This window comes from Neoarthrinium moseri (genome assembly GCF_022829205.1).
Source record: "Neoarthrinium moseri strain CBS 164.80 chromosome Unknown scaffold18_Wmoseri_CBS_16480, whole genome shotgun sequence".
In the NCBI taxonomy this organism is placed as follows: Eukaryota; Fungi; Ascomycota; class Sordariomycetes; order Amphisphaeriales; family Apiosporaceae; genus Neoarthrinium; species Neoarthrinium moseri.
The window spans coordinates 250,041-520,415 of record NW_026055132.1 but is presented as its reverse complement, the minus strand read 5'-3'; the positions used below and the strand labels follow the sequence as shown (position 1 = coordinate 520,415).

The 270,375-nt window shown below is 49.9% G+C and overlaps 89 protein-coding genes across 89 annotated transcripts in view; 46 read left to right on the top strand and 43 right to left on the bottom strand.

Moving 5' to 3' along the window:
- JN550_005780 (uncharacterized protein) overlaps positions 1–1,212 on the bottom strand; it is a gene marked incomplete at both ends in the record, with an annotated part of 1,433 nt that extends 221 nt beyond the window's left edge. The window contains 5 exons of the mRNA XM_049317445.1: positions 1–42; positions 95–442; positions 540–714; positions 783–848; positions 1,144–1,212. The exon at positions 1–42 is cut by the window's left edge and continues 221 nt beyond it. Coding sequence (XP_049172402.1) covers positions 1–42; positions 95–442; positions 540–714; positions 783–848; positions 1,144–1,212 — 700 coding nt within the window. The remainder of the gene's footprint in view (positions 43–94; positions 443–539; positions 715–782; positions 849–1,143) is intronic.
- Positions 1,213–1,880: 668 nt separating this feature from the next.
- On the top strand, positions 1,881–4,077 carry JN550_005779 (uncharacterized protein; the record flags this gene model as incomplete). The annotated part of the gene is made up of 8 exons (XM_049317444.1): positions 1,881–1,923; positions 1,991–2,226; positions 2,322–2,687; positions 2,740–2,997; positions 3,050–3,212; positions 3,263–3,597; positions 3,650–3,927; positions 4,062–4,077. The coding sequence occupies 8 exons, from the start codon at positions 1,881–1,883 to the stop codon at positions 4,075–4,077; spliced, it is 1,695 nt and encodes a 564-aa protein (XP_049172401.1).
- A 4,137-nt stretch (positions 4,078–8,214) lies between these two features.
- Positions 8,215–9,902, top strand: JN550_005778 (uncharacterized protein; the record flags this gene model as incomplete). The annotated part of the gene is made up of 5 exons (XM_049317443.1): positions 8,215–8,397; positions 8,456–8,656; positions 8,714–9,211; positions 9,266–9,310; positions 9,366–9,902. 5 exons carry the CDS (start codon positions 8,215–8,217, stop codon positions 9,900–9,902), a joined length of 1,464 nt encoding a protein of 487 aa, XP_049172400.1.
- A 586-nt stretch (positions 9,903–10,488) lies between these two features.
- On the bottom strand, positions 10,489–11,840 carry JN550_005777 (uncharacterized protein; the record flags this gene model as incomplete). Its single annotated transcript, XM_049317442.1, has 2 exons — positions 10,489–11,603; positions 11,666–11,840. The coding sequence occupies 2 exons, from the start codon at positions 11,838–11,840 to the stop codon at positions 10,489–10,491; spliced, it is 1,290 nt and encodes a 429-aa protein (XP_049172399.1).
- A 907-nt stretch (positions 11,841–12,747) lies between these two features.
- On the bottom strand, positions 12,748–14,352 carry JN550_005776 (uncharacterized protein; the record flags this gene model as incomplete). The annotated part of the gene is made up of 1 exon (XM_049317441.1): positions 12,748–14,352. One exon carries the CDS (start codon positions 14,350–14,352, stop codon positions 12,748–12,750), a length of 1,605 nt encoding a protein of 534 aa, XP_049172398.1.
- A 1,426-nt stretch (positions 14,353–15,778) lies between these two features.
- Positions 15,779–16,354, bottom strand: JN550_005775 (uncharacterized protein; the record flags this gene model as incomplete). The annotated part of the gene is made up of 1 exon (XM_049317440.1): positions 15,779–16,354. The coding sequence occupies one exon, from the start codon at positions 16,352–16,354 to the stop codon at positions 15,779–15,781; it is 576 nt and encodes a 191-aa protein (XP_049172397.1).
- A 1,676-nt stretch (positions 16,355–18,030) lies between these two features.
- Positions 18,031–19,380, bottom strand: JN550_005774 (uncharacterized protein; the record flags this gene model as incomplete). The annotated part of the gene is made up of 3 exons (XM_049317439.1): positions 18,031–18,840; positions 18,968–19,207; positions 19,366–19,380. 3 exons carry the CDS (start codon positions 19,378–19,380, stop codon positions 18,031–18,033), a joined length of 1,065 nt encoding a protein of 354 aa, XP_049172396.1.
- A 942-nt stretch (positions 19,381–20,322) lies between these two features.
- Positions 20,323–22,266, bottom strand: JN550_005773 (uncharacterized protein; the record flags this gene model as incomplete). Its single annotated transcript, XM_049317438.1, has 1 exon — positions 20,323–22,266. One exon carries the CDS (start codon positions 22,264–22,266, stop codon positions 20,323–20,325), a length of 1,944 nt encoding a protein of 647 aa, XP_049172395.1.
- A 1,065-nt stretch (positions 22,267–23,331) lies between these two features.
- On the bottom strand, positions 23,332–24,847 carry JN550_005772 (uncharacterized protein; the record flags this gene model as incomplete). The annotated part of the gene is made up of 4 exons (XM_049317437.1): positions 23,332–24,022; positions 24,092–24,474; positions 24,533–24,637; positions 24,692–24,847. The coding sequence occupies 4 exons, from the start codon at positions 24,845–24,847 to the stop codon at positions 23,332–23,334; spliced, it is 1,335 nt and encodes a 444-aa protein (XP_049172394.1).
- Positions 24,848–27,645: 2,798 nt separating this feature from the next.
- On the top strand, positions 27,646–28,587 carry JN550_005771 (uncharacterized protein; the record flags this gene model as incomplete). Its single annotated transcript, XM_049317434.1, has 1 exon — positions 27,646–28,587. The coding sequence occupies one exon, from the start codon at positions 27,646–27,648 to the stop codon at positions 28,585–28,587; it is 942 nt and encodes a 313-aa protein (XP_049172393.1).
- Positions 28,588–28,703: 116 nt separating this feature from the next.
- On the bottom strand, positions 28,704–31,435 carry JN550_005770 (uncharacterized protein; the record flags this gene model as incomplete). The annotated part of the gene is made up of 5 exons (XM_049317433.1): positions 28,704–28,943; positions 28,996–30,482; positions 30,538–30,674; positions 30,732–31,086; positions 31,141–31,435. The coding sequence occupies 5 exons, from the start codon at positions 31,433–31,435 to the stop codon at positions 28,704–28,706; spliced, it is 2,514 nt and encodes an 837-aa protein (XP_049172392.1).
- A 999-nt stretch (positions 31,436–32,434) lies between these two features.
- On the top strand, positions 32,435–35,505 carry JN550_005769 (uncharacterized protein; the record flags this gene model as incomplete). Its single annotated transcript, XM_049317432.1, has 3 exons — positions 32,435–32,553; positions 32,619–34,714; positions 34,772–35,505. The coding sequence occupies 3 exons, from the start codon at positions 32,435–32,437 to the stop codon at positions 35,503–35,505; spliced, it is 2,949 nt and encodes a 982-aa protein (XP_049172391.1).
- Positions 35,506–36,156: 651 nt separating this feature from the next.
- JN550_005768 (uncharacterized protein) lies at positions 36,157–37,447 on the top strand (the record flags this gene model as incomplete). Its single annotated transcript, XM_049317431.1, has 2 exons — positions 36,157–36,183; positions 36,254–37,447. The coding sequence occupies 2 exons, from the start codon at positions 36,157–36,159 to the stop codon at positions 37,445–37,447; spliced, it is 1,221 nt and encodes a 406-aa protein (XP_049172390.1).
- A 1,796-nt stretch (positions 37,448–39,243) lies between these two features.
- JN550_005767 (uncharacterized protein) lies at positions 39,244–41,552 on the top strand (the record flags this gene model as incomplete). Its single annotated transcript, XM_049317430.1, has 2 exons — positions 39,244–39,570; positions 39,651–41,552. 2 exons carry the CDS (start codon positions 39,244–39,246, stop codon positions 41,550–41,552), a joined length of 2,229 nt encoding a protein of 742 aa, XP_049172389.1.
- A 2,098-nt stretch (positions 41,553–43,650) lies between these two features.
- JN550_005766 (uncharacterized protein) lies at positions 43,651–44,073 on the top strand (the record flags this gene model as incomplete). Its single annotated transcript, XM_049317429.1, has 1 exon — positions 43,651–44,073. One exon carries the CDS (start codon positions 43,651–43,653, stop codon positions 44,071–44,073), a length of 423 nt encoding a protein of 140 aa, XP_049172388.1.
- A 1,375-nt stretch (positions 44,074–45,448) lies between these two features.
- On the top strand, positions 45,449–47,806 carry JN550_005765 (uncharacterized protein; the record flags this gene model as incomplete). The annotated part of the gene is made up of 1 exon (XM_049317428.1): positions 45,449–47,806. One exon carries the CDS (start codon positions 45,449–45,451, stop codon positions 47,804–47,806), a length of 2,358 nt encoding a protein of 785 aa, XP_049172387.1.
- A 2,462-nt stretch (positions 47,807–50,268) lies between these two features.
- Positions 50,269–50,979, top strand: JN550_005764 (uncharacterized protein; the record flags this gene model as incomplete). Its single annotated transcript, XM_049317427.1, has 1 exon — positions 50,269–50,979. One exon carries the CDS (start codon positions 50,269–50,271, stop codon positions 50,977–50,979), a length of 711 nt encoding a protein of 236 aa, XP_049172386.1.
- A 1,599-nt stretch (positions 50,980–52,578) lies between these two features.
- JN550_005763 (uncharacterized protein) lies at positions 52,579–53,748 on the top strand (the record flags this gene model as incomplete). Its single annotated transcript, XM_049317426.1, has 2 exons — positions 52,579–52,785; positions 52,900–53,748. The coding sequence occupies 2 exons, from the start codon at positions 52,579–52,581 to the stop codon at positions 53,746–53,748; spliced, it is 1,056 nt and encodes a 351-aa protein (XP_049172385.1).
- Positions 53,749–55,234: 1,486 nt separating this feature from the next.
- On the top strand, positions 55,235–55,954 carry JN550_005762 (uncharacterized protein; the record flags this gene model as incomplete). The annotated part of the gene is made up of 1 exon (XM_049317425.1): positions 55,235–55,954. The coding sequence occupies one exon, from the start codon at positions 55,235–55,237 to the stop codon at positions 55,952–55,954; it is 720 nt and encodes a 239-aa protein (XP_049172384.1).
- Positions 55,955–57,458: 1,504 nt separating this feature from the next.
- JN550_005761 (uncharacterized protein) lies at positions 57,459–58,478 on the top strand (the record flags this gene model as incomplete). The annotated part of the gene is made up of 3 exons (XM_049317423.1): positions 57,459–57,560; positions 57,617–57,733; positions 57,828–58,478. The coding sequence occupies 3 exons, from the start codon at positions 57,459–57,461 to the stop codon at positions 58,476–58,478; spliced, it is 870 nt and encodes a 289-aa protein (XP_049172383.1).
- A 686-nt stretch (positions 58,479–59,164) lies between these two features.
- JN550_005760 (uncharacterized protein) lies at positions 59,165–62,521 on the top strand (the record flags this gene model as incomplete). The annotated part of the gene is made up of 7 exons (XM_049317422.1): positions 59,165–59,336; positions 59,389–59,539; positions 59,597–60,845; positions 60,915–60,946; positions 61,287–61,826; positions 61,889–62,056; positions 62,113–62,521. 7 exons carry the CDS (start codon positions 59,165–59,167, stop codon positions 62,519–62,521), a joined length of 2,721 nt encoding a protein of 906 aa, XP_049172382.1.
- Positions 62,522–83,961: 21,440 nt separating this feature from the next.
- JN550_005759 (uncharacterized protein) lies at positions 83,962–84,878 on the bottom strand (the record flags this gene model as incomplete). The annotated part of the gene is made up of 3 exons (XM_049317421.1): positions 83,962–84,505; positions 84,555–84,650; positions 84,742–84,878. The coding sequence occupies 3 exons, from the start codon at positions 84,876–84,878 to the stop codon at positions 83,962–83,964; spliced, it is 777 nt and encodes a 258-aa protein (XP_049172381.1).
- Positions 84,879–86,033: 1,155 nt separating this feature from the next.
- On the top strand, positions 86,034–89,035 carry JN550_005758 (uncharacterized protein; the record flags this gene model as incomplete). Its single annotated transcript, XM_049317420.1, has 5 exons — positions 86,034–86,246; positions 86,320–87,243; positions 87,305–87,669; positions 87,731–87,884; positions 88,091–89,035. The coding sequence occupies 5 exons, from the start codon at positions 86,034–86,036 to the stop codon at positions 89,033–89,035; spliced, it is 2,601 nt and encodes an 866-aa protein (XP_049172380.1).
- Positions 89,036–89,557: 522 nt separating this feature from the next.
- JN550_005757 (uncharacterized protein) lies at positions 89,558–92,564 on the bottom strand (the record flags this gene model as incomplete). Its single annotated transcript, XM_049317419.1, has 3 exons — positions 89,558–89,569; positions 89,635–92,296; positions 92,482–92,564. 3 exons carry the CDS (start codon positions 92,562–92,564, stop codon positions 89,558–89,560), a joined length of 2,757 nt encoding a protein of 918 aa, XP_049172379.1.
- Positions 92,565–95,564: 3,000 nt separating this feature from the next.
- On the top strand, positions 95,565–97,043 carry JN550_005756 (uncharacterized protein; the record flags this gene model as incomplete). The annotated part of the gene is made up of 2 exons (XM_049317418.1): positions 95,565–96,707; positions 96,777–97,043. 2 exons carry the CDS (start codon positions 95,565–95,567, stop codon positions 97,041–97,043), a joined length of 1,410 nt encoding a protein of 469 aa, XP_049172378.1.
- Positions 97,044–98,992: 1,949 nt separating this feature from the next.
- Positions 98,993–102,957, bottom strand: JN550_005755 (uncharacterized protein; the record flags this gene model as incomplete). Its single annotated transcript, XM_049317417.1, has 5 exons — positions 98,993–99,235; positions 99,290–100,410; positions 100,466–102,684; positions 102,814–102,863; positions 102,931–102,957. 5 exons carry the CDS (start codon positions 102,955–102,957, stop codon positions 98,993–98,995), a joined length of 3,660 nt encoding a protein of 1,219 aa, XP_049172377.1.
- Positions 102,958–104,147: 1,190 nt separating this feature from the next.
- On the top strand, positions 104,148–108,825 carry JN550_005754 (uncharacterized protein; the record flags this gene model as incomplete). Its single annotated transcript, XM_049317416.1, has 4 exons — positions 104,148–104,296; positions 104,358–104,708; positions 104,757–105,585; positions 105,637–108,825. 4 exons carry the CDS (start codon positions 104,148–104,150, stop codon positions 108,823–108,825), a joined length of 4,518 nt encoding a protein of 1,505 aa, XP_049172376.1.
- A 700-nt stretch (positions 108,826–109,525) lies between these two features.
- JN550_005753 (uncharacterized protein) lies at positions 109,526–110,819 on the top strand (the record flags this gene model as incomplete). The annotated part of the gene is made up of 2 exons (XM_049317415.1): positions 109,526–109,899; positions 109,958–110,819. The coding sequence occupies 2 exons, from the start codon at positions 109,526–109,528 to the stop codon at positions 110,817–110,819; spliced, it is 1,236 nt and encodes a 411-aa protein (XP_049172375.1).
- A 1,052-nt stretch (positions 110,820–111,871) lies between these two features.
- On the top strand, positions 111,872–115,141 carry JN550_005752 (uncharacterized protein; the record flags this gene model as incomplete). Its single annotated transcript, XM_049317414.1, has 2 exons — positions 111,872–113,752; positions 113,825–115,141. The coding sequence occupies 2 exons, from the start codon at positions 111,872–111,874 to the stop codon at positions 115,139–115,141; spliced, it is 3,198 nt and encodes a 1,065-aa protein (XP_049172374.1).
- Positions 115,142–115,358: 217 nt separating this feature from the next.
- On the bottom strand, positions 115,359–116,420 carry JN550_005751 (uncharacterized protein; the record flags this gene model as incomplete). Its single annotated transcript, XM_049317412.1, has 1 exon — positions 115,359–116,420. One exon carries the CDS (start codon positions 116,418–116,420, stop codon positions 115,359–115,361), a length of 1,062 nt encoding a protein of 353 aa, XP_049172373.1.
- Positions 116,421–117,251: 831 nt separating this feature from the next.
- On the bottom strand, positions 117,252–119,349 carry JN550_005750 (uncharacterized protein; the record flags this gene model as incomplete). Its single annotated transcript, XM_049317411.1, has 2 exons — positions 117,252–118,864; positions 118,932–119,349. 2 exons carry the CDS (start codon positions 119,347–119,349, stop codon positions 117,252–117,254), a joined length of 2,031 nt encoding a protein of 676 aa, XP_049172372.1.
- A 476-nt stretch (positions 119,350–119,825) lies between these two features.
- Positions 119,826–121,053, bottom strand: JN550_005749 (uncharacterized protein; the record flags this gene model as incomplete). Its single annotated transcript, XM_049317410.1, has 2 exons — positions 119,826–120,190; positions 120,255–121,053. The coding sequence occupies 2 exons, from the start codon at positions 121,051–121,053 to the stop codon at positions 119,826–119,828; spliced, it is 1,164 nt and encodes a 387-aa protein (XP_049172371.1).
- Positions 121,054–122,100: 1,047 nt separating this feature from the next.
- JN550_005748 (uncharacterized protein) lies at positions 122,101–123,218 on the bottom strand (the record flags this gene model as incomplete). Its single annotated transcript, XM_049317409.1, has 3 exons — positions 122,101–122,772; positions 122,824–122,991; positions 123,057–123,218. 3 exons carry the CDS (start codon positions 123,216–123,218, stop codon positions 122,101–122,103), a joined length of 1,002 nt encoding a protein of 333 aa, XP_049172370.1.
- Positions 123,219–123,989: 771 nt separating this feature from the next.
- JN550_005747 (uncharacterized protein) lies at positions 123,990–125,190 on the bottom strand (the record flags this gene model as incomplete). The annotated part of the gene is made up of 4 exons (XM_049317408.1): positions 123,990–124,280; positions 124,382–124,698; positions 124,768–124,816; positions 124,870–125,190. The coding sequence occupies 4 exons, from the start codon at positions 125,188–125,190 to the stop codon at positions 123,990–123,992; spliced, it is 978 nt and encodes a 325-aa protein (XP_049172369.1).
- An 809-nt stretch (positions 125,191–125,999) lies between these two features.
- JN550_005746 (uncharacterized protein) lies at positions 126,000–127,341 on the top strand (the record flags this gene model as incomplete). Its single annotated transcript, XM_049317407.1, has 3 exons — positions 126,000–126,102; positions 126,159–127,115; positions 127,166–127,341. The coding sequence occupies 3 exons, from the start codon at positions 126,000–126,002 to the stop codon at positions 127,339–127,341; spliced, it is 1,236 nt and encodes a 411-aa protein (XP_049172368.1).
- A 1,701-nt stretch (positions 127,342–129,042) lies between these two features.
- On the top strand, positions 129,043–130,079 carry JN550_005745 (uncharacterized protein; the record flags this gene model as incomplete). Its single annotated transcript, XM_049317406.1, has 2 exons — positions 129,043–129,633; positions 129,849–130,079. The coding sequence occupies 2 exons, from the start codon at positions 129,043–129,045 to the stop codon at positions 130,077–130,079; spliced, it is 822 nt and encodes a 273-aa protein (XP_049172367.1).
- A 118-nt stretch (positions 130,080–130,197) lies between these two features.
- JN550_005744 (uncharacterized protein) lies at positions 130,198–131,673 on the bottom strand (the record flags this gene model as incomplete). The annotated part of the gene is made up of 1 exon (XM_049317405.1): positions 130,198–131,673. The coding sequence occupies one exon, from the start codon at positions 131,671–131,673 to the stop codon at positions 130,198–130,200; it is 1,476 nt and encodes a 491-aa protein (XP_049172366.1).
- Positions 131,674–132,808: 1,135 nt separating this feature from the next.
- JN550_005743 (uncharacterized protein) lies at positions 132,809–134,924 on the top strand (the record flags this gene model as incomplete). Its single annotated transcript, XM_049317404.1, has 7 exons — positions 132,809–133,088; positions 133,175–133,352; positions 133,413–133,561; positions 133,640–133,751; positions 133,805–133,944; positions 134,001–134,187; positions 134,252–134,924. 7 exons carry the CDS (start codon positions 132,809–132,811, stop codon positions 134,922–134,924), a joined length of 1,719 nt encoding a protein of 572 aa, XP_049172365.1.
- A 726-nt stretch (positions 134,925–135,650) lies between these two features.
- Positions 135,651–137,527, top strand: JN550_005742 (uncharacterized protein; the record flags this gene model as incomplete). Its single annotated transcript, XM_049317403.1, has 2 exons — positions 135,651–136,379; positions 136,439–137,527. 2 exons carry the CDS (start codon positions 135,651–135,653, stop codon positions 137,525–137,527), a joined length of 1,818 nt encoding a protein of 605 aa, XP_049172364.1.
- A 778-nt stretch (positions 137,528–138,305) lies between these two features.
- JN550_005741 (uncharacterized protein) lies at positions 138,306–139,744 on the top strand (the record flags this gene model as incomplete). The annotated part of the gene is made up of 4 exons (XM_049317401.1): positions 138,306–138,369; positions 138,427–138,529; positions 138,583–138,773; positions 138,822–139,744. The coding sequence occupies 4 exons, from the start codon at positions 138,306–138,308 to the stop codon at positions 139,742–139,744; spliced, it is 1,281 nt and encodes a 426-aa protein (XP_049172363.1).
- Positions 139,745–140,311: 567 nt separating this feature from the next.
- On the bottom strand, positions 140,312–141,286 carry JN550_005740 (uncharacterized protein; the record flags this gene model as incomplete). The annotated part of the gene is made up of 1 exon (XM_049317400.1): positions 140,312–141,286. One exon carries the CDS (start codon positions 141,284–141,286, stop codon positions 140,312–140,314), a length of 975 nt encoding a protein of 324 aa, XP_049172362.1.
- A 752-nt stretch (positions 141,287–142,038) lies between these two features.
- Positions 142,039–143,625, bottom strand: JN550_005739 (uncharacterized protein; the record flags this gene model as incomplete). Its single annotated transcript, XM_049317399.1, has 2 exons — positions 142,039–143,460; positions 143,521–143,625. 2 exons carry the CDS (start codon positions 143,623–143,625, stop codon positions 142,039–142,041), a joined length of 1,527 nt encoding a protein of 508 aa, XP_049172361.1.
- A 535-nt stretch (positions 143,626–144,160) lies between these two features.
- JN550_005738 (uncharacterized protein) lies at positions 144,161–145,689 on the top strand (the record flags this gene model as incomplete). The annotated part of the gene is made up of 2 exons (XM_049317398.1): positions 144,161–145,366; positions 145,444–145,689. 2 exons carry the CDS (start codon positions 144,161–144,163, stop codon positions 145,687–145,689), a joined length of 1,452 nt encoding a protein of 483 aa, XP_049172360.1.
- A 587-nt stretch (positions 145,690–146,276) lies between these two features.
- JN550_005737 (uncharacterized protein) lies at positions 146,277–148,056 on the bottom strand (the record flags this gene model as incomplete). The annotated part of the gene is made up of 3 exons (XM_049317397.1): positions 146,277–146,653; positions 146,725–147,877; positions 147,934–148,056. 3 exons carry the CDS (start codon positions 148,054–148,056, stop codon positions 146,277–146,279), a joined length of 1,653 nt encoding a protein of 550 aa, XP_049172359.1.
- A 643-nt stretch (positions 148,057–148,699) lies between these two features.
- Positions 148,700–149,637, bottom strand: JN550_005736 (uncharacterized protein; the record flags this gene model as incomplete). The annotated part of the gene is made up of 4 exons (XM_049317396.1): positions 148,700–148,745; positions 148,860–148,924; positions 149,002–149,109; positions 149,161–149,637. The coding sequence occupies 4 exons, from the start codon at positions 149,635–149,637 to the stop codon at positions 148,700–148,702; spliced, it is 696 nt and encodes a 231-aa protein (XP_049172358.1).
- A 388-nt stretch (positions 149,638–150,025) lies between these two features.
- JN550_005735 (uncharacterized protein) lies at positions 150,026–151,112 on the top strand (the record flags this gene model as incomplete). The annotated part of the gene is made up of 4 exons (XM_049317395.1): positions 150,026–150,121; positions 150,193–150,308; positions 150,380–150,858; positions 150,925–151,112. 4 exons carry the CDS (start codon positions 150,026–150,028, stop codon positions 151,110–151,112), a joined length of 879 nt encoding a protein of 292 aa, XP_049172357.1.
- Positions 151,113–151,756: 644 nt separating this feature from the next.
- On the top strand, positions 151,757–153,591 carry JN550_005734 (uncharacterized protein; the record flags this gene model as incomplete). The annotated part of the gene is made up of 2 exons (XM_049317394.1): positions 151,757–151,788; positions 151,857–153,591. 2 exons carry the CDS (start codon positions 151,757–151,759, stop codon positions 153,589–153,591), a joined length of 1,767 nt encoding a protein of 588 aa, XP_049172356.1.
- Positions 153,592–153,679: 88 nt separating this feature from the next.
- JN550_005733 (uncharacterized protein) lies at positions 153,680–154,702 on the bottom strand (the record flags this gene model as incomplete). Its single annotated transcript, XM_049317393.1, has 1 exon — positions 153,680–154,702. The coding sequence occupies one exon, from the start codon at positions 154,700–154,702 to the stop codon at positions 153,680–153,682; it is 1,023 nt and encodes a 340-aa protein (XP_049172355.1).
- Positions 154,703–155,331: 629 nt separating this feature from the next.
- Positions 155,332–155,787, top strand: JN550_005732 (uncharacterized protein; the record flags this gene model as incomplete). Its single annotated transcript, XM_049317392.1, has 1 exon — positions 155,332–155,787. One exon carries the CDS (start codon positions 155,332–155,334, stop codon positions 155,785–155,787), a length of 456 nt encoding a protein of 151 aa, XP_049172354.1.
- A 528-nt stretch (positions 155,788–156,315) lies between these two features.
- Positions 156,316–158,768, top strand: JN550_005731 (uncharacterized protein; the record flags this gene model as incomplete). The annotated part of the gene is made up of 6 exons (XM_049317390.1): positions 156,316–156,353; positions 156,424–157,528; positions 157,601–157,661; positions 157,714–157,852; positions 157,928–157,988; positions 158,052–158,768. 6 exons carry the CDS (start codon positions 156,316–156,318, stop codon positions 158,766–158,768), a joined length of 2,121 nt encoding a protein of 706 aa, XP_049172353.1.
- A 181-nt stretch (positions 158,769–158,949) lies between these two features.
- On the bottom strand, positions 158,950–160,368 carry JN550_005730 (uncharacterized protein; the record flags this gene model as incomplete). The annotated part of the gene is made up of 1 exon (XM_049317389.1): positions 158,950–160,368. One exon carries the CDS (start codon positions 160,366–160,368, stop codon positions 158,950–158,952), a length of 1,419 nt encoding a protein of 472 aa, XP_049172352.1.
- A 1,513-nt stretch (positions 160,369–161,881) lies between these two features.
- On the top strand, positions 161,882–162,682 carry JN550_005729 (uncharacterized protein; the record flags this gene model as incomplete). Its single annotated transcript, XM_049317388.1, has 1 exon — positions 161,882–162,682. The coding sequence occupies one exon, from the start codon at positions 161,882–161,884 to the stop codon at positions 162,680–162,682; it is 801 nt and encodes a 266-aa protein (XP_049172351.1).
- Positions 162,683–163,164: 482 nt separating this feature from the next.
- Positions 163,165–164,085, bottom strand: JN550_005728 (uncharacterized protein; the record flags this gene model as incomplete). The annotated part of the gene is made up of 1 exon (XM_049317387.1): positions 163,165–164,085. The coding sequence occupies one exon, from the start codon at positions 164,083–164,085 to the stop codon at positions 163,165–163,167; it is 921 nt and encodes a 306-aa protein (XP_049172350.1).
- Positions 164,086–164,617: 532 nt separating this feature from the next.
- JN550_005727 (uncharacterized protein) lies at positions 164,618–165,526 on the top strand (the record flags this gene model as incomplete). Its single annotated transcript, XM_049317386.1, has 1 exon — positions 164,618–165,526. The coding sequence occupies one exon, from the start codon at positions 164,618–164,620 to the stop codon at positions 165,524–165,526; it is 909 nt and encodes a 302-aa protein (XP_049172349.1).
- Positions 165,527–165,936: 410 nt separating this feature from the next.
- Positions 165,937–167,515, bottom strand: JN550_005726 (uncharacterized protein; the record flags this gene model as incomplete). Its single annotated transcript, XM_049317385.1, has 3 exons — positions 165,937–166,563; positions 166,753–166,864; positions 167,496–167,515. The coding sequence occupies 3 exons, from the start codon at positions 167,513–167,515 to the stop codon at positions 165,937–165,939; spliced, it is 759 nt and encodes a 252-aa protein (XP_049172348.1).
- Positions 167,516–168,084: 569 nt separating this feature from the next.
- Positions 168,085–168,636, top strand: JN550_005725 (uncharacterized protein; the record flags this gene model as incomplete). Its single annotated transcript, XM_049317384.1, has 2 exons — positions 168,085–168,151; positions 168,251–168,636. The coding sequence occupies 2 exons, from the start codon at positions 168,085–168,087 to the stop codon at positions 168,634–168,636; spliced, it is 453 nt and encodes a 150-aa protein (XP_049172347.1).
- Positions 168,637–169,684: 1,048 nt separating this feature from the next.
- JN550_005724 (uncharacterized protein) lies at positions 169,685–173,444 on the bottom strand (the record flags this gene model as incomplete). Its single annotated transcript, XM_049317383.1, has 2 exons — positions 169,685–173,307; positions 173,363–173,444. The coding sequence occupies 2 exons, from the start codon at positions 173,442–173,444 to the stop codon at positions 169,685–169,687; spliced, it is 3,705 nt and encodes a 1,234-aa protein (XP_049172346.1).
- Positions 173,445–175,113: 1,669 nt separating this feature from the next.
- JN550_005723 (uncharacterized protein) lies at positions 175,114–176,151 on the top strand (the record flags this gene model as incomplete). The annotated part of the gene is made up of 1 exon (XM_049317382.1): positions 175,114–176,151. The coding sequence occupies one exon, from the start codon at positions 175,114–175,116 to the stop codon at positions 176,149–176,151; it is 1,038 nt and encodes a 345-aa protein (XP_049172345.1).
- A 71-nt stretch (positions 176,152–176,222) lies between these two features.
- JN550_005722 (uncharacterized protein) lies at positions 176,223–177,176 on the bottom strand (the record flags this gene model as incomplete). The annotated part of the gene is made up of 1 exon (XM_049317381.1): positions 176,223–177,176. One exon carries the CDS (start codon positions 177,174–177,176, stop codon positions 176,223–176,225), a length of 954 nt encoding a protein of 317 aa, XP_049172344.1.
- A 560-nt stretch (positions 177,177–177,736) lies between these two features.
- Positions 177,737–178,230, bottom strand: JN550_005721 (uncharacterized protein; the record flags this gene model as incomplete). The annotated part of the gene is made up of 2 exons (XM_049317379.1): positions 177,737–177,887; positions 177,941–178,230. 2 exons carry the CDS (start codon positions 178,228–178,230, stop codon positions 177,737–177,739), a joined length of 441 nt encoding a protein of 146 aa, XP_049172343.1.
- A 2,066-nt stretch (positions 178,231–180,296) lies between these two features.
- JN550_005720 (uncharacterized protein) lies at positions 180,297–180,968 on the top strand (the record flags this gene model as incomplete). The annotated part of the gene is made up of 2 exons (XM_049317378.1): positions 180,297–180,714; positions 180,778–180,968. 2 exons carry the CDS (start codon positions 180,297–180,299, stop codon positions 180,966–180,968), a joined length of 609 nt encoding a protein of 202 aa, XP_049172342.1.
- A 1,400-nt stretch (positions 180,969–182,368) lies between these two features.
- On the top strand, positions 182,369–184,882 carry JN550_005719 (uncharacterized protein; the record flags this gene model as incomplete). Its single annotated transcript, XM_049317377.1, has 4 exons — positions 182,369–183,979; positions 184,027–184,312; positions 184,364–184,410; positions 184,463–184,882. 4 exons carry the CDS (start codon positions 182,369–182,371, stop codon positions 184,880–184,882), a joined length of 2,364 nt encoding a protein of 787 aa, XP_049172341.1.
- Positions 184,883–185,089: 207 nt separating this feature from the next.
- JN550_005718 (uncharacterized protein) lies at positions 185,090–186,347 on the bottom strand (the record flags this gene model as incomplete). The annotated part of the gene is made up of 2 exons (XM_049317376.1): positions 185,090–185,901; positions 186,251–186,347. 2 exons carry the CDS (start codon positions 186,345–186,347, stop codon positions 185,090–185,092), a joined length of 909 nt encoding a protein of 302 aa, XP_049172340.1.
- A 3,563-nt stretch (positions 186,348–189,910) lies between these two features.
- JN550_005717 (uncharacterized protein) lies at positions 189,911–191,624 on the bottom strand (the record flags this gene model as incomplete). The annotated part of the gene is made up of 6 exons (XM_049317375.1): positions 189,911–190,250; positions 190,299–190,471; positions 190,533–190,723; positions 190,774–191,031; positions 191,091–191,426; positions 191,489–191,624. The coding sequence occupies 6 exons, from the start codon at positions 191,622–191,624 to the stop codon at positions 189,911–189,913; spliced, it is 1,434 nt and encodes a 477-aa protein (XP_049172339.1).
- A 1,995-nt stretch (positions 191,625–193,619) lies between these two features.
- JN550_005716 (uncharacterized protein) lies at positions 193,620–195,527 on the top strand (the record flags this gene model as incomplete). The annotated part of the gene is made up of 1 exon (XM_049317374.1): positions 193,620–195,527. The coding sequence occupies one exon, from the start codon at positions 193,620–193,622 to the stop codon at positions 195,525–195,527; it is 1,908 nt and encodes a 635-aa protein (XP_049172338.1).
- Positions 195,528–197,025: 1,498 nt separating this feature from the next.
- JN550_005715 (uncharacterized protein) lies at positions 197,026–199,542 on the bottom strand (the record flags this gene model as incomplete). Its single annotated transcript, XM_049317373.1, has 4 exons — positions 197,026–197,655; positions 197,708–198,646; positions 198,713–199,351; positions 199,429–199,542. The coding sequence occupies 4 exons, from the start codon at positions 199,540–199,542 to the stop codon at positions 197,026–197,028; spliced, it is 2,322 nt and encodes a 773-aa protein (XP_049172337.1).
- Positions 199,543–200,166: 624 nt separating this feature from the next.
- On the top strand, positions 200,167–201,963 carry JN550_005714 (uncharacterized protein; the record flags this gene model as incomplete). The annotated part of the gene is made up of 1 exon (XM_049317372.1): positions 200,167–201,963. The coding sequence occupies one exon, from the start codon at positions 200,167–200,169 to the stop codon at positions 201,961–201,963; it is 1,797 nt and encodes a 598-aa protein (XP_049172336.1).
- Positions 201,964–202,282: 319 nt separating this feature from the next.
- Positions 202,283–204,553, bottom strand: JN550_005713 (uncharacterized protein; the record flags this gene model as incomplete). The annotated part of the gene is made up of 2 exons (XM_049317371.1): positions 202,283–202,710; positions 202,777–204,553. The coding sequence occupies 2 exons, from the start codon at positions 204,551–204,553 to the stop codon at positions 202,283–202,285; spliced, it is 2,205 nt and encodes a 734-aa protein (XP_049172335.1).
- A 1,114-nt stretch (positions 204,554–205,667) lies between these two features.
- On the bottom strand, positions 205,668–208,805 carry JN550_005712 (uncharacterized protein; the record flags this gene model as incomplete). Its single annotated transcript, XM_049317370.1, has 3 exons — positions 205,668–208,071; positions 208,136–208,147; positions 208,765–208,805. The coding sequence occupies 3 exons, from the start codon at positions 208,803–208,805 to the stop codon at positions 205,668–205,670; spliced, it is 2,457 nt and encodes an 818-aa protein (XP_049172334.1).
- A 214-nt stretch (positions 208,806–209,019) lies between these two features.
- JN550_005711 (uncharacterized protein) lies at positions 209,020–209,916 on the top strand (the record flags this gene model as incomplete). Its single annotated transcript, XM_049317368.1, has 1 exon — positions 209,020–209,916. One exon carries the CDS (start codon positions 209,020–209,022, stop codon positions 209,914–209,916), a length of 897 nt encoding a protein of 298 aa, XP_049172333.1.
- A 4,527-nt stretch (positions 209,917–214,443) lies between these two features.
- Positions 214,444–216,662, bottom strand: JN550_005710 (uncharacterized protein; the record flags this gene model as incomplete). The annotated part of the gene is made up of 7 exons (XM_049317367.1): positions 214,444–214,779; positions 214,827–214,919; positions 214,975–215,298; positions 215,389–215,874; positions 215,929–216,061; positions 216,109–216,200; positions 216,255–216,662. The coding sequence occupies 7 exons, from the start codon at positions 216,660–216,662 to the stop codon at positions 214,444–214,446; spliced, it is 1,872 nt and encodes a 623-aa protein (XP_049172332.1).
- Positions 216,663–219,038: 2,376 nt separating this feature from the next.
- JN550_005709 (uncharacterized protein) lies at positions 219,039–220,862 on the top strand (the record flags this gene model as incomplete). Its single annotated transcript, XM_049317366.1, has 4 exons — positions 219,039–219,045; positions 219,108–219,156; positions 219,205–219,738; positions 219,794–220,862. The coding sequence occupies 4 exons, from the start codon at positions 219,039–219,041 to the stop codon at positions 220,860–220,862; spliced, it is 1,659 nt and encodes a 552-aa protein (XP_049172331.1).
- Positions 220,863–221,738: 876 nt separating this feature from the next.
- Positions 221,739–223,245, bottom strand: JN550_005708 (uncharacterized protein; the record flags this gene model as incomplete). The annotated part of the gene is made up of 5 exons (XM_049317365.1): positions 221,739–222,085; positions 222,158–222,615; positions 222,694–222,817; positions 222,890–223,013; positions 223,105–223,245. 5 exons carry the CDS (start codon positions 223,243–223,245, stop codon positions 221,739–221,741), a joined length of 1,194 nt encoding a protein of 397 aa, XP_049172330.1.
- A 1,547-nt stretch (positions 223,246–224,792) lies between these two features.
- Positions 224,793–225,433, top strand: JN550_005707 (uncharacterized protein; the record flags this gene model as incomplete). The annotated part of the gene is made up of 4 exons (XM_049317364.1): positions 224,793–224,886; positions 224,947–225,077; positions 225,135–225,297; positions 225,360–225,433. 4 exons carry the CDS (start codon positions 224,793–224,795, stop codon positions 225,431–225,433), a joined length of 462 nt encoding a protein of 153 aa, XP_049172329.1.
- Positions 225,434–226,950: 1,517 nt separating this feature from the next.
- Positions 226,951–228,332, top strand: JN550_005706 (uncharacterized protein; the record flags this gene model as incomplete). The annotated part of the gene is made up of 5 exons (XM_049317363.1): positions 226,951–227,247; positions 227,301–227,399; positions 227,454–227,867; positions 227,941–228,107; positions 228,176–228,332. The coding sequence occupies 5 exons, from the start codon at positions 226,951–226,953 to the stop codon at positions 228,330–228,332; spliced, it is 1,134 nt and encodes a 377-aa protein (XP_049172328.1).
- A 681-nt stretch (positions 228,333–229,013) lies between these two features.
- On the top strand, positions 229,014–229,758 carry JN550_005705 (uncharacterized protein; the record flags this gene model as incomplete). The annotated part of the gene is made up of 2 exons (XM_049317362.1): positions 229,014–229,061; positions 229,117–229,758. The coding sequence occupies 2 exons, from the start codon at positions 229,014–229,016 to the stop codon at positions 229,756–229,758; spliced, it is 690 nt and encodes a 229-aa protein (XP_049172327.1).
- Positions 229,759–229,805: 47 nt separating this feature from the next.
- JN550_005704 (uncharacterized protein) lies at positions 229,806–230,561 on the bottom strand (the record flags this gene model as incomplete). Its single annotated transcript, XM_049317361.1, has 1 exon — positions 229,806–230,561. One exon carries the CDS (start codon positions 230,559–230,561, stop codon positions 229,806–229,808), a length of 756 nt encoding a protein of 251 aa, XP_049172326.1.
- Positions 230,562–232,856: 2,295 nt separating this feature from the next.
- JN550_005703 (uncharacterized protein) lies at positions 232,857–233,756 on the top strand (the record flags this gene model as incomplete). The annotated part of the gene is made up of 1 exon (XM_049317360.1): positions 232,857–233,756. One exon carries the CDS (start codon positions 232,857–232,859, stop codon positions 233,754–233,756), a length of 900 nt encoding a protein of 299 aa, XP_049172325.1.
- A 1,625-nt stretch (positions 233,757–235,381) lies between these two features.
- On the top strand, positions 235,382–238,045 carry JN550_005702 (uncharacterized protein; the record flags this gene model as incomplete). The annotated part of the gene is made up of 3 exons (XM_049317358.1): positions 235,382–237,064; positions 237,131–237,337; positions 237,383–238,045. The coding sequence occupies 3 exons, from the start codon at positions 235,382–235,384 to the stop codon at positions 238,043–238,045; spliced, it is 2,553 nt and encodes an 850-aa protein (XP_049172324.1).
- A 2,488-nt stretch (positions 238,046–240,533) lies between these two features.
- On the top strand, positions 240,534–242,538 carry JN550_005701 (uncharacterized protein; the record flags this gene model as incomplete). The annotated part of the gene is made up of 3 exons (XM_049317357.1): positions 240,534–240,837; positions 240,997–242,327; positions 242,395–242,538. 3 exons carry the CDS (start codon positions 240,534–240,536, stop codon positions 242,536–242,538), a joined length of 1,779 nt encoding a protein of 592 aa, XP_049172323.1.
- A 613-nt stretch (positions 242,539–243,151) lies between these two features.
- Positions 243,152–243,856, bottom strand: JN550_005700 (uncharacterized protein; the record flags this gene model as incomplete). Its single annotated transcript, XM_049317356.1, has 1 exon — positions 243,152–243,856. The coding sequence occupies one exon, from the start codon at positions 243,854–243,856 to the stop codon at positions 243,152–243,154; it is 705 nt and encodes a 234-aa protein (XP_049172322.1).
- Positions 243,857–244,425: 569 nt separating this feature from the next.
- Positions 244,426–245,526, bottom strand: JN550_005699 (uncharacterized protein; the record flags this gene model as incomplete). The annotated part of the gene is made up of 2 exons (XM_049317355.1): positions 244,426–245,426; positions 245,490–245,526. The coding sequence occupies 2 exons, from the start codon at positions 245,524–245,526 to the stop codon at positions 244,426–244,428; spliced, it is 1,038 nt and encodes a 345-aa protein (XP_049172321.1).
- Positions 245,527–247,678: 2,152 nt separating this feature from the next.
- JN550_005698 (uncharacterized protein) lies at positions 247,679–249,799 on the bottom strand (the record flags this gene model as incomplete). The annotated part of the gene is made up of 9 exons (XM_049317354.1): positions 247,679–247,839; positions 247,900–248,091; positions 248,141–248,260; positions 248,312–248,438; positions 248,489–248,856; positions 248,911–249,017; positions 249,070–249,086; positions 249,139–249,310; positions 249,453–249,799. 9 exons carry the CDS (start codon positions 249,797–249,799, stop codon positions 247,679–247,681), a joined length of 1,611 nt encoding a protein of 536 aa, XP_049172320.1.
- A 2,148-nt stretch (positions 249,800–251,947) lies between these two features.
- On the bottom strand, positions 251,948–253,601 carry JN550_005697 (uncharacterized protein; the record flags this gene model as incomplete). The annotated part of the gene is made up of 2 exons (XM_049317353.1): positions 251,948–253,323; positions 253,388–253,601. 2 exons carry the CDS (start codon positions 253,599–253,601, stop codon positions 251,948–251,950), a joined length of 1,590 nt encoding a protein of 529 aa, XP_049172319.1.
- Positions 253,602–254,067: 466 nt separating this feature from the next.
- JN550_005696 (uncharacterized protein) lies at positions 254,068–256,187 on the top strand (the record flags this gene model as incomplete). The annotated part of the gene is made up of 2 exons (XM_049317352.1): positions 254,068–254,741; positions 254,801–256,187. 2 exons carry the CDS (start codon positions 254,068–254,070, stop codon positions 256,185–256,187), a joined length of 2,061 nt encoding a protein of 686 aa, XP_049172318.1.
- A 676-nt stretch (positions 256,188–256,863) lies between these two features.
- JN550_005695 (uncharacterized protein) lies at positions 256,864–258,663 on the bottom strand (the record flags this gene model as incomplete). The annotated part of the gene is made up of 5 exons (XM_049317351.1): positions 256,864–257,102; positions 257,159–257,972; positions 258,044–258,195; positions 258,252–258,420; positions 258,499–258,663. The coding sequence occupies 5 exons, from the start codon at positions 258,661–258,663 to the stop codon at positions 256,864–256,866; spliced, it is 1,539 nt and encodes a 512-aa protein (XP_049172317.1).
- A 1,097-nt stretch (positions 258,664–259,760) lies between these two features.
- JN550_005694 (uncharacterized protein) lies at positions 259,761–261,056 on the bottom strand (the record flags this gene model as incomplete). The annotated part of the gene is made up of 6 exons (XM_049317350.1): positions 259,761–259,808; positions 259,863–260,380; positions 260,438–260,501; positions 260,564–260,632; positions 260,692–260,791; positions 260,887–261,056. 6 exons carry the CDS (start codon positions 261,054–261,056, stop codon positions 259,761–259,763), a joined length of 969 nt encoding a protein of 322 aa, XP_049172316.1.
- A 1,173-nt stretch (positions 261,057–262,229) lies between these two features.
- Positions 262,230–263,875, bottom strand: JN550_005693 (uncharacterized protein; the record flags this gene model as incomplete). Its single annotated transcript, XM_049317349.1, has 4 exons — positions 262,230–262,769; positions 262,819–263,103; positions 263,162–263,612; positions 263,667–263,875. 4 exons carry the CDS (start codon positions 263,873–263,875, stop codon positions 262,230–262,232), a joined length of 1,485 nt encoding a protein of 494 aa, XP_049172315.1.
- A 2,858-nt stretch (positions 263,876–266,733) lies between these two features.
- On the top strand, positions 266,734–269,699 carry JN550_005692 (uncharacterized protein; the record flags this gene model as incomplete). Its single annotated transcript, XM_049317347.1, has 3 exons — positions 266,734–268,993; positions 269,065–269,176; positions 269,255–269,699. 3 exons carry the CDS (start codon positions 266,734–266,736, stop codon positions 269,697–269,699), a joined length of 2,817 nt encoding a protein of 938 aa, XP_049172314.1.
- Between the last annotated feature and the right edge of the window lie 676 nt (positions 269,700–270,375).

Sequence of the window (270,375 nt, the reverse complement as noted above, 5' to 3'; positions counted from 1 at the left end):
TGTTAAGACTTCCAATGCAGAGTAGTTTTCCCCCTCGTCGGACTAAAATAATTAGCTCCTAATGACATGAAAGGTAGAGGTACGATTCGCTTACCAATGTGTTGTGCATCCTCGAATGTCTGGTGTGTTCCTACAAAGTCTAAGACAGTATCGATCTTCAAGTCATTCTCCATCACAAACTCCTGAGGTGACTTTCCAACTGGGACAATATCGCTACTGGGAATTCCCAACTTGGCAGCTTCATCGAGACGTTCTTGTCTGATGTCGCACACGATAACCCTAGCGCCAATGTTGTGGACAATCTGTAAGGCGTTGAACCCTAGACCACCTAGGCCAAAGAGGAAGCACGTCTCCGAAGCTTTAACTTCCCCGCGCCGATGAATGGCATGGTATGCCGTCGTGACAGCATCTGTGGCTACCGCGGCCTCCGCGGGGGTAACTCCTGGTTCAAATCAGCGGGTGTGTTCAAATTAAATCTCATGGCACCAGCTTGACGTGGTTTCTGTTAACGGGCGAGCATTATGCTCTCATCAACGCACCTTCTGGCACAAGGACAGCTCCTCGACTCTCGATTGCAGCATATGGGGCGTAAAAGCCGTCTTGCCCGATGCCCGAATGGTGGCCAATCTCGCATATTTGGCTGAGGTCTCTGGAGCATTCCGAGCAGTCAGGCATCGCACACCCTGAAACTGCATGCAAGGCAACAATGTCCCCCTGCGATATATTAGCACCTACATATCGAGAGTTCTTTTCAGACAGATGCCCAGACTCTGCTGACGTACTATTTTGAACTTTGTGCCAGTTACTTCAGGGCCAATTTGAACAATCTGCCCACAGCCTTCATGTCCCTTTGCAGGTCAGCTCATTCAGCAACACAAGCCATAGGGATCTTTGCTCACCAGAGTAAACTTCTCTTGGAACCAGGAAGGTTGTTTCTCAATTGTGAGTAGGGAATGGTCGGACCGACAGACTTCTCTTGCTTTAACACGTCTGACTTATCAATTTCGCCTTGTGACCACCCACCTCCTGATGCAAGCATTTTACACAAAATGCCAGTCGGCGACACAATTGGAACGGTCACCTCTTCCCAGACCTGCCATCGCTATGAGGACCGGTACCACCATATACTCCCGGGGCACTTACAGGCTCCGGATTGCCTCTATGCTTCCTCCAAGCAAACATCGATTTGGGTATTTCTGAGTTGGAAGCCATTGTCAAAGTGTGGTGCAAGACAAGTTGCGAACTGACCCAGACTCCTGCAAAAGCTGTTGTCGGTCGATGATCGTATTATTATCCGTGTCGTGAAGCGTCATGGCAAGCGCTCAGCACTTGCCAATACAGAACCCCATGGACGTGGTGCACCCCGCGTTCCGCTATACCTTTCTAAGTACCCGACTCCAGGATTTCGCCGAACTCTGTTGATCATCGGTATTCCATATTCGGACTAACGGCCGGTTGGACCATGTCGGAAGCTTTGACTGTTCCTTCGGCAAGCCAAGCTAAGCCCCGGTACCCCGGAAGTGCGGAATGAAGGCTTGTGCGGAATGGAATCACCCGCGGGTTCACGAGTCATTCGGACCCCACAACGTCATCCCAAGAACTCCACCGTTGGCTTCAGGTTCGCCCCGGGCTTGTCCAGTTCTCGCAAACTCCATAAGACATGGATCACGACTTGGTCCACACGACGACGGTCTGCGCGTTAACCCGGTAATATTCGAATTGCAGCCGCGGTAATTCGCTCAACCATTTTCAATCCCTTTCGCGTCAAACCAATAAAGATGTCGCGTAACAACCTCATTCACTAGCTTCTGGACCTCATTCATGAAGACTCCGTGACAAGTATTGCTTCTTCGGATACAGAGCAGAATCTGTTGGACAATATGGTCTTCTATCCACCAAGCTGGGCCCCGGAGCTCCCCATTGGTCAGTTGCCTTAGCCGATGGATGGTCAAGAGTTGAGTAGTTTGCTGACTTATTTCAAAATCGCAAGACCCTCCGGACTCAATTACGATTGCAGAGTTCATGAGAAACGAGAAGTATGGCAGATGTCCGCTCTCACAAAGTCGCAATCCGTTCACTTGCGGGTTGACGGGGAGAACTTACTCAGCAACCCAATTCTTTCAGCGATCAGAATCCCTAGCAAAATCCCTAAGCAAGAGGATGGGATGGGCACCTAATGAGGGCACGTGCTGGGATAAAGTCGTTGGCATATTTTCATTCAACACCGTAAGTGGAGAAACCTAGAATTCCGGCCCTCTGCTCACTAGGTGCCTGATGATGGTTGTTGCAGCCTCCGTGTCAATTGCTGACAACATTGGAAGATTGATTATATCCCGGCTGCATATGCTGTCCACAGGCTGTCTGGAATTGCAAGCCCCGCGAATGCAGCCTATTCGGAGCCTGAGTTGACTCATCAGCTTAAATCCTCGGGGGCACAGATTCTGTTCACTTGCATCCCTCTCCTTGACATAGCAGTTAAATCTGCTGAGGCAGCTGGGATTCAGAAGGATAGGATTTTCATCTTGCCCATGGTGGGGGACAAGAAACGTGTGCCCTTTCAGAGCATCGAGGAGCTTATATCAGAAGGTGAAAGTCTGCCCGAGCTCGAGGCTCTGAGTTGGACCGAAGGTCAAGGTGCCCGGCAACCGGCTTTCTTATGTTTTTCAAGCGGGACGTCCGGTCTTCCGGTACGTCATCTCCATCCTCGAATAGCGGTGATACTCAACTCACTGTTACTAGAAAGCTGTGATGATATCCCACAGAAATGTCATCGCAAACATCCTGCAGCATACCACATATGAGTCTGTTGCACGAAAACAACTGGGTATCTCAACACAAGTTGAGCTGGGTCTCATGCCTCAAAGCCATATATATGGACTTATTGTTGTTTCCCACACGGCCCCCTGGCGCGGGGACGAGATCATAATCTTGCCGAAGTTTGAGTTTGAGTCCTACCTTGCAGCCATACAACGCTTCAAGATCGAACATCTCATCATTGTAGGTTGTCACCACAAAAAGGCACAGCACATCTCCAACTAACAAGAGAAAGGTACCACCAATAGTCATCCGAATGTTGCAATCAAGAGACGTTTGCAGCAAGTATGACCTGAGCAGCGTGCGATTCGTTTACTCTGGCGCGGCGCCTCTAGGTGAGGAAACCATCGAAGACCTCAAAAAAATATATCCCAAGTGGACCGTTGCTCAAGCGTATGGTAAGTAGAAGCCAGTGCAGATTTTGCGGCATTGGGACTCACTGGTGCAGGTATGACTGAGACGGCTGTGGTCGTAAGCTCAACCAGCGAACACGATGTTGTCAACCGTTCCTCTGGCTCCTTGCTCCCTGGCATTCGGGTTAAGATAGTCGATCTCGAAGGCAACGAGGTTACCGAGTGCGACAAGTCTGGAGAAATTCTCGTCCAGTCCCCTTCATCTGTGCTTGGATATTTGAATAATGAGAAAGCCACCACTGAAACCTTCGTTCATGACAAGGATGGTCGATGGGTTAAAACTGGAGATGAAGGACTTTTCACCAAGTCTCCTTCCGGCCATGAGCATTTGGTAATTGTCGACAGAATCAAGGAACTCATAAAAGTCAAGGTAAGTTTCACTTGTCTCCACGCAATCGACATAATACTCATGAGTTGCAAAGGGCCATCAAGTCGCACCGGCAGAACTGGAAGCACACATCCTCGCACACCCTGCTGTTTCGGACTGCGCCGTGATCCAAACACCAGATGACCGAAGCGGTGAGGTCCCGAAGGCCTTCGTGGTCAAGTCCCCTGAGTTCGCAAAGCAATCAGAAGATGAGGTCGCTCAAATAATCATCAAGCATGTTGCAGACCACAAGTCGCACTATAAGAGAATCACCGGAGGGGTTGAATTCCTGGATGAGATACCTAAGAGCCCTAGCGGCAAGATTCTTCGAAGGTTGCTAAGGGATAAGGAGAAGGAAAGGAGAAGGAAAGAAGGTGCCAGATTATAAGTGCCATGTCTCCGTCATAGAGAGACTTAACTGCCTGTATTGATCACAATTCACTGGCATAGTCTAATTTACCCTACAGAGGCGAAGTCCTTTAGCAGGAGTTTGTGCACTACTTTCAATGAGGAATATGTAGTGACGTCGTCTCATGTGAGTTATCCGCATAACTAACTATAAGTTTAATACCATTCGGTGAACCTCCTTGCCCGCATTGTGATCGCCAAAGTTGAAGATAAAGCGAGACTAGTCCAAGTGATACGTCCCGCGCCGGTCGTTCAAAACGATCCCAATTAGAGATGCCGCAGCTGGGTGGCTGATGATTGATCCAGACTAGCAACAGACGACCGTGCTGTCGGTACATCGGAGTTGGATTGGAGCAATATTGAAGCGACGGCTCGTCGCTACGTGGGAGGTAAGACTGCATCTGGCAGGAATGAAAATGTGGCAGGAATGAAAATGAGGCAAGAGTGTTGCCCCCCAGGTCAACATGGAATATGCTTGAAGGAAAAGAGAATGTAGTCTGAGAGAACGGAGTAGCTCTGTAGATTTTTGTCACGATATAAGGGATATATAGAGGAGCGGAACAACGTTAATCCGGGGGATCACCCCCTATATAGCAGGCTCATCAGCCCATTTCTTTTGTAGCTCCTCAAGGATCAACTCAAGTCAATTCCCATGCTCTCGCGCGCGTTTTTGTGTGACAATTTTTTTCTAGAAGTATCTGAGTATGTACATCAAATAAGCCGCTTTCTATTCTCCACGCCACTTCTGGCGCGTAATTTCCATGCTCAATTCCTCAGACTGTGGATCGAGGAACTTTGAGATGCAACGCTGCCAGGATAGTCGTGTTAAGCTACCGTACCAGACAGAGGTATATTCCCAGTAATGCGGATACCAGCCTACAAGTCCCAATCGATAATAGAGACGATTCGATCGCCACGGACCATGATAGTAAAAGGGTTAAGGTCTGCGTGGGTGAATACAGGCGGGGACCATGGCCCATCTTGTTTTGCTATCATGTCTAGAAGCTCCTGTTTATCGTTACCAACACGATCCGTGATTTCTTCCGGTTGTAGTCCATCACGGAGCCAGAGGTGAAATTCCTGGATCGTCCGAAACGGCCCAAACCGGGGCCGAGACTGTGGTATGCGGGATATGCGGGAATCGCGTAAAAACCCACCTACACAGCTTTCAACCTGTCACACTAAAACGCGCACGAGAGCACGGGAATTGACTTGAGTTGATCCTTGAGGAGCTACAAAAGATATGGGCTGATAAGCCCGCTATATAGGGCGTGATCTCCCGGGTTAACGTTGTTCCGCTCCTTCATATATCTCCTATATCGTGACACAACCCCTATTCCAGATGTATGTGGTAATTCTCTCAATGCCTGGAGTATTTGTCGAAGCTCTAGGAGAATGCGTTCAAGGTCATCGTCTGAGAGATCCTTCAAGGCTTCGGCTAGTGTGATCTCATCCACACGCTCCATGACAATATAAGCTTGGTTTTTACGGACAAAAGAACAGTACACTCGGGGTACAGGAATAGATGTCTTGGTGGCTATTGCAGTGTGGCAGCCTCCGTGAGATGAACAAGATCGCTCGTCTTCACGATGAGAGTACTGGAGATGGGGACGCACGGGCCATCGGATCTGTAGAAGTGCGCGGTGGTCTTGAGGACAGTCAGAGTCAGGGTGCGACGCAAGAATGTGTTGTCAATGGCTAAATGTTCGGTATTCTAGTGTTGTGTGGCTGTACTGTCGACAGGTGCGATGTAGGATGTTGCCATTGTGTATGCATCGTAATGTCAAAATGAAGACAATATCGCTTCACAACAGAACCAACCACAAATTGGCCTTCGCGCCTTGGCTACAAACCATCGCAGCCACAAGGTGGCGTTCCAGTTGGTTTTAAAGCGCGAATTGCTGACAACATGAAAGCTTTAGCAGCTATACTAATCTTGGCAGGCAAATATCGGCCGCCGCCTTGACATTTATTCTTGTCCAGCTGATAGACTTCAATCTTTGGGGAAGGCAAACCAAGTGGATCGCTGTGTCGCAGAGAACCCTTTGACCCAAAAACATTCTCATGTGATCAACATCTCCAGCGCCAGCGCCACGAAGTATTTTTTTTTTAAAAGAACTGAGAACTGTCTGGCCCCTGGGTTTGTACCCACCGCTCAAAGAACTGTCGAACATCATGCATGAAGGCCATCAATACACTACTGCAGCGTGGCTCGGTTCCAAAGTAACTACATATTAGCCCAAGTTAGCATCTTTATGGTGTCCTTTGCAATCTTGCCTGGGCAAGTCAGGAACGTGACTAAAGGCCTGGGCAAACCAAGCTGACTTGAAGAATCGGTGGCTTCTTTCCAACCTTTTGTAATCATTCGTTGTAGCCTAGATTAGCAGAAAGCCCACTGGTAAAAGTCAGCACCGCTTCACTTTGCATGCATACTGGCATGGCTTGCATGGCATTCTATCCTGTGGCATGATCACAGCATTCCTGCCGCTGCTGGTCAAACTTTATTCTGTTCACTTGACAATATCTTGTCAAAGAATGGGCACGATCGGCTCCACGAAGCAAAGATGTTCTGATATGAGGCTGTGAATACATGTGGTATAATAATGGGACTGCCTAGATAAATCTGGTAGAAAGTACCACCCGGTCTGATAAGCATCGTGTGCCAGTTCGAGAGGAAAATGTAGAACATATACCTTTTGGAAGGCGAATGAAGAGCTGGAGAAATGCCGGAAAAAAGCTTTCCCCCAGAGCCATGGCTTGTGGGAGCTACAATTTCAGCTGCTACTATGCAGGGTGGCGCTAAATCATCCACTATCTAGACAGCCAGAAACAAGTAAATGCCACAGCATCGTCGCAGGGAGTTCGGTGGATACGCTGCAGGGGATAACTTAGCAGTGATAAGGCCAAAAATAAAAACAAAATTAGATTTAACAAGGAAACAGAGCCGCCGCAGACGAAGACGAATTGGATCCATTGCAGTTTCAAAGAAGTGTTACTTGAACCCTCTGAGCCCGAGACGCCTGATAAGGGCATCAAGAGGCTCACGAGGGAAGATGGGCGGTGGACCAGCGCAAGGCTCGAACTAGGGCGCCCGACACGCGTCGCTGGCAGAAACACCAAGCGCCTTGGTCCACGTTCTGGGCTCATTGGCGCCGAGTCTTTTAGTATACCTTTGCGGCGCGCCACTACTAGGCGTTGGTAGTTGACTCGTTGGGGTGCTCCGCTTCCCCGCACGAGCCCCAGGATCTCGCGTGAGAATTTGCTATCATGACAGCGACTACCGCCAATGGCATCCCGATAGATCATAAGCCCAGGCACGATCTTGGGAGAGCCAACCAAGCCGCTAACTGACTGCCCAGCCCCGGCTTGGCGTCCGACCTGTGCCTCTTCTATACCTCCGAAAGGGCTGGTAGACCCACGAAACGGGGCGTTTCGCAGTGAAGGTCGCCAAATGAACCCCCCATTCTGAGCCCCATAACTTCCGCGCTGGAACAGTCTCGCCGACTGCTTGGCTCCAACTGAACACAAAACCATGTAACAGAACCCTCTTATCAGAAACGAGTATTTTCTTGGATCGCAAAAGCCACAGCTGCAACTATGGAGAATGTCGGAGGAGCTTGCTCTCCAAAACAAGAGCCGTTGGCACTTCTGGGTTGTCTTGGTGGCGTAAGCTTGATGGCACTAGGTGTCTGGGCATCAGAGTTCGTTAGACCGCCGAGACCGTCCCCCGGGACCGCCCAGGTTGATCACGGCCCTGATTCGACTCTGGGCATTTGACAACGGTCGTGTATGTCACTTTAGCGCAAGCCAGAAACAAAATAACATGAGGGGTTTCTTTTCGCTCCCAGTCAAGTTGCAGACGTCTCAGCTCATCAGCTGGGGTAGCTTACCTTGGCATCCGACTCTTTGTCGCGGGGGACCCGAATACTAAGTTGGCACTTGAGCATTGGCATGATGAGTAGGGCAAGGACTGTCACAAGGCCTAGAAAGATGGGGGATCCGGGGAAGAGGGTCGTGTTACAGTAGTGATCCCAAGGCCTTGGGTCCACTCCACTGTCTTGTACTCTCCTTGGGACTATATAAGCACCACATTCCACGCGGTTCGAAAGACTGATTCTTCTGCACCGCAGATCCCTCGTACTATCTTGTCCTCTATTATAAGTACTTGATACCATCATAGAACCAAAGGGCACTCCCTGAACACCTTCCATTATGTCGGACATGAAAGAGAAGCCAGGAGTTGTCCATGATGACAACCCGGGACTTTTCCAGGTTGACACCAATCGAATGGAGAAACCAATTCCAGTAGTTCAAAAGGTGGATTACAGTGGTGCTCACGAGAAGACGGATCCTCGAGAGATCGCCTTGGTCAAGAAGCTTGACCGGTGGATCATGGTGAGCATTCACTACCACGTCGTGTGTTACCTACACCAGACTAATCGATTCCACTTAGCCCATGCTATGGAGCATGTACTGGCTAAACTACCTCGATCGGAACGCGATTGCGCTTGCTCGCATCAATGATATTGAAGAAGACTTGGGACTCAGCTCGGTACAATATTCGACCTGCGTCAGCATCCTGTTCGTTGGTTATCTCCTTGGAGGAGTACCTGCAAATATGATTCTGACACGCACGAAGCCATCCGCATTCCTTGTAAGTTCTCAGTGCTTATATATGGTTGTAATATACCACCTGCTAATATAGCTGTAGTCTATCGTTATGATGGCCTGGGCAGTTGTTAGTGCCGTAACAGCTCTCGCCCAGAACTTCACAGGGCTCCTTCTGACTAGATTCTTCCTTGGTCTTACAGAAGCGCCTTACTATCCTGGAGCAGTCTACATTCTGAGCGTCTTTTACAACCGCAAAGAGCTGGCAACCCGAATTGCCATCTTGTACACCGGAAACATTCTTGCTACCGCCTTCGCTGGTTTGATCGCTGCGGGTATCTTCCATGGCCTCGATGATGTGGGAGGCATCGCGGGCTGGCGCTGGCTTTTCATCCTTCAAGGCGCAGTTACATTTGTGATTGCTGTCGTCGGTTACTTTGTGCTTCCTGACACGCCGTTGACTACAAAGTGGCTCACCCCGGACGAAAGACAACTAGCACACAACCGTATTGAGATGGACACTACCCAGAACCAGGGAGATTCTGGAGTCTGGGCTGGTTTCAGACAGGCTGTCAGCGACCCGATGGTGTGGATCTTTGCTGTAAGCTACCCCAATACTAAGACAACAGCGAGAATCACAAACTAACTGTCGTAGCTGATGGCTCACTTACATCTTGCTGCCAATGGCTTCAAAAACTTCGTAAGTGCAACTATTGTGGAGACAGCCCCATGCAAAACTAATGTGTCGATCACAGTTCCCTACTGTCGTGCAGACGCTTGGGTTCAACGAAACCGTCACGCTTGTTCTGACTTGCCCGCCATACCTGATCGCAGGTGCCGTCACGATCGCGGTATCCTGGAGCTCGGGTAAGTTCAATGAGCGCACATGGCATATTACCATCTCCAAGATTGTGGCGACCATTGGCTTTGTGGCCGCATGCGGCACCATGAACCTTGCTGGTCGCTATGTAGCCATGGTCATCTTCACCATCGGCACCTACGGTGTCAACTCACTTATCTTGGGTTGGTGTGGTAGTGTTTGCGCGCAGACCAAAGAGAAAAAGGCTGTGGCGATCAGCATCGTAACCAGCATCATGAACGTGTCTTTCGTATGGACACCGTACTTGTGGCCTAAGGAAGACGGCCCCAGATATCTGATTGCTTTAGGGTCAAGTGCTGGTTTCTCCATGGGAACCGCAGCTGTGGCGTGGGTAGCCAGGATCATAGTGCAGAGACGGAACCGAAAGCTGAGGCAGGAAGAGAACGAAGAAGAGAACTTCTATGTATACTAAAGAAACTACATGGCCTAGCACGGGCATCTAGGGCGCCATAACATGGCAGCAGGCTTCTCGTGTTGGACACCACAGTCGCTTCGGTACAGCAAAATCGATCACTGCAGATGAGTAATGAAATACAATCATTTTGTCACAAAATAACCACTGCGCTAGCAGTGCCAAAATGAAGCTCCACTTGACCTAGCGCCTAATTGGGTATATTTTGGTGCGACACATTTACACTCTTTTCAAATTGATTACCTGGAAAGAGAACATTAGGCAACAATGCCTAGCCTCATTGGCGTGTCATACACCCACCGAACCCTGTAAGTTCACTTACTTTGACGGTCCACTCTAGGTTGTTGTGACTGGGGCTACTGCTGTTGAGACAACAGGAATATGTACCAGTAAATTCCGAAATGGCAATATCTATCAATACGTCAAGCTTCATCGGAGAACAATCATTACTGTTAACTAGCTGTTCTCGGTATGCTAATAACTGGTTGTAATTGGTTGATACCCCTTTGAAGGAGGGGAAGGTAGTTCAACACTGGTCTGCACATAGGTGTAGCTCCTTTCTACAAGATTTTCAACCGACCCTCTTTCATCTGTACCCGGCACAAACGTCTTGGTAGACGTTATTTTGCAAACCCGCTGCGTCAGTCGGAACATAACCGAGGTATGTAGCATAAGAATAAGTCCACCTAGGGTCATTCAGCTCCGTCTTCCAAGTCCAGAAAACCCAGCCGTCCATGCCCGGTGTCTCGTAGAGTTGTTGCTGCGCTGTGAAAAATTTCTTGAAGAAGTTTCCGTCATGCCAATCTACTCCAGATGTCATGCTCCACTCGCCTGTGATTGCAAAATCCTGACCGTTGACGACACGTGAATCGGTACACGCACTGTGCATGAGACGATACTGGTCCCCGCTGTTCTGCTGGGCGAAGCCAATGTAGTTGTGGTCGTCAAAAGAGGTGAAAGGATCGTTTGCGATGGCAGCATTGGTGCGCGCGTCGCCAGAGTCCCACTTACTGGACATGAACTGCACGTGGAGCTTCTTATTATCTGCAACATTGAGCGCAGCCTCGGCGTCGCGGACTGCCTTCAGGGCGCCGGGATAGTACTTCTGCACCAAGCCTGGGTCTTGACCGGGAGCCGGGTAGCGATTCCCACCGTCGTGCCTTGAGACTGGCTCATTGAGAACTTCGATCATTCCAACGGCGGTGGAATATGCCGGGTGTGTATGGATGCGGTTTGTCATCCACGCGAGCCATTTCTCAGCGCGGCCGAAGTTGTAGTCGTTGTAGAACCCGGCTGGATTAGGGTTCTGGCCGGTAAAGACGTCTTGCTGTTGTCCACCAGGGGCACCGTGAAGATCGAGAATAACATATAGGCCAAGATCGGCAGCTTTCTGAATGACAGCATCCAGGTAAGGGAGCATACGGCTGCCATCAGCAAAAGGTTCACTCGCGGTATCGACGATGTCATTATAGGACCAATAGCCGATTGGAATGCGGATGGTATTCAACCCGACATCGTGAACAGACTGTACAGTCGAAGGATCGATCCAGGTCTTCCAATGGTTCTCGAACGCTTGGTTGCCAGCCTCGCGATTGTTCCCTTTATAGTGGTCGAGCATGCAGTCAAACTCGGATGCGGAACTGCCACAACCCATTTTGCTCCACTCATCTTCCATCATCCATTTCTCACATATAAGCCACCCTATAAGTTTTGGTGAGCCTTAGCTTGTTTGAAAGGGGTACTGCTTGGTACTGTTGACCTACCCCCAAAGTTAACACCACGAATCTTGGTGACCCCATTGGGTAGATGGGGCTCGAATCGTTTACCAAGCGCCTCGAAACGACGGGTCTGGTTGAATGCTGGTAGGTCGTGATCCTGTGGGAGCCATGCGCGGATGGCTCCAGCAAAGAGGATGGGGGCTAGATAGAAAGACCGCATCTCGATTTGATATTCCGACTTGATGAGCGACAGAGAAACCCAAAGGTCTGTCGTCTATCCATGAACGGCGCCGCTACTTGTAATGGCTATGCATACGGCGCAAATTTTGGCGAAGAAACCCGCCCCCATCGTAAGCCGACATCAGTCCACAGTAGCGCAGAATCGTGTGCATCATCGGCGGTACTGCGAATCCTTCAAATGTCGTCCAGGTTAGTCCGGGCTATTTTTGGCTTTAGCTCCACTTTAATTGCGAGGGTAATCCCCGCCGTCAGGTATACAGAGCATTTAATTGGAAGATTGAATCCAATGTCTTTGCCTCTTTCCCCTCTCGTCTCTCGTTTACGAATAAAGTTGGAGCTAGCCTTACCCAACCGGAAGAGATCGCCAACATGGGGATACATAGTATTCAGTAAACTAGTCCAGGGGCGCCCTAATGCAGCGATTATCTCATCATTGACAATGTTCTCAAAACATTCGACAACATGGGGGTATCTCAGCTCACAAACCTCGGCACTGATCCCGCCGCAACAGGCTACTGACCGGGGTTGTTCAGTTCTCGAGGGACGAAGGATCTTACGGAACCGCCAAAGCACAGTTGCTCCAATAATATCAGTGATGATACCCGTCAACTCCGGCCATTATTGTGCGCGTTGAACGATTCCATCACCCCTCTTGGTCGATAGTCGAAACATTGCTATTTCTACTGTTGGAACTCTTTCCCAAATACTAAAACTGAACTTACCATACAACTAACAGGAAAGAATGACAGGTAAGGAAAGCAAATTCTGCCATGCCCCACAAACCCCCTGGGTTCTTGTGAAAGAATGATGAAGAAAATACAAGCTGTGAATCAACCCAACCCGACGAGCCCTCCGTGCTATTCCCCCGTTCCTCTCTTTGATTTTCATCATGGTAGCTCGACTTGCTGTCCCTCCGCAAGGACAGTAGTGCCGTCAGCTTCGATACTCAACGTTCCAGCGTCCGGCTCTTTAATGCAGGCAGCCTTCATGTTGTGGGTTACCTCTATCGGATCCTGGCCGGTAAGGTCGGCAATGTCCTTCTTTATCGTCTCTAGCACCGATTTCATCCTATCCACATGGGCTTGAGTGAATTCAGTCTCATCCGGCCAAGTAGATTCACCGCCCTCTAGATCAGGGATGTTCATCACAGCCTTAACGGTACCCTCCTTGAACGTCGCTCTATCCCAGTACGCCTTTGTGTCAGGGAGTCCTTTCAACTTCCATGATGATTCAATAGTAACAGTGTGCGTAAGTATCTCGCTGTACACGCCTTTGCTATGCTCGCCGAATATGAGAATTCCGGTGCAAGCCACCAGATTCTCTGTGTATAGTCTGACACCTGTTACCCCTCCCCCTGTTTCATCAGGCACGACAGGGATTCCGTCCCTGCGAGAACTCCTCCAACCGCGTTTTGCGGTTTTGAGCGGCCCGCAAAACTGCTTTATCTGGTCATCGAGCTCGTCGCTAGAGGTCTGGGTTGGTGGGACACCGGAATCCGTACTCGTGGCATCATTAACCGAACTGGTAGCCGACTGAGTTGAAAATGTGAGGATATCGCCAGCCAAGCTTGTGATGGCACTCCAGTCAGTCTCCGACGTTGTTTCCGGGTCAGAGGCTGAATTTGTTACCGATACAGTCTCGGATGTCCTCTGGGAACTAGTAGCCGAACCAGTTATTGACCCAGTCTCGGATCCTGTCTGGGAACTGGTTGCTGAATTAACTATCGATCCAGTCTCCGATACAATCTGAGAACTAGTTGCTGGATCGTTGTCTGATTCAGTCTTGGAAGCCGTTTCCAAGCCAGTTGCTGAATCAGTTGCAGATCCAGCCTTGGAGGTCACTAGTGAACTAGTCGCCGAATCAGTGATCGATTGGAATTTGGAAGCCGTTTGCGAACCAGTGGATGAGCCAGTGACCGGTTCAGTCCTGGAGGCCGTTAGAGATTCAGACTTCAAAGGGTCGGTGGTCGAGATAGTGTGTGGATTTGCCTTTGAATCGGTAGTCGTAGCGATTTGAGAACCAGTCTTTGAAATTGTTCGAGAATCAGTCTCGGAGATGGTTTTTGAGTTGGCCTTCGACTCAGTCTTCGAGTCGGTCCTCGAAGCAGTTCCCGAATCAGTCTTCGAAGTAGTCCCCGAAGCAGTCTTCGAGTCGGTCTTAGAAATGGTCCCCGAATTGAGCTTGGTGCTTGTGGTTATGGTGGGTTTGCTAGTAGTAACCGTGATGGAAGTGACCTTCGAGGTATCTTTAGCCTTGCTCGTCGTTGAAGCCTTTGTGGTAGGGGAATTCTTGGTGCTGGGACGCGAATCTTTGGTAGTAGGCTTTGGCTTTGGTTTATCACCTCTATTACCACCACCCCTACCGCCTCCCTTGCCCCCTTTAGCAGCTGCCGCAATGACGTTCGGAGACTCTGAGTCGACTAAAGCGCCGTGCGACAGTGTAATAAGTGCTGCACTCGCGAGGAGTGTGAGCAAAGCATTGACGACACGCATCGTAAGGATCTGGATGTAAGGCTTGGATGAAATACAATGCACGGAAATTCTCTTGCTTAATATCCAAGGCTACGCAAGACGATGTCTTTGGCTTTCTTTCATTGACTGTTCAATGACTTTTCGATGGGCTTTATATATAGATATCTCCTAGTTGATTAGATTTAACCTAGCATCACCGTATGATACGATGGCTTCATCCTGTAATAGCGGGCACGGGGGAAATAACGCATGAATTGCGGCTTGTAGTATACGGCGTTGGTTCAGGAATCACTTGCTAGCCTTTCTCACATGATCATCGGACAGGAGCCTAGCCACAAACTAAATTCCACCACTACGGACGACGAAAACAAATAGCCAGGATTAACGAGTACCTGAGGATCCAATTCGAATAATACCTCAATTGGTATTTGTGACTGCCGCTCAAAGGAAGGGGTGCAAAGTCCCTGACCTTCGTGTGGCGAAAGATATGTACGCAACATCACGCAAATTTCCCAGGAAGGGACTTCCCTTTGGATAATGGCAAAAAACGCGATAATTTTAGGTGAAAGGAACTAATGCTTGAGGTTCGAAATGAGAAGAATGGTGGCCATCTTGCATCCAAAAACCAGGATTTGAATCCAGCCCTTCAAATGTACATGAGTATTCCTGAAGCCTCACCTTCTAAACAGGGACCTAATTTACACAATGAGATTAGTGGCTTGAGGATTCATCCAGGAACGCAATGGGACGCTAAGAGGAAGTGGATTTCGGTACTCGATTCAGGCCAAGGATTATTATGTGCTCGATGTGACGACATATGCCTGAGGTTGAATTGAACCTCACCAGGAACGCATTGCTTTCATCCTATGGGAGCCAACATCAGGTCGAACATGATCTGATATGACGCAGTGCCTGAATTAGGTAATCATTCACAATCTTAACAGTTTTCAACATAATTCTGCTTGAAACAGTAAAGCAACAGGGAAATACAGTGCCAAACGTCCTTGTAAGAAGTGAGTTGCGGGGTTGCCCGGGGAATTCTATTATTTCGAAACAACAAGATGAAGAATCGAAGTATTTGTCAAAGCTGGCCTTAAGGATGATATATAAAGCCCACATATACATGGACTATTCCACCTAGGATAACCATGATACCGCCAGTTCTGGCCAATACATTGAAAGATCCCACATAAAGGATTCTCTTGTATCAGATGGTATCGAATTCAGTATTTCGATGGGGAAGAGCCAAAATCCCACAGCTGGCTGAACAACGTCGGGTCGAATCTCCACCCATGTAACTTTCTGGATACGCTGCTGCGGGGTTTCTTTGACCGGACTCGTAATAGTCTCGCCAACGATTCTCATCGTCCTGTATATACATCTTCGCTGTCTCGACGTTGAAGACATCTTAGTGCGGTCTACAGGAAATGAGAATACGATGGTGGATTTAATTGAACGAAAGCCCGGCTTGTGCAAGTATAGTCTTCCAAAGCCGAACTGTTCGCTGTGGCTCAACAGTCCACAGTAGAGTTCGCTTGAGGTCGCGGGATATGCAACGTGGATCGCGATTCAGCCGCTTAAAAGTCGTCGTTGTTGCAAGCAGGGGGTTAGATCGGTTGAAGATGTCCGGACCCACCGTGGCGTCGCCATCAACTTGGCGTCCCAAATTGTTGGATGATGTAAAAACCAACATCACCTCTTTTATACCTGAAAATGAAGCCGCCAATTCCCTTTTGATGTCCAAATCCGATCCCTCACGGTCCAGGCTTGTCGATAGATATTCTACATCCGCATGGTCAACCGCCAGGCGAAGCAGGCCAACGTGTTTAGGGTCGTATATAGTTTTGAGCTTGTAAATGAAATCCACATGTACTGGAGTGATGGTATGCTTTGTGTGGACTTCGAGGAAGTCGTACTCAGGGTTGAAGTAGAGAGTTCTGGGGATCGGCTCAGAATCATCAGGCGTGAGGAATTCTTTGCTAAACACACCAGGCACGTGGACCCGATAAAATTCCAATGCCATCCTTCTTGCCTCTACCTTCACTCATAGCAAGTTCGAGTTCACTGAGTATCCATCTTTAGAAACTGTATAGCCTGTTCTGGTCCACGGTATATTCCCTCTGGCTTCGCGGGTGATAGTCTCTCTAATGACTACTCTGACAATCCGCTCACGTTGTAGAGCGCACTGCCAAATTCTTATTCGAATCTCTGTCGGCAAAATTGACAAGAGCGGAAAGTCGGTTATGCTACTGAGCCAGGATGGGGGTGTGAAAATTTGCAGATCTCGTTTAATAGACATTTTGGGATCGCCGCAGTTCTAACGGGAATAGAGACCTTGGGTAGACAGGCTTCATCGATAGCTTCTGAATGTCTCCTCGAGGGTTGTGTGGATGTAGCAGGACTAACGGCATACGCTGCTAACCTAAGAGACTGGCAAAAGAAACGAGGCAAGAAAAGCATATCTGAGAGTGCCGTCAAATCTTCTCGTTGGACCAAATGTCGGCTCACGGCAGGGTCATGTTATGATGTTTTCGTCACTGCCCTTGGCTCGGAGGATGGATGTTACCGGCTGCAGCTAACACGTGTGGCGCGGGGCTTGATGTTGGTACAAAGGTATGGGGCTCAATAACCTGAGACAATCCTCTTGATCCCACTTCATTACAACAGAGACAGGCAGGAAAGTAAATCAATTTTAAAATATATCACGTTCGGTACTTGGAGAAGTCGAGAAGGACGGTGACTTGACAAGTTGACCATTATACGTTGTTGCCTGCAAATTTTGGAGCTGATTTGGCAGGTCATTGTTACGCCAACGAAGGTGACGTGGCTGGGCAAGCCGCTGCGTTGGCGTAACTCAATTGCCACTCATGGATTGACAGGATGGTTGGGTACCTACACCGCCGACGCATACGGTACAATGCACAACCAAGGTGGTTACTGTCATTCTTCGGGTGAAAATACTCATGCTGATTGCGTTGAGCAGCTGTGAAGGTGTCTGCAAGACACGACAAACGAATGCGATAAGTCGTAGACGAAAGTCACGGAACCTCGGTCACACCATCGCCAGCCTTCAAGGCCAACCATGCCACCATCATAAGCAGGTCCCCATCAGATCAGCAATTCGGTCAAGGTACCTTAAATTGTAATGAATCTTTCGAACTGTGTAGCGCTAGAGACAGCCTACCGTGCGAGCACCAAAAAAGAGTGCGACAGTCTCCAACATCATGGTTTTCAGAGATGCACAGAGTACCAAAGAATGGCCATGACAGGGCTAGCAATGCTGCAAGATAAAACATGTTCAGAGACGTGCTATACTACAGGTTTTATTTTACGGCACGACCTTCGACGCTCACGAGTTCTCACTAACACTTCACATGCCATACATAACAATAAAACGTCGACTCTCAAGTGTGATGTGTCATCATGTCGCTGCATGTGCAAGGTTTTGTTTTTCCTGGTTTTTCTTTTTTTTTTTTTGTTCCAATAAAACAAAAGAAGATGCAGTTATGGAATAAAGCTGGCCGAATATAGTTATAAGTCCCATGGACCTGATTTACAACCAGCACCTGGCGGGTTTTTCCCCCTAATTTCATACAGCAAGGCATTTTGATCTATCGCCGTAAAACAGCCGTTATAACTCCATACAGGGCATTGCTGCTCGCAGTCCGATTCTCTATGTATCCTCCACGCATGCTGACCTCATACCAACATAATGTTCCTCGATGTGACGTATATGGTCCTGACGTTAAACTTGGCCTTGATAGCCTCGATCACCGGGTCTTCATCTACATTGATAACTGGCAAGCCGTTGCTAGACGTGCGACTTGCGAAGCGGATAGCGGGTGCGGAGAAGGCCACGAAGCGTCCGTCCGTCGGTGTTTCGCTTTCGGGCACGTTGACTCGTTGCCTCATCTTGCCATTGCGTAGATCGATCTCGGCGATGAAGTCTTCACTTGTCCGCCGGGCAGGAACAATCTCGGCACTCGGAGCGTAATTGGTCATATATCTGCTCTCAGGATCGATCCATACCGCACCATCAGATACGTTGGCATAGAGGTAGGAGCAATTCTCGTCGAGTTCCATTCCATGTGGCGCGTCGTACGGCCTGAGATCCACTGTGCCTATCACATCTGCCCGAGCGATATCAAAGACCGAGATCTCTCGGGAGGTCTCAATGGGTGCGAATGAATGGCCCTGACGATACTTCTGACTGATGTACAGGAGATTCCTGAGCCAGTCATGGCATATCTCTTGCGGCTCGGCAAGTAGGTCGTCGAGTATATAGACTCGATAGTATACTGCCACGTCAGCAAAGCTGCACGGTTGGCTACGTGATCCGCTCATCTCGCTGTGGTCTCTGTTGCTGAGTATCTCTCTGATTCTGCTCTTTGGACGTTTCGCATGGCGCGATGGCGATTTCACCTCTGCCGGAGCCATTGCAGCAGGCCAACACTTATATTCGACCTCAAAGGGCGATGCACCGATATCACCACTGCTGCAGCCTGGTAACTGATGAATCAGGTAATCAGGGTCCTGCGGAGCCAGAATGAGAGATCAACCTCGTCGTAAAAGCATGAGTCTTTACCGTCGTAAATCCAGCCCACTATGTGCAAAGATATTAAAGGCAAGACCATACCGAGCCTTGTGGAGGGAGTCCCGTCTGCCTTGTGGTATTCCACATAGCAGGCTCGGCGGACGTCTTACCTGGCTCGCCATTCGACATAGTTGAGATGATTGCATCGGCGCCATAGGCCGCTAACACGGGGCCTTTTGTGCGGCTGATGACAACGGACCAATCAGCATAGTGAATTGACCACTCGTCGTAACTTGAAACCAATCGCACAGAATCGGTGGGGCTGGACCTGGAATACGCTAGCTAGGAATGACAAGAGTCATTCCAAGTACCAAGTATCTACAGATTACTTGCAGAACTGTCAGCACACGGTATTAGGACAATCAATTCCCTGAAGTCCCTGCCTGGCCTCGGTCGCCCAAAACTAGGCTAATAATACGAGTTCGGCACCCGGTGCTTACCGGTCGAACCTGCATAGCTTTATGGTAGCCGACAGTGCGCAGGGGATGGTTTCATAAAAGAAATAAATAAAAGGAAAGGAGATCGTCGAAATCATGGGCAGGATTTTAGTCATCCATGCAAAGCCAAAGTCAAAACGTTCTCGAAACCCCTTGTAGGGCTGAAGGCAACGGCGTGGGCCAGTAATACACAGCCCCAACCAGCGGCTGGAATCAATTGTGTAAGTCATCAGTCTCCACAAGCCCCGAAAACACGTGCATTGCCGTCCTGAGCCAATAGGCGAAAAGAAACCAGGTACCGCCAAATTGTGACGTCGTTCTTCCAGATTGCAGTGCCACGAGGTCGGTAACAAGGGTCCACGGCGCCATTTCAATGGATATCAGCGTGGTCATGTCAGTGGCCGAAAACGCGACGGATGCCTTGCTGATGCGTTGTTCTATTAAAATCTCTATGTGAAATGAGCTAGAGGTGCCTACAGTTCCCCGGCATTATTGATGTGCCCGTGCTATCGCCATACCGTTTGGTTAATGATACGGAGTCTGGGACCCATCTCTCGTATCGTCATGGAATCGAAAGTTGAAACTGGGAAGGGCTTGCTGGAACAAATCAGTCTCGACTTCCAATAGGAACCAGAGCATAGGACCTCAAGCCCTGCATGCAAGCTTGAGCTTATCGGATGCAACGGCTCTGCGGCATCAGCTATCGAAGTAAGGTTTGGCGCTTACAAATCTTCGGAAATGTAGATGAGTCACGATATTCACCGAAGAAAGCTCCAAGCGAGGCGGCATTATCTATCAGAGCAGTTGAAGCTTGTAATTTGGTGCCTAGGTCCAGAAGTTTTAACGCATGCAGCATCTTGATATGTTTGTAACTTCCGCATTTTCAAATTGGACGAAAGACTATGTATTCAGAAATAGCTGCTAGAGATGCTCAATATGTACTGGAAAAATGAACATGGCTTATGCTGAAGTTGTATTGGAAGCAAGTCCAGCAAGGATAACATCTGCCGCCTTCTCTCCAATCATGTAGGTCGACACAGCAGTAAATGTACCCGGAATGCGCGGGTAGACAGAGGCGTCTACCACACGCAGGCCACTGACACCGCGTACACGGAAGTTCGAGTCGAGGACTGCAAACTCGTCGTCGTCAGTACCGATAGGGCAGGTTGAGGAGGCGTGGTGGCCCCACGTGCCGTCACGGATGTATTGCTTGACAGCCTCCTCAGTGTCGGTAGTGTTGCCGGGCAGGTTCTCAATCGTCGGTACGAGCTGGCGCTCATATGCATCACGTGCCAACTCAATAGCCTCGTAGATGGCCTGGAGATCCTCGTCGGCACCGTCTTGGAAATAGTTGAACAGAATCTCGGGCATGTCGAGCGGGTCAGCACTGCGGAGCGTAACACTACCGGCCCTGTTACGCGGGTGAGCTTTGAGGATGGCCCAAGAGAACCAATCATGCAACTTGGTTGCGTTGTAGCTGTAGTTCGGGAAGTATCCACGGAAGTTGACAGGACCGCCAAAGACGAAAACATCGTAGCTGTCGTCCTCGGTGACGGTGCTCTTGTAGAGCATAGTGGCTGCTAGACCAGCGGATGAGTAGGTACCGCGGTCGCCCAGAATAGAGTTGTTCCAACGGTCAATGCAAGGGTCTGCTTCTCCATCCAAGCTGAATGTGCAGCCGTCGAAAGCAGTCCAGTTGGTGGGAACCTTGGCATTGACGGAGATCTCATAATGATCCTGCAAGTTGGTGCCGACACCCGGAAGCTCAGCAACCACAGGAATACCAAAAGATTCTAGTTCAGCGCGGGGTCCAACACCAGACAGCTTCAGCAGCTGGGGCGAGTTGTAGACACCACCAGCGACAATGACTTCACGGGAGGCAGTAGCAGTGCCTGGGACGCCAGCAGCAGACCCCCCGCTGAGAGGGCTTGCGCTGTACAAGTGGGCACCGTCCAAAAACTCAACGCCAGTAGCAGTTGGTGGAGAGGTGCTGTTATCGAAGACAACCTTGGTGACATGGCAGTTCAATCTGACATCAAGAGGATACTTCTTGGACCCATCATCATTGACAGCGTCACGGACGGAGACCACGAACTCGCGCGAGCCAGTGCGGTGGGCATCATTGGTGCTCAGGGGAATCTGGTAGTAAGAGGGATCCTGGTCACGGGCCAGGGTGTCGGCGTTGGCGTCACCGGCAATGAGTGTCGCGAGGTCAATGATACCGCCGGTCAAGTTACCCAAGGCCCATGCACCACCGGTCAACATGGAGAGAAGTTGTGTGTCACCGAGAGGAATGCTCAACGGTGCAGTCTCCGTGCTCAACCAACCATCATATCCATGACCTTCAATGCCCGGGAGGAGGTACTGGTTCTTCTCCATCTTCTCAAAGTAGGTTCTCATGTTGCTTGGCGACCAGGAGTCATCACCAGTCAACTGGGCCATGTATTCAAAGTCGGACTGGTGGGGATACACGGCAATGAGAGCATTGTGAGCAGTGCAGCCACCAAGGGTTCCAGTGCGCGGGTACAGAGTGCCTTTCATGACAGCACCCTCTGGCGGGTCAAGACCAGTGTATACCGATCCATCAGGCAGATCATAGCTGGTCTTCCAGTCCCGGGCCTGCTGTGCATCGTCTGCATAGTGGCGGACGAAGAAGTTCCAGGCGACCTTCTCGTCCTCGGAGACCTTGGCGTTGTAGGCGGGGATGGTGTAGTTGATGTTGGCTCCCTGGTCATCTCCAGCCTCGATGAGCAGAGTGCTGTGACCTGCCAAGGCAAGGCGAGCAGCAACCGGTCCGCCTCCGGCGCCGGATCCGACAACGACATACTCGTAGCCGGTAAGATCGACGGCTCTAGTGAGAGAAAGGGACGAGGCCAGAAGGCCCAAGTACTGGTTGCGACGCATGGCTAAGGAATGTATGTAGTCGGCTGCCGATGTCGTCGATGTTGAACCGAGACACACAATTACTTGATGCTACCATGGGGGCCGTGTCTTCTTAAGACGCTCAGAGTCGGGCCCCCTGAGCATGGAATACTTCTCATGTCTAGCCACTTGATCATATAACTTCCCTGTCATCGTGCGCTAGCATTCCGCGAAGCCCCTCTCTGAGGTCTCAATATTGCTTGCCATCACGCTGACAAATTACGCACAGTGACACGCAACTGTCCATCAGGGGCAGAGTCAAGCTTTCTCAGATGGATTGAGTCGAGTCGCCCGAGGTTGATGGAGCTCGGCAAGCATTTGCAAGAACGGATGCAAGGCTTCTCCCAGGTGCCGTAGGCGATCCGCGTGAGGCTTCCTTGTTCCCGTCCCCGCTATATAGCGTCCCTGTCAGGGGTTATATCCCAGGTGGGCCTGATATAGAGGGTCATGCAGGCTTGGTGCGGAGATGATAAACGCATACAGAATGGTCAATGCACCCCTCACAATCTACCATGCACCTCCGTCAATGCGCTGCAGCTGTATACTATGCTATCCAGCCAACGTCCGAGAGAGCAACCGACAAACCTGGTAAAATCATTTCGCTCAGTACCGTACCGTCTGCAAGGCCCCCACGTTGCGACTGATCGAAGATGGCGTAGATATGCGCAACTTGCTTAAGTACGCCTGCTATACCATGTTACCACCCACCTGCGTACTGTCACCTGCGCGTAGCCCACCTGCCTGTGATTATCGGCTTGGCATAGAGACCGTACAATGCAGTCCGTGCGCATGTCACCCAGGGCTTCGCCAATGGCGGTGTGCTGGCTGAGTATACCTACATCACATCACACGAATACCTCCTTCAATGGGTAATGTGACTGAATATTGCTTGAGTAGGGTGATAACAGAAGGAAAAAATTGTGAGAGCACAGGGGTGAGGGCTGACGAAGAAACCATCACATCCATCAGTGGATTACAACCTCAATATTACTAGTCTATAGGTAAGGGGGCCCAAGTCCCGCCGACAAGGCCGCTACTAGGCGAATGTCACCTGCTGGAGTCTGAATCTGTCGTAAGAAAACTTCTAGGAAAGGTCTGGCCATTGCCATCAATAGTGTCCCTTGATGGCGCGGAACGGAGAACCTCTATGCTGTCGCTGCTGTCCAGCCTGCCCTTTTCCCGCCATTGTGGCGACTTTGGATCAGTTGGAGGTCTTGGTAGTTCCTTCTGCTCCCGTGCTGCAGCCGTTGGGCTGCCGATATACTCCGAGCTTACTTCGTATGTTTTGCCATGAGAGATGGCATCTGGGAAATCCATCATCCTTGCGCTGCTATTCCTAGTCCCTGTGTGACAGGACACTTCGTATGCCCCTTGGTATCGTGATAGCGCAGGTGTTTTCCTGCCGTTCTCTTCTTGGAGAGTATCAAGTCGCAGCGCATCTACAGCGCCTTGACTGCCGCGTCGTCTGCTGCTCAGTTGACCAGTTCCGGTCTGGCTGTTACCGTATGTTCCCATTTTACCATATGAAGAAGTCCCGAAGGCGGAAGGCCCAGTCGTGAGTCCAAGTTTCCATCCAACAAGCTTGATCAAGGGGCGCAGAGTAGCCAGGCTCCCGGCTGCGACAGCCAGTCCTTGTTCCACGGTCGACCAGATGGCAATATCGACTGTGGCCCATAGAAAGTCGGGGTCGCGAAATCGGGGGAGATAGGCGAAACGAACTACAACGGCACCACTGGCACTGTCAAGAAGTCAGTTTAAAAGCCCGAACAGGGCGGGTAACTTGCATCAAGGTTGAACTGAAACTTACACGCAGCCCATTGCCATGAGAGGGATTAGGGCAATTTTAGTCCTTCTTTTCAGCTGCAAGCCGACAATGATCCATGCTGGGAGCAAAGCAAAAGTAAAATCTGTAATCACACTGCAGCTGCTGTAAAGATACGCCAGTCCGATAATAACTTCGTTGCTGACGCAGCTCCCATGTTGAGCTTTATTCCAAAAGAATGAGACGGGCTGGCACTGGCAGACAGTAACCAGAAAGAATGCCATGCAGGTGACAACAGTAATAACCATTGCGCCGTAGATGATCCAGGTGTGCATCTTCTTTGCAGCCACCCGCAGCAGTAGGCAGCCAATGGAGACTTTGCTGAGAATCATGGTCATGCAGTACATCAAATAGCAGAGCCACCAGAACTTTCACGTTTTAGCGACTATCATGAGTATCATGAGCATGAGTAACCGGGCTGCTTACCATCCTAGCCGTTGCAACATCGGGCTGAGGCAACTCGTATTCATGGCGTCCTGTGCCGTAGGAGACGCCCGTGATTGAGAATGAGCAATACAGAATGAAAAACCCCTAGAATATATTAGCTCATTATCGAAATGTGAAAGGCGAACGGGTTGGTCGTACAGCGGCGAGTAGCATGAGCCAGTCATCAAGACCAAATGACCTAACAATGAAGACCCGAACACCGCATCGCATTGATATGGTTACAAAAGCGAGGACCGCAAATGTGTAGTCGACAGCCGCCAGCTGGGGCCCTCGAGTTACAATACCATCGGCCATGATCAGTACTAGGATCAGGGACGTTGAGTCCCAAATCCTACAAACGTGTTGTCGTTGTCATGCAAAGAAAGATGAACCAAGATCAGCTCTCGTACGGTCGCAGAGGAGGAGTCTGGTATATCTGCAGACAACTATCTTACACAGACACTCGAGAGCCGCCAGTGCCGGCGACGCCCGCTGGCTCTGTTTCATTTTCGAGCCGTATCTGAAGAGATGTGCAGACGTTGTGCAGAAGACACCTGCAAGCGCAGGGACAATATGCACCCCTGACTTGCAAGGGTTATAGCCTAGCTAGCCTCTAGGCCTTGTTAGTGCACGTTGCAACTCCAATGTGCCATCGTGCAGTACTCAAACGGACTTATACCCACAGTGGGTGGGGTAAGCCGTTACCAGAATGACGCTCTTCTGGTTACGCGGCAAATGCTTCACCGTCGATATAGCGAGTGCTGCTATGACGAACCTTGGGGGAAATTGTGCCCCCGCTCATATCCTAACGAAGATCCCTGGAACGAGAACGTGCAACTGCAGTATACCACAATGGTCGGGAGTATCTGCTGATACCGGCAATATTTGTCTGCACCGAGGTTGCGGGGCTGAATGGCAGGTGAAAGCGGCCATGGTCCATGGGTATCTCCTTGCTGACAGGAGCGGAGCCACGTCCCATTGTCACTCGTGCAGCCTGTACGAGTTACATGTGCAGCATGACAATTCAGGGCAGACCTACTGTTACGCGAGCATTGGCGACAAGGCCTCGGTCCACCTTTGACCGACTCTCTGTATGCGACTTGAAAGTCATTTCAGCCTTGATCCAAACCGCTGGGTTCTCGACGGACTTGACTACCTTTGTCATTCACACACCTCCCGAGCAAGCCGAGAAAGTCCACGTCACATGGCACAAAGGAACCGTAGCGCATAATCCAGACCTGAAATATCTCCGGCCTGCATACGCTTCAAACTTTTCGTCGCACAGACAAAACGGCGTGTCTGTTTAAATCTGTTAGTGTGTGGTTTATATTATCCTGCTCCTCCCGCTGTCGAAGATCATCACGACCAAGATGCCGAGACGCCACGTGAGATGAACCGTGGGACTGGACGTGTCTCAAAATCCCTGCTACCCACGTTGACCGGTGGGCCCTGACGGAAGATACAATGGCAGAAGAGCCATGTTTATATGCTGCGTTACTGTGACAGGAGCAGTGGAGACGCCGTTCGTTCCCTGGGGGCCTGGCTGGAAGCGTTCGTTGTCTGACACATCGTGACAATGAGCAATTAGGTTTGTCCAGAGTGAGGGAGCAGGATCTCCGCATATCCACCTTCAGACCTGCCTGGACAGCATGTCTGGGGTTAGACGGGTTAAGTTGGCTAGCCAGGGAGGCCTGGTAGGCCTGTAGGCTAGCTCAGTAGACTCGGCGGCTTAAGTGGGCCTCTGCCCTGACCCAGCTGGGCTACTAGGGCTCGGCGAGCATCCGAACGGCTGACATGATGTGTGTGTGGGGTCCAAGATTCATATGAGGCCGTTGATGAGACGAAGTGGTAAGACTGGTCGTGAACGGCACTTCTTGTCGGAGCCTGTTTCTACACGCGGGGCGCAACTCTTGTTTCATGGTCTGAGTACTCCAAGCAGGAGACTTGAGAAAGAAGGGTAAATGATCGGCATATTGAACATCCCACGTCGTGAAATCTTGGGGCCTTGAGCGCAGCGTGGCAGACGCGCGTGGGCAGTGCGCAGAAACGAGAACCTAACTCAGAGCTTGGACAGCAACCGAGGACTGGCCGACTGGAACGTCCCATCGGGCCATTCTGCCGGAGATGTCAGCAATCAGCATATCCGCAGATCTCCACTTACGGTGGCTAATGCTCAGGTACTTTTCACACAGAAAACATGACTATGGGGGCAATGATTTTCAAAGCGTACGTACTCATTGTACTGTGGCACACGTGCTTGATATGTTTCTCAAGTTTCTTTGTTCGTTGCGGGCTTGACGCTGTTTCAAGAGAACAATACCACCCCGGTCCACTTTTAAACAACACCAAATTTCGCACCATCCGCCCCCTTACGCAGCAGACATACGCTAACACGGCTAACACAGTACAAGCCTTCATTCTCATTAGAACCTGTCAGCCTGTGGCCTTGACTTCGAGAATCGCTTCAAATGGAGATAAACTTGACAAAACTTTGCGATAATCAAATTGCTCAACCTTACATTGTACTACGTTAGCTTGCACAGTAATAAGGTTGACATATCTGCCATTCGCCGGCCGCCGAACGGTCAGTGGTGTGTACAGTGCGTCCAAAGAGATGTGAAGATTGTGTATTGGCGATCTTGACTCCATACGCTATGCGACTACGTACCATAGTAGTAAAAACCCGCCGCGACGGTTACTTCCGTTATCAAAATTCGTTTCGTGAAGCAGTTATTTCTGGTCATCACTGGCAAACTTCTAAAGCAGACTACAACTAGAGGTTCAACAGGCAAACACAATCTAAATGAAGTAGAAATAATGCAGCCTGCCAGCTGGAAACGGCAGTAATGGGCAGAGCAACGACGTAGGGTATTCATGTCAGCAAGAACTTATTGCAGCCTTAGCAACGCTCTAGTATTGATGCCGTCCATGTGCTCATGCAGTGTCAAAGAAATGTAAGAAAGACTTTGGTTCCTTTATAGCATTGCTAAATAGTCGTCGTCCTACTACATTAAGTGCGCTCAAACCCCTTGAGCTCAACATTACAACATACAACTCTTCCTCCCGGCGAACTTATAGACCATAACATCTACAGGAGCACAACTCTATTCATAATGATGTGGCGGCACTTCTTCTTAGTCCCCCTGGCGTGGATCGGTACCATACCACGCCCCGCTCAAGCGACCCCCGGCGACGCCCCTGCAAATTTTCGCTGGTTGGATGCGTCTCAGTGGCTCACTCCTCATTCATACAAGTGTTCAGAGCTCCTAAGCATAGTAGCCAAGGGACTCGTCGACGCTGGCGAAGGGCCTCCGTGGAGCCCAGAGTTGAGGCTTGCCCGCCGCAAGGTCCGTGACGACTTTCGCGCTGCTTTTGCGTCGTACCCAAAGACCAGTCCACTGGGTACAGAGCAGCTGCATCTTCTGATGGAGGAGCTCGACAAGTATTTCTTCTTCGGGGCTCTAACCCAAGGCATGGAACCTCTTGTCGATCTCGAGGTGGTCGGAGGGTTGAGTGCTCCCCAGCGATTAGTTGGCGTAGGGCGTACGGTGCTCGATGTCAGAAATGCTCGCGTCAAAATTTTAATCCCTCGGAAGTTTGAAGAACGTCGTGATCCATACGAGCAAGTAACTTCTCTGTTGAAAGAGATGGCCCACAGCTTTATGTTCTTTTACTGGAAACCCAGTGTTGACCAAAAAGAGAAGGAGGCTTTCTGGGGTTATAACGGCCGAGGATATGGCCCTGCGGTCTGGGACTTGTTCCGACTGATGTCGAGAGAGCTCAAAGACTTCGACACTGCCTTACATTCTCTTGCGGAGTCTTCCTCAAGTGCTAACCAAGAGAAAGACGCGGATGCGCTACGGGTGGCGTTAACCGAATCTAAATCCGATCCGACATTTTTCGTGCCCATGTTACTTTGCATATTCATCTTGGCGGAACAGCTCCAAAGATTTTCCTGGTTCAGGGAGCGAGATTGGTATGGAATTATATATGTAACTTTTGTCGTGGTCATCATTGCACACCAGGTCAGGGGTGCACTGGATTGGTTTCCATAGGACTTATTGATAGCGCTACTTTATTTTCATGTTTATCAAACGATAATTAGTTAAAAGCCGTAAATGCAAAAAGTTCTTCCAGAATGTTTGTTGGGACATGAAGTTTGACTTGTAGACTAGGTGAGAATGTCTCTACTTAGGTTGTCGTGCAGCATAATTTGCCGTGAGCTCGTCCCAATATAGACGCCTTTGGGATACGGACTGGCGATCCAGTTCTGGGTAACGGGGTCCCAACTGCTGATATCCCTCCGTGTCACGGCGAAGACGACCTCTTTGCTCTGCCCAGGGCTTAGTTCGACGTCGTCAAAGCCTCGTAATACGACCTTTGGGTCATCTGGACCTCCGAGTGATACATACTGTGGAACGTCAGCAACCTGAGTCGTGAGACCGAGGAACGATAAGCCTTACAAGCTGGGCAATTTCCGTCCCCAGCAGTGCCCCAGTGTTGGTGATCAATACGCGAATGGAGAATACGATGTCGTACAGCCCCGGGTTCCCACCAGGCGCACCGCCGGCATGTAGAAGGTTTTGAGGGGAGCCATCTTGACTTCCAGGCGGAACAGTCCCGGATCCTGATGAGTTCAGCGCATTCACATCATTAATCCAAGGGTATATGAATCTAGGGACTTTGGTGAAACTTTTCGGCGCTAATGCCGAACTTGCATTCCTGTCAACCACCCCAAAGGTGGGTGCAGGCGCGCTCTTCCCAGTAGCTGGCTGGTACGCAGTCCCGTTCGTTGGGGTGATAGTTAAGTTGGAGTAGGTGAAGTTGGTATAGCTCAGTCCAAACCCAAACTCGAAGCTTGGTTCTATACCCGCGCGGTCGAAGTGGCGGTAGTCGATGAAACTCCCCTCGCTAAACACTTGTTGTGGGGCTATGCCAGTTGCGTTAAGAGTGGCAACTCCCCAATCGCCGGCATGCTTCCCCCATGTGAATGGTGTCTTGCCTTGCGGGTTGACGCGGCCATACAGCACGTCAGTAATTGCGTTCCCAGACTCTTGCCCCGGGAGACCTGCCCACAGCATGGCGGTCACATTGGGATGCGTTTTGATGTGATCAATAAGGACGGGTCCAACGGAATGGATCACGACGATAGTGTTCGGAGTGACCGAAGCGACAGCTTCAACAAGACTGTCGCCGCCATTCCACAAGGTCAGGTTCTTGCGATCTCCTAGGTTGCCATCCAGGTCCTTGTAGCCCTCCCCAGCATCGGCATTCACAAAGACGATTGCCACTGATGCGTTTCCCGCAGCGGCCCGAGCCCCTGGAAGATCCCAATTGGACTTGAAGTTGGAGAATACCGTTCCGTCACCCTTGGCTTGACTCTCCAAGGCAGTCGCTGGCGCTATAAGGTAAGGATATTCTGCTGTCGCCGAGCCCCAGCCCATGGCCAGTGTTCCCGTGTTGCAGATCCTATCTACACAAGCATTTGGCCCACGAGGGTTGTCTTGTGCGTCCTCACCGATGACCGCGATGCTGCTTGGCTTCCTCAGGGGCAGAGAATGGCCCACATTTTTCAGGAGCACGATGGATTTGGCTCCTATCTCCCGTATTAGGGACGAATGCTCGCCTTGGACGTTCACGTGCTGGTTGACTGTGGTGTTACCGGTCTTCGAAGCAAAGTACCGAGGGCCGGATGTTGTATTCACCCAGGACGAGTAGTTGATGTCCACACGCTTCATATCGCGGCCGACTTTGTAGAACGCCGCCATTATCCGGAGGACCATGTCGTCGATTCGCCACTGCGGGATTGTCCCGTTTAAGACCATCTCTGTTAGCGCACCACCCCAATAGGAACCATATGAATTTCGAGGCCCGTCACCAGGCATTGCCATGTCGAGTCCAGATAGGGCACTGATGGCCCCGCTATGTTGAGCACCCCAGTCCGACATAACTTCTGACGTTAGCGAAGTGACGCAGGAGGCCAGAGCCAAGTATGGGATGCTTACCAAAACCCTGGAATGAGAGTTCGTTCTTCAAAAGGTAGTTGAGTGCTTGTGTGTTCTCGCAAGCAAAGGTGTTGTTGATTCTGTTGTACGAGCACATCACCGATCCAACACCTGCCCGCACCGCATCGGCGAAAGGCCTGGGCATAACATTAACGATGCCAGCCGCTGTGTGAGAGCAGCAGACAAAAACTTACCAAAGGTACAGCTCATGCATAGTTCGATCATCAAGGTTGGAACTAATTCCAGATCGAAAGTGCTCCTGTTCGTTAAGAATATAGTGCTTAACACACGCAACTACTCCGGCCTCCTGTGTGCCCTTCACTGTCTCGGCGACAGCCACTCCGCTCAGGTATGGGTCGGGACTGAACCCTTCCCAGTTGCGGCCGCCTGCTGGGTCCCGGCCAAGCGGTCCTACGACGGGCCCGAGCATGACATCTATGCCCTTGCCTCGAAACTCCTCGCCAAGTGCCAAGCCGCGGCGCCGGAGGAGTGAACGGCTCCATGTGGCAGCAGCCGAGATGCCGGCGGGGAAGACAGAATTCAGATCCGCTAGACGTGCACTCGTGAGCGATAGATCGGCGCCCTAGAAGCTCTACGACTCACTGTATCTTACGCCGTTGGGCCCGTCTTGAAGGCACAAGTGCCGGAAGCCAAGACGGGGCACCGAACCCGTGTTTCCGGTGCACAGATCGGCCTGGTTGCCGGTGCCTGTGGTCAGGTTGACCTTCTCTACTAAGGTCAACTGGCTGACAAAGTCCTTCGCTTTGGCGTAAGCTTCATCCCAGCCAGGACCACCACTCGCCCAAGGCGATGGATACGAGGGAGCGGAGATGTATTGTTGGGCATGTACGCATGACGATGCTGCGGCGAGAAGGTGCAGAAGAGCTAGGTGGAACATTGTAAGACAGCAAAAGGTTCACGAGGGATGCCAAAGACGCTACTGGAGCCTGGAAACTAAAGAACGACATGGTCTCGATGTGTATAGCAAGAGGCGTTCTCATATACAGGCGGAACGCGCTACAAACCATTGCTATGGTGCAACAGCCAAATGACACACATGACTGCTGATTTGCCGTTGCGGGAGAAGTGCCAATTTACCCATTGGAAAACACTGACCGTGGCGGACGAAGAAGTGGTCCTGGCGGCAACCAATCTAAAGAACCTGCGATCAAGAAGTCTATCGGCAATGGAAGAACAAGACGGATAGAGCCGTGCCTGCTTGAGCGAAGGACGCAAGTCAGGCACGGCCTTCGTAAGGTACGAATATATTTGGCGGGCAGATGGAAACAGGATGCCATCGTCAGCACAGCTAGAGACACGCCACTACCCTGGCGATCCGTCGAGGGTCAGTGTGTGAAAATCCTCGAGATGAGTCCTGAGCTTGAGTGCATGTACCCTGATGTTCTCTTGGGAATCAGCCAGTGCCGACTGGCGTGTTATGTTGTGGTGAACGATGGCGGGAAGCGGCCAAGGGTAAGGTTGTCGCTTGGTCGGGTTAGCATCCTTGGCCCGGCTGTCCGGCACCTGCGCCTAGCGGGGCGCGCAGCGCTAGATCGGTATGGCTTACTGCCAGTTCAGGCTTACGGGGACCATGCTACTGGGCTAGGGGCTCAGCCTCCCCGAATGACGTCGCGCCCGCCCCGCCAAAAGGCGTCCTAAGCCCCTCGAGAGCGGGATCCCACGGCCTTGTTGGGCTAACATTGACCAGAGCCCGCCTGTCTTCGAGGTCTGTGAGGCTAACCACACGGAGACAGCTGTGTAAAACCGGCCTCGAGAATCCGTTTTGCCCGTGTCAGAATCATCTGCTTGCATAGTTGCGACCCAGCGTCGCCGCTCCCATCAAATCGCATCGCAGCATATCGCGTCGCAAGGCAGGGCAAGCGCCGGACAAGGCACCATGGCGAGCTTTCTCAGAGGCAAGCAGTCGGGCATGTCGAATGACTTGTCCGCCAACATCCTGCCGGAGCTGTTCGCGCCAGATGACAGATTCCGATATGGCATCAACTCCCAGATTAGGTACCTAGTTCTTGCCGACCGCCCCTGGCCCAGGAAGGATCCAGCTAATAAGAACCGTTTACCAGCTGCATCGCTTACGAGCCCGTTCAGTCCCTCATCGCCATCGGTACGAGAGAGTCAAAGTTTGGAACCGGGAGGATCGAGGTCTACGGCCAGAGCCGAGTGCACAAGTTCCTAGTCCCGCCGCGACCCTGTTCGTTCGCCGACCTGCAGTTCTGCGCCAACCGCTTGGTAAGCTTGGACACCAAGAACGAAATTCTGATATGGAATCTGGATACGGGAGCTCGCGTGAATGGATTCCACGCCTCTGGGGTCGTCACTTGCATACTGACCGACCCCATGCTGGATTGGTGCTTCATCGGCACCGCGAATGGCGAGGTTGTCGCTTACGACTTGGACCGCGAGCGCCTCTCACCCTTGAAACTTCCAAACTTCTGGCTGGAGAGGGACCCGAAAGCAAGAGCCGTTGGCCTGGTGTCGATGCAGCTGCACCCCCGAGACATCGGCAAGCTCATGATAGCGTACACGAACGGTGTAGCTTTCTACTCGTTCAAACAGAATCGAGCCACCCAATTCTTCGAGTATCAAGCTCCGCCGGGCGCACCTGGCGGCAGTGGTATTGCCGTCGACTCCCTGAGAAAGCCAAAGGTCACACACGCTGTCTGGCACCCTACGGGCACCTTCATCGCGACTGCACATGATGATGGAAGCCTGGTTATCTGGGACGCCAGGGACGGGCGAGTCGTCATGGCACGCACGCTATATGAAATGAACATCGACAAGCCCGTTCCAAACGCGGCAACTTCGAGCCCGAAGCATCCCTATCTTCGCATTGCCTGGTGCTGCAAGGAAAACCCCGAGGATTCCGGTCTTCTGATTGCCGGTGGTCAGTCTCTGGACAACCCGGCGAATGGTTTGACATTCATCGAACTAGGCGTGACACCTAATTACCAGACCTCTTCGTGGCAGGTACTCGCAGACTATTGTAAAGGGAGAAAAACCGGCGTCCTCGAGACGCCTCCTGGTGCAGAGGTCATGAATTTCTTCTTGATTCCACGATTCTCGCCACATTTCAATGGAGCTCAGGATCCCATCGCTGTCATCACACTTTTGTCCTCGGGCGAACTTCTCACCATGAGCTTCCCCAGCGGGTACCCCATATCCCCGACCAACCAGCTCCATCCATCTCTCTCATTTGTCCATCCATTCGCCGTCAAGTTTGCTGTAGCCACATTGGAACGCGGGAGATGGCTGGGTATGGTTGAGACACGCAACCAAGGGGACGCCCTTCTGAAAGGTGGCAAAGAGGCGCCGTTACCACACCGACGCTTTGCGGGGCGAAGTATCATTCAGGTTGCCCACGCCGATGGTACTATTCGGATATGGGATGTCGGTCACGGTGATGAAATCGAGAATCCTACCCAGCTGCAAGTCGATGTAGCAAGATCACTGAACAGGTATGACGATATCAACGTCACCACCATGAGCATGGCGTCCAACACAGGAGAGTTTGCGGTCGGCACGCAAGGCGGAGAAGTCATAATCTACCGCTGGGAGGGAAATAGGTTCTTCGGACGTAGCCAGGAGCAACATCTCGATCCAAATCCGGGCGGTCTCACTGACATCAGCACTCGAACGGAACCTTCACTCAAGCAAGGACTTCAGCCATCTCATCTCTACGAGATGATGCAAGGCCCCATCAGCGTGGTCAAGGTGGCCGATGTCGGATTCATCGGCGTTGGCTCAGAGAACGGCTTCTTTAGCATCATTGACATGCGGGGGCCGTCTGTCATACTCCAAGTGTCCATGGTCGACTTCGCAAAGCAGGACAAGCGCTCTTCCTTCCTCCGCGGCAATGCCAATTCGTCCGGTGCCAAGGAATGGCCGGTAATTGTGCAGTTCGGCGTCATGACACTCGAAGGTGACAAGTACTCCAGTATATGCTGTTTCGTCGGTACCAGCCAGGGCAAGGTCATAACCTTTACCCTGCTTCCGTCCGGCAACGGCTACACCGCGAAGGTAGCTGGTGTAACACAGATGAATGATAAGGTTATTGCCATCTGCCCTATTGTTGCCGACACAGGCAAGCCAGCATACGCGACGGGCCATGCGGTTGCAGGCCTTCGGGAGGGCAAGCAGGTGAACGGTCTACTTGTTGCTGGTAAGCTACGATCAAAATGCTGTGCTTTCTTCAGACCCCAAAGCTAATACAACACAGTAACTCAATCGGAAGCACGCATCTTTAAGCCGGCCTCAGCAAAGGGCGCATCCAAGTCTTTCGACGATTACCTCTGTGATGCCGCCGCAGTTACTGAGTTTGATTTGCACGGCATGGCTTTGGTGGGCGTATTTGGCGACCGTATCACACGCGCTTTCTCTCTGCCAGGCCTCAAGGAGATTGGCAGTGCACCTTTGAAGATGATGGATGGCAGCAGAGCCACAGACTCGATTGTTGACGAAGACGGAAATTTGTTCTGCTGGACAGGACCCTCCGAAATTGCCGTGCTGAACGTCTGGGGCGCCGGTCAAGAGATTGAGAACACGGCGGATATCCTCATCAACCCAGAGCTCCGCATACCACCGCGTCCAACAATCTCCAATGTGCAGTGGCTGTCTGGAACGCAATACATTACGCCCACCGACCTTGACCTTCTCATCGGCGGTCCCGACAGGCCCCCTAGCAAGCGTATGATTGCAGCGACTGCTGCTGAGAAACGTGCCGCGGCATCGGGGCAGCTGAGCCCCGGATACCCTCGAACACAGGAGGCAGAGGGATGGGGTGACTACCTCACCAGGTCCTTGAACGAGCGCACGCAGAAGCTCAACCTCATGGGCGACAGTATGGACAGCGCGGCAGAAGCCAGCCAGCGATGGGCTGAGGATGCGTCAAAATGGGCAGGTCAGCAGAAGCGAAAAATGATCTTGGGTGGGCTCACGAGCAAATTCTTGTAGAAATAGCTGCTTTCGTGGGCATCTCGGTAGTTGAGGGGCGAGTGGGATTCATGGTCTCAGATGAGGACAACCTCAACTTTAGGCGTTTAGGTAGCGGATGGCGTTGAGATTCCCGTGGTTCATAGCTCCATATTGTTCATCCAGATGTCTCATTGATATTGATCCGCAGAAGAAGGATTATCTAAACCATGTTGCAATCATTTTGCAAGGGCCCATAGAGATCTCTAAATTCTGATGTCTTCGTTCGAGGCAGGTTGTAACTTCCCTTGCTGGTCCGTTGAATGACCTCTCCACCCCTCTTCCATTTTAGGCTGCAAGCAAGAGCCTGAACTGCAAGACGATTCCATGCTTCGAGTCGCTGTCTCTAGTCAAGGTGTAATACAAAGCTGCAAGCTCGTGTCGAAGCCTGCGCTACGTACTCGAAAGATAAACACTACCGAGGAGGATTTAGAGAGACTTGAATCTCTTCATCGACAATGACACCAGACTAAACAATCAATCTCACCATTGATATGACTCCTATCCAGCCACCAGTGCCGGGGCATCACAGTCACTGAATCATTCAACTATCTCTTCTAAACCCCGGAAGTCGAACCATGCACATGTTTTCAAACTTTCATGAACAGAATTCACGGAGAAAGATTAACGACCATGACACCCCAGCACATCAAGTCAGACGTGAGTTAATCTCTGCTTACTGCAATTTTCTACCACGACCGTGTTGGTTCAGTAAACTGAAAACACGCAGTCTCACGGGAGTTCGGATGCGAACTCTGCCCGGCCACGGAATCCGCAGAGTCGCAGCAAGGCACTGCCAAAGAGCTCCTCCACAGGAAAATGCGAGGCTTCCCCAATTGAGATTAGTGACAGCGATGACGAGCCATGTATCTCGGTTTATCCGCCTAGAACATCAATAAGAGAGCAGGTAGCGGCCCCTCGCCCTGACCTACGTCATGCGAAAAGCAGCAGCGGCCTTGTATCAACCTCAGTGACACCAGCAAAGAGGGAAAGACAGTCTACTACAAGTACTCCGATTCACAAGCGTCAAAAGATATTTACTTCCGACAACGAGACCCCCTGCCCGTCGCCCCATGGCAGTGGTCGGGTCCGTACTCAGAATGGATCTTATTCCTCCCCATACAATTCCATCTCCGTTCTCTCACCACAGCCAGAGATCAAATACAGCAATGATGACGAGATACTACATCTCAAGAAATCGTTGTCCCAAGGTTTGCAACGGAATGCAACCCTGATAAGCGAACTTGCCGCTACAAAGAAAGCTCTTCAAGAGAAGAATGACAAGTTGGCGGATGCGGATAGGTTGGTCAAGGAGCTTAAGCAGAACCTCGCGACTACAAAGGCTTTTCATGACACGGAGCAATCAATGTTCCGAAAGACCAGAGAAGAGAACACCAAGTTCCAAGAGGAGCTCAAAGACATGGTCTGCCAGCGCGAGAAAGCTCGCACGTTGAAGGCGGATCTCGAAGAAGCAAAGGGACTAGTGATTGCCAAAGAAAAACAGATCGAGGAATTTGAGACGGCACAGAGCGCAGATCGCGTCAAGTTCGATGATCTGGGGAGAAAACTTCTCGAGAGCCTCGATCTCGCGAAAAAGCATGAAAACCACAACCGAGAGCTCGAAACGCAGCTGGATCACGCGAAGGACGCCCGAGAAAGCCTGAGGGTGGAGAAAAGCGGCTTGCAACAGGAGGTCGAGCAGCTTAAAAGCCGAGTATCCCAGCTGGAAGCCGACAACGCCGCCATGATGCCAGTTCCAGACGGGGGCATTTTGGAGGAGCTGCGGAGTGAGTTGGCCAGGATTGATAGACAGGAGCAGCAGCAGCTGAAGGCGATCCAAGAGACGCAAAGCCGGGAGCTGAAGTTGATCCAAGAGAGGCAACAGATGATGATGGTGATGGGACCTCCGAGAATACAAGGCTAAATACGGTTTAGAGACGATGTATTGACTATAGCTGCTTCAACAAGATGTGATCATTTCACCTAGCGTTTGTGTTGAAACCATGCCAGCGCTCGAGAATGTGTAGAATCAACTGCCAAATGTCAGAAGTGCGACATTTATGATAGTTCGCCATAATAGGAGAATTGATATTTCGCAACCAGCAGCCATGTAGTCAGCCATGTCGGCTCGTGTCAAGGTGCCAATTTTCCACCTAGATCAGCTTCACCTCTAAATCGCTGCTCTACAGATACCACTAGTTGCACACCCCTGTTCCTCAACCCTGGACATTCAATGGATTCCGAAATCAGGGCAAATTCAAATCAATCGACAGACATTCCCAGTGGCTACTGGCAAGACGGAAGCTTTGCCTACAAAGTTCTATCCCCCCGTCCCCAACACACGCACACTTCTATAATAACGACGAGAGCAAGCATCCGAAGCAATACTATGGCACGCCTTCATGGCTTGATATAAGGCACGGCTGGAACATTTACGTTGGGCACTGCATATTGTTGTTACACTAAATGCGTTGATCGAGGATAGCAGCTGCTGCGAACATCCCGGAACAATCGGAACAATCGGGCATTCCAAGTGGCCTGATGTGCAGTGAGCGGGGGTCCGCTTACTTCGGAACGCTGCTCGGAATTGGTTTCAAGCAACTTAAGCCGACCCGACCCCAACGAAGACGGGGTTATTATTTCAAGATGGACTGGAAACATTGAGGAAGAATGAATGCTTCAGTGGCCAAGTGTGTGAGATGTTGATCAGCGACTTCGCTCTGCCAGGACTCGGTCAGGTGCACATGCCGGAAAGAAGGATGGACACGACGAGGCGCACCACGCCAGCGGGCCATGAGTCGCGTCGCGCTTCACCCCTCGGGCCTCCAGGGCCTACCAATGAGAATACGGTCAACTCTAGAACTCGCATTGTATCACGCAAGCCGACCTCATCTGCCTCAAACCGTAGGTTGGATTCGTGCTACCCCACTTCCCGGTCGAACAGTGGACATTGAGGGGCGCCGGACACTTTGACGGTTTGTGACTATGCCGGCGAGGGAGAGATAACCAGAATATGAGTGGTCATGATGGGTCAGATTGCCCCTCTGGCGTGCGTGTGTTTGATATACGAATCACTTGATTCGAACGAGCCATGTGTATCAGTGGGTGTCTGGCTGTGGACGTCTAGACTGCCCTGCCGAATCCAGGGAGTAGACTGTGGGACGGTGGACCCTGAATGAGGGTCCCGTCTCGTCGGGGGATTTGCCGGCAGAGGGCAGTGGGGTTGTAGGGGGGAAGGGGAACCCTAGAGCCCCTCTCGCAGTGCATCAACAACGGACGGCCATCGTACGTCCGATTCTCGCATCTGAGGTGCGGCGTATGTGCGGCATTGGCTTTGACAAACGTCGATCAGCCTTGCCGAGACAGCGCCAGACGAGAGAATCCCGACGGTCTCCGGATGGGCTCTATGAGGTCATTCCGCACCCACATGAGAGAATGGGGAGATTCCACGCGATTTCAAAGCCTGAGCTCTCCGAGCTCCCCCGCCAGAATGCCGGTGGCCAATGGTGAGCCCGTGATTATTTATAAAGCGGCGGGGCCCTTCGAAACGCGGGGTCCTAGGGTGGTATAAAGTGCGGGGGTGGCTCCCTCAAGGTTCCACCGCGGTCTACTCCATCTAGGTCGACTGTTCTCATGAAGTTGACGAAGTTGACCAGGACGACAGCAATCACACTCATTCAGCGACCCCAGACAAGAAGACAATTCAGCACAACCACAATCATGGCAGAGAGCAAGTGTCCCGTTCATCGCCAAATGAACGTCGGCGGCGGTGGCACCAGGAACAAGGACTGGTGGCCCGAGGCCCTGAAGCTCAACATCCTCCGCCAGCACACAGATGTCACGAACCCCCTCAAGGACTTCGACTATGCCGAGGCCTTCAAGAGCCTAGACTACTTTGCCCTCAAGAAGGATCTCGAGGCCCTCATGACAGACTCCCAGGACTGGTGGCCTGCGGATTTCGGTCACTATGGAGGTCTGTTCATTCGAATGGCCTGGCACAGTGCTGGCACTTACAGGACCTTCGATGGCCGCGGCGGTGGTGGCCAGGTAAGCCCCCCTCCCTTGTGGTATTGAGACCAGAAATAGTGGTGGTTTGGATTTGCCGCTGACGTTTTTTTGCCGCTCAGGGTCAACAACGATTTGCACCCCTTAACAGCTGGCCTGACAATGTCAGTCTGGACAAGGCCCGCCGACTCCTGTGGCCGATTAAGCAGAAGTACGGCAACAAGATCTCGTGGTCTGACCTGATGCTCCTGACTGGAAACGTTGCCCTCGAGTCCATGGGTTTCAAGACATTCGGCTTTGCCGGTGGCCGTCCCGACACTTGGGAGGCCGAGGAGTCGGTCTACTGGGGTGGTGAGACCACCTGGCTGGGCAACGACGTTCGATACGCGTCCGGCTCCGAGGGTCTTGCAGGGGAGGGTGTCCTTGTTGGCGACGAGAAGGCCGCCAAGGATATCCACAGCCGCAAGCTGGAGCAGCCCCTGGGAGCTGCTCACATGGGTTTGATCTATGTCAACCCAGAGGGCCCCGACGGCAACCCTGACCCTGTTGCTGCTGCCAAGGACATTCGCACAACCTTCGGTCGCATGGCCATGAACGACGAAGAGACCGTTGCGCTTATTGCCGGTGGCCACTCTTTTGGAAAGACACATGGTGCTGCTCCCTCTGACAACGTCGGAGCCGAGCCAGAAGGAGCCAGCATTGAGGCACAGGGCTTCGGCTGGGACAACAAGCACGGCTCTGGAAAGGGCCCTGACACCATCACCAGTGGTCTGGAGGTCATCTGGACCAAGACTCCCACCAAGTGGAGCAACAACTACTTCGAGTACCTCTTCAAGTACGAGTGGGAGTTGACCAAGAGCCCGGCTGGTGCGAACCAATGGGTTGCCAAGACTGACGACCTTATCATTCCTGATGCCTACGACTCGAACAAGAAGCACAAGCCCACCATGTTGACGACCGATCTTTCGCTGCGCTTCGATCCCGAGTACGAGAAGATTTCGCGCCGTTTCTTGGAGAACCCCGATCAGTTCGCTGATGCCTTTGGTCGTGCCTGGTTCAAGCTGCTGCACCGTGACCTGGGCCCCAAGTCGCGCTACCTTGGACCCGAGATCCCGAAGGAGGACCTGTTGTGGCAGGACCCTGTTCCTCCCGTCGACCACGAGCTGGTCAACGAGAGCGATATCGCTGCTCTCAAGAAGGAGATCCTGGCCTCCGGTGTTGATGTCTCCAAGCTAGTGTCTACTGCTTGGTCATCCGCGTCCACTTTCCGTGGCAGCGACAAGCGTGGAGGTGCCAACGGTGCCCGCATCCGCCTCGCTCCCCAGAAGGACTGGAAGGTCAACAACCCGGCGCAGCTGACTCAGGTTTTGGGTGCCCTCGAAGGAATTCAGAAGAAATTCAGCAAGAAGATCTCGTTGGCTGATCTGATCGTTCTGGCCGGCTCGGCCGCTGTTGAGAAGGCTGCTAAGGATGCAGGCTACAACGTGACGGTTCCCTTCACACCTGGCCGTACAGATGCCACCCAGGAGCAGACAGACATTGAATCTGTGGGCCACCTGGAGCCATATGCTGATGGTTTCCGCAACTATGGCAAGTCGACATCGCGCGTCAAGGTGGAGAACTTCCTCGTCGACCGTGCGCACCTGTTGACGCTTACTGCTCCCGAGCTTACCGCCGCCATTGGCGGTCTGCGTGTGCTCAACACCAACTACGACGGCTCCTCCCACGGTGTCTTCACCAAGCGCCCAGGACAGCTGACCAACGACTTCTTCGTCAACCTACTCGACATGAGCACTGCATGGAAGGCAACCGACGAGTCCAAGGAGACATTCGAGGGCACTGACCGCAAGACTGGCGCCAAGAAGTGGACTGCCACTCGCGCCGATCTCGTCTTCGGCTCTCACGCCGAGCTGCGTGCCATTGCAGAGGTGTACGGCCAGGCCGACGGAGGCGAGAAGTTCGTCAAGGACTTCGTGGCTGTGTGGACTAAGGTGATGAACGCCGACCGATTCGACATCAAATAGGAACTCGGCTCAACTCCAGCTGCTTTGAAACTGGTGCCGCGACTATGAGATTGGAAGCTTAGGCAAACAGGACGAGAATGGAACTTGACCGGCTGGGGTTGAGGCGCAGGTGGATAGGACAGATTGTCTTTATTAGACAGAATCAGATAATGCCCTCGCTAGTTGCCAAGAATGATTACATTTAAATTGTACCATTATGGATGCCTCACCCTGGCAAATCATTGTGACAAACGTAGAAACGTAACATGAGTCCAAGTTGGAGCATTCTATTCATGGGAAATATGTCAACGCCACATGCATGTCCAGCAAGGCTTGCAATTTGATGTCAGCACTAAATGCGACTCCAAACTTCTATTTAGCACAATTCTGGCATATTCCACGGAAAATTCACCCTGGCACCATTGTTTGACTTGAGTGGAGGAGTTTGTGGCATGGAACTAAGGTTGTATCACGCATGACAATTGTTGGATCCCTTACCAAATGAAGAGAATGGTGGCAGTCATGACCAATCGGCGAGTTTGTGGGACAACTTATGTGTATGTAGAGTTGTTGATGGGCCCAATTTAGCATATCAAGAAACACCATTAGGGGCAAAGGTCACCGTCCGTGGTCTCTATACAGTCCTCTCGTGTGACGCAAGAGTCTGGAACGACGGAATCAGTCTCGGTTTCGATGCTGTATCTCACCATTCTGAGAAGGTGGACGTGGAGCAGTACCGACAAAGTCATAAGCGGGCTTCCGCAGACTCTTTCACATCGCTAATGCGCATAACCCGCAATTATTTGGTCTACTTTGGCCAATTCCGTCAGTGGTATGTTGGCCGCGAACTCGAGGAAGGAAGGTTGTAGCTCTGTGGTGAACAGTTTGTCTTTTGCCCTTTTGGAAGGCAGACAAAATCAAACAGTGGCTCGACTAAACCCTGATGTCTCGTCACAGTAACATACACCAGAATATGCCGGTGCTAGGACATGTAGCTCAATGGACACTTGCTGGCGTCCAAATACAAATGCACGAACAAGTTGAGAACTTGCTTGCGTGTGTTTATATGGCGTCCCAAACACGATGCTTGGTTCAAGGAAACTGTCACGGTAGTGCATTAGGTTTACAGAAGGTCCGGTGAGACACCGGACAGTGTCCGCCAAATGACCCTCATCCTGTCCCTATCCCTTGATAGGGGACAAGATTCAGTCTTCCTATGAATTGAACCATACATTGGACTTTTGATTATACCTGACCTCACAATCCCTCCGACAGAAACGTATTAGACCCAGGTGAGGTTCACCAACGCCCTTGTTCAACAACCTAGAACTATTGGCATCTTCTTTTTTCCACATGCGGAGCGCCACCCAGTATATCTTCGAATTCAACGAGCCACGATACTGGTAGTTGAAGCAGTCGAAAATGCATCAGCCCTTTTCAGAAAGAACTTGAATTGCCTCTACTCCAGAGACTCTTCCAATACAGATACTAGAGCATGTCGTTCTACAGTAGTAGGCCGAAATGAGCATCATACGTGGCTGTTCATAACTCTCAGTAGTTCAAGTGCCATCGGTAGACATAGGCGGAAAGCGGACTAGTCTTCCCATGTCATAGTACCATCGGTGTGGCAGCAAAACATTTCTAGTTCTGACGATGGACTTCGGCGCGGTATGTCCCCTCAGCTCGCTCTGATCGACAAGTGTTTGCATGATTGCTGCAGTCACCTGCTCGTGTAAACACACATGGTGGTAAATCACCAAAGCCCAACACGTTCGTAGCAATCCTTGAATGCCCGAGAGCATTGAAACCTCACACCTTGTTATGATACAGCAAATCACATCATGCGGTCTATCAAAAGACTTACTAGTTCGCTCTTAGCACGGGCGACTAAAATAGTCCAGGCATTTGAAACAATAGAAAACAATAGGACTGGGGGATTCGTGGTGGGGGACACTCGATTTCCACATCTATAAATATCCCCAGGTGAATTTCTTCGTCCACAGAATTTTCATTCACCACACACACTCCTCACTTCCTCCTCTTGCAATCGCAATTCGCATTCAAATCCCCTTCACATCAAAACTTCAGGACTTCGAACAGCAGTGATCCCACAGTCATCATGGCAGTCACAGCTCGCGCCATCTACCTTACTTTCATCGCGACGGCATGGCTCTCCACCATCGTCGTCTACAGCTACTTCGCGTCCGTGGTGAATAACGAGCTCGAGCCCCACTTCAAGCATCAGGGCCAGCATGACGATGCTGAAAACAGCTATCTCGTATACATCTTCTTCGTCTTTGGCGCGGTCTGGGCTGGGCTCAACCTACCAGCCTCGGTTTTGGCAGCGGTCCTCGCGTGGTTCAATGCGACGTGGCGTCATGACCATGTGAGTTTCTGTACCAACCTCTACCTCTTTAGCACATCGCTTGCGATCGTGATCTGCTCTGTTCTGGTGGCCAAAGCCACCTGGACTTGGTGGCACGAGCTTGAGGCCCAGGAATTCCTTCATCTCGCCCAGCACTGCAAGGTCATGTCGATTTAGATGATCGTAAACCTGTCACTGGGAGGGCTCGCCTTGTTTCAGCTCGTGTTCCTCTGCTGTTTCTGCGGCATCGCTTGCCTCACGAGGCTCTTGAATGGCAGCGGCGCCTCACAGAAGGACGCCGAGCACGAGCTCGGAACCATTAACAAGCGAGATGGTTCAGAGAGATCCAGCAGTCAATCTGGACAACGAACGCCGAGTACCAACTAAGCGAGGCTGACGACGAAATAACAAGAAGACCACCAAAACCCTTGTGTAGGCACTCCGTAATGAGTTTAATTCTTCGATCCATCCTGGCTGACATACACTCGATAGGCACCACTAAATCGCACTCGATCACGGCTTCGCCATCAACAAGAACGGTTGACGCAAGTTGTCCAAGGGTATACGCTTCATTCGTCGTCGCAAAGAGCTTTCAGTGGCTATCATCTGGCGATGTATTGGGGACTCAGTAGGATCTTGGGCAGATGGATAGTTTCCATATTTTGATACTTGAGACTTCGATGTGAGAGGGCAAAAATCGAGGACATTTTCGTCTGCAGTGATGATGGGCTTTTCCCTTACCGCATAGGTTTAGCTCTCTTAAAATGTGATGGAGAGTCCCAAGTGAAGTAAATATGGGAATCGCGACAGATCAAAACACTGCTGTCTCGCTCGAAGGTCGGACTTCGCATGTCTCTGCGAACAGCTACTACATTAGGTATCACAACCCCCGAGCTTCCCAGTGAATACATCTACATTGATGTTGTTTGAAATGCTGAATGTCAGAATGATGGCTGAATCCTCCCACACGTCTTACCGGTAGAAGTTTTTGAACTTGAAGATGATGATAACCAGCTCTCGCCATCCTAATCTCACGTTTACTGGAAATGAGAAGCCTTCCCCTACGAAATGCTCCATCACACGTTTTGTAGCCTGTCAGGCTGGTTGTCACGTCATCGGCGCGTACATGTCCTTCGCTAACCCCATCAACCTCGCGCAGCGTTGCGATCCCCAAATCATCTACCATTATTCTCGCTCTTTCCTCCCTGATTTGTGTCCAAGAACGAAGGGATGCTCAAAATTGTCTGTACAGAGTCAACCCAGACAACCGCCACACCCTAAACCTAAAAAGGTTGCCCACCATCTGGATGCGCTGCGAGTCAGCACCATCATCGGAAACATCCTCCTGCCGTTGCCCATCTTGCAATATGGACAGGTCGCAGATTCTCACACATTATCTGAAGATGTTCTGAGGATTTTGAATTGCCGCTCAAGTGTTGGAAAACAGGCGTTGCCCCTCCCCGGCGGCGAAGGCACTTCTTGACCAGTGCTTTCATGGGGACATCACCTCCGCCACTCGTTTGATCGGACAGACGAACTTCTGGGCCACAAGATGAAGCCACTGAAGAAGCCGCTCCGCCGTCTTCGCGCGGCGCTGCACTCGCGTGAGAGCAAAGACAAAGACAAGGCCGTCGTAACCAACGCAGGGAAACGCTTCACAAGGCCGGAGAAGCACGCTGCAGCAGTCCAAAAGCTGCTGCGACAGGAAATTTGTTCATTGAATGATTTAATTGAAGTCCGCGACGATTACGCCTTCGTCGCGTTTGACGCGGAGTTTCTGCAGGAGACCGACACAGCCACCGAGATAGGAGTCGCTCTTCTTCCTCGTCTCAAGCCACTGTCAATATCGAAACAGCCCGGCCAAGACCGTTTGACACTTGATCAGTTTGCTGACTGTTTTGATGTGCAGTCGCATTCGATGAAGATCAAGTCGCGATACTTCCAAAGAGTGCAACAGGTTGCAGAGCTACCAAGGGGCTCAGCCAGGGAGCCGTTCTGGTTCGGTATCGAAAAATACGTGGCCCTCGGTATACTGAAGAAACAAATATACCAGACCATCGACCAATATCAGGATTCCGTTCCCGACAAGAAACTTGTTCTCATTGGATATGATATGACAAGAGACATGGAGGTCATCATGGCGGAATTCCCGGGCCTCGCGCGCTACTTTTCCAAGTGGCTAGATGTACGCACACTGTTCAAGTCAACGGCAGAGAATTTGATCCCTCACACGACACCTGGTGTCAAACTTACCCTTCACCTATTTGATTACGATCAAACGGCATCTCAAAGACTCGGACTCCTGAAGCGCGACAATTCTCGGAGCATTTACAGATGGAAGTACGACAATGCTGGCAACGATGCTGTCCGTACTCTGGCATTAATACACGGCTTGCTCCTTCCGGAGAATCTTGACAAACTGCGATTCAGAATGCTGAGGCCGGAGGGCATATATATGGTGCCAGGCGAATCTTGGCCTGACTGGAGCCGTCACTCCCATGTGGCCAGAATTTCAGCCAATCATATCCCCCACGCGGACAGCACCTCCGTGTGGACATTACAACTCTTCGAAATAGCACAGGCCGTTGAGAAACATGGAGCTGTGGCTGTCGGTCGGTTTCAGGATGAAAACACGAAGCCCGGCACTAATGTCAGCTTCTGGGCTGCTTTCAAAGATCTTGGTTCCCTTCAACGTTTCATTCAGGAGAAGGATAGCCTCTGTAATACTATGGGACAAACGATCCAAATAACAGAAATGCCATCTCCTCAATACGGACACCAGCATCTACCTGACTCAGGAGTCAGCACACAGCCTGGGGTGGGATTCCTCCCACGATACATGGACGCGTCCGAGAATGATCAAGCTTGCTTACCATCGCCGCCTATGTCCATACCGCTCATATCCCCAGTACCTCTGGAGCTCCCGAGAGGCCCGACTCACAGTCCAATTAGATTCCAACCTGCGCGTACGGCGAAATGCAGAAGCAATAGGGCCAGGGTGGCGAAAAGGCTAGTAATTGCCGCACAAAATGATATGGATGGCGCGACCACTGTTATTCAAGTCTTGGGTCTTGGCAATAACATCAAGACTGGTCATCTTCATGAGGCTTTCAGAGATTGTGAGGGATACATCAGTGCAATCATTTCTGGACTCACCAAGAATCTTAGACCTCGAGGTTATGTAACCTTCAAAGACATACCGTCAAGCAGGGCGGCCTATCTGCAGATGAGATATCTGACATTGAGTTTTGAACCTAACCCAAACATTGTCGAACTCACTTACGTCAATCCTTCGAAAGTTCCTCCCCAGAGCAAGGCCAAGGTCAAGAGAAAGCCGGCCATTAGCGATGTCAGCGAACTACCAAGCCACCGAGCGAACTCAGACTTGAGCCCCTCGTACGAATGTAATGGCCTATTGCCACCGATTGAAGCAGAAAGCAGAGAGCGAGCGCCTGAACACAGTCCAGACGGCAGCCTCCAGCTTGCAATTCGAACGAAAGTAAATGATCTGCGAAGAACAATCCAGTATCCAGTACCACAGATCACAACTCAACATGCCGAGAACGCTAACCACCCAACTCAATACGACGAAGATGATTCTTTAAACGAGGTTATGGGCGAGATAGGTGCGAAACAGCATAAGGACAAGTTTTCTTTGGCTGGTAAATACCAGCGCTGCTCTTCCTTGCCAGCAGCTGACCACCAACTCCTGATACCAAGATCATGGTCAGCACCCTTACGACAAGACTCGGTCAGAATCGGATTGAGTTTGAGCTTTGGACGCATATCACCTAGCGTTCGATCACGGCTTGCCTCCACTTTATTAGACAAGGGTGCATGCAATGAAGATCTTACAGAGGCACATAATCACGTGCGCCTTGGTAGCAAAGAATTGGATGAAGTTGACTGACTTCTTGTGCAAAAATCCAGGGATCATGAGGAGGTCAGTGCTCGTCGATCTGAGACGTGACTGACGACTTGTTTTCTTGTCTCTCTGCTGGAATGGAACTCATGATTACAACACGCATGAATTAGACAACTCAAAAGACAAAATGAATGCTACGATTACTCGAATCACAGTCCCACTGGGTTACATCGTCGGATACTACTATTGGGTCTCATGAATGTCCCTTAGGATGGGGTGGCAGTTGGCAAGTTGACCTCGGCAAAGATCGAGCTGGTAAGCCGACCTGTTATACAGCTTGTACGACCGTATCCGCCCTGGCGGTCATAGTATGGCATTAAAGTGGCTCAACCGTCTGGGCAGCCTCTCAACAGAGCATACTATGGTAATGCCGAGTTACCGCTGGCTCGGAACTCATTTGTCGGAGGCACAATGATCTATCCACGTGATCTAATCGTCATGACTGTTCTCAACGCACCCTGTCCGGGGGGGCCCTGTTGTGTTGGCAAATAAAGTTTTCCCCTAACTTAGTGTACAGAGACTGAATCATGGATCACGTGGCTGGGGTATCATACAACCATTACGTGGCGAACACTCACAGATCTGTATAGCCTCAAAAGTCTGTAAAACTTTGATATGAGCAGCTTGCTCTTCTTGTCTTTTAATTTCCAAGGGTCGATTTCGAATTATATGCCACTTGAGATAATGATGTATCTTCCTCTTCTGCTGCAGGGTTGCGCAAGAACGAAGCTGCTTCAACTCAAAACATGTTTGATAGGCCTAGTACGATAGAGTTTTCAGATTCCTACATATCTTTCTTTTTGCCGTAGTTCTCCCAGCACGCGACAGTAAATCCAAGCTTCGAATGAGGTTCTTCCACCGCCATAAGATCGCGGAGACATTCCCACTTGCCATGTCAGCCACGCCACCATCTTCCCAAAGTCAGGACTGGTTTTATTCCCGCTGAGTGAGGCAAATCGCGAATATGAAACCTAGCAACGACGGTTTTAGACCCAACCGGAATACTCGTGCCGTAGGACAATTTTCTCATTACGTGTATAATATGGGTATTGACGACAAACATAGTCCATTTAGGTAATGTCGTCATATGCCCAATCTCCATCAGTATGGAGAGGATTGGGACGACCTGCCAAATTTGATCATGTGCATGTCCTTGAATCGATGGGCAAACATTTTTCTAATACGCCACTGCCACTCGCACAGAGGAGCTTACTAGGTGCACCAAAGGCTTGCATGACTCATTGATTGACCGCAATATAGAGTTTAATCGCGATTCAGGTATTGCTTGACATCTGCAGGTAGCCGTTTCTACTGTTTCGATAGGCCTTCTAGTCAGGAACAGTCGGCTTGGCACAAGTCACGCCTGGTGGCAACTCGTCACGAGCGTAGGCAGGTCCTCTCCCCCCTCCGTACTGATTGGACGGAAAAGTTGCAAGATGGCGCTACGAGGCACCTGACTGCAAGATCTAGGCATGGAGACTAGAGACTCTGGTTAAGTACTAATGTAGGCACAGAGTTTAAAAAGCGCGATTTTCGCATCCTCGTTGCCTGCATGGGCGGGTTTAGCCACTGCCCCTTGCATCACCGGAAAAAGATTGCAATTCGGACCGCAAAATCCTGCAGGTTCTCGCAAGGGCAAGCTGCATCGAGACGCGCGTGCAGCCTGTATAGCGGAGTCTGATTCATCTAGCTCCCGTTCCCACGACTCAACCAAACGGTTTAGAGGGTCTTTCTGGGGCCTCAGTATGTAATTGACATGGCTGCTGCTGGCCAGGACACTACGGTCGCTCTTGACTCAACGCTCTAGATTTACATAACTATTTCGCGCAGAAAGCGGTTGTGTAGTGGCACATGCCCTATCAGAAGCTAGCTTGACAGGTCAGATAGGTCGGCTGAGAGTCCGATCTTGACGCTGCGATGCCTACCAGACACTGAATCAAGGTACAGACTTCCCCATGTTCTGGAGTTTCGGCCCACCATAGGTATACAAGTGGGACTCTTGAGAGGACATCTCTGCTGAGCTGACAGCTTGTACGGAGGCCCCGAGTATGCCCCTACTATACCCCCATCCCCACCAGGCCTGAATCATCTGGACTGCGCGATACCGCAAGATGGAGGCCGCAGGCGGTATCTTCATCGTGTTGCATGGCGAGTCGTGAGTGACTGCGGTGCCTGTATGCTCTCATTCCTTCTTGCCTCATCTCGACCTATAAAGTCGATGGCCTTCCTCCCATTCTATCCCCTCGTTTGTTCATCATCAATCAACACCATTCCTTCCATTCACTTCAAGAGGCTGGGTCCTTCTTTTGTTACTATCTTCACTTCACTATACGTGTAGAGAATTCCTTCCTTTCAAACCAAGAGAAACTTTCATTCGATCTCTTGCAGGTTATACTACATTAGCTTTCGCTATTTCTCAAGTTACTATAACCAAACAATCTTTCAAGATGTTGCACTCAACCATCGCCGTCGTCGCTGGCTGCTTCGCCATGGCCAACGGACACATCCTCATGACCTCGCCTAAGCCTTTCGACTACTTCGCCGGCTCCAACAGTGGCGGCGCAATCAACCGTCCCCTTGAGTCTAGCGGCGCTGACTTTCCTTGCCGCCGCACCGATCAGGCTTTCAGTGGTCCTGCCAACACATACCCCCAGGGCTCCAAGCAGAAGCTCAGCTTCCAGGGTTCGGCCGTTCACGGTGGAGGCTCGTGCCAGGTGTCGATCACATACGATACCCAGCCATCCAAGAGCAGCAAATTCAAGGTCATCCACACGATCCAAGGTGGTTGCCCCGCTCGTGACACCAACGGCAACCTTGTGGGTACCGCCGAGACCCCGAACCCCAATGCATACGACTTCACGATCCCCTCAGACCTCCCCGCCGGTAAGGGTACCATCGCATGGAGCTGGATGAACAGAATCGGCAACCGAGAGTTCTACATGAACTGCGGCTCCGTCGAGATCACCGGAGATGGCGGCAACAAGGCTGCATTCGATGCTCTGCCCGATCTTTTCGTTGCCAACATTGCCGGCCAGGGTGATTGCACGACCGACAGCATGAACGACAAGGACCCTTGGATCCCTGATGCTGGTACGTCTGTCGAGGTCAACAAGGGCTCGTGGGGTTACGGCAACTTCACCTGCGATGCCGCCGCCTAAATCGGCCCACTAGTTCCGACCACTACTATCCGGCAGCGATTAGGGAGTGCGGACCCATCACTATCTTTTTTGCACACCAACTGGTGTATTTGGGGTGTTCCTTTGGCAACACGAAGTCACAGAAGAAGTGCGACGATGAGTCGCCAGAGTCATACCCACTGGGAGAGGAGTGCGCAGCTGCTGGCAGCTGCGACCCACATTCGCTGGAAACCCGAGCTCGTGGTTCATACCCGAAGCAGTTAGATATCTTAGACGAAAACTTACATCCATTTTGCCTCTGAAATAACGCAGCACTGTCTTATGAATTGTGACACCGTGATATTTTGGAAACAGGGGGGTTGGCGACTGCAATCGCAGAAACAGATAAGCTAGACATTTTACTAGCTGGAGCTACGCATAAGCCGGTGATTTTCTTGAAGCCCTATATGCGATCCTCTGACCCGTGTGCGGTAGCGAACCGATAAAACCCAGTCCGGGATCACATCGGCCCCCATGTCGTTCTTAACGGCAGAAAACCAATTTGCAACTAATTCGAGCTTGACAAGCATCTTGTTCACCATGATAACGTCATATCAGAAAATCTAAAGATGAAGACGGACACATTCTAGTGATGGGTGTGATTCCCTACAGGAGTTTGCACGGCTCCTAACGTGGGGATAATTATCCGTACGGTGAATCCTCTTGGGTTTGTGCTAGACGCCGGAAAGAGTATCAATCATGAATAACAATGCATCCCTTCAATTTTCTCCAAAATGACCGAAGTTGGATTGCGCCGATATTTGGCCATCGTGGAAAGGGTAGCAGATCATTGCTGGAAGGATTTCCCTGAAGGATGTAGAGTGATATGAGAATCCATCACCGGGCTAGATACTGTAGACATGTAACCAACTGAAAAAGATCAACACAAACCCTTCAATGTGCAAAGATTTCAGCCACGTCACCTACGTAATGACGGATTTCACAACTATTCCTACCGAGAAAGCCCATTGGCAATGGCGGAAGATGCTGTTGGTGTGGCAATCGTCAGGAATATGATATGTTGTACTGCGCCAAGCCTCGCAACCAACATTTGCCACAGCCCGTCCCGCCCGTTCAATGACCTGATCTATCATAAGGTATCCGTATTGTGACTGCGCAGTACGAAACTTCGTGGGGGACGTGGGACGGATTCTAGTGAGTAACCTAAAATAGTACACGCTTCATGACGCACAATTTCCCCTTTGATATAAATCTGAAGCCTTGCTGTGTCTTGGGGTTTAGGGACCCGGCTGAATTCCCTCCACATTCGCTTTAATGAGGATCTGGGTCCTCCCTGAGGAATGAAATGACACGATACTGTGTATTGTAGATTTCGTGTAGCCGTGTTCCGTGGCGTTGAAGAAAATGTCATGAAAATCCAAAAATGGCAAGCCATGTGGAAATTCTAAGGGAGACGATACTATAAAGGCCAAACTGGCTGTGGTATTTAGATGAGACTTGAGGTCCTCATTTAGCATCATCCTGGGTCATTGATTCATCACTATTTACTCAACCATCTGACATCTCGGAAACGCATCCATGAAACTATCATACTCTTTACTGCCTTGTTCTATGGGACTCATGGCAGCTGCCAGGTCCCTGGATACTCGCACATCTCTCGAAATAGGACAACGACAGCCCGACTCCCAAACGATTGCTTCATACAGCATAACTGGTCATTGCTTTGCGTATGTTGATGAAAACAACAAGCCTACAGACGGCAATGATGAGAAGTCTGCAGCACCATGCAAGGAATATTGTTCAACTCGAGGTGATGGCACAAATGGGGTAAGTGAATGTACACCCGGGGTATACTTGTTCTCAAATGGCAATACTTGGAATGTAGTATCTAGCCGCCAATCGCTTTCATTAGACACCCCGCTAATCTGATTTACTTGATAGTGCAGTCTGTTTATACCAAAAGGGCAGAAGATAGATCCTCATTTTATTTACAAAGATGACGATGGAAAGCGCTGGACACCTGCGAAATGCGTTTGCGAATGCCCGTTTTGCAAAGAACTTGCGGAAACAATCGCTGAAGGCTTACAGAAGCTGGACAACATCATCTGCGCCGCAATGGTCTCAGCTTTCACTACCATCGTGGAAACGGGGATTCAGTTCGTTCCTGGCGGTCAAACCTCACTTGCTCTACGCGCTGCCATCTCAGGGGCAAAGTCGTTTACGGAGAATGGGTTGAATGCCGCGTCGTTCTTTGGAGACTGGGTCGGGAAGGCCTGCGGTGTTGACAACTGGAATTTCGATCTTACGTCAGTTTACGACCCTCTGGTCAATGCACCGGATTCTATGGGAACCAGCACTGGGTGTAAGAAAAGGAACAAGGCAGATTGCAAGAAGCTTGATCCTAAACCAGATCCCACAACCAAAGCCAAAGACACTCCCCCCAAAACAACCCAAAATCCCCAAAAGTCGTCTCAACAATCGACCACAAGTACAGAATCCAGCAGCAGTACGAAGCGTAGCCAGACTACAGTAATGACGTCAAGCACAACTAGTAGCAGTTCGACCGCTAGCGAGACAACGGAAGCCAATACTGATACGAAGCCCAGCCAAACAACAGAGGCTTGCAATAATACGGATCCTAGCCAAACAACGGATGGTAGCAATGATGAGGAGCCAACCCAGACAGCCGGAAGTAGCAATGATGTGGAGTCCAGCCAAACGACCCTTATCACGTCAGGCACCATTAGCAGCAGTATGCTTTCTGGGGAGACCGCTCGCGCGACGGAGTAGGTAAATGCGGTACTGGAGCCGTGAATTTCAAGGAGGCTCACGTTGTAGTAGCTAGTTTGCTTTCTTTAGGAGGAACAATTAGTATGCCATGGTGTCAGTCAAAAGTTCGTAGGCTTATTTGCCAGGAGGTACGGTTCTTTCCTGCCCCATTTAAAGAAAGCTCTTCAACCTTGTTTTGATGAACGTGATTACCGTCGGTGAATCTCGGATGCGACGCCAGACTGCTGCAGGAAACAGACTGGTCACTTTCAATGGATCTCCACCTCCGGTTCTGAGAATTATCGCGCGATACATCCTTTAGAGCTTCCGTGATTCGACATTTGTATCTCGTGGTATTGCGATCAGGTGATTCTGCAACCAGGCTCCATATTCCATATATTTTAGACTAGGCCGTAGATATATCAGACTTTCACATATAAGCCTAGATCTTACCTTCGTCTCTGATGCTCCGAACTTCGAAGTTGCATCGCGAACAGGGTAGGTATTTCCAGAAATTGACTAGGTCAGCGAGGATGTTCATACCTGTACCGATTGAATGCAGGAAACTTGGAGTAACTTTGGGCGATGGCGGCGTTGGCTAAGCTTCGGATGACCACTCAAGAACCCTGTCCATAGGGCTTCCTTGACGATACAAGCTTTTTTCCTGCTTACGCCCCCAAAAACGAACCATGCCGACATATCAAAACATCGTTCCGAATTCCAACCCCAGCAACGGCTGGCCTCCAGGTCCCCACATTTGGCTTCCGGCTTGACGCATTATGGAGGAGCAAAAATGTCGCTGCCTGGAGTCGAGCTGGAGCCTACGACTTTGAGTAATCGATAGTAGGCTCTCAAGTACGAACATACCTCTATTGCGCATCGTACCGCTCGGTCTTTTCGTCCATTGCCGATGTTAGTTTGCTGTAGGCCCCATGGTCACCAGGCTACATTCGACAGCCTGCAGACAGATCAGTGAACCCATCGTATCTCGCATTTTGTTGCAACAGTAGAGAATAGGCAATAGCTTACAGCGGCCCAACAAGACAGACGCGACCCACAACGCTTGAGCGGTGTGATACTGCAGTGTGCCAAACACAATCAGATCCATCGAACTCGTTGTCGCCGCAGCAAGGCGTTTTATGCATCTGCCTAGACCGGGCTTTGTCCTGAGGGCGTCAAGTTGCAATGATGTTCCTCCAAATCAGTAAGGGTAGCATGCAAGACTACGCGCAACCCGCAACGTCATTGGGTCTATGTAACAGTAACCATACCGCAAGGATTGAGTTTTGGTTGTAGTATGGGCATCTGGCCGACACGGGTTGTTGTAAGACGCCAGCCATAATGGTTGGCCACTAGATACATGGAGGTGAGACACGTAAACTCATTTATGTCGCCATGGTTCCTTCTTCGTAGCTAGATAATGGTTATTCTGCCTCCACTGAAAGAATCTTTTCTTCAAAGTCTTCGATATCACTTGCGAATTAGCTTCCCCTCTTCACTCACTGACATGGCATGCCCATCTCCGGATAGCCCTCCCACATACGAGCCCAGTAATGAAGATTCTCCACCCGCATACGATGGCGAAGCCATCGGTACGATCTTCCCTGCCCAATTCGCTATCTACCGTAAAACTGGCCTCTTGCGTCCCGTTACGGCCGTTCTAGCCGCTCACAAGTCCACGCCGCTGCATCATATATCGTTGGGAGTTGGGTTATTGGACGCAGGTTTACCGGATGTTGCTCTACACGCCAATGCCAACGAAGGCAGTTCAATCATAGCACGTTCGAAGTTAGATTCTTCAGATGATAGCCACTCCGTGCAGTTGACGGACTTTGGCTCGCCAATTTCTGAAGATATAAAGCTCCGCTCGCGCAGTTCTTCCCGCAAATACGTCTTCACTATAGATTGTGAGGGCCCCGGAATGAAGGCAAATAGTACACAAGGGTTTGAGTGGCGCCCAAGCCGGGGCCAAGAAGTTCGTGGACTAGGATTGAGAGACTATGGATGGAAACTTGTTTGGCTTGAAGATCCCACCAACAACCTAGTCGATCACGGTACGAGCCTGGGTGTTGTGGCTGTTTGGTCTCGGTGCAGCAGTGCCAATAGTAAGAAGATGATGGGTTTCAGGTTTCTGGGCAAGGGCAGTACAGGTGATTTCGGCAAACGTTGGGAGGTGATGGCTGTCGTCACAGCTCTGGCAATCTGGCACACCGAGATTACGGATTGATTATGTTTTGCCTGATCCAACATGTGTTTTTCTTGAGTAGGGTGTTATTTTTCTTTGCGGTCGAAATCTACTTGCACTCCAGCATGGTTCTTACACTCGTATAAACTGGCACCCCCCGTATATGACTTCAGTGAGAAGGAAACGCCTCGTTATGGAAATATCGAAAGCTTGACGTTCAAGTTAGGCTCACCGCCAAGATTTCTGACGGTTTCCGTGATGAGCTGCGATAATGATATGATTCAATGCGGGATGTCATCTGCTTGTGCTTCAGCGTTCTGTATCTCCGCAAGTGCTATTTATCCATATCCCAGAAAATCCTCGCTTATGGTCCACATGTCGGTATGTCACAAACCTCAGCGAGCAATGCCAGGGTATTCTGAAGAGCAATGTGAGCTTTCGGACAAATCAAGTGGACTTGGGTTGTACTCCAAAGTAAACACAATTCCAGGAACGATTTGCAGGCCAATGGCTCGTCCAGGTGAGACGCGGGTGTGTTCAAGGTACGGGCTCAACCGATCGGATACACGATAGGGCGCATATTGTGTGCGTGGGAGCATTTACCAATCCCATGGGTAGGTAGCCTACCGCAAATCCCACCACGAATCGTACCTCTTCAACATGTTCGCATCATTATATCCAAAGCGTTACATTTACGCAGTGGGCAGTTGGCAACACCAACAAGCAGTAGACAGGCGAGACAGGGGTCATGTCGTAGTCAGCACCGTGGCCGGCCCCCGACTAGCCTTAACGCCGGCCAGGCGCCTGAGCCCGGGTTGTTAGGTACCTGAGTGACCCACTAACTTGAGGGTTTTCAATAGACGCTTGACCTAGCGCTGCTCTTGTCAGCATTCTCCACTAACAGGCAATTCGGTCTCAGCGACATCTCCAAACCTTCCGACGACTTATATACGTCCCTTGCGCGCGCGACTTTGCTTTGCGGCAAGTTCACGTGTCATGTTACGATGCGCGGAACACTTCGTAGGTCATGTAATGCCTGCGCAAAGGCCAAGCACAGTTGCGACCTCCGCACGCCCAGATGCACACGTTGCGTCAAGAGGAAGTCCAGCTGCGTCTACGCCAACCAGCCACTGAGTGCTTCTTCACTGGAATTCCTGCCCGCGCAGGATACAAAACGAAGCTCGCCTGAATCTCTGGCCACGGAGTCTTCGGTGGGATTCTTGGAGCCAGCCAATTCGTGTTTCGACCCATTTGATTCGTACCCGCCGACGCGGCTTCCTCGGGTTCATGTGCAGCGCCTTATTCAGCATTGTGATCAAGCCCTTCCAGCCTGACAATTACATAAATGGTTGCTAACTCTTTAGTCTTGGCTCATATATCATTCCAATATTACCCCCTGGACCTTGATACGAGATCAAATCCCTTCGTTGTCTCGTGGTGGCCCCGGGCACTTGCGGACCCAGCCTTGTTCCACGTTTCACTACAGACCGCGTCCCTTGATTTGGAGCTACACGCAGGCAAGGGATTTCCGACTTCAGAGCTCTTAATGGTTGATTCCGTGACTCTGGTAAGGCGGAAAGTTGAGAATTCTTCGTTGGCGGTTGAGACGGAGACTCTTAATTCCGTCGTCACTCTTGCCGCGATTGAGGTAAGGCTGCCCGTTTCGTATCTGTTAGTAGGATACTAATGGGCAAACATGGATAGTATGGCAAGGGAAACATGACAGTGAGTCGATTACACATCGATGGCGTCAAGCGGATGGTTGAGGCCAGAGGCGGCATCGACCTCGTCAAGCTTGAGAGCCCGCTCACGGCTAGAATGGTATCATGGCAAGTTACATACGCATTGCCAATATGAAAGCTTCTACTAACTGGTATATCCCAGGGTCTCGATGATAGTAACGGGTGTTCCACAGTTCCCAACAAAGGATGATTCAGGTTCAGGGGACGGCATCAGCCCCATCCGACAGTGGCAACTGGAATTGGGAGGCTCAGTCTCAGAACGAGAAGTCTTGGGTGATCTGGATATAGATCCTGCCCTTCGCAACATTCTGATTCGCCTCCGTGCCATATTTCACCAAACGCACCAGCCAAGTTTGACGACCACAGAACTGCACGATCTGACGTGTTTCGTTATGCATAGACTGTTGATGCTGCCCGCATTTTCACCACCGGACGCGAGGCGTTCAGCTACTTCGGAATGCCTGCGACATGCCTTGGCATTGTACATGTTGACTATTCATGGGCCAACATACTATTCACACGCGGATCTGGCAAAAAACATTACACTTCAGCTGAAGAGCTACCTTGAAACGCCGAACCTACTAAACGACATGTATGCGCCCTTAAGGATATGGATTCTCACCGTGGCTATCATGGCAAATACAGGGACACCATATCGTCAGTGGTTCATGGCACAAGCTTGTGTGGCCCTGGAGGCGGTTCACGGTTTGCATACTTGGGAAGACATTCACGATTGCCTTAAGGGCGTTTTGTGGGTCCACTCTCACCAAACAGAACTCTTCAAGCGAAAGTGGGAGGACATTCTGAAGATTATGACTGGTTGAAACCCGGTGGCTACGTATCCCACTTCAAAATCGAACACTCGGGAGCGACCCCTGGCCCAGCGGATCAACCGGACACTGGTTTACGCCGACGGCGACTTATACGGTCTGCTGGTACCTTATTCCCGCCCCACCTAGCAGGCTATGTCGGCTTCCCAAACGGCTCAATGGGGTGGCAAGAAGGCCACGCCATGATATTTGGTGATTCAACAGATTGAGGGGCATCCACAGGTATTGAAAGTAGACCCGGGTTGGGTGAATGAAACACGCTCTTTGCAGCTGCAGAACGGCCATTCCTTCGCGATCAGAACTAAAGAGAACTAGACTCCGCAATGAAATGCGAGACGTCCTCATTTAATCCTGGTAACGCCTGACATAGCGCGCCAAGATATGCACACTCGATCGAATCCCTGTCGACCATCGGAGTCTAGTACAAATCAGGTTAGATAGAGAGTATCCATCACAGTCGACATCCAGGATGAGAGCAGGCGGCCCATACCACTGACGTGAGTGGAATGATATTGGAGTCCGTCGTTCGGGAGCTCGGCTGTTAGATTGCTCGAAGAAGCGGTCGAAAGCTACGTGTATTTCTATGAAGGATCTTTATAATAGAGGACTCGCACCTTCCAATCAATCTTCTCGCCGTCGACTTACGACTAGATTCATGTCCCTCAGGGTAGACACAAGCTATGACCAGCATCATTCAGGATATAGGGGGAGCTTGGGGTCAAAACAAGACTATGGCTATGCAGAATGGATATCTTGATCGAGCGCATGGCCTCTTTTCAGGCTATCTCTCCGGTTGGAGTAACCTTCAGATTGCAGGCGCCATCTTGCTGATCATTATCACCTATGACCAATGTAAGTTGCTACATTCACAAAACAAAAAAATGAGATACTGACAATTCCCCAGTACGATATATCCAACAGAAGGGTTCCATAGCTGGTCCCAAGTTCAAAATTCCAATAATGGGGCCGTTCATCCAAGCTCTCTATCCAAAGTTTGATGCATACCTTGAACAGTGGGCAAGTGGTCCCCTCAGCTGTGTATCTGTATTCCACAAGTCAGTAACTGGGATCAGGTCCTGCTAACTTACAGAACGCTGATAAAGTCTCCGCAGATTCGTCGTTCTAGCATCGGATCGTGACATCGCGCACAAAGTCTTCAAGTCGCCTACCTACGCTAAACCTTGCCTCGTCCCAATCGCAACTGAGATCATGAGTCCGAATGCGTGGGTGTTTCTTGCTGGAAAAGCACATGCCGAGTTCCGGAGAGGCTTGACTGGTCTCTTCACGAACAAGGCTCTCAGTACTTACCTTCCGGTCCAGGAAAGGGTCTACGCCGATTATTTCGACAAATTCGTTGCCGCCAGCGAGGCCAACAAAGGGAAACCTATGGGGTTTATGGGGCATTTCAGGGAAATTAACTGCGCACTGTCGTGCAGGACTTTCTTTGGAGGTTATATCTCGCAGGCAGCCATCAAACGGATTGCCGATGACTTCTATCTTGTCACTGCCGCGCTTGAACTTGTCAACGTCCCGCTCTCCATCTACGTTCCGTTCACTAAACCTTGGAGGGGAAAGCGCACGGCAGATGCTGTTCAGGCCGAGTTCACCAAGTGTGCCGCAGCATGCAAGGCAAACATGGCATCCGGTGCTGAGCCGACATGCATTGTTGATCAGTGGGTACTACACATGATGGAGTCTAAACAATATTATGAGAGGATCGCAGCCGGGGAAGTCGGGCTGGAGAAGCCTACAAACCTCATCCGCGAGTTCACCAATGAAGAGATTGGGCAGACGATGTTCACGTTTCTCTTTGCATCTCAGGATGCGTCTAGCAGTGCGACTACGTGGATGTTCCAGATCCTTGCCCAGAGACCTGATGTCTTGGATCGCCTCCGGGAAGAGAACCTTGCCGTACGTTCGGGCGACAAGACGAGACCTTTTGAGCTGTCCATGTATGAGTCTCTCACGTACACCAATGCAGTGATCAAGGAGCTTCTACGACACCGCCCGCCGGTCATCTTTGTGCCCTATCTCGCGACGAAGGACTTCCCAGTTACTCCAGACTACACGGTGCCCAAGGGCGCGATGATTGTTCCGTCCTGCTATCCGGCTCTTCATGATCCTGAGGCTTACCCAAATCCTGATGTGTTCGACCCAGACCGCTGGATCACGGGTGATGCCCAATCGAAAACCAAGAACTGGCTCGTCTTCGGTACCGGTGCACACGACTGTCTCGCACGCAGCTATGTGCCGCTCACCATGGCGGCCATGATTGGCAAGGCCGCATTGGAGATTGACTGGGTACACCATGCTACACCCCGTTCGGAGGAGATTAGAGTTTTTGCCACGTTGTTCCCCATGGTATGTCTTATCTCTTATGTCTAACCGTAATAGAACAAGGAATGGCACCAATGCTAACCTAGACACAAGGACGAATGTCAGTTGGTCTTCTCAAAGCGCAAGTAAGCCCACCGGTGAACAGATCGTCCCATGAGACTTTAGGGATTGGCAAGAGTTGCTGTGGAGAAGCATCTAGTAGCTGTTGGATACTTTGGCTGAGATCGGCGGCGGTGAGGGTTGCGCGTGGCTATAAGATCAATATAGAATATAGAATAATACAAGCACATTTGTAGAGTTCTGATCGAGCGCCGCATCTAGCGATGCTGCATGCTCGAGGTTACGATGCACGCCGAATCAACCTCTGTGCCTATTCCATTCCGGTGTTTTGATCGACAGCACAGCGTGCATTGCCGGTTTAGCGCACCGAAAGCCCTGGCCTTTTTGTGGCATGGGCTTTGATAGAACTGTCGAACGTGCACTCCGCTTCTCCCGAAACCATTCTCCATCCGAACCGCAATGTCAGTCTACAAAATCGAGAGATATGGCTGCTTCCAAAGGTACAATCCTGATGACGGGGGCGAACGGCGGTCTCGGTGTCGCTCTTGTATCACATATTACCGCATCCCCAGAACTATCCGCATATCATTGCATCTACACTGTACGCAACGTTGATGCGGCTGCAGCTCTCAAGTCGGCTCTCGCAAATGCTCCCACGTCTCATTCCCACGAGATCGTTGCGCTTGATATGGCCAAGCTCAGTGGTGTGCGGGACCTCGCCAGCACCATTGCTGCTCGTGTTGCGGCTGGAGAAATACCACCTATTCGTGCAGCCTTGCTCACTGCAGGGTACATAGAGTACAATACACAGAATTGGACTGACGAGGGCCTGGATCTGAGTTTTGTGGTGAATTACCTCGGAAATTGGCTTTTGACTTTGATGCTGCTACAGAGCATGGACCGTGAAGCTGGGAGAATCGTCGTCGTCAACAGCTGGACTTATGAGTAAGCCTACGTTACGCGTATCCCTTTAACACCTCACCACATGCTGACGAGCCGATTGCCAGCCCTAACGACACGCGCAACGGCCCTGTCCCAGAGCAATGGAGGACTGTGTTTAAAGATAGCACGTCGGCAGTCGCCAAGGGGAGTTGGAGCAACAATAGTCAGAACCCCTCCTTTCAATCTGGTCTGCGACGTTATGGAGCTGCCAAGTTGTGTCTGATGATGATGGTGTAGGTGAACATCTGTATGCGGCCAAACAGCCCAGCTAACACTAAGACTTACACAGTGGGGAACTACAGCGGCGCCTCAATAGCGACCCAGTATTAAACAACATCCTCATCCTCAGCGTTGACCCTGGTGTTTTCGCCAGCGATATTTCTCGAAGAAGTCCTTGGCCCATACGCTTCCTCATGTATTGTACCACCATCCCTTTGTTGGCAAGTATTACGACATGGCTTTGGCCCAATGGGACGGTACGCACTCAAACTAAGGGAGCTCAAGATATTATCCACGCTGCCTTTGAGTCCAATGGCGCGTCAGATGAGAGGACGACGAACACGTATCTGGACGGCACCACTCCCAGGGAGATGAGTACCGAGGCAAGAGATGTGAAGAAGCGCGAAGTGCTGTGGAGAGAGAGCATCGAATACGCACAACTCAAGGAAGGAGACACAGTCTTGGTGAACTGGAGGTAACAGAAAGTATACATGTCTATATCATTTCGGTAAAGCGACTGCTCCCTCCTGCATAAGAGCAGCACATCTTGTACTTTTGATAATGCTCTACGCAATATTACCTCATTTATCAATATGTCAGGAAGCGTCCCAAATCAAGCTTTCTGGATTGTTAAAAGCGAAACCAATTATATATCGTAATATATATCCTTTATTTACCTTAATATAATAATTAAATTGTTTAATTCAATTAAAAAGAGTGAAAAGTGAAAGATTTAAATTATAAAATGCTATTTAAAGTGGAGGATTAAATACTTTATTTAAACTTTTTACTTAATTTATAATTTTATAAATAAATAAAGCCTATATAAAGTAATAAAGGAGCGTAAGTTTAAAAGGTTTTAATATTTAAAAACAATTCTCTTTTTATAACGGGATTCTTTTAATAAAAAGGCTCCCTTTATTACGTAATTCCCAATTTTCGTATATAATTTTTAAAACTATTTCGTATTATTACTTTAATAAATATATCCGTTAAGTTGTTTTTCGATACGACTCGTTATATACGTATATTTTTATCCTTTTTTATTTAAACCTTTAAAAAGTGGTATCGTATTTAAATATATTTAACTCGTTAATAAAATTTTAAATTTTTAAATAATTTAAATGTTATATTATTATCGATATTAATAATAATATATTTTAATTAAATTTTTAAAATATATAAATCGTTAATAAAATATTTAATTTAAACCGTTTCTTTTATAATATCGTATATTATTATATATTCGGTATTTATTATAATTATAATAACCGTTTTTTATCGTCGTAATATTTATAAAACAAATCCTTTTATAATAAAAAAGATATTTTTAATAATAAAATACTTTATATCGATTATTACGAATATAGCTTTATAAACCCCGACCCCGGGAAGGAATAACTAGAACCTACTAAGCGGTTAACGCGTAACCGCTAAAATAAAAAGACCACGGGATTAATAAAATAGAAAAGGTTACGTAATATAAATCACGGTTTTAGTAAATAAGCCAGGATAAAAGATCACGACGAGCTACGAATAAACTTAAAAAAAGGATTACTTTTAAATTAAAATAATCCGGGATAAAAAATTATTATAATTATAATAATCTAATTAATATTAATAAAACAAATAAATAAATATATAATAAAAAGGATTTTTTAATTATATAAATAATTATTATTTTAATAATTAATTTAAATATTTATTTTATTTATAAATAAAACCTATTAAATTTTAATAATTATATTTATAACTTCGTTTATAAACCCCTTTATTATATCTTATTTAATTATATAAATTATCGATTATAACCGCTTTCGAGACTAACGTCCTTTATTAATATAAATTTACGTATTTATATCTCTTTATAATTTATTTTAAAAAGTATATTTATTACATTTTAATTATTTTTATTTAAATACGTTACTTTCGAATTATTAAATAATATCTTTATTAAATAAAATAACACCATCCACCCCTAATAAAAACTCCGTAAATAACCTTATAAAAGGACCCGACGTCTTTAAAATAATACGGTAATTATAAAAAACCTTTAATACCGTTAAAAATGATAACGAGTAATTTATTACGTAATTCGTTATTATTAATAATACGTAACGAGGAGGCGGTAACGGAAGTTATAAATTCGTACCCTTTTAATTATATAATAAAAAAAACGGAAATATTTAAAAATTCCTTATTTAAATACAAACTTATTTACGTTTTTATAACGGAATTATTATTACCGAACCCGATAAAATCCTATATATCGTTAAATTCCTTAAAAAAACGTATTTAATTAATTTAAATTAATTATAAAGGATTATTTTAATAATAACGAAAACCGATAAAAAAACGATATATAAAAAATGTTTAACGATTATAACGAATTTAAAAGACGTTTATAAACAACTTTCGGTAACCCGGACGAAATCCGTATTATTAAATAAAGATTTATACAATTTAAATAACGTAGATTAACCGTTAAATACGTATCCGAATTTAAATAAATCGTATTTAAAACCGAATAAAGCGACGACGATATATTTATAACGCTTTTTTACGTAAAATTACGAAAAAACGTAAAAAACGAAATTTTAAAAAAAAACAAACCCGACGAATTCGATAATTACGTCGAAAAAATCGTTAAAATCGATAATTACCTATATAAAAAAAGACTCGAAAAACGAGGATTTAAGAGCGAATTATATACCCCGTATATTAAAGTAAATACCGGGAAACCGTAACAAAACCATTATTAAAATAATAATAACCGACACCCTTTATATAATTAAAAATGGTAAAATAAAACCTTTTATAAATATTATAACGGATTAATAAACCTCGACGCGATTAAATATAATAAAAGTTATAAAAATAAGGATATAATAAATATTATATATTATAATTATAATAAAAAAGGGTATTACGTTAATAAATACCGATAAAAACGTAAATTTTAACCCGTACCGGAAAGTAACCGGTAAATTAACGCTTTTTATCGAAAAGAAAATAATTATAACACTTTTTTAAAAATTAATAAAACTATCGCGATAATATAACGAGAACCACTCGGATTTTATATAACCGATATTAATAACGACGACGAAAAAAACTATTTTATTATATAAACCGAAAAAAAGGTACGATAAAACGTTAATAATAATATAAACCTAATTAAAAAACTCGAATATAAACTTTAAAACGCGAATATCGAAAACATCCTTTAATAATTCGAATAAAAAATTAATTTTTAATAAAAAAAGGTTATAATAATAATTGGATTATACCCGTTATCCGTTAACGAATTACGTAATTTGTTTAATAAATTTTATTACGATATTATACGTAATTTAAAGAACGACCCTACCGAATTCCGATTTAAAAATAATAAATAATTACGATTAAATTATAAATAATATAAAAAACTATTATAAATATTTTATATTAACGGATTATACGATTTATACTTCGTAAAAAAACTGGAATATAAGTTATTTTTTAACCGTAACGGGTAAAAAACCATTATAAAACTATATAAAAAAAACGAAATCTATAAAATAATAATAATTTATTATAACGCCCGAGATTACGCCGTTTTAACCACGCACCCTTATTAATTATTCGAATATTTATTTAAATAAAGGGTTTAAAAAAACTATATAAACGATAAATACCTAAAATACGTAAAATAAAAAGCGATAATTTAAAAAAAATTTATCGAGTATTATAAAAAAGGATATATTAAAATCCTAATTTAACTAAACTAATTAAAAAATATAAATATAACGTAATTATATTAAAAAAACCTTAAAAATATAATAATAAACGAAGGATCCGATTTAAAAAACCTAATTAACCCTTATTTTAAAAAAATAATATAATAATAATAATAAAAAAAACGTAAAAAAAAGTTAAAAATCGAATTCTTAATTAAAAAAATAAACTTATAATACGATTATAACGAATATACTTTTTAAAATAAACCGTAAAGAGATATAAGTATGTGGGTTTATATTAATAAGGGACGTTAATCTCGAAAGCGGTGTGACGAATATACTTTCTAAAATAAACCGTAAAAAGATATAAATACGTAGGTTTATATTAATAAAGGACGTTAATCTCGAGGGCGGTTATAGTTTATAACCTATATAATTAAATAAAATAAAATAAAGGTTTATAAACGAAGTTATAAATATAATCGTTAAAATTTAATAAGCCTTATTTATAAATAAGATAAATATTTAAATTAATTATTAAAGTAATAACTATTTATATAACTAGGAAATCCCTTTTAATATATATCTATTTATTTCCTTATTAATATTAATTAAATTATTATAATTATAATAATCCTTTATTCCGGATTATTTTAATTTAAAAGTGATCCTTTTTCTGGGTTTATTCGTGGCTCGTCGTGATCCTTTATTCTAGTTTATTTACCAAAACCGTGATTTATATTACGTAACTTTCTCTATTTTATTAATCCCGTAATCTTTTTATCCTAGCGGTTACGCGTTAACCGTTTAATAGGTTTTGGTTATTCCTTTCCGGGGTCGGGGTTCGTAAAATTATATTTGTAATATTAAATCCCTCCTTTTTTGTTTTAACCTTTTAAAATTAAAGGTTATATAAATAAATCGTTATCGCCTACTTTTTAATTTAATAGGTTTCCCTCCTTTTTATATTTTCGTAATATATGTTTATTATATTAGGTCGTATTAAAAAATCTCGATCCCGTAAAACGCTTAACCGTTTATTTTTAGTTAAAAGTATCGAAGTTTTTAGGGTAATTACCGAGATACCGTATATTAAGTATTTTAAATAGAACCTTACCTATTATATAAACGAAAAGTCGTCGCGTTATTTAAAATGTATACGTATTAAACGTATTTATAATAAGACGTTCGTAGCGTTATCGCTTTTTCGTTTATTATCGTAATAACGGAAATTAAAGGCGGAAAAGGCCGATACCGAGGAGGCCCTTTTCGCGTTATAGATTTAACTATTTATTATTATCGGTCGCTTTACGTATTTACGTCGAATAAAGAAGGTCGTAAAAGAGAAGAGTTTTAAAGCGTTTTAACGGGGGATACGGGAGTTAAATAAGGAGGATAGCGTAATGCCTTCGGTTTCTATTTAAAAGCGTTTTATAATAGGTAATTTCCGGTTTATAAACGTTTTTAACGATGTGGATTGGGTTTTTTTAGGTTTGGATAATGATTTTATAGATATTAATCCGTTAATACCCGTTATTAATAAAAATCCGCGAGGAGTTTAGGGTAACCCTTTAAATTCTTTTTAAATTTTTAAATGTTTTTCGATAATAAGTAATCCTTTTATTTAATAAAATACTTTTATTAATTATTAATTCTTTATAAATCCAGGATTTTTTCGATTTCGTATTTTTAATCTGGTTCGGTTTCGAACCGTGTTTCGATTTTTATATTAAGTAATGTTGGTTTTAATAATGAGATATAAAATATTAAGTATATCCTTATTTTCCGAAATAATAATAATCGGTAATTAATAAGTGAAACAATTTTATCGATTTTGAATAATCTAATCTTTTTAAAATCGAATTTATCGTTTAATCGTTTTATTTTAATATTTTTATAGAATAAGTAAATAGGGTCTCCTTTTTTAAAAGTTGGTTTTTTAACTCTTTTTTTATTATTCTATTCCTTTATCCGTTATTAAAGGAAAAGTAGTTTTTATTATAAGTTTTTTTATAAATTTTATAGTTTATCGGCGTACGTAATAGCTTTTTCCGTTAATATTTTTAAGAATGGTTTTTTTATTATATTTAAATTAAATTCGTAATTCGCGTAAAACGGTGTCGTTCCGATTAACTCTATTTCGGAGTTATTATAAATAAATTGGACGATTGGTAATAATTCGATTTAATTATTTTGTTCGTAATTAATATAATAACGTAGGTATTGTTTTAGTATTTAGTTTATTTGTTCGGTTTGTCCGTCCGTTTACGGGTGGTATATTATTAAGAGTTTATAATTGGTTTTAAACCGTGTTATAAATGATTTTTAAAATTTCGACGTAAAGAGTTTATTTTTATCGGAAATGATTTCGTTAGGTAATCCGTGCTGGTTAACGATAATTTATAAAAATGTATAAATTAGGTCGTTTATATTACTATTTTTTTTATATAATAGGAAGTAAACGTATTTTGTGAATCGTTTTATAGTTATAAAGATATTATCGTATATAATTTTAATTAAAGGTTTTTTAGATAATAATAATTTAACGATCCAATTTTATATAATAGATTTTTATATTTTATCGGGTGGTGGTATTAATTATATTTTTTTATAAGGTTTATACCGTAAAGTTTTTATTTTATTATATAAATCGTATATTTTAATATAGTTAGCGACGTGCTTTTTGAGATTTTCGTAATCGAATCTAGTTCGGATTCGGTTTTATATTTTATAGGTTTTTTAGTATTTATAAAAAGGTGTTTTATAATATTATTTAATAAATTCGTCGAGGTGTTATAATAATATTTATATCCGGTTATTATAAATTTTTAAGGTATCCCTAAATTTTCTTATTTAACTATTTATTAATATAATTTAATATATAAAAAAAATGTTTTATATTATAAATTTAAGGTTCCCGTATTTATTAATTCGTAATAAGGTGTGTGTTTTTTTTAGTATTTTTTAAAAATAATTTAATCGTCGGTTAAAAGCGTCGGTTTTACCGTTTTCGTTTCCTTTTTTATATATAATTTTGTAATTGAATTTTGATAAGAATTCTAACCATTTAATTTATCGTTTATTAAGTTTTTTGTTTATAAGGAAAGATGTGAGGTTTTTATAATCGGTAAAAACTTTAATTTTATAAATGGTTCCGTTAAAATAATACCTTTATTTTCGGAATGTTTCGATAACTATTATAAATTCCTTATTATAGATTTGGTAATTAAATTCGGGTTTATTAAACTTCTTTAAAAAGAACGTTATTAAATATAATTTATTATTATTATCTCGTTAATTAAGTTATTTTCCGATTACGTAGTCGGACGCGTCGGTCTCGATTTTAAATGGCTTATTTAGGTCTGCCATTTTAAATATTAGTTCGTTAGTGATTCGTTTTTTTAGTATATCGAAGGCTATTTATTCGATTTTTATTTATCGGAATAATAGGTCCTTTTTCGTTAGGTTCGTTAATGGCGTATTAATCTTTCCGAATTGGTGGATGAATATTCGGTAGTAGTTCGCGAATTTTAAAAAGGATCGTATTTCCGAAACGTTCGTTAGGGTTAATTAGGTTTTAATTATTACGATTTTGGAATTTTCTATCCGGATTTCTTTTAAAGATACGACGTATTTTATAAAGGTGACTTTTTATTAATAAAATTCACTTTTTTCGCTGTTAATTAATAAGTTTGTTTTTTATAATTTATTAAATATTATACGGACGTATTATTTATGTTTTTCGAATGTTTTCGAGAAGATAAGTATATCGTCGAAATAAACGATTACGAATTTATCGAGGTATTCGCGTAATACGTGGTTAATTATATTTTAAAAGTTTATTAATGCGTTAATTAATTTAAAAGGTATAATTAGGTATTTATAATATCCGTATTTAGTTTTGAAGGCGGTTTTCCATTTTTCGCTTTTTTTAATACGTATAAATCTGTAAGTGTTTGGTAGGTCGAATATAATAAATTATTAAGTTTTATATAATTTATTTCGTAAATCGCTAATTAATAATAACGGGTATCGGTTTTTAATTGTATTTTCGTTAAATTTACGAAAATCGATATAAAATCTCTATTTTGTTTTTCCGTTTTTACTTTTTTTTAATATAAAAAGGATTAAGTATCTTGTTTTTAATATTAATAAACGGATATAACCTTTTTTTAAGTTCTCGTTAAGGTATTTTTTAAATACTTTTTCGTATTTTAATCGTAATCGATATATTGGTATAAAATGTGTTTTTCTTCCTTTTTTAAAGGGTATCTCGTGGTCGAATTGTGTATGTTATAATAGTTCTGTTTTTAATTCTTTATTAAATAAGTCGGTGTAGTCCTGGTATTCTTTAAGTATTATAATATTAACTTTTATTTTAAATTTTTTAATTATAACGTTAATCTGAAGTATCTTTTTAAATTCGTTTATAACGCTTTTTTACGGTTATATAAAGGCGTAATTCCTTTTTAACGTATCCTATTAAAGTTAGCCGGTTCTTTAATTAACTTTAAGATTACTCGTTTATAACCAGGGTATCCTTAATATTATATTGTATCCCGATATATTTATAATGTTATACGTAAATTTCTTTACGTAATCGTTAATCGTGATTGGTAAATGATTAGTCTTTATATCGACGGTTCCGTTACCGTATGTAACGAATTCTTTATTTATAGTTTTGAATTGGTAGGGGGCGTCCTTTTTTTTTTATAATATTCTATACTTATTAACGACTTTTAACGAAATATAGTTTTTTTAAGTACCGTTATCGAGTAACGCGTACACCGTTCGTCCTATAATTTTAATTAATATTATTATATATTTATACGTTTCGTTGTTTACTTTTATAATAACGTATAGGGATTTTATTCCTAACCGTTATTATCCCGTTATAAACGGTCCGAGTCGTTTTTTGATTTCCTATTTTTACGCGTATTTTTACGTTTTTCGCGGCGTTCACTGGCTTTTTTATATACTACTTCGTTTTACGGTGTTATTATAATATTAATTATATTTAAGGCTTTTCGGGCCTTTGGTCGGTAGTTTCTAACGTCTTGTTTTTATAAAGTGACAGAATTTTCGCTTTTATTTATATTCTTTTAATCCCGGTTAAGAATTGATATAGGGTGTATTTATTCGTTTATTTATTACTTTTATAGTTTATATCCTTCCGTTAATCTAACGTATTAATATTATACGTTATTTAAACGCGGGGCGCCGAATGTTTCGTATACCTTTTTATATAATTCGAGTTAAATAGTTCGGAGTTTTGTAATACTTTAAAATTTCCCTTTTCCGTACCATTCTTCGTAAACGTAATTATAAAATCGCGCGTAATCGGCGTATTATCCCGATTTCTCGCGTTATATATTGTATTATAAGTTTACTTCTTTAATTAAAAGTTCGATTTCTAACTTCTTTTTACGTTCTCTTTATTATTATTATTACGTTGTTTTTTTAAAGTAAAGGCTAATTAGGTTTTTTAAATCGGATTTTTCGTTTATTATTATATTTTTAGGGTCTTTTTAATATAATTACGTTATATTTATATTCTTTAACTGGTTTGGTTAGGTTAAAATCTTAATATATCCTTTTTTATAGTATTCGATAAGCTTTCTTTAAATTATCGCTTTTTATTTTACGTATTTTAAGTATTTATTATTTATATAATCCTTCCAGGCTTTTTATTTAAATAGGTATTTAAACGGTCGGTAAGGGGCCGTAATTAAAACGGCGTAATTTTGGGTGTTACGGTAAGTTACCACTACTTTACGGATCTCGTCTTTTTCGTAAGGTTCCGTAATGGCTTTTTATCCGTTACGGTTAAAAAACAACTCGTATTCCAGTTTCTTTACGAAGTGTAAATCATATAATCCGTTAATATAAGATATTTACGATAATTCTTTATATTATTTATAATTTAATCGTAATTATTCGTTATCTCCGAATCGGAATTCGGTAGGGTCGTTTTTTTAGTTTTTTATAATATCGTAATAAAATTTATTAAGTAGGTTACGTAACTCGTTAACGGATAACGGGTGCGATCCGGTTATTATTATAGCCTTTTTTTATTAAAAGTTGATTTTTTATTCGAATTGTTAAGGGATATTTTCGATATTCGCGTTCCGGAGTTTATATTCGAGTTTTTTAATTAAGTTTATATTATTAATAGCGTTTTATCGTACCTTTTTTTTGGTTTATACGATAAGGTAGTTTTTTTTATTATCGTTATTAATATTAATTATATAAAATCCGAATAGTTCTCGTCGTATTATCGCGATAGTTTTATTAGTTTTTAAAAGAATGTTATAATTATTCTCTTTTTAATAAAGGGCGTTGGTTTATTGGTTACTTTCCGGTATAAATTAGAATTTGCGTTTTTATCGGTATTTATTAGCGTAATACCCCTTTTTATTATAATTATAATATATAATATTTATTATGTTTTTATTTTTACGATTTTTATCGTATTTAATCGCGTCGAGGTCTATTAATCCGTTATAATATTTATAAAAGGTTTTATTTTACCATTTTTAATTACGTAAGGGGTGTCGGTTATTGTTACCCCGATAATGGTTTTATCGCGGTTTTTTAATATTTATTTTAATACGCGGGGTATATGGCTCGTTTTTAGATCCTCGCTTTTCGAGTCTTTTTTTATATAAACGGTTATCGATTTTAACGATTTTTTCGATATAATTATCGAATTCGTCGGGTCTATTTTCTTTTAAGACTTCGTTTTTTACGTTTTCTCGTAATTTTACATAAAAAAGCGTTATAAATGTATCGTCGTCGCTTTATTTGGTTTTAAATACGATTTATTTAAATTCGGATACGTATTTAACGGCCGATTTGCGTTATTTAAATTATATAAACCTTCGTTTAATAATACGGATTTCGTCCGGGTTATTAAAAATTATTCGTAAACGTCTTTTAAATTTACCGTAATCGTTAAACACTTTTTATATATTATCTTTTTATCGGTCCTCGTTATTATTAAAGTAATTTTTTATAATTGGTTTAAATTAATCGAGGGCGTCTTTTTTAAGGAATCCGGCGACGTATAAAATTTTATCGGGTTCGGTAATAATAATCCTGTTATAAAAGCGTAGATAGGTTCGTATTTAAGTAAGGAATCTTTAAATACCTCCGTTTTTTTTATTATATAATTAAAAGGGTACGAATTTATAACCTCCGTTACCGTTTCCTTATTATGTATTATTAATAACGACGAATTACGTAGTAAATTGTTTGTTATTATTTTTAACGGTATCGAGGGCTTTTTATAATTACCGTATTATTTTAAAAACGTCGGGTCCTCCTATAAGGTTATTTATAGAGTTTCCGTTAAAGGTGGATAGTACCATTTTATTTAATAAAAATATTATTTAATTAATTCGAGAATAACGTATTTAAATAAAAGTGATTAAAATGTAACGAATATACTTTTTAAAATAAACCGTAAAGAGATATAGGTATGTAGGTTTATATTAATAAAGGACGTTAATCTCGAAGGCGGTTATAATTTATAACCTATATAATTAAATAAAATAAAATAAGGGTTTATAAACGAAGTTATAAGTATAATTGTTAAGGCTTAATAGGCCTTACTTATAAATAAGATAGATATTTAAATTAATTATTAAAATAATAATTATTTATATAATTAGGAAATCCCTTTTAATATATATTTATTTATTTTTTTATTAATATTAATTAGATTATTATAGTTATAATAATCCTTTATCCTAGATTACTCTGATTTAAGGGTGATCCTTCCCTTAGGCTCACTCGTGGCTCGTCGTAATCCTTTATCCTAGCTTACCTGCCAAAACCGTGATTTATATTACGTAACCTTTTCTATCCTATTGGTCCCGTGGTCTTTTTATTCTAACGGCTGCGCGCCAGCCGCTTAGTAGGTTCTGGTTGTTCCTTTCCGGGGTCGGGATTCGTAAGGTTATATTCGTAACAAGCGGTTATAGTTTATAACTTATATAATTAAATAAAAGTAAATAAAGGTTTATAAGCGAAATTACAAGTATAGTCGTTAAAGTTTAATAGGCCTTATTTATAAATAAAATAGATATTTAAATTAATTATTAAGGTAATAACTATTTATATAATTAAGAAATCCCTTTTATTATATATCTATTCATTTCTTTATTAATATTAATTAGATTATTATAATTATAATAATCTTTTATCCCGGATTATTTTAATTTAAGGGTGATCCTTCCTTTAGGCTTATTTGTGGTTCGTTGTGATCCTTTATTTTGGTTCACCTATTAAGACCGTGATTTATGTTACGTGACCTTTTTTACCCTATTAGTCCCGTAGTCTTTTTGTCTTAGCGGTTACGCGCCAGCCGCCTAGTGGGTTCTGGTTGTTCCTTCCCGGGGTTGGGGTTCGTAAGGTTATATTCGTAACAAAATTATAAAAAACAAATTTGTTAATTAACGGCGAGAAAAGCGAATTTTATTAATAAAAAGTCATTTTTATAAGATACGTTATATCCTTAAAAGAAATCCGAATAGAAAATTTTAAAATCGTAATAATTAAAACCTAACCGACCCTAACGAACGTTTCGGAAATACGATCTTTTTTAAAATTCGCGAATTATTACCGAATATTTATTTATTAATTTAAGAAAATTAATACGTTATTAACGAATTTAATAAAAAAAGACCTACCGTTCCGATAAATAAAAATCGAATAAATAACCTTCGATATATTAAAAAAACGAATTACCGATAAATTAATATTTAAAATAGTAAATTTAAATAAACTATTTAAAATCGAGACCGACGCGTCCGATTACACGATTAAAGGACAACTTAATTAACGAGATAATAATAACAAATTATATTTAATAATATTCTTTTTAAAAAAGCTTAACGGATCTAAATTTAATTACTAAATTTATAATAAAGAATTTATAATAATTATTAAAACATTCTAAAAATAAAGACATTATTTTAATAAAATTATTTATAAAATCAAAGTCTATACCGATTATAAAAACTTTACATCTTTTTTTATAAATAAAAAATTTAATAAACGATAAATTAAATAATTAGAATTTTTATTAAAATTTAATTACGAAATTATATATAAAAAAGGAAACGAAAACGGTAAAACCGACGCTTTTAATTAACGATTAAACTATTTTTAAAAAATATTAAAAGAAATACACATTTTATTACGAATTAATAAATATAAAAACTTTAAACTTATAATATAAAACACTTTCTTTATATATCGAGTTATATTAATAAATAATTAAACGGAAAAACTTAAAGACGCTTTAAAAATTTATAATAACCGGATATAAATATTATTATAATATTTCGATAAATTTATTAAATAATACCACGAAACACCCTTTTATAAATATTAAAAAACCTATAAAATATAAAACCGAATCCGAATTAAATTCGATTACGAAAATTTTAAAAAGTACGTTATTAATTATATTAAAATATACGATTTATATAATAAAATAAAAACTTTACGGTATAAACCGTATAAAAAAATATAATTAATATTACTACCCGATAAAATATAAAAATCTATTATATAAAATTAAATCGTTAAATTATTATTATTTAAAAAACCCTTAATTAAGGTTATATATAATAATATCTTTATAACCACGGAACGATTTATAAAATACGCTTATTTCCTACCGTATAAAGAAAGTAATAATATAAACGACTTAATTTACACATTTTTATAAACCATCGTTAATTAATACGGATTATTTAACGAAATTATTTCCGATAAAACAAACTTTTTACGTCGAAATTTTAAAAATTATTTATAACCCGGTTTAAAACTAATTATAAATTTTTAATAATATATTATTTATAAACGGACGGATAAACCGAACGAATAAATTAAATATTAAAATAATACTTACGTTATTATATTAATTACAAATAAAAGAATTAAATCGAATTATTATTAATTATTTAATTTATTTATAATAACTTTAAAACAGAATTAATCGGAATAATACCGTTTTACGCGAATTACGGATTTAATTTAAATATAACGAAAAAACCATTCTTAAAAGTATTAACGGAAAAAGTTATTATATACGCCGATAAATTATAAGATTTATAAAAAAATTTATAATAAAAATTACTTTTTTTTAACGGATAAAAAAATAGAATAATAAAAAGAGAGTTAAAAAACCAACTTTTAAAAAGGGAGACCCTATTTACTTATTCCGTAAAAATATTAAAATAAAATAATTAAATAATAAATTCGATTTTAAAAAGATTAAACTATTTAAAATCGATAAAATTGTTTTATTTATTAATTACCGATTATTACTATTTCGGAAAATAAAAATATATTTAATATTTTATATTTTATTATTAAAATTAATACTATTTAATATAAAAATCGAAATACGGCTCGAAACCGAATTAAATTAAAAATACGAAATCGAAAAAATCTTAAATTTATAAAGAATTAATAATTAATAGAAATATTTTATTAAATACAAGGATTATTTATTATCGGAAAACATTTAAAAATTTAAAAAGAATTTAAAAAATTATTTTAAACTCTTTACGAATTTCTATCGATAATAAATATTAACGGATTAATATTTACAAAATTATTATTTAAACCTAAAAAAACCTAATTTACGTTGTTAAAAACGTTTATAAACCGGAAATTATTTATTATAAAACGTTTTTAAATAAAAACCGAAAATATTACGTTATCCTTTTTATTTAATTTCCGTATTTTTTATTAAAACGTTTTAAAACTTTTTTTTTTACGACCTTTTTTATTCGACGTAAACGCGTAAAGCGACCGATAATAATAAATAGTTAAATTTATAATACGAAAAGGGCCTTTTCGGTATCGGTTTTTTCCGTTTTTAATTTCCGTTATTACGATAATAAACGAAAAAGCGACGACGTTACGAACGTTTTATCGTAAATACGTTTAATATATATACACTTTAAATAACGCGACGACTTTTCGTTTATATAATAAATAAAGTTTTATTTAAAACATTTAATATACGGTATTTTAATAATTACCTTAAAAATTTCGATATTTTTAATTAAAAATAAACGGTTAAATATTTTACGAAATTACGATTTTTTAATACGACCTAATATAATAAATATATATTATAAAAAAAATATAAAAAGGAAGGAAAACCTATTAAATTAAGAAATAAGCGATAAACGACTTATTTATACGACCCTTAATTTTAAAGGGTTAAAATAAAAAAAAAGGGGTTTAATATTACGAATATAACCTTACAAACCCCGATTCCGGGAAGGAATAATTAAAACCTATTAAACGGTTAACGCGTAACTATTAAAATAAAAAGATTACAAAATTAATAAGGTAAAAAAGGTTACGTAATATAAATCACAATTTTAATAAATAAATTAAAATAAAAGATTACGACGAATTATAAATAAACTTAAAAAAAGGATCACTTTTAAATTAAAATAATCTAAAATAAAAAATTATTATAATTATAATAATTTAATTAATATTAATAAAGAAATAAATAAATATATAATAAAAGGGATTTTTTAATTATATAAATAGTTATTACTTTAATAATTAATTTAAACATTTATTTTATTTATAAATAAAGCTTATTAAACCTTAACGATTATATTTATAACTTCGTTTACGGACCCTTTTATTATATTTTATTTAATTATATAAACTATCGATTATAACCGCCTTTAAAACTAACGTCCCTTATTAATATAAACCTATATACTTATATCTCTTTACGGTTTATCTTAAAAAGTATATTCGTTATATCGATATATTAAATATAATTTAAATTTAAATAATAAATTATTTTAATTTTTTTTATTTTTAAAAATTAAATTCTTTAATCGTTTAATTTTATAATATATATAAAAATATATAATATTACGTTTATATATATTTAATTTAAATTTATTATATATCGTATTAAATAATTAATTAAAAATATTATATTTAACCTCGTTTAATTTAATAATTATATTAATAACCCGATTAGTTTTTAATATTTTTTTTTAAATTTTAACGTAAATATATTAATATTTTTATATAATATTATTTTTAATATAATTAATATAAATATTAAATATATATCGGTTAACCCGAATCGAGTTAATAATTAATTTATATACCTTTTTTAATATATACGTATATTTATATTTATTTATTTAATATTTATACCGAGATAATATATATATTATCCTTCGTTTTTTATATCGAATTCTTTATTTATACGTTATTTAAATTCTTTAACGATATTTTTATTTTTTAATATAATTAATAAATCATCGATTTATATCGTTATAATAAATAAATATTATTTATATATAAAAATATAAAAATCGTAACGTAAGATTCGGAGTTTTATTTTAATTAATATATTTATTAACTTCCCGTATTATTATTTAAGTAATTATTTAAAGTTATAAAAAGCCTTTTAAAATTAAAATACCTTAATTTACGGGATATTTATACCGGTAGGCGGTTTTATATAAATATCAATATTTAATTCTTTATTAAAAAAAACGGTTTTTACGTTTATAAAATAGATTTATATATTTAATACCGTAAATATAATAAATATAATTTTATAAAATACTATTTTTACGATAATTATAAATGTTTCCTCGTAATTTATTCCTTTTTTTTTATTAAAAACCTTTTATTACGAGTTTTATTTTAAATTTATAATAATTTTATTTTAATTTATTATTAAATAATGTTTTAAATTTAAATAAATACCGGTTTATAAAAATGTTTTTATTAAAGGGTATTTTATATTAATTAACGACTTTAAACACTTTATTAATTTTAAAACTTTAATTCTCCGTATTAATAACATTTATTAATTATATACTTTTTTTATTTTTATAATATAAAAATAATTTATTAATTTATAATTTTTTATCGTAATTAATATTAAAAAGTGTAAATATTATTATAATTATAAGTTTTATTATGTTTTAAAATAAACGTATCTTTATAAAGTCCTCGGGTACGAATTTTATTTTATTATTATTAATTTATATAATTTTTATAAGTTTTTTAATTTATAAATTATCTTTATTTTCGAACGTATTATTATTATCGGGGTTATAAATAAGTTTTTTAATTATAAATATATTTTATTAATATCTTTTAAATTTTTAATTCTTTAACGATCCCTTTCTCTTTTTAACGAGTGTAAATTTAAATTCTTTTTAATTTTTACGGAGCGTAACATTCCTTTTTATATTTAATTCGTGAGTTTAAATAGTGTATTATTCCTCGGTTCCATCCTTTTGTTTATATTTATAATTTTAAACCCTTTTATTAAGTTTTTAATATTTAATACATTTATAATACGGTATTCCCCCGTTATAAATTCGGCGTTAAAATCGATATATATCATATTCGTTTCCGTTATTATCGTTAATGTTACTTTTATTAATATTATTTTTATTCAAATAACTTTTTTAATTATCGGGTTTCGGAGGGTTTTTTAAATTAAATATAAAATATCTTCGTTTAATAAGTTTATTTTAATTAATATAAATATAATCGACCCTTTTTCGTATATATAATCCGTAAAAACGTAATTTATTATAAAAATATATATTATATCTTTAATAATAATATAAATCTTTAAATTTAAATTTTATATATAAATTACCGTATTTTTCGTAAAATTAATATAAGGTTTTATTATTATAATTTAATCGTTCACGTTATATATATTAAATATATCGTTCCTTTTTAAAAAGGTAACGATCTTTTTTTTTAATTATAACTTTTAAACGATTAATTTTAACCCGTATATAATTTTAAATAAAAACATTTCGGGTAATTTATATATATTTTTCGAGTTTTTTTTTTTTATAAATAAATCTTTAAATTTATTTTTATATCGGTAACCCTTTTTTTTACATTATATATATATATTATTAAATGTTTTTTAAATATATATAATTAAAATAATATAATATTTTTAATATAAAAAGTTATTAAATAAATAATTAAAATAAATTTCTTTTATTATTAATTTTATTTTACTTTTCGCCTTTTTTTTCGGTTAATTAAATATACGTTTAATTTTCTTTTTTTTAAACGTAAATAAAGTTATAATTTTAAATAAATCATCGTTTAATAAAATAATTATTATTAAATAATTTAAATCTTTATTATACCGGTGGTTATCCGTATCCGGTTTTATAAATTATTTTTTAATATTAATAAATTTTTATAATAAAAAGAACCGGGATTTTATACCGTTTTTTATAATAACTTTAATAAAGTATTTAAATATAACGCGAGGTTATTTTATTTTTTTATCGTTTAATTCGTTATCCCCGTTTATTCCGTTTAAATCCGCGGTGTTTATTTAATAATAATTAATTATATTACTTAAAAAAAACGTTAAACTTTTATTAAAATCTTCCGTAAAAAAATTTAAAATAATATTATTATTATATAATACGCGTTATTTTAAAAGTCGTTATAAATCGGTATTAATTTTAAAAGTTTAATTTTTATTCGGTGTAACGTTATAATAATTATTATCGTTATCGGATATTTCAAAATTAAAATCGTTAATATTTAACGAATCTTTTTCAGAGTTTTTTTCCGTATCGGATTTTAATAATATATTAAATATTAATACTCGATTAAAATATAAAAAAGCGTTATATAAATCGTTTATTTTTATTCCGTCGTTGATTCTCGCGATATTAACTCGAAACACCCAATGTTTCTTTTCCGAGAAGATTTTATATATAAATTTAAATTCGTAATTAACGAAGTAACCGAATTAACCTCGTTCGTTATAAAATTTAAATAAATTATCACGTTTTATTTTTAAAATTAATATAATATATATATAATTTATAAAAATACTCTTTTATTAAAGATTTAATTTTTATTTATAAAATACTTTTTAAAGCGTTAATTTGTTTTTAAACGCTTTTAATAAACTTTTATTTTTATATTAAACCGTATATTTAAATATTTTAAATTATAAGTTTTTTAAAATGGTTAAATTTTATAATAAGTTTATAAACTTTTTAATAAAAAGTTAAATAAACCTTTTTATTATTTCCGATTCGCGTATTATAAAGTTAACTTTATTTTTTATAATTCGTATTTTTTTTTAAAGATTCCGGTTATATTATATTTATAAAAGATAATAAATTCCGTTTTAAAGTAACGTTTTTTTATAAATCGGTTAACTTTATTAATTTAAAACTCTTTATTTATATAATACGCACGTATAATAATTTTATAACTCTTTTTAATTTTTTTATATATAACTTTAAAAATAAACGGTATATATACCTTTTTAATATACGTTTTTATTTATATAAATTATATTTTATCGTTTATTATAAATAAAATATATCGGGAGTTATTAAACTTTAAAATAAAGTATAAACTTTAAAAGTTTATATAAATAAAATCTCTTTTATTTTTTATTTAACGCTTTATTAATTTATATAAAATACGATTAATTACTTTAATTACGGTATAAATTAAATAAATTTAATTTATTATTCTTTTAATTTATTTATTTATAAAATTATAACCGTTATATATCTTTAAAAGTAATTTTATATTTTATTAATTTATATATTTTAACCGTTAATACCATCGTTAAATATCGTTTTTTAAATTAATAACGACCGCCGTTATATTTATAACGTTATTAAGATTTATTATTAAATTTAAAAGATATAAACCGTTGTATTTTTTAATTTAATTAAAATAATAACCGTTTTTTATTAAAATAACGAATTATTAAACGTTTTATATATTATAAAAGCCGGTTCTTTTAATAAATAACGTTAATAATAATAAATTATAATATATATTTAACGTATATATTACTTTAAAAAAGATAAAAACGTTAATTATATCGTTTTATCTTTAAAATCGTAATTTTATAATATTATTATCGATAATATAAAACTTAATATTTTTATTCGCCGTTTAAATAACGTATTTAAAAAGTATAAAATTTATAAATCGTAATTTATTATTAATAAAAGTAATGTTTATTTTATTATTTATTATTTAAATATACGTAAAAACATTTTTTATTTTAATCGCGATTATTATTAATATATAATTTATTTAAAATTATTTAAATAATAAATTAAACATTCTTTTTTTTATAAATAACCTTTTTTTATATATAACTTTTAAACGTCTTTTTTTAAAAAAATTTTATATAAAAGTGTTAATAAATTATATAAAATTATTTATAAAAAAAAGGTTATATTTAACGGATAATTTTAAACCGGGTTATTAAGTTTATTAATTATAATAATATTAAACCCGTTATTATTATATTAAATATATTCGTTATATAATTAATTATCGATTATTATATTTATAAAATTTTAAAATATATTTATTAATAAGTTTTTAATAAAAAAGGTGTTTAATTTTTCCGAATAAAAGTTAATAAAGTTTTAATTATAAACGTTAAAAATATTTAATACTGTAGATTCTTTTATTTTAATCCGTTAACGATAAATTACGAAGGCTTTTACCGTAATTTTTAAATAACGGGTGGTGGGAAAAGGAAGAAATTAAGTAAATAATAAATTTTATATATATTAAAAGTGTTAAATAAGTGTTTAAACGGTTTCCGTATATTTATTTTTAATATAACCGGGATAATCGTTAAAATGATTTTAAAAATATAATTATTAATAATTAAAATGCGTATAATCGTTGAATAAATTATAAAAATAACTTTATTAATTTTAAATTTAATTTAATTACCGTAATTTAATTATTTATAATATAAATATTTTAATATAAAAAAGGTTTTTAAATATATCGATAACGTTTAATTTATTATAATTAATTATTACCGCGTTTCCGTTAATAACTTTATTATTTTATAAATCGCGGGTTTTTCGAAGTTTATTATAAAAGTTATTTACGTTAATAAAAGTTATTATAACCACTTTTCGTCCGGTTTTACGGTTTTTATTTATCGTTTTTTACGTATTAATATCGTTATAATTTCGAATAATAATAAATATAACCGATTCCCTTTTTTTAATCTTTTTAAGTTTTTTTTTAAAATATATAATTTAATATTTATCGGTTATATACCCGACCGGGTTAAAATAATTAAAGTATATATACTTTTTAATAAAATTATTATTTTAATTTTAACGTTTATTACGATTATTATTAACATTTTTAATTCGAATAATTTTTATTTTATAAATAAATAATTAATTTTTAAAGAAATAAAAGTTAAAAGGGTCGTTTATATATTAAATACGGTATTAATTTTATAAAACACGGAAACCGATATAATCGACGTTTAAATTTATTAAAATGTTAATAATTATATTTATATTTATATAATTTACGTTATATTATTTAAAATTAAGTTTAAATTTAATATATTAATTAAAGTATTTTATAACCGACGAACATTTTTATAATTTATAATTAACGATTTGTTTTTTAATTTAAAACCGAATTCGTTTATTAGTAATACCGTAACTTCGTTTAAAATACGTAACTGTTTTAATAAAATCTTTAATATTTTAAATTTTAATAAAAATGGTTTCGGAAACCGATTTATAAAGTAATTTAATAATTAATCTTGTTTTTATTTTATTAAACTCTTATTATTTATACGCGGTTTAATACTTTAAAAGGCTTTTATTAATATCGATGTTTAATTTATTTTCGTGGGTAATTATAACACGTTTTTTAATATAATTAACGGATGTAATAAAGAAGTTAACGTAATAATCCTTTTCGCGAGGTTCTTTTTTAATTATATATTTAACGCCGTTTAAAAGGGTTTAATAATCGAGATTTTTAACGGTGCGATTTAAATGTTAACGTTATTTGAAATAATTATATTAATTATAAAAAGGGTGTTTCTCCACGTCGAAGAAGTTTATATCCGTTATATTAACGGTTAGTTTTATTTATAAAAGGTTTAAATGTGGAGTGTAACGTATAATATTTATAAGTTTATAATCTCACTTAATTTTAATCACTTTTCCGTGTTATTTAAGCGTTTCCGAGGAAATTTTTAGGTAAAGGGATTTATAACCAGTTAAAGAGAGTAAAAAGTGAAAGATTTAAATTATAAAATACTGTCTAAGGTGGAGGATTAAATATTCCATTTAAACTCTCTACCTAGTTTACAATCCTATAAGTAAACAAAGCCTATACAAGGTAATAAGGGAGCGTAGGTCCAGAGGGTTCTGGCATCCAAAGACAACTAATTCAACCTCGCTTGTTCCGTGACCAGCGCACACTACTGATAGTGCCAAGGTAGAAGCCGACGAGTCTCCCACGAAAGTAGTCGTATACCTCGTGTAACGCTCTACTGCAGATAAGTAGAAGAATTGGATAGTTATCAGTTCGAAATTGCTGAGAAAGAGGCAACGGTAAGCTCCGTCTTCGCCTGGCTCGGCGATGGAGACGGCAATGTCGTACGAAATGCTGTATGTCGTGCCTGTGACAATTGGGAGAGTCTGTAAAATGCTGGCGCTGGAACCATTTCGTTCGCCAACGCTAACATACAAGCGCGCAGCGCTGGATGATTCGCTGCCAGGATGTATGAGGCCGGCAACCGTGGTATCGCCCATGGTTTGGTTGCCTGTAGTGATGGTGAACCACGGCGGGAGGGAGCCATCAACTTCTTCGAAGCCGGAGTTTTGTACAATGTTTGCGAGAATGGGGCTACAATAAGATTGTTAGAAGGAGGATTAAAACCTGGATATGATCTTACCTGGTAATTGTGGTTGTGCTTGAGCTTGTTGATGTTGTACTCGAGGTTAATGTTGCGGTTGTCTGGGTGGACAATTGGAAGCTTGTGGATGACACACTGTACAAAGACTTAGTAAGTAATCCCCTGATAGAAAGCCCGTTAAGGCATCATAGATCACTTGGACGCAACGTTTGGGTTATCCCCTTACTTAGTGCTTTCAGTGCTTGAATGGGGAATCGTATTGGTCTTGGCTGGGTACTCAATAGGGTATCTACCACTCTCTGAGCACAGTCTCGCAGAGACTACACCAAGCCAGATAACCGCAGCAATTAGTGACTTTCGCATCTTGTATATCTCCTCTCTCATGTAAGAAAGTGACTGATGAAGAGCACTAGCGTGACAGCTGATACGGGGAAATCCGAAAGTTTTTACAGCGCTTGATAGCATGAAGCGTATTTATATATACAAGCTAAAGCGCCGCATATGAACAGTAGCTGAGACCTTCTAGTGAACTTTGATGGCCAGATCTAGCTAACGATGAACCACGACATAGAGCTGCCTATGGTGTGCGCTCATTTCCAGCCACGGCTGCCACAGTTCACTTCAGCCGCAAAAGCGGCAACACAATCTGGTGAGGCTAGGCATTTCTAGGGCACGGTCTTGAGAGACATATGAGCCTAAGGTCTTATTAATGTGGCCTGCACAATCCCATCGATGTGCAAGGCATCATATCGCTGGAGCTACATATTGACTTGGTCAAGGTGCTAGCAAAACGGCTAGGAAGTACGCCCAACGATTTTGATACGTAGGTAGTTTAGTTAAGGTATCTATTTATAAGGCATCCTCTCTTAGCACTAATTCAGCCTAGTTTCCTTTTTAAATAGGTCAACATCTTCAGCACGTCTTCAGGGTCTCCCAGCAGTTTGCAGGACAATTTCAAGACTCAAATTGCAGCTCAGGGTGATTCTTGGTGTGAATCGCTCGTAAAATTGTACCTAGAGGGTACCTATGCACTTATCAGCAAGCGGATCTAGTCTATAGGGTCAGCAGTCTGGAAGGGCCAACACTAAGCTACCAGGTAAAACTGAATAGGCTCGGGATCATACTTCAATGATAAACAACGTTGATGGTTTGCTCAGGTCATCGTATAGTGCTGCAAGGATGAATGATGGCATTGTGATCCACAAAACCCCCCTTTCGTAGCCACAACAACTGGCTGCGGCTGATATGGTCTGGCTCTCCGGCGGTGGGACAAAAGGGGCATCGGCAACTCTAGGGGTTTCTACATGGGCACTTAAAATTAAAGTGGGACAAGAGCGTGAACGCGTTCGGCTCTGAACAGTCTCGTTTAGTGACCAGTGACCGAAAGTAATAACTTGTGCAAACAAAAGCGAAGTCATAACAAAAGCGACTCCCAAAATTACTAATGGAGGTTTTGCTATTGTGTTCAACGTGCATCTGTTTCCACTTCCCCTGGTGTGCACATCAAATGCAGGGACAATGGATACCGGGTTGAACACCGATCCCGCTTTTCTCATTGACTCCGAATCAGACCATGGCCTGGATTCAGATTCCTCAACAGACTCCGAACACGGTCAAGGGACCATCGAGTACTGGAAGCAGCAATTTTCAAGGCAACTTGACGGCATAAAAACGGTGGGCAACTTTGCGGCCTCGAAGCAGTATTCCGCCTTCGCCAATCCTGGACTTGAAGTAGCTGGGTCCTTGATACCGCTGCCTCTTTATATCTCGCGATGCCGAGACGCTGAAGGGTGTCTGTCGGCAGGCACCGTTCGGGCGCGGGGACGAGACTCTGGTCGATGAGAACGTCCGCAAGACCTGGGAGCTCAGCAACGACCAGTTTAAGCTCGCGAATCCGGCATGGCCTGGGTTCTTCGAGACCGTGTGCCAAGGCGCGTCGGCAAGCCTGGGGATTCCAGGGGTACGGTTCGAGCCCTATAAGTTACTGCTCTACGAGGAGGGATCTTTCTTCAAGCGTCACAAGGACTCCGAGAAGATGCCGGGCATGATCGGGACGCTCGTCGTGTGCCTCCCCTCGCAACACGAGGGCGGCGATGTTCATCTGGGGCTTGGCGACAAGCAGAGGACGTTTTCCACAAGCTCCGCTTCAGCATTCGATATCACATCCCTTGTGTGGTTCTCAGATGTCACTCACGAAGTTACAAGGTTAACTTCGGGCTACCGTCTTGTCCTTACGTATAACATTGTCAAGAACCGCTCAAGTGTGCCATCACCTCGGGCCGTCGTCAAGCAGCAAGAGGACGTAGGCGGGTTTCTCAGCTCATTGAGTGAACAGTTCAAGGAAGTCGATCACCTGGTTTACCCGTTGGAACATAAGTATACCGAGTCAAGTCTGTCTCTTCGGAACATGAAGGGGCGTGACCAAGCGGTGTGCAATTGTCTAGAACGGCAGAGCTCCAAGCATGGGTGCTACATTCTCCTAGCTAACTTGACGAAGACACATGAGCCAGGCGATATGTATTACGATGAGGAAGACGAACGCGAGACCAGCTTGACGCTCGATTGCGTCGTTTCATGCGACGGCGACCTAGTTGCGAGCGATGTTGATATCGAAATGGCCGACATACTCGGCCATATCCGGTACGCGCATCGAGACGCGGATAGCGAGGACGAGGGCGAGTTCACAGGCAACGACAGCATGCCGTCCAAATACCGTTACCATGACTCGGTAAGTTGTGAACGGCTTGCTGACTGGGTTTCCAGCTTGCCACTGCTAACACATGCTTCAGGTCGTGGTGATAATTCCAACAACGCGCTTCCATACGCTGCTTGGTACCTATCGCTCTGACTCGGAGACTAGGAACATGCTCAAAGTCATTGAAGATGACTTACTAAAGCACCCGGAGGATCAAAGGACCCGGAAGTTTGCACTTGAGTTCTTGGCGAAACAGCTCACCATTGCAACGTCCCTGGGTGGTGCAACACTGGCCTTGATCGCGCAGTGGGCTGTGAAACTGGGTCATCAACATCTCTTACACAGTGCCATCCGCCAATCGGTTCACATACGGGCTTGGGACCATGTGTTCCTAGCTATTGCTGCCATTATTAACGATGGTTTCCGTCAAAACTCGGGGCTTCCTGAGTGGAGTGTATGGTGAGAAAGCTACTCCCAGTCCATACCTTTTTCACGGTCCAGTCTCTGACAACGACTTCAGGCTCAATGAATTTGTGAAAGCGTCTCGGAGCCTTACAGAGCTAGGCAGCATATTGCTGAGCCTTGACTTGCAGCTTAGTGAAGGCCTGCGGCCAAGTTTCAAGGCTTGGCAGAGTTTGCAAGAGGAAAGACAGCTGGAACAGAAGCCAACTCTCGTCCTCTCTGACCTTAATCTCGTGGCGAAGATGATAGAGACTCATTCTGGTGACATAAATTGGGTGAAATCCAAGTAAGATTTATTTCCCCCTTCCTATACCGTATTGCCGGTCCTTCAAGCTAACTTATCTTGTCAACTCGCAGGTTGGCACCTAGTCTAACTGGATGAGGAGAGAAAAACCTCATTATCGCTGTCGCGAACCAGCTGCTCAAAAAGAGTCAAGAAGGCATAAACCAGGCCGAAAGGGACATGGCCCGTGAGATGGCTGAAGTGATCCTGGAGAGCACAGTCTCCAAACTACCCCTGAAACTCGCCGAGATAGCTACTTGTGGTGGCTGGGATTTTGCGCAAGCGCCTACCACTCCGAAGTTCCTTATCAAACAGGAAGCTTTGAGATACCCCACCAATTTCCTGCTCCTCGTCGATTCTTGTTTCCGCCACCCACACCAGCTCCGTAATATGGCCAAGGAGCTCCTGGAATCGACATGTGCGCCGCTGGTCGAATCTCAGCGCCACTGGCCGGACCGGATCGGCTCCGTCGACGAGTTCCTAAGCACCATCATGTTGGTTTATAACAGAAATACGCAGTCGCTTTCGCCGACTGTGAAGACCTTCTGGGCGGCTGTGTTTCGCACGTACGTGATCGGGGCCGTGCCCGCCTATCCCAAACAGCTCCCGGGCCTGCAGCACAGGGCTCGCGGTTGCAGTGATGCGTCTTGCCGCGATTGCCGCGACTTGGACGAGTTCCTGCTCTCAACCACCCAGCGGACGTTTGAGCTGAAAGCCAACGAGAAGAGCAGACGCCACGTCGCGGATCGCCTCCCCGGTGGGTTGTACAGCAATATTGTGTTCAAGATCGAGACAAACACTCGATCCAAGTCGCCCTATACCCTCATAGTCACCAAGATGCCCAGCAAGGAGTTTCAGCATGACCTCGCTAGCTACCGCCGCCAGGTCGCAGTCATCAGGGACAAGGTCGAGCCCTACCGGCAAGACTACATCAACAAACTCCTCGGGGACGACATGTACGGCGAGCTCATAATGCTGAACCAGATCCGGGATGTGCCAGCGTCGACCACTTCGGGCGTGGAGAGGAAGGCTCTCGACGAGCTACCGAACTTGTCTTCTTCGCGAATGCGGTTCGGCTAGGTCACCAGCCACAGCTCAAGGTCCATATCCATTACGTTGCGTAGACATACGAATATCTTAGCTGGCTAAATTGATGATATCTGCGAAGCAATGCACGCAGCGTGAAGTGACAGTGGTGTTACTATTGAAACCCACCCCACTTCCCAGATAGTCAAGTCTCTGTATATAAATAAGATTCGCTGTCCTCACCTAGAGCGCACACGCTGGCGACAAATACAACTGTCCCATCTTATGTCACATGAATCATCAATCAACGCTGTATGAAGGCAGCTGCCGTTCCATTTTTCTCCATAATCTCTGCTTTCAGCTTTCGGAAAAGAATACATCGCATCGTCCTCAGATCACAGACGGAGGATCAAAGTGCTACGCTCAGATTGAACAACGAGGTAGCAATGCATAATATTATGGTATCATCAAGAAGTGAACCGAAATCTGCCACCCCTCCTCAAAAACATGTCTGGCTTTGTCTATTGAGTCTAACATCATAACCATCTCCCCTGATAGGCTGACTGCGCTTGTCGTTTACATGACAACCTATAGCAAATGTCAGTCTCTGGCACAACGACTGTCTGAAATGGCGGGATAGGTCTGTAACTTACACAATCGTCATCCTTCTTTGCTTTGGGGATGCCCATCTCTTCGAAGGTGGCGGGGCCCTGTTTGACAGGGGCTGCGGGTGCCGTGGCCGCGGAGTTGGTGGTGCTGGCGCTGGGAGCCGGCGAAGCGTTCATCGGCCGTGACTGGTTAGGAGGCGCGCTTGCACGTCCAGCTCCACTATCCTTCAGCTGGACAGGCGGCCTTGTGCTGACGGGCCGACCGGCGCCAGGTCCACCAACGGGCAGCCCCGGGCCGTGAGAATCGTGACGTGGTGGTCCCATCCCACCAGACATGGCCGGCGAGCCCAGACTGGGAGCAGCCGACGCACGACCGCCGTAGGGGTCATGAGCGGCACTGGATGGCCGCGATGACGTACGAGCTCCGTACTCGCGGCCAGGTTGCGATGGGGTAGGACCAGGGCCATAACCTCCCATGGGATATTGTCCAGGAGACGGCCCTCCCTTTGGTGGTACAGCCGGGTTAGGGTTGGTCTTTGTCAGACGGTTGTGAGCTGGATTGGCAGAAACAGGCCCGCCCGGCGCACCAGAGAGTCGAGGATCATAATGAGAGGATCCAGGGCGGGCAGAGTCTTGGTAGCCAGGCCCAGGACTTGACCGTCTGTAATCGTTGTTGTATCCACCGGGTACTTGGGGCTGCCACCCAGCAGACACGGGGCGACCACGAGGATCAGCTCCAGCAGGTGGAATGCCAAGACTACCTCCCGCATGTGAAGCCCGCATCCCGGCACTGGGAGGCCCTTGGCGACCAGGGGAATCCGTCCGAACACCAAAAGCACTCCCAGCACGTCCACCTGCGGAGGGCGGGATATTGGGGTTGTAATGAGGTGATAGCGGGGGTCGGCCCACCGTGTCGTCCTCGGGATACGGCGCTGCTGATTTGGGCCGTGCTGCGAGGTTAAGCGGTGCGGGCCGCTCATCATCTGGGTACGGGGCGGCCGATTGCGGGCGACCACCTGCCGTCCTGTCGGGCAGATTGACGGTGAAGGCCGGTGCCCTGCCCCCGCTTACCTTGCTAGGGTCTGGCATATCGGTGCTGGGGAAGTCTGAACCGCGCGGCGAAGGCTGAGGGGAGTTTCTCTCTGACTCTGCCAGAGCTGGCATGGCATTGACCTGCTTGAAGCGGTCGGGTCTCTTGCCGCGCTGCGAGCCGTGCTGGGACTTGATCCTGGTAAGAGTTGTGCTCTCGTGGTCCTGCTTGGAGAGAACCTTAGACTGGGAAAGTCCATCCAGACGTCCCACAGCGTCCTTGTTGCCGTGCTCGGCAGCAAGCTCATACCACTTCCGCGCCTCTCGAATATCCTTCTCGACGAATATGCCAATCTCGTGGTAGTAGCCCATGGCAAACTCGCCGGTGGGGAGCTTAGCCGCCGCGGCAAGCTGCGCATACTTGTAGGCCAGCTGCTCGTTCTTGGCAAACGAGGTCTCGTAACCAAACAAAAACCATCTGCTGACGCCGAGACATGCTTCAGGCTGACCCTGTCGAGCTGCCAACCCGTAGTAGTGGAGGGAGAGGGCGGGGTTGAAGTCGCAGCCGAGCTGGCAGAGCTCGTATGCTTGTCCCATCTTCAGCTGAGCTTTCGCAAAACCCAGGTAAGCTGCCTTTTCAATATACTGTCTAGCAACAGTGATGTCCAAGGAGAGCATGGACTCGGGAACGGCCACATCAGGCAGGTCTCTAGCGATGATCATGCCGTAGACAAAAGCTCCCTGAGGCGCGTCTTCATCGGCAGTATCGGCAGCGGCCTGAATAAGATCCAGTCCGCGGGACACGTCCTTGCGCTGGCCATGCTGCCCCATCAGGCTGATCATACCGAGCCGATAGGATGCGGCCGAGTCATTCAATGCCAGTCCAGAGTGGTAGTGTCGCAGGGCCTTGTCGACGTCGTTAGAATTCTCGTAGAGCATGCCGATTCTGTACTCGGCGCGACCCCATCCTTGCGACGCTGCCGCGACATAGCCATTGTAGGCCTCTTTCTTGTCCTGTCTCTTGCCAAATTTGCCAAACTCCAGCCACTTGCTCCTGATGAAGGCCGCTTCCGGGTGTCCCTGGTCCGCAAGGTATATGATGATGTTGGTGGCATCGTTCCGGAGCTCATGCTCGAGCCGTGGGGTCTGAGGCCGCCCATAGTCCCGGTCGCCAGGCTTACGGGCCGTCTCGTACTCGCGTGTGGCGGCCTCAGCCGAGATCTCAACATAAGCCAGGACGTCGCGAGCCCAGCAGATCTGCATGTTGGGGTCGTTTGAGTGCAGGACGAGCTCCCGACTCTCGGCCAGAACGGTTTCTTTCTCCTCGTCGCTTGGCGGAATGTGTTCGCCCTGCACCTTCGGGAAGGGCGAGAACGAAGGCTTGTCTGGCTTGTTCATCTTCCTGTCATAGTGCGAGGACGTGTCCGCGCTCTCGTGGAAAGGGCTGTAGTTGGAGGCTGGGCTGTAGTCGGCGTGGTCGGCCGCGGCCTTCTGGTACTGATGGCCGTACGTGCCCACGTTGGTGTTCAAGACATGGGACAATGAGGGTTCGCGGCCGTGAGCAGGCCTGCCTCCGTGTTGCGAGTGCGAGCCAGGTCGGTTCGGGTCGATTGATCGCGCCTCCAGTTCCATGCGCTGTAGGTCTTGCTGCATGTTCTGGGGCACTTCAGGCATCACCCTTTGTTTGCGAAAGAGTCAATGTCAGCAAAGAGAACAACGGAGCAAACTGGGCTTTTCTTTGAAGGAGCGCCGGAATCGCGGGCTCGGCCGCGCGAGCTAGGCGCAGGACAATGCAGGGGAGCCCGCTAAGAGCAGCACGGCACGGCAGTAAGCAGAACAAAGCAAGCAAACGCAGCGTCTTACCTCTGAGGGGCGGGCGCGATGACTTCAGGCATGTAGTAATCGTCTACGCCGCCTGGGTAGAAGGTGGCACCAAACTGAGGCATGTCGGAAGAAGCGTTTCTCAGGTGCTGCGGGCCTGCATAAATCCCAGGAAAGGGACAAATCGTCAGCGCCGGAGTCCTCAGCCAATGGACCAGCCCAAAACGTCAGCCCAGGAGCGCTGCGAATATTCCTTGCAACGCGCAGCCTTGGAACCCCCCCGCGAATGTCTGGCGGTGGCGGGGCTCGGGTTTGATCAGGGTGGGATTTGCAGATGATTTGGGCCCCTGGTCGTCTCTCTCCCCTCTCTCTCTCTCTCTCGGCGGGTGTCTCGTCCAGCAGCTCCGCCTTTGCGCGCGCGCGCTCGCTTTCCCTGTTCTCCCTCTCGGTCTCTCGACGGAACTCCACACGGCTACTCCACTCGGGTTGATCTGGGCTGCAGCGAGGACTCCGAAAAAGCCGAAAACGCCAGCGGGGGTGTGAGGTATGTGTGCTGGATGTTGAGTGTTTGCGGATGTTCGGGTTGTGAAGCAGCTAAAAGCTGTTCTCAAATGGGTGTGCCGCGTCCGGCTACAGTTGCAGTAGGCTCATTAAACGCTTTGGATAGCTAACGGGGCCTCATTAGACAGGCTGGGACTTTCTTGTCTAAAAAAGGCGCCCAAGACAATCCAGCGATGCGGTCCAGCAGGCCGGTCTTTACTTGAAATCGCTAGGGGCAAGTCAAGGCGGGCTATGCAATTGCCCCAGAAATCCGAGAGGGTCTCGTTGTGGAAAAGGAGGATTCTGTGGAGACTTTGGGCTTCTGGCCGTTATGGAGCTACCTAGGAGCTGACAATACCGGATCGCAGTGCCATGGGTGGCTTGCATGGCTTCCAAGCAACAAGCTGGAGCAGAGACCGAGAGACGCTATGCAGGTTGCACTGTTGCGCAATTCGAATCGCACCCGTAGGTGTAGGTGACATCCGGCAGATGGCGGCAGGGGTCATGTAAAGAGACGGATGACCTCATCCGTCTGTGAGCCGCCCCTATGCAACAACCCACATTCAGCGGTGGTGAATGCATGTGAAATACGTGTGTATTGGACGGGCCCGGATGTTGCTTAAAATGGACGGGCATGCCGAAGCAGAACGGCTGTCCCCTTGAGCTCCTCTGGCCGGAGGCTGCAGCCTTCAAGTGACCCGTGTTTCGTGCCGATAGGGCGCCTTGAACAGGTTGACAGCCGAAGGATCTAGTTGGGAGGCAGCTGAACTATGCAGCAGCAAGCCAACAGCCAAGTGCTGACGCGAGAGAACAGCGGCAGAGCAAGAGAGGAGAGTAGCGAGCGACCAGGCTAGTCCAGCATATCCCACCCCACTCACAAGACTCGCCCGTGGATTGCATGTCATGCACGGCATACTCGCACCTAATTGAACACTTGGGGGGCGTCGGTGTTGGAGGGCTCGCCTTACCTGATGGGTTCGCAGCCGTAGCCGTAGCCATGGCCGTCGAAGTTGCAGCAGACTGGGGGCCGTTGGCGGCCGCCGTGGAGAGAGCCGCACTGCCGCCGCCTGGCCGCGCGTATGGTGGGTTGGACTGGGTCGTCATTTCACCTGCGAAGTCGCGTCCATATGTGCGCCGATCGTCTACCAGATTTCTGCAGCGCTCTGGGCGGAGGCGGAGGCCAGTCGTCGAGGTGTGAGATTGCGGCGGAGATTCAATGCTGAGTAGCAGACGTAATCATGGCAAAGGGGCCAGGCAGCATGATATTGATACCGTGGTAGTAGTGCCATGGGTTGCACGCCCCTCTGCAGAGGTATGAAAGCGGTGGAATCCCCGCTGAGCAATAATAGATTTCACACAGTAAGTTGCCAGAGCTGGAATCCACCGTGGAGAGTAGACTCGAAATGCTCGAAGGAGAAGCCAGGAAGTTGCGCAGGACATGCGCCTACGTAGATATTTATTGCTTCGTCAAACACAGTCCGCCGTGCCCACCCATCTGTCGATTCCCCAACCTAGCATGGACGGGGTTGAGACGGACCAACCCAAAAGGCACGAAGGAGCACCGACTCATTTCGGGCTTCAGGGTGTAGTGGTGTAGTTTGCTGGGTTTGAGGCATCGTGGCACCGTGCCGCTGCATACCATGGATACCACTCGTCACAAACTCCGGGGGTACATGACCACGTCGAAGTAACACAGCCCTCAGCGGGGTGAACAGTGCAGCAAACAGGGGGGACGGCTTCTGCTACGCCGTGTCGGGTTGTCGGGCAAGTATCCAATGTTTCTCTCGAGAACGCAACGCAGGTGATGGCGTCGCGATTCAGGGTCCTTACTCCAGAACGGCTGGCAACGACTCTAGCGCCATTGAGCACCGCCCTCGTGGGTTTCTATTTAAGGTTTCTTGGCAAGCCGCCCTGTACTATGCACCGCGGCTAAGCTCTGCCCACCATGGGCTACCAGGTCACTTCTTGCTTACTATTCATTGTACTGTTACTAAGTGGCTGCAGAAGTGACCAGACGTCAAAGTGTAGCAGCTGAAGTCGGGTCGGTGCTGGGATCGCCTCTTGCCAGGCTCGCGGCCCATCGTTTCAAGTGCCAGAGCATTACCTCGTACTGATGGCACGTTGCTGGGCAAGGGAGGAAGGTTGGGCGATCATCAAGGGTTCCGACGGGACGATCCGCAATACGCATTGCTGGGAATCGCCTGTTGAAGAATAGAGACTGGAGAACCAACTCCTGCGAGGGATACTTTGGGCAACAGGTCTCATTTCAGCCAAAGAATGTGATTGCGCAGGAAGCTGCCTGTGACGACAACTATAGCCACATGTACATTCTTCAAGCGCGAGGCGGAACCGGCGTGCAATACCGCCCTGCCCGTGTGACCAGCGTCCAGTGAGCGCCTGACTGGTGCCAACTCACAGGTGATCCTGACTGATAAGAGATGGCGGGTCACAGTAGCTGGGCAGTCAAGCTGGTAGACTGGGTGCAAACGGGAGACGTATATTTCGTTGGTTTCTGTGACCATGGAGCACTTTGGAGGAGGATCATCTGTCTCTGGCATAGCTGTGTACCTGCACAGAAGAAGAAGATGCGATTCTTCTGGAAGAAAGACAAGCGGGAGCCACCGGCTGGTCGATCGGCGTTGAGGCCAAGCCAAGCCCCGGCCAGCGCAAATGCAGCCCACGCCACAGCTGGCAGCCACTGTGGCCCAAGCTCGATGTCGTCGGCATCGGCGCCTGGCCAGGGGCTGGGGGACGGCGGGCGCAAGGCCAAGGCTAAAGGCAGGAGGCCCAGTAGCTCCAGCTCCACGTCCGGGCCCCAGTCCAGGTCCAGGTCCAGGTCCAGGTGGTTCGTCAGCCTCTCAGCCTGGCGGCGCCTTGTCCGACCAGAGTCAACATCGCAAAGAACATCATCACCGTCGCCATCACCATCACCATCTCCACCACAGCAAACGGCCAGCGAACCAGTGACCCACAGAGCGTCTGTCCCGGATTTAGGAGACCGACTCGAGCACGGCACCCCAAGAACATTCCCCAACAAGGAAACACTGCCGCCCGCCCAAACAATCGCAACACCACCCTCACAGTCGGCCGAGCCCGTATCGTCACTCTCACCACCTCCGCTGGCACCACCGGCATCACCGCCGCCCGCACCAGCCGCCCGAAACATCGCGTGCATCCCACACACCGCCGCCATGGCCGAACGCACGGTGCAGCAGATCATAACACAGCTCAAGGGCAACCCCAAGCTGCCCTACGACCAGGCCTCGCAGCTGCTGTCCAAGGCCAAGCTGGCCCTGCTGCAGCTCAAGGCCCTGACCCCGACCGCCGGCGCCCCGCCCAACCTGCTGGCCCTGGCCCGCGACGTCTACGAGCACGGCGCCCTGGCCTCCATCCGCGCCCGCAACCCGGACGCCTTCACCCGCTACGTCTCCCAGCTGCAGCCCTTCTACGAGCTGCCCGCCACCCAGCTCAAGCCCAACCCCGACGCCCGGAATAAGGTCACCGGCCTGTACCTGCTCCTGCTCCTGACCCAGGGCCGCTACGACATCTTCCACAGCGAGCTCGAGGGCCTCAGCACCCAGCTGGGCAACGACGGCATCGAGGCCGACCGCTACCTGGGCTACCCTATCAAGCTCGAGCGCTGGCTCATGGAGGGCAGCTACGACCGCGTGTGGAAAGCCATGAAGAAGGGCGAGGTCCCCAGCGAGGAGTACGGCGTCTTCTCCCAGGTATGTCATCGCATTCCGACGTCTACGTAGAAACTTCTCCTTATATGCTAACACACCGCGACAACACAGATTCTCACATCCCAGATCCGCTCAGAGATCGCCTCCTCCTCCGAACGCGCATACCCTTCCTTGCCTCTCAGCAGTACCAAGTCGCTCCTGTTCCTGGAGTCTGAAGGCGCCGTAGTGGAGTTTGCTCGCCAGCGCGGCTGGGTCATCCGCGACGGCCAGATCTACTTCCCCGCGGCCGAGGCCGAGGATGCCGAGGAGAAGGATATCTCACAGATGGTCATTGAGAACACGCTGGGATACGCCAGGGAACTGGAGACCATCGTCTAAGATGCTGGTTGCAGGGAATGTGGGGATCACTACTGCTCGACGAGACGAATGAAAGCGAGCAGAGCCTTGGGGCGGCATTGTGTCCGCCGCGCCGGACGAGAAGGAGCGTAACGGCCTGATTCTGTGTAATGATATGACCCAAAACATGTGCCCCTAGACGGCAGACTACGCCGCGGTAGCTGCTGAGAATAGAGATATCCGTTCTTAAGGGATCGAGGCGTCTCCATGCCTGCTGACCGCTCAGAAGCCCATGCATGGCACGTCTTTGTCATAAGCCTTCAACCACCATCACACTGTGCCTCTCTAACCACTGTTCCTCTTCAACAATTTCCATTGGAGATAATGATTACGCTCCCTCGCCTAGATAAATCCCTGCTCGGGTCATCTCCACCACACTTCAACATGTATCACATCCTAAATCGCCGTTTTTGTTGCATGCTGCCTCCCCGGTCCCCAAGCCTCATCCTGCACCATGTCCCGACCATATGGATCCAGACCGAGGGCCCCGGGAGGGATTCTTGCTCCTCTGCCAGGTCACCGAACACGCGTATACACCACGCCAGGACATCCGGTCTTGTTCGCCCCCTCAACCGTGACCCCCATGGGGGAAATTCATAGTAAGTTCCGGAGTCAGGAAACCGCCTTCCCCCTTGCATCTCCAGCTTCCGGTCTAGCAGCGAGTCTGGCGTCTCTGATCTGATTCTCATGCTCGCGCCAACGGGTCTTACAGCCGGGGAATCCTACCAAGTCGGTGAGGAACCTCTGGTAGCGATATGCGTGCATGCTCTCGAGACGTTTTCGAGCCCAGGGGTCCGCGCCGCTGCAGCCACGGTCCCAGGGCCAGCAGCCCACTCCGCCGCCGCGGCACAGCAGCAGCGAACAAGCAGGAGAGCTGCGTGTTACGCCATGGTATCTTTGAATATTAATTTCTATTTCTGTTTCGTAACAACCCGCGCTTTCGTGATTCATCTATCAGCCTCCAGATCAAAACCGTGCCGGTCCAAACTTGTGGCATCATGTGCAAACGCACGTATAGAAAGGCAAAATAGAGCAACGAGGTCTAAAATACTCATTCGAATCCCAGCTCAGTCCAGGCTGTGCCGAAGGGTCGGATGGTGATAGGATCGCTTGTCCGGCACACACTCTGGCTCACTGTGCCACGTGCATGAACGGAATGAGGTGTCATTGTGAATTCAGCTCCCACGGCACACGCAGTATACCACGTCTCTGAGCTTGCTCTGGGCTTTAGACTACACGGTCCCTCAGGCTGATATCTTGGTTGAAAACTTGAGTTTGCAGTCAAGCTCCTACACAGCTGTTTGTCTGTCGTGACGACGTAGAGCGGAATGTATCGGCACACCCTTCTTCAAGGAGGAATGAAGCATAACGTCAGCTAATCATGTTGTCCCTCGACATGCATCCAGTGTCTACCCATGATATGCGAAAATCTGAAGGTCGTAGATGTGGCTCATATGCTTCCGTGTGAGCGTTGATCCTGTGCTATCAGATATGCTACACTCACCAACAGCACAATATCATAAGTGCAAACAACAGACCGAGTTAGCTCCCAGTCGATGTCAAATCATCTGGCATGAAAAAAGAGTCATTTTGATTCCGCATACTAATGCTCAGCACCACTACATGTCACCTCGTATGGCTAGCTCGACCTAGCGCCCCGTCGAGCCGGCCTGTTGGCCGGCTCTCGCTTTCTATCTCTACGTTTTATGTTTTGGAGACCGCCTGTGCCCAACCCGCAAAAAAGGACTCCTTGACGCGTTGTTCTCGTTGCGGACATTCAGCTCAAAACCTCCTGCCTGCTTATGCTGGGCACCTGCCGCATAGGCTATTATAGAGGCTCACGGAGAGCCCCACTTTTGGCCCCCTTCAGCGGTACGGTGATTCGTGATCCGCTCAGCACAGGAGCGCTATATCAACGGCGTTCCAGCTGTCTAGGCGAAGAATTTCAGGCCGCTGCCATTCTTGCCAACTTCGCACACCTCGCATATCGTGCAGACGGTACCCTTGTACTTGGAGTGGTACTTGGATCCGTCAAAGGCACAGACCTCAAACGGCGTACCGCTGTAAATCGGTGTGTAGGAAGCAGCGCAGATCTCGAACTCAGCAAACTGGTCGTACTCGATCTCTACAGCATCGTGTGGGTTGCGCTCAGCCTGAGCCTTGACTTTCTTGGCCTGCACGAACATGGTTAGATATGAATTGGATAAAGGTCTTACAGGTCAACTTACGTTTTCTAGTAATCTGGGGGCACCACCGTTGGCCAGCATCCTGTTTGCAAAACTCAATGCAGAGCTCAAGTTCTTGCTTCTGCTAGCCAGGTTCATGGCATTAAGCAGAGCAAGCTGTCGGTGCGGAACCTCGATCTTGGGGATGGTGAAGTATGCCGAGAGCTCGAGGCTGCGCTTCGTGAGTTCGGGGCTGGCGTTGACGACATCGGGTGTGCCAAGCCGGCGACGTGTCACCTCAATCGACATGGCTAGCGCGTACTCCGCGGCAGATGTGATGAGCTTCTTCGCCTCGGCGACTTCTCCTTCAGCTGAGACAGCATTCACCAAAAGCGCACGTAGGATGCCCTTGAAGATTTGAACACCATCCTCGAGCTTGTTGCTCTTCATCGAGTCGTAACCCTTCTGAAGGTCATTTGATGCAAGGTGTTCTAGATCTCTGGGAATAATGGGGAGAACCTGGCGAGGATCTGTCTCGTCGACCGTCCGGCGCACATAGTTGACGAGGGGCGACAAGCCAGCGGATGCCGGTAGGTAAGTTTTTGACGCCTGGTAGATTTCGAGGAATCTGGGCTTCAGAGGGGCGAAGTTGACGGCACCCACTTGGCGGTTCAAGAGGTTCATTGCTGATTCAAAGGAGCCACCTGCCACATGATCGGCTGCCAGTGGCGAGTTGCGAGCCCAGAGATCTGCCTCGCTGCTTCCGGCACCACCAGCTTCGGTGCTGTCGACGTTGACAAAGTCGTGGTCAGCTTCCGGGACAATGTCATCACCCAGATCCCAGCCGGCAGCGTCGTCATCGTCTTCCACCTCAAGAGCGGCGGTCTTCTTGGTGAGGATATCTTCATCGCCAAGCTCGTCAAAACCATTAGTGGCTGCTGCTGGCTCCTCCTCGAGGCTGAGGCCTTCCAATTGACCTGCGAGAGCCTTCTCAAAGAACGACTGCGAGCTAGCCTTGGTGGGCCAGTTGGCCTTATACGTAGGCACGACGGGCTGCGGCTGCTTGAGCGGCTCACCGAATTCGGGCAGGGTCAATTGGTCCTCCGTAATACCGGTTACCTCAAGGATGGACTGGCACTCCTCTTCCAATCCATGGGCCTTGGCAGTCATGTACGCGAGCGGATCTGATGGCTGCATTAGCAGGGTGAATTGATTTAGAGCGAGGCGCGTTCGACTTACAGAGGTCAATCTCCTTGAACATTTGTATCCTGTCCTCGACCTCACCGAGGTACAGGGCATTTTGGAATCGGGCAGTGAAATCACCACGGTGTTCAGCAATCTTGGCCATTCTAGCCAGCTTGCTGTGGTCGCCAGTCGATAGGTACAGGAAGGAAAGCTTCTCAAACTGCTTGAGCTTCTGGTACGCCATCTCCACAACCTGGTGGTTACCATGGGACAAAGCTTCGTCGCCGACGCGCTTCCACAGGGCTGGGCGATCAAGCTCCTTGGCGACCTCGACGGCGACGTCAAGGTTGCCGCACTCAATAGCAAGCTCGAATCTCGTAGCCGGGTCCTGAACGAACTGCAGAGCAATCTCGGGGTAGCCCTTCTTCTGCAGGTAGGATATAATAGACTGGCCGACCAAGCTGGAGGTCTTAATAATGTGCAACATCTCCTCGTAGTTGCGCTTCACCAAGGACAGCTTGAATCGATACTCGGTAGGGTCGATGCTGATGACCTTGGGCTTGGCGGCCCTGTCAAGACAGTATACATTTCGCCCCTTGACTCGGACGAGGTACACGGTCTGATCCAGAGTCCGCACGATGCCGTTATCGCCGTTCATCAGAGTGTACTTGATGTGGTTGAGGGTCGAGTAGAGAAGCACACCAGCGTCATCCCAGGTTGCGCTCTTGATCCGGATTGTCTCGTGGAGAGTGCTGACCTGCTCGAGAGTCTTTGTGACGATTGTGACGTTGTGCTTGCTCAACAGGGCGGCGTGGAGGCCGTCGTTGGACCAAACAACGTACTTGACACCGTTCACTGCCAACTCGGCGATGCTCTTCTTCTGCTGGATATCGTACAGGTGAACCGCGGTGGGCGTAATAATCAGAAGGTTTCCAGTGCCACCAAAGTAGATGTCGGTAGTGCCGACCGGGGGCTTGAAGGAACGCGCGGTGTTGTTGGAGAGGTCCTTGATATCGACAGTCTGCGAGGCAGTGTTGAGCACGGCGAATCGGTTTCGGGCAACAAAGATGGCAGAGTTGCCCTGTCCGCGCTTCGAATCGGTAGCCTCCAGAGCGCCGGAGCCATCCCGCGGCAGGTTGATCAGCTCATATGAACCGCCGTCGGCGGGCGAGGTGACCAAGACCGACCTCTCAGCAGGGTTGTACGACAGGGTTCGGGGAGGGACCCAGGCACTACCCAGTCTCTTCAGCGACAGCAGGGTCGGGCTCTCGGAGTTCTTCTGGAAGTCGTAGGAGCGGACGTGCTTCTCCTTGGTGATGAAGAACAGATTGTTCTGGTGCACCGTCGAGGCGGGCCTCTCCCTCTCGAGCTTGAAGACCATGACACCGTTGTCGTGGCCGGCAGCGAACAGGTTGATCTCCGGGTGGGCAGCGATAACCCAGAACCGGTCGTTTTCCCTCTTGAAGGACTGGACTGCGGTGCGCTTCTGCGAGTCCCAGACGCGGATGGTCTTGTCCTCGCCGCAGGACAGGATCAGGTCCTGGTGGGGGTGGAACAGGCAGCCGGTGGCGTTCTGGAAGTGGCCGCGGCAGGTGTCGACCTCCCAGGCCTTGGTCTCGCTGAAGCGCCACAGCTTGACGAGACGGTCGTCGCCGGCCGAGACGATGTGTGGTGCGGTGGGGTGGAAGGCGACCCAGTTGACGCCGCGGTCGTGGCCCTCGAGAACAAACTTGACCATGGCGTCGGTGTTACCGAACATGTCGGTCTGCTGCTGGTTCTGGCGGGCGACCTGGTCCTCGAAGGACATGGAGGTCGGGGCCGAGTGCTTCTTGCGCAGGCCCGAGATGTCCCAGACGCGGACGGACTGGTCGAGGGAGGCCGAGACGACGAGGTCCTCCTTGGGGTGGAACTGGGCGCACATGACATAGTGGTTGTGGCCGGTCATGGTGCAGATCAGCGAGCGGTTCTGCCAGTTCCATATGCGGATGGTCTGGTCGTCGGAGCACGAGATGATCCAGGGGAGCTCGTGGTGGAAGAAGACGGTGCGCACGTAGTCGAGATGGCCGTTGAGGGTGAACAGGCATCTCCTCGTCTGGTAGGACCAGACCTTGATCTTGTAGTCATCGCCGGCCGAGACGAACAGGGGCTGGGTCTTGTGGAAGTCGATGCCGCGGACGGGGCCGTCGTGCTCCTCGAAGCGGTCGATCAGGGTGCCCATGCGGTAGTCCCACAGCTGGATGGTCGACGAGTGGAGAGAGACGAGAATCCATGGCCTGGATTGGTGGGGTTTGTGGTCAGCACGGGAACGGCAGTGAGGATATTCAGGTAGTGTGAGGGGCGGTAGGTGGTGATCGTGGTGGGTGGTGTGGTGGCTTGTCGTCCCCCGGGGGGGTAATTCTTACCTCTTGGGGTGGAAGGCAATGCCCTTTGCCCTCGAGGACTTGGACTCGAACTAGATAACGATGACGGTCAGCTGGGAGCGCGCCGACAGGGCCGGGCGGGCGCGAGGAGAGGCGCACCTTGGTGAGCATGCCGGAGGAGGCCATTCTGGCGGTGATGGGTGGGTAGCCCCTAAGAACAGGTCATCAACGGGCGACGAGTCGCAACGGCGGTTGGGCTCCTGGCGGCGACAGGCAGCTCCAATGGACGGGGTAAATCGAGAACGGGGGTTGTGGTGTGTCAGATGGGAGGCATCAGAGGACGGCAACGACCGGTCTGGCAGCGCTGTCGTTGGTGTTTTGGGGATGGGGGATGGGGGATGGGGGATGCACGTCGTTCCCAGGCTGGAGTCTGCGTCTGCGTCTACGGGACGGGAGACGGGAGACGGGGGACGGGGGGCAGCTCGCATTCACCTCGCCGAATGTCAATTCAGATGTCGTGGCCAAGTCGGTCGCTGGGGTGCGGCCAGGTTCCAATTGCGGCCAGATTGCCCCCGGTGTTTTTCCGCTCCGGCGTCTGACGCTCCAGGGGTCCAAGGACAGCACTGGCCCTGGGCAGAACAGGAGGCTCTGTGGTTAAGTTATGTAGCAGAGCCAACCAGCCAACCCGCCATCCAGCCATCCAGCCAACCAGCCATCTGGCCCGGGGGAGTCTGTGGGTCAGGCTGAGCCCCCGCAGCCCCTGAAGCCAGACTGCCAGACCTCCAGCTCCAGGCTAGACCCGCGGCGAGGGGCAGCACGGAGGCCAGGGCCTTGGGGCCCAGGCGTGACACTTTTTCAGCCTGGGCTTCCATCAGCTCCAATTGAGCCCCTCCACCCACCTGCCCTGCACTGACTGCCCCCCTGCTGGCCCCTGGAGAGCTCTACCTGCCGCTAAGCCCATTCGGTACAGCTTTGAGGCAATGTGTTCATTGTCCACGCTGCAGCCGACTTACACGGCCAACATCCAGGGTGTCCTTACTAGACGGGTATACCCTCGTAGGTGTCTCAGACGAACGTAGCCTTGCGGATTGAGCCCTTCATACTGCGTTGGCGCCCAGCGATTTCCCTACTGTGATTAAGACAACCTGACGCCAGTTTGCATCGAAGGATAGATTACAGCTGAGCGAGCGCCTTGTGTCCATCCAGTTCCCTGTCAGCCAGAGGCAGGGGCCCCCTCCGAGGAAGGACTACGGATCCCCGGGTTTACAGGTCCACGCCGCCTGCTCGCCAGCCTCTATGATCGCATCAGAATAGTCCGCCGGCGGATCAATCCCTCTTGCAGAGCAGTTTCGCGCCTCCTGAGTCCTCCTGTGGCCATGATACGCCTCCTCCAGCTGCCCAGCGGCCTAGCTGCCGCTTTGCTGGCCGCCGTGTGTTTCAATGCCGGCCATGCGACAGCCGCTCCGTCGGTCGATGTGGCCATGAAGGCTGCCTTTCCTTCACCACCCTACCTCCTAGAGCTCCTGTAAGTTGCTACGGCGGCCAAGTGACCCTTCAGGCCTTTCTCCTAACACATGTATTCGTAGTGAGACCGCTGCGGGCGAGAATGCGACAACCTACTTCCCCCTTCTCGACCGGATCGCCGACGGGTCCTTCGCCGATGCGACAACAGACCAAGCCTTGTATGAGAAGTTCCTCGAGGTGCTACAGCAGGATGGGCACATGGCAGATCCCGAGGCTCTGTCCACCTTCAAGCTGGCTCTGGCCATGAGATCGGCAGCTCCCAGGATAGAAGCCCACTACCAGTACTATGACACGGCGGTAAAGCCTACTGTCCAGGGCTCCAGCGACGACTGTGCCGATTGGATATTGCTCGAGGGCAGGCAATACTGCTCTGCATCATTATCAAACGCTGAAGGGCCAATCAGTAGCGTCTCGTAAGACCCCCGACTTCCCACCAGAGTATCCAATCTGACAAGTACTAGGCAATCGCGACTTTTACCCTTTGACCGCACCCTAGGCAGAGGGCCAGAGGCCGTGCTCTATGCCGACATCACCAAACCGAGCTTCGCCTCGTTCCATCATACTCTCTCCGACCTGGCTCGGAAAGGCGAGATTTCATACCGTCTCCGATACCGCCTGGATGACAGAGACCATCTTGCGCGGCTGCCCATCAGCGGCTATGGAGTGGAGTTGCAGCTGAAGAGAACTGATTACATCGTCATTGACGATCGCGAGGCCGAGTCCACGACCGACGGCTCTAAGTCGACGAATTCTGGGGTGGATCTGAATGCCGACGACGACGTCGCAGACTTGAAGCCGCTTTCCAGCTCGGAACTTGCCAACCTTGGCGTCAAGGCTGCCTCATTCATCATGCAGAGCGAGAACCCATTCGATTCCCTCCTCAGACTAACTCAGGATTTCCCCAAGTACTCTACATCCATCGCCGTCCACAATGAGTCGCAGGATTTTCTACGAGAACACTACGCCAACCGAGCCCAGTTGGTTCCCGCGGGCATGAACGTCCTGTGGATGAACGGCGTTCAAATGATCGAAAGGCAGATTGACCCGTACACTCTGGTTGATCTACTGAGGAGGGAGCGAAAGCTCATCAAGGGCGTCACAGATCTGGGTCTGACTGGGAAGCAGGCAGTGTCCTTGCTGGGACACCGCGAAGTCACCGTGGCTAAATCCAACGACGAGATCCTCCGCTTCGACTGGAGAGATGAGATCGAGGACGGCCGCGTGATAGTCTGGCTCAATAATATTGAGAAAGACAAGCGGTACGCAGAATACCCAACTAGCCTCATGGCTGTAAGTATAACCTCCTCGAATATGTGGACTACCCAGCTGATCATCGGCTAGCTCATGCAACGAACCTACCCCGGTCAAATACCGCCGGTCAGAAAGGACCTCTTCAATCTCATTGTTCCTGTAGATTTCACAGACCCCGAAGACTTGATGTTGGTTGTTGACCAGCTGAGAGGCTTCATCACCAGACTTCTCCCGATCCGTTTTGGTCTCGTTCCCCTGACTTCAACTCCCGAAGCTGAACAGCAGGCCAAGATTGTGTATTACTTGCTCGAGAACCATGGTCTTGCTTCGCTTATGGCATACCTAGACGCTTGCAATACTGGCAAGCAGCTACAGAAGGTAGAGCAGTCCAAGTTCGAGAAGGCAATCAAGGACCGGCCTCTGAGGGAAGAAGCAACGCAATTGTCCTTCTCCGAGATTTTCGATTCCGACTACTACGCTAAACAAATCGAGCATGCCAAACATTGGGTTGACAGACTGAATGCTGGCACAGCTATTCCTCCCGTCTTCATCAATGGCCAGGCTATTCCCCGTGACAAGAACTGGCTTCAAGAGATGAGCATGAAGCTTGGAACGGATTTGCAGATGATCCAGCAAGGAATTTACATGGGCCAAGTCGACGAGGATATGTGGGTTCCCAATCTGTTTCTCGAAGGGGCCCCGACACGACGCAACGTTTATATCTTCCCGGACACTGAAAACCAGCTCACTGTCCTAGATGTCAACAAGGTCTATACGGAGCACGACGACCTGTTCAGCCTCGCCCCGGTCATCGAAGCAAGCCCGGATTCGAGCAAGGAGACGTGGGCAGTCCTGACAGTGGTCGCCGATTTCACCAACAAAGCTGGCTTGAAGCTGCTTCTGGCGGCTTTGGAGTTTCGTCGTAATGATCCCGGTGTACGACTGGATATTATCCACAGCCCTTCAACTTTGGAGGACGGGTTCAGGGTCAATTCTCTCTTGAAAAACGACGTGGCCAAGTTGTTGGAAATTGAAAATTTGGAGACCTTGGAAGTCCTCGTCACGGGCAAGGCAAACGATGAATCTGATAACGCAAAATACGACATGGCTTTGGCGAGATTCCTGGCTGCTGCCGGATTCCAACCCGGAGCTCAGCTTCTTTTGCTTAATGGCCGTGTGGTGGGTCCCATTGCGACTGAAGCAGACTTCAAGGAGGATGACTTCCAGCAATTGCTCGAATTTGAACAGGCAAACCGCATCTTACCCGTCTACCAGGCGATTGAGTCTCTCAACCTCGTCGATAAGATGTCTGGACCTCTAGCAGCTGCCAAGATGACCTCTATCACTGCACTCTCCACAATCTCTGACCTGCCGGAGGGGATCTTTGAGTCAACACCAACCTTGAGAACTGCAGTCTTCGACGAATGGGGGTCTAACCACACTATGATTTCAGTGGGAGATGAGTCCACTGCAAACATCCACCTGGTGGCCGTCGTAAATCCAGCAAGTGAGCAAGGCCAGAAGTGGGCTCCTATTCTCAAAGTTTTGTCAGAGTTGGATGGAGTCTACCTACGAATTTTCCTGAACCCCAGAGAAAGGCTGGACGAACTTCCGGTCAAGCGTTTCTACCGATATGTGCTTGACTCGGCACCATCTTTCGATGAGTCTGGCAAGGTCCGTTCCCTCAATGCTCACTTCAAGGGCATTCCCTCCGAAGCCTTGCTCAATCTTGGCATGGATGTGCAACCTGCATGGCTCGTCGCTGCGAAAGAGTCGGTCCACGACCTTGATAACCTGAAGTTGAGCTCGATCAACTCAGACGTCGAAGCAATTTACGAGCTCGAGAACATCTTGATCGAGGGGCACTCCAGGGAATCCACAGGTAGTCCTCCACGAGGTGTACAGCTGCTCCTGGGTACTGAATCTGACCCTCATTTTGCTGATACCCTGATCATGGCCAACATTGGCTACTTCCAGTTCAAGGCGAACCCAGGCTACTACAACATTCAGCTCAAGGAGGGAAGGAGTTCTGATATCTTCACCATCACGAGCATCGGCGCCAAGGGGTTCAACCCTGCTGCCGGTGATGATGGCACTGACGTAGCTTTGATGGACTTCCAGGGCACAACATTGTACCCGCGCCTGAAGCGCAAGCCTGGCATGGAAACTGAGGATGTCCTCGAGGAGTCGGACGCGGGTGGCGATCTCCTTTCACGAGGCCTCAAGTTTGCCGAGGGTATTCTGGGGGGCTCCAAGTCAAAGACCAAGTCCGTCTCGGATACGGAGCATGCCGAGATCAACATTTTCTCCGTCGCCAGTGGTCACTTGTACGAGCGAATGCTGAACATCATGATGGTGTCCGTCATGAAAAACACGAAGCACACCGTCAAGTTCTGGTTCATTGAGCAGTTCCTTTCCCCATCGTTCAAGGAGACTATCCCGCATCTCGCAGCCGAGTACGGCTTCAAGTATGAGATGGTCACCTACAAGTGGCCCCACTGGCTGCGGCAGCAAAAGGAAAAGCAACGCGAGATCTGGGGCTACAAGATCCTTTTCCTCGATGTCCTGTTCCCCCTTTCACTCGACAAGGTCATCTTTGTCGACGCCGACCAGATCGTGCGCACCGACATGATCGACCTTGTCAACCACGACCTGCAGGGCGCCCCGTACGGCTTCACGCCCATGTGCGACTCGCGCACCGAGATGGAGGGCTTCCGCTTCTGGAAGCAGGGCTACTGGGCCAATTATCTGCGCGGGCTGCCGTACCACATCTCGGCACTGTACGTGGTGGACCTGCGGCGATTCCGCGAGCTGGCGGCCGGCGACCGCCTGCGCCAGCAGTACCACACGCTGTCGGCGGACCCGCAGAGCCTGAGCAACCTGGACCAGGACCTGCCCAACCACATGCAGTTCCACATCCCCATCCACAGCCTGCCCCAGGAGTGGCTGTGGTGCGAGACGTGGTGCAGCGACGAGAGTCAGGCCGCCGCCCGCACCATCGACCTCTGCAACAACCCCCAGACCAAGGAGCCCAAACTCGACCGCGCCCGCCGCCAGGTCCCCGAGTGGACCGTCTACGACGATGAGATCGCCGGCCTCGCCCGCAAGTTCAAGACCGGCGCCCTGACCGGCGAGGAGCAGCAGAGCGTCCTCGGTGGCGGTGGCAGTTCTGCGGCTGGGGAGAAGAGCGATGTCGAGGCCGAGAAGAACACCAAGAGCCGGCGCTTCGAGGAGGAGGCCGAGACTAAGACTAAGGAGCATACCAAGGACGAGTTGTAGTAGATATGTAGAGATGTAGAGAAATTTACTAGATCAGTTACAGTACGTCGATGTGTATGTGTTCTGCTAGGGCTCATTGTCTTGCGTGTCAGTGACTACGCATAGAACCTTCATCCAACTGATGCCCGAAGTCCAAGCATAGCAGTTATTTCCTGCCGGCGTGACCAAAGTCTCGTTCGTCCAAACGGGCACTGTACGATAACGCGCCAAAGCAGCAAGGCATGGCTCCGTATGCTATGTCCATATCAGATGAAGTGCGACGCAATAACCGACACGTACCTAATCTACAGGACTAGGAGCAGGTCAGTCCTGGGCACTGGTCGCCTCAGAAATTCGAGTCCGTGGGAGCAATCGAGACTGAGGCGTGGACTTTCCATATCAATCACCCTTATCACCACCACTTCCCGGCCAACCACACCACCCGAGCAAACAAACGCCGGGCCTAGCGAGGAAGCCACCAGCTGATCGACAACTTCTATGCAAACGAAGACGTCTCAACCCGACGGGTTGAAAATTTTCGGTATTGCAGCAACAAACTTCACATCAACGCTCACTTTTCCCCTTCACTCACGCTTCGGCCTTCGCTCAAGACAATTAATGCACGCAAAGAGAAGCTGCAGCACCGCTATCACAATACTTCGCAGCCCCATCATTGCAACTACTTCCACAGTCAACCTCAGGGCCTCACGTTTCATTCATCATGGGTCGCTCTAGAAGTGGAGGTAAGCTACGTGCAAGGCTTGAGAAAGAGCTGAAGAGCGCTAGGACTGCACAGGAGCGCCAAACCATCACGGCTCGGTTGACGCAACACCTACGCAAGATGGACGTAAAGAGCCAGAAACAGCAGGAAAGACGCCTCAAGAGGACCGAAGAATCCAAGGCCATCTTGCCAGATGAAGAGAGATTCGCCGCTCAGCCTTACACGGGTGGCGGAGTGTATCAAGATCCGGATGGCGTGCCCGTCGTTGCCAAGCAAGCCCGCACTCTGTCGACATGGAAAGGTCGCAATGATGCCCTCCTGGGGGCTTCTCCCATTTTTTCCTTCCATTTTCTCCCATCCATGAATGTGTCTGAGTGAGTTCAATGCGCCGGCCCTTCTACTCTTTGCTTCGCTAACAGCGCTATCCATCAGTGTGCATATTCATGACTTGGTCGCCCGGGGCACATCTGTCTCCATGTTTCTCGAGGACTTCCGCGCCGGTTCTTACTGCAGCCCGTCTGCCGCTGACATAACCGACGATGGCGTTCATGAGCTGGCCAAGGCATGCAGCAGGCTCAAGCAAGTCAGCCTGGAAGGCGCTTGGCAGCTCACAAGCGCAGCGGTATCCGTTCTATTCCAGTCATGCCCCGATTTGGAGTATCTTTGCATCACAGGCACCAAGGACAACACCGGATCAATCACGGGACAGTCACTCGCCAAACTTGCAGATCTCTTCACAGGAGCCAGAAAACTGCGATGCCTTGTCTTGCTCCGGCAGCGCAACTTGAGGGGACCATGCCTTACCACCTTAAGCCATCTGCGACCCGACCTCGAGATCCGCCATAGCGTTGGGCCGAAGGTCAGGACTTACTTCAAGGGCGATAGGCTATATGGAAACATGTCGCAAACCTCAGCGGTCAAGCAGGCGGATGTTCCGAGCACCAACAACAACAATAGTGCTAAGATGACTCTACCCATGCGAGCCAAGACCACGGCGACCACTTCGGCGACCGCTGCTGATCGTCAGGTGGTTGTCTTGAGCGATGAGAGCGACGAGAGCGATGGCGACGATGGCGATAAAGATATACGACAAGGAGCTTATCCAAAGGCGACCGAAGGTTCTCTGGCAAGGTGCAACGGTACGCCGGTAGTGGTCCTCAGTGAGGATGAAGAGACAGTGGTAGAGCCATGCCAAGGAGGCGGCAGTGACATCGAGGGAGGAGAAGATGACGCAAATGCGGACTACATTCTAGATGTTGGTATAGAGGTGCCTGGTGGAGTTGCACTTGGTTGAGAACGGTATGCCTGATGGCTTGTGAAGTAGTAGTCTCGAACACCCAGAGAACTGTTCCGGAAAAGGACGCGCCGTGCTTCAGCAAGAGGGATTACATAGTTGCCGTACGGACACAAAACTTTCCATAGCTCGTACTTGCTCCATAAGCGCCTGTGTTATAGTACTGTGCAGTGTCTTACGAGAGGATTATGTCTGACTTTCATGGTATTTTCTTTCCCAAATTCAGAACGCAAAGTCTAACAGGAAATTTGCTAGTAACCGCAGATGCAAGTGTATTAACCCGAGATACGTGGACTGCCCCTCTCAGCCTTTCCACTCTATGATGACAGAAAAGGTGGCATCCCGCATAAACTGCGCCTCATTCGGATCACCAATTTACTTGGTTCAGAGCCTCGTCATTCATGTCCTTGTTCCCGAATCCCCGAAACTAGTTCTGTCGCCTCTCCGAGCAGGCTACCGTAGGGGGCGAACTATACAGGCAGCTGGCCCAAGTAGCTGCTAGTTCCTCAGGATTGAACCCCCACCGGTTCACGAGCCTTCATAGCGGTACCAGTACAGAATATGAATCAGTGTCTGGTGGCTTCAAGTTAAAGCAACATAAGAGATTCCACCTTGCGATATACAATTGTCCACAGTGGGTGAAAGACCATAGGTGTGACAAAGTTCCAGCACTGGAGGATTCTACATGGGGTGGCAAAGATCAAGTGGCCCCTCCGTAGTACTTGTGCTGCCCACAGCCCGGTGAGCTCTCATGCGAGAATAAAGCCCACCTTGGCAAGGACTTCTACCGCCTCTCATCGACAGTTTCTTCTCCGCACGGCGGCACCTACGGTGCTCTTTCGATGTGCTCATTTCATAGCAACCCTTCTATCTGAACGTAGGATCTGAAGCACTAGACACGCGTCGAGTGCGATCAGTTTTGGTCACTTTAACACTTGCCTATTGATGACTCTACCGCCAACCGCTCGGGCTGCGCATCATCACTCTGACAAGCTGGTACCTGAAGCCTAGAAGCCGATTGTAGATGGTGGAAGCGGACGAGAAACGACAACATGTATCATCCAAACAAGAGACGTAAAACCAACTACTATTCATCACAAAACGAGGAGGTGAGTTTGGTCGAGCTCGGACAATACAACCATGGCAATCAAAAGGAATCGAGTCAGTTCAACGGTCAAGGCCTCAACAATCACCATAGTAATCTTGACATTGGACGAGACCTCATCATAAACAATCATCAACCAAATCATACAGATAACGATAAACTGCACAAGGCCAGAGAATCCGTCTTTACATCTCTATGCTTTGATCAGATGGATGCTCGTCAACTCGATGTCAGGATTGCGCATAATGACACATGCCAATGGTTTCTCCAGACGCCCCAATACATCAACTGGCTGAATATGGAAACCCCTGGAGACCAAGACCGATTCCTATGGATTAAAGGAAACCCAGGTGCTGGAAAGTCCACGCTGATGCGCTTCGTGCTCGATGAGACTCGCCGATCCATGGAAAGCCGCAAGGTTCTCGTAGCCTCCTTCTTCTTCAACGCCCGGGGGTTTGAACTGGAAAGGTCTACAAGCGGTTTATACCGATCGCTACTAGTCCAAATACTCGAAGCACGTTCCGATTTGTGGCAGATTTTGGATTTCATCAGGCCTGGACACCAATGGAAAATCGCCTCGCTACAATCCTTGTTGGCGCTGGCAATAAAACGACTGGAACATCCTTTCATATGCTTCATTGATGCTTTGGATGAATGCGAACAAACACATATTCGGGATTTGGTTTCCTTCTTGCATCAAGTCTCCAATGATAGGACGAGCCAGGTATATACTTGCTTCGCGAGCAGATACTACCCTAATATCACAGTTTCGAAAGGAGTGGACTTTCATCTCGACCGTCAATATGAACATGGACAGGATATAGATCGCTATCTGAACGATGTGCTGTGTATTGGGAACGATTTTACACTTGCTGAGCAGATTCGACGCGAGATTCAGCATAAGGCTTCGGGCATTTTCCTGTGGGTTGTTCTCGTCGTGAGAGTTCTTAATGCCGAGTATGACGCAGGTCGCAAGCATCTACTCCATCAAAGACTCAGAGAAGCCCCCGAAAACATTCATGAAGTTTTTTACGACATGCTTTCTCGGAAAAAAGACGACTTAGAAGGACTTCAAGTCTGCCTTGGTTTGGTGCTATTCGCCAGGCGTCCTCTCTCCCTGATGGAGCTATATTTTGCAATCATTTCCAAGCTAGAGCCCCAGCAGTTGGCTTTTTGCCATTCGACAAGGATATCAGTAGATGATGCTCAGAGGTATATCCTGGATAAGTCCGGTGGATTCGTTGAGACTACAAGAGCGCCTAACCGAACCGTTCAGTTTATACACCAATCGTTCAGGGACTTCTTGACCAAAGAAAGTACGCTGAGCAGTATTTGGCCACATGGAGCCGGAAACTTTGAGGGGCAAAGCCACGACACTCTTAAAAGATCCTGTCAAACCTATATTGATATGATGGGTCCTTCATTGAAGCGTTTATCCCCAGATGAAACTCTTGGGTCATCATCCCGCGAGGCAAGACAATTCCTCGAGAACGTGGACATCATGTTCCCATTTATTAAATATGCCAACAACAACCTTTTCTACCACGCTGATCGAGCAGAGTGCCTCGGGATCAGTCAACGAGCCTTCTTGAGTCAGATTTCTACTGAAGAGTGGGCGCGACAATATGCTAGACTTTCCGGACAAGCACTGTCCTACCCCACCAAGGTTAGCTTGCTATACATTTTGGCTTCGCGCAAACTGGCATCTCTGATTCGAGTCCACACGTGCGGTCAGTCTTGCTTCGAAATTGAAGACGCATTTTATGGTGCCCCCATATTCGCAGAACTAGTGGGAGATGATAGGCTTCTGAGCTACGAAAAACTTGTGGTGTACGGAAGTCCTAAGTAAGAGGTCAGCCACAAGCAAAAATCCGTGATAGACCAACTTAAAACTGTTCAGGCCTTGCTGGACATGGAAAATAATCAGATGGACGCCACCCTTCATCTAGACTTCCAAAAGCGACTGCAGGACCGGAAGAACTGGTGGAAGACAATTCCAACTTGGGAGTTCCCCCTGTTGAGAGCTACGCGGCCGCTGTCGCTTCTCGCAAAATATGGGCTATATTGGATAATTCCCTATTACTTCGCTATTCAGAAGAATGTTGGCGAATTGATTGACCACAAAACTGACGATGGCCTGACACCATTGTTTCTAGCGGTGAAGGGCGGACATCTTAGCACGTCGCAGCTGCTCTTAGAAAAAGGTGCCAATATCAACCTTGCCAATAAGGATGGGTGCACACCACTACACGTCGCTGCTGAGCATGGACACTCACAATTGGTTCGGCTACTGATAGAATGCGGCGGAAACCTCCATGTTACTAGAAAGGATGGAACTACACCTCTCTTATCGGCTTCAAAGAACCGTCACCCTCAAGTGGCTAAAATGCTGGCTGAGCGCGGTGCTGACCCGAATTCCCGCTCTGGCTGTGAAGGTGGAGGGACTGCCTTGCAACTGGAAGTTCGAAACGGATGTTTAGAGACGGTAACACTGCTTATTCACTATGGTGCTAACGTGAATACTGCAGATAGTCTTGGTGTGACGCCTTTACACATGGCATCACGTCATCCATCTACCACAATAGCGCGACTGGTTATCGAGCATGGTGCTTATGTAAGCTCTAAGACCAACAAGGGACGGACGGCTTTGCACTATGCTATAGAAGGCCGAAATCCAGGAGTAACAAAATTGCTGCTAGAGAACAAAGCCAATGTCAATGAGACTGACAATGATGGGTTGGCACCCCTACACCTGGCGTCTGAACAAGGGAACGCCGTAATTGCTCAGCTACTCATAGACCACGGTGCTAAGCTCAATGATTCGTGCCAAAACGGGCGGACACCGATATCCCTGGCTTCAGAGCGTGCCAATTTCCTCTTAGCTAAGCTTCTTGTGGAGAACGGTGCGAATTTGTACGCCGCTCGAAAATACTCGTGGGATCTTCTCAACTGGGCGTACGTGCACGGGCATTTTGAGATGGCTAAGATGCTTGTTAAGCATGGTGCTGATCTTAACGCCACCGACGACCATGGGAATACCCTCATCTACTCGATGGCTTCGTGTGGGCATGCTGGAGTGGTAAGGTTGCTCATCGAACATGGCGCTGACGTCAATATCCTTGGCAAGGATGGGAGAAGACCTCTCTACCGAGCGACAGCCAATGGACACTCGGAACTACCCATGTTACTCAAGCAGCATGGTGCCCAACGTTGGTAATTGACTTGGAAAGACTTCTTCGGACACAGTGGCGTACCAAGTCCTTGGTATTAGTGAACATAGGTCGAATGAAGGGGATACAGTCCAACAGCAATCTGTGTCGGTCAGTGTTGGAGATACTGTGAAGCAGACAGCATGTAGCTTTTCCCCATGCTTAATAAACATTGTGAAGGGGATAAGGCTATTCACCTTGTGGTTATAATTCAATATATATTAATTAATTGATGTGCATGTCTCTTCCCACGCTGAAGCTACCGCCTAGATTCTGAACTCCTCGACCGGTGAAATTAGCATAACTATTCACTTTGCTTGCTGTATCAGAATACCTCAAGCTGCGCTCTTCGCTGTCTCCGGTAATTACAGGGTCCAGATAAGCCAAGAGCTCCTTGGTACACGCAGCCGCTACGGCAGCTGCATAGTACTGCCAAACATCGTTCTTGTGCGAGTCTGCGTAATCACAGATGCCCCGAATGATAATGTAAGAGGATTCGGTAGCTAAACCTGCGGCTTCCATATCGAAGCAGAGAATATCTCTTATACTCTGCGCCAATGAGTTCCTCCTAGCTGCGCTCCTCATTACACCATTACCCGATGCGATCAGCCCGTAGTGGACTTCGGGACCGCTGTCCTCACGTGGATCTCTTGGAACGATTCGTGTCTTGTCGCAGTGCTCACATGGCTCTCCATCAACGGCATGTGGGTAGTTTCCATCAAATAGAGCATCTGTTTCGGCAGCCGGTTGCATATAGACCTTGAATCGTCTGCTTTTCTGTATCATGTCCGAAACAAATTGGGCCACCTTGCTACCATTCTTTCGATGATCTGACTGCATTCTTCCCACAGCGGTTCTGAGGCGGGGTGGGGGCGTCGATAGAAACCCTTTTAATTTGAAGCCGTTGTCGGTGTCTTTGCCTAAGTCGTACTGCACTACTCCGCCGTGGGTTCCTTTTGGCATGCTAACAACGACGTCACCTAGGCGGATGTCGTGCTTAATACTTGGGACACCGCCGCCAATTCCCGCCAGGAAGTGCCATTGTATATTTGGGAAGGTCCGGTCGAGATTTGTAGTGACGATGGCGGCAGCACTGTTCCCTTGAGTCCCTGGAAGCCAAGCGAGCACGATGTCGTGGCCACTTAATTCGCCAAGGATATAATCATTCGGATCTCCCGATTTACTCGACAGGCTCGGGTGCTCTTGATCGAGCATATAGCGCAGAGCGCTCATCTCGAACTCGATTGCGAATACCACTGCCACGGTATAATCCTGATACGTCTTCATATTTGAGGGTTGACCTTCCATGATCCTTGCAGTAATAAGACGGTTCTTGAATGAACCTAGCGAATTTGCCGAGATCTGCGTCAGCTTGGTCTTATAAATCTAGAGGGCGGGCGTACTTGCAGGGATTGAGGCAGTGCACTTTTTACATCTGTACATGCAAGGCGCTGCGGCCAAGGCGCAGCAGCTCCAAATCTGCATTGATGCATGTTGCATCGAGCATGGGTGGACTTTTATCTATTATAAGAAACCAAACCCCCTATAAAGCCCTTACCAATTTGCGGGCGCACTTAAGAGCATCTTCCTTGCCAGTGCAGCTCACCAGACCATAGCAGCATGCACACCCATGCCATAGGGAGATTCCGGGTTTTGTTCTACAAAAATGGGCTAAACCATTGGTGTCTTCTTGTCGTTATTGAAACCTCAAGGTGCTCTGTTTCCAATTACTCAGTTCCCATGGCCTTCTCAGAACCTGGTCCTCATGCCCTGTCCCCTCTTCCACGTCACCACGTTAATTACGTCGACGGGTGTCATTGCAGAATCGTTGGATGTCATAATGATCTAGGCCAGAACTCACGTTTGACAACGGTATTGAGCACTGCCAGTGTGTTAGAAATAAACTGTCCCAACGCAAGTATTTAGCCGGAACCCCACTCAAAATCTGAGATACGTCTTTGGCAGATTCCATATACTTCCTGGAATAGTAGAGAGATCCACATACACACAACACAGAGTTAACGCGTAAGGGTGCAAAAGACCCAAAAACATGTGATCAGTCACATCTCTACCAGCCATAGTATGGTGTATCATCTGTTCATCGAACTGCTCTTGCTATTAAATGATTTCAATGAAGTAATTGTTGCTCCCATCTGCACCTGTTGTGACTTCGGCAAATTCATGCCTCCGACCCGTGCCTACGCTGTCACACTCCGCTAAAATACCTCTCAAAACATGAAACGGGGAGTTTTTGAAGATGACCCAATGACCAATTCTCTTATACGTGCACTTCATGTGGTTTGAACCAAGAGATGGTGATATGACGAGACCAACACAACGAAAAACAGATGGTCGGGGAGGGCGATCTTCTAGACCATGCATGATAGGTAGAAGATAAACGGTATGCGGCTGGTTCTTCGACGCTTCATTGGTCTTGACATCGTCCAACTGATCATCGATTTCGTTATATAGTATGAAAGACAAATTGTCGTCCATAAGACAGGTCTGATAGCGCCGATCACTCGGATCATTTGTCTTGCTTGCTTGTATCATGGTCACTCTCCATAAACATTCGCACCGAAGACGAAGGCGTGCAAAGTGAACCGCTCCGAACCTTTCGTCATCAGATGCGAATTGAAAAGATGTTTGATCTGCTTTGACGCATGTGTCATATCCCATTTTCCAGTGCCGGACATTGACAGCCCCATTGATCGACATCCATGACCAAGTCGGAGCTAAAGGGGGAATTTCCCTTGAGTTTGCATGGCCGTCGGAAGTCCAGCAAAGTTGCCTTTCAAGATTCTTCAGCCACATGCCGCAGACATATTCAGACTTGAGCGCCGTTTCGAATTTTCTTGCAATGCCTGCAAGGGCAACGAAGAGGTCGCTTCGCTTCGTCAACTTGCTCTTGGAGTATTCAGATACCACTTCCGTCCATCTGTGGAAATCGAACGGCTTCCTTATTCTGCGGAAATCTTGATAGCCGAGCACCTTGGAATGTTCAAATGTTGGGTAGCCATCCGGAAAGATCTCGCACGCAGCATTTCCGTCACATTCCCAGAAAATCTGTTCGTCGGTGAAGTGCAGCATTCGGCGAGCCAGGTAACGCTCTTGGACGACCCAGCCTCGTGATCCGAGCGGATCCTCTCGGCTTCCCGTCAAGCCCGGGCAGATGTCGAATAACTCACCAGTCTGCGGATCCGGACAGATTTGGCATCGCCATAAACCGGATCGCTCAAAGAAACAACCTACGGTGCCATCCTTAGCAGAAGTCGCAGCGATATTGATTTCAGCATTTCCGTAGACATCAGCCATGAGTGCCGACTCTCTTTTCCAGTCATGTGCGCTATCCTGCATGATGCACATAGAATCGATCCAAATATATTCAAGTCCGAGAGCTCTTGTAATCTGCACAGCGTGCTTGAACGTTTTTGTCAATGCGTCCACCGGTATCTCGTTGAGAAACGAACTAAGGTTACCAGTAGTTAGAGTTGTGAATTTTCTCAGACCCCAGCAGTGGCTCAAGGTAGCATATTGAGATTGTTGTGGAATATGCTCGGTAATGCATAGCTTGAGGCACGAGCCTCCAATGTAAATCAATCGAGTTGGCAGTGGGCCAGGTGAGGCAACCTGGCAAGTTGGATGATTGGATTGACATGCCTGTAACCATTTCTTGCATAAGAAGAGGGCATCTTTTGTGCAAGATAAGTTTCCGGAAATGTAGTCAAGGACTATCACCGGACATTATAGAGTTAAATGCTGTTACGGAAAGTATAGTCGCGAGGAATTAGTGCGTACCTGGCTTCAAAGCTGGGACAATAGTGAGAGTAGAGTACGCAACTCTTTTGTAGCTCTCATCATTGCGGTCATCCTTCCGTCCAGAAAGATCAATATTCCAACCTCCCCTGTGAATCTCATCCCTGGGCACTTCATAACTGAGCCAGATTGAATGAGGCGAGTTCGGGCTGTCAATATCGACTGTCAATATGCCCGACTTGGCATCACGTTGCCGGATTGGGTCCTTGTATCCGAGACCTTGAATAAGTTGGTAGCAGAGTGAACATTCATCGATGGCGGATGCATGAACCACCGCTAGAGTCTGGTGATGAGGAGACACAACTTTCTGAGGCGTAGCAGATTTGTTGCGCGAGGCGGTGCAGCGCGCAGTGTACCACTCAGCCACAAACGTGGAACATTTCTCACACAATTTCGCCATAGTGTGTTCTTAACCAGGGCCTTATAGCTGTGCTGCGTGATGATATGTGCGGGCTCTTCAGGGTTGTGATTGCTTCACCACCAAACACGACAATGAGGGGACAGGGCAACCATTATCAAAAGGCTGTGAGGCTGTCTTAGCGGATTAGGCATCATTGAATAGATCAGCTGGTGTGATGGACTGGCTGTTGTAGGTGGTTACCTGGTGGTCCGTGCCACAAATGTACAAATACCTAAGGGGCAAACGCGCTGCCGCCAGCTTCAGCTATTCACAATATGACAGGTTTGCACCTTAGTAGAGCCCCCATCCACTGGTGATGCGGTGACATTTTCCGCTTTGAACATTAACATCGGCTTTTGATTGCTATGTACAAACTAGTAAGACACCTCGCGTCGGATAATAATAATAATCAGATTCACTGTAAAAATGAGCCAGACAATGTCGCCTGTTTTAGGTACATTGCTTGAGCTGAGACGCTAAAGCTTAGTCTCTCTCAGGAGACTGCCTATATCCACACCAGAACGAGGCTGGAAATGAACGTCGAAATCTTTGGCATGTGCTACTAGTGCTGACTTCGCCTCATTGTAATCTACAGGGTCCGTGTTGGGTGGCCGGGTTTTGCTGTTGCGAATTTGGAAGCAACATATAGTACGTAAAATAGCTGTGTACAACATCCGGTTGGCTATCCCAGCGCCGACACAATTCCGCGCCCCTGCTCCAAAGGCGAGATGCTGAAGGCCAGTCGCTGGTCTGTCCGTCCAATTGTTCCTTTTCGGGTCTTTCGTCTCTAACCAGCGAAGGGGATCGAAGCGATTAGCGGTTGACCCATATTGTTTGATGTCTAGATGATAACAAGATGAGCGCTGGTGATGTATTACGATGGCACGGGATTTGACGATACGTACCATGGTTAGCTGCTTGAGCATTCACGAGTATGATGGTGTTCTTGGGAATCACCGCATCGTTCCAGCTAATATCCGAGGCGGTAAGGTGAGGGGGGATCATCGGTGTTACCGTGAACTGTCTCAATGTCTCTTTGATCAGAGCATTGATATATGGAATCTGCTCCTCCCGATGACTGCTGCTCCAAGCCGCTTCAACCGTTGAATAATAGTTGATAATACTCTGATAGGCCTGTTCTTGGAAGGCCTGCCCTTCTTCCGTTCCCAAGGAGGCGATGCACATCATAAATGTTGCTGGAACACTCTCAAATCCACCAGATATCATGGACAGGCATATAGAACCGATTTCCATCTTGGTCAAAGTTGTTTCCTCGCCCTTGAGAACAGCAGAAGACACACATGGGATGTCAATCCCGTCACGGATCTGCTCTCTGGCTGCGTCCATAGAGAGTTTCACATATTGGTCTCGTCTTGCTCTTAAGTCGATGCCTTGCTGTCTCTTTCGATTGGGGAGCCATCTGAGCAAAGGAACGTAGTCTTGATAGTTTTCCGATGCTGACCGGAGCAAAGAAATTCCCGAACCGACGTCAAGTATCTCTTGCAGTAGCTCATCTTTCCACGAATCGATTCTTATGCCATAGGATAGCGTAAGGCTCACGCTCAGAGCGAATCGTCTCACAAAGGGCTTGACACTTATTTCGATGCGCCCTTGGCTGCTGGCTTTGTAGAGGTCGCGGACCAGACATGAGGACTCTAGATCGATCATGGGAGCATGCGTCTTCATAGAAGACTTGCTTAGCATCTCAGCTGCGACTTTACGTCTTCGGCGACATGATTCGTCCCAGGGACTTGATCCAATGCTAAATCCTTGCGTGGAAGAGATGAGGCCGTGAAAGGTGTATAGCTGGGGTCGATCTAAAGTTGCGTTGGAGCAGCCTTGCAATATACGCTTGCTGTCTTGGAACGAATTGAAGACAATTGCTTTGGTGCTTCCCAGGCGTACTTGGTAGACATCAGAACCATAGCGACTGGAGAACTTCCGATATGCCGTTGCATGATCCTCTCCAAGCCATGGGAGATGTCCAACCAAGGGGAACGCGTATGGTATCTTGGGTATCCCGCTATTCTTGGTGTTCACAAAATGTTGGACAATTATCTAAATTAGACAGAAAAATGTCAGATAAATAGTCCACTGGCTCAAGAAATGATGATGATGTATACCGTTATCAATCCGCTTATAAATATACCAACAAGAAGCAATTTGGTCTTTTCTTCGAAACGAAGAAAAAACATGTGCTGAGAATATTCCATTTTCAGAATTGGAGGGGTTATGATTGCTCTGAGAGCCACAGAGGAGGTAATTAGAACTCAGACGGGATCGGAGAAGACAGGACTAGGTAGTTAGGCCTCCAAGTAAGCAGTGAGGAAATTTTTCTGAAATGCGTGTTGCCTACTAGTCTAGTAGATCCAGATACTTGTATTACCCCTCAGTTCCCGAATGTCGCTTACTTTGTTATGTATTTGTCATACAACATCGGGAAATAAGCAGAATTATGCTTTTTGGCACCCCGCGTATGGGAGGCGGATCAGCAGAGCGTCACCGCACTTAATCCGTCTGCCTCAAAAAACCCTGACCAAGGGATCGAAATCCTCTAGTTCACAAGATGGTCTTGTCACTGCCTTGAACTACAATTATTTCTTTGACTTTGTTTAGGCAGCTAACTGAAACATATTTAAAACCATCTTCATTGTTTCTTATGTGTGCTCTTTTAATTCTCTTCTGCTTCATGATATAGCTAGCCGTCGAGAGCAATGAATGTGTTACAAATAAACTTTTCCAGAATTTTGCTCAATACAAAAGCTTCGTCATTCTCTGTTGAAATTGTAGAGCCGTGATTTCATCATATGCAGCCGGGTTTGACTCTGTGACAAAGTATGGCAATGATCCGGCTGAGGTATCTCTATGGGCCTTGAAGAAAAAGATCCCCGAGTACCTGTCCGGACAATTCCCTTTGGTCACATCTTTCATCGATAGTGGAACTGAAACTTGGTGAGTTCCAGCTCTGATAACGTTATTGGTCCATCGCTGGAAGGTGTCACTGATGTTTACTACCATTTCTGATGGACCATCTGCGGAGCCAGGCAATACTGGCACAAAAGTACCAGGGTTCTTGCGATCTTCAAGCTCAAGGCCGCCAACTGAATCTTGGAACAGGAGCGTAATGATTCCAAAGTCAGTATGAGGCCAAGTGCGTTTGACTTGGCCTCCCGCGAGCAATTCGATGCTGGTCGGTGGGTAATGGTTGAGACGCATTTCACTCGACGCTGGTTTACATCTGGCTACCAGCGACTCGGGCTGTAAGCCCAAACCCACTTCCATGGCGCTCATAATTTGCAGACAAGTCTGCTGAAACAAGTCATAACAACTTTCCATCAAGGGCTGAAATCCCGGAATCTCAGTTTCCAGGGGCCACTTATTTGGAAAATCGCTATCCCCCGGCGGGCCAGCATCAAAGTGTTCCTTATATTCCAGATCAGTGTTGGCTCTCTCAATGCACGAAATTTAACTCACGCGAGCATCATTTAGTTTATCCACATCGGATCTTCCAAGTGTGTTCTCTTTTCTCAGCTTTGATGTTTGCTCCGCACCAACCCAACTATAGCCCCGTTGGGGAGTCGGTCCTTTCACATTGGCAACTCTCATCTTAGACTCTTCAGGCAGGGCGAAGAAACTTGTCGCCTATTCTTTAGGTCAGCGAAGGCGTACATTCATCGCGAGATGGGATTATAGTAGGTGCTACAAACAGCTTGCATATATTTAGTAACAGTCTCTTCAGGAAGTCCATGGTTAATGAGCTTCACGAAGCCATGGTCCTTGAAAGCTTGGACAAGAGCCTCTGAAAGTGTCACTCGTTGCTTGTCCGTGCCATGAGTGAAATGAGAAAAGTCCAACGTTGGCAAATCCATGTTATTCTTCCGAAAATGTGAATGAATGATGGCCTGCCTATAGAGGACAACAGGAGTGATACCCGGTCTCGACTATATGCTTAGGGGAAGTTCTGCCAATCAGTCCAGACGATCGTGATGACATCTTCATGCATATCACACTTGTTCCTTTCAATTCTGAGGGGTCTAGACGCAAGTGATCTTCAGCAGATTACGATGTCACGATGCAATGCGTGTAAGATTCTGCGCGATAGTTTGAGGTAATTATAAGCCGAAAAAGGTCCTTTTAGCAACTCCGGGTATGCACTTCACAGTCTGAGCGCACGTCTGGGCGCCTCTGCCGATATCAAGAACGAATGATATGCGATGATTAAGTCACATGCATACTGTTGTTGGGATGAAGACGCCTTCTTCAGCCGATCGTAAGATGACGACAGCATATTGCATAAAAAAAACCCGTTCATTTCCTTGCAGTCCTACTCGTACCCTGCAGTTGCAAGGATCCATGCGGAAATCCCGGAATGCTTGCCGGAGGCAGTGGACATGCCAGGGTCTGGCAGTCATACAGGGTTGAGCCGCTAAACGAGCTCGTAATATGAGCCTCTCCTATTGCAAAATTATATGGCGCGGCCTATGGCCTTGGAAGAAAAAGATGTGGGGATTTTTCTCAATGTATGAGCTTCGTTCAGGCACCGCAAGTTTCAATAGTCTCAGAGTCCGATTTTACTCATCAATAAACGCGTATTTCGCATGGATACTTCAACGCTACTTTGAATTAACCCAATGAATTTGTTAAGACCAGAAGATGAGTCGAGGCCGGCCTTTGGTCCTCGAACTTGGGATAAGGCCCATGAAGCTGCTCAGCGTCAATCTTGGCCGGTAGTTTAGACCGAGCGAAGGCATATTTTCCACCTTCACAGCGTCGACCTCATGCATATTCCTAGAGTTGAACATGCATAAGGCACCAACTGTGGGCTCACAATATGCTTTACGCGCCCCTACTGCGATTGACCTGTCATAGCCGTAACTCTCAGGGTCACGATACTTCAATGCTTCCTTCGTCCATTGCACGTCATGCACAGTCTGTAGCCATATCAGTCAAGATGCTGTAAATTGGCAACTTCGGAATATAAGTGGGGCGGCATAAAACAGGTGCTGTTTAGTCTGCTTGCATATGAACTTACCGTTATGCCACCTTTCACAGGCGCAAGATATAGATTGAAGACGGCCTGACATTCGACTGAGTTGATGATCCAGTCTTCGGTCGAACTGTCGTATGGCGAGAAGTCAACGTGAAGATGAGTTGCGTCATTCAAAGCTCTGAATATGCCTGAGAAGTATGTCTTGCCATGCCTCTCTGAAGCGACCTGAACATCCCAGTCCGGAAACATGGTAGTGATCTTGTCAAAGACCCTAAACCAAGCATCCAAACCATGTTCAGTCCGTAGTCGACTATGGAAGTCCAACCATTGTGAGGCGTCTTGAAAATATTGATCTTGCTCTAATGCACATAAAGCGACAGGTCAACTCGGAAACTCGTGGATCTAGCAAGGCTACTTCGTGAACGTACCATTAGTCCTGGAATTGAAGTCATCATTCCTCTGAGCCTGATACTCGAACTAACATAGGTTAGTTAGTTATATTGAGCAGGATACTTCGGAGGACTACTCACTTGCGCAACGCCGATCTTCCTGAGAAGTGGGCCTGTGTTGTATTTGTACGGCTCTAGCAACGGACTTAAGAGCTTCTCGTACTTCCAGCACTCGTCAGGGCTCAGAAAGCCCGGTGATTTTATCAAGGGGGTCTCTCCATATAGGAGTGCAAGAAAGCTTTCCCTCGAAAGAGGAACAGCTTCCGTAGTTTTCCAATGTGATTTTCCATTTCCTGGAATCAAAGGAGCTCGTGGAGAAGATGTATTGTATGATAGAGCTGTGCTATAAGCTCTTGCGTATGACCGTCTAAAGACGTTGGGAGCAATGAAGGTTCGGTTCATGTTCATGAAAAATCGCTATAAAGAGCTCAACTTGTCAAAATGGTAGCAAATCTTGCGCCGCAATCATGTATTAAGCAGTCGGCCGTGCTCAACGCTCTTCACTAAATTCAGTGGCCCAGCGTTGGAACATTGCCAAGGAGTTATCTGGAAACCCCAAAACCTTGAAGGCATGCATATAATGTTGCCACCGTCCTGACCGCGTGACGATTTGTACTCACATTAGTTCCGTTTGTGATAACCTAAACTAGATATCTGTCCGTGCATCATGTCATACCGCCTCGAGCTTGCATGCAGAAGCATTATGCTGGTGTCAGCAAAACGTGCGCAAATTGATCACTCTGATACGACTTATATACGATGATTTAAGTAAGACGGCCACGTATGCAACCGTAGACGCCCTGTGCACGCCCGCCAATTTTGCAAGGTTCGTTGTTCTGCATATTCTACCCTTGAGGCACACGTCTAGGAAAGAAACTTTCCTATAATGTGATAATTCCGACTGTATGGCAATTAAGACTTTTCGGGAAAATACATAATGCCTTGATGCTTACATTGACATGGATAACCCAATATTGGCCGGGCCGCTTGTACAAACGAGAGTGTATGATGGATGTGACATTACGTGACACTAGCCACCGGGAGCTCGTGCCTCCCATTTGGAAGATACAGCTTCCCTGAGATAGTCTTAATAAGTACAGATGTTTTCTTACATGTGGTTTTCCATCTGCCTTCGTTTGCAATACTCTCTTCTCGACGTAATTTGGACCTCTAAACATCAAGCAAAGACTGCTCCGCAAGAAGCTGACAAGATGAGCCCTTCACTTCAGTCTGATCGACTTACCTGGGAGAACGAGGAACTCGCGTCAGTTGAAGCTGGAACTAAGTTCCAAGTCTCAGCCTTTGACTTTCGGAGTAAGTTGTCCGCGTTCTGGCGTGAACCAGGATTGCAATACTAATTTTTCTGGTAGGCGATATTACGACATCGACGTCCGGCAGGCAATTTCAAGCTATACTTGGCGTGAGCTCGAATGATGGGTGGACTGCCAGCGGAAGCAAGGTCTTTGAGGATAAGATGGCAGACCTTGCAGGACGAGCAGCATCCCTATTCATGATCTCCAGCACGATGAGTAACCAGGTGGCCATCCGGACCCACCTGAACCGGCCACCCAACGGCATCATTTGTGATGCGCGAAGTCACATCATGCACCAAGAGGTTGGCGCCATAGGTCAGCTCTCAGGTGCTCTGCCCCTGGCGATATATCCCCAAAACGGGTTGTACCTCACCCTTGAGGACATTGAGGAGAATATCGTCCTCTCGGATGGCACCGACACGTGCACATGCCCCACCCGCTTGCTACATCTCGAGAATCCTCTAGGGGGTGTCGTGATGCCCGTCGAAGAAATGAAACGCATAAAGCAATATGCTGATAAACACAGTCTCACGGTGCATATGGATGGGGCCAGGTTATGGGAGGCAGTAGCTTGCGGTGCGGGGAACCTGGAGGCATTCTGCAGCCAAGTCCACAGCCTTAATCTGTGTCTGACCAAGGGCCTAGGCGGATCTGTCGGAAGTTTCCTCGTTGGGGACAGCGAGTTCATACGACACGCGAAATGGGTTCGAAAAAGCCTTGGCGGGAGCATGCGGCAGCCGGGATGGGTCGCCGCCGCCGGCTGGGCCGCTGTGGGGGAAGTGTTCGGTCAAGACCCGAGTGGTCAAGATGCCTGGCGCCTAAGGCGGACCCATGACCTTGCAAGAAGGCTAGCCAAGCATTGGGAGGACCTTGGTGGAAGGCTTGTCGTACCGCAACAGACCAATATGGTCTGGCTCGATCTTGATGCTGCTGGCATCGACGAGGATTCGTGGGAGTCAGGTGGCCAGGAGCGGGGGATCTTGCTGCATTGCTCCCGGCTGGTGACCCACTACCGTGCGTATGCTTCCGGTCCCTGCAGAAGCCAGCTAACAGAGATGTACCAGAAATCAGCGACGAGGCGGTGGTCTGCCTAGAACAGTACATGGCCGACATGATGCAGAATCTGCAGCAAAGACGACGGTTGCAGACACGAATCCCTCGCCCCGAAGCTGTGGCCCGACTGGCTAAGACTATGCGACGTGGCCTAGAGCTAGCACGCCTGCAAGGTTATAGGAAGTAAGCGTAGCTTAGCCTCGAGACCGGTAGTGTCCGGGAGGGTACATAGTATATGACATCCGTTAGGCTCTGCCTGCTGCATGGAGCTAGACATGGTTTTGGTTGCTTATTTGGACGTTCGTGGGGCTAAGTTAGTCTCATCCATAGCAAAGCACTATAATCCAGTAACCCGTTTTGCTCAACGGTCGTTCAATCAGATTACAAAGTTGCTCACTATAGCCCCATCAAAATAATGGAAATCCAGCGGCGTGCACTAGTTAAACCCAATAAGCGCATTTTCCGCCGTCGCTCTGAGGCACATGGAGTCCAAGCTAGTCGCAATCTCCGTTGTGGCCCGCAGAATCGTTCAGACAATTTTCAAAATAACCATTGTGACAACTGTGCAGATCCTAAACTTGGACCCCGCATGGTTCTGATGCAGGCGTGATTTTCGTATCTTTTCCTGCGGGTTGCTGTCGTCAGCTCACCCCTACCAAGGCGTTTGTGCCATCGTATAAGATGCGTGCCAAGAATTTCTCACGACGAAAAACAAGGGGACAAGAATCTGGCCTTCGCCTATGTCTTTGAATTTTTCAGAAGGATCTAGAACCCTGCGTATAACCCCAGACTATATTCTGACATAGCTTTAGCACCAATGGAGATTTGCCCCGAAGACGTGATCCAACCGAAGGGCACGTTGGTCTCACGTCGAGTGCGTCGGGGCTTCTTGATTTGATGTAGGGCTATATGCAAGTTGTGTAAGAGCATGTCAGCGCCATTGCAAATATGTTCACTTTCATGGCACAGTGCTACTTTTCGGTGACAAATTAAGCGACTCGTTGCAGAAAGCGCTTAGGCAGCGCTTTGAGCAAGTTAATTACCAGCTTGTTTGCATGTGGCACTTTTGGTCGGCGCCGATCCGATTCTAGACTGGCTCGACTAATACCAATGGCGCGAGACTTGGATCCGTGAACATGGCAGTGATTCCATTGACGACATACGGAGCTCGGTGGCATTCATCGTAGGCAAACGGTGCAGCATTCACAGGGGCAGATTGTCGTTGCTCGGGATCTTACACGTCTGGCCTATGGGCCATAAGCGAAATTCGGGACAGCGAAGTCGCGAGTTCTTAGGCCGTTCTAGAAGGACAAAAAAGAGACATGATGGAAGTCCCCAGGTTTAACGTCTATCATAATCAGATACCTTACAATTACACTTTACACCACTGAAAAAGTATCTTATTCATGTAACAAGCACTAGTTTCGCTCTGAAAACTGCTTAATGGGGGTTTTCATCTTTCATGGTGTACTTTCCTGAGACAACGGGTGTTCTACTACTTAATACTAATCAATTGTAATAAATCCATCTTTCTGTCCTCGTAGTAGAACGTTAAGAATTATCTCCAGATGTTATTTCCTATCTCCAACTTTCACGCCACCTTTACAATGGAGGCTGCTAGCTTCGCAGCGTATGTGATATTGATATTCGTAGTCTCCTCATTAGTATGTTGGTTTCTGAGCTTTTCTTTCACAAACCCTATTATGGATATGCTCACCTCCTCAAGTTTCCAAAAATTAGCCACATTGCTTTGCGTACACGCAACAAGTTGCACGCCAACAAAATACGCATAGACGAGATTATGCAAATCGATTCCCTGGATGACTTCAATTGGAAAAATACTCAGCCCATGAAGGTCTATTCATTCAAGCCTCGGTATTTCTTAACCATGGGTACGTCGAAGATTAAGGCTAGGCGATGGACCAGTTACGCTGAAGCTGCCAATTCTTATACAGGTCTACAGCGAACCAGCATTTCGGAACTGATCAACATTGATCAAGACTACTTTACCAGGCTGGCGCGGCGTGAGGAGATACTAAGAGATGCGCCGGAACTCACAGCGCGGTCTACTCCCGCCGGAGCTGATGCCGTCTACGAGCTTTACCAGTTCCTTGTAAGAGTTTATCTTCCACGTCGATACCCAACACTTTTCCAGATCATGCCACGAGTTCTGCAAAACATGGTTTCCGGCCAGCAGTACCCGTTAGACTCAGCCTCAAGCGCAACGTTGGCCTTGAAAAGTATAGCAACTCTCGTAGATGAGGACTTTATCATATTGTTGCCCTCTAGCTCCAGCGCCGAGTACGAGGTCCATGCTTACTTGATCTGTTTTGCAAGTGGCTTTAATTTGCCGAACTTACTCAATTCTAATATCAGCGAACTTCACAAGCCTCTTCCCGGATATGCTGAAAAGCTGCAGCGCAGCATGAACAGATGGTTCCAGCGACTTGAGGTGGGAACAGTCGTGCGACGATCCAACGTTAGTTTTTCAAGTTGGTTTCAAACCCACTTTGCGCCTAACTTGACTTAGTGGACAGTATCCCTCCATGGTGAATTGAAAAGGAAAACAAGAGAAAACAACCTGGCTCACCTCAATCATAAAGCCACAAACTCAAATGACTTAGGGCAGGTTGATGTATCAAATGTACGGCATTCCCAACAAACATTGTCGACTATACTGACAGCCAATCGCAGGCCCACCTTCGTGCCGAACTCCAACATCTCCATCGCCTGCCGAAGACCAAAGCTATTGTCCTCACCTTTAAGACCTATATGTACCCACTTTCAGTGTTGAAACAAGAAGGCGAGGGAGAGAATCTTGCACAGGCTATAGAAGGGCTAAGTAAAGGAAATGTGCCGGAGATGAGCGAGTACAAGGGATCGCATCTCTGGGGCCGTGCGGTTTGCAACTACCTAAGGTCATAGGTTTAGTGAGTCAAACGTCGGTTTCAGAGAGAAAGACTTCAGTTGAAAAGTGAGATAAGAGTTTTCTATTGCTTGAGTGTGCTATGTGATTTAGAGTTCAGCATGTCTTTGCCCTTTCTTATTCCAGTTCATATCTAAACTCTTCCAGAGTCTTGTTTGCCAGTCTTAGACACTCTTTTCTAGACTTCTTTGAAACAACAGAAATGTACGCTAGATACGATAGCTCACTGGCAGATGGGCCAAAGAGTCTATCGCCACCTTTGATGACCGTGTTGTAGTCAACAATTGCCTCTCTCACATCATCATGTCTTTCCATTAGATCTTTCACGGTATCTGGGGTCTTCATTACCCCAACTCCCTCCTCAGGAACCAATAGAAGGGCCAGGTACCACTGCGGTCCATTGCGGAAGGGCTCAGACAAGCTCGAATATCGGCTCATATCGCCGAGTGAAAACACTAGCTGTAACGCGTAGTAATCAACTCCCCAGGTCACATTCGTCGCAACTGACTCCAGATAACCTGCAGGGCGGGCATTGATCTCATGAAGGTAAACCTTGGGCGGTGCGTTCTGCTTCTCTGTCGAGTACAGGTCTCCAAGTCTGCGATCTTTCAATTCAAAGGCCATTGAAGAATTCTCAATACGAGCTTCGCAGTGAAACGTGCCATTGACAAAGCCCATACGGAGAATACTTTGATGAACGTGGTCACGTACGAGCGCCAGTTCGGATTCTGGAAGACCGCACGGTAGCAAGTTGGCGGTCTCCTGGAAGTTGTCCACAGCGCTAGCATCGGGGAAGTCGCCACGACTTGGGTAATCGTCGGCTACCTCGTAGAAGACAACCTTGCCATCCTGAAGCGCGAAGTTGATATCTACTTCTGGGCCGTCCACATATCTTTCTATTAAGAAATCTGCGCGACGCTGGGGCGAGTTGGCGTGTCTATTAGATGCTTTCTGAGCGGCAACGACCAGTTCCTTGTCGTTGGAAACTTTGCTGATGCATTCGCTACCCCAGCCAATACATGGTTTGACTATGACGGGGTATTGCAGACCATCAAGTAGGCCCCCTGGCCCGAGCTGCTTCTCCAATGCGGCAACGCTTTCGAAAGCGTAAGCACCACTGGTATCAGGCTCAAGCATCCTTGTCTTCGCTTTGTCGCCAGCTATGGCATAGGCAGATGCTGGCGACGTTGGAAGACCTAGAATGTCACACACCTCGGCCACACCTTGGAGGCGGGCATCGCTAACGGTCATGACCCCGTCGATGGGTTTATCGTAAGCGCGAACAGCGCTGAGGATCCGCTCAACAAATCCCTCGTCGGCAGCTATGCGCACAGGAATAAACGCCTCACGTAAGTAGGCATATGCTCCAGCGTTATCCTCAAGCCAGTGTCCCGGGTTGTCGATGATCACTAACGTGATGCCTAGAGCATACGCTGCTTTGTACATGCCCAAGCTCACATTGATATCCTTCCTACCCTCAACCCATACTAGTCTTCTTCGAGGAATCGGCACCTCAGAAATCCAGCGTGATGGTAGGCGGTTCTTCAGTTCGCTAAGGAGCTCATTCAAGGTCGTTTTTGTCTTCAAGATCATTCCAGCAATGGATGATTCAAGTAGACTGGAGATGTCATTCGTTGATGGGGTGTGCACGTATTGGAGTGGCTGAAGAAAACTTGACACTTCCTGTACTAGGTCGCAACCATATAGGCGCCTGTCTAGGAAGTCGGACCGGATGATATATCCAACTCTTTTTGGTATGAGATATATCAAGTTTGTATCAGTTCTCGTCTGGTTTCTGCCAACCGCATCCTGTAAGAAAGAGAGGAATGCATGAGGTATGCGAGTTGACGAGGTATCGATAACTTGAACACTACCTTCTAGCTCGTGGGATGCTTTTGTTGACGGTTTCAGGATCAGATGCAGTATGCTCAAAGATTCTGCATTGTCGTGTTCATTGACCAACGGGTGGAGGCTCCATCGACAGGCAATGGCGTCTGGTAAAGGGGTCAGTGACTATAGCCCAATGATGCTTTTCATCCTCCACGCTGACGATGAAGCGACATTGTACTTACCAGACTGAGCCAGTCCTGCCAACACATAACATTCACCTGAAGCCATGGGGAAATTTTCAAAGGTTTAGACGGCGTTACTGAAAGGCAGAGATTCGTAGTGGGATCAAGCCTGGGTTTAGAGACCCAAGCGAATAGCATTACATACATAGGTACTTGCTTGATCACTCTCTTACTATCACAAAATACATCTTGATCCGCTGCTTAATCTGATCTTGTTGTGGGACCGGAAATCTCTTCGGGCGCCGGGATGTAACCGAAGACGGACAGTCAAGGGACCCTGGCAGTACATGCATGCTCAGCCAAACAACAAACCATGCACTCATTCTCTGACGCAGCTCAATATGCTGTGTCACATAAGCTGACTCACAGTTGCGCAAATTACGAGAGCTTTTGATCAAGGGCTTAATAGCATGGGAACATGGTCATCAAGGTTGAATCACGTTACATGATAGTATTGCACTAAGAAGGCGGGTGGTTGAATATGCGTTTACGCAGATGCGAACAAAATCATTGTGGCGGTGGGCTTTTAAGCTGGAAAGTTGAATTTCTCCCTTGCCAGCAGAGTGTTTTCCACAAGCCTTCATCTCGCTCGGAATGCATTCGGAAGAGCGAAATTGACCGACAACTAGTGAAGACCGGCCACCTCCTTCGACGCGATGACCTCACCTGAAAAACTGGCAATTGTGCCTGAAGATAATCTACCGGTACTAGATCATGGGCCGAGCATTACAGAAGACAAGCAGACCGCTGTCCGATCAGAAAAGCGTTCGCGCGAAGATGAAAGAGCCGTCGCACAACAAATCCCGCCTGGGGATGACGCCAGCTTGACGGATCACCTTCCACGCGTAACAGATCACCTTCCAGCGTCAGTTATTATAGCATTGTTCATTGGCGCAGCAGAACGCTTCACATATTACGCCTTGACAACACCTTGGCGTACGAGAACCCTAACTCTGCTACCAATACCAGTAGTTCCGCACCAGATTAGAAATTGTAAACTAACTTTGCATTGCTTCCCTCAGAGAACTATATGCAAAATGCCCGTAATCAGGCCACACCTGGAGCTCTCGGTCTCGGCCAATCAACAGCGACCAACATCTCTAATGCCTATCTATTCTTCTCCTTCTTGTGTCCGATGCCTTTCGCCATACTGTCAGATACCTGGCTGGGGAGATATAAGACACTGCTGTTGAGCTTGGGGTGAGCATACGAGCGCTTGGGACTTGATATTGAGTGTAGATTGACAATGACAATGTGCAGAATATATATGATCGGGTGCTTGGTGTTCTTTTTGACATCAATTCCCAAATCGCTCGAGGCAGGAGCCGGCGTTGGCGGTCTGGCGAGTGGAATGATCCTGATTGGTCTCGGCCAGGGCGGCGTCAAAGCCACTTTCTCTCCGTTTTTAGGTGCGAATTTTCCAATATACCTCATCCAAGATACATTGTCCAATGTTTCATTTGCTTGGAAACTAACGTCTTGCGCAGGAGACCAGTATAACCAGAAGGATGCGCCAGGCGTTTCGACGACAAAGACTGGGAAGCGTGTGATCAAGGATAGCGCCTTGACCTTACATTATATCTACAATCTCTTTTACTGGTTGGTGAACCGTTTAATAGAAAAGATATGAAGGTTGGCGCTGACAAAAGTAGGGCCACTAATGTTGCGTCGTTATCGTCAGTCCCTTCGACATTTCTAGAGAAAGACTTCGACTTCTGGGTTGCATATCTCTTTGCTGCATGCTCTCTGCTCATCTCAGTTGGGCTTCTTGTTATATTTCGCTCAAAACTCGGTTAGTACTCATTGCCCGCTTTCATATCCCCTAGTTCCAAGCTGAGTAGATCATAGTCAAAGTTTCTCCCCAGGGTAACAGATTACCTACTGCAGCGAAGGTGATTCTTTGTGCCATGAGAAACGGCTGGAAGATGAACAATGCCAAGCCTTCACATCAGTTGAGCGTCTACGGTAAAGTGGTATCTTGGGATGATGAGTTCGTAGATGAGTTGGTGATGGGGTTGTCAACTTGTCGAGTTCTGTGAGTCTTCTTCAGATCTTCCTTCACGATGAGAACATGGAGGCTTACATGGCGAGCCATCCAGGCTGTCTTTCGCAATCTTTTACCTATGCATCAACCAGATGTATAACAATCTAATATCACAAGCGGGACAGATGGAGCTGCATGGAGTACCTAACGATATGATCCAGGCTCTGGCCGGAATCGCCTGTGTTCTACTCGGACCCGCCATCCAGTGGATGAACGACGCCATCGCACACCGCAATTTGTTCTTTGGTCCTATGCTACGCATAACGCTCGCATTCGTCTTCTGTAGCGGTGCTATGGCGTTCTCCGCCGGGCTTCAGAACCTGATATATGATGCACCGCCGTGCTACAACGCGCCACGGGCGTGTGGCTTCGAGGGGCCCAACTACATCAATGTCTGGATTCAAACTCCCGTGTATTTCATTCTTGCAGCGGCTGAAATATTAGGGTTTGTAACGGCTAGCGAATACTCGTACCGAAAAGCACCCCGAGATATGAAGTCCATCATTCAAGCGTTTGTCCAGTTGACGGCGGCGTTTGGGAGTGCTCTGGGCATGGCTATCAGCCCTGTTGCAAAGGATCCTTATCTGGTAATCATGTATTCGTCATTGGCAGCAGCCATGGCGATCTGTGGAATAATCTTTTGGTTATGCTTCAGGTCCTATGATAAAGCTGAGAAGGCGGCTAGCCATATGGCTAGGAGTAGTGGTGTTGTTGAAAACCAAGAATAGAAGACGACGTATGACCTGTTGGTAGTTATACCTTAGTTGATTCAAACTCCAAGCTGCATACAGATGGCAAATATGGCTGAAAACCGTGATCAATTGGCACACTCCGCCGGGTATGTGCCCGTTGGAAGCGCTTTACCATTGGAGAACGCTGCATCCCTATATCATGGCACGACGCAGTATTGCAGCTGCCACAGTGTGTATCTACTGCATAAAAGGGTAGTAGTTTGCGCGGGGACCAATGTTGCTCTAATATATACTGCCTAAAATGGTACCGGGAATATGCGGTAAGCCCGACGCCGCGTCGTCTAGTTCCGCGGAGTGCTGCATCACATTGACGGTGCGATGTATCACGTCTTTTATTATTCCACACGCGGATACTCTCACTCTCAAAGGATTGAATTGTTGCAGTATGGGTTGGAACTGGCGTAGCAGCCCGGTTTCACATCTGGTCACGGCCTTCAGGATCCGGGATTGGCATATCCTGCAGCTTGAGCACATTTGAGGCCGTTCCCCCGAAGCCGCCTGGGAACCGTGATAGGACGGATTGGTACACTCCGAACCGTGTTAGGCACAGACTTTTACTTCCCCATGCACCAGAAACTTATGTCCTAATTGTAAAAACAAGAACTAATTGGTACAAGACCCGAGTTGGCGGCCCAGTTTTGCAAACTCCACGATTTCCCACTATCCGCACACATTCAACTACCAAGCCTACAAGTCGACAACATGGACGGAATGGACTGTGACCCCAGTGTGGCCGACCTGCCACTGAGTGACCCGGTATGTGTCAAGGCAATGGAGTGCTGTACAGCGTTCTATGCCGGCGAGAACGCATCTCAAACAGCTACCCCGTTCGCTGGGCAGAGTGAATACGGCCGGTGGACCACGTACTACTGGGTCGTCCTGTTGGCTCTGGTAGCTGTCTACCACGCCATTATCACCATTCTGGATCGACGTACCCGCCGCCGCGGTCGCTCCAGTGACGCGGGTTTGTTTGAGAAAGCTCAGGCTCTGGGCCGCACGGTAACCTACAGAGCAACACGAGGGACACCACTTGCCTTGGTTTCCTGGCCGCGCACTGGTTCCATTGCAGCCGTGCTTCTTCTGTCCATCGTCGTTATTACAGCGTTTGTTTTCGCTGAACGTCCGTATTATCGTCCTCAATTTGGGTTCGGCTCACCCCCGATTGCCATCCGCTCTGGCTTTATAGCGTTCGCTTGCGTCCCCATCTTGGTTGCGCTTGCTGGCAAGGCCAACGCAATCACTTTTCTCACCGGTATTGGACACGAGAAACTAGTTGTGGCCCATCAGTGGGTCGCGTGGATATCCTTTGTGTTGAGCTTGATCCACACCATCCCCTTTTTCATTGCGAGCTTTTACGAGCCTGGAGATGGAGGTTACGAGAGAGTGAAGTCGGAGTTCTACCGTAAAGGCAGTGCTGCCTCCTTGACAGAAGTTCGTTAACCCCAAATATGTTAGCAGGGTTGAACTAACCATACCACTTCCGTTGTTAGTATTCGGGAGTTCCACCGTTAGCGATCTTGTTCGGCTTGTGTATACTGTCCCTCCCGCCAATACGGCATCGATTTTATGAAAGCTTCTATGCTGTCCATATACTACTTGCGATTACCTATGTTGGCCTTCTCTTTTGGCACGCTGGCGATGAGCTCGATTCTTGGGCATACCTATGGGCGACTGTAGCAATTTGGCTTGCTTCATGGTTTGCGCGGCTATTTTGGTTCAACCAATCCCTGCACGTACGTGGCGAATGGTTCAAAACTCTCCCAGCCACGCTCACAGTACTTCCCGGAGATCTTGTCCGTATCGAAGTTGAACGTCCTCGGGACATGCACTTTCAGCCGGCACAGCACTGTTTTCTTCGTATTCCTACTATCTCTTGGAGTGATAATCATCCCTTTACAATAGCATCAGCCGCCTGTTCCGACGCGCCCAGAAGAGGCAGTGACAGGATGCTGTTCTTGGTCAAAGCACGCGATGGATTTACACGAAAGCTTCGAGACCATGGTGCAGTAGACAAATCCGTCGATGTGTCAGTCTGTCTGGAGGGTCCGTACGGGGGGCTGGCCCGACCTCTTCTTGCGAAGCGCTACGACAAGGTCTTGCTAATAGCAGGGGGCAGCGGAATTTCGGCCTGCCTTTCATGGCTGTCCCAACTGGCATCGTCCGCTGAAGCTAGCCGGCTCCAGCAGGTGACACTTCTTTGGGCCATCCGCGACGAACATAGCATTGCATGGGTTTCTAATGAGCTTCGTGAAGCAAAATTCAACGGCAGGGTAGAGGTGGATATCCTTATCCATATAACCGGGCTTGCAGCGTCACCACAAGTTGAACACGATGAAAAGGCGCAGATTGATGGTCCGTTCGATCAGTCCTCCATGATTTTCACAACCAGCACAGGGAGGCCAGATCTATCAACAGCTGTGTTGGAGTCAACTGGGAGGCAACAGAGCACCTGCGTATTCGTCTGTGGACCAGAAGGCATGAATGTAGACGCATCCAACGCATGCTCGTCTGCACAGAAGCTAGTCCTTGGGGGGAAAGCACGAAGTATTTCCTTGCACGTTGAGACTTTTGGTTGGTAATTTTGTGAGTAGTAGTTTGTGGTCATGAAAGCTTGAACTACGGTCTAGCCAGTCCAGCAATGAGTAGCAAGGTTAGTGGCGAAGGTACCTACCTAAGGTTGGGTAATGCGCTGTCCAGCATGGGGGCCCTTCGGGACGCCCAAATCTATAGGGCGCGTAGATAACTCATGAAGCTTTGGGCGCCTAACGTGTTGAAAGAGTTTGGGCTGACGTGGATAGGCATTCGGATTGGGTTTTCCAGGAGAATGACCTCGCCCGTCAACGTCTATGGCAGTTTAGCGAGTCACCAAGCACGGGACCTTGATCACGCGACAAGACACGCCAATAGGAATTTCCGTAGCGGGGTACACAACCTCCAAATCAAGTGCACTTTTCGCCATCATATAAACAGGTTTGGAATGAAATATAAAAACATATTTGCTCTTGAGTCGAAAATGGCCTACCATACTGGATCTAAGAGTGCTGTCTTTCCAATGAAATCTACATACGGCCGTATACTGAAATCATCGGTGCTTGAGCTTTAAGCATATCACTATTAGTGAACGCTAATAATCCCACAGCTCTTCCCTGATTTACTTTTTGTGGGGTGAGCCTAGTTGCACTGAGTACATCGTAGACCATTCAGCTTTCCTAGGCGGTGCGACATATTGCGCCTGGTGTGCCTAGTTCCATGCACTGCGCCCCGCCTGATCCCCCACCCTCACAGCCCTACATAGTATTACCAGCAATCCCGGCTCCCAAGCATTCATCCCATTTTCCAACAAACTCTGCTTTCATCATGCTCTCAACTCGCAATCAGCAGCTCATGTGCGCCAACCTGAAAGTGGTGAGATTGAAGGCTGGTATGGGAGCTGCACTCTCAGAGAAGCTAGGTGTGTTGCTAACATCAGCGCGGATAGGCGCTCAGGATTGGGATTGCGCCAGTGTATCTCTGCACAGTGAAATTAGCGAAGACAGTGGCATGCACATCTTGGCACCAGACGATTACGTCGTCAACATCGTGTAGGTATTCACACCTCTATAGCCGCAGAGTCAAGATTTACATCTGCTTGAAGATTTGCCTCGGCCGACAGAATACGCCAGTGCCAAACGTGTCGCAACTATTTCGCCAACGTCTTACATCAGCCTGCGCTATGGTGGGATGACTACTGGGACGAGCAAGGCGACGGTTACCAGCGAAGAATATCAAATGGCTATTTCGGTTGCCAGGACATCGTGAATGCCGACGATGATCTAGATGGACATGGTAGGTCTCAGTGGATATTGACATGTATAACCAGCTAACCCAGACCAGTATCTTGGATGCGCGCGCTTGTCAAACAGATAATTGAAAAGGGCAGTCACATAGAGTATGGATGGCATAAGCTGAACTTCTTCGCATATTGGTCTCGCTCCACCAAGCAGCTTGTGCTGGTAGTTTTCGATGCCAGCAGAGAGTTTGCAGACAAGATCTCACGCGCAGTATTGAAAGAAGTTGACATCCCCCAGCTCCAAGATCCTTTTTGGATCTACCCTATACTGCTAGACCTGGTGGTCCGTCTACAAAATCAGGCCGTATGGGCCGTTCGAGGCTCGGTGAGGATGTTGGAGAAACATCGGGCCTACTCTGACCGACCACAGCCAAACTACGTGCGTATGCACGATATAGCAAGACATGCGATCCACGTATCTGAGACACTGGATGTAACTTTGAAAACAGCGAGTATGATCCTATTCCAGCACAAGTATTTCGTCACCCACGAAATGGGACCGGAGAAGGCTTTGCGGAGGACCTCAAAGCACATAATGGACAGACTGTCATATTTGGAACATGTGCTTTTCAGCCTACGCGCACGTTCGGCTTCCAACAAGGAGAGGCTATCCAACGAGATCAGTCTTGCTTTCAATACTGTCGCTCAGTACGACTCACGCGTGTCGGTAAACATTGGCCGCGCTGCGCAATCGGACAGTAGTGCCATGAAGACTGTTGCCTTCCTTACACTCGCATTTCTTCCCGGGACATTTATCTGTGCAGTTTTCAGCATGTCTTTCTTTAATTATGACTCTATTACGGGAGACTGGCAAGTTTCGGATAAGTTCTGGTTGTATTGGGCTGTGGCAATACCCGTGACCATCATGACGATGCTATGCTGGTACATCTGGTCAATGAGGGGTTCGCCGAATCGCTTTAGTGAGCAGCCTCCGGGGGGGAAGGAGATACAGCAAACGACTATTTGAGAAGCCTTCGAATACATTCATACAATCGGCCAGTGTGATTAGATAGCCGGTCCATTGGGCATATTGTGCAGTCCTGGGATTCTAAAACGCGTAATCAGAGTGGCGCTCCGTACTAGATCCAACTGAAAGATCCATGCCAATCTAGGCCAATCATGTCAGAGGTGAATAATCATGTTACATTATCTAACCTGACCAGCTTGAGTACCCTTTCATAAGCAGTTCCAAACTTGTGAGAGATCAGCGTACAAATGATCGTTGACGTCTAATTGCATCGATGCTATATATGCCGTATCAGGTGAAGAGCGTGAATGAATCAATTCACCCACTGCATCCCTCAATTTAAATTCCAATGCTCCCAATACATTGATTAACATTGGGTAATTCAAAATCAATTGAACCTTGTTTTGAAACAGAAACGATTCGAGTCTTTGCGCCGTTGGTTTGGAAATTCATAGTTGTTAAGGGTCATGCTGATCATGACTAAAAAGTGGTTTGGTTTTAGGCTACTAATAGAGTACAGAGCTGCCTTTCATAGACCCAGTTATACTATCCCCCCTGAAGCAAGGATCATTTCGTCTCTATATGCCCCAGCTCAGGCAATTCCTGAAGCGCCTTGCAAGCCGCTTCCCATGAGAGATCCTCTTCATAGAACTGACTTCGCAGATAGGCCCACGTGATCCTGAGCACAGCTTGCAGTCTCTCGGGGCTCTCATCTTGAGTCTCTCCAGCATCCCATCCGCTAATACCCCCAAACCCGTGGTGTCCGCCTTTCACCATGAATGAAGCCTTGGGGCCTGGCGAGAGACTGTAAGGGTCGGCATGCCAATCGGCGCCGCGACTTGACAGATGAGGGCTCACATCGATATCGCCCCACACGATGAGCGCAGGTTTGTCCATCTGACTGAAGTCCGGGCCGGCAAATGGGATAAGGCTCCGTCCAGACTCAGAGAGATCCGCGCCAGCGTTACCGATGCCACCGAAAACAACACCAGTTTTAATACGGTTTTCGACAAGTCGAGACACTGTGCCGTCGCGAGGGTCCGTATTGGTGGCACCGAGTAGTGCGCTCGCCGTCAGGCCGCCGAGAGAGTGCCCTATAACAGCAACTCTGTCCCTATCAAGCCGCCCACTCAGCAGCGGCACGGCCGACTCAATGGCATCGAGCTCATCCAGTACTCTGGTCATATCTCGCGCGCGGGAGTCAAGGAAAAGGTCCCGGTGGTTCTCGGCGTCCAGCTGGATTCCCAGTGACTTCGAGCTCAAATGGGTCGGTTGAATCACTGCAAATCCATGCCCAGCCAAGAAGTCTGCCAGAGGCCCGTATCCTTCTAGCGAGGAGAGGTAGTTGCTTCTGCCGTGGCCGTGGGAGAGGAGGACAATGGGGAGAGCATTGCCAGTCGGCGGGAAAGACACGCGTAGCTGCAAATCTACATGCCGATCTGAACTTGGAAGAACAACTGGGCTGAATGAAATGACGGGATTCGACTCGCTGATGGGGATTTCAGCTGCTGAGCCGACGAGAGAATGGTTGCGAAACTGCATTGTTTTTGGGTTGTGAGGTGAAATTGGGATTGGGATGTTATAATATTAGAGTAACATGAAATCTGATACAGGAAAATCAAAATAAGTGATATGAGCGAGCCGGCCAGACGTATATATACTAAGTAGTAGTCAATTACACATCCTGTCGAGAGGCTATTCAGGCCCCCCCAGTTTGCTGTTAGCCAATCAAAAAGCGATTGCCCAAAACGGCATGGACTATTCAGCTAGCATTGCGTGAGCTTTTTGACTGGTTCTACGCCTGAGATCGGAGATTGGGTGGGGCCACTCACCGGAAGGAAAGGCTTAACGCCGCCGACGGCTTACATATGGACTATTCCAATTGTCCGAATGCAGCTGTGGCCAACGGCTTTGTAACATATTCGCCCACCTTGGAAACTACAGGAGCTCACCTAACGTCCATCAATTGCATGATATCATGTATGTATCTGTGGCTCCTGGTGCAGGGAATTAATTGCCTGCTTCCTTGGGCAAACCCAAACTGAAAACCCCGAGACCAGTCGACACCGACACCGCCACTATCATCAAAACAGTCAATATTCCCTCGTTGTTGCCAGTTATAACATATCTTTCATCTCGAATATTTAAAGATTATAGCTTTCTAATTGTTATACGAAGATGTTGTATAAGACTGCAGACCATTAAACTTGCCGATGATGCAGATAGTACCAAAATTTGTCCAGAATACCGTCACAAACAGCACCCGCCTCCCCACTCTGTGTGCCACTACAAGGTCATGCCTCGCCTTGGGCCTTGGAATTTCTGCCTCCGGTAATGCCGTCCCCGTCACCCTTTTTGCCCGATACCTCTAACTCGGAGATGGGTTTCCCGCCGTCATAGGCCTCAATGACATCGACTAAGTGATCGGCAGGTACCCCGTTGAATCGCTGGTCGATCTGTTCGAGGGTGAGAGACTTGGTCTCAATGTAGGTGAAGAAAATTACGACAGCTATGAAAGTGTTCCACACAACACCCACGATATAGAATCTCCATCCAATATCTGCAAGACCGACAGGTATGACGTATTGATTGAAGAACCCGGTGGAAGAGACAAATATGCTGTAGAATGCCATACCCTTGGCCCGGATGGTAAAGTTCAGGATCTCTGCACAGTATGAGAAGGAAAGAGGCGTCCAGGTCGAAGAGTAGGCAATCTGGAACAGGAAGACCATGGCAATTATGGCGTTCTGACCAGCGACCAACCCCGTGGCTTTGGCCGTCAGACCTGCCATGGCCGCCAAGATAGCTGCGCACGCCGCCGTGCCACCCACGAGCATCGGGACACGGCCCAGTCGATCGACAAGGCAAATACCTGTGAGCGCGGCGGCGAAGGCTACCGCGTATTGGCCAAGGTTTATGGCAAATTGCTCCTTTTCCGAGGTTACGTTAGCTAGCTTCAGAACACTGCTGAGATAGAATGTAATGATGCTGGAGCCGACAGTTTGCTCGAATACCCCCAGGGTAATCAAGATAAAACCTCGGTACAGGTTTGCCTTTGAACTCTTGAAATCTTTCCACCACGACCTGAACGAAGTATACTGATTCTCTTGCTCAAATTGAATGGTCTCTTTGATCTCGCGGAACTCGCCAACAACCAGTGGGTCATTTTCGTCGCCACCGCCGTGAAAACGGGCCAAGACGGCGAGCGCCTCGGCTTCGCGACCTCGTGAGATCATCCATCGTGGCGACTCCGGGATGAATGGCAGAGTGGCAATGCACCCAAGGGCAGGTCCGGCCATGGCGATACAGATGATGCGCCAGCTCCAGTCGCCACCAACACCCCGTGCTGCGTAGCCTACGGCGGAGGATATTATGGCACCCAAGAGCCAGCAAGTCCAGTACAAGCCGCCGACCAAGCCACGCTTGCCCGGTGGCGCAAGTTCGGCGAGGTAGGTAGGAACGGCGGCGATGTCGACCGACTTTGCGATCCCGACTAGGATGCGGCCGACAAAGAACTGAGGCAGCGTGGTTGACGTGGCATGGATAGCTGTGGCAATCAGGACGATGACTGCAGCGGCCAAGATACCTCCCTTTCGACCCCAGCGATCAACAATGTGGCCAGCAAAGAAGCCACCTGCGATTCCGCCTAAGTTCTGAACGGCGGTCAAGAGCCCCTTCATATGCGCATCTATGCCGAATTTAATCTGAAACGAGCTCTGTTGCTTGTGTGTAAGTCCTACTGTCAAGCGGGCTCATCCGTGGCTAGAATGACATACCAAGATATTGATAGAAGACATCATACTGGAGTCATAACCGACACTGGCGCAGTTCAAGGCTGCGACCAGGCAGATGATAAACATGGCGCGGCTGAAGCCAGCCATGGTGACTCAAGGTTGGATTTAGTGGCAGTGGTATCAACGAGGGTGTGCTAGAGGCTATATGTAGACAAGTAAAGAAGGGAGGATCGAGGATTGCTAGTGTCCCAGTAAGAGGTGTGTCGACAGTCCCCGAGATTATAAACTTGGCCATCTAGCAGTAGCGCCTGGCAATCGACGCAATATTGATGTCTCAAGAGATAAGCCTCGGATCCGGGGCCCTGTCTTCCCTTGCCATTCAATACACCGGAGTGGTCTTCATGCTACTTGTGACTTGGCATTGGGAGCAGCCATTCGCCTAGAGGCCAAAAGACTACCAGTGACCACGGACCTAGTAGCCCCTGGGAATGCGGGGAATGATAGACATGACTTGCAATATACCAGTTCCCTGGGCCGACGACCGATAGCGCTAGAAGTCGGTGGAGCCGTACGCAGATAGCGGCCCCATTAATGGTTAGGCTCTACGTGTCGGGTGTAATAGCGCCAATCATGTCGGACAGGCCGACGAAGCATTAAGAGGTTCACCAGGCATAAATGAACCATGTTTCTATACCCCTCTGAAGGCTTCGGGAGTGCATTGCTACAGATTTGTCCCGGTAATACACCAGAGTCGATCACCCTCCTCCAACTTACCAGCCTGACTCCTTCTGAAAATCCAAGCAGTGCCAATTGTGATACCATGCCGAGCACCCTGGAGAGTTGGCCAGCATGGCCTGAATTCGGGGTTCAGCTCGAGGACACCAAGCGGGATCCCTGGTTTGCGAGAGCCAAAGCCGAGATCATTTCGGAGTATGGGGAGGAAGCTATCCGGCAAGGATGGCTGAAGGCATGTAAAAGCCTGGAGGAAGTGACCCAAGAATTGGGCTCGCTTGGGACTAGCGCTATTCCCATTTTCGAGATGCACTCCATCCTGGACAATAAGGGCTTCACCGAGGAACAGAAGGACCTGATGAAGTCACGTGGCTGTTGCATCGTGAAGAGCGTGCTCTCCGAAGAGGAGGCTACTGCCAAGTACTGTGATCTGAAGGAATACATTGCGCAGAACAAGGACAGCATCATGGGCTGGCCTGCAGGTTCGCCATCCATCTTCAACCTGTATAACTCGAGTACCCAAGTATCGGTGCGAACGCATCCCAATCAAATTCTCCTCCAGAAAATACTTAACTCACTCTACCACGACACCACAGCGCAAACCAGCCCGGAACCTTTAAGCTACACAGACGCTGCTCGCGTTCGGCCGCCGGGACAGGAGTTCCTTGGCCTTGGGCCACATATTGATGCAGGAAGTCTAGCCCGTTGGGCGGACTACGCCTATCGCAAGGCCTACCACCATGTGTTTTCCGGATTCCCTGAAAAACATGATGTCTATGATCTCGGATCCCGCAAGGACGCCAACCAGCATAAGTTCCCGGCCCGCGCACATTCCTGTGTATTCCGGTCCTTCCAGGGCTGGACTGCGCTGACGCCAGCGTCACCATCATGCGGCACACTCATGCTGTATCCTAACGTCTCTAACGTTATCGCGTACGTGCTGCTCCGACCTTTCTTCGCCCCGCCAGCCGACGAGAAAGATGTCATGGATGCGAGCAAGTGGACATTCGACCCCACCTTGGACTACTTTCCTGGCACGATGGTGGACCAGAGCCAGAGACTAAGCATCTCATCACACCCTCATCTCCGTCTTCAAGATACCTTGATATACATCCCCAAGATCAACCCCGGAGACACGGTTTGGTGGCACACTGATGTAGGTGGTCTATATGCCCCCCAGGTCTCCCCGCTCTAGCTATTCGTCCATAAGAGCTTACATTTCTTCATCGCTAGATGTGTCACGCCGTCGATCCGATGCACAACGGAACCATAGATGCTAGCGTGGTTTACGTACCAGCCTGCCCTACCACCAACATCAACAAAGGCTACGTAAAAAGGCAGCTCGAAAACGCGCTGAATGGGTTACCCCCTCCTGATAGGATTGGCGTGGAGCTGGACGAAAGAAAACTGAATGGTTACAAGGGCTTTGACGACGTGTCGGAAGAGGGCAAGGCCGCATTGGGCTTTGCTTTGTTATAGTTTGAATACACTAGACTGTACTTAGCTCTGCTGGAACTCTTGCAAGATATGTATTGTGCATAATTGAAAGAACAGCATTCCTTGATATGATTCAAACAGTTGCACTCCTCAGCCCTTGGGTGGACTCTGAATTATACTCCAGCCATTCGTGTCTGATCAGGTTGGCATGGACTTCTCTCAATACGCAATTACCAAGCAGTTTTGACTTGCTTCTCGACTCAAGTACTGGAACTCATATTCGTGGTAAGAACTGAGCTGGGGCCGATATATGATGCCATGATATTATGGCGATTTATTGGGTTCACAGGAGATCAGAAGTGGAACCTCACAGGGTCCAATATATATGCTTCCTATTGTCTCCTTACTTGTGAGAGGGACAAGTATGTATAAACCACGTAAATGAGACATATCCATGTCTAAATGCTCCAGCAATCTCAGAATATTTTTTCATCTTGACACTGATCTTGAACATCACAAGAACTGCACAGATATCTGCATTATTATCTTCGATTCATCTTTTTGACAACTATACTTATGTCTCTGTACCTTGCGAAGGTGAAGAAAATAACTTCCTTCTTAAGAGTTCATCACTCTTTATAGTGATCTTTCGTCCTCTCATTGGCCTGATGCAAGCACTCGGTCATCATTGCCTCGTCACGAGGAATTAATTTGACTTTGAACTCCCTCGGTATAGCTACCAATGCCGTCTTGAACTGATTATAGTCTACATAATCAGTATTCGGTGGCTCGGTCTCGCTAGCCACAATCTTGTACGACGACAGCAGGCGGATGAGAGCAGCGTTCAAGAGACGGCTGGCTATGTATTGGCCCGAGCATGCGCGAGACCCTGTGCCGAAGCTAAGATGAGGTAGGCCTTGAATTTCGGCCTCCACAGGGGGCTCGACGCTAGACAGCCACCGCTCAGGGTCAAACTTTCCGCCGTCCTTGCCAAAATGATCGGTATCTGCGAAGCAAGGTTAGAATAATAGGCGTCGTCGATCTTGAACGAAGGAAGGGTGCATTAATATTCCTTACCGTGATTGCCAGCCTGTGCATTGATCAGGATCATCGTTTTGGGCGGAATAATCGCACCGTTCCAATTGACTTCCGTGACTGTCTTTCTGGGCAGACTCATAGCACTGACCGTATAATACCGACCGGCCTCTTTGATAATGGCGTTTACGTATGGCACCTTCTCTTCCGTAAAGCTTTGTTGCCAAGCGTTGCGGATATCGGGATAGTGGCGCTTGATGTCCTCATACGCGCGATCCTGCCAGATCTGGCCCTCGGGGGTGGAGAGCGACCCGATGCAGGAGGTCAACGTCCCGGGGATGGTTTCGAACCCACCCGAAACGAGAGATAAGCAGATGGAAGAAACTTCAACGCCTGTCAGCTTGGTCTCCTGGTCCTTGAGTATGGCGGCCGAGATGCACGGCTTGTCGGTGCCTTCCTTGATCATGTCGCGGACCTTATTGAGGAGGTGGTCCAGATACTTGTCGCGTCTGTCACGCAGCTCCTTACTGCGTGCATTCTTCTCGTTGTTGGGCAAGTACCGGAGGATCGGAACGTAATCCTGGAGATTCTCAGAAGCACTACGTAAGAGAGAAATTGCTGAACCGACGTGTAAAATCTCACGCAGTAAGTCGTCATAGACAGCGTCCATCCGGATGCCGTAGCAGAGGGTCAGTGTTGTGTTAAGCGCGTATCGTTGAATGTACGGGCGCACATCGAGTTCCAACTCTCCATTCCGACTGTCCTTATGTATATCTCGCAAGATACAGTAGCTCTCAAGATCGAACATGGGGTGGTAGTTGCGCAATGCAGGGCGACCAAGCGCTGTGCCTGCAGCCTTGCGCTTCTTTTTGCAGGACTCGTCCCAGGGCGATGATCCTATCGTGAACCCCTGTGTGCTGCTAATAACGCCGTGGAAGGTATACAGTTTGGGACGGTCAATGACGGCATTCTGATTACCCAGTAGCATCTTCTTGCAGTCCTCAAAGGAGTTTACCACAACCGCCCGAGTGTTTCCAAGCTTGATTTGGAAGACGGACTGGTTATACTGCCGCCACCATTTCTCGCAGACAGTGGCATGGTCCTCCCCAAGCTTGAGCAGATGTCCAAAGATGGGAGATGCGCCCGGAATCTCGGGCAGCCCTTTGATGTATGGAATATCAGTAGCGAACGCAACCTGGATGGAGTCAGCATAATGGCTATGACAATACGTCTTGTGGGGGTATCTCTCACATGGTAAATTGTTGCGGTGATGAGCACAGCTGCAATAGCGATCACGACTGGTATCAAACCCTGTGTGTCCTGGGCTCTTTGCGCCCAGGCAAGGAGGGGTAGCATGTACGCGTCTTTGGGCATTGCGTTTGGGGTTGATACGGGGCCGTGACTGACGACAGCGAGGCCACTACGAAGTTGAACGTTCTGACCTTACTTGTCAACAAGCTCGGCCACAGTTTGAATCCCTTTCCGTGGTCTAGAAGTATATTTTAATATACGTAATGGTTAAATCGATGGCATGTGGTAGGTGTCTAGTCCTAACATCATCCGCGCGCGAGATACTCGGCTGCGATTCAAAGTCGGTCGGTCGGTCCAACCGACACTTTGATAATAGGAAAACTAGCCAAGGCGTGTGCAACTGCATGTCGCAATCGGTTCGGCCGACAGCAGCTAGCATCACTGCGCTATATCGTAAAAATCTGTCCTAAAATTCCGAGCTAGGTGGCCGGGGCTCTTGTGCCTCCTTATCTCCGGGATCTTATAATCGCTCCAGATGCGTCGGCTTGAGTCCGAAGCATTTGGACGGGGCAAGGGAGGTAAGCCGCAACTCTGTTACTTCGTGAGTTCTCTGCTGTGGAGGAACATGTAACGCAAAGGTCTGGAAAGTTCATGGTTTATTATGATCCCTGTATCTTTTATGGCCAAAATAATCCCGAACCTTACAATTTTGCGACAGCCTTTACACCATAGGACACTCGAAAGTACTCCACAGAGCCTGTCGCTATCAAAGAATGTAACCAGCGTCGACAACAATGTTGACTCCTGTCATGCTTTTGGATTTAGCAAGGGTTAAGACTTGCTGGGCTACGTCCTAGGCGGGCAGATAGATTAGCGATTGGAGCTTTAGTCCGCGGGCTCAAATTTTGTACCTCTGCTGTACAAACCGTTTTAGTTTGGTCTTTTGTCTATGAGCCTCTTGAGCCGCGGGAGGGAATCGTTCAGCCCATTCCTTGACGAACGTGTCAGCAAGATGAGACTAAAAGCCCTGTCTTTCAGAATCGAGGGACGAAGAACGGCGCTACCTACCGTCTGTAAAAGACCTGGCGAGACACTGTTCACTCTGATTTTGGGTCCCGCCATGCATGCAAGTCCTCTTATCATGTGTAACTGTGCGGCTTTGGTGACGGAATATGCCTATGAGAGTATTCTAGTCGGTTATCAGCCTGGGATGAGCTAGGTGCTTACCAGAGAACTCCCATTATGTCCCATACCCGACACAGAGGCTGTGCTAATAAAGCATCCCTCCGTAGCATCCAATTGTGCTCTTGCAGCATATAACAGCCAAAGATGCGACTTTACATTCATCTTGAAGGCCCTATCCCACTCTTCCTCGATCATGTTGTCCTCGATGCTCTCCATGTCCCGAGGTTTCGTCCACCCGCCGTTAGAGAAGACCACATCTAGGCGACCCATCTTCAAGTAGGCTTGGGTAACCAGTCTCTCAACATCACCACGGGACTCCAAATCGGCCTGTACGCAGATGTGTGTGTCATTCGTGGCATGGGATTGCCTTGGCAGATTACTGAGAAGTCTTGCGGCCTTGTCGGCGCTCGAACGATAATTGATGACAACTCGGAATCCGTTCTCCGCGAAGCAATGCGCGACCGCAGCCCCGAGACCTGCCGAACCGGCAGTGACGAGGATCACTGGTGGTGAAGACATCTTGGAAACATATGAGAATTTGTTGTAACATCAATTGCATTATCCGACCCTGCAGGGTGCCAGCGTTTATCCCCTATTCGGCCCCGACGAAATTGATTGCGGTTGGGGCGTTCAGAGTCAATAACTGAAGCATAGTGAGCTAGCGGCCCCTCCGACGCCTAGCGGATTCCCTGAACGGTGCGGCCAAGGGCGGGGGTAGAAAGGTGGTACTGAAGCATTTTAGCGGGAGCAGACCTTGATAAGGAACATAATCAATGAACGTAACATAGCTAGGTCCGCAGGCAAATCACGGGCTAAGCTCGACACCGAGACAGACTTGACAAGATCTATCCCCGATGCGAAGACCCGATGCCCATCTGAGTCCGAACCTTCTAACGATTCACGAAAGATGGCGTCCCTACGGATTAATGAGCTTTTCGGGGTGAAGGGTCGTATAGCGTTGGTCACAGGAGGGAGCAGCGGATTAGGGCTCATGATTTGTATGGTAAGTCGATTACTGGGATAGGCCAAGCAGCTCTTTGAGAAATTTGACATGTGAACCGTTCTTGGTCATAGGGTCTGGTCTCCAACGGTGCTAAGGTTTACCTCGTTGCTTTACCATCGGATCCAATCGCCGAGAAAGTACATGAATTGAATGAAATTGGTGCATCGACAGGAGGCAGCGCCGAAGGGTAACTTATGCCACAAATCCCTATATAGTTTCTTGAGAGCATATTGAAGACAAGCTTCTGACACAGAACAGAATTCCCTGCGACCTCTCTTCCAAAGACGCCATTGGTAATCTGGCTAGGACTGTAAGCCAAAAGGAAAAGCATCTAGATCTGCTCGTGTCTAATGCCGGCATCCGACGTGATCCCCCATTGTCTTGTGATGTTTTGACAGCGTCACTTGACGAGCTTGCAGGTTCCATGTGGTCTTCTACAGCTTCCGACTGGGATGATACGTTCCGTATCAACACGACAGCGCATTATTACCTAGCGGTTGCCTTTTCACCGCTGCTGGCTGCCGCCTCGCAGCTTTCTATTGGCAATGGAATGCTGGGGAAGAGTGAGGGTCGGGGTGTTATCATTGTGACAAGCTCTTGTGCTAGCATGCACAACGCGACAAATATCGACCTGACGAGTTATGCCACCAGCAAGGCCGCCACTGACCATCTCGTCAAGCTACTTGCTGCAAAATTCAGCAGGTTTTATGTTCGTGTCGTGGGCATCAATCCCGGATGTAAGTCTTCCTCCTGCCCTATGCCAAGTCTGAAACACGAATGGAACAGAGGCTAACCGGGCGAAGTTGTGCCCAGCAACATGAACCCAGTTGGTGAAGATGGAAATATGTTTAGTAATCTATTCGATCAAGTCCCGGCTAAACGGGCAGGAGATGCGCACGATATAGCTGGAGCAGTGCTTTATCTTGCAAGCAAAGCTGCGGTAAACACACCGAATCCCTCCCTAAAGCCTATCAGAACCAATCCAACTTAGAAATATTTCCTTCGTTTGTTTTGTTTTATTCTAATTTGTACATCCACTGACATTACATAGTCCTATATCGATGGTGTTTCTCTGTGTATTGATGGTGGGAGGGTTCTCTTTGCAAACGGGCAGCAATAGCAGGCATAGCCTAGAGCCAGGATGGAATTATTGTTTGATAGGACAATTAATCTATTGACAGTCTGGGAACTTGCAATCCGAACATGATCATTTCCTCCACATCAGAAAACATCGCTTGAAAATGATGAGCGTAGTACCTTCCTACTGTTGGCATATTGAATAATGCCAAGAAGTGAAATTGATTCGATGTGTTATGAGGCTTTATTAAATGTAACTATTGCAACATATCAAGGCTAGAATCAATGGTCGCAGTGTGGTGGCTCGACGAACAGACACATAGGTGGGCCTATCTTCCTTTGGCGCCTGATATGATGATATGGAAGATGAGATACTAGTCCGTAATTGGTATCGGCGAACCCGATGCTGGAGCGACCCTATATATTGTCACATCACGATCCAGGAAGACAATTACCTCCTAGACCCATCGACCTACATCTACCCTAGGTTTTCCAACCTTGCCTGCTAGACTAATTGATTCATCCCGATCGGTGCTGCATGGCACGTGATCGACCAAAATGTCCATCATTGCGCTTACAGAGGATCCAGAGTAAGCCTCACTATTATTGTCTTTTTACTAAATTTCTCGGATATAATATTGATGTAAGACCAAAGCAGTTGCCGAATGAATATTGAGGATTTGTATCAGCTATCAGCACAACTTGGGTTCAAGATAGAGCCGCACGATGCCAAGGATTATCTGCTGCTGCTGAGATCTTTCGCGGCCGTCATGCAGCAGGTGAAAGATGGCTCTGACTACATCCATCCCGCCCTCCAACCGCACCCTTGTATTGGCGTGCGAGACTTCTGGTCTCCAGAGCCCGGGCAGAACCCATTCAATGCTTGGAGCCATCGATGCGAGCTGAAGTCGGCCAGTCCCGTCAACAATCTGCTCCAAGGACGCACAGTAACAATCAAGGACAACATAGCGATTGGCGGACTACCCACCACGATGGGTACGTCTCCGCATATCCTAAGGCGCAGCGGTGTTTTGCCTAGGTCTTCGATTGACGCTACCGTGGTATCTCGCATTCTGGCTGCTGGCGGCGTTGTGAAAGGATCTTCAACGTGTGAGAGCTTCTGCGCTTCCCCGTTAGCCTTCACGTCCGGAATAGGTCCAGTGCATAATCCCCTCCTTCACGGGTTCACGACAGGCGGAAGCAGCAGTGGTTCATGTGCCCTGGTGGCTGCGTGTGCTCTGAGAAAGTGTAGAAATGATAGTCAGAACCTCCACCTAGGAGCCGTGGCCGAGGTAGCAGTGGGAAGCGATCAAGCCGGCTCCGTAAGGATCCCAGCATCTTACACCGGGCTTTACGGGCTCAAGCCGACGTTCGGTCTCATCCCTTATACAGGTGCTGCATCTATGACACCCATGATTGACCATCTTGGGCCCATTGCGTCGAGTCTTGAAGACATCGCAGTATTGTTGAAAGTTATGTCTGGTTATGATGGACTGGACCCTCGGATGACACCCGAATCGCCGCTCTTGGACCAGGTTGAAGACTATCCCGACATACTAAAAGATGCGAGGCAAAAGCTCTCGAGCAACGACGCCAGCAAGTTAAATGAGACTAAGACTTTGCGTGTTGGTCTGTTGGAAGAATCTTTTTTCGTCTCAGGAGTCTCGCCTGAGGTAAGAGAGACAGTTCGAGATGCAGCAAAATTGTTTTTCACCTCAGCTGGCGCCGAGGTAGTCAACATCTCTGTGCCTATGCATAAGGAAGGCGCTGTCATTTGGACGGCCGCCACACGCCCTTCCATGTCAGACTGGCTGTGCCAGGGTCGCAGTACAGGCCATCTTTCGTTCCCACCAGCTCACATGGGCATGGAATGGCCTCCAACACAAGAAGTCTATGAACGACTAACAGCGTTGAACCCAGCTGTGGTGAACATTATGCTAAGCAAGTTGCTCTCAGACCGAGAGTTTGGCCCAAGTGTTGAAGCAAAGGCTCATCGGAAGGTATACGAGCTGCGGGCCGCATACGATGCTGCGCTGGATGAGGTGGATGTCCTGATCACGCCCTGCGCGCCGACGGTCGCGATGCCTCATCCGAAACTCAAAACAGAGGACGGAAGCAGTTCTACGATACTAGAGAAGCTGAAAACAGCGGTTGGTGTGACGACCAATACTTGCCCATTCAACGTGACGGGTCATCCGGCTATATCTGTGCCTTGTGGCACTGCGGCAGCCGCTGATCACCCTGACATTCAACTGCCGATCGGTATGCAGATCATAGGACGGAGGTGGCACGATGCGGATATTCTCGTGGCGGCGGCTATGTTCGAAGAAGGTCAACGGAAATCGAAAGAACATACTGCTGAAGGTCTGAAAACGTCCGGTGACCAAGAGTAAAATCTCGTTCGCTTTCTTGTTGCTGCTAGTGCCTAGTGGGGTCACTTCCGGAAAAGAAAAGGGCAGTGTGGGGGACAAATTTGTATTCCTAACTGAGTGTCAGAAGAAATAATGCTATTTTCTGGTCCATCCAGAGATTGTCCACCTTGTTAGCCCCTGCGCCAGCTATATGCCCCCAGACTGAAGGGATGACCTCCAGCACCGCGTTGGGGATCATCTCGCACTCCTTCGCACTGGCCTCCCACCGGAAATACTGGTCGCTGCGGCATGGCATCAATAGCACCCGCGCCTTGATTTTGAGCAGTGTATCTTGAAGCGAAGCCGCGCTTTCCGACTTCAACCTAGTCACATCTCCTCTTTGCCACATTCCCAGTTTCGCCAACAGATCGTCTGGATGCCAGCTCAAATAATTTGCACCCGATACAGCCTTGTCCCAAGATTCGAGACTATCGTAGCCCAGCGACTTGTAAAGCTCTTGGTCAAACCATTCGGCACTGGTCAGCCAGGCAGAATATGCCTTTCCAAACGCTTGTAGGCCCTTGTTTGGTCTGGCATCATCAGAAACTAACATAGAATTTCCTCGTCTATAGTCGACAGAATTAAGAAGTGCAGTCTTGGGCCCTTCGAGGAACTGATAGTTATGCCGGCTAGTACGCGCTGACGAGCAGATGATGACAGCAGCGGACATGAAATCAGGATACATAAGCAGCCAATGATATGTACACTGCCCGCCCATCGAGAAGCCTAACATGATGTTGACTGATTTCAAACCGAGCTTAAGAGTGAGAAGCTCGTGCTGAGCACGGACACAGTCTTCGTAGTGTAATGTTGCACCAGGAAAGTCGGCATCATTGGATGGACTTGAAGACTCTCCATTTCCAAACAAGGCCACAACAATCACTCGGTGGTCGTGTAGCGCCCCGCTGGTGAAGTTCAGAGTCGTGTGGAGGCGTCCACGGAAACATGTGAATACGACCGCAACTTTGGAAGAGCTCGGGTTAAGGTCGAGATAAGCCACCCGGGTAACAGACAGGCGGGTGCCATCGTGGAACGCAAAGTTGGGGACATGATAGTATTGAATGTCTGGGAGGGAGCTCTTGGAAGTCGTCATATCTGCCAGGAGCGTGGTTGATGTCGATAAACACGAAGTCTATGTAGTACTTGCAGTACCTTACGGTGGTGGGTTGCGATTTTCTCGGCGGGCAGCAGCTTCCACAAATGAGCCGCTAGTATTCTGATGGAGAGTGCAGGTCTGAGGCGTCGTTAGTGTGATGGTGATTTAGTCGCATGTTGGCAGCTCGGCATTACTAACATAGTATATTACGGCATCTACGTCGAGTCTAGCCCGCACCGAATGCGCCCGTAAAATGGTCCGCCAAGTATTTGCCCAAGCTACAGCAAGGGTGATATCAAGTCTGGGATAATGTGGTCATCTGACAGTGTCAAAGATCTGCGACTGAGCAAGCAGGCAGGGCAGCCGATCTTGACTGAGTGCTCAAAGTGGGTCTGTCGGGGGGTCCGACGCAGATATCACGGTCTCCACAATAGTCGAATGGCCCGAACGAGGCAGAAAATACTCGTACCCAGAGTATAACATGTGTTCGGAAAAGGGGGGATACTGACTAGCTATAATTAGAGGGATACGGAAGGACGTGATGTGAGAGCCATGCGACATTTTGCTAGTGACCACTGTATCGCGGCCGAGCCAACTTGCTTTCTCCATCAACCATCCCCACCACCATGTCTCCCAACGGAACAGCATTTGTCTACAACCCGGACTCGCCTGAGCCCGCGACGAGATATGCGCACGCCCGGGTTGCCCCGGCATCGGCCCATCGAACCATCTACGTCTCGGGCATTGCCTGCGTACAGCCAGACGGGACGTACGCGGGCGTAACCGAGAAGGCCGACGGAACGCACGAACTCGATGTGCGAGCCCAGACAGCAGCAGTTCTCAGAAGAATCGACGACATCATCAAGCAGGCGAGCGGCGGCAAGGGTGGAATCGAGAACGTGATCGATTCGGTCGTTTACCTTACCGACATGAAGAGCCAGTATGCCGGTATGAACGAGGAGTGGAACAAGGTCTTCAAAACCCGTGCCGTGGCGCCAGCAAGGGCCACGATTGGTGTCAATGAGTTGCCGGATCCAAGATTTATCGTAGAGGTCAAGGCAACTGCCGTAGTGGAGATGTGAGATGTGAGGTCATATGGAATCTGGGGGCCCTGTTCCTCTGTACACTATTCTTTTTCTCCCTCCTTTTTTCCCCCCAAATGAGATCCAGAGAAGTCAATGTGGGATCTAAAAGCGTAGTGTATGTGGCGTGGACATCAATCCTTCCAGTAGCCCATTGTGACCTGCTGTCGGCAACCATTCCGCTACTTGCAGCATCTTCCCGGGAGTATCCCTGTTGTTCCGGGTCCTTGGGATGGCGGGGTTCGCTAGATTCGTGCTACTGTACTATCGACTGTTGACTAAGTAGATAAACCCTGATTCCACTCCTGCTTGTCTGACTTTGTATCGTGAATGCCCCAGGCCACTGTTGTTCACAAGAATCACCTCGTCGTAATCGCCTTCCGGGCCTGTTGGATGTCAGCGCTCCTTATACCACCCGCCGCTCGAGCTCGGGCATCATGTGCTCGTTGTTATCGGCGGAAGAAGCGATGTGACCGGACTTTGCCAAGATGTACCAACTGCGACGCGGCTCGCGTGACTTGCAGTTTTATGTCAGACCACGACCAGAATGCTACTTACCCTATCGCGTAGGTTTCCCCTGTCCTGGGCCTCCTTGCTTTCGTAGTCGTCGGGCCAGTGCTAAACGGCCAAACGCAGATTCGTACGCGGCCTAGAAGGTAGGATACGCGATCCGGAGGGGAGACTAGCCGCATCGGCCACCAGCCCGGCTTCACGGATTGCTCCCTCGTCTTCTGCCATCGCGGGCAACGTTGAGGGCACGGCAGGAGATGCGGTTATGCCAGAAGCGCCACCTATGGGGTTTGCAACCACGCCTCTGGGAGGCCCGGCGGCTCCTGAACGTCAGCATCTGGGAGAGCGTCAGGATGAGCCGGCAGCCGACCTGCCGCCGCGTTCTGGACCTACCACTCCGTCGCAATGCCCGGCTGGCTATCAAACCCATTGCCAGCCCCAGCCCCAGCCCCGTGCTCACGGAATGCCTGGGTCTTTTGTGGAGCAGCTCAAGATCATCTCGCTCGAGGCCACAGCGGAGCGACACTTGGGCTCCTCCTCTGGGCTGTCTTTTGCGCGTCTCACGCATATGGTGCTCCGGCGATTGACACCCGACAAGGCAGACTTTGTGTTCGGCACTGGAGGAGACGAGGAGGAGGAGGATGAAGAAAGAATGGGCGAGTTTCGTCCTTCAAGTCAGTCTCAGCAGTCCAGCAATCTCGACCCACAGCTACAAACTGTGGACAGCGGCTTCGGGTCGGGAATGGGTGCCGGCTTGAACATCAACATGAATACCGACTTCACACACCCATCTCCATCCTTTTTCTTCAGTGATGCTCATTTCCCATTTGACTTGAACCTCCAGAGTCCAGGCTCTTCTGGACCAGCATTATTCGGTAGTATTGCGTTACATGATATCATGGATGATTCTGCAGGCGCCGTAGAAGGTCTCAGTCTCCCGGCGGACTCCGCTCACGTGGACTCGCTGGTGGATTTTTACTTTGCTCATTCCCACACGCTGTACCCTATCGTGCGGCGGTCTGAGATCATGTCACTCCTAGGTGATGCCCGCGCCGCAGCAATCGGCGGCGCAATTGCGCCTTCGCCGCCAGATCTATTCAAAGTATGGATGGTACTTGCTATTGGGTCAACGGCGTACTGTTCAGTCACTCTTGAAGATGAGTCGGAGTCAATGTTATACTACAATAAGGCTCTAACATATTTTGAGGCTGCCCTCGCGTATGGGGATACGGTGCGTGTTTCCTTATATTGTTTGTCAGGGTTGCGTTCACTGACTCGTCTGATCACATTGTCTACTCTATAGGCAGCACTAGAAGTTCTCACTCTCCAGGTGTCCTATTCGTTCTTCAACCAACTTGGCCCCAGTAAGTGGCTTGTACAAGACCAGAAATAAAAATTTTAATGACATTTGTGTAGATACTTGGTTCCTTGTGGGAATGGCCGCTCGAATAGCAATCGGTATGGGCATTCACTCGTCGTCGACTTATAAGGCTTTCACCGTAGACGAAGCAGAGCGTCGCAAGCGACTATTCTTCTCTATATACATGATGGACCGGTATGTCCCAATTCCCAGTTAACCTTTGAGCGGCATCTTGGATCGTTCACATGCGTCATGATTGACCCGGAATAGCGTTGTTTCAGTAGCACTTGGCAGGCCTTTTGCCTTACACGACGACGACATTGATGTTTCTGTGAGCTCACTACTCCTGTTTCCATCGAGCAGAGAGACCATGAAGCTGACATTCTCCTGTTAGCCCTTCGCAGACGTTGACGACGATGATATTACGCCCACCGGTATCCGGCCACGTCAAAGTCTCCAACTTTCACTGATGGCTGTGCCATTGCACATTCTCGCTTTGCGTCGCATAGCAAGCAAGATTGCTTCGCAGGTGTATTCTCCTCGGTTGTCTAGCTCACCCCCTAGCCCTTTAGAATGCGAAGCGACAGTCCGCACCCTGCACGAAGAACTGATCAGCTGGCGACGCAATATGCCTTTTCCCCTACCGACTGGGTCGGCCAGCTTCGCCCGCGTGCCTCATTTAAGCAATAGCTGGTACGACTTCAACTACTACACTCATGTAGCAATGCTCTACCGTCCTTCACCTCTCTTGCCGACGCCGTCACAGGAGCGAGTCCATACGCTACACGAAGCTACATCGATGGCCCTGAGAACGGCCATGAGTATGCACATGCAGCACCGGCTGGCGTACAACTGGCTTAATTTCCTTGGAGTGTACACGGCGACGCTGTCCCTGATATACAGCATCACGGCGCAACCGGACGATCTAGCTTTGGTCATCCAGCGAACTCGCGGCTGCGACGACTTGGAAGACGCAATCAAGTTGTTCGAGACCTTGTCTGTCAAGTTTCGCCCGGCAAAGCGTGTCAGCCGCATGGTGAAGGAAATTGTGGAAAGGTATAAAACTTTGTGTATGAATAATGATCAAATGAGCGGGAACTCGTGCATATGAGCAATACCGCTGCTGGTACGAAGGCTTTGATCAATCCAGCACCTTGGGGTAGGGTTAAAGAGGAAAGTAAAGAAGAGGCCCCTCAACAGTCTAGACTCGTCACATGAGGAACATGTCAGTCACCCATGTGTGACCAATTTATATTCATCGCCACGCAGTACCTAGTCTGCAGAAGTATAGATTACTTAGCTCTCGACAGCTCCGTGATTGCGTATGTCAAACCATCCATGTAATCCACGGACCGTTCTCCGTCTCTCCAAGCCAGTCGCACCATTGCTCCAACACCATCCAAGACCAAGTCGAGGGATTCTCCCTCTGCAGACAACGTGGAGCAGATGGCGGCAGGGAACAGCTTGATTGGCGATCTCTCACGCCAGCGTATCTGTGGGTGCCCATCGCTATCAGCCTCAATGGTCCACTCGTCGGATTTCTCAACCCATCGACCCTGCCAATCCTTCCAGTCTTTACGGATCGCGTGGTTGGGTAGTTTCAATGGCGTGACGAACGCCATGCTTTGGCTGGTTGTAGCCCCTTGGCGCCACCCCTTGAGGAAATTAATTGTTTGCAGGGCAGTGAATCCCGGAAGAATACCGGAGGATGAGTTCGTCATGATCACGATACCGCACTCCCCATTCGAAAAGCCCTCGCCTTGACCGGTAATATCTGCAATTCCCATAGCCACGCATCTGTAACCTGGGTCGTTTGATCCAGTATGCCCAAAGAAGGTGCCCGGGTCTTTTGGAGCGACCCACCCCAAACCCATTCCGCTTGATGCGACCTCCGTGAGCATCCTTTTTGTTGTATTCTGCTTTAAGAAAGCGCCGTCGCTTCCAGCTAGGGATCTTTGCACTGCATGCAAAACCTTACACAGGTCACTTGGAGTCGTCCAAAGTCCGGCAGCGGCCAACTCGGGGAAATAATGCCAGTGTGGGCTGGGCGTGACACCGGTCCAATACGGAGTTGCTAAATCTACTTCGTCACCCGGCGTTCCGTAGCTGGAGTCATTCATCTCCAGTGGCCGCAATACCAGCTCGTCCATCAGCTCGACGAATGGCTGGGAGGTGAGCTTTTCCAGCGCGAGCTGCAGAAGGCAGTACCCCCCACCCGAATATGACCATTGCCGGCCAGGTATTCCGATAGCTTGGACTGGCATAGAGTTGACAGGGCGCTCCCCAAGCACGACTTCAGTCGGACTTGGGTGGTCAACACCGCTATAGCCCTCGAAGCCTGAGGTCGTCAGCCCCGCGGTATGGCTCAAGATTTGTTCAATAGTAATCTCTTCGACCAAGGCAGCAGGCCCGAGATTCTCGACTATGTTCTTTGGCAAGAAGTGTGCAATTTTGTCCTCCAGCTTCAGCCGACCTTGGTCCACAAGTCTAATGACAGCCAAAGCAGTGACGGACTTAGATATACTGCAAGCCTGGAAGCGCGTGCTGGCATCGCCTCCAATCGTAGAATAGCATCGAGCTGTAATGTCGCCATGGTCAAGGACCGCAATTGATACGGAAGGTGAGCCGAGCGAAGCAAAGAACTGGCTGGGATCAACATACACATCCCTTTGGGAAGAGATGAGTTTGTCAAGCTCACTAAACAAAGTCATGGTTGGCTTTCTACTCTTTGGTGAAATGTGTTCTGGTGTATTGTAGCATAGACAGGCCCATGTAGTCCTTGTGAGTGGGTTGTTTTCCTGAGCCAGAACTTATAGTGCCTGGCTGCCTAGTCGATGAGCGGGCTGTCTCAGGTAAGCAGAGCCCTACTAGCGTGTTGCCCACCTTCTGTGTCGTCTACATGATGACTGCCACGCGTACTGAATTGCCCAGAAAATTGGAATCCACACACTCTTTTTTGATATTTGCGTATTACGCTGATGTCAATGTCATACTAGAGAAACCGGGTCCAACATTCGCTAAACACAAGTTGAGGGTCATAAGGGCCACCATGCTTGCGACTGGTCAAGAACAATGTAACTCAACTGGCCGTAGGCTGGGTCCAGTCTCGTTGTGTTAAATGAGATCATGTGATAATAACGTGAGAAAGTGCGACTTTGAAGGGAGAATATTGTCTGGTGCTCAGTAGTCTGTGGTCAGACCAAAGGTGCCTGGGTATGACTCCTAATGAGTAAGTATATAGGTGCTGTATTTGAAGATTGTCAGATTGGTGGGGTATTTAGGGAGGCCCCAACTTGTGAATAGGCAGCTCCGCCGCAACCCTTTGTACCAATGCCACCGCCAGCCATTGTTTATCGTCCTCATTTTAACCATTACAGTAAGTAAGTAGTATCTGATCAACCTTGCGTTGTCGATGCTGAGTCGACCAACGTACCCGTTTCACTTTACAGCTAGCAGCCAGCCAGTCAATGGTTCCAGCAGGCGGGCCTCAGCCCCACCACTGTGGATGGATTCATGATCGGATCGAAGCAGCACAACTTACATACACAAAGCAAAAAGATCTCTGCCGTCTGTCTCTGTGCGGATTGCCATGAATCTAGAACCAGGCAGATGAGGAGCCAGGAGAATACAAAAAGCGACGCAGACAGGATTCGAACCTGTGCCTCCGAAGAGAATAGATAGCGTATATGGATTAGAACCCAATCGATTCTAGTCTATCGCATTAGACCACTCTGCCACTGCGCCTTGTGGTTCTTGTTGGAGAATGTGGGCTTAACCGAGACTAGATCGTATGATCCGATCGGGGCAGACCCGACCCGCCAGCCCCACTTCCCGAGCGATGCAACCACCAAACAAGAATCATGATCCTTTGCCATGATATATCGTAGTATTCCTCCGTAGTGGAGTCGACGCGTTGACACTCCAACGCAAGATTTCGGCACTCGCTTTCTTGCTTACGGTTTTGGCGGTCTGGCGTCGAATACGAGGCAGGTGGAATTGGGGGTCCCTCTGCCGACTATGAAACGGCTCGCCAGCAGGTTTTCTAAGCATCTAAGCACTCAAATCTGGAATCACAACTGCAACGCTTCGTCCACTGCCGCCTGACACGCTCAGCCACTAATTCTCGGGATACCCTCATGAGTCCATGTCTCTAGAAACCTCGGTATCTGTCCTCTGCGGTGTTGCTCGGAGCAGCAGCGGCAACCCCTCCTCCCCTTCTCGGTCATGGAACTAGCGCGGTCGGTGGTGCCGCCCGAGGCGGCGCACACGCACACGGTCATCTTCCTGCACGGCCGGGGCGGGACGGCGCAGGAGCTGGCCGAGCGCCTGCTGATGCTCAAGGACTCGTCGCGCCGCTCGCTGGCCGACATGTTCCCGTCGGTGCGGTGGGTGTTCCCCCAGGCCGAGCTGCTGTTCTGCGAGCAGGACAACCAGGACTGGTCCCAGTGGTTCGACGTCTGGAACACGCTCGACTACACCGACAGAGAGGAGGTGCAGGCCCCCGGGCTCCGGCAGAGCGTCGAGGCCATCATCCGGCTCGTCCACCAGGAGGCCTACAAGGTCGGTGGCCTTGACAAGATCGTTCTGGCCGGCTTCAGTCAGGGCGGGTCCACGGCGATGCATGTCCTCCTAAATCTCCCTTCATGGAACGGGTCGAATCCAGACGACTATGTGACCCCTTCAGAACCCCCGAAAGTCCAACGCCTCGCCGGCCTCATGGGATTCAGCTGCAGGATGCCCTTCCCAGGTGGCACCTTGGCCGAGACTAGGGAAGTCCTTGCATTGGAGACGGAGCCAAGCGACGAGATTCTGCGGAACACCCCCGTCTTCCTGGCCCATTGTGCAGATGATCCAGTCACATTTGTTGAATACGGCCGGCAGCTGGCCAGCACGCTAGAGTCGTTCGGTGTTCAGGGCATATCGCGGGAATACCCCGAGGGAGGCCACCGGGTGCAGGTTCCGCAGGGAATTGATGATATTGTCATATTTCTAGAGGCCCAAGGCTTGGAGGCGGTACGTTCTTGATGGGACCGGCTTGCGAAGCATCCACCTTGTTGTCGAGGCATAACGAAGTGCCCATGCTCATTGCGTTGCAGGAACCTTTATCCAGAAAACTCTTTTCTTACTCTGAGCAGTGCACCTTATCACGGCATCCTCCAACGGGCACCATCTGGGACAGAGTACTTGATGTTAGCGGAAGACTAAGATAGCCAGAGAAGCGCAGCTTTTGCATGGGAAATGATTATCTACTATAACTGGCCTTGGGCTTGGCCTAAATTACCGGCATGTCACATGGTTCTGGTCTCATAATTCGCTTAATTAATCACATCAACTTGAAATTTGAAAGCATGACGGCCTTTCCCTTTGCGAACTACATCTGCTGTCACCTTGAACTTCCAGGTGAAATATGTTGTCCATGAACTTAGTTCCCTGCCAAAACAAACGCATCCCATCAACTAAAGCCACGAATCATCTATCAACCCTGATCATCCCCTCCGCTTATGGGTTTACCAGTGAACACGACGCTCCACCACTAGCTGGATCTGAGGTTTTCTCTGGTGGTCCTTGAAGAGCTCTTCCAAGCGCTTCCGAATATTCTTATGCGGTGATACAACGAGGTTGCAGTTACATCTCTCCTCGCCTTGGTGCGGTTTAAGTGAATGGGCCTGCACCCAGTCCTGGTAAGGGGCGAAGGCATCCGCATTCCAAGTAAGCTTCAACTCTCCGTTTCTGTCTCGAGGACAATCCCATGAGCGCGCAACAACGAGATATACGATCTTCAGCTCACGTGCGCGACCCAGAGTTTCAACGTCGAACATCGTTTGTGGGGGCTGCAAATAGAAAGGAAGACTGTCCCAGTTCATGACGAGTGGGAATGCCAATTTCTGCACTTTGAAGAACCAGTGTCCGTCCGGAAGAGGCGCCTGTTGGTTTCTTTTGTAGTTTGTCTTGAGAAAATCCAAGAGACACAGGTCGTTAGATTTGAAGGCAAAAACATCTCGCTCGAAGTTCATGTATACTGAAGTAGGATAAGGCTCGGGCTTGAGCACATGCCAATCTTCGATATCTTCGATATCAGTCAAATCACCGGAGTATACTTTGTGAAGGTTGTACCTGGTTCTGTCGTCCTCCGAGTCGTTGACAGCCATAATGCGGCCGGTCAGTCTGACCTTGTCGCTATCGAACCAGTCTGCGACGTCAATACGGTCTGCAAGGGCAGGAGCTTTGTGCCCAGCCGTCCGCTGTACCACGGTGTCCGTCTTCGTCTCCAGGCACGTGTAGATTCGGCAGCCTACGTTCACTAGTCGGTGGTCGTAGGCTCTGTCAAGGTAAAAGAGGTGTCGATGACTGGGTCGGGCTTCTTCCCATATCATCAGCTGCAGTTCCCGGGGCAGTCGTCCGAAGAGATGAAACTGTGGTTCAGCCATAGTCGCCGGCCTTCGATAATTTAAGAATTGTCGGAGATGAGGAGTTACGTCGAGAGTAGAGAGAAATATGAGGGACGGATATGGTGACGATGGACGGAGTGGAGTGTGAGATTGATTGTTTGAACAAATCCACGATACCTGTTCTTGTCAACGTGGATAGTTGAATATTGATTGTAGTGCAATCAACGTTGCCCTAGGTTCTTGAAACGAGCACCGTGTTGCAACTATGAATTCACTTGGGCAACCATCACTGGAGACGCGATTGTGCAAAATTTTGTTTCCCACTGGGTTTACTCTGGCAATCTGCAAGAGGCAAGAGCTTCTATTATTAAGTGAAGCCCCGTTTGTCGTCCTAGGTACCTACTCAATTTATGCTAATCGACTTCCTCAGGCAACACCTCAATCAGCTTCCCTCAAACACATTCAGCCCGCAAGCAGGAAGCAACGGAAAGAAAAAAAAATACCTTCCACTCAGATCCCCAATCGTACATATTCCATCTCATCACACCACATCGCAGGACCGTCAGTCACTATGGCGTTCCAGGATGCTGCAGCCCAGTTCCGCTACTTCTCCAGCCTGCCCACCGAAATCCAGCTGATGGTCTGGAAATATCACCGCGAGGCGGAACCCCCAGTGCGGCACTACTTCCAGAACCCTGTGAGACGTCGTGCCTGCATCTACAGTGCTGTAGACGCACGATCGGGCACGATCGTCCCCAACCTCGCGACAGAGAAGGATCCTCGTGTCACCTATGAGCTCGGGCCGCTGACCACGTCCGAGAAGAAGCAACTTCAAGGACCGCTTCTACACAACCCATCGGGTCGGGTACAGGATGCCATCCGGTGTGCTCAGCTCGTTGAGAAGCAGGAGCCCGTAATGGCCTACATGGATCTGTACCTCGACATTGTCATCTTCGAGGAACGCAACCTCAGGTCGTTGCGATTCGACGGAGACCACTACCAGCCCTATGAGGATTTCGTCCAGAGATACTGCCCACCTGACGTCCAGAGGATAGGTTTCGCCGGCGTTGATATGCTGCGACAGATATGGCTGGCCGGTGCCGGGTACGTGTCACGACGGGAGCCGCAAGACTTCCTCAAGCAGTTGATTGAGCAGCGTGTAGCACTGAGGACACTATACAATATGATTGTTCAACCAGATGTCAACTGCCCCTACGTGAGGAACAGATCTCCCCTGGAAGGCTGCCGTGCCGAGGCAGATGGCTTTATCGACTTCTACAATTACTACCTTATTCACCAGCGTTTCGAACCTCTCATCACTCGATCCCGATCGATGGCCCAGCGGGCGGTCAGATGCACCTGTTTGATAACGAGGGAGTACCATTTCGCGACTAAGGCACGCAATAACTTACTAGCATACCTGGAAACCACCGGACGAAACCTTGAGGTGAATATTGTAATCGAGGGTTCGCTCAGCTAGGCAAACATAACGGAAAGCATGCCATGACAGAAGTTATGAATTGGACAAAGACGCGCGGCGCAAAATGATTGTGGTGGATGGGATACGGAAGAACATTTGACGCAGGCTGACAAGCATTTCTGGATCAAACGGAATCCGGGTAGCTACAAGAAATGTACATGTGATCGCTAAAGTACTTGTCCCCATGAGCGACAATACACAGGGGCCAGGTGTTATTATATAATTACGAGCGCGAAGGTCATCACAGGGACATCATGATTCTCGGGGTGGTCATCAAAGTCTCAATTCATTGGTATCGCATCCGAAGCTTTTTATGAACGCCAGTCCACCATGCAGAAACAAGTACCTCATTACCTTAACCCCTCGAAAGAATATGCCCAAAGCCCAGAATCAGCAGCCGCGGAGAGAACTTAGTTCATCTGGCGGACGAGAGCGTTGATCTTGTCCTCACGGTTGCCAAGGTCACCACCCTCGATGAAGTGCTTGAACTTGCGGGTGCGGAAACCACCGTTGGGGTTGGAGAGCTTGAAGGGCCAGAGGAAGTTGGAGGCCTGCTTGAAGTTGGGGCCGACGGTGTAGATCTCGTGGATCAGATCCTCCATACAGACGATGCCGTACTTGCCGAGGTTCTCCTCGATGATGGTGTTGTCGGTGAGGGCAACGCGCTGCTTGTTGACCTTTCCGTAACCACGCTTGTAGACGAGCTCCTTGACGGTCTTGAGGTTGGGGTAACCGTAGGCGATCCAGGGCTCGACGATCTTGAGCATCTCGGTGGTGGCCTTGGTGACCTTGACGAAGACACCGTTGTTGATCTGGAGCAGACGCAGGAGCTGGAGGATCTTGCGGGGCTTGGGGGCGATCTTGTTGATACCCTTGATGCGGATGACGAAGATCAGCTTGTCCTCAGCAGGAACCTGGAAGGCACCATCCTGCTTGGCGATGCGGGCAAGGCGGACCTTCTCGCGCTCGGCGTCACGGTACTCCTTGACGTACTTCTCGGCACGCTTGAAGACGACCTGGCGCTTCTCCTTGTTGGACTGTGAGGAAATGGGAAGTCAGCACGGCGGTCATGACGAGACAATTCGTGGACAATATTCAAATTCTCCTCGGCGATCAGACCCGAAAGATGGTATTTTGCAACAGCATTGACCTTGGTCTAGTCGCAAAGGGTTTTTATGCATCATATCGACCTCCCCCCAAAACATCAAGACAGGAAAGCGACTTACGGTCTTCTTCTTGTCGGCCTCGGCGGACTTCTCGGCGCGAGCCTTCTCCTGGCTCTTGCGCTTCTTGAGGAGAGTCTCAGGGACCAAGATCTGGTCGTTGGTGGGGACGGTACTGTAGAGCAGAATCAGATTAGTACGATAGTCCACGAGCCAAGACATGCCAGAGCATGCATGGCAGAGCGCCGGTTGGAGAATTGCCGACTGAAGCGCGACATTCTCAGCGGTGGCTAACTCGATTCAAGATGAATTTGATCGGTGAGATAAGAGCAGTTTGGTAGGCCCGAAGCACCCAGCCAAGGGGTCGGGCCACGCGAACGTTCGACACTCATCCGACAACGCCTTGAATGCAATATTCAAGAGGGTATGCCCGCAATAGGCCAGTCTCGCGGGCCGCAGACATTTCTGTGCTGTAGCCAGGGAGAGCTAGATAGTGCGGCAGATGGATTTGAGAGAGAAGACAAGAGTCTTCATCTCCAACACCCCAGGCGACATCTCTCAGTCCGCAGGCTGTGTCTCAAGCCTGGGGTAAAGAGGAAGAAGCACCGGGAAAGATTCGAGCTGGTTTGCGGGAGCCGTCCACCTGCCTGACCATTGCTGCACACCATTCTCAGGTGTTACAGGTGGTCAAGACAGACAGAGGCGGATGCCATCCAGCCGAGAGGGACCACGACAATCTTGCAAAAAAATCCAGGACCGGGCATCGACCATGATGGTGACGACGGGGAATGTGAGGGCGGTCTTACGTGGGCTTGGTGGCGGCCATTGTGTCGGACTTGGACTGCTGTGATCGTGGGTAGATCGTTAGTAGAGACTTCGGGGGGCAGTTGAAAGACGGTCGAGTCGAAGCTGAGGTCGGAGTCGAAGAAAATAAGGGCGGCCCAAATTTTTCTCGTTCTCCGGGTGTGTGGAATTTCGGAAAAATCGGGGGTACAAGTGTGGGTGGAGTGGGCGCGGGAAAAAAAAAAGGGCAACCCAGGTACCCAGGTAGTGCGGAAAGCCTCTCTGAAGCCAGCAGGACCAGGCGCTGGCACTTATTAGTCAAGAGAGTCCCCGTCCGAAAAAATGTGTGAGCGGTTAGGGTTTCTGCTGCAGCGCGCTATCCCCGCTACGGACAAAGGCCCCCCCCAAAAGCTAGGTTCCAGGGCGGCCAACCCCCCCCAAGCTCCCAAGCCCCGACCGCCAGTTTCCTGCCGCCGCCCACCGCCTCGAAATTCACCAGCCGATTAATCCCACCGCCCCAAATTCCCAGCTCGTGATATCTGCCCGTTTCCCGACGTCAAGCCAAAGGTCAACTTCTTCCCTCAAGATCCAGTCCGCCAAACATCAGTCAAAATGCCCCCCAAGAAGGTCGCCCGTCCCGCCCAGGAGAACATCTCCCTCGGCCCCAACGTCCGCGAGGGTAAGTGAAGACAAGACAAGGGCCTGGTCCCACGGTCTTGAAAGAAGGAAGAAGAGGCCGCGAACATCGATCAAATGTGCTGACTTTCGCTCCTCGCAGGCGAGCTCGTCTTCGGCGTTGCCCGCATCTTCGCCTCCTTCAACGACACCTTCGTCCACGTCACCGATCTGTCCGGCCGTGAGACCATCTGCCGTGTCACCGGTGGCATGAAGGTCAAGGCCGACCGTGACGAGTCCTCCCCCTACGCCGCCATGTTGGCCGCCCAGGATGTCGCCACCCGCTGCAAGGAGCTCGGCATCAACGCCCTGCACATCAAGATCCGTGCCACCGGTGGTAACGGCACCAAGACCCCCGGCCCCGGTGCCCAGTCCGCCCTCCGTGCCCTGGCCCGTTCCGGCATGAAGATCGGCCGCATCGAGGACGTCACCCCCACCCCCTCCGACAGCACCCGCAGAAAGGGTGGTCGCCGTGGTCGTCGTCTCTGAGCGCACAACCACAGCAGCAGCATCACCAACAGACAGCCACTGCACCATTCTGTCTCGTCTGCACAGGGTTCAGTTGGTTGGTTGGCGCGTGGTTTGGCTCGGGACACTCCCCGGACGGAATGGAAAAAATGGGTTTACGACATGACGAGAGGAATTTTGGCATCATCTGGGCTGTTACGGCTCTTCTGTGAGGCGGCATTTGACAATTACGAGGAGAACGGCGGAGTGCGCTACGCGTCTCATCTGCCTGGTCTCCGTAGCTTAGTCTACTAGGAATCAAGATAATGAAGCTGGGCCCGACAGGGCCCCTTTCGTTGTCAACACGATGATTGCATTCCCCTCGCACTATGATGTGTCTTTTTTACACTGCAGAAGGAGCTATGATGGTCTTGTCGAGAGTGTCTTGGCTAGATGACTGTGTACACGTGCATGATCGAAATTCTGACTTAGCTACGCCCACGAGTACTCCATGGATAGCTTCTTTTGAGGGGTGCATGGAGTCCTGAGCTCCTGAGTCGAGCTCAGTCGTCTTGCACATGCATCTGTGATGCCCGCCCTGGTTGCTCGCTGATCCGTAAACACCACAAGCTGATCTGAGCATGGCAAATTTGTATTAAGGTCTTCGCATTCGTAATCTAGCATCACAGCTCGTGTGCTACGTAAGGTATCGCAACTACCTGTTCTAGAATACAGACCCCTTCCACCATGCTTGGGTGCCCATGCAGAGGAAATCTCGCCGTATCAGGTCATGCCATACTACCAGTGCCCAGTCGTCAATGGTATCTCAGAGAAAACAGCGCAGCCTCCAACGCCCATGCCATGCCTGTGAATAATGCACGTCTTCCGTCCGTGGCCCTGTGAACTAATTCAACGCACTTTTCTCCTTTATTCTTCGTTTTTCGTTTTCTTTCCTCAAGAAAGTCTAGTACGCGTTTACACATCAGACGCTCCCGCTCCGCATATCGTACAAGCCACTGCCACCAAGATTGGCCCCCTGCCCCCCGGATGAGGAGAGACAGACAAGAAAGGGCCGAGAAGACGAAGATGCTCAGGCATTCGCCTTGAGGCCCCATATGCCCCGCAGGCTGCCGCCCTTCTTCTCCATCTTGGCGACGCGGCCCAGGGCCGCCTTGAACTCGTCCGTCTGCTGCGACGTGATGCAGTACTGGTTGAAGTGGTCGACCAGCAGCTTGGTCGGCACCTGCCCGCCGTGCCGCCGGATGAAGTCCGGGATCATGCGCTCAAAGTCCCGCATCCGCATCGTCACGCTGGGCGCCGGCGCTGCCCCCGTCGGCGTGCCGCCCCGCGCCGACGACGCCCCGCTCGACGTGCCCCCGGAGCGGCCCGCTGGCGTCGAAGGTGCTGACAGGCCTTGCCGGTCCCGGAGGCCGGCGAGCACGGCGCTCGAGGACGGGCCAGCGCGGCCGCGGCGTACGCTGCTCGGGCCCTGCGATTGCGTGGGCAGGCTGAAGGTGGCGCCGCCGCGGGCGCGGCTGTTCTCGTCGAAGGGCGTCACGGTGCCGATGGGGATGTTGCGGGCCTGGTTGGCCGAGCGGCGCAGCAGCAGAGCGGCCTGGTTGGCGACGCGGTCGGCCTCGCGCTGGAGCATGGCGCGGTTGGCCTGCGGCTTGCCGCTGCTGTTGATGATGTTCTCGTGCTCCAGGGCCGAGTGCACGCCGGAGCGCGCAAAGATGCCTTCCATCATCCGGGCCTCCTCGGTCAGGGCAGGCTTGTCCTCGTCGTCGTCTCGATACAACTCGGTGCTGTTAACACCCTCGATGTTGCGCAGCTCAGCCTCATCGTCGGCGGTGGCAACTTCTTCCTCGCCGGCACCGTCTGCAGTGGCTTTGCCCTTTCCCTTGCCATTTGTGTTGACCGTGAGTGGGCCACTGGAAGCCGATGTGGCCAGACCAGCCTCGCCATTGCCAGCAGAGGCCGGTCCAAACTTGACCTCAGATCCTTGGAAAAGCTTGCCGGTCTCCGTCTGGTCCTCGTTGGCACTGCCAAGACTGAACAGGTCGTGAAGGTCGTGGTTAGCGAACCCGGTGCGCTGTGTCGGATCCTTGAGAACCTTGTTGCTCAGGAATTGCTTGTAGACTTGTCGATGGTAGATCTTCTCCTCGATGGTGCCGGCACTCATGAGTCTGTAGATGACAACCTCGCGCTTCTGACCCAGGCGCCAGGCTCTTTCACGAGCTTGAACATCGGTTGACGGGTTCCAGTCGGGGTCGTAGATGATGACACGATTCGCACCGGTCAGGTTCAGGCCTAGGCCGCCGACTTTGGTTGACAGCAAGAACAACTCGATCTCAGGGTTGTTGTTGAATCGGTCCACGAGCGTCTGTCTCTCCTTAATTGGAGTCTTGCCGTCCATTCTGAGAAAGCGAACGCCTCCCTGGCGCTGCACGAACGCTTCGAGAATGTCGAGCATCTGTGGGCCCTGACAGAAGAGAAGAGTCTTGTGTCCATACTTCTTCCAGGTCTGCAGCAGAGCCTTCACAACCTGCATCTTGCCGGACTTGTTAGCTGCACCCCACTTGTAACCAGGTTGATGTTTCAACCTTTCGTTGGTCAGATCAGGGTGATTGCAGATCTTGCGAAGGTGGCCGATGCCATACAAAGCCTGCCTAGATCGCTTGAAGATGGCCTCCATCTCGCCAGACCCAAGGAACTGCTCATATGCTTCACGCTGGGGAAGGGTCAGCTTGCAAAAGAGAACTTGCTCGGTTTTCTTGGGAAGATCGGCGGCGACGTCAACCTTGAGGCGCTGCAGGATATAGGGGCTGATGGTATCCTTGAGTGTTTGCGCACACTTCTCTGCAGTCATGATCTGCAGGTTCGTTGCATTCCCATAGCCGCCAAGCTTGATGTGAACCTCGAACTCTCTCTTGAAGTCCATGAGAGTACCGAGGCGCATGGGGAAGATGAAGTCGATGAGAGACCATAACTCTTGGAGGTTGTTCTGGACTGGCGTGCCAGACAGGATGATGCGATTGGGAGTCTGGAGTTCTTTACAATAGATGGTAATAGCAGTCTCAGGGTTGCGGATCTTGTGGCCCTCATCCAGAACAGCATACGCCCATTGTACAGGCACGAGAAGGTCACCGTAGGTCTGCAGTCCGGCATAAGTTGTGACAAGAACATGACCATGTTTGACAACGCGGTCGACAATCTTCTTCGCGGCCGGACTCGAGGTCTTCTGCGCGTTTCTATTATCGCCCCAGCGAAGTTCGTTTTCGACAAGACGGTCCTCGTTTTTGACGTTCACCATGCCGCTTCCTGAAGAATGGAGGATCGAGACACGCATAGGGGGCCACCATCGATGAAACTCATTGACCCACTGTGTCATGACCGTGGCAGGAGCAACGACGATGACAGGTCCAGTAAGCTGTTTGCTGTAATGCAACGCCGCAATGAAAGAAATGACTTGAACAGTCTTTCCAAGGCCCATCTCGTCTCCCACGATGCCGCCGACCTTCTGGTTCCAGAGCTCCGCAAGCCATTGCACGCCAACCTTCTGGTAGTCGAAAAGAGCAGGGTAGATGTCTCCAGGGAGCTTGAGACCGTACTCGAGAGGGTGATCGGGCTCCTCCGGATGCGGCATGTACTCTTCAGGCTCTTGATCCGTGGAGGCGCTGGCCGCAGCAGCAGCATGGTCACCGTCTTTGAGATGCTGTTGCACTCTTGCTCGGCTCCTTCGCTCAGACCAGTCAGCCAGTCTGCTCTGATAGTTGTTCTCATTGCCGTCGTCGATCTGGCTGATGTTGATCTTGCCATCTCCTTGGCCTTTGGCGGCCCTGGCGGGCTTCTTACGAGGGCGCTCCGTCAAGTCATAGTCATCCTCGGATTCACCATCGTCAATGAAGTCATCCGGTGCAGCAGTGCGTGAAGCCTGAGCTGCGGGAGTGTATTCGTCTGACGAATCTCCACTTGGATCTATTCTGCGCTTCTTGCGAGAGGGTGCGGGCTTTCGCGAGCGTAACGAGAACTCCGACCGGGCAGCGGCGGTAACAGCATTGAGGTCCTCGGCCTCAGCATCAGCAAACCCTGGAGCACGTAGATTCTGATGGGAACGGGGTGCGTTGGCATTGGTTTCCTCCAACTCCTCGGCGACTGCCTCTTCCTCAGCATCGACCAAGACGTTAGCCAGCTCGCCCTGGACACCAGCAGGTCGTGGACCTCCGATGTTGGCGAAGGGGGTGATCTTGCCGGTGCGGATGAGAAACTCGCGGTGAGACTCATTCGGCATTTTCTTACTGCCGCCATGAGCCAGGTCAGTGCCATCGGTCTGGGACTGGTGTCGCTGCTCGATGCGAGACTGGAAATCCACGATGTCCTTCGTCGCAAATTCGATCTCTGAATCGAGACGAGCAATCTCCTGGCGGATCTTGGCCTTGACCTCCGGCTTGCCGATGGCTCTGCGAAACTTGAGCTCCTGGACATCCTTCTGTGACTGGAAGTTTCTAATGTTGGCTCTCAGACGCTCGATACGTTTGTCGTCCTTCTTATCCTCAGCTTCAATGAGGGTGAGATTGGCCTGGTATGTGATGTCACGTTCAAGGTCGTCCTGGTCACGAACGTTGGAAGTAAGATCTCGCAACACAGCCTCCTCATCAAGTCCGTCAGGCATGGCATTGTTGCTGTGCTCATCATCTGAGTCTGCCATGGATGCTTGGAGGTCTGGGTTAGTATGGGTTTATTGATCATTCTGGGCTAGAAGCGGTACCTCCGAGATCTCCTGCACCTTCCGCACCTTGGTACGAGCCGGCTCCGGTGACTTCCGCCTCATCGGTGGCATTGTCAGCCATGATTGCGTTCCGGGATGGCTGGCACGGCTGGTGATGTTGACTTATACGTGATGACAGACCATGAGTGGGAAAGAGAGGAATTTGGTGAGCAGTCAAAAACCCGCAGAACAAATCATCTGCGAGAAAACGGCGCAGAGCCCAGGTCAGTGAATAAAATTGCAAACTTCGAGCATTTCAGACGCCCTGGGACCTGGCCCGCACATGCATTCTCATGAACATCCCTTTGTGACACTATGCTGCCTGCGACGGCGAGATGACGCATGGAATATCCGCTCTCAGCAGCGACTGACGTGATTGGCCGCTGCTCGACCCAGATGATCCGGTATTATTCCGACTTTCTCCACTCTATGTCCGAAAACGGAAATCGGATAATCAGATGATCCGGATGTGCCTTGTGGTCCCGAGGTCCTTCCAGGCCTGGACAGTGAATGGTGTTCAGGGTCCCTGTCACAAGTGTGCCCTCGGCTTGTGTTCACTGCAAGTTTGGTCAAGTGGCCCCGGCACCGTCTGAACCGCTTGACCGTCAGCGTGCAGGGTTGCACATTTCCTCACATTGTGCATCCCCTTTGTGCCTTCGAACGGCTGGCATCTGTCACTAATCTGAAAGGGGGAGCTGCCCGGCTGACTGTTTCCAAGCCAGACTGCGGCCGAGCCTTGATTTCACCAGCCCCAGTTTGCTACGCTAGACCCTTCTATTTATAGACTGCCCCGAGCGAATTCAAGTGTGTTCCTGTGCAGCTGCAACTGTTGACTGGCAAAGACTGAGGCCGTCCGTTCTGAATACCCTCATAGCGTTACGCCGAATGCTCGAGAAGCAGGCGCGTAAGTATCACGAGCGCGAGCGTATCCTAGGTAGCGAGAGCTGCGAGCCTGCTGTCCCTGTCTTCGGCTCGCTAGATGCAATCTCGACGTGCATGTCAGGTGGCACGAGGAGCCTCAACGTCGACCAGGGAAAGCCGTCAGCTGCAGCTCCGTGTTCCACGACCCCGGAGTAGAAGGATCTCGAGGACATTGAAAACGTCTCGGCGGCTGTCGCAACGACTTCCATACGGATGGAAAGGTCCCGACGACTCCCAGAGGAGACTGCTCACGACAGCCCTTTCAGACACCGCAAACGCTCGATATTTCCATGTCACGTCTCTTTTCTGTGACTCTCTTCATATCCCTCGCAACTACTACAATCACTTTTCTGCTTGGCTGCGCAAAATACCCACGCCCTGCCCCGTAGGAAAGTGACAGGACCGCAGCATGACACCTATTTCCCTTGCTTATGCCAGGAACTGCTCGGCCTTGCCTGAGCTGCAGGGCAAGCCTACAACTAGCACTTCTTTTCTTGCGGCGTTAGGGCACATTTGGTAAGGGGTAGACCATGTTTCGCTGATCCTTCTGTATGCGCCGTTTAGACGTGGCACAGCATGGCCAGGTGCCGTATTGTTTTCCAAGCTAGGAAGTAAGTCTAAACCCTTGCCCAATCACGCCTCAGTAGCGATCACCGGGTTGGTGATCCTGCGACCCGCTTGGAGCATGGGGGGTCTACACCCGCTTTTTGTATATGTAAGACGATGATCGTCTACGAGTCCAGGTTTTCGCCTGTCCAGTTGGGTTTATTTCTTCGGTTCCTTAGTAATTCCATAATATCCAGAGGAGTTGCAGAACAACATCCTCAACCATGTTGGTGTGCAACGCGGCGACCTGGATGGTCAAGCTATTCCCATTCCTACTACCTCTAACATGCCATGCTGCAACGAACAACCACCGTGTTGTGGTCTACTACCAAACTACAAACTACAATGGGTCGGCCACCGAGCACGTGTCTCTACTTCCACTGATCAACAGTGAAGCCAAAATTCCCGTCACCCACGTCCTGGTGTCTGCTCTGCACATTGACGATAAGGATGGTATTCACCTGAACGATTACCCACCGGACAACCCGATATTTGACGAGGTCTGGAGTGATGTTGCACAGCTGCAGGCCAAGGGCGTCGTGGTCACCGGAATGCTCGGTGGTGCGGCCCCGGGTTCGTTCACGCGCCTGGATGGCGACGATGCCCAGTTCGAGAAGTACTATGGTCCGCTGCACGACACTATCGGGCAATACAACCTCCAGGGTCTCGACCTGGACGTAGAAGAGAACATGTCCTTGAATGGCATCATCCGCCTGATCGACCGCCTGAGGAAAGACTTCGGCGATGACTTCGTCATTACCTTGGCGCCAGTAGCATCTGCCCTCCAGAAAGGCGGTGGCAACCTGAGCGGCTTCGACTACTTCAAGCTCGAAGCTCAGCGCGGAAGCGATATCGATTTCTACAACGGGCAGTTCTACTCGGGCTTCGGCAGCGCCGCGTCCACAAGCGACTACCAGGACATCATCGACGGCGGCTTTCCCGCCGAGAAGGTGGTCATGGGTCTCCTGACGAACAAGGCCAACGGGAACGGCTTCGTCGCCCTGGACACCTCGGCCGGCGTGATCAAGGAGCTGGTGGCCGAGTATCCCGACTTTGGTGGCGTCGCGGGCTGGGAGTACTTCAACAGCATGCCTGGCGGCCAGAAGGAGCCGTGGAAGTGGGCAAGCTGGGCTACCAATGCCTTGAGTGCCTCTTCGACGACCGATACGTCAAGCCCCAAGTTCATGGTCAAGAGAGCTGCTCACGATACTTGGCACGTGGTGAGGCGGTGGGGACGACAGACGTGGAGGTTCCTCAAGTAGAGTAGATCTAAGAACAGGGTATCATTTTACATCTATACACTAGAACGGAAGTCACATCATGATTACCATTTCTACTGACCGGCTGCTGACTCTTCGGCCTTCCTTCGCTCCTTTTCAACTTGGGCGGCTCGTAATCTTGCCATGGTCGATGCCCAGTCAGTCTTCCCGGCCGGGGCTGGGGCCGCGCCGTTGCTTGTAGGGGTTGCGGAAGGGGCGGGAGCGGCAAACGAAAACACCTTCTGATCGTCAGCCTGTGGTCCCGAGATACTGGGGTTTGAGATGGATTGTGGTCCATGGCTCGGTGAGGTCCTGCCGCCCTTGCGCGCTGCCTTCTGTGCTTTCTTGGCGGCCTTCTTCTGCCGTAACTCCTCAAGTTTCCGCTCCAGTGCTGCGATTTCGGGGTCGTCGTCCGCTGTACTTTTCGGTGGGATCTGCCCCGTGTCTGCCTTTGTGCCTGCTTCTGATCCCACCTTCGTCCCTGTTGTCGTTGCTGCTGCTGCCGCTGCCGCCGTGGGGGGTGGTGGTTGTTTTTGCGCCTGTGCCAGGCGTTCTCGCTCCTCGGCCTCGCGCATCAATCTCTTCCGCTCCTCCATGATCCTGTTGCCCTTCTGCAGCATGCTCTGGTACTCGGCCTGGCTCAGGCCCTCCTTCTGCGGGGTGCGCATCCGCTTGGGGTCCTCGCCGCGCTCGCGTGCCTCCAGGTCGGCGATGTCTGCCTGCCGCTTGGCAGTCATGGACCGCTTCTTCTCCTCCTGGATGAGCTTGGCGCTGCGCGCGCTGTCGTAGGCGGCCTTGGCGGCCGTGTCCATGAGGACATCGCGCACACGCTCCAGCAGCTGCCATTTCTCCGGGTCGAAGCGGTCGCCGAGCTTGTCGGGGTGGTACTTGATGGACTGCTTTCGGTAGGCGCGCTGGACTTGCTTCGGGTCCGCCGCTGTGATTGTGTCGATTCCCAAGAGTTCGTAAATGTCGTTTTGGCCCTTGGCGTACTCGTGCGCCAGGGCGAGGAGCTCTGACTTGTCCATTTTCGTTTCGGGCTGGTGGTGTTGTTTGAAGGAGTGAATGCGACAACCGTGAGAACTGATGGGAGAATGTTGGCAGCCCAGGCTGCAGTGGGGCTCTAAGTTCATCGCCCGAACTTGATTGGGGGTGGGGGCCAAGGTGGGCCCTTTTCTTATATGGCCAACCAGTCTGCACACAGTAGATTATTCCGTGGCATATAAGTACATGGTTCGATTACATTCAACCGCGCCTTTTCTGACGAGAAGCAAATGTCTGCATTATGTTCTATGACTTGCATATGTGAGTCTCATGGCCGAGCTTGCACTACGCCCTCAGTGCAACCACTCAGGGCGCTCCCTGGTTAAGGCACTCTATCCCTCACTGGTCGCATACTTAAAGCGACTGGAATAACCTCGGGTCGGTTGTTATAATGTCTACTCGAGGAACCCATAATATCACGGAGAATATCAGAATAGTTCAGTACGAAAAGGAAGAACTAACAGCCACGGGGAACTGTTTGAAAGCTAAATATCTGACGTTCAGAACATCCTAATGGCTCCAAGCCAGAAGTCCTTCGTCCAGGCTAATCCGACGTACTATGCAAATTCTGCTCCTTTGGCTTGAAGTGAATCGCCTCGATGTTATTTCCGAGAGGATCCAGCACGAAGGCTGCGTAGTACCCGTCGGCATACGGTCGCAAGCCTGGATCACCATTGGGAGCTCCTCCAGCCTTGCTTCGCACCACGGTATCAGTATTCACTCTTTGAACTGTGAGACACCAACTTACGTAGCAGCCGTGAAGAACTTATCGACAACTTCCCTGCTTTCGACGTCGAATGCAATGTGAGCCCGACCAGGTCGATTCTTCACATGTCCCTTCTCGTAGGCCGGTTGTTCACCATTGCCAACGTGGAGCCAGAAGTCCGGTTCCCCATTTTGAGGCCTCAGGCCCAGCATCTCGTCTTCCTTCTCGTAGTAGACAACATAATTAAGAGGAGTTAGAGCATCAAGGTAAAACGACCGCATGGCTTTCCACATGGAAGCGCCGGTGGCGAGCGACACGTGACTGATGGGCATGGCGAAGAAGGTTGTCAAGCCGTGAGGACAGATGCTCAATACGCGGCTCGGAATTTGCTTCAATTGGAACTCACTGAACTAGTGTCGAACTTAGTCCTGGCTTCAGGTACGCGATGCGGCTAGGCTGCTTATATGAGGTCGGGAAAACTGGAAGAACTTTACATAAGCACTTGCAGACCGCGGAGTTCCGAGTTCTGTAGGACTTTTGTGTAGCACATTGACCGAGGCCAATTATAACCGGTTCTGGATGATATCGTTGCTCTCACTGCACCTAAAATTTCTCAACTAAAGACTCTTGGACGTGAATCCGGCCAGATTGATCGCCTTAATGTCATTTGTTATACCAGACTGAGACGTCAGATGCAGTCGCGAGGCGCAAATCAGGCATATGGTTGTAACAGACCGAATTGAGCTCTTCTGCGAGAGTAGGAACCGTGGCAAGATTAATAGCCGACATCTATAGGTATAACCCCTCTTCTGAATCTAAAGCCCCTCCGTGAATTCACGTGGCATTGGCCAGCACACGCCATGATTACTTCTTCACCAGTTTCTTGAACTGCACCAGCGGAAGCAAGGTCCGTGTTAAGCAGAACAACATCAATGGGCACTATAGTTCCCAAGTACAAACCCATTCCATTGATGCATACTAGAATTGAACATTTGGCGCTTAGTATTAACAAAAAAAGGTCGTAATGAACTTAAATATACGTCATTTTACCTTGGCCAGTAAGGAGGGGCGTGGTGCATGAGGCGGTACATGCACCAACCAAAGACTGAGTCAAGTACGCCCTGTTATATCTCACCCGCATAAATCTGACTATGAAATGCTAAGGCTGCATAATTGCCTAATCAACGACTTTCAGAATTTATAACGTGAAAATGTTCCAGGTATTGTGCCACTGTCAAAGATTTCGTTCATGATCCTCGTAAAATATTTAAATACAATAAGATCGATTTAAAGTCTCTATTTACTTGTAAATACGAAGGTACAGCCAACTTCATTATGGTCAGTGGTACCGCGCCGACACCCGAAAATAGATCTAGCGTACCCAACGATGAACCAGTTGGTCAAGGAATGATATTTGGCATCCTTCATTGACTATCAGCATCTGAGCACCGACTAGAACGAATCCCAGTACCGGCACGTCCAGGAGAGAGGAAATCTCGATGTGGGCAGGCCTCCATTGCACAGCTGACCGGAAATGCGGCTGAACAACAGTATAGCCGAAGCATATAGGTAATGGGAATACACGATTCGTGCATCAATCACGTCACATTATAACCTGTGGCGCTCAGGTTGAGCTTAGTGATTTGCTAAAACTCGTAAAGCCAACCCGGTGGCTTGCGCAACCCCACTTTCAAATCCCAACTGACACAGCGTCGCCTGAAAGTGGACACAAGGACACGCGCGCTAAGCCGAACTGCAAAAGATGACGTAAATGACCCTTACAAGGCTTGATTATAGTATCTATATAGCATTTATATTATGAATAAGCGGAACTGGGTGCCGTGAGCAATCGTAGTGGAAGGTAGACTTTGAAATTGAGAGGGTCGCAAGCAGTGGATAACACTACTACCTCTCCACTCTCTATAACATTGTGTTGACTCACCCATAAGCTATAAGTTGGTGCCCATAGGCAGATCATCAGACTTAAAGTTACCTTCACAAAAGAGATGCTAGCATTTATCGAGGTAGGATAGCGATGACTATTGGTTAAGACTTCACGTTCCTCGGTAATGGGGAACTCCTTCAGAGTTCCGATTCGTCGACGTGGTCCCAGGTGCTACACTAAAATCCTTCGTTATGCCTAATACTCCATGATTCGGCGACCAGCCAAGAATTCTCTACTCCGCCAAGCACCACTAATCAAAGCCTCTGAGCACCGGATCGCGCGGGTGCGAAGGACTTCCTCGAAAAAGACGATATGGATTACACGAGGATCATACGGATATCGAGCTTTCGGCTTGGCAACACGAGCTCTATCTCACAAGATATTCATGTCTAGCCCGACGGTATGCGCTCTCAACAGATGAGCGACGATGAGCAATGATCTAGTGCTCTCAAAATGGAATATATAAAGGGTCTCAGTTCCTGGCAATTTCCCCCTTCTTCTACGACACAGCACAGCTTCTACAGCCTCCCAAGTTACATTCCTGCTTCAATTCCCATCAACTTCATCATGTTGCCCTCTTTCGCAGCCATCTTATCCTCCATGGCCATGGTGCCACTCGTCAAAGCCAATTTTGATCTCTACGAGACAATGCAGACGGTGGCATTCGGAGGCGAGGCTCTTACCGGATACAAAGTCTTCGAAGCAGAGCCCGACTGTGACCAAGTCAGAGCCGGTGGCTTCTACCAGGACGAGACAGACGTTAGCGGCGACAACACCGGCGTCAGGTGCGAAGGAGACTGTGCCGCGGCCGACCCAGCCGGTATCACCATCTTGGAGATGCACTTTAATAACAACCCACTGCACCACTGGAGTAAGTCCTGAGGGCACCAGCAGCTCGAGCCGTGAGAAAGTGACGCTAATATAAGCAATACAGCCATCTACAAGGACCGTAACTACGACATGATTGGCTTGGACGGAAACACCTACGGCAACTGCATCCTGTTTCCTGGGGACGACTTCTTCTGCTCCACTGCAGTGGAGACATTCTCGGGCAGAAGAAGGTTCCGCTGCCTCACCCAGTTTACTGCCCCCGAGATTGACGCCGGTGATGGTGGTGGTAACTAAGAGATTGGCCTGATGTTGGGCATAGCAGCGAGAGGTGCGGGAAATGCTTCCGGGGGTGGGACATCGTTGAGGAAGTGGATGCGAGTCGGCCCTGGCTTATTTCTGATGCGATGGTCTCTGTCAAATTCTATTCTCTAGTGTGCTGTTCAAGCACTTAGTTTCCATAGCTGACTCGTTGTTCAATATGTCACATAGGAGCATGATCAGGTGGGGAAATAAGACTGGTTGTAACTGCTTGTTCTAAGTTTGTGAGTACCGCTGCATTTGTTGCGCATACTGCTTTGTCTGTTCTTGTTGATCACTGGATGGCGTCCACCAATGAATCTTAAAAGCCCAGGCCATATTTTTCTATTGTCGAATCCCGCGTTATTGAGCAGGAGTCGCCCGAAGTCATTTTGTCATTGTCCAATCTCCCCAAGATAAAGCCTACCATGTCCGCTTGCGGGTAACCTTTAGTTGTATCTAGAACGGAAAGGGTATTTGATGGCATGAAGGAGGAGCACTAGTGAAGAGCGTACAGCCTTTAGGCGTAGCGTTGCGTTAAGTGACATGAGAAAAAGAATGTTATAAGTTGTTCGCATAGCTGCTAAGCATATTCTTGAGTATTATATCAGTATTATATCACTCGGGTGGAGTTGAAACAAAAAGCTGAGATGTATGAGATGGCTGTGGCTTAAAAAGCGAATCAAGATTTAATACGATCAGGGTCGTAGTCTGCAGCAAGTAGCGGCGCCCAGGTTGGGTTATGAATATCCGGTTTTGCAGTAATGTATAGTCTTGACTCTCTGGGGCTGGTGTGATTATACGCGATGCCAGTTGCGAATGACGCTGAGTACCATTGCCACAACCATCGTATAGGTCATTCCAGAGACAAAGAGTCGGGAGCTTGAGCTATACTCCTACCTATCCTCCAAGCCTGGGAAACAGTATTGAGTATTGAAGCAGTGGGATTGTACTTTTGTCAATAATAAAGTCTATGTCCAGTACATTCCTCCAAATTTTGGAGTACCTGTCAAAGCAAGATCCCTCTCGAAGCAGGCTAACGTCTATGCTCACCAGTACACAAGTGAGAGTACGTAATGAAGTCGATTTGAGACATTTTGAAATGAAGGTATGCAACGTAACTTACATACATATGGCCAGGTGTAAGTACTCTTGGTCAAGGGGGCACTGTGCGTCCTGAAAAGGCGGCAAGAGATATGCACTTAACGGGATCTTTAGACTTAGTGCCCCACGTCCTCACTCCACCCGCGTAACGCCTGGGCATCATGACAGCGAAGCGGCGCATTAGATCCGCTTCGTTCACAAGCTCAAGCTCGCCAAGCACATCAAGAGCTTGCTCAAACACTACTACCTACACAACCTGCTGCGCCAACTGGCCGTAGCAACGAGGTCTCACGATGGCCTCTCTTTCACTCACTCGAGCGCATTCTATGGAGCCTGACATTCGGCTGGAAGATTACCTGGACGACAAGCTTCAATCGACGGCGGATCTGGACAACCTCGAAACGCTCCTGGCAAGCGTTGAGGTGCAGCGCAGCCAGCTCCAGGCACAGCTTGACGATGCGACCCAGGAGCTAGAAGAGGTGCGCCGGTCGGCCGAGGACCGCCAGGGCGGCATTGCCAGACAGATCGACGAGTTCCAGAAGCTGCAGGAGAGCATCGACGTGCGCCTGCAGATCATTGCAGCCTCCGACGCCCCGGACGAAGCGATTCGACGCCTCGAGGGCCCCATGAAGCAACTACATCGCGTCGAGCTGGCCTACAACTACGTGTCGATGCTGCAAGATGTGGAGAGCATGAGGTCGGAGGCGAGATCGCACCTCCCCGCCAGTCCCAAGGCTGCCCTGCAGCCCTATACCAGGTTGAAGCAGCTGTCGGCCCGGCTCAGAGAGCTGCAGGGCCCTGCCGACGAGGCCGCCAGCCATCTGGTGAACTACGTGGAGCATATAACGGAGAGCCTGTGGGACGAGATGAAGAAGACCATGTCGGAGGAGATGGAGGCGGTACTCAAGAAGCGGAACTGGCCACAGGACGTTGACCCCAATGCTGAGATGGACGCCGAGTGGCTCGAGTGCTTTGAGAAGTCAATCGACCTCCAAATCCCCGAGATCCTCTATTCAGACGCACTCGTCAGTCTGCTGCCAATCGATGTCATGGTCAAGCCGTTCGTTCAGTGGTTCAAGTTCCAATTCATGGGTGACACCCCGACCAGCACGCCCCAAGCGTTCGGTACTTTTTGCGTGCCTGGCTTCGTCCAGCTCGCCGAGAAGTGGGAGGATTTCTTCCGCGAGAACCTGGGCCATCTCCTCAGGACACGGTTCGAGGGTACAAAAGCCCAAGACATATCTGTCTACGTGGATCCCGCCTGCGCTCTCATTACCTCCCTCTTGCCAGTCATGAGACAGAAGGTGGACAGCCTGGTCCAATATGGCCTCGGCAACCCTCAATATCTCAGCAGCCTCATGGACCAGATCATGACGTTCGACGATACCATACGGACCACCTTCGACTACCACGGGGTGGATTCCGAGAATGGCTGGCCCGGTCTGGCTTCAGAAGTCTTGGACAAGCATTTCAGAGAGTGGCTTCAGGCAGAGAAGGATTTTGCACTGGAGCGCTTTCATACAATTCTCAACTCGCCTGATGCACGTAACATTGACTACGACTACAGCGGTGCTGGCAAAATGAAGCCGACTTACGGGGCGGTCAGGGTCACCGATCTACTGAAGTCGGTTACGACACAGTACCAGCGTGTTCGGCGACTCCCTCACCAAGTGCGCTTTCTCATCGATATACAACAAGAGATCCTCGATCAGTACCATTCTCGTTTGCTCGACTCCTTGCAAGCTTACTCTACCTTGACTTCGACCAGTGCGAGACTGTTGCAGGGCGTTTCGAACGAGCAACTGGCCGCATTGGAGGGAACCGGAGCCTTCGAAACACTTTGCAAAGTACTAGGCAGTGCCGACCACATCGTCAACACGTTGAAGGCCTGGGGCAATGAAGATGTAAGTGGACACACCCAGGTTGATCCGGACACTGCTAACAACGATAGTTCTTCATGATATTATGGGAAAGTTTAAAGACGCGGGTGAAGCAGGTCGATGATCAGACCAACGTGGTCGGTGGAATGAGCTACGATCACGTCAAGGATAGCACTTCCTCTGAGATTGATTCTGATGGCAGTGGCTCAATCTTCGACGAAACCATCAACGTCTATAGCAAGCGCAAGGAGAGCGCCCAATCACTTTTGGTCAATGCTCTTGCCGACTCCCACTATACCGCCATTCGTCCGTATCTTTCCAAGTCCCAATGGTCCATCGTGACGGGTGACTCGACAGGTAAAGACCTACCTTGATGTTGGTAACACCAGGCGCTGACATGTCATCCAGATCCCTCCCAACTTAGCATTACGGCAGAACTCGACGAATTCTTGCGAGTAAGTAATCCACCCACTGATTAAAGGAGCCACAATGAGCTCACAACTCTAGATCCTGAAGCGCAACCTCACTTTCCTGGCCCCGGCTCTGAGTACCACCGTCTATCGCAAGGTCTGGCGTGACGCGCTGGACCGTCTGCAGGAAGAACTGTGGTCCAACATCCTCATCCGCCAAAGTTTCACAACCCTCGGGGCGAACCAGTTTGTCCGCGATTTGCAGGCCATCTTTGGTCTCATCGACCGGCACATCCCAGACGGTTCGATCGCTATGACACAGCTGCAGGAGGGCGCGCAGCTGCTCAGCCTCCCACTGGAGACCGGAGAGGGCGGCATCACGCTACAGCAGGCCAGCGATCGCATATTCACAGACAATAACGAAGCGAGGAAAGTGTTGGAAGAGCTGGGGATAGAAACGCTCGAGCCCGCCAATGCAAGACGCATCCTGCAATGTAGAGTAGAAAATAGCGTATAGCGAGATCCCAAACTAGAAGCCTCAAGAGATAACAAGACAGGATCTGGATCTCAATGATCCGCATTGAATTCTACCGCCGAAAAAGATAATATGATTGCTCGCATCGTAGATGCCCGTGTGTTGAACGCCTGTCTATGCCTTTTGCACATAAAACCCAAACTACCCCCTTTCCCGACTGCGCAAGTAAATATCCGAATGGGCTGTGGCCTAGTTGATGGCCCGCAACGTCAACTCGACCGTCGCAAAAGTACCCGCGCTCACGGGCATGGCCCTGAGCAAGGTCGGTCCGATACCCTTCCAGAAGCCCCTCAAGCCCTCGGCCCTGTAGGTCTTGGCGAAGCAGTCGCGCATGCTGGCGTACTTCTGGCCGGCGCCGAAGCCGTCGGTCTGCATCTTGCTCTTGATGACGTCGAGCGGGTAGCTGCCGAGCCACAGGGCCTCGCCGGCCAGGCCGCCGTAGAAGGCGACCAGGTAGCTGGGGATGTCCTTGCGCTCGATGCGGTTGCGGGCGGCGTGCTGGTTCATCATGTACTCGAAAGACAAGAACCACACGCCGTAGGCCTGGGCCTCGCGCAGCACCGTGACGGCCGAGCCGCGGTAGACGCCGCGCAGCACGCCCTGGTGCGCCGACAGCTTGCGCACGCAGTCGACGGGGCCCGCGTACAGGCGCGCGGCGCCGTGGGGCTGCGTCTGCAGCCGGATGCGCACGTGCTCGATGGGGCACGACAGCACCGTGTTGGCGACGCCGGCGAAGGCGCCCGCCCCGTAGTACTGCGCGTACGACAGGTCCGGGCGCCCGCGGCTGCCGGCGGCGTTCTGCGTCTCGAAGTAGCGCTTGGCCAGACCGAAACCGCCGAACTGCACTGACACGCAGGCGCCGATGCCCAGGAGAGGCGTCAGCGTGCCTTTATAGAAGGCCAGCGGGCCCTCCTTGGTCCAGATGGCTTTGGCGGCGCCGATTGCCGAGTTGGCCTCGGCGCTGGTCTGGAGGCGCACCTTGACGATGTCGAAGGGCTGGCCTGTACGAATGGTTAGCTTTCATGAGCTCATATATGGCTGTCTAGTCAATGAGATGAGGCCCGGTATCGCATCTCCCCGGGTTCGAGTACCGCAGAGCCATGTGTGATAGAGGAGAGTGGTTCGCCATTGGGAGCCACAACTCTCTTCAATGGGATAAGAGCCCCCGCCATATCGATCACTGCAGAATGCAGCGTATTCTCGATAATGTGACGGCTCTGTATTTCTCACGAGCGCGGAGACTGACTTGGCACTTGCGTGATCCCATTGTCCCCGTCCACTCGAGCGCCTCTGCTCAAGCGCATATCGAATTGGTGAAACCCAAAAGAGCCCAAAGTACAATGCACTCACCTAGCAAGACCTGTGCAATGCCTCCAGCAGCCCCGGAGAACAGGTCCTTCCAGACGGCACCACCCTTGGCCGTGATATCCTCGACTGCGTCCGCCATCCTGCCCCGCACTCGGCTTAACTGGGTATTTCTTGAAAACGGAGCTGGCTAGCTGGCTGGCTGGCTGGCTGCTGTCCGAGAGGCAAGATACCGAGTTCTCAAGCGCCAGGTCGTGGCGGATCCGAGGCGAGTGCTGAGGGAGATGGCCCAAGGAGCGAGAAGGGTCAATTCGAATGTTGGTGTGTTCGCCGAATTTCACCGCCGATCTAGGAGTTAGCGACTCAGCGCATCCCGAGCCCAGCCGCCTCGGTCTTATCAGCAACGCGATTAATGAAATTTTGGTGGGGCGGTCAGATTCGTTTGTCAGATGCAGGGACAAACCCGAATGACGTGCTCTGCCTGGGGCGACACTAAGTGAGGAGGCGGGCCAAGCTGGCTTGTCGAATAGAACGGATAGCTGCATGCGGCTCTGGTTAGCTTGAGGTCGGCATAGTGATCTGAGGAAGGTTGATATGCTTCAAGCCATAGCCCTGACGAATGCGGTAGGAATGCTCAAGCCTGTTATGAGTAGAAACATGAGTTTTCATGCATTGTCTGCATTTTCTGCTTCACTGCGGATACTATGAGATAGGACCCAGTTCTTCTGTCAAGCAACAGCGAATGAAACTATTTACAGGTAGTAGAGGGCTTCGAAACAGTGCATAGACATTCGGCCCTACCGACATTCGAAAGGTACAAGTACTAATCAAGTCTAGGACTAGAAAAACGGTTTTGATTGTCGTGGAAACATCTTTCGGCGCTGTTTAGTTTAGGGGTATTGGGGTATTGGCCCAGCCAGCGGACTGGGTTCACGGTCGATCAAGTAAAGAGACACTAAGCCTGGAATAGAAGAAAAATATGCGCCAAAGTATTTTCTCTGGGTTACAATTCCACGCAAAAATGTGCACCATTACAATTGTTCTTATGGACGTGACTTGGTATGCATGACAGAATTCTGATGCGAGGCCCATCTGTCCAGGTCGTCATTCGCAAGCGCGGTCGATCTCTGCGAAATTTGACCAATACCAAGTATACTTTCGTAAAACACAGGCTGTGGGGAAGCCCTCATCATAATTTCTCAGTGCACACTTATTAACACCAGCCTATGAATACCAAAGGTACAGGCAGGCAGGCATCTGTACCTCGACAGGGATGGTGCCATGATGAGTATGCGAGAAGGCCCTCCGCGGAGGAGCCGCGTGTTCTGAAACTGAGCATTGTTTTACGATAGAAAAGAGAAGGAAGAGCCAGAAGGCCTTCCGGTCCATATTAAGTTGAGGTGAATATTCGAAGAGAATAGAAGAGAGCAGAGGTAGAAGTTCGCGATGCCCAATCACGAAGCCATATATCGTAATCATATATCGTAATCATTAGCCCTCTTAAATGAGGAATACAATTCAAAGGTTTACATCTATTACTAGTAGCTTCTGAAGTCGCAATCTGCTGCAAAATAGAGAAGACAGTGTGGGCCAAGCAACGCCCGAAGTGGTGACCCGTACAAGCCAAGTTGACCGGTGGGCATATACGACTGGTGCACGGCGGGGATTCAATAGATTATTGCAAACCAAACGAACCTCTTCCCCCATGTAAACCGGGCGAGAAGTTGTCTCGAATCCCGAGACATACCCGGCACAACCTGTTGCCCGGGTCTAGCTACATGTACCCCGGAGGCATCTCTCCATAGTAGCCGGGCGAGACGGGCTCCACACATACCCGCAGGTCGACTGACCAGGGAACTTCGCCTCGAGGCAAGGGAGGAGGCCGTGCTTCTGCAGGGACGAAGTCAAAAATACACATCCCTGCTGCGGCTGCTGCACGAGAGCGATCGTTTTCTCGTGTATCTTTGATTAGCTGCTTCGGTTCGGGACGGCCAAGTTGAGATCTGATCTGATCTAGTATACACCCAATCCCCACCCCCTGATTTATGCCACTAGCGCGCTGCCACCCATAACCCACGCGGCTGGGTCCCGATGGCCTGGGTTTCGGTGACCATCTGCAGTTCACCTTGCCTTGGTCTTCTCCCCGCATTGTACACGTACATCCTACCTATCAGTGGGCGTTCGCGATTTACGTGTCTGCTTGCGCAAGACATGGTGTCTCGGCCCCCAAATCGTGTTGCACTTCACGAGTGTGGAGGTCGACGCACTTCTTATGGGATATTTGCGACGGAATGTTTCTCGAAATCTCAATTAACTGACTCTGAAAACTAGCTCACGTGTTGTCTCAATATGAATCCTTCTGGTAAACTCAAAACCGTCCCGCTTCGGCCACGGTTGAGAATGTCCACTACCACCGGGCCCGGCCACGGCCGGACGATGATAAGTTGGTCGAGTATCTGTCCGCATGAAGCAAGACCGCATGCAAAACACCATGCAGCATGGCGGCACAGTGGACAAGTCGGGCAATAAATGAGGGACATGTGCATGTACAAAAATCCCCTACCTCAGATAGTGCCATCCATCTCTGGCCCTTCCCCGCATCTGTTTTGGGTAGAGTGTGCCAGTCCTTCTCGCACGTGAAAGAGGGCCCGGGTATGCATGTACAGGCATGCCGTCCCATTGCCGTTTTCACGAACGCGGGCTGGGCCTGATGACCTTGTTGCTAGCTGGTCGAGGCGCCCATGGGACGGCCCGGCATGGGCGCAACACGTGCATTTCGCGCCAGTATTACGTTGGATGGATATATCATAGAGTTCGGACTTACCAGCTCGACTCATGGAGCATACTTCATGTGTTAGTACATATTGGTTCCTTGAGCCGTGCCATTGGTTGGAGTGGACTTGTGGAAGGAAATGCTGATACTGGCTGGGGGTTTCTTAACCCTTGTTGCTTACTGATGGGCAATGCTGCAGAATATGCCTGATCGTTAGTAGGAGAGGTTAGCGCTGGGTGAATCTGAGCGCTATTTAAGTGATTTGAATAGTTGCGTTTAGCTGATCAATCTAGGTATCATTGCCTCACCGACCTGGGATGCTAGTAAATTCAGGGGACTCTGTTACATCCCTAGCATCTGGATATGCAGAATTCCAACATAATAAAAAAGGAGATGGTCTGTGTGTCAATGAGCCGCCGCTCACCGAAAACCAGACAAGTCCCCTGAAGGGTACACGATAATCCAACGTCTAATTCAATCGGGAGTCTCCTCCAAGATCTCAGGCTGGAGATGGGTTTCTGAAAACGTAAGAACTCGGGAACTCAATGCGCGGTAAAGAGCTGTGTGTTTTGTCCTCGAGTATATCGTGAATTGTAGGACCTTGAAACGTAAATAAGGGGTATCTGGTTGGTCCTGTGTGCCCCATGTAACTGGCAAAAAGAATCCGGAAACCCGCTTTGCGGAGTTTCTCGTTGACTGTTGGAAAAGAAAGACGAGCAGTTGACCGATAATTGGGCGGAAGAAGACCGAAGTGAAAGGTCGAGAAGCCCGTGATTGATCACGGAATCCTATACTAAGCTGACTGGGATGGACCCAATCAGTATGAACGTTTCGATGGACATTAGTCCGAAGCCAGCCCTTGATGAGGCTGACCTGACGAGACACAAGTAACTCCATTGCGAATAGGAGCCTGAGTCTGAGCCTGGCATGATCTAGCGGCGCTTCTTGTTACTCTTCTTTGGGCGGCGAATTCTCCGCGCCCAGCATTCGTCGACTGCTCTAGAGACGGCTTCGAAATCCTCGCCGTAGATTCTGCCTATGAACAGGACGTTGATGTTGTGCTCTATGGTTACCAGCTTGGAGTAGTTGATACGAGACTCTGCAACGAGCGTCTCACCTTCCACATAAATCTCCATACGTACAGGGTCAAAGCCATGTTGGGGCTCGCCCCGAAGTCGTGTGGGAGGGCTCGGCGGCTCATACACGATTCCATGATTTTCCGCTCTGACACCAGGTTTGTTGCAGCCCCGACCCTCGTAGGTAAGGATTGGGCTGAGAAATCTTAGCCGGGGGGACCAAGGAGCGTCTTTTCTGACTTACACACAGATGCTGCTGCCACTCTCAGAAGCAGTGACAACAAAACGGCGGACTCCGGTATAGAACATTTCGCCGTCCACCCGTTTCTTGCCCGCTTCGGTAAACGGGGCCTCCGAGTTGCCAGCAAACTTCTTACTAGACTGGCCTCTTGGTTCGGCCCAGACAAGTTTAAACACCTGAGAGCCTGACGTTAATACGATACGCAATGAACTCAACTTTTGACTGCGCATACCTCACCAGGAACGAATAACCTTGATGGTTGGACGCTGAACCCTTGACGCGGTCAGTGCCGTGCGATGATGTTGATGTGTTGTACTCACTGTCGTCAAAAGCATAATTACTCGTACCAGAGATCAGCGGAGCTCTGTGCTGAGAGATCTGACTTGGGCCAGCCTGCGTTGGCGTATGGGTTCCATCATCTTGGTAATCTGACTTGTGGCTCAGTATTCTGATTCCGGTCACTCATGTGCATCCATACCGTCATCCTCCTGAGCAGTCAAGTAGTTCGAGCTCGAGCCAGTTCCGGAGTAATAGTCCGAAGAAGCCTGGCCGGTCTCGGGGTAATATTCGGACGAAGCCTGGCCAGCTCCTCCGTAATAGTTGGACGATTGCTGGTCAAAGCCTCCTGAGGCAGAGCTGGAAGATTCACCTGCAGTCGTTTGGCCGTAATATGTCTGTTTGCTAGCATGAAGAGCTTGTTCAAACTCAGGGTCGCCACCATCATCACTGGCAAGACCTGTACCTGGTTAGTCAGTTCTTGTACGTTGTTCCTCCCGCAGCCTTGGCCAGACCTACCGTAACTATCTGCATAGGCACTGGTATTGTAGGCAGAGGCCGTCGCGTCTTCATCTTCATAAGCAACAGGGTCGAAAGCGGATGTCGCGTCAGCGGGAAGCATTTCCGATCCTTCATCTCTGCTGTGGCTTTTCGCTTTGCCTTTCAGGTGCTGGTCATGGCTATAGGATGGATAATGAGAACCCCACGACGATGTCGAGCTTACGGATGAGCCACCAGCGCCAGGCTCGGCCCCAAGCGACATTCCACCCATGCCCCCTGCCAATTCATCATCTATGGCAGGTGCAGTCCTCGGTGTGTCTGTGCTATCACTCCAGCGCTGGTCAATGACCTTCCCTGAGAATTTACGATATGTCAACGCAGTGATAACGTTAAGGTAACACAGGAGGGTGGCAGACCTTTTGAATCATAGCCCAGTTGAAAGTTACTCTGATATTCGTCGGACCACTGCCAGTCCCCCCAATTTACAGCAGTAACGTCACGGTGGTGCTTTTTCTCATCTTTACTAAAGTGGTGTTTCTTATGGCCGGCCATGGTGACATCTTGCCAATGAAGCAAGTGGGCGCCGGGTAGGTCTGGGACACAGGGCGAGGCAGACGGCAAATCAACATCCAGGTGCACAAATGGACTTATCGGAATGAGGACGCCAGGTGCGGGCAGCCCAAGTGGGCGCCCTATTTCACTGCGACACGCAGCAATGCGGCTCTTCAGATTTATGGCCAAACTCCCGGGTTGAAATAGGACCGACAGACGGAGTGTATACTATGGTAGGGTGGGTGGGATCTGCATCGGGTTGTCGGGCCCAAGGATAAATCTGTGACAGTGATACCGAAGCGGAGTAACCCGGGATCATTGGCCACGAGACGGCCGCGTGACGAAGCAATCGACACAAAAAGGGAGGTCCTTGCCACAGGGTTGGCATCAACCGGGGGGGCCTTAGATTGCTACACAGCAGTGTTAGAGGCAAGAGAGGGTCTGTGATTCATCGATAGTGGGCATGCAGCCAGCACCCACACCCCTCCGCGGCTAGTCGAACTTGTGGAACGTACGGCAGGCCGTGGCAGGTATCTCCGTTGGTCCAGGTGGGCTGGGACTGTGGCGGCTTGGCGGCAGGTTCTCTGCATCAGTTCGAAGAAGCGGAATAGTAAGGCGTGCGTAAGGAAGCCTGGCTGCTCAATAGGGCCGCCAGCTGCGTGGTAGTTGCCAGCACGTGCAAGCACGTGGCACGGTGGAATTGGCAGCATTGACGACGTTCTCCAAGGCTGAATGGCGGGTGGTTGACCAAAGGGAATGCCGGCCGCCGCAATGTTGGCTCGACTGAACAGAGGCCCCCAGTCTTGTAGGTGTACCCAGTCGTAATCGTACTACCCATCACGCTGTGGTGGATCGGGGACAGACTTCGTACGTATGAACGGCAAGGATGTGTGAAAGGAGGGGAAGACGTATCACCTCGGGACGTTTCCACGAAAGAGACAGCGGAGGGTACATGAGCCCATGTGGCATGACAGCATGAGCAGCAAGACCCAAGTTGCTGCTGCTCTTACACACGGCATGAGGGATGGTGGGTCATGGCCTCGCCTAGGGCGCCTCTTCTGTCATGGGGTGGGCGTGAGCGTGGGAGGTCTTGGGGGGACGTTCGGGAGGGGAGGGGGGCAGGCAAGGCAGGGTACGAGGAAGCAAGCCGAGGGCACAGCAGAAGAAGGCAGACAGAGGCGGTAGCCAGAGCAGGCGGCCGGAAGACGGTTGATGGCTGATGGCTGATGGCAGATGGTACGACACGCACGCAGCTTGGAACTTTGGACGAACGGGGGGCGCTGGGACTGGGACAGCCTTATGGGGGGTGGAGTCACTTAGGCCAGCTAGTCCCGCCCGCTAAACCGCCTGGGAGTGAGAGGCCCCACTGCGGCCAGGGCCGTGGCCCGCGGGGAGCGTTTGGGCGGGTTCAGTGGGGACCGTGGGAGGAGCTTTTGGGGGCTGCCAGCACCCAGGTGGGTGGTGCAGCTAAACTGTTAGTGCTAAAAGGCTTCCAGAATCCAGGCTAGTGCCCGGCGTGCATTCGGCAGGCCCAACCTCGATTGAAGAGCAGCACTCTTTCATTTCCACCGTGTGAGGCTCTTGGGACGGATCGTCGTACAACTCCTTCTCCAATTCCCTTCGACTTGCATTAGGGGCATTCCCGCTCCCGTGTGCATCCTGGACTGCCAGACTGCCCAGACACCCTGGAGCGCCTGCACGACGGCTCGCTGACGCGCCTGGATCAATAATGATCCCTCCTGTCTTGATAGGCTGCTGCTCGTCCCAACCTCTCGCGTCCGTGGCTTGACTCTCCAGAGACAGAACTGGTTCCAGGTGGCACAGAGTTCCCATCCATCCATCTGGCCAACGCTGCAGCCCTACACTGAATCTTATGTACTAGTCACCGCGCAGCACAGGTCAAGGTACCCAGGGATGGACTGTCGGTCAATACAGTTCACCTGCCAGCACATTATCAGACCGCCTTGATCATGTCCCGCCGGCATGACAGATATAATGGTGACCGACTCTGGCGCCGGGGCCTCATCCAGCCTCGAGACTCGTCGCAGCACTGTCACTGCTGCTGATGTTGCTGCTGCCAAAGAACATGACACCCTGTTTGCTTTTGGTCGCACGATGGACAGCAGCATCAGCACCATCGAGAATGAGTACGCGTCCGATAACGCATCCAACTCGCACCCGCCCGACTTTGACGACGACGATGACAATACTGGCTATTCATCGTCTACCTCCTCAACCTCGGATATCTTTGACCACCACAGGAACGGCGTCGGCTTCGTGCCACTTCCTACTGCCTCCGCCGCCCACCCCAAGGTCCGACCGTACAGGTTCATGGCCAAGCTTGCGAGAATACGACAACGCAATGTGCCGTCGCTGGCAACCATGGACGCCGCTCGACCCGTTTCGGTGGCTGACAACCTCCCGCGGCTTATGCCCTCGAGCCTGTCATCTTCAACGTCTGGCTCGGGTGAAGACACAAATACATCCGAGGAGGGCCTGGTCGCCGGTATGACAGACCACTGGACAAGAATGAGAAAGCAACGTGTGCATGTGCACAATATACTCGACGAGATCCGGCCTAGACGCGTTCAGCTGCAGGAAATCAGACGGCAGAAGAATGAGGCCGACAGTGCAATATTTCAGGACCTCCGCCGCGGTCTCTTCCGAGATGACCCGGCGGCGATGGAGATGCGCCTACAGAGAATTGACCGCCTCCAACTCTCGACCCAGAACGCGGAGCAAACCCTAGAGGCCTTGATGGAAGATTTGGAGGTGGCCGAAAGAGAACTTGAGGTCTTGGAGCGGCGGTTCTACAGCCAATTTACCCTGGATGATAGTCCAGCATCCACGAGTGAGCGGGTCTCGCCTGCTCTGTCTCGCCGCCCGTCCAGAACCTCGCTGTTTGGCATCAGCCAGGAACGGGCAGAGCTTTCCCATCCACTGTACGTGGAGATGCGCGAGGCGTTCAAGAGCTTGCAGTTGGCGCGCGACCGGATCCACAACCTTAACTTCAGGCGCATGGCCATCGAGGCTGAGAACGCAAGATATAGTCGGTCAGAGCAGGAGTTCTTAAACAACTTTGCGGAATACGAAATGATGGCGCGGGATAGACTCGACCATTGGACCAAGGAGTTTGACCGGCTCCAAGCTCTATGTCGCGAGAAGCATGTCGTACCCATCAACACGCCATTTGTGGAGGACAACAATGGGTATCAGCCCATTCTTAGACACGAAGACGACAGGACATTGCAGCTTCAGCCAACGGAGAGGGCCTCGCCCAGCACCAGACCCAAGAACTTGGCACATCCCCGGTATCCTATTCTTCTGAGTAACCCAAAACACCTTGTGCAGCATCCGTTCCCTTACACGGCCAGAGGTGCCCTCAAGATGGCCGTCTCTACGCGAAAAGATCTACCCAACCGGGATCGCATCATATCCGAAGCGACCCAAGAATACGGAATTCATACTTTACTCTTTGATGCAAAACCCGAAGACAAGAATGACTTCATCAACCGGTGGCTTCTCCACAAGCTACGAACATCCGCCATGGAGGTCTTGGTGCTTTACTCAACCTTCCGCACTGTACTGAACTTTGTTGATATCGACCGCTGGCAGCGGGACATCCTGATGCACTGGTCCCGCGACGAGGCCGTGAAACCAGCCGGAGCCTCGCGACAGCCTTCCAGGTCTCGCAATTACATGATCGGCGACGACGTGTCGCAGGGCTACTACCAGCGTGATACCGTGAGTGAGCCTCTCGAGCTGCACCACATGGGCTCTTGGAACAATTCTGGACGGCAGACGCCGGTGAGCCAGGCTGCCCATAGCCGTGTCAACAAACACCCGCAGAAGCTCCGAATTCTGGACCTTGAAGACCGCCAAAGCTGGCAACAGGTCTCTTGACGAGGCCCCTGGATTACCGCTACTTCACCAAATATTCAGTCGAAAGTCATCCCTTTTGTTATGCAATCTAGATACCCGGCGCTGGATATTTTCCCCTCTACTACCTCTTAACTTGTACTGTACTCTTAGATGTTCTTGCTACTGCTACCTAAACTTCTTATGGCAAACAAGCATAGCGACTCGGGGTTTTGGAAAGCATCTTTATGGCGATTGGGTATTAGTTTATTGAGAGGTCTTTTCTATGTTTGAAACCTTTCTTCTTGGGTCTTGTAGATGTACTTGGGATATACGGTGACGTCTTTCCCTCGATGTAGCATATATACGCCAATTTGCTTGTTTCTTTCCTCCCACTCAATGACCCGGCCCTCAGCGCGTGTTTGGCCTTGAGCCACTGCTATCTTAGACGTGACAATAACTAGAATTCGAGGTATGGCCAGTAGAAAAATACATTACCTATCAACCGTCTGGTCCGCACCGGCCCCTCTCTTATTCAAGCCATACACCGCCAGGGCGGCCCTGCGGAAACGATTGGACGTCAGTGATCGTTCTGACCGACCAATCGTCGGTGAGTCAGAGACGTGCCATCATACCAGAGGGCTACCCAAAACAAACCCATTTTGGACAGCGGGGGGAAGCGAGCTATTTTAATCCAGGCTCCCGCGATATGGATCCTGCTTCACCGGAGAATATTGCTGCAGGTGAAGCATACAATGATGCACGAACCATCATCCCACCGTTCCGCGGACATGCACTTGTACCCCCATTCGTTCGGACCCCGACCGGGTCTTCCGTAGCTAATAGCCGTCCACACCTGTCCAGCGCGGTCCTCTCACCGAGCGGGCACAGGGCAAAAGCAGGATGTGTCCCGGTGCAGGCCAAGGTACACACGATTCTGACTTGGACGAATATGCTGGCACCCCGTTCCCCCCCTGAGGCGCAAGGCTTACACGCCTTCCGGGGGACGGATCCGAGATCCCACATAATCCCTGCTAAGAAGGGAAAGGATGTGATCCTATTTTCCCACCCCATGCCAATCCCACGCGGACGCGTTGGAATTTCCGCTTCTTGCAATTCCAGTGAGGCGACGTTTAGGGGCGCCCCCGCGCCCTGTGGCACCCAGCCATCGCGACTGGCTCGCAGCAGGCCAGTCTGGGAGGCTGATTGGACAAGGAGGGTAAGAGGAGAGAAACGCGTCAGGTATCTACGCGTACGGATCAAGCAGTGGCAGCCTCGAGGTCCAATACACATCGTGGAATATCGCAGCTATGCCAATGGCAGGTAGTTGGGGGGAAAATACGAGGCCACGACTGGCCGGATTGTAAGTGGTGAGTGGCTTGGCTCTACGAGACTCCACGTAGCTCGACGACTCAAGTATCATAGGACCGGCCAAGTGTATGACATGGGAGACCAACACGATCCACCAGTCTGGACAGAAAGATCCAGGACGTCCAATACAAGTTCATTATTCGTGACAATTACTTCTAGCTTGACAACTCAGCTACCGCCCGCCCTTCGCCCCGCCGCCGACCTCCTTCTGCGCCTGCGCGTTGATCTGGATGGCCTCCTTGAGCTTGCCCATGACCTCGGGCTGGCCGCCAAAGGCCGCCACCAGCCTGTCGTCGAGTTCCTTCTCGACGGCCGCCAGGGTCCTGGCGCCCTTCTTGCCGCTCCTGGCGGCGTTGATCAGACCGCCCCAGCGCTGCGTGAAGGCGTAGATGCTCTGGCGCAGCAGCTCGTCCAGCTTCTCGCTGGCGTCCTGGATCTGGTCGTTGCTCCCGGCGGCCGGCTTGCCGTTGGTGGCCGGGGCATTCGCCGCGGCAGGTGATGAGGACCAGAGGCCAAGGGACAGCGAACCACCCAGTATGCCGCGGAAGAGCCCCATCCAGTTTTGGGGGCTGAGAGTGTCCCAGATCTGACCGAAATGCTGCATGGCAGCGGCTTGGGACCGAACGTCGCCAATCTCCAAGGAAACAAGTTCGTTTTTGACTATTAGCAAATTCTTGATCATGAAAAGATCAGGATCGGGATCTGGGTTCGCCGATCTCGTAGACTTCATGCGGGTTTCGGCGCGCTGTAAGGCCAAGATCGTTTCATGCACTATGCGAAAGATCACAGGACTGGATTGCTGCTGTGATGCTGTTAGTTACAGTAATCCACATACGTGATAAATATACCCTTACACTTCGTTCCTTTGGCATGGCCTGATCATACATGCCGAGCAGCTCAAGAGCTTTCTTTGCGATGGGATGCGCGTTGGAAGAAGCGACGCCATTGACCACAGGGCCAATTCTCAATGTTTCGGGGGCGATGGCGTGGCGTGATATGGACTTGGTGATTTCGTTCTCGAAAGCCGTATCGGCAAAGGGCCAAAGGTGTTCCATGAGCAATCTTACCGTAAGACCCTGGCAATGCTGAGCATATCCCGATACCTCGTCGTCGTAGTCCAATAGGAGATATTCGTTGGTAACCCAGCCAAGAAGATTGCAGATGGTCTGGAGTTCGACCGACTGTAAGGCAGATTGAAGAGTGGTGGCAATGGGAGCCACGTTGGCAGCGTTTACCAAGGACTTTTGGTGAGTCTTGAGAGCAACGAATGCCGAATTGGCGTCGGCGCTATACTGGGGCTCTATGGCGAAGATCTTTGTGAACAGGGCTGCCTCGTCGTAGGAACGCTCGTAGCATTGCTTGACGTAATTACGCGATGCCGTCTCGGCACTGGCATCCTTGGTCTCCTTGGCGAATGTGTCAAGGTCTCGCTGGGTGACAGGTTTGAGATCGCGATCTCTAATGTTGGTGTACGAGGCAAAGATGTTGACAACGGTGTTGGAGTAGTAATCAAAATTCTGGCCGGGGATGGGATGTCCCAGCGGGTCGTAGCAGCAGGAAATGACTCTCTGGATGTTTGCGATCAATCCATCGGCCTCGAGGACAAGTTCCTCGAAGCGGCCGTAGGCCAGGGCATGGCGAGCAGCTTCAGACTGGGTAGAGGCAATCTGCTTCGATATCTCGGAAGAAATGCGCTCGAGGTGATTTGTGAAACCAGCTTCGACGAGATGGAGAGCCTTGGTAAGGGACGATTGGTATCGAGCCAGATAAGATTCGGCATCCCGGTAGGTAGACTTTGAAATGTGAGCTAGCGCACAGGTGACAGGAGTATAGGGTTGCAGGGGCCAGGGAAAGCTTACATGTTGGGCCATGAACTTGTTACAAGCATCCGTGTTGGTCAAGATCTCCGCAAAGTTCTCATGATCGACCAGACGACTCGCTCCTGGAGCATTGAGGCGCCGCGTGACGCCGTCCAGGTAGGCATAGTAATGCAGATCTGTGCCGACCTCGTCCGCCAGCTTCTGCAGCCGCTTTTCCTCGGATAGCAGGTCATCGCATTGGGCCTGGAAGGACGACGTCTGGGTTTCGACAGCACGGAAAGAGCTGGCCAGGGTCTCCAGTAGCTTCAGAGCGCCGTTGGTTTCGTTGACCAGAATATCAAGGTGCCGCTCGGTCATGTCCAGTTGATCCTGGTACAAGAGGTATTCCTGCTGGCTTGCCTCGAGCAATTGGGCCTCGAGAGGTTCACCTGAGGGTTCGCTCGGCCCCGGCATGTCGTCTTCTGGCTTTTCGACTCCCAATGCCTCAATGCTTCTGTCGTTCCGCTTCCTCCGCCTCTTCTTCTTGGCGTCCTTGGACAGCTGGGCCCGCACGACATGGTAGAAGTCGGAGTATGACTTGGCTCTGCGGGACAAGGTGGGCTCCGGCGGGTCGTTGGAGGTGTCGGGCTCCTCGTCGAGGGATCCTAAGGGCAGTACCGCTTCATTTGGGGTTGCGCCCTGGGGTCGTTATTAGCAAGGTGTGCAGAGCTGGGAAAGACGGGACAGGAGGGTGGAGGGGCAGAACAGGAACACACATTCGGTTGCTGCAGGAGAGACTCCCTTCGCCTGTGGCCGGCGGTTTGGCTGATGGACGCGCTCTTCTTGTGCGAGATATCGGGCACAAAACTGTACCAAGAGTCCTCGTACATCTTGGGTGGTCGTCGCCGGGGGGGTGCAAGGCTCCTGGGTTGTCCCTCCACGTATACTGAATGCAAGCGCGCCTCGTAGCCCGGGGACATGCCACGACAGACGTCAATTCGATATTCAGTAATCCGGGCGCTGGTGGGGCACGGGCAACACGGGCAACACGGGCTAACGTAGAGACACGGGTATAGCGATATAGTTGGTGATTTTGGTGACAACCTGAACCTAGGAAGTTCACATGGCGGCCCGGAGCTCGACTATGGCCGGCAGCCGCTGCAAGCTCTCCCTCAGTTAGCGGCCCCCAGGCCAGCACCGCCTGCAAAACCTGGGTGCTTGGGCATGGGGGGACCCCTGTAGCAGCCAGCAGCTCCCCCAAGGAGACCGTGCTGTGGGGCCAAAAGTTCAGAGCTTCTGCCAATGACCAACGGGCTATTTCATGACCTCACCACCTCGACCATTCGCCGCTTAGCTCGAGACACCACCTCGCTGTAGGGACTGTGACACCACCTGGGCTAGGTGCAGAGTAGTCTAATCATCATGGTGGAGGGGTAGTCGAGCTTCTGAGATCCGAGACTGCTTCCCTTTCCCATCGACCATCCATTCCAACCCCGCGACTGGAACGCATCACGATGCTCTCCTCGTCCCGAGCCGCCGTGCGCCAGGCGCAGCCCGTCTGCCGCGCTCTTCGATCCAACCCAACACTGCGTTGCCAGCCGGTGAGGTATGTAAGCTCGCAAGGAGGGCCACCGAGGCGAGGTGGTGCTGGAAAATTTCTGGCCGGTGCTGCCGTCGCTTTCGTAGGAGCAGGCGCTGCTGTTGCCCTGTGGTCGACTTCCCAGTCCGAGCCCCCAAAGCCTGTGCAGGCTACCATCCAGTACGAAAAGGTCCGCCCCGTGCCGCAGACCACCGAGGACAATAGGGATATCATCAGCAGTCAGCATCTGCAGGTGAAGGAGAGCTGGGAACACCCCGGAGTGTACGCTTGGGGATCCAATACCGGCCGCGTAGCAGCACCGGACTCGACAGAAAACGTTATCAAGACACCCCGGCGCTTGGCCTATTTCGACGGCCAATTGCTCCGGGATATCAAGCTGGACCGTGAATTCGGCGTTGCGCTCAACGAGAAGGGAGATCTTGTCCAATGGGGCACCGCCTTCTCCAAAGATGACCCGAAGCCAAAAACAACTTTAAAGGGCAAAGACCTCGTGAAGCTGGCTATATCTCGTGACCGCATCCTGGCTCTCAGCAAAAGCGGCACCGTTTATACACTCCCCGTCTCAAACTCCGATCAGGCCTCGAGTTCAAAGGAGCAGTCTTCCTCGTGGCTGGGCCTATGGTCCAACCCCTCGACTGCCGCCTACCGCAAACTTGACTTGCCGAATCTAGCCTGGGGTGAGAGCGTCACCGATGTCAGCTCGGGCTTGGAGCATGCCTTGTTCCTCACAAACAAGGGACGTGTATTCTCGGCTGCCTCTAGCAACCACGACTTCCCTTCCAAGGGGCAGCTTGGTGTGCCTGGGCTTACCTGGGAGACACGTCCCCAAGGACCCTACGACCAGCCGCACGAGATCCTCACGCTCAAGGGATTCCAGATTGCCAAGATCGCAACTGGCGATTACCACTCCCTGGCCCTGGACCAGGATGGCAAGGTTTTTGTCTTCGGAGACAACACTTCTGGCCAGCTTGGCTTCGAGGCTGAGCGCGAGATCCCTTACGTAGACGGCCCTATTCCTCTGCCCTTCACCAAGATATACAGCGGGAGCCACCAAAAGCCTCGTGTGACGTCTATTGCCGCTGGAGGCACCAATTCCTTCTTCACTGTCGATGCTACCCGCATCGCTGGCCAGCCTGGCAGCCAAAGAGAAAAGATGGAGGTGGCACCTGCACGCAATCTTGGCCAGGTCACGGCAGACACCTGGGCCTGCGGCTCGGGCATCTTGGGCAGCCTGGGCAATGGCAAATGGACTCATGTCAGTCTGGGCCCCTCCAAGATCAAGCCTCTCTCTGGCCTGTTCGAGTGGGACGAGAAGAACAACACGGTCATTCCTATTCGTTTGGCACGTCTGAGCGTTGGGTCCACGCACGCCGCAGCTGTCATGGACAACGTGACCTCGGTTGCTGCATCGGCCGCCTCCTCCACGGAGAATGACACAAACTGGGGCGCTGACATCGTCTGGTGGGGCGGCAACGAGTATTACCAGCTCGGCACTGGCAAGCGCAACAATGTGAACACGCCGACGTACATCGGGCCTCTGGATGGCGGACACGCTGACTCGGAGAAGGGACGAAGAGGCGAGGAGCACCGATTCCAGATTACCCCTCGAACCACCGTACGACTCGGCGAGGGAGGCAAAGGCAGGAAGGTTAGCGTTGAGCAGAGGGTCGAATGTGGTCGTTTCGTCACTGCAGTGTACTCTGGGACGTGAGAGTTAGGCGTCCCTTCTTGTATTATATAGTTGATCGAATGCCAGGCAGGCTTCTCGTGGAGAATACCTGTACATTCTCTTCGTGTGTATTATCAGATACCAACCACGCATTGGTTTGGGGCGCGGAAAAGGGCTTGGCTTGGCGTTGGTCTTCATGCTAGAAGGCACAAAAAAAAAGGCAGGTATTTGGGTATAAGGCCTGAGTTCGTCGGGGGTATATTGGAAACGCCCCGCTCAGCTGCCTTCAACAGCCTTTGAATAGTTTCAAGAATAAAAAAGCTTCTCATCTACACTCTGCATAACGCTCCATTAGTTTATATCACACCAGTGTGATTGTTCGTATATCGACCCCTCGTTCTATCAGAGCCTCTGGGGTAAGTCGAGGATCAGAGTTGATCACCTCTCCAGTCACCGTGTTCTGGTACCTGGTGCAATTTCTCGGGTCCTCCCGCGTTCTCCGGAATTCCACCGCTTCCCAGCCGGCGGGGAGGGGCACGTCCTGCAGGCGAGGGTCCTCTGCTACTATCACCTTTGAGTCGAGCGTGCAACACAAGGCCCGGTTCATGGGGAAGCCATCCGGATCTACAAAGGCTCGCATGACGTACGGCAGTTCCAACCGGCCTAGGAGGGCCTCACCGTCCATCAAACCGTGGACGAAGCACTCGCCAATCATCTGGTATCTGCCCGCCGTGTCGGGTCGTGCGATTACGGGCACTTCGCACCCGAGGACGACAAATACCTGGTCTCCTTGAAATGACTGCCTGTTAGCATTTCCACTGTCCGTGTCAGGTAAGCAGAAACATAGATACCTACCGGGCTGCAGATCCACCGAACAGACACCGATATAGCCTTCATCCGTGGCAAACCCACATCTTCCTCGAAGCTTAAGTCCAGAGATGATCTCACGCTCGTAGTAGGCGGTCAGCCTGTGCTCGAGGCCTTGGTCTGTGGCCTCGCGGAGCCGGAGCATCTCCTCTCTGAATGTGGCGAGCGGCGGGTACTCCACCCAGGGCTCCCTCTCGTCCGTCTTGCCCATCGTGAACGTGTGCAGGTAAGCGTCCAGCAAGGTCTCCCCCGTCGGGTACAAGGACGTCTGCATCCCGTCCAGGTCCAGGCTGCAGAGATACCTGGCGAAGTCGGCGAAGGACACAAAGTGCAGGCCCTGGACTTCGCGGATGGTGGCGCAGAGACGCCCGCTAACTTCCAACGTGCCCGGATCGCTGTACGCGAACCTGGCCGCCGAATTGCCCGCCGCGAACTTGGCGAAGAGGTAGCCGGGCTCGGCGTCGCGCGACCAGTCGGGCACCCAGGACGGCGAGCACGGCGCCGGGGTCCCGACGCGCTGGCCGCAGAACTTGAAGAGGTCCAGCCGCCTCGTGCGCTGCGCGTGGGCCAGGAACGCCTGCCTGTAGACCTCGCCCGGCGTCTGCGAGTAGTCGACACGGAGAGATCGTGCGACGGCCGGCGGCGCCAGGCTCGCCATGCCGTAGATCTTGTCCCGGGCGTCCTGGCACCGGCGCGTGTGGTGGCTGTGCAGGATGTCCTCGAAGATCATGTCCCGCGTCGGGCAGCATATCTGCGTGACGGCGTACACCTTGCCCAGCACGTTGGCCGGCACGATGTTCAGCTGCCTGCTGAGATGGCGCACGGCGCCGCAGAACCGGGCCCACGAGGCCTCGTTGTCGCCGCATTGGAGGATCGAGGCGTCGCTGGCTAGCTGTATCTCCTGCAGTACCCACAGCCTTCCGAACCAGGTGTGAGACAGCAGGTAAAGGATTGCATTCCATCCGTCCTCCGCGGGTGGAAATATGGGTATGGAATCGCCCGTGCTGTTTATCCCGGCGTCCGGGGAAGTGATGATGTGGTTGTCTCGGGTGACCTCGACCTGGCCTCCCAAATAGTCGAGAATGGAGAGGGCCAGCCTGCAGCCCGGGAAATCTGGCCCCAGCCAGGCCACGACGCGGGATGCAAGGGTGTATATATCTCTCATACGGACGACCTGCTGGATTCGTTCGGTCACGTCGTCTTGATTGATGCAAAGGGCATCAACCCAGATGGTTCGGGGCTGATCGGCATAACGTAAATGTTTCAACGCCTCGAAGAGGTTCAGACCGACATCTAGGTACTCGGGGTCCGATGTCCTCGACGAAAGTGAACTCCCTTTGACCACTAGTCTCGTGACTTTAGCGGGTAGGCCGTCCACAATCTCATCGCCGCGACCTACAGGAGGGCCCCATGTGTAAGAGAGAGCTTCATATTCTGGCGGAGCTGGGTCCGCTCTACGGGAAGGTATGGGGTCCAGAACTGGACAATCATATTCTGAGTCTGGGTGAGACCAGGAAGAGACATTGATCACATCATTGCGGTAAAGCATCCGGCCGCCGGTCGTCTCGAAAGCCCACCAGTCCGGCGGTAGCGACTTCCGTATCTCCCCTAACGACACACGAGAGTGTGAGATCTTTTCAGGGGGCGCAACAAGCGCCGTCCGTTCGATCTCAATCTCGATGGCATCGTCGGGCTTCCCAGGCAAGACTGTGACGAGACGTATATCTTCGGGGGTTTCCAGTGGGAAATATTGGTATAAACTCATTTCATAACCAAAACTTTACCTTCTCGAAAAGGTCGTCGCGATGCCCACGAAACGACTAGTCTTAGCGTAGGCTGAGCTGAAATGATTGATGCCTGAGGCATCTCTACAGATGTAGGCTTCTGTTTTCGACATCAGTATAAGCTGAAGGCAAGAATGCTCAGGTATAAGTGATGGGTGCTGTATCGGCGCAGCGCAAGTATGGCGGCAGATAACTTAACCTTGGCTTCACAGAGTCCTGTGGTGCCCTTCCAGGACTGTGGACAATGCAATGCGGCAGTAGTGTGGGCCACCCAATGCCGTAAACGTTGAAATGCAAGTGTAATGATACATAGGTGCAGGGGTCAGTTGTGTCGTATGATGCGTGCAGCGTCTATCTATGGCCGTCTTCTTGAGCGAATGCAGTAGTACAATATCGCACTTCGAAAGGGGCAATGGTGGTGTGGGCCAACTACTTCCGCCGGCACTTTGACATAGCATCCTGACCGCTACTGGTCTTCAATACATTGGGCAACGAAACGACTGCCTCAATCGTCATGATAATGAAGGTACAAATTTTGGGACGCTGGAACACCGGGAGCAGCCCTAGAGCTCTAGAGATGTCGAAGCTTGAAGTGGTGATTTCTGGGGCGGTTGTGTTTTGGTACATAGGACTGGGTGCACCCATTAACCACCACATACGACCATAGACGCTAGAAAACTCGGGATCCCGTCCGCTCTCCCATAGATAAACTGGCGATCGCTGGATTAGTAGTTGGGTGGGTGACCACCAGCGAATACCCGGTGTTGTATGTTTTTTGTCCGTCTTTTCCACCATGTGGGTTATCCTTTTTGGAGCCCGTGATGGGGCGTGAGCAGGGATCAAGTCGCCGGCGGCCTTGGCAAACCGTATCACAAATAAGAAGAGTAGCAAAGGAATATGAATGGAAATAATGTTCTACAGCTCATGGCCTTCAAAGCTCCCATCTACCTAAGCCCTGTCAAGCACTAAACAGCAAGAGTCTCGCTTTCGCTCCTAACTCCCCGAAACGCCGATAGCAAATGCAAGATCCGTCCTATGTTCGTGGGTCTATATCTATAACGTCGTCTGGCATACCTCTCTTGGGACATAAGACGTTTAATGTGAAATGTATTGGAACACGGCCGACACTTCCGGCTCGCCACATTCTTGCCGCAGTAGCAAGTCCTGAATTGGCTTGAGGTTTTCATTGATAAAGTGATTCCACGTACTGGTGTCGCCGTAGAGCATGGCGGGCGCTTTGATGTACTGCTTGCCATCTGGCTTGCATCTTTTGCACTTGAATGTATCGTGGGTATCACTCTTTGTATCTCCCCGGTACTGGAACAACTCTCGTAAGCTGTCAAGTGAAAAGTGGCGTTCGACGTCTTCAGCTTCGTCGACGACACATGAGGACAGTGATTGCTTGTGACTCTGACGCTGGAAGATCTTCTCCTCGATCGTGCCCGTTCCAATAAAACGGTAAACGAAACAGTCCTTCTTCTGACCATCACGCCAAACACGGGCCAGAGCTTGTTGGTCAGCAGCAGGGTTCCAATCGGGGTCGAAGAGAACCAGGCGGTTGGCACCAATCAAGTTGAGACCACAACCACCGGCTTTGCTGGACAACAAGAAGACGAACTCTTCGCCGTTGGGGTCATTGAACTTGTCGACAAGCTTTTGGCGTTTATTGACGTTCATGGTGCCGTCCAGGCGCAGACAGCCGTAGGCACGGTTGCGGCAAAGACGCTCGAAGAGATCTAGCGTTGATGTGTAATTGCTGATGAGGACAATCTTGTCAGTGGTGTCCTGGCGGATGCGTGCAAGCATACGATCCAGCACCTGCATCTTGCCAGAGTACCATGGCTTGATGTCGCGATCGCGGCCGCGTGCCTCCCTCGGCACGTAGTCCTCGGGCCAGTGCTGTTCCGAGCCGGGCAAGTCCTCACTCAGGTTGAGCAGATCGGGGTGATTGCATAGTTTCTTCAGTATGCCGATGGCCTTCAGAGGTTGACTTCCCTTTCCGCGCAGCAGTGCCTGAATGCTAGGACTGGTGATGAAGTAGTTGTACAGGTCAAGTTGGAAAGGGGCAAGGTTGCAGAAGACGACATGCTCATACTTGACAGGGAGATACTTGGAGAGAAGGTCGTTGGTGCGGCGAATGATGAACTTGTTGACGATACCCAGCAGCTCGGCCGTGGAGGCGTCACCTTTCTGACGATCGATCTCCAGTGCATCGGCGTCACGGCCTCGGAGGATGGGTATCTCGAATCGCTTTCGAAATTCTTGACGAGTGCCCAGCAAGTCGGGATTGGCGAAGCTGATCAGAGCAAAGTACTCAGACAAGTCGTTCTGAATAGGGGTACCAGAGAGGATGACGCGCCGGGTGACGTTGAGATTATTCAGTGCGCTGAACGTCTGGCTGTCACCGTTCTTCAGGCGATGTCCTTCGTCGCAAAGCATGAGGCCAATCTGAGTGTGCTTAAGCTCCTCAACATTCAGCCGCAGCGTCTCGTAGGAAACAATAATGACAGGACGAGTGACTGCTCGGCCACTTGCGATGGCCCATTGGCGCAATTGGCGGGTCAGCTCCTCCTTTGATGCCTTTCCGTCGATGGCAAAGGGAGTGATGGCATCAGGGCCAAGCCACTTCACAAGCTCATTGGCCCAGTTGCGGACCAGACTGGAAGGGCAGGCGACGATGGCCTTTTGAATGGTGGTCTTCCCGGCATCGGGTGACTGCTTCAAGAGGGTCCATAGGAGTGCAATGCATTGCAGCGTCTTGCCGAGACCCATCTCGTCTGCCATAATGCAGCCATTGGCCTTCTCGTCGATCATACCGGTGACGCATCTGTACATGAACTTGACACCTTCGATCTGATGTGGTCTCAGAACCTTGGCGAGTCTCGGATCGATGACTACAGGGACCCTCGGGTGCTCGCCTTGGACCTTCTTCTTGATACCCAAGATTTCCGACAGGCTCTTGTGAACGAGCGGTTCCTGGATCTTGACCTCGGGCTCCACGGCCTTTTCCGGCTCCGGCTTCTCCTTCGGCTTGTCGTCAACTGTTGGGTCATGGAGGACAATGGCAAACTCGCCGCTCGGGTCGTGCAATGGCTTGGCCACGAACACGGCACCTTGTCGCAGGCCCAAAGTTGGGGGCGGCCGGTTGGGGTTATAGTTGGCGGCCGACTTATTGACGAAGGGGACAGAGAATGCTTTTCTAAAGACCTTGTCCTTGTCCTTGGGCTGGAAGACAGGGAACCTGTTGACATCGCGGTTGGCGAGGGCGAGGCGGTCGGCGTTGGTGTATGGTTTGTCAGCGCCGTCGGTCTCACCATCAGCACCGCCATAGTCGACCCTGCGCTTCTTCCGAGCAGGGCGATCCGAAGCTGGGGTTCGGGTTGCCGAACCGGGGCATCTGAAGGGCTTGTGTAGGCGCTCGACCGAGTCGCTTGAACGGTATCGAGGGCCAGGAGGAGGCGGCTTCTTGGCCTGCGGAGTGGCTACCGTAGGAGTGGCCCTAGGCACGATGCAATGTCAGTACTGCGTCCGTCACGAACGCGACAGCCGTGGGCCCGACTTACATGTCACGAAGCCTGTGATCTGATGCGTGAGAGTTTCGCACAAGAAGACGACCTGTGAGTTCCGCAGGAAATTGGAAATGCGCAAGGCCAGCCAAACCACTTTGCCACCCGAGGATTTAGTCGCCAAGTAATATGTGGAAGGTCAATGGGGATGGATATGGATCATGGGCGAAGGGGGGCGAATGTGGTAGTTTGTTGACTATGTGCCAATGGTGGAAAGCGCGTCGCGCGACTTGGCCCCGACAAGCCCGAACAGGCAGCGACACGGGCTCACATGACACGACCCCCACAGGCCATTAGCAGTGCGACATGGATTCTAAGCATTTCTCTCTCTCAGTATTCCTATTCCTACCTAACTACATGACTCAAAAAGTGCACAGGTTATTCTTGCTTGTGTCGTTCAGAATCTGGCTTGACTTGCAGTAAAGCTATATTGCACTCGCCGTGTTGCCATTCAGGAACGAGAATGCCTTTCTAAGCAGACTGATTGAGTCCAAGAGCCAATTGCCCTGGCTCCACTGCGGAGAGCTACCATAGTATATGGCAGCTGGGCCCTGGCGTCTGCCCCTCACCAAGCTCGCCACGATGGCGGGGCTTGGATTTGCTCCCAATGAGTACTCCGTACACACCGTGCTCTGGCTGCTATACCTTGACCATTGCGCAGCTGCATCTTGCGGCTCAAGCTATAGTATTGAATAGCGCTCTTGGTTATTGGTTAACTCCACGACCATGCCGTTTTAAGGGTCTTTGCTGCCTTTCTTTAGTCAGGATAGCGATCATTCGCCAATCCCCATGACCTCACCCGACGACCAACCAGACCCCACTATCAAGTCGAATAACCGAGGCCTTCACTCTCCGGCTTGCGTGGAATATCAAAACCAGACATGTCGGCCGACTTCTGGGCCGGGTACATCAGCGGTGCCGTAGGGATCCTGATCGGCAACCCTCTGGATCTGATCAAAGTGCGTCTGCAAGCCAAGGACGCAATCGGGGCGCAGACAGCCACTGCCTATGCCCGCCAGTTCGAAGGCGCATCGTCCCTGATCACGGGTACAGCCGCCCCGGTGCTGGGCTACGGAGCACTTAACGCATTGCTGTTCGTATCATACAACCGGAGCGAGGCGGCCATCAACAATGCCTTGTCGCTGTCGCCCAACCTGTGGACGACATGGGTGGCCGGGGCCATTGGCGGCCTGGCGACGTGGGTGGTGAGCACCCCCACCGAGCTCATCAAATGCCGCGCGCAGCTGTCGTCGCCGCCGCAATCGAGCTGGGCCATCACGAAGCAGATCCTTCGCCGCGAGGGCGTAAGGGGCCTCTACTTTGGCGGCCTCGTCACCGCGCTGCGGGATAGCATCGGCTACGGCTTCTACTTCTGGTCGTATGAGCTGAGCCAGCAGCTCATGGTGAGCTCTACCAAAAAGGAGCCCTCGCTCGCGCAAGATGCTGCCAAGGTCCTCCTGTGTGGAGGCCTGGCTGGCGTTGTGACATGGGCGAGCATCTTTCCCCTCGACGTCATCAAGACTCGTGTACAGGCGCAGACACTAGACCCCGAGGCAAGGCCTTTGATAGAGAACCCGAGGAAGCCATATAGACGGCTTGGCGCCGTAGAAATAACGAAGGAGGCATATAAAGAGGGCGGGGCTCGGGTATTTTTCAGGGGGTTAACCATCTGTAGCATCCGAGCCTTTGCTGTGAACGCGATCCAGTGGGCTGTGTATGAATGGACGATGTACGAGCTCGGGGAAAGGAAGCAGCGAACGATACCAGATCCGCTATAGAAGTGTTTTCAAGTGGTCACCGATCACTTAATCGATGCAAAAATGTGTTCGTGGTGCCTAACGATGTGTACTGGATACCAGACCAGTAACATCCTCCTCCTCTGACAGAGCCTAATTAAGCTACCATAAGCCCTTTACCTTCCTTGCTATTGTGCTGAAATTTCTACCGAGACTCGTCCTGGATCAAAGCTTGAACGGCCATCACCATTGGGTCCGGGCGGTTATCTACACGGTCGTTGTTGTCCAGATAAAACTTGACTCCCACCGCGAGTTGTTGCGCATCCCCAATGTTACTGTCGGAAACGCTCGATGCCATGAAAGTAATGTTAGTCGTGAGTATCCCATCACAAGTACCCCATTTGGGACTCTGCAACCCATCTGTTGCAGTGAACTGAAGTCCTATGAGATATCCATCCTCAGCAAGCCAGACCCTGAGAGCCTGTAACCGCCGACCTTCCACCTGCCATGTTTCAAGGACATAATGCGGCGTCGACCGCATCCCGTGTCCTATTAGAGACTCTAGATCACACCAGCATTCGGATCCCTCGTTCGTGTCGGCAACTTCCGTCGAACTCAAAGATTTTCGAAACAGCTGTAGACCGACTGCTGTTGCCTCTGGTAGACAGGTCGTATCCTTATCCGCTAGAGTGAGATGTATTGCTGCCAGCGGCAGTCGCTGTTCCTGTCTTGCATGGCACCAAGTCACTGTCACCTCTTCCAATGGATGGCGGCAATCCAACCAGGATACGATTGCACCTGGGCCGGGGTATTTCCGTTTACAGGCTGACCATTCCTCACAAATCTCTCGTTGACCTAAGATGGTTCCAGATTCTACGACACCTTGAGGAAGCGGATTCGGCATCCAGTTGAAACCATTGCGGTCCTGGAGGGCTTCCGCGGCTGGATTCACGTCTACCGATTGACCAGGCAAGTAGAGATTGCCAAACGCCACAAGCCACTCTTCCGAGTACTGCCCGGAAATCCAATGCCCAAAGATCCCAGCGAGTATGCAGCCTTCGTCCTTAGACTCGAGGCTCGGGTACCGTTGCTCGAACTCTGATGGGAAGCCAACCACGAGCTGCCGGCCGCGGTTTGTGACAAAGCGACACGCAAGGGCAGATTCCGAGTTGGACCAGTATGCGCAGGTTACCCTCTCACCACCACGACCGTCAATGCTCAGATATTGCATCGCGTGCCGCCTTGGGCCGATGGACCGGGAGTTCCGCGTGGCATAACGAATCTCGAAGCTTTCCAGATGAGCATCGGCGCCAATGGAAACGATATCGCCTAGCTCGTCCTCACAGTCGCCGAACACCAGAGCCTCCATTGGGGTGGTCTCGACCGTCAGGTCTTCCACGTAGTAGCCTTTGCATAAGTCGGAGATCCGCAGCGCCAGCGGCGGCGGTTCGCCCTTCCAAAGGTACTGTCCTATTCGCTCGTTGTCGGGACTATTATAAAGAGAGAGGAACCTATACCGGGATCCGTATGGCAACTTGTCTCGAGGCTGCCCAAGCAGTGCCAGCTTGGCGATCGTACCATCTGAAGAAGTGTGGACCTTGAAACCCACCAGCGCCTGCTTTTGCGAGATCTCTAACAAGCGCTGGTCCCCCTCTGTCTTTCCAAAGCTAACATCATTGATTTGATGCCCGCCATGAATTCTGTGTCGACTGTCAAACAGAAAACGGATCCCGCACACGACGCGCTTAATCTCTTCTCCCTGGCTATCTCGCTTGGATGCCACTGAGGTTAGAACGACGCCCGACAGCCAATTATAATGGCCAAGCTGTATCTCGTTCCTGAGGGGCGATAAATGCTGTGGAGGTTCGCTCACAACTTCCAGGCTGGCCAATTCTCCATTCTCGGTCCAACGAACTAATATGACTGGGGTGCTGTGCATGATATCATGAGGAAGGTTGACGAGAGGTATATTCGATTCGGCTGTGTGCTCTGGTTCAGGAGAGACAAGCAGCGCCAACTCGGTTGATAGAGCGCCGTCCAGGATTTCAGGCTGCCTGCCATTCTCTATGTTGGACTTCCTTGCGCGATACACCGTGGCAATGTGTTCACATAAGCCCCATATTCGCCTGCGGTTGGCTAGAGCGTGTATCTTGCGGGTACTTGACGAATCACTGGCCTGGTATAAATCACTGTATACCCTGAACCAGTTCACGGTATCCAAAGAACTCCCATCTTGAGAGTCGACGGGGAAGTCGAACAGCCATGGCATGTCTTGAAACAGGCGATGTTTCCAAAAGGCGTTGTCAAGACCGATTTGCGCTGCTTGACGTGAAGCCTCTCTGAGGTGGTTGAAACTGTATATATCCAGGTGAGACATGATGATTAGCATTAACTCGGTCGGCATTCTTTCCAAGGGGGCGTTGCCGGTAGTCTTTCGGGGGCTCAATCCACGAGGTACTAGACTAGGCTCGTTCCGCTCAGGGAGGTGAGTATAGTATTCTCTGAGCCGTGGAATCGACAGCGGATGCGATACGAATTCCTCAGTTCCTCTCCGCACTTCCCAAAACTGGCCTTGCAATTCTTCGATCGCGCCGTAATTCAAAGTGAGTCGGCTCCCGGATGCGCTCAAAGAGTGGAATGTTTCGTAGAGGATGTCCATATCGTATCGATCTGGCTCAATCACTCTTTTCAGTAGCTCGTAGCATACTGCGTGGAATGGAACGGCGATGATGTCGCCGTCACCTGATCGATACCTGGGCGCGTTCTTGTCAGTACAACTACGTTTTTAGACAAATTCTGCCCGAATTAACTGACGCTGGCACATCCTCAGGCGAGTGACCTGACTCGGTCTCAATCTCAGACTCAGCATCCGACTCAGCACCCGACTCGGCATCCGACTCAGTACCAGACCCATACCAAGGATTAGACCAAGACTCGTCCGCAATTCGCAACCATCCGTATTCGTCTGCATTTGCTATTTTCGAGACGTAGACTCTACGTAAATAGTAAGTACACGGCGAGACAACACCTGGCTTGTCTAAGCGTACTGGGAGGCAGCTGGGCTATTTATATCCTTGCTCATGTACCGCAAGACCTCCAGCCACTTAGTGTCGTCTTGGGTAATAATATCAGGGTCGTATGAATCATCCGGGTCAGCAGATTCGTACGGAACGGTCGTGGCAGAGCCACACAATGCACAGTAAGTTTCCCACGCCATGGCGGTCGAGCTCAGGGAGATGATGAGCTATGCTCAAAGGCAGCAGAGGCAGGAGAAGGTTCAGGTAATGAAGCGGCAGACAAAGAGAAATTCGAGGGCGCAGTTATTTGAAAACCACTGCACTGCCAAGAGCGGTGGGTCGTTTTGTGGGGTGGAGACCGAAGGAGTCTGAAGTAGCAGGCTGCTGGACGGCCTCGACGCTGCCTAGCCCTGTAGCAATACTACCTATGGCGAAGATGTCTCGATATGGAAATGATTGCGAGTTCACCACTAATAGCAAACTCAACGACTCCTGAAGACATGTTAAAGGAGATTGACGGCAAAGGTTTCCTTTCGTGATTTCGGAGTGTTGGAGCTGCCATGCTATGAGCACGCCAGGCAGACAATTATAGTGGGGCTTCGACTTGTTCCCGGTCTTGGCCCTGCAAACGCCGTATATCTACAGCGAGGATGGTGTTGGTGGTGAGATTGTCGACACACCATGATTCAAGTAGCGCCAGTCAGTCCTCAAGGGCCTCCGATCCTACATGTGTATAAGAAGCATTTGCATGGCACTCGTGCTGGCCTTGAATGAATCCACAACATCTATGACCTGGTATCAACAGGCTTGATCTCTTCACTAAACTTTAACATAACGATGCATCTCAAGTAACTTCATTGTGGGAAGTACACTCTCGATGCATCCACTTCTGGTGCTATATCACTCGCGCAAGAGGCTCTTCCCACCCACCATGATGGACAGAATCCTGGTCCAAATGGTGGTGTACCTGTCAGTAGAATAAGAGAAGGCAAACATAAGAGCAATACAACACTACTTAGAGGGTAGGGAGTACAAGTGCCACTAGCCACCGGTCACAAATCTTCTCATCGTCTTGCTCAGCGAATGGGAATTAAAAGATATTTGATATGGGTCGTAGAATTCTACAACCACACGAATTTTCAAGTTCGGTGAAGGGGCCGCTTCTGGTGTCCCAGCTTTCTGTTTCCAAATCGTTTCAATTTCCTCAACTCTGATCATGTCCAATACCAGTCAATATATGATACATATTGAACTGGAGTGGTGCTCCTGGGCCATATTCCCCAAGTAACACAACCTCAGCCAACGCAGTTCTCCTCGTCAGTGCCGACGAATTGAACGTACATTGTTCGTGTGGTTAAAATGGACGTATAAATCGACGGTCGCCAAACCGAATCGTTATAAAATGAAGGCAAAAAGTGCGATGGTGTATTAAATTCTACGGAAAGGAAGGAAATTAAATAAGTGAAACGCGAAAAAGCACAGCCACTATTTCTCAGCCACAATTCTATACCACGTCTCACCAGCCCGAGCTCAATATGCAGAACGCCCGCCATCAGTACATGCTTTCAGCTCTAACGGCTTCCCCTAAATCACCCATCTCAACGTCATCCTGATAAGCGCTGACAATGTCCTCCACAGGCGATGAGTGGGCCGTGAGGTGCCGCCGACCGGTACGACTCGTGAAGAAGGGGACTGTCTCAACCTGAAATCGGTTAAGCACTCTATTTGCCCTCCACCACGACCGGTGAATCAGCAGTCCCAGTACTCCCAAGAGGACCAAAGCCAGAACTAGCGTTGTTAATAAGTAGCTCCATATACTTGGGGCAAAGGGAAGAATATCTCCATCCATGCTGAAGATGGCTGCAGTCACGCTTGGGGGAGATACCAACTGGTTCGTCAGCCAGAAGTCAGAAACATTGTTATGATATTATTTACCAGAGCCAAAATCGTAATGGCCTTGACATTCTCTCCCGTTCGAAGTTGTATCAGAGTTGACTTGTTATCTTCAAGTGCAAGGTGCAACTCGAGCTAAGCACTAGGGATAAGCATTGCATTTAAGTTGAATGTTGGTTGCACCACCTACCTCTCTAGCAATGTTATTGCAGAGACTTTCTTGATTCTGTAGCTCTTTGAGCAAGTTCCTCAACTCGTTTACATGTTTTCGAGTGGTCGAGATGGATATCGATACTATTTGTGCTTCTCTTTGTGCGTGGCCGTTGAGGAAATATCCCAGCTCGGTGTGATAAAACTCACTCCACGCATCCACGGTCTTGCTAAGTGTGTGAATAAGGTCCAGTAGTAGCCGAATAGTACTGTGCGTCCAATCGTAAAATCTTTGCAGCTTCTCCACTCGCTTATTGGTCTCCAGTGCTTCTTGAATATGCCTCGATAACGAGTATCCATGCGTCTAGAAAGATCATTGTTAGGTCCGGTATAGTTGTGAAGAAGACACAAGCCCATACCGATAACATAGTGTACTTTGGGTAGATTGACTCACATATGGATGCATCTTCTGTCTGATCATCGTCACAACATTGATCCACTCGTCCTTCACCATTTCCATTCTATATTCTAGCACCCGCAAGAAGTAGACCCGTGGTTGCCAGAAGGGGGGACTTGAAGGGATCTTGCCTCCGCTAGCTGGATCCATAGCTCTACTTCCAGGAGCGGTCGACTGGCTGTAGTAGGTGGATACACTTTCATCATTGTACGGCCCGTCCTGGTATGTGTCGAGAAAGCAATATGATACATACGACGAATTGTCCAACCCCGCCACGAGAAAGGAAACCTGAGCTTGGTATATATGCTCTTCACATGAGGAATGCTCATTCCCAGGGGGTTTCTCCTCAAAGAAGTCAATGCACCGGACCTGGCGTAAGCTTCTGCCGCTGTCATCCTTTCTGGAATCTACGAACGGCGCAGATCCTTTCCTCCAGGCGTAGAAGGGGAGATGAAATTCAAGAGCATACTTCGGAAACCCAGTCTAGCTCACAGCATTAGTCCTTGGGCACCATGGATTAGCCATTTAAAGACTTACTGCGATTATCACGCCAACCGAAGTGGTGAAGCTCAAATGGTTATAGACAAATCCTCGTAAAAACACAGCTTGGTTATAGGACGCAGTAGCCACGATGGCCAGTATAGACCATGCAGTGACGTCAGTGATGTATCTGACCGACATGAGTTCAATTCTAATATTATGCGTGAGCCTTCTTACATTATTCTCCTCTCGGCGTCAGGTAGTGAGAGGGAATCAATATTTGCGCTGGGACCTTGAGAGTCCCGTGACATATCAATCGGTGTGTACCGCTAGTCACTGTGGATTAAGAAGAGTACATGACTTTGCTTCAAGCATGAACATACCGGTTTTTGGAGTTCTAGGTAGAGTCCGTATGGGCCAAATGGACCCCTAGCTCGACGGCAAAGCCCCACTTCGCCAACTTCACCGTATAGATCTTGCTTTCTATCGTCCATCAAGGTATTGGGGCGCAGAATCTCAGGGTCGCTGCCACTTTCTAGTCGGGCGAGAGTCACATTCTCACAGAAATTCACCACCAGATCAGCTTGATTGGAGTACCTCTCTGCCTCTCGCGAGTCCTTCATAAATATCCTAATCAAGTTTCCGTTTCGGTCCGTGGATTCATACAATTCGCGTACGTGGTGTTCGTTTTCTCTCTGGTATGTGCTTGGCTTACACCGCTTAAAAAACCCGGGGTTCCATGCACACTCGACGGATGCAGTCGAAGGATTCAGCTGCCCAGAAAGTTCCATGACGAAAGCCAGCTCTACACTTTATAACCTCGAGCCTGTAAGAGAGTGTTGACAGGCCACCCCCCGAAGGTGTGCGTGGGTAATGCTAAGAGCGTACTGCAACGGAAATTGGTCATGATCAGGTGGGTTTTCTGATGATGTGCTCTTCAATTGTGCAGTAGGAACACCGCGGGGCTTGGCAATAGCCGTTGCAACACATGTGATCAGGTTCGCGATTCTGCGTTCCGCATTGGCACTTTCACTGTGTTAACTGACAATCACACAAGCTGTGGCACCGTACTCACACAGAACCAGAGGATTATTTTCCGACCTTTTTTTCCTTTGCCGGGCATCGTGCTGGCCGCACCGAAGCGACTGACTGCCCCGCGATTACTGGAACGGTGCGGGACTCTGCGTGGTTATGTATCAAGTTGCGCGCCCGGCTGCGGTAGAGATTCGCTTTTCTGGCGAGGCAAACTCGTCAGCCTTGAGCCGGAGGCCGATCAATCATGTTCTAGGCATGATATGTTGCGTCTCAATCCTGGTAGTCGGAGACAGATCAGGTAGTAGCGTGGTTGCTGCCTGAACGTTCTGCATCTGCAATTGGGCAAGCCGCTTCCACGTGACTTTCGCTACTGGCCCCCACAGGCGCCCGCGATCATCAGGGCTTGTCGCCTCTGAACACGACACGTTGCTATCTGCGAGTATATGGCTGCCAATCACAACTTGCTTGATACATTCTTCGCAGAACTATCTGCCAAATAGGTTGAACTACAAGCTGTTTTGGTTTCTGGAACTGACTGCATGTCACGTGATAAGCCTGTCTGAATGCTTTGAGGTTCCCTTCGACAGAAATGATAAGACATCTGTATCATTTGGGGAACCTCTCCAAAGCAACAAGCTCATTGAACTCCCTAGCTATGTGATCTCGGCCATAGTGTATAATGTGACGCAACAATGATTGTACAACGCATGCCCTACAATCCAAAGGGCCCTTCCCCAAGTGCAACCACCACAGACCGGTATCTCTTATGTACCTCCGTCGAACGACGGTAATATCTTTTCGCCACGTTTGAGCCTCACCGCCTTCGGGTTCGTGGCATTGTGGCTCCGAATGTATCACTTGAAACCGAAAATCAAATGCTGCATATCGAAAAGTATATCGTACGGGTTTTGCACTTATTCAAGTATGAAGATGAGTGAATCACGGGCCATCAACAAATCATACACTTCCCTGACTATGCACATATTGGTCCCGAAATTTTGTTCATAGCGGTCCAGTAGGCTGATATGAGCCTCAAACACGAATCAAGGCCAGAAGCAACCCTGAATGATGAGTTTCTCCAAGGTGTCTTCGATTACGATGAGGATGGGGATGCTGTTGACCGTGGGTGGAGATGCTAAAGGGAGCAATTGGTACCTAAGTGGTAGCCTGGCTTAAGTCAACCGTGTAAACTATTGGCCAATATGTCATTGCCAAAGTTCGCTTTGCAGACGTGGTCGGAGCCCTGAGACCCAGGGTGTAGCGTTCGTATTCCACATAATGTAACACGGGAAGCACCAGCGGTAATACGCAGTGACATGTCAAGTCGCGGCGTTAAAAGCGCCAGCGAAGACGGCCATCTGGGGATAGTGCAGAAACAAGCGCGACCAGTCATTCAGGACAAAGTTCTGGAATTCTAGTCACGTTGCAACCATCGCTGGTCATGAAGACTCCACTAAGAACGTCCTGGCGAAGAATGCTGAAATCCCAGACTACGTAGGTAATGGAAAGCCTGGCTGACCAATTACCGAAGCCTCATCATATTTGGCTGAATCAGAAGGGCGAAAACCAGGATTGGCAGGGCATTGCCTCTCAGCGGCGCGGTCACACTCAGCCCTCTCTGGATCAAATGACATACCGGAGGAGGGCAAAGCAGAGCACAGCCCGGCGACGTCTGTGCCACCGCCCGCGAGCTTATAATAGACGAGCAGGCATCACGGTATTGACCGCTCACGGAGACTCAAAACTACACTAAACCGAGTGGCGAGTGGCGGTTTGACGGATCGGGTGCCAAACCTCAATAATGGTATTGTGCTGCAGTTGCTTTCAACGGCGGAGTTCCATGAAAGATTGTCTACATCCTCAAACACTTACATACTTACCGCGGGTTGCCAGGATGACGAAGAAAGTTTGCCTTCAGGTATATGCCATGAAATCTGAGTGCAGTAAGCAAAGCCTCTCAATTCAATGCAGGCTAGCAGGCATTTGGGATTCTCCTAGTCAATCTTGGGACATTTAATATGGGAATACAGACTGGTCAAGGCCACTAGCCAATGGTTTCAAGAAACAATATGTAACGGTCACAATGATCTCGAACTAACTAGGATATCTAGTTGTAAGGAAACAATCGGAGGATGGCGCGTATGTGGTTCAAGAAGGGAAGAGGATCCGAAGGTCGGCTCAGAAGTTACAAGATGTCTTAGCTGGCGAGGGTGTCCCTGCGCTTCACATGCGGGCGTTCAACATCCTCAGGTACGAGAATGTCTCGGGCTTTCTAACCGATTAATTACGATTGCTCAGCCACCAGCCTCGCCGATCTATCGCGTACAAAGCTTGCTTTTTCACGGCGTTCATCCATCCTCCTAATTCACGCGGCTCTAGGGCTTATTTTGGTACTCCAGTCGAGACTCTGAAATATGGCATGGGAACATATTACCATCATTTCCAGGAACAGCTTACTTCACTCAACCGCATCATGTGGATCCGAAATATAGAGCCCCAAAATCAGCAAAGAGTGTACGCCAGGAATAGAACCATGGTGCTTGATAGCGATAGAGACCAGCAACCTGGTCTTGAAGTGTTGCAGGCCGAGCGTCATGACAGCCCTTTGCCACAGGTATCACCAGACCCAAGCGGATTGCACCCAGTACACCCTGAAAGCGAGACCAAGACGGCTGGGCTCCGACCCTCGTTGAACTTCAACAGAAAGAAGTGTGGGAAAAGGAAAAGGGGATACCTGATAGGAGCAACTTGCCTTCTGGTTGTAGTCGGCGTCACAATTGGCACTGTTCTTGGTACTCAGACCAAACGCTCTGGAGACAGTGGTGCTACCATGTAAGTCTTCCAAAATTGAACGCAACTTTTGAGGCAGGAAACTCAGCTTTAGCAGGCCACACAATGACAGCCAAGAAGTTGCAGCGGCTGAGATGACTGGCAGCCCGACGAGTGTGGCACCAGGGCTCGCACCTACCGCTATCTCCCATGGATACCCGCATCTTGAGATATTTGCAGTGACGAAGAACACGACGCATTCTATATACAGAAAGCATCGTAACTCTAACGCTACGGCGCTTACTGACTTTCTTCCGGCCGGCCGAGATTTGGAGTTGGTTGGCGGTACGATCGATGTTAGCAGAAAGCCGTCAATCGCTGTCAGTCGTAGAAATCACAAAGATACTATCGAAAGCGAAGGTACCAATAGAACTGAGTTGCATTTAAGTGGCACAGGAAACAACTACGGATACCGTAAATACCACGATAGCGATGAGTTGTGGCCGGGGGGCCCGAATAACTCAAAGGCATTCACGTCGGGACAATATCAATTTGCCAGTTCGCCTACACAGGTCGTGTACCACCCAAATGAGGACATGTTGAAGACCTTTGTTCTGTCGCAAGGCACTAGTGGTCTTTCAGTGTTTTATTATCAATGGCACCAAGAAGACAACAGTTGGTCAAGCGCCATACCGGTACAAAGTGGCGACATGCACCAATGGTCCACTCCGGTAGTTGTTGCTTGGGCTGGAGATGATACGCGCTTAGACGTATTTGTGATCGCGAGGGCAAACAATCATTTGCTGCACGCCTTCAAAGATTCTGATACAGACAGGTGGTCGGAGTACGAGGATCTGAAGGGGTTCGTGACCACTCCGCCAGTTGCCGTATCGAGAGCTTCGGGAACGCTGGACATCTTCGCCCGTGGCGGCGATGGTGGTTTGTGGCATCTCGCTTTCACAATTGACGGCCAATGGGCGAGTTGGAAACGCATCAGCGCGACAACGAAGATTCAGGGGCAGCCGGATGCCATCAGCGTATCTAGTCAAAGCATTGATGTGTTTGCGTGGGGCGAAGATGGAAGTATGTTACATAGAAGATATGACAGCAACGCGCAGCAATGGATGCCGACAGATGGGTTCGAAATACTGATAAACGAGACGCTGGCAGGCCCTCGAGGGCAATGACGGACGGAACTGGAGATATACACATCTTCGCATATAGCCACCGAGGCGAACTTTTATGGAAAACCCTCGACATAGATGCGGCGAGTAAGGGGGATGTACTATCGTTGGCTGACGTACCCTTGGTGGTCTAGCCAAATAGCAAGTGAATTATGCGATTAGTGTTTCAAAAATAAGGCAGGCACTCTATCTCCAGCTCAGAACTTCGCGCGCACATGAAATAGCTACACGACTGTGGCGGATGCTGCAGAGGCTAAGAATGATTCGTTACGGTGTCAGTGACACTACAAGATTAGTTGTGGGAAGGCTAATGACTGAGGCAGGCTTAACTGCACCAGATGTCGAATTCATCGAGGTCCTTAAAATCCTCAAACTGACTATAAGAGGTTTTCCAGCGCGATTGGTAGCAAACGACGAAGGGCCATTGACAGTAGTTGCTGCTAGTAGCAGGCAGTGTAGCCCCGAATCCATATGGAGTTAATTGCTCGACTGAGTCATGGGAAGGAGAAAAGAATCAACGAGTTGTTCGATCTTTCACGGGTGAATCCCAAACAATGACAGTTATTGTATCAGCCGTCGTGATGACTACTGCGCTGACTGTGGAGCCAACACAAGATTTTAAGGTATACGAGCCTGCATCTGTGGTGAATACCATGAAGGCCAAATATCTTGGGAGCAATGACGTACCGGACACTGTAGAATATCGCTGGCTTCCCACCATAAGGACTTTTCTCCATTCCATGGAGTATGCACCAGGCGCAATATCGAAATTAAGTTCACCAGAATGAGACTCTTCTTAAAGAAATAGCCAAATTAATTACCCGTGGCTGGCATGATATGCACTACTGTAACACATTCCTTGAATGTGAATCTTGGGGATCAAGACAGTGTTGCAAGGCGGTTTTCAGCCCCAGACTTAGGAGTTGCGACGATGATACAATCCTCGCACTCATCGGTATATTTACAAATCCTTTGTACCTTGAAATCTCCCTTATTTAGAAGTGCTTCCCATTCGATGGCGGTGCGCTCTTTAGCAGCGAGACATGTCATCATAGCCATGTCCAGCTGCGTGGCTCTCCAAGGCGCACCTTTCTCAGGGAGGACCATCTCATCAATGAAAAGTACGGAGTCTTCTTTCATCGCGCCTTTGAGATTCTCCAGGATCTCTATACACTTGTTGTCTGGCCAATCATGGAAAATATTTCGGAAATAATAGATGCGTGCCCCTAAGTCTCGTAATTAGTCGAGTTGAGGCCCTAGTATACATAGCTTCTACGTCAGGAAATTAGTCAATATACCTTGGATAGGCTGCGGCGTGAAGAAGTCGTATCTCATGGTTTCAACATTCTTGAATTCGGGAAGAGGGTGAGACTCGACTTGGTCAATGATAAACCCTTGTTCTTGAAGAATAACCCGGCCTTGAAGATCCTGATAACGCTTTCGTACCGCGATACATTGGTGGCCCAAGGCACCACCAACGTCAACGAATAAGGGAGTCGAATCGTTGGCCTTCTTCCAAAACTCGTCATTTACGTTCATCGTATCGAGAAAAATTGGCAAGCCTTCCCGTTGGGTTGCCATCCAAGGCAGAAAGTATTGCATGTGTTCCGGGTTGGCTCGGAGCCATGGAAAGGGATTCAAATCTGTGTTATGACCAAAATGCCAAGAACATTTGTTGGGATCTTCGGGGTTTTGATAACCGGTTTCTCGAATGAATTTGGGCAGAGCCCAAAAAGACTGAGAGATCATCTCGTGGCTGACGGTACAGAAGATTAATAGCAATACATCCATAAAGATTATGGAAAGACTTGGTTCGCTTGCAACGGAAACTTACAAATAGCTTATTCCAGAGCTTCCACTAGCACTAGAAAGAGCTTTGGTGACGTTGTTCGCCTTATAAGCGTCATTATTCGGCTGCGAAATCATGTCTTGAGACTGCCAGTAGCGTAATAGGCGCCCTAAACTAGCGTTAAGTCATCATTGGCGTTTAGTCATCATTGGCGTTTTATTTCGGAGTAAAGATATCATACGGCAGAGCACCGGATCGATCTGAGTCTGAGTCGCCAGATCGGCGCTAGTAAGTATGTCTCCTTTGGAGAGCAAGTCAAATATCCCCCTTTCTACACCAATGCGAGCCAAGGCAAGTTGGAGTGGCTGTTTATGATTAACTTTGCAATCCATGTAGGTGGAAAGTGGCACTTGCTGTATTGGAGATTCTGTGCACAGTGTCCCCTGGTGCCTCTACCGCGATACTCAGCTTCCGGCTTGCTTCCCGTAGCCTGCGCCGGAGTCCATCATCTTGCAGCCTGTTAATGGCCTCTGAGTTGCGAATGGCATCATCTAGCTTTGCAGCCAGGTCAAGAGCATCATTAAGTGTGTATTCCATCTTCTATGATGGCACTTCGAGTCGATTACAGGGAAGTTTCAAGGACAAAAATGACGCATGGTTGCGAAGTGAGGATGCTGGACAAAATGAGACAAGGCCAACTTTAAACACTTCGGAGAGGGGAGCTTTTGCCATTGCCTGGAAAATCAAAGCCTCTGCATCCTGTACTGTTACAACTGCATATTATAACACAACATGATTGGGACTCCAGGCAGTTGTGTGTGCTGCTCTTCTATCATTGGCCGTTCGTCACGTACCCCTCTTACCCTTGTGTGGGAGACATCCTTGTAACTTCACAAAGAGCTACATGGCGGTAATTGGTTAGTTGGTGTGCGACCTATGGTTGCTGATGCATATGCAGGATCTCCTTGGTATCATTATGTGCATCTTTGCACGATTTCAAGATGCAGGATACCCCTTGCATACATATGGGCCCATAGAAGAGTGGTGTTGGAGCACAATACATATGGCTTACGTTCAACAAAGTACCTACTCCATACCTAGAATGAAGACACCCACTGTTCTACGCCTTAGGATTCATTGTCAAGGATCTTACAACCAACACCTTCGACTTCCCCGCGGCGCCCAGCGCTTGGGCCTGTGGCAAATTCACGCAATTAACACATTTGAGAATGTAACGGTAGACCAGATTAAAGCCGACTGTTTGTACCCTTACATCGCGATGCCGGAAGAAAACCGGTGGCCTGTTATAGTAGTACCCAGGTGGTCCCAGGCTTGAGCTTCTCCACCTGCCAACCTGAGCTGTGGCTCGATCGCCCCGGAGGAGGCTGAACCGATGCTGAGCCTATTAACGTGCCAATCAACTGGCGTGGAATGAGGTTAGCGAGAGATGGATCTCATAAAGATCAAATTGTATAGGTAGCCTCTTTAAGAAGTAGAACTCAGGCAGCACAGCTAGCGATTCACAATAGAACGTGCGGGCCCTCAGCAGCAGTTAACAGGTAGTGTTGAGTGCAACTGCTATCGTCCCTAGGCAGACATTCAGCGCCACGCACTGCCCGTGAGAAAAGAATGCCGTGTGCTCCACCCGCAGATGTATCCCCTAAAATTCCAGCTCGATGACTGAACTGGATGAGTATCAGAATAGTGGTAGCAGTATATGCGTAAGGTCGGTGCACTCCCCTCCGGATGCCGAAGAGCCAGGCGGCGTTGAGCAGATTTCGAGATTGCATGTGACTGTGGGCTTGACTCTGAGGCATCTGTGGGAGGAGTAAAAAAGTACTATATCATTATGTAACAAAAGCATCGCGCCTTAGCACTTCCACCATCTTATTGTGGTGAGAATTGATGCGGTTTGACTAGCGCCTTCACAATTTTTGCCCTGAGGGGCCCCGCTTTCCAGATGAGGTTGCATGACGTTGAACCTGCATGCCAGGCAAACAGAGCCTCCTTCTCTTCCAATGAGGAGTCGTCCGTACAAACAGCTACCTCATTTAAGTTTGACACATTGAACAGGCGTGACTGAGCGTTTCTCAACTTCATCTCATCTCCGAACCCACACCACGTCAACCACGCAACTCACCACCATGGCCTCCAACACCGCTATCCCCACATCGACCTCGGTCGTCGAGAGCGCCGTCATCAAGGCCCCTCTCAGCCACGTCTGGCACCACATCAAGCGTGAGTGCTGAGGTTGTCGCTGCTCCCAAAGCATCCAATGGCTGATCCTTAGCTTGCCAGTCCAGAACTTTAGTGACTTCTGGTCTGCTCTGAAGCAGAGCGAGTTCACAAAGTCCCAGGAGGAGACCGACGTCGTCAAGTGGACCTTCAACGACGGCACTGAGCTTGAGGTCAAGCAAGAGGAGCACAGCGTAAGCTCCACCTGGTGGTCTTCGTGCTTGAATTGCTCATTTCTAACTTGCTGTTAGACCCTCAACCACTACATCACCTACAGTGTCATCACCGCCAAGCCGGAGTTGACCTACACCAGCGTGGTCAGCACCATCCGCTGCTACTCCGTCACCTCGGGTGACCTTGAGGGCAGCACTTTTGTCGAATGGACTGGCAACTTCTCCAGCGATGCCGACGCTGGTGAGTCGTCCCTGTTCCCTCCTACCAGAGTTGCCGTGATCGTTACTAACGTGCGGATTCAGGCGTTATCCAAGATGCCAAGTTCAAGCGCCGTGACGCTCTCGCAGACTTGGCCAAGGCTGCTGCCAAGAAATAAGGCGCCCGAAATGGTGACATGGTTTCATTCAGCAGGACCCTTGCTGGTTCTTGCTGTGGACTAACAATCGCCATGAAGAGTCGGTAGCGGTGGCATAATGAAGAACGCCCATGGTGTAGATGTTTCCTACTGAATGCAATCACAGTACAACACCGTGCTTATCCCACCATCAAGCAAGAACAAAAAAGGGTGATGTCGATATGCGGTATCCAGTGTCCTTGTTGGAGCCGTCGTCCGTGTGCCGCTCCTGAGTGTCTGGCCTTGTAGCCACGTAACCGCATGTCCAAGTGCCTTTGCCTCGTTTGAGTTACCTCTTCTCTTTGAGACTTTCGGTCAATCATCGCTCTTTTGCATATTGCTTGGTGTCCAGTGCTTCTCTACTCGGAACGGCTTTGCAACGGCATCCGCATGCGCCGGACTGTACCATTTTCCCGCTCTCGTATGTCGGACTCCCGGCGGGTGATCACCGAGCTGTGGTGAATGGAATTCCCACAGGAGGGATCCATAGCCCAGGACAGTGACAGCGGGAATGGATCGTGCTTTAAAGCTTTTCGCATTGGTGCCACAATCTTGGTGTTATCGAAGTGCTGGTTGGGCCGGCCCGCATGCACGTAACTTTCCGTTCGCTATAGAATCCACTTTGCACGGATAGCCCGGGGGTAGGTCGGGACGTCGATCTCGTGACAGACTGGCATCACGGATCTGGCCGAGCCGCCTGTACCAATGAAGATGACGCACGAGCTCCGCATGGATCTCCTGGAACCAAGTCCCGACCTGACTGCCGCCTTGGCACCAACCACCTTTCCGTGGATTGCTGCAATAATACTGGGTAAGTGAGTCGTAGTAGCACTTCCTCGCACTTTTCGGCCGACCGCTGACATAAGGACCGGAGTCGGGTTGCTACCCTTGTACCAATTCCAGTTTCGACAACCTCCTCTTTGGAATAAGTGAGAGAGCCACACACGTATAAATAAGGGAAGCACCTAGTGCAGCCCGTTATACGATTGAATTGATGGTATTTATTGTCTTGGCTGTTGTTGGTTTTTTTTTTTTTAGCTTCCATTACTAACGACATCACTCAGCGACCGATTACCGTACCTAACTGAGCACAATGGAGCAAAGCTTTGCGAGCCTTAGCTTCTATGGCGGGATAGCTTTGCTGATTGTATACCCGCTGGCTCAAATTTTCTACAACCTATTTCTCCACCCTTTGCGCGATGTTCCAGGTCCTCTGCTGGCGAGAGCGACTGATCTGTGGCTTTTCGCCAACGAGCTGGAAGGACACGTACACGACAAGATACTACAGCTGCACCACAAACTTGGTACTACCCTTCTAAGCCGAAATATCATACAAAATGCTTATACTATGAACTGGCCCGATCGTCAGGATATCTCCCAATGAGGTCTCTTTCAACGATGCAGGCTCGTTTAGCGAGGTATACTGTCAAGGCACAAAGTTTGACAAGGCTAGGTATTTCTACAACGCCTTCGTAGACCAGGCGGACAATCTCTTCACCATGACCGACCGTGATCAGCACTCGCATGATAAACGGCTCATGTCCCATGCCTTCTCCAAAACGACGATCCTCCAGCAGGAGTCGGTCATTTACGACTTTGTGCAGCAGCTGGTCGGCCGAATGATGCCGTTCGCGCAGTCTGGGAAAGAGTTCCCCCTCCTCGCTGGATATCGCTGTATGACGCTCGATCTGATCACCGAATTCGTGTTCGGCGCAACGCCGAAAGCGATAGAATCCGAGGACCTCAACGACCCCATCATTGACCAGATTGGAGACACCGCCACTGGATCGGTCGTTGTACGTGATGATATGCCTCACCACACACAGGAATACCAGGCTGACATATACAGACTCAACATATCCCTTTCGTTCGGAAGGTCCTCCGCTTTCTCTCCAAGAATAAGATCACGATACCGGGGTTTCCAGACCCGGTTCTGAATCTTGGATTGGTAGGCTGCCCCAACCGTCATGCTTTAGCAACGATGAATACTAATATGTCTCAGGCTGCCAAGAGAGGCCTAGAGGCGATGAAAACAACATCGCATGTGGAATGGACAATGTTTAAAGCCATGTCAGCCAACGCCTCCAAGCAGGGCATACAGCTACGCGACGAGCATCTGATTGCAGAGGGGATCTTGATGATCATTGCTGGAACCGATACCACGGCTGTCACACTCAGCACCGCAACATATCATTTGATCAAGAACCCGGAAATCTTTGAAAGGCTCCGCCAGGAGGTCGCTCCGTTCATGCCAAACAAGGACGCCCGGCCGTCCTTCAACGACCTCGACCACCTCCCGTTGTTGGATGCTTGCCTCAAGGAGGGAATGAGATTAAGCTCGCCCGTGAGATCAAGGCTACCCAGAGTGGTGCCCAAGGATGGATGGACTAGCCACGGGCGATTTTATAAACCGGGGGTACGAATATGGACTCTCGCTCTCTTTATTTGCCCTTACCGTGTATTTAAGTCTTACTGACTTCCGATCACAGACCATAGTGAGCTCATCGCCGCTCTATCTTCACCAGGAGCCCAAGATATTCCACGACTGCGAGGCCTTCAACCCCGATCGTTGGCTTGTGTCGCCAGAGAAGAAGAGCGAAATGCTGCATTACTTCCAGCCCTTTTCTAGGGGATCGAGGCAATGCATCGGGCAAAAGTCAGACCACTCCTGAACCCCCACCGGCGAGCAGTGAATGGTACGAATAAAACTAACTTGCACCGCAGCCTCTCTACCATCGAACAGAAGATCACTCTGGCAACCATCGTCGCTCGTTTCGCCCCCGTCTCGGTGGCCAAGGATACGATTGAGTGGGGAGAGTCTTCCACGAATGCCTTACCCGACACTCAGATTTACGCAACCATGGCGGCTCGGGATATGTAAGGCTTATAATCAAGGCGTTGTGGATAGAAAGGGCATACCCTTAGTAATGAAGAGATGTTACCTGGTGGCCTGCAAGAGGCCATCGAAGTCTTGCTCCGCGGCACCACTGTTTTGCGAGAGAACCACTAGATTAATTCATATCTCTGCTCAATCTATAAACGGTACAAGTATCTGCTCCAATAATAATTTTCTTGAAAAAGTTGTCTCAAAATATGAGACGTGATCGCTGACATGGATAATGTGCATAGGTATCGTATAGTTGAAAAATTATGTTTCCGTAATAGTCTTGCCTACACTCATGAACCTTGGAGGATTGAAGAGTCCAACTACAAGTTCAGTCTGCCCCGACCGCGGAGATCCAACGCCTTGGTGGTGGCTCGGCTGGTCTACTGCTGTAGAAAAAGCTGACATCGTATTCTGTTACTTGAAACTCATTAATTAGAGTACGGTAGTTGACCCATGACCAGCGCGAGACCCATTCGGACCTCGGTGTCGCTAAGCCGCACACGGCAGATCGTCCGCTCCGATTTGTCATCAAAAGTCTCCGGGCAGGCCCATTAATATCGGTCCGCCGCCCGGCCCCTGAACTTCCCTGCACATGTATATGTACCGGCGGCACACCAACAAAACTTTACAGCCGAAAATATCCGCAGTCGATCGGGCAGACACAAAGAAGTCATCATGACGCACTTCAAAATCAAAGTCATCTCAGACCCAGTCTGTCCATTTGTAAGTTGTCAAACACTACGTGAAGGGGATGACAAGCAGCTGACATGATACCTAGTGCTATCTCGGCAAGAAGCGTCTAGACAAGGGCATTGAGCTCTACAAGAAGGTGTACCCAGGGGGCAAAGATGACACATTCAGCGTATCGTGGTCGGCGTTTTACCTCGACCCCGAGGCGCCCAAGACTGGCATCCCGTTGACGCAGCGCATGGAGCAGCGGTTCGGAAAGGACCGCCTGCCCATGATGCGGGAGGCGCTCCGGAAGCAGGGGCTCCAGGACGGGATCAAGTTCTGCACGGACAGCAAGATCGGCAACACGCGGAACGCCCACCGCCTGATCCAGCTCGCCAAGGCCAAGGGCAACGAGACCGAGAACAAGGTGGTCATGGAGCTGTTCAAGAGCTACTTTGAGGAGAACGGAGATATCACCAGCTTCGACATGCTGGCGGATGCGGCAGCCAAGGCCGGTGTTGACCGCGGCGAGGCGAAGACCTGGCTGGAGAGCGACAAGGGTGGCAAGGAAGTCGACGGCGAGGTCGCAGAGGCGTACGCAAAAGGGATACACGGCGTGCCCAATTTCACAATCCAGGGGGCGTACGAGGTGGACGGGGCGCAAGACCCCAAGGACTTCTTCGACGTCCTCGTTGCTGCGAAAGAGGGCAAGTCGTCGGCTTCGTTTGACTCGGGGGTCTGTAGTTAGGGAGGTCGTAAAGGGGTATCATTTGTCATTGTCGTTAATAAGATTGTTCACATATGGAGCAGGCCGCCGAGGTCTTTTTCCATGGCGCGCAACCTCGCCTGTAGCTCCCTCTTCTTCTTGTCCAGTTCCCGGACCTCCTCCTCTTCCCTGCGCAGGTCGTCTTCCGTCAGGATCTCGCTCTCGTCGAGCTCCTCGTCTTCGCCTTCGTCTTCCTCGTCCTCGCTCCACATGTCTTTGTTCATGCGGCCCAGCGCCTCGACCTGGTCCGCCACCCTGGCTTCGTAGTATGCCAGTGTGTTGAGGTGCTGCGAGTACTTGGCCCGCTGCATGGGTATGCGCTCGAGGGCGCCGGGCAGGGGGTAGACGCCGCACAGCTTCTCGGCGCCCCTGAGCAAGATCTCGACGTCGACGTGGTCCTTGTTTCGGCCCCTTTCGCTCTTGCGGATCTGGTCGTGCAGATCGCCGCCGAGCACGGCAGCGACAGCCGTGTGGCGCCGCGGCGCACCGGCATTCCTGGCGGCGCTGGGGCCCGAGGTTGTCACCTCTCCCGATGCAACGTTGAAGACGGTCTGGCGTCGTGAGGACTCCTTGGGCGGGTCCGGGTTCTGCGACGTGGCGGGCGGGGGAGGCGGTGGGACGGAGAACAGGGCGCGTTCATGCGCCTCGGTGTCTCGGATCAGCGAGGTGATGTCGTGGTTCGAGAGCAGCGCGTTGGCGAAGATCTTGGGGGGCGGGAACGGGAGACTGTCTATGCCTTGACACGATATGGCGATCTGCTCAAAGTGCGCCGAGAGGAGCGACATGGTGGGCGGATAGATGGGTGGATGGAAACAGCCAAGGTGCCGGACGACGTCGAGCTTTGGCAACCGTGCGGACCGGCGCTGGGCCTGAGAGTGTCAATGGAGAGAGTATCAGACGGTCGGCGCTTCAGCCACCATTATTGCATGGCCGTATTGGATTGGGGCAACGACTTATGATCAATGCTACACAGGGCGGCACCAGACAGTAAACAAACCATGCGATGACATGGCATGGGAAGCTCGTTGAACGCTGGGCGACGCGGGTCGGTCTGCGCGACTTGGCTGCCCCTCTAGTTGTGGCTCGTGTTTGGGGGCTCCATTGTCCACCAGCCTCACCCGTGGACCCGTGGAACCGTGGATGCTAGGGAGTTTCAGGTGGCGTCCAACTCTTATGCTCTGGCTGGTGCTGTGCTGTGCTGTGCTGTGCTGACATCCGTGATCATCCACCCAGAAATCACCACCTGGCACCGGCACAATGGCCTGGAATTTTCTGGCTGGCTCCGGTTGGGATTGGATGGAATTGATGACGGGCAGCAATTCAATCAACCATCAGATGAATCCCACCTAACTAATAATTCCATGCAGCCACTTACAGTCACCAAAGGCCTAGACAGCTCTACATACCACCTAACTAGGAGTGCTCAACTTCAGCCAGTTGGCCCACCGGTCAACTAGCGGTTTCATCCGCCCTTCGGCAGGTTAAGCACGACCTCGGGAGCAGCTCTGGGGGTCGTGGTCAAAGCAGTTACATTGGCAGATCTCCCGACGCTTCCCAGCAGCACATCCTCCTCCCTCCACCATGGACGTCGAGAAGGTGACGGCCGGCAGAGTCAATATCTCACCATCTCACTCACAGACATCAATTGGCACGCGCCCGATCAGTCAGCACGCTGGCGGCACGACATCGCAGATCGGCGGCAGCAAGTTTCTTCTCCGAACTGCCAAAGAGGGCCTATTGCCCATCTCCACCTCACTATTTTTTTCGCTTTTCCTGCCGGCCCTTCCTGCAGCTCGCAGGGACGGGGACATCGTTCATTGGGCACGGTTTTCTACCTGATCCCAATGCCTATTTTGGATCCTCCCACTCATCGACTTGCTTTTTCTGCTGAAGAGCCTCTGATACGCCCTGGCCCGAGTGGCCCCCGGTGCGTGCAGCCAGCACAGCCGGTCCAGCAAGCCAGCGCTCTGCCCGCGAATCGTCTTTGGTCGTCCTTCATCAGGGTGCAAAGTTGCCCCCCCAATTGACAACTCATCCAATGCCTCTCATAATCCGACCTCCTCCCACCGCATCCTCCCGTTGCTGGCGAAGAGTCATTTCCCCCCTTTCAAATGCCTGCTTCCGTCGCCAGCATCCTATCGTCTAGTTGTCGAGTTCTTTCTGGATAGCCGACATGTCACGCCCCGGAAGTCAGACCCTGACTTGACCAGGGATTCCCGGGAGCATTGCTGCCCAAATCGGCCATAGACGACCAAGACACATTGCGACATCCCCCGAACGCGGGCTAACTAGGCGGTTGGCTGCTATCCTATCTGGCTCGTGAAATCATCCCAGCTACCAGCTACCAAATAAACCCCCCGTGATCCCGCAAGCCTATCTTACTCATGCTCTCCACGAGATTATATCTGCTCGGCGTTATAAGTTTGCTCCTCGCCCCGGCCCCAAGGCTGCACCCTGCGCTCTGTTCTTCTGGCACATTGGGCTTCGGGCTACAGCAATACAAAACGGTATCTCTCGTCTCGTCTTGTCTCCATTAAAATTTGCATTTGAAACGCCCGGCCAGCGCATTCTCCCAGTTGCCTCTCTACCCCTTGGATTTCCCAGCACTACACGCACCCGTTTCTGGAAGTCCGAAGGGTAGTTCAAATATTCTCCGACTCTTCCTCGACCTCGCGTCTTTGGCCACGTCGTCGCAATACGACTGAGCAAGCTTCTCCTCTACCTGACTTGTCCAAGTCGACCAAACCCAACCCTATCACCGGCCCAAGTCGGACTCTGCTCGCAACACCGCCATTTATTCCCGCAAAACCTTGTTGGGAATCGGCGGCGTCCTCACACACGATCCCACGAAACCCACTGAACTATCATGACAAGTCACAAGAGTCCACTGTCTTCTCCATACTGGAGTCCTGTCCTTTGGTTCTTGACGCCTTGAGCCCCTCGTCATCCCACTTCACTACCACCCCGCGATTCTGACCCCACATCTCGATTGGGACGGAAGGGGAGAGAAAAAAAATAAAAATAAACCTGATAAGATCTTACCTCGCATTGGGGGAGTTTCTCCGCCAAAAGCTGCAAAGATGCGACCACATACACCAACGATCAACACTTCCCGGGCGGGACTCGATGTTACCTCGCCACCAGAGACGCCGACCACTGGCTCTCCCAAGTTCAACCGCAAGGCCGGCGCTGGCCCGGACGACCGGCCTAGTGCCCGCGGAGGACCGCGCCGGCCTAGCATCCCGCCTTTAGGCGGTGTGGGCTCCCAGTTCGCCTACGTTCAGGGCATTCGCCCAGAAGAACTCTCACCACAGTCGTCGGACTCATCGGATGACGACTCGGAAACTTCTGCCAGTCCTCCGCAGTCGCCCGTGTCCAATGTTTCTGAACCGCGCATCAGCGTTTCGCACATCCCCTCTACACAGGTCATTGTCGAGGCCACATTCGAGATTGAAGAATGTAGCGAGGACGATGAAGACGCCATGGACAGCGACGACGATGAGGACCGAGCGGATGTGTTGCAGCCCTACGATTACGAAGACGCCGAGTCAGAGCGCAGCGCGTCCAGGACCCAGTCTGAAGTTGACCCACAGCTTGTGAACAGCATGGGAGATGTCACCTTTGACTCGGACGACTCAGATCTTGACTCGGAAGATGGCAGTGAGTTCATGAAGAACCTTAAACTCCAGCGCCAGAACCGGAGAATCAGGCGCATGACCTCTGGCAGCATCAGCAAGAGGACTGTCAGCGAGCGCGGAAGTGACTCGGACCGCGAGGACCTCCAGCCTTGGGACAACGGAGAGTCGGTTCAGCGCCGAATCCGCCGAAAAGTAAACCGGCATAGTCTGCTGTCTATCCCTCCTGAGATCATCATTGAGCTTAAGGAGCCCAACAGTGACGGCGAGGTTGTTTGGGATGAGCATGAGATTGATCTTGCTCGCGAGCTGCCTTTCTGGACAATGGAAGTTGACTCAGACTGAGCCAATCTGGCAATATCATACCGTTTTCAAGACGGTGCTTCTGCGCCTACTGGCAATCCCTGCGTCTTGAGGATCTTGGCTCTTGTGTCTCGCGCCGCCTTGGCTGCTGTTAGCGATGGCGAGCCTATCGGCCACATGAGCCGGCACCATCTGAATGAGAACCGTACATCTATGGCCATTGCACAGGCCGGATCTCAACATGGGATTTGTTATAGAACGGCGGCCGGGTACATTATACGCCGGACAAGCCATGAGCAACTGATGCACGCAAGGATCGGACGGGGCAAGCATAGTATCAAATCATTGGGTGATGATGTTGATGATTAATGACGATGATGACGACGATGATGATGGAGCAACGTGGAATTCCATGTCTACGGCTTGCTTCAAACCTGTTCCCTTTACATATTCATATAGACATAGTTTACGCATGTAGTGAAGGACCTTCATTGGTCAGTATAGAGATCAATGATCATGTGGTGAAGGACAGCGATTGAAACGTATCACGTCTTATTTTATCTACGACTTTTATGTGTGACTAGAACGTGGGCTTTTTGATAACCGAGATCGCGTCTCTGGGTTGGCCCTGATAAATGACAGTCTGGTGGAACCTACTTGACCTATAAATGGCTGATGCGGTGCATGTCTTGTCAATCAGTACCGCAACCATTCTGGTCAAATGAGCTCAATTAGAATCCCTAGCTTTGGACACATGTGGTGTTCGGCGGGTAGGCTACGGTGAGGTATATATATTGTATTTTAGGTATACACGGCGTTGGACATACTGCTTGTGTGGCAGACACAGCCTGAGCAAATCTATAGGAAGGGCTTTAAAATCGACCCACACAACACGTAAAGCACCTAGAATCCAACGGCTTCCTGCAAGGGGCAATTCCGCAGCAGCGGGAGGAGCTCCCATCTTGAGACAATCAATTCTGATTTTCAATGGTAGAAGTTGGACATTGAAGGTCTGGAGTCAAAGCTCTAACGAGGATGAACCAGCACCTCTACCAGATTCTCACCTGTACTGGTAGTCATCGCTAGCACCGTTATATAACCTCGCCTTGACATTGAAACCCCATGGGAATACCTCGAGCACGCTGGGGCCCCTAGCAACCTAGCTCCCAGCCTCCAGGGCCCCTGGAGCCAGGGCTGGGTTGGGGGGCCGGCCCACTTGCTGCCCAGGTGGACACCTACCTCCTTGCCAGCCTGCCAGCCTGCCTACCTCAGGCTAAGTTACCTGTGCCGGACGGATTAAGCTCATGGCTTGAATGGCTGCCTGCGCCACAGTTTGGATTCGACCTCACCTCGCGGCTCGACTTCAAGCTTCAGCCTTGCCTAGCACTCCCAAAGTCAAACAACCTCGAGAGAGTTGCCATTTCTCTCAAACGAGACTGCTTCCTCTGCAGCCTTCTCAACTCTCCCCTAGATATCTGGACACATACTACTCTATCCATTTCGTTACACATTACACATTTGCTCGCCATCTACTTGCTCTGGGAGGCGCACCATCTTTGTTTCGACTTGTCGCGCATCTCGCTCGCATCGCATCTGAGGTGCCCGCGCACCGACGCGCCCCTCGCCGCATCTAGACGCCCCGGCATCGCCGCCCCCTCGACATCGACATGAACCAGCCGCCGCCGCAGCAAGCTGGCCCCGCGCAGGGCCAGCAGATGCGCATCCCCATGTACCGGCCGGAGCAGATGAGAACCCTCGAGATCCTCTCCGACACCGACAAGGAGAAGTACGAGAAGGGCCTCCGCGGCCTGTACGATACCATGGAGAAGAACGCCCCGGACACGCCCCAGCACATCGAGGCCAGGAAGAAGATCATAGAGTTCTCCCGCATGGTCTTCAGCAAGGTCACCAACATGCGCCGAGCCCAGGTTCAGGGAGGCCAGCCTGGCCAGCCCCAGAACCCTGCCCTCGCCGCTCAGCGTGCCGCCATGGCTCAAGCCCAGGCCCAGGCGCAACAACAGCAACAGCAGCAACAGCAACAGCAACAGCAACAGAGAGCCGTGAACCCTGGCAATCCCGCTGCGAATGGCGGGACTCCCGCTGCTGGCGGTGCTCCGCGTCCGGCAGGACCTCCAGCCGGCCAGTCGGGCGTGACGCCGCAGCTTCTTCAACATATCAACTCTCTGAAGCTGGTGCCCCCTGCTCAGTTTGCCAACGATCCCGAGAAGGCCCAAGCATGGCGGCAAGGGATCAAAGACAAGTATATTCGTGCTCTTCAAATTATGGAGTCGTCAAGCAAGCGGATAGGACAGCTTCAAGCCATCGCCAAGGACCGCCAGGCGAAGGGCAACCCCTTCTCTCCAGAGGAGCAACAGAAATACCTCACCGAGATCGAAAACTCGAAGAAGGCCCACGGCGAGGCCAAGCGATTCGTAGAGAGCGTGAGGAACTCTTCACAACAGCAAGAGAGTGCTGCCCAACAACCCCGGCCCCAGCAGACTCCCAATGCTGGAAACCCCATGCAGGCGGCGACGGCTTCCGTCAACGCAGCCATGGACGCAGCCAAGAACATGCAGTCGGCAGCAGCTGCTCGTCCGGGCGTTCCTCAGACACCCAGCACATCGGCGACAACAGCACCGGCGACCCAGGCGACGGCGCCTTCCACCCAGGCCCAACCCGCGGCTGCCCCGCAGGCCCATGTTAAGATCGAGCCCGGTACACACCCGCACCCTCCCCCGGTGAATACTGCACTTGCAGCCGCTTCAAATGCACATATGCCGTCGGCGGGTACTCCCACTCAGAATTCGGCGCGTGTCCAGACCCCTCAGGCTGCAACACCAACAACTGCTGGGCCACCAGGCGCTGCCAGACCACTTACCCACCAGGCTGCGATGCAGATCGCAAACCACAGACAATCGACAGGCTCCATTCCGACTCTCAATCAACCCGGAAGTGCAGGAGGTGCACCGGCTACTACGCCTGGATCCGCTGGCATCGCGCCGGGTGCAACACAACAAGGTCACCCACACGCGCACCCCACCCCCGCTGCAGGCGTCGCTGTCCAGAAGATGCCCATCCCAAAGCAGCTGCCCGAAAAATTACAGCAGGTTCCTCAGCCTGTTGCGACTGGCGGCGGAGTTCCACCTGGTCGCCCGACTCTTGGAGGTGGCATCGGTATCAGCGGAGGCACCATGAATCAACCTCAAGTTCCCAAGAACCCGGCGTACTCGTTTGAGACCGAGGGTGAGCATGTGATGAACAAGAAGAAGCTGGATGAGCTCGTCAGACAGGTGTGCGGCGGCGGTCCACCTGGACAAGATGGCAACTACTTGACCCCAGACGTTGAAGAGGTACGTGTTCACCACAGTTCACTGAGCTCTTTGTATTTTCACATCTGATGCTAACAACGCCTCCAGTCCATTCACCAGGTTGCTGATAATTTTATTGACAATGTCTGTCACATGGCTGCCCGACTTGCCAAGGAGCGCGGGTCCAAGGTCCTCGAAACGCGCGACCTGCAGCTAGTGCTTGAGCGCGTCTACAACATCCGCATCCCCGGCCTCACATCTGACGAGTTGCGCACCGTTCGCCGGCCGCAGCCCAACGCGGCTTGGATCAACAAGGTCAGCGCCGTGCATGCAGCAAAGGTCACCCGAGACGAGAAGTAGGAGCCTCGTCCTGGTGCCGGCGCTCCTGGAGCTCGTGGCAATCAGGCCAAAACCGCGGGCCCCGCCGTCGACAAGGCCCACGGCATGGCTTTTCACAGAGTCCTGAAGAATCCCAAAAGCCAGAAGGCAAAGGCACGTGCCGATGCCCCCGTTGTCACTCCTGATACGGCTGGTGATTGCGAGGCGCCTGCCGTTGGGTCCACCGCCATTCAATCCGAGGTCAATCGATTTGGCACCGCTGGACGAGCTGGAGTTGCAGATCCGTCAGCTTTTGGCCTGCGCAGTCCTCTACCGATCACCTCTAGCTACACGACCACCGCCAGACCCCAGGCCCCGCAGCCTGCCCCCTTCTTCAACTCGATTGCACCTGTGAGCCAAGGCCAGACCGCAGTGGAGTCTTCGAACAGCTTCAGCAACGTCTTTGCGCCAGCTGCTGGCTATGAGCCCATGGACACCAGCGGGCCTATGCTTGGTCTTCAGTCTGATTCTGCCCCCTCGGTTGGCCCTCCTGTAGCCTCCGGTCCGGTTGTCAACGTTTTCAACGGTGCATACGCATCATCGGCCAATGACAACACGGCGTACACTAACCTCGCACATGGCGCATGGCACACCGCGGCCGGCGCTACGACTGCTGCTGAGCCGGAAGACTCGGAAGAGGAGTAGTGGCAGCACCCAACTGCTTATTCCTGTCGTGGCAATGACAGCATAATCAAGACGGTCGCGGCCGTTCATAAGGCAGGAGGCAGCAGACACCCACAGTTCTTGTATTCACATCCGCATGGTATCGTTTTCAGGGTGTTCTTGTCTTTCGGGGAGTTATGGACAAAGGCCAGAACATCGTTTGCTTGTTTTCAGGGCGGCAGGCGTTTCGTGGTTTTTGCGGCAAGGGATGGAGGGACTCTGAGATACCACGGTACAAAATCGGAAGGTTTCCTAGATGAATTCATGATGATTACATATATGCCATTCTTTGTGACGCTGTGACACGAGGATCCTTGCATTGACCTGTGCGACTTGGAATGAATTGGGTTGAGCTGTGGTCGACCTTGGTGGAGTGAGTATACGTCTCCCCTAAGTCCAGACCCCACGCATCGCATAGCGTTGTCCTCTGTCAGCCCTTCGATTGCTATTGGCTACAATCCCGTGTGGTACTCGACGGATCAGACAGCCCGGCCATACGTGGCTCGCCGAGCGGGCCGATGGACTCATCCCAACTAGCAAGTGCAGGGCAGATGTTGTAGATTTGACATTCGAGACACTGTATATGTAGGAGAGCACGTTTGGGCTTCCGCCATATCTGCACACCGTGGGCACGCGACAGGTCACGTTACTGACTCGAAAAAAAAATGCTTGGCAGATGCGATAGAGGTGCGGGTGACGTGCAGACGGGATTGGACGGGGTGGATGGGCTAGACGGCCGGAAGCGCCTCCATTCCTTCACATGCAGGCGGCGGCGACGGCGCGGCGCGATACATGTGGTGTGGTGGTCGGAATGCCTGCTTCTGGGGTCCTTTTTTGGGGGGATGGGATGGGGGGGAAAGCGGACGTGTGTCGAGAGATAGCCCTGGAGAAAAGGAGCTCAACCGCTAACCCACACAGGTCTTTGAACTATGTGCGTACAGTGTTTCTTATAGATTTTGAAGTTGTGTATTTAGCTACTCCAGTTTCTTGTGACCAAATTAGTTATTTGCCGATGGTACGCATAAGTAGATAGTGTGCTATACGGCCGTCCGGTGTCTCGGTGTTTAGGCAAGCTCTCGTTCGTACCAAAAAGGCAGTCAGGCAGGCAGCATTTTGCCAACGTCATGCTCAGGGTCCCCCGTTTTTTCTGAGCTGGACTTGCGGCTGTCGACCCACAGGCCGGCAGCTCTGAGGTGTGGTGAGGGTACGAGAGCAGTACCTTGGTTGGGATGTAGCGAGCCCTTGCGCACAAAGTACCTTGCTCGTACTGAGGTCGAGTCTGGGGCCTTGGCGTGCTTCCACGGATGTTTATCTCTGGGCTTCCGTTGCTGGCTGGCTGGCTGCAACTGGGCGCCGTCCGCTGCCCCTTCAGTGACGAGCAAATCGAGCAAATATAGTTGGGCGGACTGGAGCTGGCCTGGCAGAGACACTGGACATCAGGCGGCCTAAGGTAGCGAGCAGGTGTGCACTGAATTCGATAGCGCTGAGCTGGGGCTGGGCTGGGCTGGACCGTTGCATCACATCACTCGGACGAGCACAGCTTGTGACTTTGGATCTGTTTTTCTCTCTCTCTCTTTCTCGCCCTCTCCATACATGCCCTTCCATCTCTCCGTAACGTGATCTCCGTACAATCTGAACACGAGCTGCCCTTTAACAAACCCAGAGAGCCCTCCACGCGGCTGTAGACGGGTTTTTAAGTGTCCTTTGTACTGGTCCTTGTCGCACTCGATTCGTCCCGTCGAGCTCTCTGCCCAGGTGCGCAGGTGGTGGTGGGTCAGGCTCGATCGAAGGCCAGGGAAGGGAAGGGCAGAGAGAGAGCCGCCAGCAGCCCCAGCCGACAAGCCCCAGCGACACCTTAAAACGTGACTACGCAGGACTGGGCCTAGCATCGCATTGCTAGCAGCTTGGAGCAAGCCAGACGGGACAGCCAGCCAGGCCCCAGGGCAGTCAGACAGCTCGCCTCGCCCCAATCTTTGTAGGGCCCGATAGCACTGATAGCTGCAGTACAGGCCGGAGGGCAGCGACCACCACCACAAGCGTAGCGCAACCTTGAACCCGCCCAGCCCGCAGCCCCCAATCGCCGAGCGCCAGCGGCCCAGCACCCCAGCAAAGCCAGCAGCCAGAACCGGCGACCAGCAAACGAGTGAGTGAGCGAGCGAGCGCGTGCGTGCGTGTGTGCGGTGCGTGCCTTGCGTGCCGACCGGAAAGCTGCCACTCCATCATCCACCATCACCATCATCCATCCTCACATCAGTCATCATCGCCCATCCACGGCACCGACCACGTCCGTCCCGCCCCACAACCCAGTCTACCCTCAGTCTCGACAGAGCTGCCTTACATCGATCCGTCCACCCACACACTCTCATCCATCCATCTATCCGTCCATCCACCCATCGACATCGGCCGCGTCGCAGCTTAGCTGACCTCCGGCCCCCCCAGCTGCTGCTGCTCCACAACCTTCCAACACAGCATGCCCGGCAAAACACCCCAACGCAACGGCAAGGAGCCCGTCGAGAACGGCATCCGCAAGAACAAGACCAAGGACGTCGAGATGACGGACGACAAGTCGTCGCTCAAGGGCAAGGGCAAGGGCCAGCCCAAGAAGGGCGCCAAGGAGGGCGAGGACATGACCGTCGTCGTGCCCCCCTCGAAAAACACAAAGCAGTCGTCCGCACCGCCCCCCGCCGACGCCGATGGCGATGTCGCCATGGACGAGTCCGACAAGCCCGACGACCTCGAGGTCAAGGTCGACCCCGTCACCCAAGCCATCACAGGTACGTGAACCCCCCTTGATGATCGCCATGATGACGACAAAGCCCGCCCCGGGTCCATCGCGACGCCATCATCAAAAAGCTCCATCGTCCATCCGCCCTATGGGTCTACCTCTCTCCACCACCATGCCCTGGCCTTGCTGCTGACTGCCCTCGCTACAGATATCAAGAGCAACTTTGCCCTGCTAGACCGGGCTGTCGCTCTGTTCGACGCCAGATTCTCCCTCAGAGCCCTCCGGTCCATCTCGTCGCTGCGTAAGCGCCTCACCCCGGATATCCTCGCACAGGTCGTCTCCGAGTCATGGCCGGCCTCCTCCCCGTCCGCCAACGTGGCCAAGCAGCTGCTGGCTGCCGTCGGCAAGGAGAGCACCCCGCTGGGCCGCCAGCCCGGCCCCGAGATGGAGATCGACAGCGAGCCCAAGGCCCCGGCCAAGAACGGCAAGAAGGAGAAGGAAGCCCGGGACCCCATCCCCGAGATCGATATCTTCCTCGGCATCCTGGCCCAGGTGCATCTGTTCGACTCGAAACAGTACCAGCAGGGCGCCAGGTTCTCCAAGTACCTCACCGACCGCATCCAGTCGCTGAACCGCCGTACTCTCGACTCGCTCTCTGCCAAGGTCTACTTCTACTACTCCTTGTTCTGCGAGCAGCTTGCTCCTCTGCCGCCTTCGCCTCAGTCCCCCATCGTCTCCATCCGCCCTACACTGCTGGCGGCGCTGCGGACTGCTGTCTTGCGCAAGGATGTCGACACCCAGGCGACCGTCATCGTCCTCCTTCTCCGCAGCTATCTCCTGACCTCGCACATCTCCCAGGCCGACCTGCTCGTGTCCCACACCCAGTCCCCCGAGAACGCTGCCAACAACCAGGTCGCCCGTTTCCTGTACTACCTGGGCCGCATCCGAGCTATCCAGCTGCGATACACCGAGGCGCATGAGCATCTGACGGCCGCCACTCGCAAAGCCCCCGCAAGCTCGTGTGCCCTCGGCTTCTCCCAGACCGCCACCAAGCTCCTGCTCGTCGTCGAGTTGCTGATGGGCGACATCCCCGAGAGATCGACCTTCCGCCAGGCCAACATGGAGCAGGCCCTGCACCCTTACTTCCTGCTTGTCCAGGCCGTGCGCGTCGGCAACTTGGAGGACTTTGAGACCAACATTGCCGACCACGCCGAGACCTTCCGCCGCGACGGCACCTACTCCCTGATCCTCCGCCTGCGTCAGAACGTCATCAAGACCGGTATCCGTATGATGAGTCTGAGCTACAGCCGCATTTCCCTCCGCGACATTTGCATCCGTCTGCACCTTGGTAGTGAGGAGAGTGCCGAGTACATCGTCGCCAAGGCTATCCGGGACGGCGTGATCGAGGCCACATTGGACCGCGAGAGGGGTTTCATGAAGAGCAAGGAGGTCGGCGATGTCTACGCCACCAGGGAGCCTGGTGAGGCTTTCCACGACCGTATCCGCGCTTGTCTAGCCCTGCATGACGAGAGCGTCAAGGTAAGTTTTATCTAGGCTTGGCTCATTTAAAACATGTATACATTGCTAACGCTCTACTCTTCACCAGGCCATGCGCTTCCCCATGAACCAACATCGCCTAGAGCTCAAGAATGCCCAGGAGGCTCGGGAACGCGAGCGTGAGATGGCCAAGGAGATACAGGAGGGAGACCTGGACGAGGACGACCTCGGTGGTGACTTCGAAGGCATGTAAATTTAAGCCGCTAGGGGCTTGTGTATTTCTGGAAACCGCAGGGGGGCCTCGCAAACCGGCCAGGCCTTTCTTAATTCGAGCGATGTGATGTCTACCAGGACTCGGCGAGGGACGTTGGGCAAAGTGTCACACCAACCATTTAGACGGGGGAACAACGAGCATCGAGTTGTGAATATGCGATGAGCAGGGGGTTTGAGCAAACCTAAGAACCCGGGGGGCAGCAGGCATATCCGGGAACCCCACCGTGTACTACCTACATATGGCACAGAGATCTTTTTTGTTTTTGGCACCTGGGGCTTGCGGGTTACAGTTCGGAGTCGAGTGGTCTCGGATGGCATGCCTTTCAACACTGCTCGGCACCCCCTTTACTGCCCAGGTAGCGTCGAGGCCCTGTTACATCAATTGAGATTCTGCCGCTGTTGCTACTGTATTCGAGGCCATACTGGACGATGCTGGTGTTTGGCTGTAAATGCATCCATGAGATGAGATCTTCCTTTATCTATAGACAACTCGTTCGTGGTCTTGACTTTAGCGCAAACCCCCTTACCCGGCCACCGCACAAGGGAGAGCTTGGTCTCTCATCCCCTTCCTTTAACACCTCCAGCCAGCGCCCTCAACCCACCCCACCCCCTTTGCCCCTTTTCTCTGCTGTCTGCCCATCTCCGGGTATGAACCGCCGCATCACCGCCTCGACGTACGCGGCATCGAGCCCCCACCGCTCGCCCGCCTCCCGGATGCCGCGGTTCATGCGGCCCACGTACTCGTCGCGCGCGCGCCCGGGCGTCACGTTGGCGCCGTCCACGTACACCAGGGCCCGGACCGGCGCTGCCGCTGTCTCGCTCATGGGGCGGCCGTTTTCTTTTCCCTCCTCCTCCAGCAGCAGCGGCGTCACGTCCACGAACGCCCGCTGGTACGCCCACGGCACGCCCTCGCACACGTCCAGCGTCGCCTCGTCGCGCGGGGCGAGCCGGTACAGCAGCCCGTAGACGAGCGGCTCGTCGGTGGCGTCTTCGCCACCGCTGGGGCTTTTCCCTCGGACTGTTGTTGTCGTTGGTGCCGGTGTTGCTGGTGAAGGGGAAGGTGGAGACGACGATGAAGGTGCAGGAGCGCGCACGATGTTGGCGTAGCCCCGTGCGTTGATCAGCCACGACCACCCGCGCAGCCGAGCCAGGCCCAGCGGGACGGAGCCCGGGCACCGGGACTGCATCTGTGTGGGTGAGAGGTTGGAGCCGTAGGCGAAGTAGAGCGTCGGGGTGGTGGTGGGCTGGGCTTCTCTGTCGCTCGTGAGGCCTTCTGCCGCGGACTTGGGCGAGCTCATTGTGACGTCGTTGGGAGAAATAAAGGGCGTGGTGTTTATGTTCCTCGCTCCGCCAGTAGGTAGTCTATAATGAGATGCGATGGGCCGGCCCTGTTGCCTGGCTTTGCTTCCTTGCTGAGTTATAAGCCTCGGGCTACGTCTTTACCGGGATAACAATTCCTTGTCCTTATGAATGCCTCGGGGGCTATAAAGGAGATATTCCCGGTCGGAATTGAGCTGGTGGTGCACAACAACAAGGCACTGTGTCATATGGTATAGATATGTCGATATAGGAGCGAGAAGTATTCTAAAGCACAAGTAAGTTGAACGAATCTGCTTTCATGTGGGGTCAACTCGTTCAGGTAGGCGTGCTGATTGCCACAGCTTGAACTATTACACTATAGATGTCTCAACGTGATTCCCACCCAGAACAACTCAAGACCACCGAGAATCCAAGCGCCTTGATCATAATTACTGAGCCATTATTTAAACTTTTCATTGGATGAGTATCCAGCCGGCGGAAGACTAAACCTCAAGACTTTGACCAGCTATACTACTTGGCCAACCCACACCAGTGATGCGTGACATCATTAAATCTGGTACGACAGCTTGACCGGCGCACCATCCTTTTCACCACTCGTCAGCATAGCCTCCAGCAGCTCCAGATCCGCCAGCGCCTCCTCAGGACTCTGCTGAGGATCCTGCTTGCCCGAGAGGATGCTCTTGGCCCACGCAAACACCTCGGTCGCCACGCCGCCCTCCTCGTTGACCTTGTCCTCCACCTTGGGCTCCCCACCCACGCGCGTCACGGTGACGCGGTCCCGGACCACGGTCACGGTGCCGTTCTCGCACGCCACGGCGAGCTCGTTGGACTTGAACGTCGAGCCGAACGACATGCTGACGAGCCCCGTGGCGCCGTTGTCCAGGGCCAGCGCGGCGTCGACCGTGTCGACGGGCGGCAGGTGGCGCTGCAGCTGCGCCGTGTGCGCGCTCACGCTGCGCACCTTGACGCCGCCGCCCGCCAGCACCAGCCGCAGCGCCGCGATCTGGTGCACGCCGCCGTCCAGCAGGAACCCGCCCTGGTACTCGGGCGCCTTGCGCCACGGCGTCTCGATGTACTTGCCGCCCAGCAGCACCAGCGCGTGCATGCGCAGCTGGACGCCCAGCACGCGACCCAAGCCCTTGACCTCGGACGCCGCGTGCAGGTACGCGTTGAGGTAGCGGAACTGCTCGGCGACGCCAAAGGTCGGCGTGACGTCCGGCAACCGGCAGAAGTCGATCAGCTCGCGGCCCGCCGCCACGTCCTTGGCCAGCGGCTTCTCGGCCAGCACGTGCTTGCCCGCCCGCAGCGCCTCCTTGATGAAGGTCGGCTGCACGGGGATGGGCAGCGCGATGATGACGGCCCGGATGTCGCTGCGGTGCAGCAGGTCCGTGAAGGACTCGGACCCGCTGTCCTCGCTGTACAGCGCCACATCCGACAGGCCCTCCGAGACGCTCTTGGCGGACTTGAGCGAGCGCGAGTAGATGGCCTTGAGCTCGAGGTCAGGGGACTTTTGCACGGCCGGCAGGTGCTGCTCCTTGACGAAGATGCCTGGGGTGGTTCTGTTAGCAATTCCAGCGGCTTCAACAGGGGGTAGGTGGGTCAACTCCTTACCGCTGCCGATGATGGCAACGCCGATTTTCCCGGACATGTTTATCGGCACGAGTCAGTGGGTGTTGATTGTCGTTGAGAGTATAGCGTTAGATTGTCTGACGACCACTGAGCTTCCATGCTTTCCGTGAGGGGTGGCAGCGTGGTTTTCCCCGCAAGCGGATAGCGTCACGCTGCCGCTCATGCTAGTCGCCACGACTGACGAATCATGACGCTGGACACCCACAGTACCGCTTTGGGAAGAGTATACCCCAGCCATGGATTTCCCCCTGCTACTCAGACTAAAATGTCCGAACGGGGAGGTAAATGAATACCCCAAATGTGGCATTATTAAGGTTGAGAGTATCCCTTTGATTTGTTGAGAATGCGTGGTCACTACGAAGCGCTGAAAACTGGGCCATGTTGTGTTATGAACTGATAATTAACTTGATATCAGACCTCTTTTGACTCGGGTCGCAATCTTTGGCACGTATATACTATGGATGACCAAGCAGTGGGTTCAATCTCAATTCAGGGTGCGGCTATACAGCTTGCAAGCTGACCTTAAGTACTGCGCGCTGGAGTTTTTGTCGGGAGTAACACGAAACTCCAGGTTGCGATATTGACAGACTTAACTGACCGACCCGCTGATACAGCAAAGGAACTCGGCCGTTGGATCATCGCTGCGCTTAGAGTGATGGTCTTTCTACGGAAGCTGGTCGGATAGCCCGTTCGACGCGTCGGACGAATACCGAGCCTCGGCACGGCTTTCGTCCGAACTGAGCGCACGCTCTTTTTGAAAGTCTACCACACAACCCGTGTTGTGTATCCTGCTGCCGGGCGCCTTCGCAACGATGGTAGATGCAAGTCGGAACCATTCCTCACAGCATTCCTTACAGCCTCGCATCGTCTCTCCGACGGCGTGCCGATACGCTACGGAGCAACGTCACTTGCTGTGGATCCAATGGCGGTACGTCGCGGGGTCGCGCCGCTCACGCTGGATCCGGTGCGGTGAGGCGATTTCATGCAGCTTGTGCCAACAACCCGTGATCCCGTTGAATGGGAACTTGATCCTGTGAGGGTGGCGTTGAGTCCCAATTTCGTCTTACCGGAGTCCTCCTCGGTAGACTTGCTGGCAAGTGAGGTGGATATCGTAATCCTGGTAAGCGACCTAACAACAATCAATGCCATCTGGTTATCGGTATAGTCTTTCTCATGCTCGAGTAGGAAGCTCCCGTTGCCTCCGCAAGTATAGTAGAAAATAGCCAAGATAACCTTCGCCAGATTGCAGCTTCGAATCGATACCGACCTTGCACGCAAATTTGTTCTCTGCGTCATCTTCTCCTTGGTGAACCCTCTTGTCCTTTTTGGTGCATATAAGATCAAGTCTCCTTATAGGGCCCGCCCTAGACCCGTAATATGGAACTTCGCTGCCGCATGGGGCACTCCTGAACTTTCGGATTATAGACCAACTTCACAACCATCAGTCCAGTCCGTTACTCTCATGGATCTGGTGCCTGACAGAAACCTTATAAGTTGAGAGACTTGATAAAGTATTTTAATGCAGGCTCTCCTTGGCACGAACCTCACGAGTCACTTAAATTAAAGCACCTGGTGCCTCCATTAAGAACACGAGTAAGCGGAGTAGCTACAGAGGTCTCACAGTTAAGCACGACTTCTAATCTACTCAGAACCTTGTAAAGTTATAACATACAGCATGGTGACTGGGTGAAAAATGTCACATGTGGAATGGCTTAGTGAGATGGAAGACTTGGACTACCAAATGAAGGATTTTAACTCAATTACGCGAAGTACTCTGCAGATAAAACACCATGGGTAGCGGCAGCATTGTACTACATGGGAAATATCAAACTCCCATGAGGAAAACACATGGAAAGCAATGTATATTCCGTTAGGCATCAATATACGTCTCTTAGCTGACTAAACAAAGAATGTAGTAACCTTCTCGACGAGGCGCGCGTGATTGCGTAGGTAGGAGTGCGAGAGAATACCAGGGCGAGTATGCCCGTGTGATCAACAAGCTGTCCCAAGCCTGCATTTCGAACGGCGACATCGCCAGAGGCCGCAAACTGCGCGAAAAAGAGGATACAATCTATGAGGAATTGGTGGGCACGGGCGAGTATACATGGTCTAATGGTGAGGATGCCAAGTGGGATTACCTCATATGTCTGAAGTTCAGGTGATCGGCTATCTTATGCGAGCTGCGGGGGCTTTCTTGTGGGAAAAGTAGCTTCCCAAGCACTCATCACCTTGACCAATAATGCATCCTGCTTCTTCCCCGCGAGTGCTGCAAATCCGAGCGGTCGACCGTTGAACTTCAGATATGAGAGTGGCATTCCGGCCACGGGATAGCCTAAATCACTTAGTTCATGCGTGATCCATAGGCCATGATGGTCTTCTTGTCTATACATACCACTTCCGGCCGCAAGCGAGGTGATGAAGCTGTCAGCTGGGCCAATAATGACGTCGAGGTCATATTCCTGCAAGATCTTGTGAATGCCCTGATCACGCGTCACGTGTCTCAAGTGCTGCAGTGTGTTTTTGTATTCTTCGCTCGATAACTCTTGGTCTTGAGTTTGAAGGAAGAAGTCTTGGTTGGCATGATCTGCGCAAGTCAGTATGAATGATTGAAACAGCATCCATGCAGAACGTACGAGGGGGTAATTCCTGCTCAGCATGTTTCTTGTTGAAGTCGATGACATCCTGGAGACTTCGCACTTTGCTCTCCGGCAGGTCTTCGAGGTACTGATTCAAGAGCTTCTTCATGTCCGTTTCTGAGACTTGTCAGTGGCCGCTTCATGCTTGTCAATCTGAAGACTTCGTACTCAGAACCGTGATCTCGCTATTATTCCCATGAAACCCGAGCGAATCGATGGTGTTTAGAGGGACGTTATCGACAAAATTCTTGGCCTTGGCCTTTATGGTGGCATATGCACCGGTAATGTCGTGAAGCTAGCAACGGAATAAGCATCCAAGTAAATTCTCGAACAAACGATACTAACTATCTGTTCATCCGCTTCAGGAATAGGTTTGATGAAAGTATCAGGAAATTTCCAAAGTGTAGGGTCGAGGACCCCGACTGAGATATCGCTCCACAAGCGCGTGATGCTCGACGTGAAGGACTCAGCAGGGTCCGAAATTGCGTCAAGCAAAATCGCCAAATCATAGACAGATTTTGTCATTGGGCCAGCGGTGTCAAAGAGTAGTGATGCTGGGACGATACCATCCTGTGGGACAAGGCCAATGCTTGGCTTGATGGTGTAAAGGGCAGCTCTCCCAGCAGGACATATCAGTGAGCCATCTGTTTCAGTACCGATGGAGACAGGCGAATATCCTGCAGATACAGCGACGGCAGATCCCGAAGACGACCCTGAGGGGTTCTTTGGCAGTCAGGTCGATGTACCATCCGCTATTCTGGGCTTACTTACACTGTGGCCGTCTTTGCCATCGTTGTATTGCACGCCGCCAAGAACATAAGCCGATTGCGTCTGGCCGCCAACCGCAGACCAGCCACTTGGGAGCATGATGCCGCTATATAGCATGAGTTTGGACCCGAGAGCCATTAAGTATTAACGCTCCTTACCGCCAGTTGGCAAATTCCTGTAGAATGTCAGGCTACTGCGTTTCCGATCGCCCTGGCCATGAAGCTTACGCTGAGATTCGATTTCCCAAGAATTATGGCACCATTTCGAAGCAGCTGATCATCCATGAGCCAGAGCTTCTTTGATAAAGATGGAGAAGAAATATAATCAAATAAATAAAGCAAAATAAAAGAAAATCCCTGGAACACCAACCATGTCCACAATCGTCGCGCTCTGGCGGACCTTGGCACCCTTCAGTGCCATGCTTCCCGCCGTCGTTTCCAAGCCCAAATTCGGGTGCGTGCCGATATTGTCCTTTGGAAGTTTCAGTTCGAGATCGTCCAATGGATGATGTCACTACTCGCCTTAATGATGATTGGAATACCATGCAGCGGGCCTCGTACGTTTCCTGCCTGCCTTGCGTTCAGCGTCAAGTTCGTGAGCCCTTTTAAGGAGAATTTCTCTGGGCGTGATCTGGATCATGGCATGCAGGTAACCATCATGCTTCTCGATCTGTCCAAGGTAGAGCTTGACAAGATGGCTGCTGGTCACCTTGCCTTGGCAAAGTAGCCGCTCCAGCTGTTTGACATCAGCCGTAAGAATGTCAACGTGACTCTTTCCAGAGCCCATGTTGAAGTTGATCCAGTAGCTTTCGTCTGCAATGAATGTGTACAGAGTGATGGCCACGATTCCAACACAAACACGAGGTATGAAGAGGGAGCGTTTGTTCATGGAGGACAACGGGCTGGCAGCGATTCGGGTCTCTCCACACAGGCACCCAAGCAAGCCTGATTCGGTGCACGTAACAGATGAGCCGCCGTGGTGTTACGGGGCTTTCAAGCTGTTGCCAGAGAACGCATTGACGATGACACGCTAGTAGGTGGTTGTTCTATTGTGTGTCGCGCATCTCTGCTACATGCGTAGAAATGCCCGCCAGAGACTGTTTACGGATCTTGCGGCGAGCAAGGAGGTTGTAAGTTAGAATGCTGGTCACCAATTAGTGGTTGGCAAGGTTGGCTTCTAATACTGCGGTGACGCTTGCCTGGCCGGCCTTCACCTTCTCTCGCTCGTTGCAACTTGCGTGGACGGTGGCTTCCATTGTGGCATTCCATCCGTGGGTGTGAATCAATTGCATCGCCCCAACGCGGTATGCTAGTTGGCTGTGACCGTCAACCGCTATGTAGAGCTACATCTGTGGAATGACAACGAAAGTATCTTCCGTGTTGGTCGTGGTATCAATATTGCCTACCGTGGCTGAAAGAAAGCAGGGCATTCCCTGTCTGATAGCACAGGGTCCGTGCCTCTCGGCGCTTGCGAAGTAACGGTGTCGGCGGAGGGATGCATCAAGAGGGATGCGTTAAGAGAGATGCATGGCATGCCAGAATAAAGTTATACATAAAGGCAAGGTTTAACTATTATTATCAAATCTGATTCTCTTTACATGCGTTTCAGTGTGATTATTATTATGAGTAGCTCAAAGGGATAAAATGATTACATGTATAAGTAAGCTTTTATCATCTCCATTTAAGAGCACACCTTTTTCTCCAAAGAAAACACAGCATTACCTTTCTCTCTTGCAAAGCTTTTATACGTGGAGAGAACATGGCCGCTAATGGCCGCTAACATTGCCGGTTATTTCATTGCATTGCTGCCCTAGGCGAATATACTGATCCAAGCGTGCACAGTAAGTGTATGTTGGTTTCTGAAACTTCGGAGCACAACGTGAAGATTGAGCCGGTTTACCAAGCCTCGTAGGAATCGCAGTTGCGTTAGAGTCTGCCGTTGACGAATGGCATGTCATCACCAGTTGCCTTGCGAGCCTCGACTACTTGAGTACGATGATTAAGTGCAGATGCGGATGCCTCGGCTGAGGTGTGACAATTCTCGTGAGCTTATACGATATCATCAGAGATCAGGTGCGGTGATGTACTCGTGTTACAGACAGTTTCCTAGCTCTCATTGATCATAGTCCTTCTGGCGGGCCTCTAGACACTGAAGCGATGGAGTCATCCAACGACCATCCACTGCTAGTGCTGCAATGCCTCCAAACTATCAGTGTCGCATATGATTAGCTACCTGTAAATCACCATCGAGGTTAGTGTAGCCACAAACTGGCACTTAATCTGCGAGATGATAGATGATTTAGGTTTGGCCCTAGGCTTAGGTTCAAGTATTAGTCATGCGGCTTCTATAAAGGCCGAATATAGACCATTGTCGGTGGTTCCTTTGGCGTTTTCTGCTTTACGTCGTCTCCCATCAGCCTTTTCGACTGACCTGGCAGCTCATCCAACCGATTGATTTAGAGAATGGTGTATGGAGCTAAAATTGCAAACCGCGCCAGTTCAGATTAGAGAAGCGTGAAACGTGCCGTAGATGTTTGTCTGTCACTCCATTCATGATCTCTTGGGAAGTGACTGCCGTGCATGCCATAAGTCAAGTGAACCATCCAGATTCAATTCCGGACAATCGACTTGCTTTCTATTGTGCTCAGCCGAGCGAGAAGAATCAGATCACACCGAATATCACGCTGTAGAGCAGGATTCCTGTAACACTCATTGATGCCGTTTGAATACAAGGCTTGTGCGATCCGGTGGAAATGTGCTAAAAGGCTAGAGCGAATAAAAAGTAACGATGAAAATTAATATTCAGAGACAGAACGCATTGTTTGTCTGAATAAGAGCCCTGATTGGAATTTTGGCAAGTGTATATTTTCCACGATGGATTCCTAACAAATCAAGTTTTCCTATCTTATGATTTCAAAACAGGCGAGTTTGATGGCAAGAAGATGTCCAACTTGGGTGATAAATAGTCATTCTTGAGAGAATACATGCGCTAACAACAAGAAAATTACACGACCGGACAAGGAGAAAAACACCTTAGTTACCGTTCAGGCCACAAGCGCTTATAACACCACTGGAACTCGCCGCGACACCCGACGCGGTGTAATACCATGTCTCTAGCCACGCCTTCGCGTATTAGCAAGTCCCGCATCGAACAAAGCCCGTGGGACCTTGCGACCGCCATAGCCCAGCCACCAGTCTCGGGTGTGTCAAGGGTTGCCCCGCGTTCTTGGAGCAGACGGAATAGATCTAAGCGCTCCTTGAACACCGCCAGGACAATAGGGGGCGGATAGCCTTCGTTGACGTCCGCGCCGTGGTCTAGCAGAAGTTGCACCACAGCAGTTGTGCCATGCCAGACTGCTCCCATCAACGCGGAGTCTTGGGGTGCATACCAGTTGGGATCTGCTCCGGCATCGAGAAGAAGTTTGACAATGTCTACGTGGCCTTTGCGAGCCGCTGTCAGCAGAGGCTTGTACTTGTAACTGCGGCGATCCGTCGTGTCTCGATGTGAGTTGACATGGTTTGGCTTCGCGCCCTTCTCGAGAAAGTATCGTACCATTTCCGATCTACCAGAGCCGGCCTTACGAGCAAGCCAGACGGCTGGCTCCCTCAACAGTGAGTCGAACATCTCATCGCGAGGCCCTAGCATAGCTGCTATTCGCTCATAGGCGGCCGGCCATGGCGTAGCAGACAGTGCACTCCTAAGAATGACGACACTCCCTCTACTCATACGTTGTGTTTCTTCCTCGGGTATCTTGAAAGCCCCAGAACCAAGGGCAAAGTCGAGACATTCTCGGTGGTCTTGGTCGGCAGCGCTAAAGAGAATTTCGCGTTGATGCACAAACAGAGGGGTACCAGTCTCTCTGTACTCTGAATTACATGAGAGGAGGAGCTTAATGATGTCGAGGCTCCCCCGGACCGTGGCGACGTGAAAAGAGTCGCCAAAGATACTACTGCGTACGTTACGTCTCCTATCTTCGTTGCAGAACTGAGCGCCGTCCGCAATCAGGCGCTCGATGTAGGCTTTCGGGCCAAGGTATATAGCCGCAACGCAGAGGTCCGCCTGCAGATCGGACTGAGAGCACTCGCATTCAGGCTCTTGAAGGAGCTCACGGGAATGCGTTGTGGCCGCGAGACCGATAAGCGATCCGGTGCACGCTAAAACAGCTTCCATGCTAGTATCTCCGACCTCTTCACAGAGAGCATGCGCGGCATGGCGAATACGCCCAAGCGGAGACGTTACGGAGCGTGCCCGCGATGCCTGGTGTACCAAATACGAGTCGATATAAGCGAGTTTATTGTGGGGAGACGGCCGTCTGGACCTCAGGAAGTATTGGGCCGAAAAGGGAGTGTCAAGGAGCTGGCTGAAGAGGCGTAGACGACGAACGGCATCGTCAATGCCTTCCTTGAATTGGCCTGTAAAGTGGTGAGTGAGACGCTTGCCATACTGGAGGGGTCCGCTTAGGCACATACGACTCACCAGCCGGAGCCGCATAACACGTGGCATCACGCGCGATAGGACAATTTGGCTGAAGATGAGTTCTATGAGCTCTGGTGGACAGGAGAACAGATGCATTGCTGACAGGCGGCAGGACTTTGCGCGCGAGAGGTCTGAGACGTGGCCGTGAAAAGGAAGTGGGTAGTTCAGTCAGAGGAAGCATGGAGAGCAGACCGGCGAGTAGAGTTCCGTTCATCGGTCGCCCGGTGCTCTCGATGATTTCGACAACGCGCAGCGATCGTGGCTGTGATTCGCAGGCAGAAAGGCGCGGGCGGTGCTGCGTCGCTAGGCTAGGTCATGAAAAGGTCGACGACGTTACTACGTGCCCCTCGCACTGAACATGCATGATATGTCAGCCCGTTACCACATATGCCTCCACCACTTTAGCCCTCGTCCAGTCTACAGAGTCATAATCCCATCGCAGAAACGGGTGCGTAGGAGTCCTCATATGACCATGACCGATCAAAGCGCAGGTGTGCCTTCCTTCGGGGCTTGGCGCCTAGCGTGGGGTGTGGTGTGCGGCACAGCACCGCCCAGGATTGATGGCAGACATCTCTTTACTGTGGCTTCAGGCAGCCTGCGCGGAGTCTCGTGTTCCCTTTTCTCGTCCACTTTCAGCATGTGGAACAATTACAAGTAACAAGCCCAACTAGCAGCTCCCGATGAAGCCAGTACTCATTCAAAGCCGTGCTTCGTTCTTTGGAAGACGGTTTCTAAACAGTGTCTTTTACTACGTTCAGGTGTTAATCCGCTTTTCTCGCCTGCAAGTCCTTGGACAATGGCGCCATCCCCGAGAGAAGCCAAAAGTGGCTCTATACCACGACCGCGGAGTAGCTTTGATCCAGTCCATGGCTCACCTGGTTCCCTTGAGCGTAGTCATGGCCTTCATAGTTCTCAATATCAAGTCGTGGTACTGGGGCGACCCGTCCGCTACCGTGCTCACAGCCCTGCAGTTTGCCGCCAAGATCTTGGAAATACTGATGCAGGCTTCCCTGGGAATAATAATGATGAGCATCGTTCGCTATCAGCTGTTCAAGGATAGTGGGCTACCTTTAGGGAGCCTACTGGGACCGTACAGCGTTACTGATGTCACGTATCTCTGGTCGTTGGAGTTCTGGGGAAGCCTTCTTACCAAGCATGCCCGCTTATGGCAAAGGCTTTTTATAGCACTGACTATAGCAGCAATGCTGATCTTGGCATCGCTAGTCGGTCCGTCAATCGCTGTCCTGCTTATTCCACGACCGATAGACTACACCACGGGACACTACCTTCAAATGCTAGATGACCAAGCGACCATATTCCCAGGCCATGTTCAATTGCAAGGCGTGAACCTTACGTATGTTGATATTTCGTGGCCCAGATCAAGTCGAGCTGCCCTTGCTAATACCGCTACAGGAATGAAGATGCTTTCCGAGATGTGCTGTACCAGATTGTCCGAAACAAGAACGACGACCTCCAGTTCACCGATGCAACCAACTTGATTCGAACGATACCGTCTTATGATAACACACCGCTGTTTTTTCCCAATCCTTCGCCCATGTCAGGCGTAGGAACCCTGGCCGCAACTCTCGTGTCACAGGCAATGCGATTTCCGGGCATGACTTTCTTCAGCGGAGGCCAACTTACAAATGCTGAGATGGGGGAGTTCGCCAGAGCGACCACTTTCCAACCCTATGTGCAGTCAGATTGCAAGAGACAGTGGCTGAACAGCACAGACGATCCTAAAAGCGTTTATGTTACGTTTGGTGATATTAGCCCTGAGGCGACGAACCTTACATTTGCAGACCTCGTCGACATCATCAAGTCAGTTACTGCTGATAATGCAACGACCAATACAATCGCGGTAGCTTGGAACGACGCACCAACAGCAGCATCCAACCACTCTATATTGATGGTTAAAGGACTTCTGCTAGAAGGAGGGGAGACAAACCACGAGGACGCCACCGTCAGGTCCGAATCTTGCATCATCGACGCCGTATGGGCAAAGACAAATATGAACGGCACTTTAAGTCTGAGCTCGGACGAGCTAATCAACGCCGAAATGCTTCCTGCAGACAGCCAACAATTCGACTCCCAACTGATCAGGATCCCTAGCGAATGGGCTTCCAGGGTAGTTGACGTCTACGTGGAATACCAGCCGGACATTGCCTCCATGCCACTAGAAAGAATTTTCGCTCTAGCCTTGGCAAACACTGCTCCAGTGCCACGAATCGAGTATGGGCCTATTGGATGGCATGCAGTCCATAATGATCCCATGTACAAAGACCAAGAGGCGGATACGCTCTCCATGTCCCAGGTACAATACGACGCAACCAAGGCCTACTTTCAGGCGAACAAGAACATTCTTTCCAAACACAATGATGTCTTCTTCTATACATCTACCAACTGGAGCGATCCTGGAAACCTTTACCAACTCGAGGTGGAGAGCTTTCGCCAAGGCTACGGTTACAACAGCTCGGGCGTCCCGGTCCTGCTGTCTCTCATCGTCGTGTCCATATACGCCCTTGTCGCGGTCGTTCATCTTCTTTATACCTTCGCCACGGGTCACGTCGGAAGATCGTGGGACACGCTTGCAGAGCTTCTAATGTTGGGTCTTCACTCACAACCTCCTGGGGTGGCGGCCACCACCAACACGACAGTCGGAATAGAGACGGCGGTGCCATTTGAGGAACCTGTCAGTGTCAGGGTCAACGAGAACGGAAGAGCTGAACTGGTCTTTTTAAGGGACGACTTGAATAAGAGGAGGGCGTTGGGACGGGTTAAAGCTAACGAGGCTTACTAGGGTACTGTCTACATTGTTTCTGTCTAAGTGTCCTGCTTAGATGCGGTCTGCATGATGAATCGTGCAGCGAGTATAAAGCGAAAAGCGTCATCGAGAAACGCCGTGAGGAATTCAATATTCCATACTTATAATATATTAGCGTGCAAAAAGCTGCATGGTTTGTATTTTCTACCTTCTGCAATGAGTCGACGTTTTATATCGCTTTAAGACTTTGCGATGTACGACTTAACTAGTTTAATACTTCTAGCCAGTAGAGGAAGGGCGAAGAGAGGAATACCCAAATTTAATCCGCTTCCGAGACGGTCGAATCAGCTTCTTTCAAGCGGTATGACCAGAATTGACAAACATATTAGACTTCTAGGGGTAGCGCTTTATTTACTATCAATTGCGACTGAGCTCCTTAAGGTTCCGGGGCATTCGACAGAGCGGATTCTAGATTGTAATGACCCCTGCATCGTACGTGGTTGAATCGTACTTGGTAGATCAGAATTTACACCCATCTGGATATCTGTTCAAGGTCGTGTTACGTGACTTGTGGTATACTTCACGTTCTTCATTCAGTTCCCTCTACCTATACCAGCTAGATACCCTGTCTCCAACGTGGAGCACACGATATCACTACATTGCTGACTTTAAGCGGCACTTGAACAATCCTGGCTCAGGCGTCGAAGTCCTCCTACAGGATATACTGGTATAGCGGGCTCTTCTCACCCATGGCGTCAAGTTCCGCTTGTGTATGGGCCTGGCGTACGCTGGCCTCTGAAATCCTTGCCTTGACCTTGTTAAGTCTCATGAGCGCCAGCTCCATGACAATAGCGGATACAAGACCCATACAAATGATGCCGAGCGATACGCCATAGCCAGTGGGGTATCGTGGGCCCTCCTTATCTAGGAATATGCTTGTTCCAATGATGCCTGGTTTTGGTTAGCATTGTTCCGTTACTTACCTGCTTTCATCAGGGGCAACTTACTTCCAACATTACCGGCTGCAAGGAGCCAGGCAAGGCCAATTGATCGTTTCCACGACGGTGCTAGATTATTACCCACCCAGGCAATGGTACCGGGTAATAATGGGTAGATGCCAATCTGAGCCAGCATGACGCCGAAATACATGCCAGGCATATTCTGACGCACATTGACCGACAGCGTGAAGAGTATCGCAAAGGCGACGCAGAGAACCGTCAACGGGCCAGCAATGAAGGGCATGCGCCAGGCAAACTTGTCCGAAAGCCTTCCATTCAACCACGCGGAAACGGCACCAAGAAAGTATGGCGGGATAGTAAGCAGTTGGGCGGTCTGGGTTGAGAAGCCAAACTGCTGGATGATCTGTGGCATTGTAAACTTGAAAGCCGCGTTGGGCACAGAGTTCGCAAAGGCAATCAGGATACCGAGGGCAATCTTCCAGTCAGTCATTGTCTGGAGGAGGAGCTTCCAGGAGAACTTGTCACTCTCCTCACTGTTCGTTCGCACACCAGACAAGCGCAGTCTCAAGTCGAGGACTCGCTTTTCCGTGTCGCTCAACCATCCGACGCGCTCCAGACTGTCAGATATCAACAATGGCATGGCCAGACCAAGGAAGACAGTCACGGCGCCTTCGACTATGAAGATCCAGCGCCATCCCTCGATGCCCCGCAAGCCGTCCATGCGAGCGATTGCAAAGGCCAACAGCCCGCTCAATGCGCCGGAGAGTGCAGACGCAGTGTAAAACAGAGCTAGGCGCTGCTGAAGTTCATGTCGTGGATACCACTGTCCCACAAGGAAGGCGGCACCAGGGAAGAAGCCTGCCTAGAATGCTGGTTAGCATTTGTTTAACAGTCAAAACTTGTCAAATATGCGCGTGTGAGTTGAGAACTGACCTCAAAAACTCCAAGAAGAACTCTGCATGCGGCCAACCCGGAAAAGTTCTGGACCACACCCATGCACGTCATAACTACACCCCAGGCCAACATCAAGGCTGAGAGCCAGATGCTAGGGCGGATCTTCTTGATTACAATGTTGGACGGTATTTCTACGAAACATGTTAGTGATGGCACCTACCAGCGAATTGCAACCAAGACCACATACCGAATATGATGTAGGGGACGAAGAAGATAGTGCTGGCAATATTGTATTGATTCCCGATCAACCCCAGGTCTTTGTCCATGCCTTCTATCTTGGCATTGCCAATGTTGCCTCGGTCGATGTGTGCGAATAGGTACAGCAGGGCCATGATAGGAATTAGTCGAACGTCGACCTAAAAGCTGGTTAGTTCACTATGTAGCAATCGCTAGAAAGCCGCTGGGCAAAGAGGGATAAAAGAAATTCGACTTACCTTTCTGGTGATTTTCTTCGACTGGGCCTTGCCACAATTACGCATGAACTCGGCGTCTTCGGGGGCAAGGCTGCTATACTCGTCGCCGGCGTTTTCGATATCCAAGCCCAGTTTCCCATTGTCTTCTACCAATTCTGGTCCAGTATCCCTCTTGGGTTCAGCCATCTCAAGATTGGTTCTTCTGGTATTATTATGAGATTTTGCTTGGCTGTGACACGCACGTAAGCAGACCAGAGGTGTAATGCAACAAGACAGGCCAAGAAGCTAAGCCTTATATCTTGGAAATGATCTCGCCGAAAGAAAATACACGCGAAGCTAGGGGTCGACGGCTTCCCCCATAAATCCAAACAACCGGGTTCACGGTGCCGTTCGGACAAACGCCGAGTGGAGGCACGATCGACTACCCCGTGGGGTCAGTTGCAGTAGCAATTGGAGAACGCCAGCGGACAGGGGTCGTCCTCCACATTTTTACCAGGTTCTTGATCATTGGCCGACAGCTGCTCAAGAATGGTATGAGTCCTGACTCGAGTAACTCTGGCGGATACCGAAGACAGACGAAGTAGTACACCCTTCCGTCTACATCGTCTTCCGACCCGCGCGATTGGTATACATGATGGATAATATAATTTTAGAAAGTATCTACATAAAAAGCGCTATAAAGGCCGAATCCCTCCATTTTCTCCAAGGCGATGTAGAAACAAGTAGACAAACTGATCATAAGTGCCCTTTCAAGGCTTAGAAACATCGGTACCGTTGATCGCACGTTCGTCATCGTCCTCGATGCTCTGGATGAATGTGAACGGGAAGAAGACGTCAAGTCTCAGATGCAATTTTTTCTTCTTCTGCCAAAACCCCCATGAACGTAAAGATCAAGATTCTCGTCACTGGGAGGCCTAAGTTGCCAGTCCCCCTTAGGTTTCTATCGATTATGGCACTTGTCAAGAAATTGTCCTCCACGAGATAGCACGAGATATAATTGAGCATAACATGGCTACATTTCTCCAAACGCAACAGTCTAATAGAGTACTGCTAGGGCCTTCAAGAGTCCTACTACATGGGACAGGTCCGCAAGCCCCACAGCTTCAGCCTTACACACGGGCGTGAAGATTATGTATCTTATTTTTGAATATTGTTGCACCCCAGATATTATCAGGCTCCTTGGACTTGGATCATGTCTGCAACTATGAGCTGCAGGCCTCACTATGGTACGTCCATGCACATACGGGAAAGCTATCTTTCATATTTGAAAACGCTCTGGCATTCTAGAAGAATGCAAGAGCGTTTGGTGGACTTGCGACACCACCTGGTACCTGTACATGGCATTATTAGCTATGCTTGATTTTCCAAAGGGCCTTGAAACTAACATTCATAGGAGAGCTGGAGAGGAAAAAGGTGTATCGGTGCAGCGATGCGCACAGCTTTGCGAGATCTTCGAGGTAGAAGAGTTCACCGATTGGCATTCCCCAACCGGCAAGAAGCCACTCGTGGAGGTGCCATTCGAGTTCTGTGCACGGCCATACTTCCAAGGACCGAGTGTCCCCAGCCACGGCTGCGAGCTTGTTGTTCCAAAGAAACTCGAGCAGTTCCCGACTCGGCTTGATGCCAATGTTATCAGGCTTTTTGGTCTGGTATAACTTGTCGAGTTGATCGCGCTGCTCAGTATCCATGGACTCGTATTGCTCTAAGTAACCGAAACGGATGATAAGTATATCTCCAGGGCGGAACACGTCGAGGCTCAGTCCCTGATCCTGGAGTGCCTCTACAATCTCACTGAACGGCACAGCGTATGATGTGAACGTATCGACCGTGTGGCCGCGCTTCAAAGCCCATGCATACCAATCGACGAATATAGCGCGACCTGCAATGCCTTTCATGGAAACGTCTAGTCTGAGTGGTTATTACTGTTCACGTAAAGAAACAACATATTGTCTGTACATACGTTGGATGCCGTTTGGATGTGGAGAGCTGGCGAAATCCTCTGCCGTTCGACCCATAAAGTAGACCTGGACGCAGAAAAAATATGATCAGTATGGCTTCCTTGCCTTTTTGCCGATGCGATACGCACCTCTTCCTTCTGGAAAGCATAGTGTCGGAAACCATCCCATTGCGAACTACATTGAGAGTTGAATGACCACTATTGGCGTCAGTCTGCAATTGCAGCTAGTGAAGGCTACAGAGCATGGATTCATTCACCTCGTCATCGTGAGCGTGCTTTAATGGTGCCTTGTTGATCAAATTCTGTTGGAGAAGCTTTCGCGGAAACCTGGGTTTAGACGCACCAGTCATTGACCAGCTATTGGCCTGGTATTAGTGCCATGATATTCAAGAGCCCACGTAAATCAAACGAATTGAAAGACTCGTCATGATACGACATAGAAACACACGTACTTTAGGGACACCCTTTGCCCTGTTTGGATGTTTTCCTTGGCGGCCTGGGCGACAACTTCGGGGTTGAGGAGGTTCAAGGTGCCAAGCTGGTCGTCCGGACCCCAAAGCCCCCAAGCATTGCCATGTGGCCCTTTCTTGTCCAGGGGTAGGTCATTAAAGGTAGGGTACATTGTGAAGTACCGGGAATGGGCTTCTCTTTGAACCTTCTTGCGTGACGTAGAACTGGCGAAGTAGGCACCTTTCACGTATGTCAGCTATGGCAGGTAGGGTCACTAAGGGCAGCACCTTTGCGGTGGTATGCAAAAACAGCTCTCACAATCCATCTGGGGGTCAAATACAGGTTCAGAGAGAAAGCTAGCTACCACCAAAACCTCGAGCCCTGAAACCGGTGCTAAGCTTGCTAAGCTTCCCTCTCGCTGACTCCAAGACTTATGGTTAGCGCGCCAGGGAGGCTCTGTTCATCGGGTCTTGGCCGCTCTTCGGACAAAGCCCGAAGTCCCTGACCCACATACCTACCCCGGTGCGAATCGCGGGGTTGGGGTTGTGGTGGTTACATGTCTATCAACACATCATGCAGTGCGCAAGGTTTAGACCCTGAAAACAGATCAGCATTTATACAGAATCTCGGCGCCTGGAGGTGGAGGCTGGTAACACCGGTGTTCTACTACCATGGTCTATGTTACCGACGTGGCTACGAAGCGGTCGCTTTTAAGTGCTGAATTAGGTTTATTCACTGTATAAAAAATGGAAAGAAAAGACATCCTCCCCTTTCCCGTATACATGATATTCCTAAAAGCGCACTTCATGAGCGGGTAATCATCGGATATTGTGGTGCCGGTATCACCGGCACCTAACCTGCGGGCTTGGCCCGTAGGAGTCTATCATTGAACCCCAACGAAGAAGGTTGGACGATGTGGGTATTGCACTCGTACAGTGCGGGCAAAGGTCAAGGATAAAGGAGAATAGTAGGATGTTTCGCTAGTTCGATGGTTGCGACGAGCACCCGGTCCAAGTCCTAAGAGAAAAACCGCAAATATATTTCGCTGATGATTCCTGGCTGCGATTTCAAATCAGCGATGATTATGGTAGAAACAATGGACCTGAAGTAATTGATTAGCTAAAGAAGCTAGTTACTTTTCAAGCGTAGTCATTTGTTACTGAGAATAGTTGTAGTATATATAGTTCATTGAATTGATCGTTTTCATTGCTAGTCTCTAGTGCCTGTATAGTTGTGGACTGTGGGTTCCAAAGTCGAGCCATGAACTATCGGTCAAGAGGGGTGAAAGGTGCCACTAAATGATCGTGTGAACTCCCGAGAGGTTTCAACAATGATGAGGAAGTAATTAGTTCACGAAGCGCCAGCTGTTGAACTCTCCCGTCTCCCGCTGCCGCTCCTCGAGCTGCTTGTTCTTCCTGGCGACCCACCATCTCAATGCCAAACAACTCAGCACTGTCACTCCACAACCAACCATAATAACACCACCACCAGTCTGGTACCGAGGAGCCTGGTTGGTCAAGAAGAAGTATGGCGTAAACCAGTGGGTAACACTGCTTGATGCGTTGGTGATAGCGATCAACGCGGCTCTCTTGACTCGGGGTCTCTGTACGACGGCGGTTTCCCACGAAAGATGAAGGTTCAAAGCGATGAACGGCCCTGCGCATAGCAGAAAGAGGCTGAAGTACCTCGGACCTTGCTCAAGCGTGGCAATCAAAATCACGGTGCCGACCAAAGAAACGATCATAACACCAGCGATGTGCCAACAGTGGTCACGGAACCTGCTGCTAGTCCAGGAGACAGCGAGGCAGGCCATGTACGCAAAGATGTACGGCGGTGCTTGCAGGAGATAGGTACCCGTCTCATCGAATCCGAAGGTGTCCATAATCTATGGCCGCATTAGCGCCATTCCAGCGATGGGAGAAGAAGTGGCTTACCGAAGGAAAGAAGTCCTTGAAAGACTGGGCAATGATGACGAAGAAGTGCAAGCAGGTAAATAGCCAAGTGAAGGGATCCTTGCAGGCCATGATCGTTCCATCCCAGGCGCCACCCTCGTCGTCCTCCGTGACACCACCGGCATTGACCAATTGTCGGTACTGTGCCATCTGCGACTCCTCTGCAGTGAACATATATTCACCAGTGTTGTGGGGCCATTTGGGAATGAACCAGAACGAAACGACGCCTACCACCACGCTGACGATTCCTTCAATGAGGATAAACCACTTCAATACAATTAGCTTCAATGAGTTCAATAGGGTGGGATTGGCTCTTCAAACTTACCTGCCATGAAGTGAGGCCCGCGACGTTTTTCATCCGAGTCAAAATTCCAGCAGCGAGCAGACCTGATATGACGTTTGAGATGATATTTCCGGCATGCCAAATACTCATTCGCATTGGCGACTCTGACTTCGTGTACCATGACGAGGTCATCAGTGACACAGCTGGCACGAATGGCCCTTCCATGACACCAACGAAGAAGCGGCATAGGATGAAACCCACGCTGCTGGTGCAGAGTACCATGGCCAGCGTCACGACAGACCAGCCCAGCATGAAACAAGGAAGAAGGATGCGAGGGTTTCCCTTGGCAAGCATAACGTTCGCGGGGAGTTGGGAGATGATGTAGCCGACGTAAAACATGCTGATACCGGCAGACCACTGCGTATCTGTCATGTGAAGATCCTTTTGCATTCCAGCCAGCCGTGCGTTGGAGACGTTGATGCGGTCCAAATAGCTTTAACCTGTGTTAGTGATTGCTTGCGGTCGGACGGGTGTTCCAATGACCTACTTCATCAACAGCATCATTGTAATGCAAGGCAAGAATTGCCAGTCCAATTTACGGACCAAGCTCTTGTTGATAGCCTTTCGCTGATCCTCAGTCAGGTCCTTGAGTAGGTCGTATCGCTGAAGCATCTCATCCTGCTCATCGGTTTGGTGAACCTCGTCGAAGGAGGCTTTTGCCTCAGCCTTTTCGGGGACATCGTTTGTGGCAGACATTGTGGTTCCTAACGATTCAACTCGTGGGTTCAGTTGATTGCAGAGCTTGCCTTCTCATCGAAATGCATATTCAGCCTGGATGATAGTTTCTTTTATCTATACCCTGCCTGCAAGGCTGCCAAGCATGCATCACGTTGAGTTCGGACGTCGACCGACACCAACAGTTCCATAGGGCCTTCACGAGGTTGGAAATGGAGACAGGACGAGCCTTCTGATTCGAGCCAAGTCCGTGGGGAATGCTGGGTATTCTGGGCATGCTTGGCACTCTGGGGTATGGGGGAGAATTGGGGAAGCAGTATCTTTTATTTTGTGGGGGACAGCCTTATCCCGCTCCCCCAGAATCCCGCTTCGGACTTGGCCCGGACGGTCGAGTGGTCTCGAGCCCGAACAGAAATGCCGGCGTGACGGCAGGTATGGAACCAATGAGAATGCCGCCAGCCAGACTTCTGCGCCCCTGTCGGACGATCCCCGTGATGGTGACGAGCTGATGGTCTCTCCCTAATACTAAGTTAGCTGTTAACTCAAAGAAAGGGGACAGTCCTTGAGCCTTGCCAATCACGACTCAAGTTGTATCCCCAGGAAAGTCTGGCACCACAATGCGGGCAGCTCGCATCATCCTAGTCGTCAACTCCTCCCATCTTACCGCCTCTGCCAAGGGTTTTCAAGAGCGCCCACTGTGCAACGCCACGTGCAAGCTAAACTCCGGCCGATTGGCGACTTAAATTGCCCTGCACCTCCGCGCCCTGATCGTCCCGGGCGGACGTCCTAGAATTCCTAGAATACGCGCTGCCATTTCCTACATTTGGGTCCCCAATGGCTACTTCCTGGCAAAAATCGTGACTCTGCCACTGATGGTCCAGGCGAGTGATCTATTTGGTCGGCGTTGGCTGCTTATCGGCTCAGCTACTCTCTTCACATTAGGGAGTGGCCTCTACGGGGGCTCCACAAGTATGAACATTCTTATTGCATCGCGTGTAATGTGAGCTGTCTCGTATATCCTGGTATATGCCGCGGCGATGAACCCATTGTGTCATCAGGCCAGGGCTCGGCGGCGGTTGGATCCGGCTGATGACAATATCATACTCACCGATCTTGTGCCACTGCGGGAGCGCGGCAAGTACATGGCTATTGCTATGAGTGGACTTTGACCGAGCATCTCTCATTCCTGAACCCGGTCTTCTCGAACCGTACGTCGATCAGTGTTCTCATCATCAACGTTTCTCCACACCGTGGTCACTTACTGGGCTTTCTACTTCCTCCCAACCTACATTCAGTCAGTCCTTAGACAGTCGCCATTGTGGTCTGGTAAGGTCTATATATCTATCATATTTGTCAAAAAGCGTAAGTTGACTGTTCTTATTAGGTGTAAATACCTTGCCAATATTTATTGGACTGTTCCCTTTCGCCGTGCTCGGGGGTTTTATCCTGTCGAGATTGGGCCGATATAAATCGATACATATGTTTGGTTTCGCAATCTTGACAGCGTCCTTTGGCCTCTTCACTCTACTGGGGCTGTTTTCGAGCACTACAGCATGGGCGTGCTTCCGGCTCCTCTGCGCTGTAGGATCCGGTACAGCGATCGCAACGTTCCTCCCAGCTATTCAAGCTCCTCTGGATAAGACCCTCGTTGCCGCTTCTATCGGTGTCTGGACTTTGTCCGCTGCTTCGGCACGGTCTGGGGTGTCACCATTCCAAGTACCGTCTTCTATAACGAGGCTCGGGGGCCTTCAGCAGACCTCGCTGACGAAGCTCTGGCCCAATACCTCAAGGGTGGGCGCGCCTACCAATCTGCCACTGAATCATTCCTGGCCAGTGTGAAGGACCCGGAGTCATTGATTGAACCAAGTAATACATTATTCTACAAAGTAATGCAGATGACACTATCCTCGGTCCGCATAAGCTAACTGATTGGAGAACCCCAGTCTCTGCAGATAGTCTGGAACGTTGGCATTGCATTTACCGCCTTGGAATTCCTTAATTATAATCTTCATTGAGAAGGTGGTGACGCTTCGAACCAAACTCAAAACGGAATACGGGCTTGATGAAAAGAAAAACCAAACGGGTTCTACAGGCGAATTCAGTGTGAAGTATCTGCAAACAAGGCCGAGCAAGGTGATGATGAGCCTCGAGAATCGAAAGCAATTCCATAGGGCGCGGCCAGTCGCAAGCCAGCTTCTGATGGTGCCCCGCCAATCGCGCGCCGCCAAAGTCCGTTGAAGCATTTCCATTTCTCAGGTGTGGCATTTCGGCTCTTGATCAAGGAACGATGACAGCGACAGAATCCAGAAGGCCCATCCCCCACCCCCAGGGATCCTCAGAGTGGTCAGTAATAAGTGGCGGGCAGACAGTAGATTCTCAGCTCAGCTCCAGCCTGCACCCCATTTCCACAATCAGGTAACTGCAGCAGGAGTGGCCAATGAAGTCTGCCGCCCGCAGGTCTGGGCTTGGCTGGCCTTTAGGGGTCGTGTGAGCTTAGATCGATTAGCGACTAGCGCTGTGGCCACAGGGGAACGCTAGAGCCCAAGTAAGGCAACTTAGCAGATGAGCCGAACTTGTGTACGGAATTTCGAGTCAACTAGAGCAGAAAGGCGTACGGGCTTGACCACGCGTCTCCTAGCTATTTTCATCTAGCTGGGCGCGTTCGCATACTAGCTGTATGCCAAGACTCGCTGTACACATGGACCAGGGCTATGGGCCTCACGGCGCGGCTGCAGATCGACAGGTGGGACGGTGGAAGGCGTTCAGGAAAAGGGCTGGCTTGGATAATGATAAATCCGAATTGTTCTCGAGGACATGGCTCGCCTCAGGCTTTCTCGTTTCACAACTCTGCTCTACTGCGCTTGGGATAATCATCCGCCATGAGGATTGCCGCTCTCCGCGTGTTGGCAGCCTCGTCCGCAGCCTTTGCTGTTGTCGAGGGTAGCAAATGCAGTTCTGTGTTCCCTTCGACAACTGGTCTTGCTGCCGCGTCAACTGTTAGTGCCTCCTCAGCCTCAGTCACATCGACTGGCAAGAGCTCCAGGTCCTTGAGCTACGAAGCACAAGGAAGCTCAACAAGTAGTGTGACGGATGGTAGTTCTTCTCTGGCGTCCGCCTCAGCATTCTCATCATCCTCGTCCTCATCGTCTTCGCCTGCCGCTGATAGCTCAATTGCTCCACTATCCTCCTCGGACGAAACATCATCATATGGCGGAAGTGCCACAGCATTAGATGGGACTGCCTCTACAACGATCTCTTTTTCTGTATCCTCGACAGCATCGCCATCCACTAGCGACAGCTTGTCTTCATCATCGTCAACGTCTGATGGCAGCACGGCTTCGTCAATGTCATCGTCGTCTGAAAGCAGCTTGACGTCGACAACTTCATTGTCGTCGTCGTCGTCGTCGTCGTCGTCTCAAAGTAGCACGGCTTCGTCGACGTCGACTCCTGATGACAGCAGCGCGAGTTCATCGTCTTTTTCATCGGCGTCAGTGACCTCGGATGACAGCAATTTGTCTTCGTCGACAGTCTCCTCTGAAAGCATTTCCACATCCCCCTCATCCACGTTCAATGCTGCGGACTACACCTACTATGAAGTCACTCTGCCGGTTACATTCACTGAGACATATGATCCAGTGGTTACGCCGACTAGCACCGAGCCCTACCAAATAACTGAAACACCTACACAGACTTGTTTCATCGACTCGTCGAATATGGATTTGACGTTCAAGATTGCCACGAGCAATACTATTCCCTTGATTCCCAAAAATGGACGGATAGGCATCCTTGAGGCCACTGACTTTCCCGTACAGGGGACCGGGGACCAGACGGAGGAAGACGAAGAACAAGCGGCTCAAAACCAAGATTACTTCAACAATTTGCCCGCGTTCAGCTTTCAGATGACGACTGCGGGATCAAGCGACTATTACGACTTCGTGGCAACCGTAGAAGGGAGCGAGATATATGTTGCTCTAGACGTAGGGACACTGGAGATCCACATTTCCGACACTAGCCAGAACGATCCGAATGGCCTCGTCACGGGCATTTTCACTTTCTCGTGTGATGGCCATATCGAAGTCAACTACTTGGGCACCGAATACACTTGGTCTGTAGGACCGGACAAAGTCAACACTGTTCTAGTTGCCGGGTCCCCAAGCGACGACGAACACATCTTGTTGGTTCCCACGACCATGCCCCCTGGTTATGATGAAAGCTATACCAGTGATGCCACTGGCACCCTATCGCGTCGGCACCCGCGCTATGCCTCCATGCCCGAGCTTCAGCGCCGAAATAGCCCTTGGACGGACGGGCAGCTGCCGAGGGTACCCCCTTCGCCCGCAAATTTATATTCGTACAGGCGTGACGGCGCCCGCGATATGGAGTCTAACGGCTGTGGTTCCGGCTCAACCGCCGGGTGGATCCCTCAATTGAATTTCGGCCATTGCTGTGACCTACACGACTATTGCTTCGATAATTGCTACGGTGGGAACCCCCGCGAGAAATGCACTGACGACTATTGCAAACCGAGCAGCTGGGAAGGGTGCAACTCTGCTTTCTACAATTGTTTGCACAGCAGCATTTGCTCGCAGTACTCCTGGATTTGGTTTACAATCAGGCGAGCTGCTTGCGAATGTGCTGCGTCGTTCTACGCCTGGGTTGTGACGACCCACTTCGGCGCCGACGCTTTCAGGGAGGCCAATTCGGAGAGATGCGATGCCTACTGTCCCGAAGGTTATCCGTTGTGTCACGGGCAGTGCTTGACCTACACCGGAGACGATAACAACAACTGCGGCGGCTGCGACTATAAATGCAACACGGGCTTGCATTACGAATGTCGAAGCGGCCAGTGTGTCTGCACCGCCGATATACAAAATGATAGCAGCAATTGCGGCGGCTGTGGGCGCACATGCCCGTATAAGACTCATTGCAGCGGTGGGACCTGTGTCTGCAACGATGATCGGTGCGGCAACCTCTGCGTCGATCTCCAATCCCACCCACGCAACTGTGGTTCTTGCGGCCACGTGTGCAGCACCGGCTACTGCTTCGAGGGGCAGTGCGTGGATATATCGGGGCTTGCCACCTCCACAGATTCTGCACCTGTGTGCTACCCCACAGACGCCGTCAAGAACGGTGGTTTTGGTAAGACCACAGATTCCTACGTCGTGGATTCCCACGACGATAAAGTCGCTACTAACGGTTTGCCCTGGCAGACATACTCGACAGCAACAACAACGCTTCTCCGTGGGAACTTTCCAATGATGATACAAGCCACCAGGTCACATATGGGCCAAGTTCTCTGGCAACGTCGCAACCTAACAACGCGTAAGTTCTTCTGGGGCAGAAGCCATTCTAGCTTGTCTTGTGCTTTGTATCTGGCATCCGGCTAATAAATCAAAACAGTGCAATCCACAATCTTGACCCCACCGGGTTTTCCGGTGGCGTCTACCTCAGGCAGAATCTGACACTGTGTCCCGGGACAACGTACGAGCTGACTTTCACATTGGCAACCATGGATTTTGATGCGACTTATGTGAACCAATGGGGTATCCTTGTGCGAACTGCCGACAGAGAGCTGGCCACGATTTTCCTATCCTATTCCGACTCCACACCCCAAGGTTATGGCCCATACCCTTTCACAATCCCAACAGCCCCTGCTGAAGGCGGAACCGGATGGGGAGCCAACGACGATTGGCAATCAACTCAGTATGACTCGACAGGCACCTTTGCGTACATTCAGTTGGTGTTTTGGGTGGTCTCTGATATCAATCCTCCAACCACCCCGGATGGGAAGTACAATCTGATGGAGGCCGTCATATTTGACGACGTGTCAGTATATCAAGCTTGAAGTGAAATAGTTCGTCAAGCAGCATAATGAAAATTCCTGAGACAGCTTCACTGCGTCTTCGAGCTAATCATCCCTCCTCGAAGCATTTGTATCATGCATTTCCTTTCCCGCGGACGCTCTATTGCATCCCAAGCTGTAGAGCGGGGGGAAAGCGGTTACAGGCACTGGCTACACTCTTTTGAGGGACTACCCAAGCTCCAGCCATGGCTATTGTCGGAGCTCGAGCTCAAAACAGACCGTCGGAGGCCCTGTTAAAACGGTTGCCTTATGGGGCAACGGAAGACCGGTCGTAAACGGCGTGCAGCGCGGTCGGGGCGGAGACGGAGACGGCCGGGGCGGTAAAAACTATTTGCGGCCTGGATGAGTCAACACGTAAATTCGTACCGCGTTAAAGATATTGCGGGGATATTGCAGGCGATGTGAATGCTATCGCTACGAACTGCCCAGGACTCCAAGGTTATTACCTGCTTCATGGTGCTATGGACCTCGCCAGTCACTTCATCGGATTGGGAAGTGACAACTGTTAAGTGGTCTGCGGTCCCTGACTTACACGCGTTAGTGTATCGTCGTATACTGGAGGGACTTCCGAGTAACCCAACCAGTGAGCTCAGGTGCCATGGCGTCGTGAACCTACGGCGGTTGTGGCTTATACGTTCTCATCTTCTATATAGCTATC